We start from the raw sequence: 277460 nt of genomic DNA on the forward strand, positions 1-277460 counted from the left end.
CCCATAAAGAGGGCTGGGATAAAGTATGTTGTTCTGCAGCTACTTCTGGTACAATAGCACCTTGCAGGGGTGTAAAGAAAAACAAAACCCTTCTGCTTTCCCTTCCTCTTATGTTACCTGCTGTGAGGAGCTGGAGTAGACCAAGGGATTAATTTCATAGCAATGTAATTTCTTTGTCCTGAGATGTGCACTCCCAGGCAGGACATATGAGGCAGGGCACATGGAAAATGCTGGCAAGTGCATGGAGGTGGCAGGAGGGGGCTGGACCTTGGTTCGTACTAGTAGAATTAATTTCAATTTTAAGATTACTTCTGCCCTCTCTCTGTGCAGTAATTCCTTTTTCCTAGTGGTCCTGGTATCCCTCACATGAGGATAAGGGATGAGGAATGGAACATGGCACCCCTTCAGGCTGTCAGGCTCCCTAAAGCCTGTGATATGTGAACAGGCTGGTTATCATTCCCCACTGGATGTGATCCTAATTAGCATCTGTGACTGCTTTAAAGCAGATGAGAACAAAGGGTCTGTCTGCTACACTCTGCACCCTACACACATGGGTTCTTCTCTATGTGCCAGAGAGTGCCTGGCATCCACAGGATCACACCTGCTCTGTGCTGCAGGCGGCCCAGGTGTGCTGCTCTCACCTGTGCAGTGTGTCCAGGCAGCAGCTGCCTGCTATGCTGTTCTACTTGTTCAGTGCTTCCCTGCATTCCTTGGGCTGGGATTCAGAGAGTGCTGCCACTGCAGAATTAACTGTCCCAGGACATCAGTAGGGCACGATTCAGACGGGTAAAATGACGGCCAAATACACCCAAATTGTACATCAGTTACTTCTTTAAAAGTGGCACTGGATTGAGCTTAATTTAGCAGATGACTTGGCACGTTAACAGGAAGAGGCTCTGTGAAGTGTCCCCAGTGCAAGCAGCATGTCCTGGGTTGGGCTGGAAGGAGTGGAAAGGAGACACTGATCACGAGAGCTCCCAGCTGAGGACTGTATTTCACAGGAGTGGGGAAAGCCAAGGTCTGCTCGTGTGAAGGCAGAACAGGTGGGTTTTATTTGTAGCAGGCCAGTAAAGCTGAGCATGCCTGGAGTGAGGTGAGGAGTGTTGCAGCACAGGGGCCTCCCTGGCTGCAGTGTGTTCCCCTGACCCATCCCCTGCAGTCTCAGCTCTCCCCCATTGTCCAAGCACCCTTCCTTCTCCAGCTGAGGTTTAGGCGCTGTCTTCCAGCAGTGTAGGGGAAATCACTTCCCAGTCTCCATGCACTGGTAAACAGCATTTTGAGAAAGGATTTTTCTGCAGGAGCACCTCCAGTGATGTCCCAGCTGTCCCTGCTCAGGTGAGCTGAGCTCTAAGAGCCCTTTGCTTTTCTCTCCTTTTTTGCTCTAGATGCCATTAAGGTGAAGAAGAGCCTGGGGCAGAGGTTCCTCAGGTAGACAGCCAGGCAGGGGGTCAGGCCAGCCACAAGCACTTCCTTCTTCTTCTGTCCCACTGCATTGAGAACCACCTGAGCCACCTCGGCCGCCGTCTGTCCCTGGGCCGTGGTCTTGTCCATAACTGCCAAGGGAAAGCTGAGTGAGCACCAGCACCAGCAGGTAAACCCTCACTGAGGTACCTTTCCTAGGAATGCTCTAACTGTACATGGCTGCTTGCTTTGGTTTTTACTCCACAGGTGTAAACACAGGCAGGTGTTCCTCGTGGTTGGCCCAGAAGGCAATAGTTGCTGTCTGGGGAGGCTAAGTTTTGGGGCTTGCTGTTCCTACCCTGCATCCAAAGTTGGTTTTTGATCCTTCAGGGCTAACCTATGTCCCCACCAGAGGCCATGTGTTGCAAACACACTTTATAATAACTTGGTGATGTGGAGATGCTTTAGAAATAGGGCACCGAGTGGTATCTCACCTCCATAGCGAGATCCATCTGCTGTGACAGCATTGAGGGACAGGTTTGTCTGGATGTATCCAGGGCTCACAACTGTCACTTCAATGTCATACTGCTCCACCTCTGCTCGCAGACAGTCAAAGAAGGCCTGGGTAGCGTGCTTAGAGGCAGCATCTGGAAAACAGGAAAAGGACAGTGCACCAAGGAGAAGGAGCAGGGCTGAAGGATTTTTCACTTTCTGAATGGGTTTTTCACTGCAATGCAGCCACTTCTCAGCAAGAACCCAGGAGTTGTTCTCCAGCCTCTACATTTGTTTTTGTTTAGTGAATGGCAGCAACAGGTAGCAGGAGTGAGAGGCAATTTAGGAAGACAAAACGTAAACTCAAGTTGAAAACTGGCTGGGATCCTGAGCTTAGTATCACAGCCCTGCCAAAGCACTCCAGAGTGAACCCAAGCTGCCTCCCACTTCTGATAAAGGAGACCCAAAGCCTTTGGAAGGCAGAGCTGGCTGCCCTGCACGTGCTGAGCACTGGGAACTTGCAGAGCAGGTTCAGGGCTTAGCTGCACATGAGGCAACACCAGATCACACAGGCAGAGCAGAGAAGCGTGGCCTAGGGCAGGATTTGCCCCTGTGAAATGGCTGAGTGACTCCTTTTGCTTGGTCACTACCTGTGACTGCCACCACCACACCAGCAGCACCAAAGCCAGCTCAGCACAGGCTGCACACCCTGCAAGGACCCAGGCAAGGGCTGAGCTCCTGCTGCCAGATCTATGTGGCTCTGTGCCCTGTGCAAGCGTTCTGGGAGCTCCTCAGAACACACTTCCTGAGCAATTGGACCCACATTACCTGCAAAGCCCCATGGCTCAGACATTCCAGGCTCTCCCCAATTCAGCCCCACTCCTGACCCACTGTATGCCATCACCACTGTACTTCTAGTGTTTATTTTCAGTGATTTACAGATGCTTGTGTGCCAAACACTCTCCTCTTAGTTCATCCATCTTCTAAAAGGCTTTTTTTCAGTAATCCCACCAATATTTCTTGTCATAACTGATTTAGCATGAAGAGTTTGCTGGATCAAGATTGTTTAGGCTTTTGTTCTGGCATTGTTTGTACTATGGCACTTCATAATTTATTAAAACAAAAAATTCCTGCTTTCTTAGAGGAGGTGATGCAGGCAAATGACAAGGATAAAATACCATAAAATTATGGAATTATAGTAGCTGTCAAGTGTTACAGTCAAGGACTATCAAGCTGTTTTTAAAACATATTCTCCTTCTCCAACCCTTAAAAACTTTAGGACAGGGCTAAGATTTTGTATTTGAGAGTGCTGTCAGTGGTTTGTGACCCCATTGAGGGTGATGCACAGCTCTGCCTTCCCTGCTCGCAGCCAATTCTGTGGAGAGCTAAATGTGGAAGCAGGAGCCAAGTATTTATTCAGCCTGGTGCCCCAAATATGTCTTTCCCATCTTCTGTGGAGGTACTTACATGCAGATCTGAAAGGAATGCTTATTTTGCCTTGCACGCTGCTGATGGCCACAATGTGGCCTTGTCTCCTCTTGATCATGGAGGGGAGAAGTGCTAGCAAAGGACAGAAAAGACCCATTCAGACAACAGTCCTGCCATTGCTGCTGTCAAGAATCAAAGCTTTCAGAGCACTCAGAGATGCTGAAGGGAATTACAAGATCCCTGTTCAGTGCAGGGGTTGGGACAGTGCTTGGGATGCCTGACTGAAGCTGTGTCTGGCTGGGAGGTTCACCTGTGAGGAGACTCCTTGTGGCAGCAGCTGCACAAGGGCTGCTGTGGTGGCTCTGATTTCCCACAGGCTGGGCAGCAGGACTTGCTTTTCCTGCCACCAGAACATCTTCCCATTTCCTGCAGCTGACACGCTGCAGGCTGAGCTTTCTGTGTAACCAAAGCTTCCTAGGAAAGCTGCAGCTCCACTGTAACCCCCACCACGTTCTCATGTCAGTGTCCTGTCAATGCAGACAGGGTAACTGGACCTCTTCCTAAGTTCCTGCCAGGCCAGAGTCAGGAAATGGAACCAGGTATCATCTCCAATGGGGTACTTCCCATCCAGTCATGCTCAAGCACCTCCTCAGGCCTGCCCATAACCCCAAACCTCCCCTCTCACCCTGTGCTGTACCAGGTACAAACACAAGTCAAGCTGTGCTCAGTTGTGCTGGTCTGCAGAGGCATCAGCCAAATCCATGTGGTACCTTTGGTGAGGGCTATAGGTCCAAAGTAATTTGTTTCCATCACTTTCTTATCCACATCCAGTCCTGTGTCCACGATTGTGCCTCGGAAGCTGATGCCAGCGTTGTTGATCAGGATGTCCACGTGACCCAAGGCCTTCAGGATCTCCTCAGCAGCATTTACCACAGTTTTAGTGTCCGAGAGGTCAAACAGCACAGTGTGAGGTTTGTGCGTCTGGGAATAAAGTGAAGTTAGCAAAATACAGTTCAGTGCTGGATGTGCCAGCTCATGATGGGATTCCCCAGCTCTGGAAGCACAGGAGCAGGGCCATGCAGGCCCTGTGCAACTGCAGTGCAGCAGTTCCATGTGGCAGGAATACGTGAGAGAAATAGGTTGTGCTCATCTTTCTCTGCTCCTGCAGCCTGTTCCTTATACCTGAGCCTAGGAAAGGGACAAAGGAGATCTGCCTCAAGTACTAAAGTTTTCTGTTGTCTTATTAAAGGAAACACATCTGAAAAAGGCAAAATGTAACCTGTGTGTTTTCTACAGAAGCCAGCAATACCTTTCTTAGCCACTGTCAGCAGGCATAGACATAAAAAAATAAAAGCCAACAGAAGGAAAGTCACTTTTCCAGATTCAGTGTATGAGGTACAGGTGTAAAGAGTCTGGGCACTCTGCCCTCATGTGCTTTCACTTCCATTTCTAGCCAAGATGGCTTATTTTTGTGGGGTTTTTACAAAGAATGACATGCCATGTACTCCTATAGCAACATCTATCCCTAACCATGGAGTTGCGTTTTTCTTATTGCTCAAGAGACCAACCCACAGGCAATTCTGTAACTTCTGTAACAACCCAAGCAGAAATCCAGGCCACGTGAGCCCACAGGCCTGTCCTTGTCCCACACTCACGTTTTTGCGGTGATTCTTCACGGCACAAAGCTCCTGCACCACCTCTTTGAGCTTCTCACTGTCTCTGCCACAGAGCACCAGCTTGGAGCCAGCTGCATGGAAAGCTTTGGCACATTCTTTGGAGGAAGCAAGGAAGAGAGAAAAGCAAGCATTTGAATTATCAGACAAAGGACAGATCCACATCAAACCTGGTGATAGCTAAAACTTGCAGGGCTCAGAGGTGGCTTTATTGCTGCTGTGTGATGGTGAGGCTGATTAACAGCGAGGTCACAGCCACATCCCACTCTCCTGGGACTGTGACAGACACATGATAGTGGTGAGGCAGCTGCTGTGCTCACAGATACTGTGCTGGTTAGACAGTTATTGTGGTGTTTACACATCCTCCCCCTCAGATGGTCAAATTTGCCTGTGCCTCTTCATTTTTGACTTGAGGCCCTTCTTAAGAGGGACCGCAGTTACCTTGTGTGTGTTACCTAACACAGGACAGCCTGGTCTTAGGAGTTTCAATTTTAATGAACACCTCCAGAGGTTCTGGAAGCCTGGGATTTAATGGCTTCATCAAGGTGATTCTCTTCATCGGGAAAAGGCTGGAGAAGGGATGCCAGGCTATTGCCCTCCTAATTGCATGTGGATGGCAATGAACACACAGTACTTAGAGGTGGTCTGGTGTATTAATAACTAGGAGTGAGGGGAGTTGTAAAAGATCTTGCAAATGAGTCAATAAGGGAGGAAACTTTACTGTACAATGGTGGAAGTCTCTACACCCAACAGCACTGATGGCGCTCCAGCTGGAAGGTCTCTCCTGGAATACTAATTTCCTCTCTTCTTGATGAGAAGTACAAGATCCTTTACCACTCCCACTCTTTGGCTGTGGCAGGCAGAGAGAACCAGTTCATCTCCTTTGGCCAGTTTGTGAACACCCCTGTCCTTAGGGACAAACTCACATGCAAAGGCAGCATCAATTAAAGCTCTATTTGTTCTATAAATGTACTCATCCTAATGAAAGACCTTGATAGCAGAGAGCACCTTGTCTTCTCTCCAAGCAGCTTTTAAAGCAATTATAGAAAGCAGAATTAGAGAATGTAGCCATTGAAGCAAAACATAAGTTTTAGTTGGAAAAAAATACTCCCTGGTGTTAATAATGCCAAGAGTCTGAATTCAGACTGGATGGATTTGTACCATGAGAGGAAAGGTACCTTAGCTTGAGGGTGAGGGACAGGGAGAAGGAGTGCAAAGTTTGGCAGAGCAGCTGGAAGTACAACAAACATGAGTGCAGAACACCCGTTCTGGGAGGTTTTAAAGCTTCCTGGCTTTTTCAGGATTTCAGGATTTGTCAGGAAAGACCCCTGACAGCACAAGAACAGCATCTAATTTCTTGCTTTGATGAGTTCCACTTTATACAGGACAGTTAAAATTTTCTGTAACAAATGCTGAAGACTTTCTTGCATCCAAACCTGCACTGGCTGTGGTTATAACTCAGGTGGGAGCCACATCTCTCAAAATTCAGATCAATAGGAATTTTCAGCTCATTACTGCTTTATTCCAAGAGCTGCTCCTGCCACAACCCCCTGCTTGTCCTGCCCTTGGTGCCCTCCTTTGTGTCCATACCTTTCCCCAGGCCGGAGGTGGCCCCTGTGATCACCACCACTGCTTCCTGCAGGTAGGCTCGCATCCGCATCCACTGCAGCAGCCGGAACAGCGCGAAGATCCCCAAGCTGCCAAAAAGCAGTGGGATGATGACTGTGCTTGTGAAATCCATGAGCTTTCCTTTCTGAACTGTCTTCCTAAAGCCACAGGATGAAAGGAAAGAGATCATTTCACCATGATGAAAATGAGCAAAGGCTTGAAATCTATTTTGAAATTATTTTTCTTAACCCTGCCTTAGACAACCAGTAAACCACCAAGATACCTCTGTAGCTTTCCTCTTTGCTTTATTTAGGCTTTGGAAAGTTCACATCAGTACCCAATTTTAAGCATTTAAATAATAATGTGAACATCCCAGCAGGACACTTGGTATTACAGCTGTCACATAACAAACTTGGGCTTAGGGATGCTGTTCCCGTGTTTTGCCCTAAATTCACCCTCTTGTACAAAGTGTTTTTGGAGTGGAAGTTCCTTGGGGCTGGGATAATTCTCCACATTCTTCTGATTGTATAAAACTGCTCAGATTTCTCTAGAACAGTCAGTACCACAGTATCCACAAGCCAGAGATCAGTTACTGTGCATTATCCCAGATGGATATAAGCCAGCCTGTCTTTTGGAGGCTCCAGGTTTTCTCTCTGAGCCAGTTATTTGCTTAACACACTGAAATCTCATCCTGGAATTGGATTCTGATACCAAGGCATAGCCCTAATCTCCTTGCTAAGCCATTCCTTCACGGGAGTAGTTTATGTGACAGCTTACTACAGGGCCAAAGAGCAAGTGGGACTTCTGTGAAAAGGCCACTAATTCTCCCTCAGTATATCCCTGGGCTTTTATCAAAGCTTGGTGAAAGAGTAAAGTTAATTACATCTCCTTCCTGGAATCTTCTGGGTCACACATAAAGTCAAAACCAAACATCAGTGTATTTTCCCTTCCCTTCTTCCTTGTGCAGGCAGAGTTTGAACTCTTGCAGTCTGAACTGCAAGACAGGCCTTTACTGGGAAGATACTGGGAAATTCTGGGCACACAGTTTGTGCTCCTTCAAACAAAAGGACAGCATGAGAAGCAGAAAACAAGAGGTAACTAAGGCAGAATTCAGTGTCATTGAGTAGGACTGAGCTTGTATGGAACTGAGGGTATGGCAGAGGCTCTGCATGCCATGGAACAGAGCTAATGTGGAAAATATCAGGCTCTTCCAGATATCCATCAGGGGCTTGGAGAGAATTCCTCAAATAGCTGCTCAGTGAACAGCTTGCTGACATAGTAGTGAACTGAATAAAGTAAGTATTTCTGGGGGTACAGCTGGAACAAAATAAAATAACACATAAAGACAGCTCTAAATAAACTTGGCAAGGTCTGAAAACAAAACCATCAAGTTAGAACACAGCTCTTCTTGGGGTTCTTTGGAGCTTCCCACTCCTGAACTAACTCATGTGTGTATGAAGTCCTTCCTGGTGTGATCCACTGTGGATAATGCACGGAGACATCCGGAACAGCAGCTCCCCCGGGCACAGGAAGCGTGCCCAGAGTGGGAAAGCAGAAACCCAAAAGGAGGATTCAGCTCAGGCCATTGCAAAGCATCTTATTCCTCCAGCCCTTTGCTGAGGGAGTGCACACAGGGTGTATTTTGTACTGGTTTGCAGCCAGGGACTGGTACAGTTGATTTGACATGAGAGAATGGATCTTCCCTGAAATAATTCCTGGGAAAGGGATGTTTTGACACAAGGCCACTGGCCTCTTCAGGCTGGATGAGAAGGTTCTCCTGACTGATTCATGCTCAGCTGGTCATTGAAAGCAGCTGCCTTCTTTATAATTCCCTTTTTTTTGCTCTCTCAAAGGTCTCTTGAGAGTCAGAACACGAGGTGTGGGCAGGAACAACAGGTGTTGTGCTGACATTGGGCTTAGAGGACATTCTGGAATAAAAAAAAAAATCTTCAGCCCACGTTTAAGCCCTTTCATTATTTCCAAAGTGGGAGCTGACAGCTGCAGTAGCACTTCCCTCATGAGGCACTGGAAAAATCTAGCCCTGCTCTGGTTCTGGTTTCAGTGAAATGCAGGTGAAAAGGTAACTGGGAAGAGGGGGCTTTCCTGACACCTCTCCTAACTAAAGCACACTGAGATCTGAAAAATATTTCCAAGTCTTTTATTGTTTTTCTTTCCTTTTTCTCCATGTTATACACAGGAACTGGGCAGATTGTCCATCTCTGTCTGAAGGCTGCAGCAAAAGGCAAGAATCCAGGCAACAACCTGCTTTGGCAGCTTCCAGGCTGGAGTCTGCATCAACAGGTAACTCCTCTGGGGAGGGGAAACATGGGATGGGGAAGAGAAGGAAGTGGAGCAAGAGAGAGAAGGATTTGCCAATCAGAGATATAAATCCCTTTATATTAGGGTATGCAGATGCACCTAAGGTGCTCAAATGGCCTCTTAAAAAAACCCCAAAACAAAATCTCAGTTCAGTCAGAGAGAGAGAAAGGGAGAGAGGAAAACCCAGCTGAATAAATTATTTGGGACAGAAGAACTTCTGTAGCACTTCAGGCCTACAGCAGCAAGTTTTGCTTTGATTTCATGACTTGCTTCTATCACAAACCCAACTTTGGGTAACGTTTTGAAGTAGCCAAAGACACCCCAGAGCAGCTAATGCTGTGTCACATTAAAAACGTGGGTGAGGAACACGTGGGTTCCACGCATCATTTGAGATGAACTGAGTATCTCAGACCTCCTGCTCAAAGGTCTGACACCCCACTACCAACTTTGTTCAGTAATTTGGGTATTCATGCTGAAAAAACCCCTGTTATTAACAGGTGATGTATATAACATCAGGTTTTCAGAATGAGAGAAGCCACTGCTCATAAAATGGTTCAAATCAAGTCCTGTAATTCCCAATTCTCCATCCCAAAAGGCAGGATTGGAACATGCAGATTGTTAGAGAGCAGAAATAACACTGATAATGTGAGCAAATACAGGTGATTGGAAACTTTTTGAAGGCTTCCCATAGAATGAATCACATTTATCCAATAAAAAAACCCCTCCAGAACTCTCCCCCTGAAACAAAAACTGGATGTTATCCTATAAAAGCCAGGACAATGGTTTCTGAAGGAACAAGGATATTAATTAATAAGGTCAAGGGTGCACTAAAGGCAGCAAAGATGAGACCAGGTCCCAAAGAACCAAACCCCTGAAAGCTTCCCCAAACAACACTGATTCTGCAGCTCCAGGCTCCCAGAATCACATTGTCCTTTACGTGATGAGTGGCAGCAACTGGGAAGCTGCATTCCCAAATCCAAAGGTTGGGGGGATAAAAGGAAGGGAAAAAAAATCTGGTTTTCCTAAGGAAAAAAGCACAGCCCCTCTAAGCTTGAGTGAGGACTTTAGTGTGAAGAAAGCACAATGTCCTACCTGAGAAAAGGGCTCACTTGCAGTGACTCTGAGCTGGAGGCTCCCTCCGGTCCCAGAGCAGGACAGCCCCGACTTAAATTTGGAAGTGGCAGCAATCCAAGCAAATGTGCCGAGTCCAATGCCAGCTGAGCCACGGGCTGCCTCTAAAAACAAACCTTGGGAATACAGGCTCTGACCTTTCCAATGCAAGGGGGGGAATTTAACCCCCAGACTGAAAAGATAGAAGTGACCTCAAACTTCTGAAACCAGTGAAACACCTAAGGAGGAATGCAGCAAGTGACAGAGCTCCTCATTCCAAACAGGAAACAGGAGAAGGAAAACAGCAACCCAACTGCAATTCTCAAAATAAATTTGTCACCCAGGCATCACCTGAAGCATCACCTAAGGAAATTCTGTTGTATCTCAGCAGTCATTCAATGGATCCTGCCTAAGTTCTTCCATAATTGTTATGCAAAACAACAACCTCAACCCATGGTGCAGCAAGAGGGGAAAAAATATGTTTCCAGCACCCAAAAATCAGCCTGGACTTGAGAAATTATCTGGTCTTCCATCTGGCCTAGTGGAAGGTGTCCCTGTCCATGGCAGGGGTTGAATGAGATGGGATTTAAGGTCCCTTCCAACCCAAACCAGTACAGGATTCTAATAAATCGTCTTGTCATAAATCTTCCTGCCACTTTTACTCAGTTACAAACTGTAATTCCAACCCTCCCACGCAGAAATCCTCTATTGGAGTTTGGGACAGAAACAAAGGTGGCATGATTAGAAAATTGAAACACTTGTTGTTCCAAAGAGAGCATTTTGCCCACATTTACCAAATCAAGAACCACCTAAGCCACCGTGCGGACATGACAGCTGGCTGTCTCCCTGATTTATCTACAACTACGTGTTTAATGCCAGTACCAGCGGTGAACTCTGTCCTGGAGAGCGCTGGCTGTCCCTGCGCACACCAGCGCCGCGTTCTCCTAACCTCTCCCGCATTTCCCAGACCCCCACCCCTCTCAGGGCCGCACCCGCAGCCCCCGGCCCCTCCCGGGTGTCCCGTGTGCCCTCCTGGCCCTCCTCGGTCCCCGTCCCCACCTGGTCACCGCCGTCACCATGGCACCGCCGGAAGTGACGTCGCGGGCACTTCCGCCCGGCTCCGCTGGGCGCCCGCTCCGCCCTGACGCCAACCGGAAGTCGTCGCCGGAGAGCCGCTGCCCTCACCTGTCCGCCCGCCTGTGCAGCCCGGCGGGGGAGCGGCGCTGCCGACCACGGGTTCCGGCCTCTCGGGATTCTCGCCCGCGGGGGGATTGCCCTGGGCCCCAGAATCCCAAAATCCCAAAGGGATCAGGCTGGAAGGGACCACCATGGGGCATCTGGTTCAGCTCCCTGCTCAGCAGGGCCATCCCAGAGCACGGCACAGGGCTGCATCCAGACAGCTCTGGAATATCTCCGGTGAGGGAGGCTCCACACCCTCTCCGCTCTCTGTTCAGGGCTCGGGCACTGCACAGGGAAGTTTTTTCTCATCTCCAGGTGGAACTTCCTGGTCATCGGTTTGTGTTCATTCCTCTTGTGCCATTACTGGGTCCCACGGAGCAGATCCCGGTCTGTCACTGAACCTTCCCTGCACATCCCGAATTCCCATCTGCGGTGGTCACTGTTTTACGTGCTCATTGCGGATTACACCGACCTAAATTCTGTCCTCTTTGGTATCTCCGCATGAAAACGGAAGATGCAGAAACAACCACAGAATAAGCTCAGTTGGAAGGGACCCACACGGGTCATCAACTCCTGGCCCTGCACAGGACACCCCCAAAATCCCACCCTGTGCCTGAGAGTGACACTGGCACAGGACAGGACTCTGTGCAAGGTGTGACTGTGAAGAATAATGGCAAATTCCTGTAGTAGGAGAAAAGAGGCATTTCTACAGAGCCTCTTTCACATCCATGACTGGGGAAAACCTGATTTCTCTGATTTTCCATGAGCTCTGTGCAGAAATGGGGCCTGAATGTGCTGCAGGTTGTGCAGCTTTAAATCCCCTCGCTCGAGTGCTGGCACTGATAAGGGCCATAGAGCGTTGCCAGGCTGGCACAAACCTGACTCCAGTGATCCCAAAGTCCAAATGTGCCAGGACTCTTGCCCTGAGGAAGGAAAGGCGCAGGGAGCTTCTCCACGTCTTTGTGAAGGTGTTTGTGAGCAGCAGGCACATTTAGAGAGGCATTCAGAGATACTTAAGTGTTTTCCAAGGGCAGTTAATCCCAGATGTCTTTCCATGTGAACAGCAGCAGGATAAAGGACAGCTTTTTGCAGCAGCTCCTTGAAAGATGGTTTTATCATAAATTTTTATGATAACTTTTTTCTGCTCCTCTCTTCTAATAAGGAAAACGCTGAAATTAATTCAAAGCTTCAGCGTCGGTGCATCATTAGTAAGGAATCAATATTTCAGGGAAAAAAGCAGAAAATAATTCAAAATCTTCCTTAAAAAAACACATTCTGAAAGGAAGGATGATAATGCATTTTTTTGACTTCAGGGACAATATGGAAAGAAATGGAAGAATCAATGATTTTATTTACACAAATGAAGTCAAAAAATCAAACCCAGAAGAAGGGTTATGTTATGGCAGCCTTCCTGGGAGCTCTAGTTGGTGCTGTCTTCTGAAAATCAGAGCTGGAAAAAGCCATTTCAGTCCTTTTTTCTCACCCAAGTGGGGCAGGAAGAGCTGTAGCCTAATGCAGCAGTTACCTGAGAGCTCTGCCCAAGCTGCTCTGGTCATTTACCTGGTATCTCCCAGGTGTTTATTTTAACAGGGAATGGTCTGTCCCCAGACTGGCAGGAGCTGGGAGAGTTGACTGAAACCAAGTGCCCAGTGAGTCACACAGCAAAGGGTCAGACTGGAGCTGCAATTGGAGAGGGAAAGTCAATGAAGTAAAGCTTGACTTTGTTGCTTTGATTGGAATTCCATTTTCTTAGGTTAATCTAATGTAATTAGCAACAAATTCACCTCTGATTTAAACCTGCTCATTGGCACATCACACACTGGATGGGGATTAGATGATTTACTTATGTCGACATGCCTTTGTTCTCAGAAACATTAGTGGAGAATCTACCCCAAATCTAGGACTGGTTTTGGAGACTGTGCAAGCCCCAACTGGTAAATGTTGGTATAATCTAAAACCATGTTTGTTGTTTCTATTAGCGCTCAAATCTCTCCTCTTTTCTTTCTCACCCTATCTGGCCACAACTGCAAAGGGCCGGAATCCTTTTAGCATGTTAACACTTTCTTGACAAACATCCTGCTGCTCTATCACTGCCCTCTTGCAGTGCAGGAGCTCCTTTTTGAGGGGGAGAAAAGAAAAGATCTCCAAACTCAATGAACTATTTGTACTTGTGTTTGGTGACATCTGCTTTACTGCATTACTGAGTGCAGATCTGCAGCCTTTTAACCCTAGTCTCTAGGGCAGGAATTTTGTGCCCTAGTTCTTGTGGGCTCTTATTTGTCACCTTTTTTCTCCAGGAGTACAAGATGTAGCTTCTTGCTGTAAAAAAAGCTTTGGTCGCTTACCCTAAGAGCCAAGATCTGGGCAGAAATCCCCACAGGGTAATAAAACTCTTCCCCAGGGAAAACATCCCTGAACTAGCTTGAACTGAGAGCTGCCAGTTTCACAGTGCCTTTGGCTGGAAGATGTAAATGTTCAAAGGGCTGTGGCATGATTAAAGATTTTCTTGTCTCAGCCTCTCATACAAGGGTGCAGACTCTCCTCCTCCCCTCCCTGCTCCCATAATTGGGTTTATAGGAGTGAATGAAAACATTCTAGGGTGGTAGGGGAAAAAAACAAGACCTGGAATTGAAAACAGAAAAATAAGGGCTTCTCGGGGCTTTTCCAATTCTTTGCCCCTGCAGCTCTTTGTAGATTTGTCTGTGTCTCTTCCAGACAGTGATCCAAGAAGATGGGGCTTTTGCCCCATCTTAACTTTTGCCCCAGTTATAGTTCTGGTTTGGACCTGGGCTCTGACTCAAGGACATCGAACTCCTTTCAGAGAACTCTTTCTGGATACTTGGTCACTATTTTTCTCGGCTCTTGTCTCTGGGAGAATTTTGCTGCAGGTTCAGTTCATTGCAGTTCAGTTTTTTTCCACCACCTGAGTATTATTTTTCTTTTCCAGCTATTTTCTATAGGGTTTGTTTGTAATTACTGTCTCCTCCAGAGCCTGCACTGCAGCATTTCCAAGCTCAGTGTGAGAACAGTGTAGACTTATTGAAACTGCATTTCTGATGTGTGATCGTGTTGCAAATCCCCAGTCCTTGCGGATAACCCAAAAGCCGGGGGAGTGGGAGAGGCAGCAATATCCTCTCCTCCTGCAGCTAAAGATCCCCACACTCCACAATCATTCCAGGGGAGATAGTGATGTTTTGTCACACACAGACATGGCAAAGCTGAGATACCATCTCCATACAAAGATGCTAATTGGGTCTTTTTTAATTGCTGAGGGGACAGCTCAGGCCCACTGTACAGAAATATTTCCTACCTGCAGCTTCACTGCTCTCAGGATATCCAACCCTGTCCTTCCCTGCTGCCTTCCCTTCTTGGTTTGGAGTGGGAAAAGCAAGTAAGGGCTGAGGGCTGGGCCCTCAAGAGCTGTAAAGCCACAGGCACATCTGCAGAGGAGTGGAGAGCCCACCCCTCTCGTGGGTTTTGGTGGGTCAGGAAGGAGTTAAATGACAACAGAGGGAGAGGCTGTGCTATTGTTCAGGCATCCCTGGGTCCAGGGTGGCTGATCTCTATTCCCGGATCTGCCTCTGGCTTCCTGCACGACCTTGGACTGCTCACTTACCTTTTCTTTTCCTTAGCTCCCAAACTACAACATGGAAATCCTTCTCTTCCTGTGGTGCCTCGTTCCCTGCGGGTTTCAGGGGGGCTGAGATTCTCTGGTGGGAGATGAGGGGAGGAGAGAAACGCGTTTCCATTGAGAAAGGTTTAAGGAGAGGGCAGCAATTTGGGGGCATGTTCCTGTTCGTTCAAGTCCAGCACGGGCTGTGCATATTTGGGTGATATTTGGGGGTTTTTAGCAGCAAACCTGTGGTGAAAGGCAAATGTTGGTGCAGCTGCCCAGAGCGCTGCCAGCTGCAAGGAGCCTGTTCTTCACTAGATGGTGCTTTGATCAAAGATTTGGATAACCGCAGTTCTTTCTGCACAGAATTTCCTAATTTTTCTTCCCCAGGCTCCATTCCTGCCCCTCTTTCTGTGCTTTAACACCACGGGGGCCACTTAATGATGCTGGATATCGAGCAAGGCTAATCTGTGGTACTGCAGGCTCCAAGCACCCACCAGCCCGCCGGGCTCCCGGGTTTTGGGGTTTGAAGTGTGGATCAGTGCTGCTGGGCTGTGGCAGAGAATTGAATTCTTTCCGTGTTTTCTATTCCCATAAGGAAAAGGCTTCAAAGAGCAGGTCCCCTCCCCCTCTCTGCTGGTGAAGGGCATTTAGGGAAGCTGGGAAAAAAATCCAGCCCTGACAGACGCATTTATTTAACAAATCACTGCTTTTCCCTACCTTAGCAGAAGACTGGGTGTTTTTTAAAAAGGGGATTGCTGCTTTTATATCCATCTTTGTATTCAGGAGATGGTTACCTAGCCAAGGTCATTGCTGCTGCATGCCAGGATCGAGCAGCGAGCCACCCTCCTCTTCCTTGAATGAGCACTGCTTTCAGTGGGGCTCTCCCAGGGAAAAAAAAATGGGAATTAGGCTTGGATCTGGCCAGCGCAAGATCCCAAGCTGCTGCCGGGCAGAGAAATCCACAGGAACAGCGTCCCCTTTTCCAACGGCAGCAGATGAGATGAATGAAGCTGTAATCAAACATTTCCTGTGCAGACATGCACAGGGCTGGGCTGTGCTGTGACAGCCTGTTCCCGGCACTCCAATCCGGCACACACAGGGAGAACCAGGGGCTGGGCCCCCGCCACGTCTCCCTGAGGCTGTCGCCTCCCTGGGGATGGTCCCTGCAGCCTGGTGTCCCCAGTGCCTCGGTGCCAGGCTGCTGTGCCAGTGCCCGCGGGCATCCCGGCGCTCCCGCCGGCTTCCGTCGCGCACAGCTCCCCCCGCCCCGTGCGTTCTGGCAAGCATTAATGAATGGGGCTGGGGCTGGGGCTGGGGCTGGGGCTGGGTGGCTGCTCGGACCCCACAGCCACGCACAGAGTGACAGTCCGAGATCTCGCTCCTGTCCCTCCGCCCCGCACCGGCCACTGCTGCCACCGCCAAGCTCGCGGGTTCGATCCCCGGATGGGCCATTCACGTCTGAGTTGGACTCGGTGATCCCTGTGGGTCCCTCCCAGCTCAGAATATCCTGTGATTCTGTGCCTGCACATGTGCGCTGACCAGGCCGGTGTCCGTGGCCGCTCCCCACATGCAGGATGTTGTGCTAATGGCAGCGATGTCCCCACAGCAGGGACAAAGCGATGCCGGACTGCAGTGTGACACTAAACTCCTCTCGGGACCGGGAGCTGACACGGATTCTCTGTCATTCCCCTGTTGTCAGCGTCTCACTGCACATGCATTTGTTCATCATTAGTAAGATACTGATGCTGACTAAACCCTGACTCTCGATCACACAGAAATTCGCCCAGAACTGCGGGGTTCGGACTCGTATGGAGAGTGAGAAGTGGGGACAGGGCATTTCCTCACATCTATTCCATCTGGAGAGCAAACCCCTCTCCCAGTTCCTCCTGGCTGACAGGGAATTGCATCACCGGCATGTGCAGATATTTTTGTTTTCCCTCTGAAATGTGCTTGTTTTATTGTTTTCCTCCGATGGAATTTGCCAGCGTGTCCCAAATTATGTGGTTCTGAAATTCAAAAGCAACATACCTGTGTGGGGGAGAGAATGAGTGGTTTTGACTGTGCGAGCTGGCTCTTCCTTCCCTCCTCCCTTCTCCCCACATCCCCATGTGCTATGGAGCCAGCTGCTCCCGGAATAGTTTGGGAATGAAATGTCACCATTTGAAACTGGTGAGTCACACTTTTGGGAGGAGGGGAGGAGAGAATCTGAAATCTTGCCGTGTGGCAGAGCGTCTCCTGGTGAGTACAGAGAGATTTTTAAAACCACAGACTCCCTTATGATGGAGTTGAGGGGCTTTGAACAGAGGCTGCTGGGTGTGTCCGCGCTGCTTTTTGCAGGAGGATCTCAAAATCCTCTTCAAACTTGAATTTTCTTCCCCAACATGCCCACTGCAGCTGGATGCTGGTGCCTCCTCCAGCAGCACTGAGTTGTATCTGTCTGACAACACACCTACAGTGACTCTCTTAATTAAGTCTCCCGCACTGCTGCGAGGTGTGTAATTACAGCGAGACCTGACTTAAGCATCCACTCGAGGGACTAACAAAAAAAATTCTTTACCAGAGCAGGGAGGAACAGAACTTTACTGAATAATTTTTTTTTTTTATATTTTAGGGGAAGTTTATTAAACAAAGGAGGGTAATTATTCTGGTTCTTCTTTCTCCCAAAATAAGGATGATGCCTTTAATATACTGAGCGTTAACATAATCAGGGCTTTTTTCCCTACCAAAAGGATACTTGAGAAATTCTGTCTTTTAAAAGAGATTACTATAAAAAAGAGTCAATTAGTGCAAATGCTAGCAATGATCTTGCAAAATGAACTACTGTTTATCAGAAGCTCCGTAGTTTTCTCTCCCTGGCCAGTGATAGATTTTTTTATTGAAAGAGCAGCATTCAGGATTGCAGTTTTAGGGTGCTATAACCACCCATTTCCAGCACTCTACCTGGCAGTTTGGCCTTGCAGGTACCAAGAATGGTGTGTCTGGAGGTAGCTGTAATACTAATTGTGTCTCCCAAAGAGCTGTAGCAGTTCCAGGAGGACGGATTTTGGCTGTTGCTGCCCCAGCTCGCTGTCAGAGGTCTCAGTCTTGCCCCCGAGGTGGCAGCTGGGCTGTGCATCCCCATACACAGCCCAGGGTATTAATCCAACCTACCAATTATTTCAGGTTCCATTGCTATTCCAAGCACTGCAGTGACATGGAGAGGAGAAGATGTGCCACCCATCCTGCAGCCCCCGTTTCTGCAGGAATGATCTCCAGCTGAAGGACAGCAAGAAGCTGGAAATAGTAATATCAGAAATAGCCCCCAGAGGGGCTGTCAGCCCTCAAGTCCCACCTTCAGTGGCATTCTGAGTTCATGCTGTGAGTAAAACTCCCAAATTGCTCACCGAGCTTGCAGCGAACTTGGTGGGGATTTTGCAAGCATAAGCCCTGCAGGGTTTGATGCCATCTCTGTCTGTTTTATTTGGAAGACTGAGCTCAAAGCAAGATGTTATGAAGTGTGCATTTCTATCTCAAATTCCAGATAGTGTTAACTAGAAACCCACATCCTCCATTGTCATTGGATTTGACAGAAATCACCCCTGGCTGCAGAAATTTGCTGCAGAGCCTCAGATTTTCTTTAATACAAAATAAAACAACCTCAGAGACAGCCTTGAAAAGTCAAATCTGGGTGCTATTCCACATGCATTTTCTCAGCAGAAAAGCCTGTTTATTCTCTTAAGTGTATCACTGTTACCCTTTTTTCTTAACTCAAGACTATCACAGTGATTTTGCACTGCAGGGCACCACAGAGTCCAACCAGCAACGCTGCAGGAGCTTAAAGTTGCAGCAGCAACGTAGGAGTGAGCCAAGGAGCCAGGTAAGAAAAGGGAAGCCCTCTGGGTACCTGCTACACCTTCAGGTGTGAACTCAGAGCTATTCCAAACCGGTAACTCCTAAGAAATGGGAATGTCAGTGGATCATCAATTCTGAGGCATAATGACAGCATTTTAGTGCTTGAAATTGTCTTACCTCTCTTCTAGCATAGGTGTTTGCTTGCTAAGGTTAGCTCCCCAGATTCCTGATGGGGATTCCCTTTAGCCTGCAGTTTCCTGCAGATAACTCCCATGATAACATTGGGAATGAGCAGTGTAAATACTCCCTATGGAAAAGCAGCTTATTTCTCAGAATGAGGTTATTGTCCTTTCAAATAGAGTAACAAAAGACAAATTTACTGAGTATACAACTCACTGAAGTACTGTGTGTTTCAAAGATACGTGATGATTTCTTTAAAACTTAATGGATTTTTGCCCAAATCAAAGGATTTTGTCTCATCACCTACAGTGGGATTTCCCAGAGGGCCTGAGACAACACATCCTCAGCTTTCTGGACCTTGGCTAAGATGATACATGTGGAATGTGTGGAAGACTTCCCAACAGGAACAAGCAACCCTGGAAGGGCAAGAATACCACTCATCTGGTTTTGGGGAAAAAAAAAAAAAAGAAAAAGACAACTGAGATGATGTTGGACATTCATTAGCAAAGCATTGTCAGAACACAATAGAAGAACAGACAAAAGCCAGTCCAGATTCTGTGGTATTTCCTAAAGGGCTCCCTCTGGCACATGGCTATTCCCTGCCAATCCTTCTGTATTGTCTTTGATAATGAATAGAAGCTGAACAGATGATTGTTGTATTGTCCACTAAGTGATTCATTTACATTAAATAGTGCTCCAAAAGTAGGCTTTGGGTGGACTTTTTTAGTCACTTCAGTTATTTATTTATAAAGTTTAATTACTGTCTTTTAACTCTCCACTGTAATAATTATTTCCTGATTGCTTCAGCTAAATTACTCCTCTGAAGTCAGTGGCCCAACAAGCCCTGACATGAGAAGCAGCATCCCTGCACTTTCAAAAGTGCTTAATTTTGAATGGCCACCTCTAGGGAAGTGCTCCTGATTTGGGAAGGTGCTGAGATTCTTGAGCACCTGCAGGTCCCTGAAGTCCCTGGTGCCTGGCACTGAATGAAACACAAACTTTGCTGCATAAACCATCACAGTTCCATGGATTCCTTCTTAACCTCTCAACTCCTGCTATGCCTTCACCAAGGTTCTTGATTAACCCAAGGCTTCTAATACAATTTCAGGCTTTTCTTACAGAGGTCAAAAGGTTTGGTTTGGTTTGCAGATGTGACAGATGGTATGTGCTCGAGGGCATATCGTTGAAGGAGAACTTCCATGTGAGAAGATATTTAGCACCAAATCCATATCCAGGGCTGCAGGGCCACTAATTTGGATGTACTAATTGCTGGGGGAGAATGACATGTACTGAAGGGCTCTTTGATGGCTGAAGAATTTGAGGAAATCAGCAATCCAGGCCTTTTCATGTCCAGTTGTCTGAGAAGCTGCATGACTTTGTTGAGTGGCTACAGTTACATCTCAAATTCCCTGATTTCCTAATTATTCTCTTCTCCCTATTCCATATACAAGGCAGGGAAGCAGCGATGCAGAGAGAGGAAGTGTTGAGTTGTCCATGTAATGTGGCCTCAGTTTAAACCTCCCAGGGCAGAGCTAAGCAGCCTTTGCAGGCTCTTCTGACATTTCCTCAGTCCCTTCTCCTTCCAGTTGGGAAAAACAAACTTGCCTGCCCTGTGCCAAGATCCCAAAGAAAGAACAGAAGTTTGTTTTGCAGAGTTTAGATGCCTGTACCTGCCAAAATGAAGCAAGATTGACTTTTTGCAACCAGCTTCCTACCAGCTCCTCAGCCAAATGAAGACAGAGGACAAGAACACTCCAGTTCCACTGTAGCCTTCCAACTCCTTGCCATTCTCTACTCCTCTGGCTACAGAAACTGGGCAGAAGCTGCTGTGTGACTACCTAAGCTTTAGGTTTCTGTTTGTGTCATATTTTTGTTACCCTGCTTCAGAAACTGCCTTTACCTGGTGATTAAAGCAAGCTACCCACTCTCAAGATCTCCCTGAGCTTCAGCCTTCTTCTGGGTTGTGTGGCAACATCATAAACCCAGATGAGACTCAGCAGACACAGAAATGAAACCATCCCTCCCTCTGCATAAAGCCACAAAGCACTACCAGGGTTTCCCCTGGTGGCTTCCACTTTAACCCTACAGTGCTGCTCTCCCTGTGTTCCTGCTCTCCCAGGGGCCCAGATTGCTCCGTGCTCTGTGGCAGGCAATGGAATCAAACACTGTATTAGCAGCCCCATAATAGCTGTGCTCAGTGGAACCCAGCTCCCTTCATTAATCCAGAAAATGAGAGTTGTTTGTGTACATTTGAGAAGCTAATTATTTAAGGGAATTAAGGCCCATCAGATGCTGGTGACTGAGTTTGGTTTTGCATCCCAGGGGATGGAAGGAGACCAAGGGAAGCTGTTTTTGCACAGGTGAGCAGTACAGCAACTAACCAGTCCTGGAGGTGGGAACAGATCCCTGTCTACCTGATGCATAAAAGCCCCTCTCTTTGTATGTCTCTGTTCTTCCAGACATCATCCAATGACTCAGAGAAACTGTGGATGCCCAGTAATGCCCAGAGAAGTTATGAATGCCCCATCTCTGGAAGTGTTCAATGCCAGGTTGGACAGAGCTTGAAGCAACCTGGTCTAGTGGAAAGTGTCCCTGTCCATGGCAGGGGGTTGGAACTGGATAATCTTAAATGTCTCATCCAACCAAAACCATTCTCTGATCCTGAGTCTGCCCATTCAAATAGATTTTTTAATCACCACTGATCAAATAACTCTCTGGTTTTATTTTTTCCTACCAGGAAAAGGTGTTCTCCACTTGAGGGTGACCTAACCTTTATATTTTGCAATAAATCAATATTGCCTTGTCTCAGGTGGGTTTTTAGAAAGGGAAACAAGCTCATACCATTTGTTCTCCTATAGTCTGCTGTCCTTCAGCCTTACCTTTGACCACCATACTCAGAGAAGGGTTTAGATAGAAATGCTGTTCCCTGACCTAACAAGGGACCTTCCAGTGCCTTGGGAAACAGAAGACAAACTGGGTGAAAACCCCCCTCGTCTGTGAGAAACCACAGATGAGGCCAGATCTGCTGTTCTAAACAAAGTTTTTACAACAGAATGACTTGTAACAGTAGATGGGTGCTTTTGACATTCTTCCCAGAAAGTGACAGAAAATCTATTGATGCTATTGCCAGTAAGTATAGGCTAAGGAACAGGGACTTGGTTCCGATACTGTCACTGGATGGATCCCCTCTTCATTACAAGCAGCTTGCCAAGAACAAATGTTTCAAATTTTATGATGATAGCCAATGTCCTGTGTTCTTCAGAGACTGAGGGAGTGAACTGCTCTGTGTGTTCAGTTGAAGCCAGATGTTAAAGTATTGTCTGGATGTAATTGGCTTGACAAATAGCAGGAGTGACATTTTAGCTCCATTCAAGTCAGTGGCAAAATTCCTGTTGAGTTCAGCTGGGGCCAAGATTTCATCCTCTGACAGTGCTGACGGGAAATCTAACGAGTAATCTTCAGTAAAATAAGCACAGGCGTTGTGTTTTTCTAGGACTATTTTCAATCCATGGGCCATGAATCCTTGGAGTCCTGTGCACTGCTTTGAAGAGGTCTGCAGAAGATCTCAAAGACAAGGAATTTTAGTGTCAGTACCTTTAAATTCGCTATCCGGGGGTCCATGATTCCAAGGGAGAATGTCAGGACCTGATTACCGAGTTCAGAGTCAGCTCAATCCACCAAAATCCACCTATCTGTGCAGTCCTTGGACTGACAATTATCATCCCAGCAGGATCTGCACAGATGAACTAATCCTTTGTCATGGAATGTTGTAGAGTTGAGAAGCTGCTCTGTCTCCTATATTAAGACTGAGCCACGTGGAAATCTCTGCTCTGGCACCTACCAGGTGCTGTTACCACTGGGTTGGGATGAAAACAAGGCTTTTTAGAGAAGCTGGTGTAGCTGGGACTACACAACCCATCTGGTTTTGTAGCAAGGTCAATACTCTGTCCCCAAGAAAAATGACAGGCACCAGTGTTTCCCTACAGACCTTCAGGTGTCTGAGGTAACTCAACTGAACTTTGTAGGGAATCAGAAGCAATCAGTTTCAGGCAGAATCACACAATGGATTCTGCCCGTGGTATCTCCAGAGCTTTAAGCCCTGCAGCCAGACAAACAACTTCATCTACTTTAAAGCCTTTGGATTAAGCAATGGCAGTACTACTTAGATGGAAGTTCAAAATGTTTGGATAACAAAAGGCTTGAGCTCAGGGGAAAAAAAAAATCACTGAATATTAAAAATAGGGTAATTTTTTAAAGAGTTAAAAGTATTCTTTTTAGGCTTTAAAATATTTTTCTGTGTGTGTTTTGTTAAGCAGAGTTGTTCTGTAAGTTCTTTCCTTTTAGAATGTGGAAGAACTTGTATTTTTTAGAGTGCCTGAAAAAAGGCAGGAGAGGTACTGAGGAATCTTCACATATTCTGTATTTTACTAGCATGGAAAGCCCCTGTGCTTGAAGGAGCAAAGCTCCTGAACATCCCCCTTCAAATCCACTTATAGAGCCAGTGGCTTTAGCCTCTCGCAGGTCCAAACTCAGGCCAGCTTCACTTGTACTCCAGGGTTACAGGAGGAATCCTACCCAAATCCTTGATGTTGCTCACACACCTGATCGAAGAGAAAGGTTCCTGTTTACCTGAGAACTACTAAGGACATTTTAACACATATCACAGCAAAGCATGCCCAAGTGATGAGGTAACAGTTCATTCATGGCTATCCAGAGGAGTCTAGAAGTGCCACCTTGGGATGACATGGATAGAAGAGACAGTTACTTTGCTTTTCCATGTGAAGAACGCTGCTTCTCCCCAGCTGAGCTATCGTGGAACGCAGATGACTCTCTGGAGGAAGACTTTGCTGCACATTTGCAGTGTGTTTTAGCTACTATCAACATTTATATTCCACTGGCATTTGAGGGTAAGCACTAATTAGCATAATCATCAATGCTTTAAAATGAAAAATTCCTCCAAGAGACACAGGAGGGATTGAAACTGTTTCCTTCCCCCAGAGGCAAATCCTTTCCCAAGCTATCTGCTGCACCAAAAGGTTTTATTCTAGAAAAATTCCCAAGCTATGCCCAAGAGTAAAGTAAACTACAGCAAACTTGTAAACTCGTGTGTGTGTATGTGCAGCAAGCCACCCTGATTTGACAATTACTACCTGACAAAATGTTGTCACTATTTTCCACTCCTGTTTTGTTTTGGCTGCCGCTCTGTGCTGTTGTGTCACCTTTAGTGTGTGGGCTGCAACAATCAAGAAATGTTTGTAGAGTTGGAAGTTTTTATACTTCATAGGCAAGATTCTGGTGTCTTCACAGGACAGAAAGCAAAGGGTTTAATGGCACACGTAGAGTTTTGCCTCAAGCTCCCTAAGTCAGGAGCTGGCCTCAAAAAATCTCAAAACCCACTGTTTTCTACACTATTCCAAAGTCCATTTTTACTCTGGTTCCAGTTACCACAATCTAGCTTAAATAAACCCTTTTTTATGGAGAATAAAGTGTCAAGAAAACCTTGAGGGAACTTTTAAGTTTGAAAGGTAACGTCTATACTTTGGAAATGTCCCCTAAGAGTTCATCTTAAAATTTCTACATGCTGCCTTTAGGAAGTGACAGTGGGTCTCACCAGGTGTGGTCCAGGATGGGTATCCTGCATGTGGGTTCTTTGTTGCTCAGAGGATTCTCCTCACATCCTCAGCAGGGCTTCAAGTGATGGGCAGAAACCTCCAGGACAGGAGTAGTTAACTGTGCGAATTACTCTGGAAATGGCCAGAGAGAAAGATCAGTATTTTTCCAAAGGAAATTGGTCTTTGAGAGGGAACGACTTAAAAACGCAGGTGTTTCTTAAAACAATTGCATTTAAACTCACAATTCTTGTTATTACTGCATAAGACACCACACCCTACAGGGAGTAAACACAGGGACTCTGCAAGACAGAGTGGCACAGAAATCTCCGTGAAAATTTCAGAGTCTGCAGGATATTGAACATATGTATTGTCTCTTTAGTATCCTGTTTTTTCAGCGAGATGGACTTAAATTTCATTGGCAGAAATTCTCTCTTTTATCTTTATCTCCTGTTTTGATGTGGTAGCCATGGAGAAAAGCCCCAGATTAGTAACAGTTGGTTGGTGCAGAATAAGAATAACTTTCTCCTTGTATTTAGACTGTAGCAATATCGGGGGTTTTGCTTAATTGGAAATACTCAGACAATAATTATTAGATGCTGTTAGGACATTAATCACCTATCCCATTCCCTTCTATCCACCTTGAGCTGGTAATCCTTAACTGCCCTCTTTTCTGAAGGATGTTTAGGTGGTTTTCACAGGGAAGGGGCTGGCTCTCTTTGACTCTCGCTTTTGAAAACTGGGTAATTCTCCTGGAAGTTGGGTTAATACAGGAAGAACGTGCAGCACCAATTCCTATTCCCTTTCCAAGAGGTGTAGGCTGCACTGTGATGACTTAATAGGTCTAAGACATAGGGTCAAAGACAGGGTACAGCCTCCCTCCAGATTTCACTTCTCATTTTCTGAAACATTCAGTGCAATTTGTGTACACAGTGGGATAATTGTGCCCTTTCCTGACTCTTGGCATCTTTTTTTTCCAGCTCTGGGGCAATTCCAGGTGTATCGCTGGAGCGTAACCCCAGACTGTGTGGAATAGGGATTTCTGGGAAAACCTCAGCCTGGGGGTACAAACCCAGCTCTTTCTTTAGCCCTACTTTGCCACCAAACCTTCTGGTTATATACAAATAAAAAACTAAGTCTCCTACTACCTACCTCGCTTTCTTTTTGAAACAGCAGCACCTCTGGAGGAAATGGAAAGTCCTCAGGTGATTGTTACAAATTTTTGCCTTTTATTTCGTGCAAGCTGCAGCAGCAGGTCAGGAAACTGGACACGATATGAAAATCTGCAAGGTGAAGATTTCAAGGTTACAGCTCCCGAGAAACGTGATTAGCACGCACTGAAAAATGGGATTGGTGAAATAATGTGGTGACACTTCACCACTTATTTCCTTGTTGGACAGTGTTTGCAGTGCTTGTCTAAGAAGCCTCTGCAAAGCCTCCGGTCTCTCTCTTCAGAAACCACGGCAAAATTCCTATCCTTTCCCTCTTGCCTCACTCCATTATGTAACCCTACAGTGTGTGTGTGGCATACAAGCTGAAAACTATGTACAGATTCCAACATTTTTCACTGTCCTCCCATTTCCTTGTATAGGAAAAAGCTGAAATAACACCAGTTCTGGTTATACACCGCTTTTGTTTCTTCCCTATGGAAACACCAGGATGCAGGCTGGCGGTATGGAGGGACCATATATGGTCCTGGAAGCCCGTCGGAGTGTGGCGCGGAGCTTCTCCCGGGAGCCCCGCGATCCCTCTGCTCTCAGGAGATCCCTCTTCCCTCAGGAAACCACTGAGGGAACAGCGAGTGCGGAACCAGCGGATGTGACAGCAGCGTAGGCTGCTTTGGGAAGGACCGCCCCCTCGCGGCCACCGCCAATCCGCCCTCCGCTTGCAACGTGACTGACGTCCATCTCAACCAATCATACCGCCGCTCCCACCACGTAGACTCCACCTCTTATCTCTGTTGGTCGGATAACCTGTCAATCGTCCGAGTCGTCCCGCCTCTTTCCGGCGGGGGAAATGCTAGGTAGGAAGGGTGGAGGGGGAGAGAAGAAAGGAAAAGAAACCAATGAGACGCTAGAGAAGGGTAGATGGACATGTAGACGGACCAATCGTCGTGCTCCTTCCCCCCGCCGCTCCCTCCCTCCCTCCCTCGCGGGCGGCGGGGCAGAGGGGGCGCTCCTCCCGCACCCGCCCCGTTGGTCTATCCCACTCCGGGCCGGGCGGGCTGGGTTGAGTGAGCGGCTCGGACCATTGCTCGCGGCGGGCGGGGGGGGCGCGGGCGAGGCGGAGGAGGAAGGAGCCGGCGAAGGAGGCGGGGGGGCGGTTTAAAGGGACAAGAGCCGTGCGGGCGCCGGCGGGGGGAGCCGGAGCGGCGGCGGGCGGGGACTCGCCCCCTTCCCTACACACGCCCGCTCGCACCGCGGCCGGGGTCGCCGCCGCCAGCGCCCCCCTCCCCTCCCTTCCCCTCCGCCCGCCGCTTCCACAGCGGCCTCTATGAGGTAGAAGGGAGCGGCGGCCACTCCGGGGGCGGCAGCGGCCGCTACAGCCGCCGCCTCCTCCTTCTCCTCGCCTCAGAGCGCCCCATCTTTGTGTGTGCGGGAGAAGGGCGGGAGGGAGTGCGCGCTGCCCACCCGCCGCGCTTTGTTCGGAGCCGGGGGGCCGTGGCGGAGCCCCGGCTCTATGTGCCAGCGGCTCCCCGGCGGCGGCGGCGTGAGGGGCCGGAGCCCCTGAGGGCGGGGGGGCCCCGGCCCGTGTCGGTGCTGCGGGGCGGGGGAAGGGGCCGGCTCGCTGCCCGCCGGCCCGGCCCGTGTGCGGGCGGATTGATGTGGGGGGGTCTGACATGAGTCCGCCGGCGGCCGGGTGCTGCCATGTGACCGGCTTCAAGGTGGAGAACTGGAAGCAGAACCTGCGGGCGATTTACCAGTGCTTCGTGTGGAGCGGCTCGGCCGAGACCAGGAAGCGCAAGGTACCGGGGGCGGCTCACATCCACCCCCCTTCCCTTCCCTCCCTCCTTCCCTCCCTCCCCGACCCACCCGCCACCGCCTCGGGGAGGGGACGGGTCCGGTCCCCCTCCACCCCTCCCTCGTTCCCTCCCCACGGGGCAGGTGGGCCCGAGGTTCCCAGGGAAGGGGCCCGAGCTCCCGCACGCGGTCCTGGGGGGAGGGAGGAGGAAGCGCTCGGTGCCTCCGGGATGGCGAGGGGGGGCACCGGGATGGAGGAGGGAACCAGCCCCGGCGGGGCCTCCCTCCCTGCCACCTGCCCCGGCGGCTTTTCCGCAGCGGGGCTGTTCTGCAGCGCCGCCGCTTCCTCCTGCTCCTCCTTCTCCTCCTCCTCCTCCTCCCGGAGGTTTCCCGGAATACCGGGGGGAGGGGAGGCCCGGGGCACCGGGCACGTCCGGCCTGTGGCGGAGCTTAGTGGAGCCCCGCGGGGCCGCGCCCGAGCCTGGGGGGCTGCGCGGAGCACAATGGCTGGGAGCGGGTCCCGGCGGCGGGGGCTGCAGCTCGCTCGGTTATATGTGTGTTTTTCCTTAAAAAAAAAAAAAAAAAAAAAGCTGCTCGTGCTGATAATCCACTTGGGAAAGGGGATTCCTGCTCTGGTGGGGCGGGGGAAAGGAACTGGCTCAGCCTGGAGTACAGAGAAGGGCAGGAGGGGTTTGCTCTGGGAGCTGTTGGCGCCTGGGGAAAAATCCCTGTAAACGAGGCAAAAAGCAGGAAGAGTGCTTTTCCTCACCTGTCTCCTATAATAACATCCTTGTACACATGTATGTTTCTGGAGGGGGGCTTGTCTCTGCACTGTGCAACTAATTACTGTTTTTCCCTAGAATCAACTAGTTTTTACTTCAAAGTGACTTGGCAGTTTTCTGTCAGTCGGCGCGTTGGTGACTGAGGAGGGGAAGGCAGCAGCTACACGGAGCAAAACTTGGGGTTTGGGACAGCACGGATTGTGTTTTTGTTGGAACAACCCATTGAAAACTTTCTGATCCCAGTGCTTTGTATTAAGCTGCTCAGCTTATTATTCGTAATAGAACTAGAGCATGAAGGATGGACTTAAAGGGTGAGGTGCCGAACCATTTTTCTGTGTTCATGTTCTCAGGACAATCCAATTTCCCAGTGTTTTTACCTAAAGAGGAAAAAACGGAATCTGAGAAGAAATATGTTTTAAATGGATTTAATTACTGGATAGCCCTGCAAAGTATAGCCAGACTTGTTTTCAATATCTTACAATTCCCTACAGGTCAATATTATGACGTATATTAGTCAAAATCTGGGTTTATTTAGCCTATAGCATATTAAAATACAAATTGGGATATAGTAGATGGTGGTTTCAGCTTAAGTGAAGAAAAAATTATATATGTGCTGTGGAAGAAGAAAATGACAAGTGAGGTATGAAGATGTCTCAGATAAATATAAAGCAAGTGCTGTGTGGAAGAATGAAAATAAAATTTCATTAGCAAAATTACCTTTTTCTAAATACGGAACATCCTTTGTAACCTGCATACCTCTTGTGTGCTGCAACAGCTTTTTCCTTCTGAAATCTAGTGTAGGGATGTGTTTATCATTGCTTGAGAAAACAGCTGGAAATATATAATATTCCATTGTAATCAATCTGTTCTCACTTCCTCTTTGCACGGCCAGGCTCATAAAGCAGAACAGGATTGTTTCAAAATTATCTGTCAGCTCAGGGAAAACACCAGTTTTCCTAATACATGCTAAAAATGCTTTTCCCCTCCGCCTTTTTTTTTTTTTTTAAAGCAGGTTGCCAGTATGAAAACAGTTGGATTTCTGAATCTGGCCCACCTGAAATACGTGGGTGTACATGATCACATATAGGGGAACATTTTGGGTAGCTAAATTGCGATTCAATTCCCTTTCTGTGTTAATAAGGATTGAAGAAAGTCTATAAATTACAGTTATGGCACTTTACCCCTCCTGCATATGGACATGAGACCTTCTTCCATGGAATTTTAATACACTGAAATTCCCTGTCAGTTACACATGCAAAATTAGAAAAATTGTATTTTCTGTTGGGTGGTATGTTTATAGTCTAATAACTAGAAATAAAATTACTTAGTTCATATAGCTGGAAAACAATCCTTTGTTCTTTAATATTTTACATACACATATATTATATATATGTGTATATGTATTCTAGGAGCAAGCTGCGACTGCTTAAGAGCACCTATTTATTAGTGAAGATTCTTCTTAATCCTAATTTTCAAAATTATGAGGCTAAATTAAAGGTTTATTAGCAAGTGATACTCTTTTTATTGCATGATCAAGGACAGTCACATTATAGGTTTATCACAGGAAACATTCCATATATATAATTGATCTTTATGGAAGGCACTGGGCAACTTAACTGTTGGTCAGATGAACATAACTGTAAAAATGCCTTGGCTGTTGGTGAGAGCCAGATGTAAATGATTCTGGTTCTAGAACGGTAACTACTATCCCTCCTAAGCCTGCCTTAAAAATCCAGGGAGCAATGGGAACTGCAGGGGGCAGAAAGGGTCCATTCTCCTGCTGTACCTACACTGCGTTCTGCCTTGGCAGACCATTTTAGTGCTGTGCTATTCGGTTTTAATACTCACCTTTTCTGTGAATAAGCTTTTACGAGCTCCAGCTCGCGGTTCAGTTTGCTTTACAGCCCGTGCTTTGAGCAGAATGGCTCTGAAGCCTGGTTTACAGTGGGAAAGCTGTCTCCTGAATGTGTATTTCAGTCCTCAGTCAGAACCAAGAGATAATTATATATGTATCTTTGTAGGCACTGGGATTCTTGTGAAGATTTTAGGAGTATGCTTGCTCCCGAAGCGTTGGCTATGCCAGGATTTGAGCTGTCATCACGGTGCATTGTTGTATCCACACGGAGGAGCGAGGCTGTGACTTGCCTCATCTCACTGCATCGTGGCCAAACTCAAGTGCAGCACTCGTACAAGCTGTTCTAGGCACAGGGTTTGCCATGGTGTAATTGTGTTGCTGGTGATGAAGCCTAAGCAAAGACAAAACTGTCACGGTGGAGAGTGGAACAGGAGAAGAGGGAGAGGGAAAAATCCGAACATTGACTCTTGAAATTGTAGCTATTGTGATTAAAAGTTGGAGCTAGATTTTAGGGCTCAAGTTGTGTGTAAAGTGACACAGAATTAGAGTGGGCTGTCTCAATGTTGGGACTTTGACTTGTAACTCTCGATTTTTAATTTGCTGTAGTTAGAATCTGTTTAATAACCTGATGGCAAAGCTCGTGTTTCTGTAGGTCATGGACTTTACCTTGAATATTTTGATGTGAAAATTACCTCACACTTCATTAAATAACACTCTAGAGGAGGTCCTTAAATTTGTCACCACTACTCCCCATTCAGGAATTACGGAGCAGACAGAGGATGCTGAAAAGGCTTGTGCCAGACCTTCGTGTCAGCTTTTTCCATTTTTTCTGTAGGGTCAGACTTGAAACACTTGGCTTATTCCTTTAGAATTACAGACGAGAAAAATCTGTTTTCAGTGCTGAATGTAGCTTTTGTCCCCATCAGTGAGCAATTACACATGTAGATGAATCTTTGTGTCCAGGAGTTGGTAAGTAATGGTTTCAGTACTGGAAGGGCAACTGAATTTATGATTAAATTCCTTCTTCCTGGACTATACGCCTTGGAGGAAAAGTGTCACATTCTGAATGGTTCTTAACTATCACTGCCCTGAAAAGGTTCTTGATGATAAAAGTAAACTGGTCATTGTGACCACAGTCATGATATGCACAAGGTTCTGTGTGGAATTTCAGAATGTTTGTTCAGTGCTTCAGCCAATAGATCAAAGAATAATTGCCTGTCAGGGGCTGTGCACTCTCACTGACAGCAGCTGCGTTCCGGTGTATTTCTGCCTGTTTGAGAGTATCTCTTGTTTTTCCCATTATTCTCTCTTTACATGGGTCCTACAGACTGATTGATCCTTTCAGATATGAAAAAACATTTGCTTTTATAGGTTATGACTTTTTGTCAGGTGTCATTGTCCCCATGAACTTGTGGCTTCAGTGAGTGGTTCCTTGTAATACTTCGACAGATAATCAATTCTTAGATACTTAAACCTGAAATTACTTTGGTTCATTTCCTAACTTTAAAAGTAGAAAAACCTTAAAATAACTTAGCATATAAATGCCGTGTTATATTTTCAGTAGCAAATGTTGTGGTTTGCAGTCTAAATGGGTGTGTCATGTTCTTGCTGAAGTGACCTTGCAGTCTCCAGGGTAAGCTAGTGGTGGAGTTTCTCTTCTCATGTCTGTTGGGGCATGTTTGCTCCCCAAGGGCCTTGCCCCGTCTACCTGTCCAGGAACAGGGAGGTGTTGCTTAGGTGATTTGCTTTGTACTGTAACAGGCGGGCCAGGAACCTCGCCAGCCTGTGCCACCTTCGCAGGCTTGGTGTTTGGATTGCTTAAATTAATAAGGAAATCTTAGCTTGTTTTTCTTTAACATTTTTAGCGTGTGCAGCAAACTTCTGGATTGCAAATCCTGTGGAGCATTTGAAAGAGGAGTCCAGGATTCAAGAAGCATGTCTCTTTTTCAGCTGCGTACTCTGCTTTGGCTGCCTAAGTGAACTGTCTGATAGACTCAGGAAGGATGTTCTTCTTTGCCATGTGCTGTGGGAACTGCCTTCTCCCTGAAAGCCCATGAGAAGTGTCAAAGTCAACTGCAAGCTTCATTGTTCAGGAGGTCTCCGGTTTCATACCTGAGCAATCTTCCTTAGGTCTTAACGTCTAAGGATCAGAAAGGTCCTTAGACCTGCTAAAGGTAATGTTCTCTTTCCTCTTGGTGTGAAAACATGACCTTTGGTGTGAGAGGTACCCAGACATGAGATTTTAGCTCCATACCCAGCAGAGCCTAGCATATATGGGACACACCAGATTGAGAATGCTCCACTGAGCTTATATCTCTCGTGCTGAAGAACATGAGACCTTCCTCTTCCTAGTGGTGCTAATCCCTGTTTTGTATCCTGTACCATGTTTTTTTTAAATCACTTGTTGGTTTCTGGACCAAAGGTTAGGAATTAGTCTGGCACTGTGAATTTGAAGGTGGTGAGTAACAATTCTTGAGTTGTGGGATCTGAACCATCAGAACTTCTCTATTTTTTTAACATGAATGGGAGAGATGATAAATGCAGTTTCTTCCCTGCTTGTGTTTGTTCCCTGCTGTAGAGCAAGAAGATGGATCTGCAAAAGGTGATGAAGAAAAAAGTAGGGATAAGTTGGACAAGAAGGCTTCTTATTTTCTGTAGTCTTATCAGCAGTCAAGGTTTACTCATAGCCAAGCTGTTTGTCAGAGTAGTTGCAGCATATCTTTAATTTTGTCTGCAGTCAACGATTTTATTTGCTTAATGCTGAAAGCTTTTAAACTGAAATGACAGCAAGTAGTGTGAAGGGTGAGCAGGGTGGAATGGGTTTGTTTGATTTGCTGGACTATCTGTTGAGCTTTATTTTAAGCCATCAAAGCTTTAAACCCCAAACAAAGGTTAGCTGATAGCCTCATTTTTGTTTCAAACCTTAATCTGTAGTGTTAAGGTGAAACCAGAGCTGCAAATTGCTTGCAAACCTTCTACTCTCCTCCTTTCATTTGAGGATTTATTGTTTCAGCAACTGGTGTAACAAATCTAGAGGCAAATGTTACTGACTTGATAGTGGAAGTTTTCTGCTTGTAAATTGCTGACTCCCCTTCTCCTGACTTACTGGCTCTTGAGTTGAGCAAAAAAAAAGTGTTTTCCTGCGGGATGGACTCAGGCGATCCTGCTTCCTAACAAACGCTCTTGCAACTGTTTGATTCCCAGTGGTGGCTGATCTGTTTTAAACCAGAGAAAGATTAACTCAGTTTAAAACCTTGTGTTTCCCACATTAAACCGAGCACCCACAGTTTTTCTGTTCATGTGCAGATCTATGAATTCTTATGAACCATCAATCCTTATGAAGAAGCTATGGTTTCTTTTGTCTTTTTCCTGGTAGATATAGGGCTTTCTTTTTGCTTTTATCAGCCACACTTTTCCTTTTCACTTGACTGACAGCTACTTTAAAACGGTGGGGTTGGGTTTTTAGTACTTATATTCCCATGGTTCTCCAAGTATTTGTAATGTGTCTGCAGCCTGCAGCAGCGTCCAAGGTGAGGCAATACATATGTCCTCTTATTATACATCAGTTATAGTGGCATCAGGAGAAAGGCAGTCTGAAGGTGACCTATACACATTTCACTTGCCTGTTCAAAACATTATTTAAAAAAAAAAAAATTTTTCCCCACCATGCAAAGAGCCATTGTTAGAACCTTTCTAGACTTGGACAGAAAGAGCTGCCTAGAGCCACTGTCTTCAGTCTCTTGTTAACCTATGGACAATGGAGCAAGTGAGTGAAATGCTATAATGACATTACAGTTTATTCTGTTATCCTGGACTGTGTTGTCAGCAAGCAGTGTTGGAGTGTAGGGAGAGCCATATGTTATCTGAGAGGCCTGAATTAGGAACCTTTCCTTAGCAGAAACAGTTCTAGAAGCTGATAGATCTGTTCTGACTGGATGAAAGCTCTGTCTTGGTAGTTGTATTCTCTTACATATTGATTTGGCAGTCCTTTATGTACACTCAGCTTAATTCAAGCTAAGAACTTTGCTGCATTAGCTGGTAATAGAATCAATGTTGTAAAGAGTTACTCCTTGCAAAATTAACCTGCATTCTGTTTGCTTCAAACCACGTTTTTTTTCCAGGGAGTGGGACCACATAATTCAACTGGCACAGCAGCTCCAGAATGATCTGTGGTTTACTTTAGTGCTGGAGCAGCTGCCATGGTGCTGATCTCTCTCATTTAAGAGAAAGAATCATTTTATTTATCCCAAGACCTATTTGAGGATCTGTAAAATGAACTGTTACCAGACACCAGTTGACTCAAAGTAACCTGAGATTCACTTTATCAGTTGATAACTGATTAGCAGCAAGCAGTCTGTCCTGTCACATTCTTTTGTGTGTTGAATACTCTAGATTTTCCATTTCTCTACTTAAGTAGAATGTTATTTAAAGCTTGGTTTTATTTTTCTTAAAACTTCTCAGTTATATGTAACACTAATGTAAAACTCTTAAATTTTTTTTGCCTGTCTCTGCTACTTTTCCAAGTTGGTAAAGAGAACTTTTCCCCCTCCTCTCATTCTTCCTTTCCTGTGTTTAATGGAGCTTGAAATTAACGTGGCTCTTCTCATCTACCTCTTGTGTAGTATCACTGGTGATGTCAGCATATCCCTGGTGGGAGATATTTCTGTGAAGATCTACAGTGCACTAAATTTGTCATTGAATTAAAAAATTCGGTATTAGACAAGGTGAAACTCGAAAAAAAGAGAAAAAAGTGGATATTGGTAACGAGTTGATTTTAACACTACTTAAAATGTAGTGTCTTTTTAATGTAAATATTGAGGCTAGTGCAAGTTTTCATATCCTGACACAAATTCTGACATTAAACATGACGAATATATTAAATATCCTCATATTCAAAGTAGTGGGAAGCAGCTCACTAACTGTGATGCTGCTTAGCAGTTCGTCTGAAGGCAGAACTGGGATTTGACTGAATTTAAATGGTCTTGTCCTTGTACTGTGCTGGTTTTGCCATGGGACAGTTGGTTTGAACACACAGCTGAGCTCTTCTGCACATGCATGTAAGATGTGAAAATATGACTATTCATACATTCAGTGAGTTGTGTTTGCATAGAATTAAGATGTAGAGATTATTAATCTACATTTCATTCAAGAGATCATTGGACTATCTCTTCTTTGTCATTAGTGTCTTCATCTGGAGTTCTGTGTTGCAGCTCTTCCCTAGTATATTAAGTTTTCATCCATGTATCAATGCATAGTTAAAAAGTAGTATATTCAAAAATCACCTAGTTATTTGTCCCTTTATTTTTCTTGAACACCTAAAAGAGCCTGCAGTATTTGAACGTAGTTTCGTGATGGGGATGATGGAGTACCAAACACCCATGTGGCACCGAGTTCCATTTGCCTCGCTTGTCACTCAGAAGTTCATGCATCCAAGTAGCCCCTTTTAAAAAGGGTTTGGCTTTGGATTCATCTTACTGAATTGACTGCCAGGGCTTTTATATGTATGTTTTGCTTCTGTTTTTAAAGGGCTTTTGGTTTTGCATCAAGTACAGACTTGAATTACTTCAGTGTTTATCAGTACAAGGAGAGAAAGCAGCAGTTTATAAGCTTTATTTTTGCCTACCTCCCCCTTGCCAACTTCTATTTAAAAAGTATCTTTCCCTCCTTGTGTCTTTGTACAACCTGATGTTATTTCACAAAGTTTGTCTCATTACAATTTGTGCTTCTGTCCTCTGCAATCAGCCTTGTTATTGCATTGCAAGTCAGATTTTAAGGGACCTTGTCTACAATATACTTGGTAAATAAAGGTGAGATTTATTGCACAGCAGATGCGTGACGGCTCAGTAAGTGCAGACAGCTGAGATAGCTGGCTGATTTCAGTACCTCGTTTGTGCTAGGTGAGCTTTTGTGACCCTCTGCCCTCCAGGGACAAATGCAAAATTTGTCTTAAGGTTTTATGTTTTTCTTTTCTGTGCTTCATTATTTTCATATTACTGCTCAGTTTTGCTCTTAACTGGATCTCTGTCCTGTTGGCAGCTGGTGATCAGGGTGAAACTCTCATTCACATTGGCTTCTGTGCATTGCTGACTTCTGCCATGCTCTCAGCAAGCATCCCCTCCCAAGAGCTTATTATTGGATATGTTTTTCTGCATGATGAGCACTCGGTTCTTTGGTCATTCATGACTACATGTTGTGGTTTTGGTTGCGGGATGATCTTGATGTGGAGAACAGGATGAGAAATGCCATGAAAATAGTTTCAAGAGTTCCTGCAGTTTTGTGCATAAAGAGGAACAAGACTCTCCTCTGTCATCATGAGGCTGTTCCCTAAGGAAATGTATCTTATACTATGTTCAGCATAATTTTATCTTACTGTCCTTCATGATGTGTTTCCTTGTCACATAGTAGTTCTGCTACTTATAACTTTTCTTGATACACAAGTTCCAGAGTTGTCCTAATAAAAGAAGTTTCTTTTCTGCATCTCTTTGTAATTATTATGTTCTTATTGAAAGGTTTCAGGGGGTGGGAGATGTTTTCTTTGTCCATCTTAGGCCCTGTACTGCAAAAATCTGACTGTAGAAAAACAGAACTCCAATTTTTGTAGTAACCTGAAGAATTACTTCATTTACAGCAATTCTTTATAAAGCAAGCAGTTTAACTCTGTAAGCATATTGTACCTGTACGTTGAAACTGGCAGAGAATTTGTTTTATGCAGTGGTGAAAAGGCTGTTAAGGAGAAGGTGAGTTAGCAAATCCAACAAGTTTTAAAAGTTTGAATTGAAATTCGGAAACTTGTTCTAGATATGGGTTCCAGTGGGACACAAGTACATGATGGAATTGGTAAATGGTTTGGGTGAGAAGACTCTCACTGCCACTGAGGTAAAGAACAGGTAATACTTGATTTACCAGAGAAGAGCAAGAGATGTGAAATTTGGACCTTTCTGTGCATTATCATGGAAACTGGTGAGGAGGAACATGAAATCCAGCTCTTAAGCTGTGGGTGTGTACAAGTGTCTTTCCTTGACAGTGTAAGGAACTACCAGCTCTGGGCTGCACGTTCTTGCTGTTGTACCATTGCTGTGTCATGTTTGTGTGGTTGTGCCATCAACCAGAAAGAGCAGATAAAGATGAAAATTATTTTTTTCCTCCTTTTACTGCTATTTTACCAACCTGAGTAGTGACACTGGGAGGCTGCATGTGGCAGCTTGTGTAACAACTGCTGCTGTGCTCTGGACTGTGCCAGTGACAGACCATGTGGGAATGTTGTCCTACTGGGGGCTTCTTCTGTAAAGAGTTTCTAATACTGACTTTATCCAAAAGGTTCTGTGAAGGAACCTCTGTTAGTGCTGCAGTGGTGTGTTTGTACGTGGTGTTCTCACGGGTGATGCACTGGTGTGTGCTGAGCCTGATACGTGAAACTTGTCTTATGTCTGCAATTGTTGGAACTTACTCCTGTATGCAAATAACTTAGCCCAGTTTCCTTGTGAAAAATAAATGAATCAGGGAGTGTAGAATGCCTGTAATCTGTGATCAGCTATTACAGCAAATCCACTTTTCGTATTATGTTTAATTTAATGAAATAAATAGTGTTTTTCCAAGTAATCAAGTTATGAGCCATATGTTGTCCCTTTTTAAATAGGCCCGTCTCTAAGTTAAGATTTCTGTCTTTTATAATCAAACTCTAGTGAGCTGATGTAACTTTTTTTGTTGGTTTAAAGCATGTGGTCATGGGCCGTGTGCCTAGATCATGCTCCTGCTGCATGTAGTTGAGGATGATGGGATAATGGGACTGTAAATTATCTCTTATGGTGCTGGTTTTCCTCTGGCCTCCTCCCTTGTGCAGTGTAGAGCAGCCCCAAGGCTGTTCTGAGCAGTGCCAGCTGGCTGGAGCCCTGCGGGGCCACTGTGCCAGATGGAGACAGCAGCACTCCAGTGAAAGCCAAGCGTGCTTCCCGAGGTCGTGGAGAGGTGCAGCCTCTGCAACCCCGCCAGGGATCCCTGGGCAAGGGCTTCCTGGGACTCAGTTACTCCTGTACTGGTGCAGCCCTGGAAAGGACTGGACTAGGGCATCTGTCAGGCTTTTTTTTTTGAGTAGATTCATAATGTGATATTCAGCTATTAAACATTTTCAATGTGTTAGCATCTCCTTTTTCCTAGTTTATGCTTCTGTACGGTGTCTGTGAAATGTTCAATTCTGTAGCATGTACAGATGCTCAGTATTGAGACAGATTTTTTTCAATTTGATTGTGTGGTGGTTCCTGATATGTTGTCCTGTTTTTTTCCTGACTACCGAAAAATGCTGTTATCCATAAGATACTTGGACTAGAAAAAGCTTGTTAATGCTGATATTTTTAGTTTTTTCATTAAAATGAAACAAAACCCCAAGCCCTTCGTTCTACTGTCTGAAGTGACAACTTCAGATATGCTCAAAAGTAAAAGCAGAAGTTTTAATCCCTTCATTTGCCTAGTTGACTTTATAGTTTTTACTAAAAAAAAAAAATCTATTTCTTAGAATACCATTGAAATCAGCTGTTGGTGTTACTGCATTGTATTCAACCCCGTGGTTTGTTTTGTATTCCAGAACAAGCTTAGTCAGAATAGAATAACTTAATCTGCACAAGATGTACCCCACAAAACCCATGTGCTTGAATATTCCCATTTTGTGAAGATGAGGACAGTAAATGGCTGAAACTCTTCAAAGAATTGAATTCCCTGGTGGCTGCTCAAACAGATACTTGTTTTGTAGAGGAGCTGATACACACCAACTTTACCGAGCGTTTCTTCGCTCTCTTGACCCAGAACGCTTTGTTCTTATTGACCCATTAATGCAGCTCACACTTCTAATCCAGCAGCCCAAAATAGCTGCCAAGCCTGGATTTTACTGTGGTGGCATTTGCTACATGGGTAGTTGGTATAACCCAATACTCAGAATTGCAGCTGAAAAGCCCCCCGAGCTGAGGCACGTGAGACTATTTTGGGCAGATACTTCAAGTGTCTGATCTAAATAAGGTAATAAACTCAACTTGATAGTATGTACAAAGGACTTATTGGAAGAAAAATGTATTTCGAGACAGCTCTCCCTATCAGTCTCCAGAGCTGTTGGATATAAGTGGGAATAGGCAAGGAAGGATGTACCTTGTAGCTCCCTTGCCCTGGTGATTGTGCTAGAGGAGTGAACTACGAGGAGAGCGGACCACAGAAAGTGGTAGTTACCATATTCCAGCCTAAATAGTATTTATCTCTGCTCTTGAGAGAATGATGGTGTTTTTGTCATCTCTTATAACATGATAGAGGTAGCAGAGTCATCTTTTAGTGTTGTATTAGCAAGGCAAGTGATTTAAGGCTGAGTCTTTATCATGAAAGATAGACCAGCTTGAAGTAATGAAGCAGTGGGAAGAAATGTATGGTGAGAAATAATTTAAAGGCTTTCCCTGATTTCTTTACAAAGTAGATTTTTTCAAAGTGACCTTTGGTTACAGGAACTGTTTCTATTCAGTGTGTGCTCCTCTTTGCTACACAATATTTTTGCTACCTTTTTACTTGGAGAAGCTTCAGATCACAGGGAATTGGAGGTAATTTCCTAGCAGGGTAGTAAATGACTTGTAACAGCTTCCTTACAAAATTCTCAACACATACTGTTCTCTTAATTCACTCGTTTGCAGGTGTGTTCTACCTACTTACAGGTATCTGAAATAAAGCTTTTCAAGAAAATTGTGAAATTTTCCTTTTGTCATGCAGAAAGCTCAGTTCTGTGCAAACCCTTGCTAAGTGTGATGCCTGCAAGACTGTTTCTGCCACTTTAAATTCTCTTACATCCAGCTACTACTAATAGTTAGTGAATTAGTGTTCTTTCAAGACACAAAATCCTTTTGTCCTGCTCCCCCTCAGTGCCGAATCCCTTAACCTCACCAATTTGTATGTTTCCACTCACTCTGCTTAACTTCTTAAAGTATTTCCTTCAAGTTAAGGTCTTGAAAGTAGAACACATAATATGTGAAATCAACTCTTAATAGCATTAATGTACTTTTCTTTTGGCTCATGAAGCAAAGTAAAGTTGCATTAGAATTGAAGTTGATTGGTGGAATCTCCAAACTGTTAATTGAAAAAAATTTAGCAAAGCAGATCAAAGAGCAGAAGTCATGCTTTATAGTCCAGTCAATTCTACAGAGCAAAAGAAGGTTTAAGTATGGTGAGTGTTCAGGCAGGAAGGAGGTTCCACCATGGTTTCTTCAGTTTTGTCCTTCACTTCCCTATGCAGTTTTTGCCTTAAGAGCTTGTGGTAAGGAGCTTTGTTTCCAGGTTTCTTCTCTCGGTGGTCAGTTAGCTGGAAAAGTGGAATGGATCTACTTCTTAGCAGAAATGGTTTTTGATGTAATTTCCTCTCTGACCTTCCAATGAGACCAAAGCTGGTTTTGAACCTGCCCTTAACTCACAAGTCATGGCGTGCTCTGCTGCAGAGCGAACAAGATCTGACAAAGTCTGTAACTCACCGCGAGTAATGAATGTCCTGAGCTGGACTCAGTGAGTACACCAAGCTTTCAGAGTCATTTCGTATCAGCTTGGTTTGACTGGATACTTCAATGTTTTTGTGTTAAGCAGGAGGAATCCGTTGCGTTGTTTCCCAATTTTTGTTCTGTATCTGTTCTTTGGAGCACATCCTCTACGACAGACAGTACCTTGTTTTCAATTGCTACTTTTTTCTTTATTCTTTTTACTTTCATACCGTGAATTTTCCTTCGTATTCCTACTTGTCTGGCTGTACACTGCCTTTTTCCCTAGAAATTATCTGTTTGTTTACAGTTTAGACAAATGTCTACATTTCTGTACTCTTAATTTCTTAACGTGAGCCCACCCTTTCGAGCCTAAGCATGGAGCACTACTCCTGACACAGAGTCTGAGCAGACTGTTCCTCATGCCAAGGTTGTAAGTGTTAATCTTGCTGCAGACTGGGGTGATAATTCATTGCTGTCACAGCAACACATGCTGAAAGTTGCTTCTTGCCAGATTTGTTGGCTATATGCTACACTAGAGAAAATTATTTCAAGAGTCTTATTGCATAGCCAGATGCTGCAGAACTCGTGCAATCAACCTCCCCTCCCCCCTTTTTATGGCTGTTCTGACTTCAGGGAGGAAAAACTATTTTACACTGAAACACATTCCTGTGTAACACTAGTAAAGAGGTGAATGAACTTCTGATTGTGGCTAATTTTTCTGGTTTTTCTTGTAGGGAAGTTCTGGTTTGTGTTCAGGATAAAAAGGAAGGAAAGCTTTTAAGGTAGGGTGAGGGGAGTTTAAAAAGGAATTAAACAATGTCTCTCTTGCTGTTTCAGTTGTGTTCTCTGCCATAGTTGGGTGCTGTGGAAGTTTTGTGTTTTCTTCAAGAACTAGTGACTAGGTTGGCTCAATTCTGAAGAGCTATAGCCTCTGCCATCTGTATCCTTAGGATCTTTCAAAAACAGGAGAGCCTTTGTGAACTCTGGATATCGTGGTATCTAGGCACTGGCCTAAAGATGGTGTTTAGTTTAGTTATAGCTGAGATGTAGAGCCCTGAAGAGGAAAGTAAGTGGGTTTTTGGTACAGGATCTGAGTCCCCCATAACAACTTAAGATTTGCTCTTATATGTGTGCTGTAGAAAAATGCAAGTTTCTTTTCCACAAGGTATCCATTACATTTTGGGCATGGTGGTGTCTGATTACCAGGGAGGTGGGATTTACTGACTGTTTAGTCAGACAGAAATATTCTTTTCCCAGTGTATTTCCAGCATAAATCTCATCATATCCAGTGGCTGGGCATTGTGTCACCAATCATTTTATCCTCTCTTGTATTTTAAAAGAAGGTGCCATAGAAGTTACATTATTATGAATGTATTCCCATAGGACAAAATCCTGGTAGAAATGCAGTGTTGGAGAGTTTATTATTATCCACACATTGTGTGTCATGCAGCGCTCCCCTCTTTTCATTCCTTGTGCCTCAATTCTTTGCACTTCCAGATCACAGGAAACACTGCCCTGAAAATCAGAACTAGGAAGGTCTTCTTTTAGACCTGAGCAAATCACCTCTTTGCTTGGCAGGGAGAGCTTTTCAGCAATTTAAGGTACTCTTAGAAGGCCTGAGGCCTCGATGCTCTTAAATGCTTTTTTAATCCTGCTGTAACACATAAAGACCATGTATTTGTTCCCAAAACACCGCCCATGTTTATGACCATGGAGAAAAAGCAAGAGATGAGGACTAGAAATCTGTAGTGGATCTCATGGAATATTTTTGCTCTAATCTGTGTGAGATTACGGGTGATTTGCAATTGTAATACTCTCCTGAAGAATCTCTTGGTTTTGCTTCAAGCTTTTAACTGGTTTTTCAAGTGCAGTATGCCAAGGAAGCTCTGGCTTTTGTTCAGATAAAAGACTTTATAATTCACTTTCTCCCTCATTCCCGTGTTTCCCCTTATCTCTCCCTATCCCGATGTTGTGGTTTGTATATGCACCAGCCTTTCATTTTCCCATGTACAGGGGTTGTAAGAGCCCAGACAGTTCCTGTTGCTGGGGTGGCCTGCACAGCTCTTGGGAGCTGAGCGGAGAAAGGTTCAGTTCCCTGTTCTGTTTCTGGCCTCCACTGCCACATCCAAATGATGGATTGAGGCTCAATCTGTGCATTATAGACGTTGAATTTATTCCTGATACTGTTTCCATGAGTGCAGGATCAGGGATTTGTTTAGAGCAAATTGACAGATGAGTTCTCTGTTCTTACCAATGTTCAGATTGCACTGTGGTTATTTTTAATACCAAATACAATGTCTTTTTTTTTTTTAATTATTATTATTTTTTCTTTTTAGCAATGCCAAGCACACACAAATGTCTGCTGGTATGTTAACTTTGGTGAGGGATTTGGAGCTTTAATGAGCTGCTGTATATCAGCTAATGTTTTCCCTAAGTGTTAGTAAGTCTGTGAGTTTTGGAAGCTGGGATGGGCTAGATCCATGGAAGAATGTGCAAAAATGTGTCTCATCTGCCAGGGAGTATTTGTTAGTATGTTCGGGGCAATAAATAATTAAAAGTTTCTGAAAACTGTTAAGGTTTGTGTGATATGGAGAAGGAAAGCAAATGATAAATACGTTACTTCCCTCTTTACCAGTGAGACTGCAGTTTGAGTTCTTCACGTCCAGCTGTTCCCTCCTCCCAAATTCAGTTGTTCAGTTGGGAGACAAGAAGTGTTAAGCTGATCTGTTTGCTTGATCCAATTGATTTCAGACCTCAGCCATTTACAGCTTTGAGGCAGAGCTTGTGGAGTCCTACCTTTTGATGATGTTTCCCTGTTGGAATGCAATGTGGTGACTCGTGAGATTGCATCAGATGGATTCTCTGCTTAAGGGGAAGCTGTGGATTCCAGCAGACCATCCATGTTCCTTTGGAGAGAGAACTGAAATTGAGAAGGGAAGGCAGGACCCACAGAGCCCTTGCTGCTATCTGAACATTGGCTTATTGGGCTTCTCTGTAATTCAGTCTTCTCCTTGATATAAATGATTACCTTCTAACACAACAGAAAAACTTCCAGTTTCTATATGGAAAGTAAGTAAATGGAAAATAATGAGAAATGGAAGCCTGTACAATGTATTACACAAAGTGAGGGAAGGTAGATGAGTTGGAGGCAAAGCCTCTTTGTTTTGGGTGGGGAAATGATGAGGGAAGAGTATTTTTAATATGTTGGTGATTTGGGAAACCCCTGGTGTGAGCAGTGAGGATATGGCAGGGAATTCACTAATAACTATCTACTTGAGTGTGGTAGAACAACCCACAGTGCTGTTCAGGTGTAATAAACCCTCCAGACCTTAAAGAGGAAATGGGATTTTGGGCTGGTTCTGTCAGGGTGGTGTTTGGTGGCACAGCTGATTCTGCCCATCCCAGCAGTGTGTTCTGTACACAGTTGTTAACATGAGGCCTTGGCACAGACACTGTTGGGCAAGTTTGGCTTCCCTGAAGGACATTATAAAGTCAGCAGAAATTACAGTGTACACTCAGCTCCCTGTTTGCATGAACATTGCTCTTTCCTGTGGATGGACCTTCTTGCTTTTTTGTCTTTTTTTTTTTTTAATGCATATGTTGAAATTCAAATTCAAAACCACATATCAGAGGAAACTTTTTCTATCAGTGTGAAACCCAAAACCCTTTCACTTTGGTGCTGTAGTAGCATGTAAGATTTCTTGATTGTACCAATGCTCCTTATTCTTGGAGAGTCTTTAAGTAACATATTGGCTTATGGGAAGCCAGTTGGAAATGAGAACTCTTTCTTCAATTGGAAAACCAAATGAGTATATCCTTAAGTCCCTCAAAAGCACTGCTTATGGTATCTAATGTCTGTTAATCATTTCATAGGAGAAATTACGGAAATGTTACTCAATGCACTAATTCTCTACAGCTTTTCTAATTACTCCATTGATTTTTTTGAAGCGTAGATTTGTGTAAAGGAGCACTGGGGTATATTTGAACAAAATACAGAGCAATAAAACTGTAATTGTAATTCATGTACGTTCAACAAACAAAGCATTAATTTTATTAGTTTTGCCAGCAGTCTGTGTGTTTGGACTGTGTGGTTGGTTCTTTCTTAAGCCTGTGGTTCATTAAGCTTTCTGCACTGTTTTGTCTCATCTATCAGGCAGTCTCACATTGATTTGGTGTTTTATATGTAGATATTGTGTAGGTAATTAATTTTAAAAAGTCGAAAAATGTATGCAAAGGCTGGTTTAGTAATGCTGCTGGTAAAGTTTACCCCTTCTCCATGGTATTATCTTAATCTTAAAAGAAGAAAAATGTCCCTCAGGTTGTTTCAATCAGTCTGCATTCAGTGACTGAGTTCTGGTCCACTGAGCAGTCACTGCCCTGTTATATCAGGGTTAATAATACTGTGACTTCATCTATTGTTTTACTAAAAATGCAAATAATTATTGTAAGTGGTTATAAAATTTTTCTTCCAATCCCAGTGTCTCACGACAGGCTCCTATTAAACTTCGTCTCATATCACGAAAGACCAGAATGTATGATGAGAAAATGTGTTTTGGTATTTAGAATCCTGTAGGAGCACTTACTTATTTCTTTTTTGTGATGTTGTTGTTGGGTGGAGCTCAGGGTTTAGTTGGGTTTTTTTCCTACATAAATGCATTTCCAGATGTTAACTTTCAAAAGTCTCAGTTTGCATTTTGAGGCTTTAATCCTTCGTTTCATTGCTTGGAATCATTGTAGTGGGGGTTTTTTTTTGATGTTTAAAGAAGGTTTTTTGGTGTGTATATATATGTTAAAAAACCACACACATATAGTCACTGGTAATTTGCTTAACCTTGGGCAGGAAAAGTGGGGAATGGTAATAGGAGATGTTTCAAGGTGTGTGGTATCCAGTGTAGTACAGAATCTGTTCTTTCTCTACCTTTTTAAGTCTCAGGTTCACTAATTTAACCACCAGTTAAAGAGGCTTCAGGGTCTGCTGTGTTTTGTCAAAGCAGCAGAGCTAGACCATATGCGTGATTTTTTTTTTCCCTTTATCCTTTTTTGTAATTTCTTTGGATGTGTTTGGCTGTTGGTGTTTGTTGTCTTATTTTCTGATTAAAAGATGAAATTAGTTTGTGATAGGAGTTAAAAAGCAATTTGTTTCACCAATGCATGTTCTAATTTTCATTAGTGTCTTTTTTCTAGTTAGGAATCTTCAGATACATGACTTTTGCTTTTCAAAGAGATTATTTAAATCACATGATTATTACATTTATACAACTGAAGTTTTCTGTGTTCAGCTTTGCACAAAAGTGCGTGTGCACCAAGTACCCTCACACTCTTCTGATAAAATAAACTCTAAATTATATCTGAGTAATTCTTTTTCTGAAGCTGTCTGTAGCTTTGCTGTACAGATGCCCTTTTGCTAAATGAAACACTACTTATCTTAATTATTAGTGTTAATGGATGTGCTGTGGGCTCAGTATTTGCTATTGTCAAGTAGAATCTAAGTTATGTCTTTTACTGCTTGACAAATGTGACAGAACTGTAGTTCTGACTGTCGTGTCTGAATGAATCAGTGCCATGTGCATGAGGAGTTGCTGGCAATCACCTGGAATGCATAAGCAGACTGACTTCTCTTCTTTCAAGCACCTTTTGCAGGCACTGTTATTCCTGAAATGCCACGTGCTCCTAATTTGTCAGGTGCATGTGTTCCAGTGATGGCTTGTGGTTTCTCCTTGTGCATTTATCTCTTTGTAAAGGTCTCTCTGCTCTTACAGAATCTGCTTCTGTCCAAGGATGTGATGTGAACTACTGAATATCCATGGCATTAATATAAATAGACATAAATAGATCAAGGCCTCTGCAAAAAAACCTATGTATTTTCCCATTATACAGACTATTCTTGTGTTAAGGTATTATTTTTAATTCAAATTGCAGTGTGTTCCTGGTTCTTGGTATGTGCTCAATGTTAAGAGTATATAAATTGTATTCTGAAGCCATCTTTGCAGGAAATTAAGATTCAAATTCTGTTTTCTTTCTTCTAAGTAGAATGATTACACTTTTTAACACATTATACATGTGTGTGTATATATGTACATAAATTGTATTTTCGTTTGAGAAGGAAGATAGTTCTTTCCAAAACGCAGTTTCCCAAGAGCCAATGAAAGAAAAGGGAACTCAGTGGGCCGAAACAGTTTTGATCTAAGAAGTTGTCACATTGAGTGGAGTTCTGTTTTCCCTCTTTCTTCATAGTATTCCTGACCTGTCCACTATATGGATTTTTTTCTCCCTGTTGCTTTTTAGTGTTGTCAGTTGACTTGTCTCTAGCAGAACTGTGGTGATGAATTTGCTATGCAAATGCTTGTTCAGAGGGTCATATGGAATATTAATAGATCTGATAAATCTTTTCTTCATGAGTTTAACCTGGGAATGGTGAACTGGAAAGTCCTAATGCAGGTTTTGGGTTAAACACGTGCAGGCATCACTGTCCCCCCATTTCCTTCATCAGTTACCACTGCCATCACTTGATTATCAGAAATGGGATGTCAGGAAATCCTGCTCTGATTTAGTCTTTTGGCACGTTAATTTCAATTATTTCATTCCCGAGGAAGAAGTGCCAGGGAATGGATTCACAGGACTGATGAAAACCACTTGAACTTGCCTGTAAAGTTTCTGAAAAATCTCCCCTCTCTTAGAGAATCTTTTCTCTGCGTCCTTAATTTCTGTGTGATTAATGAAAGAATAACTGGAGTAATTTGTTAACTTTGACAGGCAAATTGTCTTTTACATCTAAGTACGGTTCTAGCTCTCTGGCAGTGGACAAAATTAAATCTCTAATAGGAACTTTAATGTCTTCACAAAAAAAGAGGTGAAAAATGTTGTGTTATGTAGCATGTTACTTTTTCTTGCTTACTGGGCGCAGACATAAGGACTTGTAGAGCACCTGGAATGTGTTTGAATACTTCACTGACCTGGCTCATGTAAGGGCAGGAGTTAAACCTGCTGAAGGTGTACCCATTCTTTTTTCTTTTTAAAATCAGGTCTTTATCACTAAGCTTTATAAGCATTTTTGGTTTGGATGTAGTTTCAAGATACTGTTTGACATCTTTAAACATTTTGCTTTGCTGTCTTGTAACTTGAGTTCTCATATTCTGGTTTAAAGAGCATTTTGTGAGAATGTGTGGCAATGTGCATATTATGAGTTCTGAAGTACTGTCAGAAAGATGCACTGTGGAATGAAGAGGTGGCATCGTGTCAGAAGTGTTCTGTCTTGATGGTTCCTGTTCTGCAGAACTCAGAACAGTTTCAGGAGCTGGAATAGTTTTATGTTTTTTTTAAAGCTGAGTTCAGATTTTCCATTATTTAGGTTAAAAGCTGTGCCCCTTTTGAAAGATCACTAACAACTGCTTGGAGCTGGCTACCAGACATGGTTCTTGAAACTCCCCAGTTGCTCTGTAAGATGTCTTTTATGGGGTACAGCATTGAGAAGTTGTTCTGGTTTCTAATTTGTTTGGGATTTTTTTTTTTTTTGTACTTTTCACACACTTCTGAAGATACAGGATTTGATGTATATGGTAGCATAAAGGCAGATGGATTTTTATCTCACCAGGACTGGGTAGCACTTCAACTGAAATATCATCTTCCATTTCCGTCTTTCATGTTTTAATAGAAGCTTTAGAATTTCATGAAACCTAATCAATTCAGAAAGAAACTGGTGTTTACACAGACAGATTGCCTAATGCCCACATTATGTTTTCATGCTTTACATCCAGGAAGGAAGGCTTGGTTTAGTTCCTGCACTTAATTGTATTCTGACCCTTTCTTCTGCAGCCCTTCCAACACCTTCCTTTGGAACAGCAGAGGGTGGGTGAGACAGGCTTCTCTTTAAAATATGGCAAGTCAAATGGCAAAAGTGGAGGTGCCTTGGGTTTTACTCCATCTTTTAAAGAGAGGGGAAAATAGGGAGAAAAATCTGTTGTTGATATTATGAAATAGACTTTCACTGTAATTAACAGCCTGGGAGTTTTTCTGCTTGCTCTTATCCTGGTGTTGCGAAAGCTTGCTGTCCTGCTGGGATTTCTTTTTGGAATGCAGAGGTGTGTTCTAGCTAAAAGCATGTGCTTTGCCTAATAAGCTTTCCTAGCCACTGAGCCCAGCTGGCTGCTGCAGTCTGCATTTGTTTTGTCTTAACTAATTTTTATATCCATGCTTTAAATGAAAGTAATGCTTTTTACATTAAATGACAAACCAAGCACAATGTCCATAAATGAAACCCAACACTATAATCTACTAATTTTTGCTTTCAATGGGCAGCATTGTGTAACCAAGCAGCCTACTAAAAAGGAAGATGTGGAAATAATACTGGTGGGATGTGAATGGGGCTAGGCTGAAGGGATCAGCCTTTGTTGGAGGGAACGTCTATGCTGAGTTAAGGGTTTAGCACTTCCTCTCATAAATACAGAAGATGAGTGAAGAGAGCAGGGCCTGGCTGGTCAGCACAAAATGTTCTTGTCATATCTTGGTATCTTTTGCTGTAGGTGATGATGAATGTCATCAACATGTACCACTTTGCTGGAGTCCCCTGATGGGTTAATTTTCAGGGTTGCTGCAGTCTTGCAGCTACCTTGAGTTGATAAAAAGTGCTCCAAACTCTCTGAAATTCAGCCAAATCTTTCCAATTTGATCCAAATTATGAATGAACAGAATGAAAGTTACAAGGTGAAACAGGAAATAGAAAGTCTGTTTCAAAATATTCATGAATCATTGTTTACAAGTCTATAACAGTGATACTGGAGTTGTTGTACAAGCTTGTTTTCCATGAATTTGTGGCAAATAATGCTTTTGTTCTGACTTGTGCTGAATAGGAACATTTTTCATATAGTACTAGTCAAATGTATAAAGCTCTGGCCAGTTCCTGCTTGGCTGTTAGTTTCAGTGGAGCTTTTTTAGTATGATGCAGCAGCTGCTTGGAAATTAAATTAAAAAAAAAACCAAAACAGACCCATAACAACAATAATAAAACCACCACCACCAAAATATCTCTGTAACCTTGTTTGTATATGTATTCTCACAGAAATAAGGGCAGATTTTTTTCTTCTAGTGAATTCACATAGCTCATAGCTGCTATGAGTAGGGACTTCCTTTGCTGTGAGGGTGAGTGGCATCTGACCTGCACACAAATGTTCTCCTGGTCCTTGTAGTCAGCTGTGTGAGTCAGGTCAGGGTGAAGGTTTGAATCTCTTTGCTGGTTCTTTTTGCTGCTTTTTGAAGAATTGCACTGCAGCGAAGCTCTAGACCTTTTTTTTTTTTCTCCTTACACAAATGTCAGTGGACAGATTTAGGGCCTGGATGTCAGCTCCATTCACTTACAGTTTTTCCTCATGTTTATTAAACTGTGACTGATCAGAATCATGGCAAGTTTTTCAGAGTCAAAATTACTGATGATGACACCTCAAAAAGACACAGATAATTTCATTTGCACCATTAAAAAAGGGTAAAGTTTTTCATGTGACTTAAAAAAACAACAAGTGCCTTTTTTTTTTTCCTTAGTAGCACTTCTTTTAGTAATTTACAGAAGAGTCTATGCAAAATATCAGGATTAATTTCTCTGCGCTCCATTTAAAAAAACTCTATTCAGAAAATTGTCTGTTTAGGTCGCCTGAACTAAGCAGTGACACTAGCATATAACTAATCTATTAATGGCCTACAGGCAGCTGTGAGAAGGAAATATATAGATTTTTACTTAATACTCGTGATTGGTACATTAAGAAAACAAACAAAGTGTTGTTGAGTGTTTGGATATTGCTGGGAAAAAAATCAGATGATCTCTTCGGATGTAGTTAACAAACTGCAGTGAGGAAAGAATCCAGAACTGCTTCTGTGAGGTTGTCATCCTACACTCCTCATATAAACTTTGTTAAAATACATAATAACCAAGTTGTGTCTTTAACAGTCCTGGTATCAGTGGGGCACATTGGATGGCATTTTTGTTGCTTCTTGGTTCCATATATTTGATTCCCAATTCCTCTGTGTTGGAAGCACCCCTTCCCTGAGCCCTCCTTAACTCCAGGAGGTAGAATTCCCTGTGCCCTGATCTTGAGAGACAGGCACAGTTTATCATCACCTTCCTCCCAGTTCATTCCTCTGGGAGGAGGGTAAAAAGGCACATATTTTGCAAAACACGTTAATGTTCTAAATACATCACAAAGTGTTAGAACATAGTTGGCTGTACATTCTATGGAAAAAGACAGAAGCTTTTTGCTAAGAATGTCGCCCACCTTCCTACATACTTTGTGATTAATGTTTATTTTATTATTGTGGGACTGCAGCAATTTGCAAACTCTCTAAATGGATAAAGGAGTAAATCTCTGTCATGAGAATGCTTATTTCCCAGCTGTTTTTCTGAAGATGCTTTCATTAATCTTACCAGTTTTAATGTGAGAGATCTAAGCTCCTTTTCTCTTCCAGAACATATTTTATGTTCATATTGCTTTAATAATGTTTTTTCTATGCTGCCCTGCCTGTCTGTAGAGTTCAGAATATCCATCTGTCTAAATCTTGCCCTCTAAAGGGTGAATAGCAATTCTCACCACCTCTGAGAATCTCCATAACTTTAGGCTTGCTAATTTGCATAAAAGTCTTGTAGTGAATGAAAGACCTCTTATTTAGCTCTAGTAACATGAATTATTAATTTGTTTTGTATTGAGGCATGAGGAAACAGTAAGCTTCAGCTTACTGGATATCAGACATGTTCTGTGCAAGCACATTGAGAATTCATTTTCATTCTCTCTCTGTTCCTCAGCAATAACATGCAGATTGGCTTGGAGTATTCCTGAACGTAAATACATCCTCCTCAGGTGCTGACTTCTTAAAATAATAAGTGGAACTAGACAAGCAGCATTTCTACTTTGTCCGTTATAATTCCAGTTTCATTGAATCATAGAGAAATGGAATGGTTTGGGTTGGAAGGAACCTTAAGGATCATCCAGAGTCCCCCCCGCCATGGGCAGAGACACTTTCCACTAGACCAGGCTGCTCCAAGCCTTGTCCAAGCTGGCCTTGAACACTTCCAGGGATGGAGTAGCCACAGCTTCTCTGGGCAACATTTTGGGAACTTTTGTGCTTCATCTAGTGAAGGCACTGTTGTTTGAGACCCTGTGAATGTTCTGTCTTATTTTCTCCAAAAGACTTTTTGTGTAATCTTGGAGGGTGCACTTGTTCCATGATGGAGATTTCAGCATGTGTGGGTTAATGGTCTTTTCTGTGTCACCACATTTTTCTGGCATATTTTGAGGGGAAATACTCTTCTTGGGAGTGGTTTGTGGTGCTTTGGGCAGATCAGTCTTCAGAAGAACCAGCAAATGTACTGTATAGCTCTTGTAAAAACCCAAAGGGAAGTTTATTTTATTTTTTTTTTGTAATGGTTTTTCTTGTAGGCCCTGTGGGGGGACTAGAACTTGTCTAAAAGGTGCTGAAGAAAAAGAGAAAGTTTTGTTTTTATGACCAGAAGAGAGTTTGGCTGGTTTGCCTTGTTTTATTATCTCATTGAAATCCACAGTTATCAGAGCAGTTATAAGCAGTGGGGTTAATTTCTGTACTTGCTTTGCTACAGTGAATATCAAAGTGTCATATATAAGAACTCAAACAAGTCTTGACAAATCAACAATGGATGTGCCCTATTCAGTGTGGCATTGGGGTTTCTTAAATCATAGAATGACTTGGGTTGGAAGGGGCCTTAAAGATCATTCAGTCACTAATAGATGCCCTCTGTCGTTTTACTGCTGCTCATTTTCTACTGATTGTCTTTTTTGCTGTATTTGTCCCACACATAAGTCACACCGTGGAGAATTTATGCTGTAGCATCATCCCATCCATCTTTCCTATCAGCAGAATTGCTTTGACTTTGATCTGGGCTAATTAAGTGCCTGTATTTTTATGGCTATCTTAGAGTAGTTAAGGAAAAGATAGCTGGAATATGTGTGCTTTTCCAAATGAGCCTGTAGGAGTTGTTGGGGCTTTGATCCTATGTATCCTGAAGTTTCTTTTTTCTTTCCTTTCTGAAAGGATGCTATCTAGAGTATTTCCATCGAAGAACTGTGGTAAACTTCCCAAGAGCATTCCTGTTTTCATAGGAAGAATCCCATTTCTTAGTTTTACGCAGGGCAAAATGTAATCTCTGCAGCCTGGGCTGGGTTTAATAAGACTCTGCATAGCACCAGGCAGGTTTGGCTGTTCAGCTTATTCCTTGAATTGCTTCCCCAGTCACGTGCCCACAGAAGAGATCGATAAGTTACCTAATAGGACATTTAAAAACATTTCCACGATTCGCTGACGTGGGGGAATGGTGAGGTAAAGGAATAGATTTGCACTGGATCTGAGCATCACTACTGCGGTCTTGGCAAGCCCCTTGTTCTCGTGTGGAATTTGCTGCTGCAGTGGTGCATTGCAGGAAATAGATAAAAATCAACGCACAGAATGGATCCATGCAATGTATATATCCAGGGAAAGAGCCATGCATTTGAACCTTAAGAAGCTTACATGTTTTCACAAGGCAAATAGACTTCCCACTGTTAGAAGAATCTTACTATAGAAGGACATGATTTAATTTGAATAAGGTCCATTATTTAAATGATTTAAAAACACAATAGGCTCTTAAATGCATCTTTATAGAGTACTTGAGAAATTATTTAGGTTTGTAAGTACTCGTGGAGGGGATGAGCACCTACCAAAAGAGAAGCAAAGAAGCAATTTCAGCATAGTCATTTGAATTCCAGAGAACTGCTTTGTTCTTGTTGAAATACAACTTTTTACTACTGTGACTATGTACAGGAAAAGCAAAATTACATTTTTAGAGTGTCCTGTTTTTTCCTCAAGCTCGTGCTGTCTTTTAAATTGCACAAGATTAAATTCCTCCCAAGTTTCATTTCAGCCTTGTACCCGTTGCAGAATTTTGTGCAAAACAAAAAAAAAAATGGAAAAAGTTAAAAAAATAGTGATTCAATATCCACCTCTTGGAACGACACATCATCCCGAATAAGGAGAGCAGGAGAAAAATCTGTATGTAGAATTAATGATACCTACTCAGTTCTCTGTTTCGCCCCCAGATATAATTATTAATTTCATTGGAGTTAGGTAGTTACAGACTGACTTGCAGTGTTCTCTTGATGAGAGCCCTTGAACCAAAGTCATGTTTTTGTAACTTGGATAGACTTTGGCTACAACGTGGTTCTCATTTAAGAACATGTCTTCATTTCAGAGTGAATTCAGAAATGTGTGTTGTATTTCTTTTGAGTATTATCCATGCATGTAATCCCTATCAGATGAAAGGGAAAAAAGTTCCCTCAAGTTGCTTTCTAGCATGTTCAGTGCTTTCCTTTTTCTCTTCCACAGTTTTTTCAGTTACAGATAGAAGTAGGACTCACTAGGATCAGGAGCAAGCTGCTCACATGGTCATAATGGTATATTTTTATTTACACTCCATTTGAGAACTGTGATGTTATTTAACAGCTTAGGCCATTTCATCTTTAATTATAAGCTGTGATCTTGTTGTCTTCAAACTTCAAGCAGATGGTCAGAGCCAAGTGTCCTGTTCAGACTGGGAGAGCTGTGTAGACATCTCCTCTCTGCCTTTTTTTTGGTTCTGCTGCTGTCTGAACATTTAGAATAACCCAGTTTAAGAAGTTACCTGTGATTTTCTGAATACTTACCAAACTCAAAAGTTCTGTAACTAGTGCACAATTTTTCTTGTACAAATAAAACCTTTACTGGTACCCCTGACTTCAGTGGGTCTGAGAATAAAATTTACAATATTGATGGCATGTTTTTCTAAAGACGTAATTGACATTTCTAATTGGACAGTATCATAATTAAGACTTGATTGTGGTAAGTGAGTGAACAATACTTAAGTTGATTTTTTAATTATTTAAAGCTGATGTGTCAGAGCAGTGCACTGACTCAGTAACTGAATCATCCTATCAGCATGTGGAGGAGTGATTTATATGCCATATCATGGAGAACTGTAGAATCAAATTCCCTCTTTTTCTCTCTTCAAGCCTAAGAACATGGCTTTGAAGTTTGAATTATTTAAATTTCTGAAATGTCCCAGCCCCTGTACTGGTGGCTGGTGGATTTGTCATCGACTGGTGTCGGGAATGCAGCACGGTGAGTCTGGGAGTAAATACAGACTTAAGGAGTGATAGAAATGTTGTAAGGCAGATTTGACCCATTTTTGTTACTCCTGAGGTGCAGAGTACTCGAGAGTAATAAATGCTCTTGGCTGTGCTTTAATACTGGCTCTGTCCTCCCACAGGGTGGAAGAAACACCACAGTTGGAATCGCCATAGGGTCTCCAGCAAGGAGAGAAGCAGTGGTCGGTTACATGGCCTTTTGTGATTATCTGTCCTTTTTTTTCTTTCAAAAAATAGGCCAAGGGAAGCACACTGTTCATCACTCAACGTGAGCTGCTGTGGCTGCTTTAGATCTGGAAGAGAATTGGTTGCAAGATGAATGAATAAGAATAAAAATAAAACTCTGTGTCCAGGCTGTGATCTAAACATAGCGAGGGGAATAGGATAGGCAAAAATCCCCAGAGAGGATTGACTGTTCCTAAAATGTGAATATTAAGGCCTGGAACACTGAATATGTGAAGAAATGTTTAAATTTTGCTTCAGTGTCTTGCTCTGTGGCCCAGTGAAGGCACTTCTTATCTGAAAATTTTCAGTCTAAGATCTCTGACTTTTCTGGTTTGGGTTTTTCTTCTTTCCCCTATTCTGCTGTTAAGGTAATGAATGCTGCAAACCTTTAATCAGTCTAGTCACTTTTGTTCATGTCTGTAAAGAATTAAGAATTCAAGAAAGCAGAGTTTTATTGCAGGAACTGTCACAGATTCCTAAGGCTCTGCACAAGTGTTGCTTTCACCTTCTTTCAAGTCCTCTGAAGCACAGTATTGTAAGGAATAGCTTGGCAGAGCTGAGGTAACACTTCTGGAGCACAAACACTGCTCCTGGGGAACAAAACAGGTTATGATGGCAAACTTAGACATGGAGGGGGAATTTCCCACATACACCTATATTCTCTAGGTAGGCATATTTAGAGCTGCCCAACAAACACCTTAATTTGTGCAGACTGAGAATAAAGTTGTTTCTGAAGAAGGTTTGGGCTGGAAAATGAAGTGTACCCACCAAAAACTTCCAGTAATGATTCTAACATGTTAGAAAATTAAATACTTTCCCTTGTTCCCAATGTGTCTAAACATTGTATCTGTTTTACACAAAAGACTTACTTTAGAAGATGGGGAAATAGAAGTAGATTTGGTTTGGGAAGCATTTACTTTCCTAGTGCTACAAATTTGTACCTGATCAAACATTGCAGGGATACATAACTGGTGTTTGCTTTAAGACTGCCTTAAGAATCTGCTTCTTTGAGTTACTTGTGAACACGTACAGGATGGCAACACCTTCCTTATGATCTTTTAACCTCCCAATCCTCCCACTGTCTTGTTAGTGTTACCTCGATCATCTTTTCCCCTGTACCTTTGTGGTGGATATGTTTTGCAGACTGTGACAGGTAGGAGGCCTTTGGCTTATAAGCTTGTAGCTAAAAATCTCTCTGTTCTGAAAGTGCTTTGATATATTTAGTGTGAGCATAAGATGCAAGACTCCTGAGTACCACAGTGGGAAACTTGTAAAAAGATGTTTTCCTCTTATCATATTGAGTTAAATAAAAATTGTACTTCTAAAGCTATTTCTGAAATAGCTGCAAATATGGAAGGAGAGTGTGTAATAGCTCAGGTCACTGGATGCCTCTTGCACTATTGGCTTTGTAGGGATAGTTTGTTTCCATTGGTTCATTTCAGGAGCCAGTATTGCATGAAGCTGAAACAGGTTTGTGGGTTTTTAGAACAACTGATGCTCCTGCCCGGTGTGACTTTCTTGCTTTAGTTGGAGCCTGAGCTGGCCCAGGACAGAGCAGGAGTTGTCAGATCGAGAGGTGTAAGGGCAGAACATCAATGGATATGTTCATTTTCTCCACTGCTGTTCTGATGGTGGGATGGTAAACTAGTAATAAGCTCTTCTGACAATTTGGGAAGATTTGGAGTGTCAGCACTCTAGTTTTTGACCTAGCGGTGCCTGCTGCTTGCTTTTTAAACTCATTTCATATCATGACTGTTCACAGCATGGAGAGCAGTGTTTTAGAGGTGGACTCTTGACTTGTCTTACAGGTGTTCACAGTGTGTGTCATGCACTAATGTTTTCACCCTCTTGCTGGGCTAAGCCTCCTCTATAGAGGATACAAAACTGTTGCTGGGGGTCTGGGCCTGTGAGTTACCCCAGCCCTGGCAGCAATACAGGAGATCAGTAGAGGGTGAAACACTGCAGAGGGAATTGGGGTAGCTAATGCTGTCACAACTATCAGTAACTCTCTGTAGGTGCATACACCATTTATATTGTGCAGGACCGTTCTTTCCTATCATTTAAAAAACTGATTATAATCTTCCAGAAAGAAAACGCTCCAGGCCTCTTCTGGTTTCTGTGTGTGGTTTGTTGGAATATCAGAGCAAAAACAAAGGGGACAGACAGAGGTTCAGTATGGACTGAAGGAAGACTGGCTGGGGACATAAAGATGAGAGATCGAGTTATGGTGTGGGAAGAGAATGGGGTGAAAGATGGTGAGTGGGTACTTGAGGATGAGGATAATACAGAAAAGAAGCAGGTAGGGAGCAAACTAAAATGAGGAGGGAGCAGGATAATAGTGGGAAAAGGTGTGAAGGAAGGGGAAAACTCTACTTTTATGTCTTGGCTAAGGAAGGCATGTTCCTGTATCTTGGAGGAGGAGAAGTGACAGGTTGATTCTGTAGCTGAAATCCTGGTTGACTTCCCTAAAGCATCCAGACCATAAGTAAGACCTGACTTGCTTTTTAAAAAGTTGAATCCTGTTTTAAAGCAAGCTGTATGGATCAGACTGATTCTCGTTACTCATTTGCAGTATTCTGTTTCATCTTAGACTGTAGCCTCAAGAGATGTGAGCAGGGGTGGGAGTATTATGAAACAAAGTAATTTGATTATTTGGGGTGGGGTGGGAGGGTGGCAGCTTTGTTTTAACTTAGCAAATTGTTTAAAAGCACAGACAGATAAAAAGCAGACAGCTAATCTGGTTAAGAATAGCCACTATGGTTTTTGATATTGATTTCTTTCCACACTCTGTCATCTTTTAACCTTGTTTTCTTACAACTTTTGAAAACCCATCTTGAGCTGAACTGAACAAATAGAGGATATGGATAAAATAGCTTGCTTTCAAGAAGTGAATCAACTTCTCTTTCAACTTACCACTACATTTCTTTTACATTCTTCAATTTCTCTTAATTTCCATTGCAGTAAAAACTCTTACAGATATGAATTTTCTGCCTTTTAGCCTAAAATGACCAGCTTTTACATGCTTGTTATGTCATGTGTTTACAATACATTTAATGCTAAAAGATTTATTTTTAGCTGGCTCAGTAAAATAGCTGGTTGCTGGAGTTGTTGTCATAGCAGCAATCTTAACAGATAGGCTCATCCTATTTAGCTTTTGCAGCCGACGAGTGGCCGTTAGGCAACAGTTTGACAGTTCTGCAGCATTTTTCTAAAGATGGAAATTGTGCTGGTGGTGGTGAATTTTTTTTGGCCTTACTTTAAAATATTTCTTTCTGTAGGTGTGTGGAGTTCAATTCAACATTTTCCCCTAACAACTTATGATAACTTTGAATACACAACATGTGAGATTCAGAATTTAAGTCTTAATTTGTAGGAGCTTGAAAATAAATTACATGGTGCAACATATTGCAAGCTGCTTTGATGATTTTTTTAAAAAGCCAGAAATATTCTGAGAGAAAAATGCCAGACTAGAGAACAAGATTGTGCATCATTTATTCAGCAGTAATTTTAAGTCGTGGCAGACTGGGCAAATATTACTGAAGAACTTTGTGGGTTGTTTTTGATGAAATGCACTGCCTGGGTTAGATGATATCTTAGGATTTTAGTAATCCCAATTCTTACTTTCTTAGTATGAAGAGAATAGGGTCCTTCTGTATTGACAAGCAAAGAAATAATATTTTCAGATTAGTATGTAAAATCAGACATACCTCTAAGTGTTCCCCCATAGCTCTTAGCTGTTACAAAAGTTCAGTTGCCCTCAGGTCTGAATGCAGTTCTGTCTGAGATGAAATGTGAATTTACTGTGAGGAGTGTGTCCTGTCTGTAACTTCCAGTCAGATGGTATTGAACCTAAATTACTTTCAATGTGGTTAAGCAAAAGACTTACTGTCAAAACTCTCTTAAGTCTCTTAGTAGACAGAGTAATTAAAAAAAAAAAAGGAAGTATTTTAGTTTAATGCTAAGAGATGGGTTTGGGTGCTGTTGGCTTAGGGTGCTTCAATTATGATTGAGTCAAAAAGTCTATTTAACCTTCCAATGACTTTCCTGCTCCTTAAGCCTCACTTGTTAAAATGTATTGTTATTACAGACTGTCATATCAAGTGTGTGTACTTATTAATTTCCAATCAATCACGGCAACTTTCCTCACATCTCCTCATTCTGGGTCGTTTTGGGGAATAGTTCAGGCCGTTGCTTTCAGCTTCTGGTTCAAAGCCAGTCTCAGAATAGCAAAGGCAACTTCTGTAACTCTGGCTGGTATGGATTTGATATTGTGCCACTGTTTGGTGGACTAATGTAGAAAACTCTAATGAGTGAATCTGGCAGAATCTCCCAGCAGAAAAATGAAATATCCTATACCCACACACATTTTAATGTTCAAGTTACATTACAGCTTTTGAGTGCATCAAGGAGGTCGGTGCTCTGAAAAAGCAGAGTTCTTGCTGTGGTCCCACCACCCAAGCTCCTGCCTCTTCACCACTTAACCTCCCTGCTGGGCAGCTGCTTTCCCTGGGTTCTGGTGGTCATCTGAATCTTGAGACCTGCTCCCTGATAGGACCTATAGGAAATATCTTGGAGAAATGAAAGGGTGCTCTCTGTTGTTTTGTCCAACTGGTGGTTTTGTTGTGTGAGGACAGAACTGTTTCCCTGCTGGTCTGCAGCATTCCAAAGGCACCGAGTGAAAGGGAAAGGCAGCAGTGAGAGCTGCACCCGATTACCTGGACTTGGGGATGTGTTTCTGTCACACTCAATCTGTGTCTGTTTTGCTGTTTCAGGCAAAGTCGTGCATTTGTCATATGTGTGGTGCCCACCTGAACAGACTCCACTCTTGCCTCTACTGTGTCTTCTTTGGCTGTTTTACAAAGAAACATATTCACGAGCACGCGAAGACAAAGCGACACAATTTAGGTGAGTTCTTATCCTAATGGTGCTCATAACCCTCTCTGTTATCCCTGTCCATTCCAGTCCAATAAAGTGATATTTTCCTGTAGTTACCTCACTAGGCAGAGAGATAGTTTTATTTGTAGTCTGGTTTAGTTTAGTGGCATTATTCTAAACTTGGTGCTTAAACTTCCGTTGCATCACTGTTAAGTTTATGCTCACAACTTGTAATTTGTTTAGTATCTTGGTATTTATGAATTAATGTCATATATAAAAATGTGAGGAGGCAGAGTTTTGTGGGTTTCTTTCCTAAGTGTTAAAAATGGTGGGTTTAATGCCTGGAACTAGAACATTTATTTCAGTAAACTTTTTTTTCAGGAGGTCATAATCACTTCTTTTCTTGCTGAGGAAAAACCCCATCATTTCTATCACAAAGAAGGCTAATCAAGTAGCAATCAGAATTATTTGAACTGCTGAAGTTTGAGGGGGTGATTTTCTTCATTTTTCTGTGTTGGCTGCTTACTTCTAGTGGGGTCAATAACCTAAGCAGTAAGAAAACCGTTTATTTGATATGGAGTACTTTTCCCTCAACCATCTCAAAAAATGCTGGTTAAAGGCCAACAAGTTCTTCTCTTCTGTCAGCCTTGGTGCTACGTCATGTTCAAAACCAAAAGCCTTTGGTTTTGTTTTGAATTACCTATTGCTTATAGTTTAGAACATTTTCGAGTTACAATGCAAAATCCTAATCTATATTCTATATTAAAATTCCATTTTAAAATGGATGGATATAATTTTTCTCCAAATTAAAATATATTCTTGGTGGAGTGATGTAAGAAACAGGAAAAAAAAGGCATTATTTCATGGCACAAATTTGCTCTTGACCAGCGTGGCCACCATTCCTAATTTAATTTATCCTAAGTGCTTATGGAACAAACTGTCTTTATTTTCCATGAAGACAGAGAAGCTCCAGAAGGCCAACAGTGCTGTGTACTCCTGCGCTTAAGAAACGGGTGTGTAAGTTTACTATTTCTGGAAAAGATGATTTAAACCAGCAGATCGTTATAGTTTCTTCCTCCATATGTGTCAAGAAAGAAAAAGATGAGACTCAGTAGTGGTATAGTTTAAGTTTGTAAATGTCTTGAAAAATAGAATACTGGAAAATAGTACTGAAAATTCCATCACGGTATGGCTAAGAGCACTGGGACTGTTCAGCTCACAGGAGAGAAGGCTCAGGGCAACCTCATGGGTGGTACAAATATCTGAAAGAGGGGTTAAAAAAAGTGCATTGGGCTGTTTCCAGTGGTGTCCAAGAGGCAGCGAGGACAAAGTGAAATACAGGAGGTTCTGTCTGATCATCACACAACTGTAAGGGTGACCGAGGACTGGAGCAAGTTGCACTGAGAGGTTGTGGTCTATCCCTGAATATATTCAGAATCTTTCTCTGGACATGGGCCTGGGCAGCCTGGGTGTTCTGGATGGCCCTGCTGGAGCAGGGGCTGGACAAGGTGACCTCAGGTCCTTGCCAACCTCAGCCATTTTTTGAAAACTGAAAGTACCAAACCAACCCTCTGTGACATCTTTTAGTTGCTTTTTGCAGAGTGTGGTCTCAAAGAGCTTTTAAAGTCAATTCATTAGCTGAAAATATTCTGGAATCTTTACCAACACAGAAGCCCAAATTATTTGAGTTAAACTCAAAGAATTTCTGGTAAAAGGGAGGGGTGGGGGTGTGTGTGTATATATATATATATATATATATAAAAAAAACAACCTTTCGTGCGAATACAAGTTTATGGCTACATGTAAGGTTTAAAAAAATACTGTGCTAAATTGAGACTGTCAACAGTATTTACCTGTTTATCTGTGGACACTTTGTAAACACTAATTTTTTTACCACTAAACATATTTATGGAGAACTTTTAAAAAAAGCTTTATAACTACACACATTCTCAGCTGCTGTTTGTGTGTTTGGGAAGCTTAAATTCAAATTATTTTTTGTGTGAGGTAGAATTTGCTGTTGTCTGCTGTAGTGAATTAGCTTCTGTTTTCTTAAAGGAAAACCAAAACTGGATGGAGGAGGGAGATTGTTGAAGATGCTCTTGCTTAAGGACTGTTGTAGTTATTGTCGTGGCACTAGGCAATTAAGACTGTGTCAGATAAGGTACTTCCCAAAAGGAATAGCCTTTAGATAAAAAGGGCAAGAGTTAATTAAGCCAAAGCACAAAATACTTTACTGAATCATCCCAAAAAGGATTCTTCTGCAGCTAAATATAAATTACTTGGTGCACAAATACACATAACGTGAAGATTGTGCAAGCGACTGCTCGATTTCTAGTTTTGGAGATTCCTGTCTCTTTTTTTTTTAATGTATGTTTTGGTGTTTAATTTCCAGCTGCATGTGAAATGAGCTTTAAAAATATTTTTGTAGTTTTACTAGTGCTTTTGGTTGCTTTTCCTGCTGCAGTTTTAGTTGGGAAAATAACGTCTGATAGGCAAAAACAAGCTAAGTGCTTTGAAATTTCAAAACGAAGAGGAATTATTTTAAAGCACTTGGTGACTTTTTGCTGAGCCAACATCAGTCTCCATGGAGACAGGCAGGAGCTGCACACTTAATCACAGTTGTAAGAAATACCATGGATTTCAGCTGTAACAGCTGTCTGAGCATGGAAGGGATGTGTTTGCAGCTTACTGCTGTGTGTTTCAGGAGGCTCCAGCATCATATTCCAGAGTGGTTTTAAATGCATCCCTTGCTGTCTCTGCTTCCCTGAACAATCTAAATTAGGCACTCACAATCTGACCTTACAGTGATACCTGTGCTCTTGCATCTGCCTCCCTGTTCAATGTATATTAATAACACTGTACTTAATTTAATGTATTCCTTGAGTTGTGAATGTGGGTGACGGGTAGGTGAGGTAAGATCCAGCTATAGGAGCTGCTTTTTTTTTTTTTATTCCCTGCATTGCACAGTCTCTCTCAGTCAATCTCCAGGACAGGCTGATATTCCCACTGGGCTCTGTGTGTCTTTTGTGAGGAGTTGTGAAATGGTGAGAGCAAAGTCCTTACTGATCTCTTCTGGGATTCTTTGTATTTTTGATCCTGGCAGATGTTTCTTTTTCCCCACCTGTAGGAACCTGAACTATTTTTAACTTTTCTTATTGCAACTCTTATATGATTCTCAGCATCCTCATCATACTTCACTTTTCCAGTTCTATTGTGTCCATCTTCAGTGCAACCCTTTGGATTAAGACAGTTTGCTTGCTAATGACTTGCATTCTTAGTTAATGCTTCCATGACTTCTACTTCGTGCTTCTAAACCTGCTGTTCAAAACAAAGCTGGTATTGTTACTTGGGAGTTAAATTCAATGACTCCAGAACTTCTTTTCTGATTGGTGGTACTTGTCTGCCTCTTTAAGTGGTAGTGGTTGGAGTTTCACTCTTGTGCTGTTGCCTCTTTGCTAAGTAACTTGAAATCCTTCTGGAGCTATTTTTATTATCCTAAATGAATATGTGCCATCAACATACTCTGTCATCTTCCTCAATAATCCTTCCAAATCAGGTTCAGCACCTGGGGAGTCTGCTGGTGGTTTCTATCCTTGTAAAAATTGATGGTCTCTTCCTTCTCTTTTCTACAGCTGTTCAATGAAGGAAAATGCACATTAACTTAGTCCCAGAGTAGCAGGAGCAGGAAGATGTCTGTGAACAGTAATTCTAAAAGAGAAGAGATGTTGGTGCTTTAAAGTTCATCTCAAAACTGCAGCAGTGATTAATTTATCAGTTTCCTGACTGGGACTGTAAAATCCTGGGCAGACACCAAATGAAGTTTTAGTATTCTTTCTGAGTGAATATTTTCTGTTACATAATGTTGCTTTTTTAATATATGCACATACTCTTAGCTGCAGGAAAACCCACTGGTATACAGCTTGGGACAGTCTGTTACAGATGGCCATTCTGAGTTAGACTAGTTCAGTTATGGTATAAAGCTCTGTGCAAAGCGATTTGTTTAAACTCCCTGCTGAGGAGCCAACTTGTGCATGTCCATACTGTGCCTCTCTCTATTAAAGATGCACTTGTAACACCTGAACAGTGTCTCTGAAACAGCACCTCTGATGCAGGTTTTGGGTGAAGTCTTGATCTGCTCTGAGGCCTCATTCTGTAGTTCAGGAATAGAGGGGAGGTGAGTTAGCAGGAGTGAGGTTCAGTGGTTTAAAGACTAAACGAGAGAGAGTTGGAAGACTGAACTCTTATTCCATTTCTAGGGACACTAGCAAACAGTTCATTATGGAATTAGTCCTGTTAGGGTACATTCATTATTTATTAGATCACAGACTGTTTCTTGAGGAACTGTTTTCTTTTAAGTATATGCTGATGTAAAATTCAGTCCAATAAATACATTTGTGGTGAGAGGAACTGGGTGGGTGAGCCTAATAATAATGCTCATAGATTAAGTTGAGGATTTTTGGTACAATTCAAAAAGCTTCTACTTCCTCTGGAAAACAAATAACTAATTTTTTTCATCTGATTCAGAGGAAACATGACAGAAAGCTGGTTTCTGTACTGAAGTTGGTAAAAGGGAAAAATCTGATCACTGCTGTTACTGCATACCTGTCTAAAATTTAATATATAGAATCAGAACACTTCTGTAAAGGAATGACAGTAAAAGCTGTTTAATTTTCATTTGAGTTGGAAGGTGTTGACTGTAGTGTTGCTTCTGCCAGTTCTTTTTTAAACAGCAAAGATTTTCATAACACCCTGTGTGGAAAGGGCAATTAAAGCTGTTCTCAGCACAGTTTACTGCACTGCTGGAGTAGCAGTTAGATTGTTTTTTTCTGTTCACATCCAGGCTCAGAAAGGGGTAGAGAAGGTCATCTGGGCATTTTACCAGCCTCTTGATTTGAGTTCTAATGCTTTACTTGGTGATGGTGTGGAGAAGCCTGTTGAGGAGATGAAGGTGAATGGAAAGCAGCACACAAACGGTGTTTGCAGTTCTGTCAGAGGTAGATGGTATCACATTAATATGTCTTTTTTGATAACATAACTGATTTTCACAGAAAAAAGGAAATACACTGAACCTGACTTGTCTGGATCAAGTAAAGGATTTGACATTTTGCCCCCTTGGAAATTATTACTTGAGGTAGAAATGGCAGGGATCAATATGAGAATCATGGTGCATAAGAGGCAAGAAAAAGGGAAATTGATGAATGAACTGAAAGCAGAGTGTATAGGACACAGACTTAACTAGCAGAACCAGTCCTGGTTTACTGCTGTTTTCTAGTAATTGAAGAGAAGGAATTTTGTCTGTGTATGACATTCCTGATGGTCACAAAGTTCAGAGGTGTTATTTGTGCTGAGGAAGGCTGGGTAGCCCTGTGAATTAAATAACCTCAGTGACTACAGCAAAAAAAAGGTAAAATTTGATAGGAGAAGGTACAAAATATTGCACTTCAACATAATATCCTTGTGATGCCAATTGGAAGATCATTGATTGGAGAAGAGGAAAAGGAGGAAAGCATTTTGGATGCACGGGTCAGTTGCAGGGTACAGCTTGAACTTTCAATATTCCCGATTGCCATTAACAGTATCTGCTGCTCTGGGATGTATTGTGCAAAATATTGCAGGGAAATCCTCTTTTGCTTACGTGAGGCACATTCCAGCATGGCATTCCTGTGCCTTAACTCAAGCTTGGAGCCAGACTGGATTCATAAGGTGGCAGCAGGAAAGTTCATTGGAACTGTCTTCTGCTGGGAGCTGCTCTGGAAGGTGCAGGTAAGTGATGAGCTCCTGCCAGCCATCCCTCAAAAGCTCCTTTTAGTATCAGAAAAGACTCCTGAAGAGTTCTCTCTATACCTGGAATATTCTTATCCCTCAGAAAACCAACTTGCTGAATATTTACCTGTGTATTTCCAGGTCTGGATGTATCTGCTTGCCTCAGACCCAGCCACAAAGTTCTGTGCAGTTCTGGATCTTGCTACTGCTTCTACTGAAAATACTGTTATTTACATAAGTCTCCACTTTTGCTCAGATGAGAATATGCAGATGAGTATAAGCAGTTTGTATCACATCATGTGCAGCAGCTCCAAACTTGGTGACTGTGATTTGGGGGTTCTTCCCCCAGATTTCTGAAAAAAACGCAGCAAGATTAAGTAAGGGAGTGTTTAACAATTTCTCTCCTTTAATATATTTTAGTAATATTTTGAGAGATCAGGAAGAGGTGCTGTAGCAGGAGGATGTAATTCTTCTCAGTTTTTAAAGGTTTGCTGCAAAGAGGGGAACTGTGGAAGGTCATATGGTCAGAGGAGGGCAGGGAGAAGACTGACAAAAGGCAAAATATATTTTATAATAGGGCAGCTTAAGTATAGAAATGCTACAGCCTCCTCTGCAGCGTATTGGGGCATGCACACATATGTAGGTACTGTGTGTACAATACAGGTGTTTCTGAATGAGGTCAAGGAGCTGGAATTAATATTCTGCTCCTAACAACTTAACATAAAGTGGTTTGACACACTGTGACTCCTCTAAATTAACAGTTAAAAGCGTATTTGCTGTCTAGATTCCATAGGGATTGCAGGACATTTTTTCTTCATTTTATCTTTCCTGGCTTGGATTCATATGGAGTTGTAGGATGCTATTCTAAACCATCACAGAAGCGAGTGTACAGCACAGGGTCTGTCCATTTGGCTCCTGGTGTTAAGTGGTTTGCAGCATAGCATTGGGTGCTTGCCATGTTTGGATTGCAGGCAAATCGAATTTAAACATTAAAATTCTAGATCCATGTGGGGCCAACAGGCATCTTGGAGACTTCAGAGCCACAAAACCACTTTTCACCTGTTGGCTCCTGGTTTAAAAAAAGAAGAAAAAGTAACACTTAATGGAATAGTTCTCGAGTATTAGGAGAAGATACTGAATGTGAGAGGGAAGGATAATGCTTGACTATGACCATCATTTGTAATGTGGATTAAAAGATTTGGTATGTGAGGCTGCACTTTTGGCAACAGAAGGAAGTTTGGGGTTTGTTTTTGGTTTTGGGTCTTTTTTTTTCCCCCTGACAGTAAATACCTGCAATTCTCAATGGCTGGATCATAATTTAGCAGCAGTAGTCTCTTTTCCGCTTATTTTCCTCCCTTCTTATCAGTTCAGGAATTCTGACCTGTGGTGCAGATTCCACGTGCCAGGAAATCGGGAGGAAGGCAATCAGATGCCTGCTTTATGCTGATAGATCAGACAAGATCCAGTGGAGAACTGGCTGAAGTTTAACATATCACTTCTTGGGAACCTGAGCCAATTATCTGGAATGGGTTTAATGATTAACGCTCAAGGTGAGAAATCAGGGAGCACAGATTAGCTTTGGATGTTGGCTTAACATGGTCTAAAAGAATTGCCAATTTAGCTTCCTTTGTTACAGAAGTTGAAGAATATGCAGGTGACTTGCATAGAACACTGTGTGTGTTGATTTGAGGTTGATAATATGCCAAGACTGAGTCACAGAAATTCACAATGGATTTAATTTCAGTACAGGTGAAAACTGACCTGAATTTTGAGTTGCTGCTGGATGGGTTTTTTTTCTACTTGAGTGCACCCAGTGATCCAAGGGAGATGATACCAAAACATGATTCACAAATATCTCCTGTCTGATGAATGGTATTGAATATTATGGTGAAGTATCTCATTCCCAGCTGTGTAAAATCAGTTCTTTTCACCTGGGTCTTTCAAAAACTGAACATCCAAATTTTTTTACCTGGATGAGACGTGCATGTGCACACTCTGGATGTGGCACACTTCCCTGCTTTTGTTGTGTTCCCATCATCTCTGGTCTCTTTAATATTTTCACAAGGCCATCAGTGGATATAGTTGGCAAAATAAAGCACTTGGGCTTAAGTAAAACACTTGGCTCCCAGATGGAGAGTTTGAAAACCTTTTGCTGCCAGATTTAAACTTTCACCCCTGAGCTATTGTTTTTTAAAACTTAGTGTTCCTTGCACCAGTAGATAAAGTTGTTGTCATTCCTGCATGATCTTCTGTGCTGCCTCCTTGTTTCTCTAAACTGATAGTTTTACTTTTAAATGAAAAATAAAATGTATTTTCATTCCTCTCCTGCATTGCAGCTGCTTACAATTTTGTATGTAAAGGGGTATGAGGAGATCAGACTTTAAAGGAAGGGCAGCTTGTTGCCAGCACAGAAGGTATGAAAGCAAAGGGGAATGTTACATTCCAAGAGGTCTTTTCATTCTTAAATTGCTCTGCCTGTGATCACCAAGTAGGTATTTTGAATTCCTAAACCAGAAATCTAGATTGATCAAATTTAATAAAATGACATTGTGATTATTTTAAATTGCTTTTGGTTCTTCCTTGTGAAAGCAAAAGGTAGATTTCTACTTAATGTATATTTTATTTTTCCAGGGTAATGAATTCTGCATGTGTATTAAGCTAAAACTGAAGTTCACTGATTTCATCCTCCTGTACCTTCCTGAGAGAAGTGTTGTAGTAGTGTTAGGAAGAGCAGATCCTGGAAGTTGGGAGTAGCAGCCATTCTGGAGGAGCTTCCTAAGAGAGATGTTCATTGTGGGGAATGTGGGGCATCATGGCAGACTTGCCAGTGGGTTAATCCAAAACACCTGGGCATTATTCCTAGCTTGGTAGTTCCCAAACTTTTTCTGAATTTGAGGCCTTTTTGTTAGTTTTGTGATGCCGAATATCAATGCAAATACCAGTGGTGAAATTTGCTATATGTGCATTCTCATGCTTCGCTGTTGTGTTTTTACTGGAATTTTCTGGCCAGGTGTTTCAGTTTGGGATAGAGCTTCATGGCAATTTGGCTTAAAACAAAAAAAGTTTAGCATTTTTCACACTGAGGTGAAATTTGTTTCATTCCCTCTAGTCCTTTGAGGGAGAAAGTTTTGTGTGGACTTTGTTCTTTGGATATTGTGTAACTTCAGTCAGTGCTAAGGAATTGCTCGCTTGGGAAGAGTTTCTGTCCATAAAACAGTCCTTTCAGTGGTTCCTCTGTTGTTCTTCACCTCAAGACAACCAGCATAAGAAAGTTTAAGTGTATTTCAAGGGAAAAAATCAAATTATACTAACCTGAAAGAATTAACTTCCAAAGTTTCCTAGTGGACTCTTTTCCTGAGCAGCTGTGTTCTGGCTCTGTGAGAAACTCCTGCCCTTCCTCCATGCTGTGGCCAGGCCTGTGTGGCTGCCTTGTCACTGGTGCTTGAGGTAATTTGTCCAAAACCCCTTGCAGTCATTAAAAAGACATTGGAAGGGTTGGCATATGTACAACTGCATTGTTCCCATAAGTGTGCTGGAGAGAGGGTATTTCCTCAAGAGTCCTTAATCAGGCTCTGGACAATTACAGCTTTAACTCCGCCAGTGTTTCTGTTAAACTTTCTGCTCCTTTACACCAGAAATTCCTTCTGCTCTCAACAAGTGGTTTGTGCAAGGTGGTCTCTTGTTGGTTTAGATCTTGACATCTCTATTTCATTGCTCAGGCTTGTAAATCCAGGAAGAAAGGAAAAGTAAGGAATCCTCTGAGCACAGCTATGCCTACATGTTCTAATGGTAAATTGTAATTATTAGTGGTCACAGAGTCCTATTTATTCAATATTCTGCCAGCTCTGTTCTATTATTTGGGGGTCTGTTTTTGGGATGTTCTAAAAAATATATGGAAAACAATATTTGGGCTTGTGTTTTAAGACCAGTACTTTGAATCTTCAACAATTTTTTTTTGTAGAAAACTGTGCACAGCTGGTAATGCAATGAATGATGGAGTAAACACTGTAGAACTCTAATTCTCTGTAAGTTGTGATAAACCACCCCCCCAGTCACACAGTGTTTTATTACCGATCTCCACCACAGCTCAGAGTCTTGTCTTCTTTTGGGATATTCTGCTAAAGGAGTTTATTCAGTCCTCTAGTTAGCAGGGTGAAATATTCTGGTATTGGGACATAACAGAAGGTAATGAAAATCCTGAGTTTGTGACTTTACATGAGGTAACACAGTCCTTACCTTCCTACACAAACTGAGTGTGGTCCAAACAGACAAAACAGAAGAATGGAGCACATCAGCAAGATAAAAAACTGTTTGAAGTAATTGGGGTTTATTGCATAATAGGAGAAGTAACAAACAATTGACATAATAATTGAAAAAGTGATTTTAAAAAAGGGGAAGGAGGAAAAAAACCAGCTTGCAATGGACTAAAGGAGAGGGGGCAGCAGGTTGTGAGGGAGTAGAGGCTATGAAGGATGGAGGAGATGGGGTTAGAAAGGATCTTTACCAAGAAACGTCACCACAAGCACTGCCCCAGTAATGGGGCAGCACAGAGACTTCACCTGCGTTTGCCTGCTGAGATCCATGGCAGAATTCCTGCTGCATGGCATGTGGTTTGGCTTATTTAGCACTCCAGCGTAATTCAGTGCTGTTTCTTGCAGGCCACCTGATGTGGTAATGGCTTCCTGTGTTTAAAACAAGTTTCCACTGTAGTAAGACTATTCTACTAGTAGTAAGGCTATTCTAATAATGCTATTTATCTGGAAATAAAAGGAATTAAAAACCAAAATGTATTAAAGCTCTACACTTGGGGGATAAGGTTGATGTGTTTCTTAACTGTTGCTGGTGCAGATTGTGTTTTAGTAGGATTTGTTAGTGCCCACTGATTTTTAACTTTCCTGTGACTGTGGCTGTTTTTCATATCTATGTACTGGAAATCAGTTTACTAGGATTATTTTGCATGTTTTCCATTGTATATGTTGGAGTAAAATTACCTTTCTCAGTTAGGTATTTATTTTGTTTCTTGGCTTTCTTTTGTTTAAGGTTGTGCAAGAAAAATGTTTTTAACATTGGTCAGTGTTCATTTGTTTGTTCTGAAAGGGTGTGTGAAATGAAAAATTGAGACAGAAGTAACCTGTGGAATAAACTACCCCAGAAAGTTTTCCCCTTGAGAAATAGCTTTGAATTTGCAGTGCTGTCTTCTGTTTGAGCCTTCATTTGGATTTTAACTAGGTGCTTTCTGATTATTCTAATGGCTTTGAAGAGAAGTTACTGAAGTCTTAGAAAAAGACAGTTCAAACTCATATGTCGCATCTTACGGGGCTGGTTCTGCGTGCGTTGTAGTCAGTCACTGTCCAGATGCCTCTTGGTAACTCGGGTGTGGAAAGGTAAATTGTGAATTACAGACAGCTTGAAGGCAGCTGATGCTTTGTTGTCCTGCACAGTTTTCTTGCTGTGCCAGAAGCAACTAAATAACTCACCGAAACTGGAAAAATATCTGGGTTTTTCTCTTTTTTTTTTTTTTTTTTTTTTTTTCCCCCCCTTCCAGATTCTAAAGTACAGATTTTTCTTCTTTTGTGGACTGCTTGGAAGAAAGAGTGCCTGACTTGGAAGCCTGCTTTAAAATGCCTTCTGGTTTATGAACTCACATCTTTTTTCCTCCTCCCCAACTTCCCTTCTGTTTTGCAGCCATAGACCTTTTGTATGGGGGTATATACTGCTTTATGTGTCAAGATTACATATACGACAAAGACATGGAACAAATTGCCAAAGAAGAACAACGAAAAGCTTGGAAATTACAAGGTTTGGTTTTCCTGCCTGAATTTCTTGTTTCTATTTTTAATCATACCTGTCCCTCCCATTTGTTCAGTGGCAAAAAAAAAGTAAGGGGAAGAAAGAGCTCTTTAGAGAGAGTATTGCAGGCCATGGGAGAGAGATGTTAGTTCTTGCTTTCCAGGAGTCAGACTGTGGGTTTAACATGTGCGCCACACCTAATTATAATAAAAATATTTTATTTTTAATTGCAAAAAAGTTATAGAAATATCTAACATTAATCCTGCAAAACTTGCATAATATCAAAAGTCAGATCTGTTTTAGGTAGAGAATGTAACAGTCTGCTCCTTTAGGCTTATTTACGTGGTACAGGCAATAAATCTGTTCCCCTCACATGAAATGCCACCCTTGTGTGTGATTTTTTTTTTTTTTTTTTTTTTTTAATAGATCATGCCAGCTTACTTACACACCTGTGCTTTCATGGTACACGCACAGTATCTATGTAGAAATATTTACACACAAATATATGTACACACATTTGTTTTATTCAGTTTGCTTTCCCTAATTTTTTCTTTTTTAGCCTTCACCCCAACAGTGGTTTCTCACTACCAGTGTACAATGACAGGTAAGAGGCGTGGGCTGGCGACGCACCTCACTAACAAGCGTCCCTTTGCTGATTATCCTGCCATTTTAGACATGAATCACAGTTAAGAATGCCAGTTTTATCGTGCAAATCGTTTTCCTCTTGTTTGGATATGTTCCAATGATTGAATAATTGCAGCAGACTTGATTTCATATGCCCTTTCCTTGATAGAACTCTTCAAAACAAACCTTTTCTTTTTTTTTTTTTTTTTTTTTTTGGGGGGGGTGGTTTTTTTTTTGTTTGTTTGGAAAGGAAGTATCATTTATTCTAAACTGGGTAGATTGTAAGCATCGGTTTTAAAAGCTTGTCATCTTCCATTTCCAGTGGCCTCTGGGGGGTATGTTTTCTTAAAGTGGGAAAGTCTGTATTTGAAGACAGATGATTTCTGTCTAGTAACGTCTCTTCCAGAATCCATGGCATCCTGTTTCAATGTGACAGCCATAGTCAGGGCTGATATGACTTCAAACCATTCTTAACCTCATTTCCAGTTTTAAAAATAGCAGCTAACATCGTATTAACGAGAGCTTTTCTGCTGTCTCAAAAGATAGCTGCCTTCACTTGGTTCCTACTACAGGTCCCGGTGTGCTTCCTGTTTATTCCCTGTTTGAGGGGAGTCAGAGGAAAGGAGGATAGTGAGTCCTAGAACAAGGAAATACACCTTAAAATGCTTTAGAACAAAGCACTGGTTTTCAAAGCGAGATAAAATGAGAATATGTTTTAAGAACCTTTCATTCAAGTTCTGCATCTTTTCTGGAAACTCCTTCAATCTGTGTTGTTTGGGGCACCAAATTAATCAGCTGCAACAACATACCACATCTTCATTATGCATAGAAGAGGAACCCTCCCCCAGTTCCTTACTTTTAAATATGCAGATTTAAAGAGTAATTTCATACTTATGTTGTCTTTATCAGCTGGTACATTTCTCCCTTGTGGACTGAGATACAGCCAGTTTGTCCTGCCATGGACATCAGTCTGCTGTAGTTTATATTCCAGGGAATAACAGCTACAAGATTGTGGTCCAAGATGACCAGAGGAACAAAGCTGTGCAGAGAAGGTCGAAGAATCACACAGAGGAGCTGCCAGGCAGGATGCCTCTGTACTGATTAGCTGTACTGATTAATGAATGGCATATTAAATACATATATACAAATGCATGTTTGTATGAATATGCACATTGCATCTTCTGTCCCTGGAGAACTAATCTGTAGTGACCAGTGAGGATATAAAATGGAGGGACAGACAACACTTTAAATTACTAGAGTCTGCAATGTAGACATTTTTTTTGTTTAAAGTAATGGCATAGGTTCTTTTTTATGTTTTTTTATTATGAAACCATGTGTTTCCTCACAAATTTATCTAAGGAATGAGAAAGGGAGGTACATGGGAGAAATAATGGAGAGCTATGTCCATTTTTTCCTTCTTTCTCTATTGTTCCAATCCATGTGCTCCCTCCCTCTTGTTATCTGAGAGATCCCTTCCCAAACTGAACGTCAAGATGAGCACAAACCCCAAACTCAGTGTCTTGGGTTTATATTGCTATCACAGAGTTAATTTACCTCAGATCTTGTTGCTCACTTGAAGAACTTCAGAAGTGAATCCAGTCTGCAGAAACTGTGATTGGCTTAAAAACTGAAGAGTAAATGCAGTATATTTTCAAGTTTCTCTCCACAGTGCTTGAAGGGTGTTAGTTTAATAGATGCTCACATAACAACATGATGCCTGGAGAAAAAAATCTTTAAGAAAACCCCCAAATATCATGAGATTCATTTCGTACTCCTGTAGTATTAACCTCCAGTGTGCTGAGTTCCCCAGTCCAGCTCTAGTTCAGGGTTGTCTGATGTAACTCTGAACAAGCTGCAACCTGGCCAGTTTTTTTTCCTTTGGTATTGAATAGTAATAACAAGGGAGGTGCGAATACACAGAGCCCTTCGTTCTAATTAATGTTTGAATTTTTGGGAGGGGAAAGATTGGAATTTGCTGAAGTTTAGCAAAGTAAACAATGACTGAAAAATGGTGACTTTTATAAACTAGAGCCTTCATTGCCTTTTCCTTCAGTCATCCCTATGTCCTGATGAAGTCTCTGAGAAGTGCCAATTTGAGTATTTCACCCAATAAAATAATTTCTTAGATGGAGATTTCACATGCTGACTTGAGTCTCTGGCTATTTTATAGCAGCATTTTAAAAAAGACTAATTTTCACTTCTCTAACACTACTTCCCTGTAATTGTAAATGGTGACCTGTGCATGGTTTGCAAATCTTTGTTTAAGGTAGTTTATATTGGAGTTTTTGGCATGCTTGTGAGTGTTATTAAACCTTTTATTAAACCTCTTTCCTTCTTTGTGTTTTGGTTGTTTTTTGTTGTTGTTTTTAGTTTTTAAACATCAAACCATTCCTAATAAATGGCTCTGCCTTTTCCAAATTTTCAAGAGTAATAAAACCCCAGCATTCCTGCTAAGTTATGTAGCTGGAACAGAACATGTTTTAATTTCTGTGTCTGACTTAACTTGTGCTCCTTCTAATGAAAGGCTTCTGCAAGAACGTTTTCTGTCTGGTTTGCTCTGTTTGTGGCATTAATTGCACATGATTTTTTGTTTCCTTTCATTTATTTTTTTATTGAACAATATTTGATTCACCCAGAATCCTTAAAAATAATCCAGTCTGTCATGTTTAACTTAGAGTTGCTCTTGTGACATGTTTTGGTCCCCATCTTCTACAGCATTTAAACTATATAATTATATATAGATATATATATATATAAATATATATGAATAGTCCTGCTGATAAACATGGAACTATTGCATGCCTAAAGTTAAGTGCACACGTGTTTCCAGGTATGAATTTTGTTGTATTTGACTTAAACCAGGATTTAAACATATCCAAGGGAGTATTTTTTGATTATTATCAGGGTTCACTCACTGACTGTGTTTGGCCGTGTTTTAACTGCAGTGAACCCAAACACAGGAATTGACAGCTGCACAAAGCCACTGCTGGTACTAACATGGTGTTAGCAATGAATTTATATAAATTCCTAAGGGAGCATTACAAATATCACCAGGGTTGCTGGAGACATCCAGTCCAAACCTGTTGGAAGCCAGTGTTCCATCCTCTGTGAGGTGTCCGTATGTGCGTTTCCAAATGGTCTGTGCAGACGTACAGTGTGTCCAAAGCATTGCAGCTGTGTTATCTCATCAGTCTCAGTCATTCCCTGCCTTTTCTGTTTTCCCGGGTGTGTAGCTTGATGTTGAACCTTGGATAAAGGAAAGGGATTCTGTTATTGTTCCTTAAGCTCCTTGCGTAATCTGTTGTTGAATCAAATAAAGTGAGAGATGGGTGTATTTGTGTAAATAAGAATTCTCTAGTCCTTGAGAATCCAGAAATGAGACCTTCTGTTACTAGAACCTGGAGGGTCAGTAGTAACTATGAATTGAACATTTTTGGGAGGGTAGCTTCTGACAAGCATAGCTATTTCTGAAAATGAAGATCAAAGAGCTATTAAAATTTAATGTATATTATGCAGAATGTGTAAGCCTCCAGCTATATTTTTTTACTATCCTTTTCATATGTATGATTTATAATTTATTTTCTGTAGCACAGCGCTGCTTCTGCTCCATGCATTCTATGAAAAATAACTCTTAATTGACTTTAATCCTCAGTTTTAGAATAGATTGCTTGCCATCGTATAATTCTTTATTTTTAATACCGAGATGCCTTTGTGACTCACAGTAATTGACCTTGCACAGCAATTTCTGTGCTACATAGGAAGCTGCAGCAGTACTGAGTTGGTCAGCACGTGAGTCTTCACTGTTGTGTTTTTCTGGTGTCAGGTTTACACTGAGCACAGCTCTGTGCTGATTTCAAATCTAGTCTCCATACTACTGACCTGACTCATTTCTACTGCACTTTCCTTTGAGCAAAAGAAATCTACTGGAAATGCAATGTTGGTGTTCAAAGAGAATAATGACAGATTTTAGCTCATGAGAAAGGGTAGCTCAATATTTGGAGAGTTTTGTCTGGTTGGTGGAGGGAGGGTGGTGTTTAAACCTACTACTAATTTCATTTTTAGATGACTTTAAATATGTCAGCAAAGTGAATCTCAAAAATTAAAACTTGTCTAATCCTGCATTAATGGTGTAAGGAGGGGCCATTCTATGTTATGGCATATCCTAAGACATGTAGTAATTGTTTAGTGTATTGAATTACTAAATTCTGCTGTTCTCTAAAGATTATCTGTCCATTAAGTTGGGTCCATTTAAATTTATTTAATAACTTGTCAAAGTTCATCAGTGCTGGTTCTGTCATTTAACCTCCTCTGAGCACAAAGAAATGTACTTTTGAGTAAAAGTAAGTTTATTCTTGTGCTGGAATTTCTTTTTTAGTTGAAAGGAGGATTATAAGCCAATAATGGAAAGTTTATTGGCCTAGCTGTTCTTTATAAGTAAAGAAGTACCTTTCTTTTCTTATGTTAGTTGTTCTTTGTTGGAAAATTTGTTGATACCTTTTTGAACCATATTTTTTGAGGAGGAGTAAAAAGCAATTGGTGTCTTGTAGTTGTGCATAAGTTGAATCTAACCTAATGGACAGCACATTGAAAGTTTTGACTTGAGCAGAATTTTAAATCCTTTTACTAAAGAACTTCCTGAAACTTTCTTTTCATCTGCTTAGGCATTGGAGAGAAGTATTCAACATGGGAGCCGACCAAGAGAGAGTTAGAATTGCTACGACACAACCCCAAGCGGAGAAAAATAACCACAAACTGCACCATAGGTGAGTTCCAGAAATCCTTTCTGGAGCCAAATTGTCGCTGCCTTGTATATTCAAAATTCTGTGTTGTTTTTCCACTGGTAATTGTAGTAGATTTCTGTAAGCTTTGGGATAACAAAATCAGTTTATTTTACACTACCTTTTTCTCGCTGTGGAAGGATATCTGCTCTGTCGCTTCAGGTACTGGGGATGATTCAGCTGTGTAACTGCTACAAAACACCATCCTTTTTTTGACAATATGTTTGTAGTGAGAAATCACTGATACTATCTCAACTCAGCCTTCATCAGAGATCCCATGAAGGGAAATCCTGTAGTTGGTGCATCCTTAACCAAAGCAGTCTATTGGTAAATCTGGTTTAGCAGAAGCAGCACATTGATGTCTTCCTGCTTCATGTTTTACACTCTAAATGGGACCTCTTCAATTTCATATGAGCTCTGAAAAGCGATTTTCTTTCTCCAGTGGTGTCAAATAGCAGGTTTGAAATGCATCTCAAAGGTTTAATGCTTAAGAGTTCAGTGGTCTGGAGTAAAGAGTTCTCTGAAATGTGCATAACTGCTTCTGGCTGGCCAGTATTTGGGTAAAGGTGATAAAAATTAACAGTTCTTCCAATTTTTTTCCTGCTGTTTTTAGGTTGGGGTAGTAGGGGGTTAAAATTAGCTCCCTGACAAGCTCTAATTAAGATTATCAGGCATTTTCCTATGCTGTTAAATGCACAGTAACATTTTAATGGTGAAGGTTGGAAATAATGGTAAATGGTACAAGGTTGTTAATGGTACAGGGTTGGAGGTGTAGCCATAGACGTTGCAAGTAGGAAACTGTTTGAGTTTTTTTCCACAGTTTTAAAGCTATGTAGTGTTTCATGAAACATATCATGCTTTCAGCACGCTTGCATTTGCGAACATACTTTCTAAAGCTTTCTAATGTCATGTTTCTAATACAGTAAGTAATTTAATCCAAAGTATGTGTATATTTATTTGGAAAAAATGGACTGAGAAGCACTGAGTAAGTTGAAAATGTATATAAAATGGTAATTCTAAAGAAAGGGCCAATGTATTTGCAGTAGTGGGACAGGGAAGACAGTTGGAAAAACATCTGGACTTTGGAAACTTCAAGCAGCCTAGGAAAAATTAGCTAAGCAAAGATTGCATGCATCATGTTCACATTGGGATTTGTGTTCTGAGAAACTCCAGTATATTTTGTAAAGAATGTTACAAATTACTAAAGATAATAGAACTGGGAGGAAGATGTTTGATAGAATTTTGAAGGTTACCGTGACCTTTGTGAAGAATTGAAGCACATTTCTGTGTTTCTCTTTTCAATCAGAAGGAATGCTCTGCTTGCTCTTGGAGGATTTTAAATCTTTCAGGCTGTTTAAAAAGGCCGTGTCTGGTTCCGTGAAATCTCATCCGCGGCTGCCTGGGCGGGGGAGCTTCGGCAACATGGGGACAAGGGAATAACTGATCTCTTCACTTCTGCAGGCCTGCTTTTAAGAGTTTCTCCTACTGAGCCCTGGAGCTGCCTATGTGCTGAGATTTAGAAAGGAAAGAAAAAAAGTCAAAGCACCCAGGAGACATAATGCAGTTTTGGGCTGCAGTTAAAAGCAGAAGACTTGCTTTCTTTCACAAAAATGCATTGGGGGTTTAGCTCAAGGAAGAAAAGACCTGCCATTGTCCTTGAGCCTTTTCTCTCCACCTAACCTGCTGCTAAATATAAATCTGCTTCAGAGTCTTTTTGCCTTCCCTTCCCTCACTTTGACATGTCTGTTTGCAGTTTCAGATCAGTGAAGAGCCTGTTTGCAGACTGAAATGCTGCAGTAGCTGGACATTTTGGTTTCTCTCTTTTTCTAATACTCAATTCTTTTGAGATCAGGTTTTTATCAATCCCACAGCAGATATTAGAGAATCCAGTTTATCTTCTGAGGTAGGTAAATGGCTCAGAGAATAGGCATGATGTCCAGTTTTATTGGTTCTGGGAATGAAAATGATGCTGATAACCATCTCTGATAGGCACTGCACATCTGTTGAGCACTTCTGTTTACACAAGTCTGTTAAAACATAACCAGCTGCCTTTTGTGTATAAAATGCTCTTTTCAAAGCTGTTTTAAGAGGAAGGCCAGGGGCATGTTTGTGGCTTTCTATCCTACCCCCCGAGATGAATGGATGTCACTTGGGAGTGAAGTGTTTTCACTGCTCTGCCATGACCTGGAGTGATTGTTGTGCCTACACCTGTTTCAGCATTTGTGTAAGATAAATGTGTCAGTGTTACAACTAAAATATGTGGGACAACACTCTGAAACCTGGGCAGGTGTGGCCTTGAAAGGATGTATGTAACTTGTATATGAAGGATTTTGAGCCCTAACAATAAAATACATTAAACTTGATGTTCTTCATATCTAAAGCACACTTAGGTGGTTCCGTACGTTTGTTGCAGTTGCCTGTCACATCTGTATTGCTTGCATGACACTCATTTAGGTGAATGTTTACTCTGTGGCTGAACATTCTGGGTACATGAAGGGAATTTTTTTTATCCCAGATTTGTTGCAATCTCATGGTGCTTCTCAAAACAGCTGGATGTGTCTGCTGCTTTTTGAGCTGTTTGAACTTTTGTACAGCTGCAGGATCCTTTGTCTTTGATCAGCACCATGAATTAAAACTGAAGAATACTCAGACATGAGATGAATATCGTATAATGGAGACTTGAACTGGTAGTTCACTAGAGGAAATAATGTGAAAAACTCAGCTTTTGGTTTTTCTACTTGAGTGACAATCTGAAACGCATTGAAGAAAGAACTTCTTGTTCACATCCTCAAAAAATGAGGAAAAAAACTTAACAGAAATCCATAAATTTTGCTTGGTTCTCTTTAAAATGCTGTGTGTTTCCATCTCATAGATACTTTTGCCAGCTAGTAAGAAGATAGTGCAGGTAACTTGACTTGAATCTCTATTTTGCCATTGAGCAAATTGCGCTTGAAATGAGAACTCACACTGGGCGCTGCAGCAGGCTGTGGAAACTGTGCTGATTCCTGCCTTTTGGGATGTACAGGGTTGTTCCCAATGTTGCATATAAGCACCTTCAGAGTGAGTTGGAACACACTGTTAACCAAGTGGAAATGTTGAGTTGTCTTACAGGCAAAAAGCCATGATGAGAAATCCTTGTAGTGTGGATTTTATGTGGGACATTGCATGTTCTGGTGGCCTAACTTGACATTTTGATGGAGCTTCTGTATTTCAGGAGATTCAGGAGGAATGTCACATCCACTCAGACCATAAACACGCTCTGTGGAAGCAGTGTCAGCTCAAGACATTCTCAGACCTTGTTCTACCTCAGACACTTGCATGCTGATTTTTTTCATTGTGTTGCCACAGCTTTATGCAGGTGAACCAGATCATTCTGAAGGGATGGTGTATTGTGGGGAATGTAGAAATATCCCAGGTTTTTTTATGTTGCTCTCAGCAGCAGGACTGAGTAGTGTCCTGGACTATTCAATTCGTAGAGTATTTCTATTCATAGAACTGCTTGTCTTGATTTTGGGTTGCAACTGATGTTTCAAGCATCACATAAACACAAAAATTTTTACATGGAAAAATTAGGTAAGACTTAACAGCTATTAATTAGATTCTAAAATTGTAAAAGAAAAAGATCTAAAGTTTTCAGTCTCCTCCTGTCTGTAAAGTGGCCTCCCTCTGCAAGGGAGGGAAGGGACAAAGCTCCACGCTCACAAGCAAATTATTTGTTAGGGGGTTGAACTAGAAGTGATACAAGTGATCTTTTGGGAACTGTTTTCCGAGCTCATCTTGCTCTGCTGTCATTAATACCCCCAGCAGATCTGTTCTCCTGAGTATATGAAATATTAGCTTGGGATCAGCTGCTCTCTGATTAGCATATGAAGTGACTTTGTGGCTAAAGATGGATGTATTAACAATAGGAAGAATTAGACTCCCAATGCACATGGGTAATTAGCAGGAGCCACCCGGGATTCCCATTTCCAGTGTTGCAGAAAGGCAGAGGGGAGACAAACCTTTCCAGGAGACTGAGCAAATCCTCTTCACCTCTTCCCTCTGATGGGATGGAGAGGTGGCAAAACCAAAACTGCCTTGGGAGCAGGTGGGTTTTGCAGCTGCAGTGCTGAGCAACCTGATGGGCCAAAGAGCAGCATGAGAGGAATAAATATTGCAGCAGAACTCCTTTGTGAAGGTGGCAGGGGAAGAGGAACAGTGACCTGGAAAATATTTCTGGTTCTCTAGATAAGCTACCAGGAGCATTTTTGCCTCTAACTTGGAAGTGTTGAAGGCTACATTAAAACTTGGATGTTTTTTGTGAATGTACCAGCATTCAGGTGCACTTTTTCTCATCGGATGGTATTTAAGGTAGCTCGAGTGGAAAAGTGGGATGAAAAATATGGTTTGGTGCAGCACCACATCTTTAGCTGTGGCTTTAAATTTAAATTACTGATTTGTAAGCAGTAATACTTCAGTATTTGAAATCATGACCGCACAAAGTGCACCCTGAATAGAAATCTCTGATTCTTAAATTCTTGTAGATTGCTGTGTGATGAAGGAAAGGAAAACCACCTTTAACACTATGTAGGTGAATGTTTCCTCTGTGACTATTTTTTGATCTAACTTCATTTTTTAAATGGTTATCTGGATGGAAAATTGTTTCTTAAAAGGTTGGATTGGTAAAATCAAAAAATTATACCTTCATGTCAATAGGGAGAGCCTTCTGTTCCTGTATTACTTTGTCATAAGCTTAGCATGTCTGACCATTGGATCCAGTTGTGTAATACATTTCTTAGGTCTAAAATTGATAAAGCTGATCCTAAAAATAAATTTTAAAAGCCCTTTCCTGACAAAGCTCCCCGGGAATTCTGAGAAAAATTAGAGGGACGTGAATATTTTAAGAATTCTAAAACATAAGCAGTGATTTACTCTGAGGTTTCTAGAGCTGTACTTTCAGAAAGTCTTGTTAGACTTCCTAAACATAGCTCTTCATCAATATAAAATAAAAGCTTTCCTCTGCAAAAGGTTTTTAGAGGAGAAATTCCACATTGGATGCTTCAGTTGCCTTTTTGTGTATTGACTGTCTGGGAATTTGTCACCTGGTTTTCCAAAGCTGGTGCCAGAAAGCAATTTGCATCACTGCAGTAATGTCACTGTGTGTGGTTTATCTGCCCAGCAGTTGATTGAGTTATCTGTGATTTGATTGTTCCTGGGTAAGATTAGGAACATCAGAGTTATCAGTGAAGTCCATGCAGTATTTTCCTGCTTGGAGTGAGCAAACTTTTGTTGTAGAAACTTTTGTTAGACAAAAATCAGCCAGCGTCTGAAGAGTTGACTGATGAACAGCACTTCCTCAGAATGCCTGTTTGACACCAGGCCAGCTCCAATGAAGAATGAGGGGGGTTCTGATCTTGTTACCTCAATATTTGTTTGAATTTTAGACCCTCTTTTAGGAAGAACTGGAGCTGATATTACTCAGTGTATGAGTTCATGTTTTCATTTCACGTCATGGTTTTGCAGGGGCATGTTCTTTAATGATCACCAAGAATCAAACTCTAAAATGCATTTCTGGTCAGTTCGTTAACTTGGCAGGAAACAGTTGCTTTTTGGTGGTGGTGGTTGTTTTGCAAAGGCAACATTCTTCTGTGTTACTGCACACACAAAGGTTCTGCCACGTGAACAAAGCTGGTGAGAGGAGGGGTTGGCACAAGAATGGGTTGTGGGGCTGGAAGTAAAGAGGAGCATCCTTCCCCTCACAGCCAGCCTCGCTGCATCCGAGCTGGAACTGCGTTTGTCTCCAGCAAAGCCAGCAAAAATTACCTACTTTTGGATTGTCACCTCAGTAAGGCTTGAAATCAGAGTAAACCAGGATGTCAGTTTTAAACTTTTCAGGCTTTTAGGATCAAGGTGACAAATTCTTTTAGAAGCTGGCATCATTGATAATGTGGCCTGTATTGTTGCATATTTAGCTCAATGTTTTTAAAACAAATACTACGTAATTATGTTAATCCCTTCTTCTAAGAATCTAAAATCAGTTATTTTGTATTTATCAACGTGCTACATTTTAAAAATCACTAAGGCTGAAATCTAGATGACCTTTTTGGCTTATGCCATTTACTGTTTCTGCTGAAGTATTTATGGATAACTTCAAAGTTTATGGCTCTTCCTTTAACAGCCTTTATACACAGTCCCCCTTCCCAAGAGGAGAAAAAACTCTTCGGAAGTAACTAATATAAAATGTTTGCATGTCTTTTGCTTGATTATTGAAGAATAGTTGAAACTTGCAGGGCATGTATTGCAGCTTGTAAAGATTAGTGAAAGAAGGATTCTGACTTCTTTGACAAAGAACTTTTCCCCCCAAGGGTTTAGTCCTGCTGTCAAGTCAAATGCCCAAACAAGTTGAAGTATAAACCAGTTAACAGCTTTTCTGCAGGGAGTATCAGGAAATAGTAGTGGGATAGCTTGGAAAATAATGTATTCAAGGAAATCATGGCTACTTCTGGCCCTGGTTAGGCCTTGTGGTATTTTTGGGTTGATCTTGCAGTACCATATGGGTTGTTGAAGAAACCACCAGACTAACTTCTGTAGATCAGGAGTATTCTTAGCAGCTCTTACAAATATGATACTTGGAGGTGGTGGGGTTGTTCTTTTTCAATATCTGTGTACAGAATAAATCCTTTGCTTTGATTTCTGTAAAAAAAATGCCAAAACAGTTTTTGAGAAGTTCCCTTGAAACTTGAGGGTAGGTTGGCATTGAGAAACTGCTTTTGCAGTGATACATTAAATGTGTTCTGGAGGAGATTCTTGGGTTCAGGGTCTGTTGAAGGTTTAATTTGCATGGCTTTATGTGGAAGAAGTTCAGTTTTAAACAATGCAAGCTGAGTAGAACCTTTAGGTATTGAGGAGTACTGGATTTTCATACAATTTTAGAATTCTTTAAAAAAAGGATATATAAAAGGTTTTGACTGGTTTGGCTTTTTTCACTTCCCTGTAAAGTTTGTTTTGCATGTTTTGTTAGTGGGGAAATAAGAGCAAAGAGAGACACCAATGTATCAGCGTGTGTGTAGCTGCAATAGTTTAAAATACTGCAGGTGAAGAAATGTTGACACAAGCATCAAAGCTTGTGAAGCTGGAATTCTGAACTCCAGGGAACTTCACCTCAGCTAAAACTCCTGCAGACTATACACAGTTAGAACTACTTGTATGTGAAATCAGCAGATTGCAGCTGGGGTTGAATTTTTCTGTTACCCTGTCTTGGAAAATTGCCATTCCTATTACTCACATAGAAAATACTTCAGTTTTGTAACTCAAGGTGGCTCTTGGGGATTGGAAGCAAAGGAAGATAACCTGTGTGTGCTTGCACAGTGGGAAATTCCTTAGAAGACAAGGTTCTTGATCCAGGGCTTGGATCATGTTCCAAACTTCTAACTCAAACCTGATTCTCCTGCTCTGGGCTTTTTAGAAGTGGTTGTTACTGATCCAGACACATTATTTTTAGTTTACAGACAGTGTTTCAATTTGATTTTCCTAAACTGTGTTCTGCACTTCTTCAGGTGAAACTTCACCACTTAAATCCAGTTGGATAAAAGCACCAAAAAAAGCCTTTTTTCCCCTTCATAGATGTTGATCTCAAGTGTAAAATGTTTGCTGACTCAATTATTTGTCTTACCTCTCTCTCTAATGGTAATTTTTTTTCCTGTGCTGTGTTTTCTTCACTAAGTTATATAATAACTTCAGTATGCAGTCAAAACAGCAGCCTTTCAATGAAAAATACAGTCAGTGTCAGTGACTTTGTCATCTGTTTGAATGGGTTATTATGGGAATCTGGATTTTCTTACCAAGGAAAAACTGACAGCAATACTTAGCCAAAATCTGATTTTGGCTAAGCAAGATACCTTATTTAGATAAGGTGGTTTTTGTTTGGTTGTTTCAAACTAAATAAAGTGTATCAGGGCAGTTCTTTAAAGTTGTGTTTAAATGGTGTTTAACTGACTTGTTAAAAAATAATCACAGCAGTGGGTACTTCCAGGAAAGCAGATGTGCTAAAAATGCTCTGTTCCTCCATCTGTCACAACAAACTGCAGCCCTTGCCCTTCTTTAGCAGCAAACCCTGAGGTTGACAGGTCTGTCACCTGCTCTCCTGACCACACTCTTTGTCAGTGATCCTCCAGAACCCAAAGCCCTTCTTGAACTGAGAGTGTATTTTCATTGTACAGTGGTGCAGCCAATGCACAGTTCCTTTCATAAGCTCTAAATCAAGAGCCAGATAAGGAAGTTGAGAATTAGCCCATGTGGCTGCAGTGGTTATAGACAGGTGCCTGTTGCCTTGTCATGGGCAGAGATGTGTCCTTAGCATGAGAAGGTTCATTTTCTTATCTTTAATGAATCACAGAATGGTTTGGGTTGGAAGGGACCTTAAAGCTCATCCAGTTCCACCCCCTGCCATGGGCAGGGACACCTTCCACTATCCCAGGTTCCTCCAAGCCTCGTCCAGTCTGGCCTTGGACACTTCCAGAGATGGGGCATCCACAAATTTCTCTGGCCAGCCATCTGAAAGAAACCTTGATTTACCACTGTATTTTCACCTGATTAACTTAGTGTCACCACAGCAAGCGTGGAGTTTTCAACAAGGCCAAATCATCCCCATCTCAGTTTTGTTCTTTTGTGGATTGCTTTTGGATTATATTTACTCTGACCTTCCATTCTGCTCTTTCATGTCTGCTTCCAGAGTTGGCTTCATGTGGCCAGAAGGTAGATACAGTATATACTGAAAGCAGGAATATGCATAAACAGCATGTGGCATGGTTTGTGTGTTGTGGATTGTTGGACGAGCTCTGTGCCAGTTCATCAACAATAATTTGTGCATATTAATATATTTGGATGCATTTAATTTCACTGGCACTTAGCCTGCTCCTTAAGTTAATAATTTGTGAAATCTGTTTGGAGGAAGGGTAAAAACTTGTAGGCAGCATATGGTGTGATATTGGGGGGAAAGGACGGCTGCGGGTGTGAATTTTATTTTGTCAGTTTGGTGGGAGTACCTCTTGTTCTTTACGGGTGCCATCTGCACAGGGCTCTTGCTGCAAGGCTTGTGCTCTGTGCAGAGCACGCAAGAGCTCGCTGAGCTTTTAACTTTGGCTGCTTTGGGGGAGGGCAAAGAGAATATTTTATTCTGTGCCACCTTTTGAAGTGTTTTATTTTGTGTAAAGGCTTTCTTTTGCCAGAGGAAAACACCTTGAAGGGTATACAGCTTAACTGGCTGTTAAAGGGTGGTGTCATAAAGCTCTGGATCGATCATTCAGGCGTTCTCACAAACATAATTCCTGTTCTTTGCTTGCCACTGTTATTTTTTTTGATGTTGGGTGTCTTCTGTCTATTCTCCCTGACCTTCCAGCAATTATGAGAATAATCATTATTTTCATGATCTGGTTCTTAGGACTTCAGCGTCTTGAACTTTACTTAATAAGGCCTGTGAGACAGGGCAGCTCCTGGTTGCTTTGAGAGCTTCTCCATGGCTTTATTCAGCTTCTTTAAATTTGTTCAGCTCTGTATATCTGCGTGTACAAGGAGCACCACAGTTGAGAGGGCTCTGGCTTCACTAGTAAACTAAGGCATTTTGTGCAGTGCATATACTTAAATGTGACATTTCATGTTGTTTTTTCTGCTTTTCAGGAATAGGTGCCTTTTTGTTTCTGAGGCTCTTGTTGTGACATGCTTCCACATATCTAGGGGAAGGTGTCCCTGCCCATGGCAGGGGGTTGGAATTAAGAGATCTCTAAGCTCCCTTTGAACCCAAACCATTCCAGGATTCTGTGATTCTTGTCTTTCTCCTCCAGCCAGTTGATCCTCATCTGTTACAGGGATCAGATAATGCTTTGATATTTAATAATAGATTTGAGTATGTGGTTACTTCCAGTGACATACATGAAAGATGCTTTCTTCTCTTGTGTGCTCCACATTGTGTATACATTCCCCAGTGTTCATTCACTGCTCAGAGATCCTGATGGAGATTGAATCAGGTTGAAGCACAACTGACAAAATTTGTTCAGTGGGTCTTGGTATGCCAGGATAGGAATTCAGAAAATTCAAGTTCTGCTGCAGAACTTAATGTCTTTTTCAGCCTTCCTCATTTCAGCTGAGAGAATCAAACAGAGAAATGGTTGCTGTGGATGATTACATGCTGTGTAGGTTTCTGGGTTTGAGAAGATGCTGCATTGGTTTCTTCCTGACACCTGAGAGAGAAGAACAATTTTGTGATGCAGATGGTCAATAAAAATGCTGAAATACAAAATTGCAGATATAAAAACAGACATTTTCCATTATCTGGAAGAAAAAAAAGGCCTTAATTTGCAGGGTGCTCCTGGGTCCTCATCTTGTGAGACGACTTACTAAAAGGCTCCAAAGTATTCTTGCACAGTGCAGAGATCCTTTACTTCAACTCCCCTTTTCCTCTCCCCCACATTTATTTTAAACTTAAGCTTGCTGTGGGAGACAGTAAATTTGTATAGATTGGGAAAACCAATGATAACCCAGTATCCTGCACAAGTTGTCTCCTCCCTCATTTTAGGAGCCTTTGTAAAGCCATTGCTGTTTGCAGCATTGTATTTATTCTAATTCAGAAGCTCTAGCACTAGGGGGGCTTATCTGTAGGTTTTATTGTATATCTTCCATATTAACATTGTTGCAGTTCTTAAACTCTGACTTACTTTGTTTACAAAGATGAGAGCAGAACACTTCAGAATACTAGAGCATCAGGGAATATTGCAGCATCTCATAGTTGAAGAGATTGAAGTACAATTCAGAGAAACATTTGTCAGGAATAATACAGGTACTGTTAATTCTGCATTGAGGTAGAGGGATAGATCAGGTGACCTCTCAAGATCTTCTACAGCTGTTTCCTGTGATTTTAGTGGAAGATTAAATGCACTTTTCAGTGGCTTGGTCAAAACCCCTCACTTTATTTTGTTTTGGAAACATGTTTCTTAATTTAAATTCAGAGGGAAGAGAGATTTGCAGTCCCTTGTCTTGCTTGAAACAGCTTCTCTATTTACACAGGTCATATGAAAAATTAACCTTAAGGGGTTTGTTTGTTGGTATTGCCATATATTTTAGGAATGCTGACTCATTTTACCAGGCTGAGGGTGTGCACACAGGAGCCAATAGCCACCAAATCAGAAGGAGGAGAACTTAAAGGACATCAAGTGCTCCTGCTCTGTCTGTGTGCTTGGTCTTAATCTGGGCATGCAGCCGCTGCAAAGTAGTGACAGGCTGTAACCTCACAGCCCACACTATCCAAGGAGACCACTTGCCTTGTGTGAAGTGCTCTAAGCCTGGAAAAACAGGAATAAAAATATTCCTAACTGAGCAGTCCCCCTCGAGAGAATCAGGAACACGGTGCTTGCACACTGCTGAACACACACAACACCCACAGGGAAATGAAATCACAGGGAGTGTGCCCTAAGGCAGAGAATGGGAACTCCTCTGGGCAGTGGAAAGGCTCCTGTTTTGGCATCATCAGTTTGGGAATTGGCTCAAAGATGTACATGTTGGAAGTAGAGTATAGAGAGTATTTTGTGTGTCTGGCACGCTGTGTACACTCAGGAGTCGTTTCTGGCTCGGAGGTTTCATCTGTGCAATGATAATATAAAATGATACACTTTCTGTGTTGGATCATACTCTTGGTAGCTTGTTTGATGTGTTTGCTCCAAGGATGTCACTTGCCCTTAGGTTCTTCCAACAATATGTGTCCAAGTAGGATGTGTGGAAAGGCCAAGCTGTTGCTCTGGGGAAGGATCTGTAGTAAAGCCATCTTTGGTAGTCATTGCTTGAAGATGTCATTTTCCTCCTAAATCTGGCAAAGGGCAACCTTTCTTGAATCTCATCTCCATTTGTTGCTAGTTATTTCTATGTCATTGCTAGAAATTCTTTGTTTAAATAAGCCACAAACACATATCTTCTATGCTGAACCCCGGGTCCAGTGTTGTGTCAATGTTATGCAGTTGATTTTATTTGAAGGTGCAGCACAATACAGGGACTCCTTTGAGCTCCTCCAGAATTGATGTAAAAACTTCTTGATAGCTGCAAACTTAAATTTTTCTTGACACACGGTAGCATGTATGACACAAAGGTACTGAACCGAAATACCAGACCCAGGCGATCTCTTTGCATTATCCTGTGACTCTTTTTTTGCATTACTAAATGGAGAGAATGATGCATTGAGCCACAAATGCAAAAGCTCATGCACAGAATACCTATGTAGTCTAAAAATAACACTGAGGAGAGTTAGCAGCCCTCATTCCAGCAGCAGCTGTTACCTGTTCTCCATCCTTCCCTGAGTGGCAGCAGGGCAGGTAATTTTGGTTTCCAGAGCTGTGAGGTTGAATAGGGATCCAGGAATGAGGGCTGTGCCTGTTCACTGCCCAGCCTGTGGCTTTTAGACACCTGCCTGCACTGGGAGCTTGTTACAGGAGAGGGGGTGGCTGGCTTAGGGAGGCACTGCTAGTTCCTGCATCCCTCTGTTCTGGCACTGTCCCTGTGTCCTGGCCTGCTGTGAGCTGGGTGAAGCTGCTCAGAGGGTCAGAGACTCATTGCTGCAGGGGGTGAGTTTATCCCTCAGGGTGACACCACTTTTGCAGTTGATGTCAGGTGGGCTGAGCTGTCATGTGGAAATGCCCTCACCTTCCCTCTCCTGCCAGAGCTGGTCTGTGTGGTTTGGACCAGGCTGTAATATCAGTCTGAATGGCTGAGCAGTATCAGGATGAAAAATAGGAAAGGGCATCAAACACCTCTCCTGAGTCAAGGTGCAGTGGGCTGACAGAGCTGCCTTTGGAACCACTCCAACAACTCCGAGTCCCAAGCTCCCTCATTGCAGTGTTTTCTAACTGAGACAATTATTTTTAATATCTAATTAAATTTTACTTCTTGTGAGCTCAGTCTTTTTTTATTATAGCTTTGGTAGGTCACAAGAGTTAATTACAGTCCTCATTGTAGTGGCCTGTAACATACTTGAAAATTGTCAGCCTGGCTGTTCCTCCACCAACACTATCTGGTTTTAATTAATTAACTCAACCAGTGGATTCTTCAGTTGTTTCTCCAGTCTCAAATATTAATTCCATACCAATTTTTACTCATGTTCTTGACTTTGCATAATTTCTGTTTAAAATGGGTGCTCAATTCCAGACATCATCTGGCTGAGGTTTACCTGTCACCAGAGCAGAATGACCTCCAGGCCTTCTCATATTCCTGTTAAGTTTCCAAGTGCTGTTTGTAGAACTACAGCTCGGGATTAAGTTGTTGAGGCTGAGTTACTGTAGCCATTGCTCCTTGTTTTGTGTTTGTCCAGTTAATTTTTCCTTGTTTTCTACTTCACAATTGTTTTTATTGAATTTAATTGATTTCAGATAGTTTCTCCCCTTTAACAAGTTGCTCTTGAGTTATTGTTTTGTCTTCTAATTACATTTGCACTGTCCTGATGTGGGTTGTCCCTTCTCTAAGTGTGTATTATGTGATGTCACTGAAGATATTGAATAAAAATAGTGAATGCAATCAATTCCCTGCTAACTAAGAGGGGTGGGGGCAAACTAATGCTGGAAAAACATTACTGGTGTCTCAGTAAGTGCTGTTGTTTCTGTTGTGGTGTGGATGAATTAGATCCTCTTCATAGATATGCTAGAAAATATGTTAATCTCTGCTGCTGAACTGCTGCAAATATCACTGTGCATCTGTCCTGGCAATGTAATGTAGGTGGGTTGTTGCCATTTGGAAACTTTTCCTGGGTTTATGGATATTTTAATGGAGAAAAAGAATAAAAACATTGACTTCTGAATGGCAATTGTAACACAACATAAAGAATAAATCTGGAAAGTCTCCTAGGAATGCTGAGGTCACTCCAGCACTGCCCAGTTGCACACAAATATGCCAGAAATTACCCAAAAAATGACTCAAAGTTGCCCTGTGAGCCTGAATAAAGTACTTGAACATGCTTTTAAGTGATGGATTTGAGTCAAAACACATAAGGTGAGATATTTCTTGCAGGCAGCTAAACTGGGAAATATGAACTGATGTGTTGTTTTGTTTATTTTGAACCACTTAAAATCTAGAAGGTGGGAAATTAACTCTCTCTTAGAGAAGCGAAACTACCCTTGGTCAGGAAAGAGCACCTTAGAAAAGTAAGGACATGCCAGAACACCTTGTTGAGGTGCCAGCGTGCAGTCAGTGCATGGGATACATTCCCCTTTTGGTTTTGGGTTGTCAGTTGCTCAGGTAGAGGGTGAATTGTGTCTGGATCACTCCTTTAAATGCACTGACTAAGCCGGTTTTGCCTCGGGGTAGAGCTGTGTTAGCAGTGAAACAGGTCAGTAATGAGGATGAATTCTACCAACTCTGTACAGCAGTGACACACCAAGACTGAGAACTTTGGGGTTTGATGATTCAGCCTTATAAATAGTCCTTGTCTTCTGGTGCTGCTGATACATCCAAGGAGGAATAATGACTATATTGTTTCTTTCCACAGTTAATGATTTTGCAATACATGTGCCTCTCATGGCATATTCTTCTTCCCTCCAGTGCAGCAGCTTCTGTAGTTGGACCCCCAGGTTCTCAACTGGAAACAAACTCATGGACAGTTTCCTTTTGTACACATAAGCAAATTTTTTGCTATTGAGCAATCTGTTGCTTCAATAGCAGTGGAAAAAATGCAGTGATCCAGAATCCTTTTGCTGGAAATGGAAAAGTTAAAGATGGGGTTTCATTTAAAATTCAAATATTTTTTTTCCTATGTTGACTTTGTTTTTTTTTTTTCATTCCAGAAGGCCTTTTCTGATTTATTTGCCTTTCTGCTGTGTAGGGGTGGCTAAACTTGTAGGTTTTGGTGCAGTGCACAATGCACTGTCTCTAAAATAGTCCTATAATTTATTTTCTCTCTGTCTACAGGAATTGTTCTTCATAGTCTTATCCTGACTGGTTCTGTATTACCAGGGCTTTTAGATGAAGGGTCTGATTTTTATTTGATTCCTGTCAGTGACAAATGAAAATACAGTTAAAACAGGAAATTTGTATAAAAATATTATCTAAATACTATGTCCTCTGTCATTCTCTCAGCCTCACAAAACTCCAGGATTCAACATGGCTCATGAATCTTGATGTGCACACACATATATCTGATATTCAATAGGTATTTTTATATAATGGAGTGATATAGTGAAACATTAATGTATAGAATATAATATATATAGAAAAATTGAAAAAATTTATCACAGATCTCTTCCTATAAATTAAGATGTATTGCTCTAGAACTCCCTTCCAACTTGTGATTTAAAAGCTGGGTAGAACAGAAGAGTGAGTGAAGCTCTCCAGGTTGTGCCTGTTGGTGATGGAATAGCTCAGGGGGTGGGAGATGGGTGGGTGGTGCTGGTGATACAGCTCAGGGAAGGTGGTTTGTTTCCAAAGGATTTACAGTGATTCAAACTGAGCAATGACTGACCTGGCAGCCCTGAATAGCTGGAGAAGAGGAGTCGAGTCAGAAAAATAAAAAGGGGGGAGCATGAGCATGTTTTCACCTGGTTCAGCAGTAACCCAGCAAGGAAAGATTATTCCCCTGAGTGTTCATCTTCACTTCTCCCATTTCTCATGTAACCCCTTGCTTGCTGTTGCTGTCAAAACTACTCTGTTGAAAAAAAGATCTACTGATGAACCAATGTGAATCAGTGAATCACATATTTTCTTCTTCCTCTTCTTGCCCACCCCCACCCCCCCACCCCCCCCCCCGATGATTTTTTTTTTTTCAGGGTAGATGTTCTTTTTTGCTGGAGGTAGTTTAATTGTTTGGTTAGTTTTTAAGATCACGTGGTTGAATTTTTTTCATTTAATTTTGCTGTGGCAAAAGTGTCTGTAGCTTTTTCTTAAACAGTTGTCAAAATAATTTAATACCCAAATGTATTATTGGTAAGTTTGTAAAACATGTGCTGTAAAAACCTCTGAAGAAAAAGTTCTAATTCATTTGACTCGGTGTTTCTGCTTCTGTAGTTACTGTGGGTTTCAGCCCCTGAAAAAGGATGCTGAAGTGGTGGGGAATAAGTTCACCAAAACTGCATGGCTGGGGTTTTTTTGATCACTCATGTGATCACTGGTGTCACAGAATGTCATGAGTTTTCCTGTGTAGACTTGTAATTTCACATATCTGCATACTGCTGCTTTCTGAAATGAGTATGAGTATTTTTGTATTAACATTTCAAAAGGGATTAGCTTTGGAGAATAATTGCTGTCACTAACCCCATTAGCAAAACTGCTGCTCTTGGCACGCAGGTGGAGCAGCAGCTCTGGGTCTGACTGGGCCAGTGTTTGTGGCAGCTCCATTCTGGTCATGTGTGGTATGTTCTGCACCTGAAACTTGAGAGCTGAGTGAGAATTTGGGTGTAGTTTTTGGTGCTGGGAAGTAGGGCAGTCCTCTCTTGAAATACTTGCAGAAAGATGCTCTTAAATGTTGTTGCCAATTCCTGTTGGATGAACATAGGATGATGACCCAAAATTATTCCAGAAATCTTCACTGCTGTGCTACACTCTTTGTTTCCAAGGGTGATGTTGAACTGTCTTTAAATATTGCAGTGAGCTCTTCCTCAGCTTGCACTGACTTGTGATACTGTCTGATGGAGCTGCAGGGCAGCATCAACAGCAGATGGGGGACTGGGGGTAGGGGACAAAGATTGCTCTAAGGTGTTGCCAACCTGTGCTTCATGTGGAAGGGATCTTAGGCTGGCTGTGCTTCGGTGCATCTGAATGATCTCCTGGTTGTCTCACCAAGGTGCATTGTCCAGTGACCACTGCTCTTCCTTCCAGAACCTTCATTCCACTAAAATGCCAGGTTTCTGCGTGGGAACATTGTTCAGACTGGTTTGTTTGCTGTCTTTCCCAGCCCGAAGCCTGGGTTTAGAAGCAAACAGGACTTCCTCCAAGAGGGCAAGATTGGGTTTTCTGTATTTTCTATTCATATGTGGTCCTCTGATTTCCCTGCTTCCCCACCTCTAGTAGTTGTAGAGTTGCATTTCACGGAGAAGTGGAATTTCCTTATCTTGTCTTGGATTTTTCATCTCCCCTGCGTGGGTGGACTGGCAGAACCAGTGTTCTGGATCTCCCTGCATCCCAACAACCGTTGTTGCCCAGTGTTGCAGATCTGTTGCTTTGAGCATTGGAAAAACAGAACCCATTCCTGGAAGAAGATGGAAGAACTGAAGCTGACAAAGGTAAGCCAGCCAGAACCCGGTCTTGAGACCAAACATGCAAAGAATTTCCCAGATGGGTTTCCCTGTGCTCAGGGCATTGCAAAAGTGGATTTCTTGCCTTTGCTTATGCCCTGCCTGCATGGCTTTTGGCAGAATGAGAGTAATGTTTGTATTCATGCATGATAATTAAAGGATATTTCTTTTTTTTTAATGATTACACCATACACGACTATTTTGTCTTGACAGCAACATTAATTTGTTCCAGTTTTTACAATTGTATCAGCAAGGTTCAGAAATAAAACTGCTTTCCTGTGCAGTACATTTCCCACAAGAGCACACATCCATGTGTAGAAAATACTAAGTATCTCACAGGTTGCCCTTGTTCATTTCAGAAACAATTCATAAGAAACAGAAATAAAGACAATGCTATGAAGCACAGCAGAGGTTTGCAGAGTACCAGAGCTTTATTATTAGTTGAGGTTGGAGCCTGTTGTCAGTCCTTAGACTCTGACACTGTGCTCTGATTAGAGCCTGGTGGAGACCACTGTTGGTGCTCTAGCACAAATGGAAGTGCTGCATGTGAAGTTTTGGCACATTAGTTTTCTGTTAATTTATGACCCACATGTTGCAATGCTTGACTATTCTAGCAAAACTTTGCCAGGCTTTATTAAAGGGGAGGGAATAGGTGTGGCAGGCACAAAGCTTTTACATTCTCAATATGTTATTGACCAGAATGCTGTATGGGCTTTAATTTTTAGCTGTTTTTCTTTCCAATAAAACTCATTATTCCCCATAAAAGTTACGCACAAGAGGATGTGTTGTTCTGAGTTCTGTCAGCTCTTTAGTTTACCTACATCAAATTCTGATGTTTTTCAATATGCTGTAGTTACTTATGCAGTACCTGAGCTGTAGTTCCTCATATCTGTTTAATTTCAAACATCAGTTTAAGAGACTGTACAGCAGCTGCAGTCATTGCTCCCTCAAGGATAAGATTCATGTGTGCTCCTTTCCTTTTTCCCTTTTCAAGCAAGTAAGTTCTCGTGTTTTGCTACAAACCACCATTTTCTGATTTTTATTAGGGTTCGGAGTATTCACATTTCAGCCTTGTCTGTTTTGCAGGTTGCTTTGTCTTGGTTCATTCAAGTGAAGCCCCAGCACATGAATCACTCCATTTAGATCCACGAAAGACCAAGCAAGCAGAGTAAACCAAGAGCCTTCTGAGTTTGATGCCTGTAACTGTCTTCTGCTGGCAACTTTGAGGAAGATTTGATTCTTGTGGTCACAGGGAAAAGACAGTCCAGCCACAGGCATGTAATAAATGATGCTTAATAAATGATTCCAAAAAAGCTGCCTTTATGTGTTTGCTTTTGTGACTGCTCTATTAGACACCAAAAAGAAAAGTGCTAGGGGGAATCTCTAGGTTTACTACTGGTTTTCCTCTAGTCTTCTGTGCTGAACAGGCTGGCTTTGAAATCTGGTGCTAACCAGAGGGAGAAATAAGGAGAGACTCTGCTTCTCAAAATACCCTGCATGTCAGGGAGCCTTCCAGCCTCCTGTGAGCACAGCCTATGATTTAAATAAACCCAGTCAATTTTAATTGGCAGAAGAGGAGGGGAGAGGTAGGCAAGAGGTACCAAAACGTTTCTCCACTTGCACAGCATGAAGCCCCTCCTGTTGTGACATTGTTTGCAGAGAGACAGGCTGGGAATTGAAATAGGATTGTGGACCAAGCTGAAGCATCACACAGTATTTCAAGCTGCTCCAACAAATTAACTATTTAACACTCTGCTAATGTTGTGCACACACTTACTGCCTCCCAGCATGAAAAATCAAGCAAATAATTGCAACAAGCTTCTGCCCAGTAGAAGTCACTGTACTATAATGAGAAACTTTGTCCTGTAACAGAAGGAACAGGAAGCTGTTGGAAGCAGGTCGATGTTGCTTTACATACAGGAAAAAAAAAAATTTAGGAGTTCTCTGTGTCCATGCCTTCAGCCCCGGGTGCAGTTCAAGCTGGTGTGGTGCCGGTTCTCCTCGGTAACGTAGCAACTGGACCACACCCCCTCCTGCTGCAGGATGCTAAAGAGCCCTTGGAGCACTATCTGCTGTACTGCAAGGGAACTGCATCGCTTCTAATTACCACAGCACTGCCAGCTGAGAGGTTTTTTTTTCATCCCATGGAATGACAAGGAAATTCTTCATTCTCTGTCTAGTAATCCTGTGTTTTCTTTCGATGTTTCTGTAGTAACCCTATTTTTGTTGCAGAAGAGGACTATGTTAATTTTATACCAGAATGCTATCGGTGCATTTTATATCGTTTCAAAGTAAGTTGTTGATTAAAAATAAGCATTCTTGTCCACTTGCTGCTCTTCTCATTTAGTGCTCCTGTATGGTGGTATTATGTTAACGTTTTGGAAGAATACTCAAGGATGTTGATATATACTCAAGGATATTGAGCATGTTTTTCTTCTCACTTAGACCTTGCAAATGACTGAAAAGCTTTCCCCACTCCTAACCTCTCTTCTGTTGTGCAACAAAAGAGCTGTCCTTTAAGCATCTTGGTTTCCAAGCACAAGGAATCGTCTCTGGGCATTACTGAGTGTTTGACTTAAGGTGTGATGAATCCTCTTATGCCAAGTTGAATTTTTTGATGTATGCTGTAGATTATTGTTTAATTTACCTAAAACGAGTGTGGAATTAGGGTTGTTCAAAGGGGGTTTTTTTAAGGTTGTTCTCCTCAGATCTTGGGTTTTATACAAAATCTCCTAAGCCTGCAGTGGATGTCACAGCCTGACTTGGTTTGTTGGGGCTGTTTCTTTGGTGCCTTAGAAAGATGATGATTACAACAGTACAAAAACCTTATTCTGGCTTCGTGACCTGCACGGGGGAAAGCTTTTTAAACAATCTGAAAACTTACTTACTGATTCATTTAAATATATTGATTTCTTACTGTACTGACTTAACAGTTGTTGTCATTGCACTTTGGTACCAAGCTTGGGGAGGGACATGTTTTGGTGACATGTGGCACAACAGCCATTGCAAAATAATGGTATTGGTGTTGCTGAACCTTTAGGTTTCCTTATTTCTTAGAATTTAAGAAATAAATCCTAGTGTAGTTCAGAAAGCTTCTGTAGCTTCTTGTGACTTGAGTACAAAAATACCAATAGCCTCCCTAAACCAGTATAAAACTGTACTTGGAGCTGTGCATGTAATACAGTAAATCCATGGCGATATTGTGAAAACTACATAAAAATGCAAATACACCATTTTGTTAACTTGATAATGCTTATGCATCCCCTCCCCCTTTCTGTCTTTATAGGTCTACGAGGGCTAATCAATCTTGGGAACACATGTTTTATGAACTGTATTGTCCAGGCACTTACCCACACTCCACTGCTGCGAGATTTCTTCCTCTCCGACAGGCACAAATGTGAAATGCAAAGCCCCAGCTCATGTCTAGTCTGTGAAATGTCTACGCTCTTTCAGGAGGTGAGTGCTGTTTTCCACAGAGCATCGCCTTGCCACAGATGCTGTTTCTTACCCCAAAAGGAATTGTGTTCTATTTGCAAATACAAAAGGAATGCAAGTTGTGTTTCCCCTCAAAACGTAGTAAAACAAAGCAGTAAAGATTGAGACCTCACTGTCAAAAATACCCAGCTGCTGAAATGGAAACTAATGGCCTTTTAAGTCCTATTCTGAAGTCACCATTGTTTAGGCAAAGCTGGTATTGGAAATAATTAAAGTGCTGCCTGTTCTTCTGAGACTGATCTGGGAGTCCTTAGTCTTAAAGCTGAATGTGTGCTTTAATTAAAGGTGCAAGTTGTAACTGGAAAATATGTCACAGGCTCTTTGGGTGAAAATGGGAGTGAGAGTAAAGCCTTGTGGTTTAAGGTACTGGATTATGTACGTCTGTATGAATATTTTAAAGCTCTCAATTCAGTGCTTGTGTAGTGGCAGAAACATCTTTTCTGTCATCTCTTACGTGCAAACCCAGTAAGGGCCAGAAAGAAGGATAAGGAGGGTGAATGTGTTGCTACAGTTTGTGTCTTTCCTGTACAAGCTGCACTTCTTTCCCTTTCTCACTCAGGAAACTGCCTTTGCAGCGTGTCTTTTTCTGTAGATGTGGTCCATGCTGTGTGAGACAGGCACGGGCTTTTCCTTAATAAATAGTTGAAGAGCTTTATTAACTATCTTAATTCCACACCACTAATGTAAGGACTGTGGGTGGACATGGGCTCCTAGTTTTAAGATGTCTTTAAAAACAAACAGACCCAGTTCTGTGCCTTTCCCTCAATGGTAGATCTGCTTTCTTGGTAAGTAAAATAAAAGCAACAAAAAAAAAAAAAGAGCTGTAGTGTGTGCTGTCATGGAGCATTTAAAATTTCTGTATACAGAGCAGGTTTTCTGTGGATGCGCTCTCATGGAAGTTCATTCTGATAGGGACCAACCTAAAATAGCTTTACCTTAATCTTGTGATTTTCAGTTTGATTTTACTCCTGTGCCTTTTTTACCAGAGATGATTCTTTTTAGTGACTGCAAGTGAGTTAAACATATATGGAAGGTAAAGCCTCCATAGTTGTTTCAGTACAGAGTTGTTTTCTGCTCATGCTCAAAACTCCTGAGAATTTGCAACATTAGATGCTGTTTGTTCAGTCATTAGCTGTGTGTTATATTTCTTATTTTTTATTCTATTTTTCAGTTGTTCCTGAGTCTGTCAGGAAAGGAGGTAAAAACAAAAGGCAGGCAGACCAATAGGTAGCAGCTGTAGGATTATTGAAACCAGATGTGCAGTTAAGTGGGGAAATACCATAATGCTTAGATAAAAAAAAATCAGTCATGGTATAGAAATACCAGTTTCTGTACACTGTTAATGCAGAAACCTATTTGCTTATTTAAAAATAAGGAACTATTATAATCTTGATATCCTTTCATCAAATAGTGATATAAAGTCTCATGCTGATGAACATCACCACACTCTATTTGCACATGAATTTTTTTTAAAATCCCTTGGGAAAGGGGAAATGAGTGTTACATTACAGATTGAGAGACTGCAGGAAAGATCAAGACTCTCTAGGTAATGATTTTTGTTTCCATTTTTGTATGTGGAGCCCTGTTGATGGCTCAGGATGCCTTTTGCTCTACTATGAGCATGGAGCAAAGAACAGGCTGTTACCCAAAAAGGGGCTTAAATGCAGCATTTGTGTTAGTTTCGATTGTAATCAAGTTTAATTTCACACACAACTTTGGGAAGCTCAGCCTTCATTTTCAAATCAAAATTCATGCCTACACTTGCATTAGTTTTATTAATTAATGTTCTGCAGCATGAGGGTGTATGGATGAGGGAACAGCCATATCTGTGACACCAGACTGTGCAGACAGCAATAGTCTCTGTCCTTATTTCACATTAAATACTGCAGCCATGTGCTGTGGGAGGACACAGAAAGTGACTCAACCTCCTTGAAGTAAAACTAGAGCTTAATCCTCCTAAGCAAAGCTGTTGGGTCTGTGACCAACTCGGTGTATTTTAACTCACAAGCAGTAAATACCTTGTTGTGCTTATGACTCTGTCAGGACCCATTGTACAGTTCTCTTCCTAGTGAGTTTTAATTTCTCTGCATTCAGAATGAAAATGAAAAGTCGTGCGTTTTTTAGAGCGGATTGAGTATGTTTCATGTCCCAGCTCTGTGCAGTGGTTGTAATGAAGATTCTGCCTTTGCAGAGCTGAGGTCTGAGCAAAGGAAGGCAAACCAGGACATCTCTGCTATGGCTAAGAATTCCTTTGTAATTGAATTACCAGGAAAACTTTGATTCAGGTTCTGTCTTGTTTTCACATAGCTTTCCCACCGGGATTAACTGGTGTGGTTATCCCGAAGCATCTTACCCAGGGACAAACAATCAGGACAAGGGTTAATTTCATCTCCCCGCCACCCTTCTTTTCTGAAGGTGTGATCTTAGGCAAATGGAATGCCAGGGGATCTGGTGAGTGCCTGAGTGGGAACTCTCCAGGAGAAAAAGAGAGACTGTTTTGAACATTAAATAAAACTTACTATATATAAATAAGCAAGTTTTGTTTGCTCTTTTGCCTCCTGAACAGAAGTTACTCATCCCACTTTTTTTTTTCTTGTTTAAGATCATGTAGTTATATAGGTTGAGTGATTTCTCTGTGTGAAATAGGAAGCTACAAAGTTCTTCCACCTTGAAGTAGGTTGGTGGTGAGTAATGACTATCAGATGGTTCTCAGGACTGAGGTGGTTTTTTCTCGGTAGCTTTTCTGGCAGACACGCCAAGCATTGAGCTCTCTTTGTTTTAAAAATATCTGACTGCATCAGTTAACGTTCTTGTTTGTGCTACATGAAACCTGTTTCTCAATAGAATCATGACATGACACTTACACTGCATAAGAAAAGGAATGAAAAGGATTTGGGAGTAACAGATAGTGGTGAAGCTGGACGGAGGGAAGATAGAACGTACAGAATCCATTCATTGAGCCTTTTGGCTGAAATGGTTTGTGCACTCCTTTTTACCTACTGGTGTTTGTGTTTTAGTTTTGCTTCACCAATGAAAATTAATTTCAGGATGGTCCACACCCCAAGGTTTCTCTAAATCCTTTCTAGAATGACCACTTGGGAAGGTAGGATTAGCAGATCTGTATCTCCTGTGCTCTGTGACTGGAATAGCAAGAATACCTGGGAACAGAGCAGAATGCAGTGCATCCACTCAGAGATGGAAGGAACAAAACCTTCCTTTTTCCTATCATTACTCATCCTCGTGAGCCCATCACAGTGCACAGCACAACCACAGGAAGACTTGAGAAGTGAGGACCAAGAGGGAAAAGGAGATGATTTATGGCTTTGATATCTGAAGATGGTACTGTTGAAGTGACTTCTGTATAAAATAAGTTAAAACAAAGATACAAGAGGAGAGGGGGGAAGTGTAGCTAAGGCTCTTTACATAGACAGAAGCTTTGCATTTTTGTCATGGAAAATAGAGTTTGTGCTGATTTAGTAAAATCTTTTCTCTGAAATAAGTGTAGAACATACAGAGTTCATGCAAGCAAAATGGATTTTATGACTCCTTGAACCATTGTTCTTTGGGAAACCTCCAGAAGGTGTTCTCTTGCATGTGTTCCATGTGTTGCCCACTCCTTTCATCCATTGTAAATTGCCAGAAAATTTAAAGTGTTGACTGAGAACCAGTTTCCAAGAGGAGGTTTTGACTTCTCAGATTGGACTTGAACCTGGTATGGGATTTCTGCCTATAAACTCTTAATTACAAAGCTCAGAGACTGCTTAGCAGATACATATGCAGGATAAATCAAATGTCTCTATTTATTCACATAATTGAGAAACTTCTGTGCATGTTTCTGGCAGGAGGAGGAGAAAGAAATACAGATGTGTACGGTGGGGTCTTGTTTTGTTTTAAAACCTCACTGGTGTCTGTATATTTTTGGTAACAATAATGCAAATTACAAAGCCTACAGTCTTCTAAATCCCCCATAGATTCTTTCTAGAATGCAACAGCAAGTGTTTTAAGTGGAAAAACAAAATTACTTTTACTTGAGCTCTGTGTAAGAATGGAGGCTTTGAATCCGGGTTGGTTTGTTCTTTCTCCCTCTCCTCCCTTTTCTTTCCTGGAACAGCAGTTAAGCAGTATATTACCCAGCACTTTGAAACTGCTCAAACTAGTTCTCTCCAATATAAACAACTGATACTGCTGAACTGAAAATAAATTTAAACAAAAAAAAATGTTTAAATTATGTTTGCACAATTGTGCCATTGAAGTATTTTAAAGGTGACCTGCAAATACATCATTGTTTATATTTGCACACTTCAGTGAAAAGATTGGAATAAGACTTTACATGGACTCTTTTCCTTTTTGTGGATTGGAACAGCTCTGATAGGCTGCTCTTCCCAGCAGCAAGGAAATGACAGAGATGGGATGATGTTTTATACATTCCAGTTAAAATATTGTTATTGAATGTGCTCAGATTCTTTGTTTCATTTAATATTTATTTGAGCAGTGCAGCTTTTCCCCCACCCCACATTCTTACTGGGCAGATTTCTGGTTTTTTGTGTGATAATAGTTAATAATTTGATAAAGCTTCATGTTAAATCCATCTGAGGCAGCAGAGAATGTAAAATCTGCTGGCAAGTCTCATGTCTGCAGTGGAGTAATTACATGGAGTGCTGGTGGTTAAAATGACCGGAGAGCTCTGGGACTAATTGTAAGGAGTGACAGAACAGGGAAGTTTTATTGCTGCAGTTCCCTGAATTATGTTGAGCAGCAGCTGCGTCAGCAGATTTCAATTACCACACTCCTGCTCCAGTCCCTCGGTGTCATCCTTGTTGGCATCACAGTTAACTATTGATCGTTGTATTTATAGGAGCATTTTGTGGTGTTTGGCTGCAGAGGTGCAGCTTCTTGTTTGGGAAAAGCAGAGCTTGTGAGGAAGAAATTTCTGTGGGAGGGAATACACTAAAATCATGTAGCAAACCCTACCGATATGAGGACTAGATGAAGATTGTGTGTGCTGCATTTTGCCAGCCTGTCTCTTAAGATACAGTGTTTTCTCTCAGCAGGTTTGTAGCACAGTGCCTGGGCTTGGACTTACATAAAATGCTCACAGACTCTGCAGAGGAAAATTCAGGGTTGGGGAAAGAAGCTCACTTTTCCAATAAGGATGAGAATTACATACTGCTGAGGGTTTAAATCTTACTTTTGTTCTGTGTATTTGCCACACGGTCTTCTGTTTGGGAAGAGTAACTGAAAAGAGACCACCATGGCTTTGATAGGATCTTGGGAAAACATAATTGTGGTGTTGAAGGCAGCATTTGCTGAAGGTGAGGGAAGGCAAAATGACTTACAAATGTTCACTTACTAGAAATAAAATGTTACTCTGTCAAGTGAATAAGCTCTTTTGGGCCTTTTCTGACTCCGTGCAGGGACACCACAAGCATCTGTGCTTTGCTTTGGGAACTGGTATCACTATGCAGGGATAAAGGAAGGGCTGAACCTCAACCCGGAGAAACACAGGCCCTTAGCATGGGTGTTGTTTTGGCATGTTTTTTAGGGATGGGTTGGTTAGTTGGGTTTTTTTTCTTTGTTTGTTTGGGTTTTTTCAAGTGGAACCGGGCTTGTTTTTAACTAAAAAAAGTTGCAGTGGGCAGTGTCCTCGTGCCCTGTGCTGATTTCCCTCCCCAGCTGTGTCACCCCCCAGCAGCAGAGTTTCACATCAGGCTGGGGTGACTCAATAATTCATCTGTGCACTGTCTAATGTGCTTCTGGCAAAATCACCTGGGGCAGTTTTAGTCACTCTGGAGCCAGCTCATCAGATTTTGACTGAAGCAGATGAAGGAGCAGATGCAGGAGCTGGTCCAGGACCAGATTCCCAGGCAGGGACACCCTGCTGGAGTGGTGACGGCAGCTGGTTTTGGGGATCGCTGACTGAATGGGGACCTTCAGCTCTGCAAACAGCTGGCTCAATAAAGTTGTTTTTAAAGCCTTTTACAGTGAAAGGCCAGTACTGGCATGAGACTGCTGCCCTGCTTAGAAATTTTTCCATAAAATTGGACTGTGCACTGCATTTGGATGCAGAGCTGCCATGGGTCCGGGGTTGGCTGACAGTCAGCATCTAATATTCTCATCTTCAGTGTTTGTTCTGATATGGGGGGAGCATTTCATTCATATAATTTGTGAATGAAATTGCTGATCCTTTTCAAATGCAGGATTTTTTCCTTTCTTTCCTCCCCAGGCTATTTTAATAAAAGCCAGTGGTATCAGTAAGCAAATTGTGAGTGATGTTTGTGTCTGTCTACCCCACTCCCTGCACCCCCACATTTTTCAGACTAATCTGTCACAAGCTGATGGAATTTCAGGGGAGAAAACTGAGGTGCTCAGTTCTGAGATCACTTCTTCAGTAGTCAAAGAGCTGTCTTTCTCCTTTATTATTAAGACCATCAGAATTAAACGGTTTAAATTGATTTGACTAATTGCGCTCATTTAACTTTTTAATAATGAAACGCACTGAGGCTACGTAAGTTGTTAACAGTCATGTCCTTCTCTTTGCTTTGAGCAGTTTTACTCTGGGCACCGATCTCCTCACATTCCATATAGGTTATTGCACCTGGTATGGACTCACGCACGGCATTTAGCAGGGTACGAGCAACAAGATGCACACGAGTTCCTCATTGCTGCATTGGATGTGCTACACAGACACTGCAAAGGTAAGGCTTGTCCTGAGGCTCCAATCAACAAGGATTATTGCATCAAAAAGGAGGTAGAGCCATCTCTTCTTAAACCAAGTCTAGTGGCAGTACAGCACTCTTAGCAAATTCCTTTAGAAATGTTCAGTAGACTTAAAATATTTATAAATAAATAAACCATTCCCACTGTCAAAAAGTACCAAGAGTTAGAAGCAGACAAGCCTGTACACTGGTTTGAATCACCATCATGATGTTCTCTTATTGGCTGAGTCACTGTCTTTTCTTTTAAATTGCCATTTTAATTCTATTTATACTTGAAGTAGTTAGAACTCTTAGTCAGTGTGTCATGTGACTGATGAAAATAACATAGGGAAGGTTATATCTTAATACTATTATTCTGCTTAAATATGATTCTACTGTATTTCTGATACCAAATTGCTTACAGAAATGTGAGTAAGAAAGAGCAATGGGTGGTTATGGTATCTTGTTTTATTAGTCTGTATAGAACAATATGTAATTGTACAATACAATAAAAATATTTAGTGCCATGCTTTTTGACACAAAGTATCTAAGTCTTGATTTTGTAATATCATATGAAATGATGTATTTTGTGTTAGTTAGCTGAACTCAAGCTGAACTGGAAATTTCCCAATCTGACAATGTTTGCTGTAGCAAACTTACTGCAGCAGAGAAATTTTTACTCTTCCTCCAAGGGAAAAGTAGTAGGGTTGATGCTAACAGAACAAACAAAAAGTCCTTGGTTATCAAAAAGAAGCTTTAAGCACTCAACTTGCCTCAAATGCTCTTAGGAAAAGCACTTAGGGTTTAGTTTTTTGGCTTATCAGAGGACTGTCAAAGGGAAGGCTGCTGCTGCTTCTCTGAACCATTGTGAGTCTTGCTTTTATCTCTGAGATAGCCCTGCATGGCAGCAGATGGGCTTGTTCACATCCATAATTGGTGCCTCCAAAAGAATCTTCTCCAAAAAAAGTACTGCCAAGGACAGGAGTACATAGGGCATTTCCTTTGATGTTATTAATATCTGTCATTTGACAATCACTAAATGGATTTCAATAATCCAAATTAAACTGGTGTGGAAGTCCAGTAAGGAACAGAATCTACCCAAGTACTGACTTCTCACTTCTTAACACTGAATAAATTCAGCTGCAAACAGAAACAGGTTTTGGTTCCTGTAAAGTTTATGAACCACTGATCTAACAAATCTTGAAGCTTTTCTTTTCGTCTTTGATATAAGATAATGCTTATACTTCTTCTACACATCCTCATTAATTAATGAAGTAGTACTTGTTTCTCAGAATTGCAAAGAGAAAAACTTGCAACAATAAAGGTCCCTGAGCTCTTCTCAAACTGATAAAGAATCCAAAAAGACTTCTTAAAAAAATGTGGTTTGACTTTAAACGAAGAATTTCTCTGGCATATCTTCCTTGACATCTCTGCACCTAGGTTTTCAAATTTCTGTTTCTAAAGAAATAGAGAGGCTTTTATTAAATCATAGTAAATAATCTATACCACATCAAGGTAATTTAAAAGAAGTGGTTGAGCAGTTGTGTGGGAACCAAACAAGTTATCTAAACCAGAATTTCAAGTATAGTCATGCAAAACCACATTTGGAATGAGCTAGTGTTCAGTGTAATGATAAAGTTTTCCCATTTGTGTATCCACACAGACACACACATGCATGTGAAGTGTGCAGATATAAAAATATTATTACTAATAGTGAGAACATGTCCTACAGCTACAATAAGCAAATAATACCTCCCCTGCTAATATTAAATATTTATTTTAATGAAGGAAAAAACCTTTTAAAGCTTCCAGTCAATAGTAATGAAGTTCCACAATTAACACACAGTCAAATAAAAGTCACGGGGAAAATTTTGCTCTAGTTTTTGGACATTATTCATGATCACCAAGACTTCAGGCACCAAAGTAAATGAAAGTGTTCCATATGTATAAATACCCAGTAATGTTTGTTTGGCTGTCATTAGTCATGTATCTCTTTTCCATTCCATTTACTCAGCTTTCTAGGAAGTGTCTTAATGCAAGTGAGGACAAAGCTGTGAATGTTTGTTGTTGATCTGTCACTGCCTAAATTAGGAAAAATACATGATTTTGATGTCCATATAGATAAAAGTTTGGTAATCCTGTAACTGCCCTGGGATGATTATGTGGGCTGGCTGGCCTGGGTAGTTTTGCTTTGATTTGGTTGGTGTTTTAAATGCTGGTTGAATCGAAACTTTGTTTTAGTGGCATCTGTGGAGTTTTGGAAGACCAGGATACCTGTCCGATCTCCATGTAATTCCTGTCTGTGGGGTGATAGATGTGCAGGCTCTGTTGGCTTGAGCTGTGGCATCTGGGCAGGGCATATTCTGAACCCCCAACAGGGCTCCTCTCTGCTGCTGGAGTAATAGAAAATATTTCTGAATAAAAGGGGTCAAGTCTGTCTTGCCTCTGCATCACGTCTTTTTCATTCCAACAATTGGAGGCAGGTGATCTAACTGGAAAGTAGTATTTTGGTGGAAAAAGATAGTGTAAATAATCTGTATTTCTGCCCAGGCTATAAAACATTAAGTCAGCTTTTAGTCAACATGACAGATGCACCTTTATCACCAGTGCTCTGCAAACTTCCACACCAGTGAGGTTCCAATCATGCAAACTCTTTTTAGTTTCCCACCTTTGTCTCAGACATCTTCAAGCTTGGAGAAGCTTAGACCAGAATTACTTTTCTGTGTTTATTGCAGGAGCAACAGCACTCAAGTGGCAGAGATGGGCACTGGTATACAAAGGTTCAAAAAGCAAGATGAAAAATAGAAGTAATCCTATGTTTTTATCCCAAACATTATTCAGTAGTCTAAGAAAAGAAGAGTAGTACTTTAAAACGGATTGTGCCTCATTTATTTGGATTTCATGAAGCATTTTGCATTCTCCTGTAACAAGGAGTGCTACAAAACAAATCTGAAGCCAGAAAAAGAATGGTGTACTGAGATTTGGGAGGAAAACACTGCCCTGCTCTGTGAATTCTGTATGATATTCTTAGGAATTGATAGAGCATATGCTTGTGGAACATGTCATCTGCTCTGATCCATATAGATTTGTGTGTACACTGCTTTGTCAGAAATAACAAGCACTTGTTCAGAACACCAGGGACCAAAGCAAAACAGAAATATTAACATTAATGTCTTGTTTTGATAAACACCCCTTTTGAAATCTGACAATTCTTGACTTCCCTTTTCTCATTTAAAATACAGAATGGAAGATTGAGGCAAAACTTACGTTTTTATATCAAAACCAAAAACAATCTTAAAAAGTTGTCTATAGCTGTTTTTACAGTTGCTGTGTGTTATTTACCTTTAGTAGTATATTAAATGCCTAATTTGAACACAAGTTAACATGCTTAGTTATTGCACAGACACAGTAGTAACTTGTGTGGGGTTTTTTGAAATCTGCATTTAATTTGATTCCAAACTTCTGAACTCAATTTTCCGCCATTCTCATAATCACGTTAGTGTGTACATTGATGTATTTTTAAGTTTGCTTTTAGTCTTGTGCTGACCTCTCTTAGAATAAGCTGCTGATTTCCCTGGTAAGAATTATGACTGGATTTAAACCCCAAAATATATATTAAATTAAAACCTAATTTGGGAGACAGAAATGTTGAAGGGAACCTTAACTTGAACACAACAATCTAGCAGCTTCTAGTTCTCAGCTGCATAATATACCTCCCCTCAGCATCTGTTCCATATTGACAAATGTGTGTAGGTGGTAATCTTACTCCTTTTTCCCTCCTCTCCAACCAAATGTCATGGGAAATAATGTTGAGTGGGTAATACCCTTCTGTTTTGCTGGGAACAAGCTTGCAGGATATTCATTTGAGACCCTCTCATCGCTGATCCTAATTGACTTGTGTAATTGAAAAGGGAGAGCTCAGTTCTCTCTGTAGGAGGAAATAACTGTCTGCTGAAGGTGTCCAGCTGGGATGGTACCTGTGGTCCAGGGAAAAGCTCTCAGCACTGCTTTTGTCCTTCTGCCCCCTCAAAACAAAGCAGAGACAGTGTTTGAAATGGGGAGATTACAAGGTTGTGGTAGTTGCATGTGGATCCTTTAAAAAGGAAAAGTGGAGTTTTAACTAAAACCCAGTTAATTCTATTTTGAATTTTTTTTCTTTAGTGCTTGTAAATATGAGTGAAGCTTTATCTGTAGGTGAAGGCTGCCTTGCACAGTCTATCCTGTATGCCCTCTTCATTAGCTTAGCATAATTGAGGCCTTTAAAAGCACTTAAGTTCAGTAAGATTTAGCTGAAATTCCCATCAAGAAGTGCCTCAGACCGGGTGTGATAACCCCCAACTTGAACCTCATACACTCAAAATCTAATTTTAGGGCATTTTCTTCAAGAGCCTTTTTAAGGAAACAATGTGCTTTTCTTGGCAATTCAAACAAAAGTTTCTAAAGCCTGAATCCAGCGCTGAGGGAGAACTTTTCCTGAGGCATTTAGCATCTAATTAACTCAAGTGGCCCATTTCAGCTTAGTAGGTATCACCTATGACTGCTTTTCCACACTTAGTATCCAGTGGAATATTTTTCAACATAATTCTAAAGCTTCATTGGAAAAAAAAAGAATATAATTCTATTTGCTCCTACTGCAAGAAAACTCCAGCTAGAACACATTAGACACATGAAAATGGTCCGTTGCTCTACACTTCTAGTTTCTTCAGGTGGTTTTTTGGACATCCTTGAGTAGAAATTAATCGGTTTTGAGAAATAGCTGAGATTTGGGGAGTATTTCAGTATTTCAATCTTAGCATTTCAGTTTCAGAAATCAAATTAATAATAAGTTAAGGACACTGTTAAACCTGGCCAAACTTAGTTCTGGTGTAGCAGTTGCTGTTGAAGGAGATGGGAAAACATCCTGAGATGTATTTTAAAAAATCAGCTGGTGCTGTGATACAGTTGATGTGTACATCTCTGATTGCAAGGCAAAGCCAGTTGCATCTGTCCTGCTCAAGGAAAATGAGCAGTGCCCAGTCTGGAAATCCAAGGAAAAGGGTATCGTTCTTAGCTCACCTGTGGGGAATGAAGGGAGAAGGCTTTGAAGCTGAGAACTGTGTGAAGAAGCGCTCGGGTGTTTAATACTCTGCTTATTGTGAGAAAGCTGAATTGGCTCAATCTCAGCACTCAAATGCTAAAAATGACTCTGCACTCCTGGGACCTGCAGTGACAGTGCGTGATGCCTAAAAGATGGGAATGTGTTCACTGCGTCCCTGGGGAGCTCAGAGGATTAGTGTGCCTCTGGAGAAGCTGGAGGAGGACGGAGCATTATCTCCCCACTTCAGATAAGGAGAGCTTTTGTTTTCCCACTGACAAAAACCTGCATGGAAGGTGCATGTTGATGTTGAAAGGCCGGGATGGAGGCAGTGGGCTGGGGGAGAATGGCTCTTAACAAACCCTCTCCTCTCACTCTGCTCACAGAAGTTGACTGGGATAGAATTAAAAAGTAGCATTTGCTGAAGTTTCTTTTCTCTGTGAAGTTTAAATATTGATTTTCATTAACCACCTTGGCAACTCCTTTGTCTTAGGAGCTGATCTTTATGCCAGGCAGTGGAAAGCAAATCTCTGTAAAGGGAGATACCCTGAGCAAGGGTTTGGCTAAGAGCTGCTATGGCTTAAAGTTTCACCTCTACATTTAGTCACCTTCCGATTATCTTCTATATTTTTCAAGGAGTTCCCATCTTGTTCCCTTGTTTTCTTCAATGCACAGCTTTTGCAGGGTACTGTATTATCCTTGTGAACTTGCAGTATAAGCTTGAGTTAGAAGGAGTTACTGGAGACACAGTCCAAGACAAACCACTCTTCCATCAGAGGATTTTTGACTTCTAAACCTGTGTTTGCATTGCTGCAGGTGATGATAATGGGAAGAAGGCCAACAACCCCAACCACTGTAACTGCATCATAGACCAAATCTTCACAGGTGGACTGCAGTCGGATGTTACCTGTCAAGTCTGCCAGTAAGTCACTTTTTCCTGACCCTGGGCTCTGCTTCAAATCTGCACCCCTCCACTGCAGTGCACTGAACCTTTCCTCTCTTGAATACCAATAAATACAAGCAACACTCCAGAAAGACAAGAACTGTGTAAATGCAGCACCATGAGGCACCAGCCCATATTTCCCAGAGAAGCTGTGGCTGTCCTATCCCTGGGAGTGTTCAGTGCCAGGCGGGATGGAGCTCTGGGCAGCCTGGTCTAGTGGAAGGTGTCCCTGCCCATGGCAAGGGCTGGAATGAGATGATGTTTAAGGTCTCTTCCAGCCAAACCATCCTGGGATTCTATAATTCTATCAGCTAAATGTAATCAATTACCAGTTAACTGTCATATATTAAGACATATCTAAAAAGCTGCCTGGAAAGTGCCACAGGTTTATGCACATAAATGTTTTACTACTCTGGAAAAGGTGGTTGTTTTCCAAGATCATAAGGAAAAAACTTCCAAGATCTCTTTGAATTTTGAAATACATAATTGCAATTATGTTTGAAGAAAATTATATAGAACCACATTTTCCTTCAGTCAGGAGCCTCATGTATCATCAGGAGAGGTCTCAAAAAGGCTGATACCCAATGTAATCTCAAGTACCAGGAAAAAAGCCTTTACAAGAGTATGGAAAAATGTATTTATTATTCTGCTCTGTACTGGAGCAAGTTGACTTTTCTTTGGAGATGTTTAGTGTTGCCATAGTGCAGAAGTCAGAGTTCTTGTTTTTTGTTCTGCCTTGCATTCTTGCTGTCCTGCACATGGGCTGGGCTTGCTTGAATCTGCTTTTATTCTCAGTTTCCTGGAGGGATTTGCAAAAGATTTACTGTGAGGAAAACATAGGAAATTTTGTTCTTTGCCAGGCAGAGCCACAGAATCCTTATGTGATAATGCAAAGCCTGATTTGTTATGACACAATATTAACATTGATGAAACTTTGACAAAAGAAGTTTTCTTCTAAAAACTGGTAACTTTTGCACAAATGAACCAGGGGATAAAGGCAGAATATTGAAGGCTTAATGAGATTACAGAGTGAAAGACAGGAATTTTAGGGGAAAAGAGAACTCAAAAAATAAGCCTAACAGGGAGCTTAGACCCCTGAAGTTCTCTTAAAAATGTGGATGCTGGAAGAAAAGATTTGAGTCAATAGCAGTTAAAATTTTGAGCAGCTTTTTCCTCAGTCTGGCTCTTGGCTTGTCTTCAGCTGTCTTTAGAGAACTCTGATGGAGAACAAGAGCTACTCCTTGGTGCCGTTATTCTTTGGCCTCTCATATTCCAAAGGCTGTAGGAGATGCAGAGAGGAACTGCAAAGCTGAATTCAGTGCACTGCTGGACAGCAAAAGTATTTAAAAAGCTTTCTCTTTTTTGAGGTAGCCTTAAGCACCATCTTCCATGTCTTGAGCAGACAAGACCAGCTTCTAAACTAGTTGGATGGCACATAGGTATCACAGATGTTGACTGGTTTATACTGGTCAGTAGTGCTTCTGTCTCAGAGCAGCTCTGCTTTAAGTCTCAGGGCTCCAGTGAGTGGGGAAGTGTCTTAAATACTTATATTTTGCATTTCACACATCACGTACATTTCCCCAAACATACAGCTCTTAAATACCAGGAAAACGATCAACTATGGGAAAACACTCTGGAGCAGCTCTATTTTCTGTCATCTCTGAGTGCCCTCTAGGGGTGATGGAGATCCCAAAGTCCTTAAAATTAAGTACCTGGAGTGCACCCCAAAGCAAGAGAGCAGCTGTTCATTTGGCTTCCTTTAAAGGTGTATGAAACCATTCTCTTTTCCACAGTGGCGTTTCCACGACGATAGACCCGTTCTGGGACATCAGTTTGGATCTGCCAGGCTCTTCCACCCCGTTCTGGCCGCTGAGTCCGGGCAGCGATGGCAGTGTCGTGAATGGGGAAAGCCACGTGTCAGGCACCACCACCCTCACAGACTGCTTGCGAAGGTATGGCCTGGCACAAACACAGCTTGGGCTTGGAGAAAAGGAGTTTGGCTTCATCCCCTTCTCCAGGTGGCTCTGACCACTGGGATTAAGTGATGCTTTGTCACAGCTCTGTCCCCAAACATCATTTTTACACATATTTTATTTGTTTGTATGTGAGAAAGTAAAAAGGCTCAGAGCAACACTAAGCACTCAAAGCCAGTTGCCACATGATGCAAGAAGAAAACAAATTTTGCATTGGCTGCTGCCAGGCAACATGGTTTTACATGATCAAAATCACTAATGTCTGTCTCCATGTTCTTGATTCTGGTGGCTGAGGAAGCACATGAAAAGAGTTCACATTGCATTTAATATTTATCTAAATTCTAACACCAAGTAGGAGTCAGATTTTGCTCTAAGCAAAACTGAGAGTCAGCTACTGCCAGATGAGTTGCAGAGATGCCATTAAGGATTGAATGGAGCTTTCAAAAAGAAAAGGTAATTCTGAGCTTGAAACTTGGGCATCTTGGAAACAGGTACCTGGGGAGAAGGTTATGGCTTTCTGTACAGTTCACTTGGATCTTTCAGCAGATCTTAAAGTCATTCTCTTGTGGCAAATGCAGATATTTGCCTGAGGAAGAGATTACCTGGAGCCTGGGGCAAAGCTAATCTTCCTGAAATAAAAATTCATAGTCTCTAACATCTGATTTCTAATCTTCTTGACGCTGTTAAGATCAATAATTTTAAGGAAATGAGGGAATTACCACAAATGAAAAATTGCTAATGCAGGAATGCACCAAGAGGCAAAACTAGTCGAATTTTGGTGATGTTCTTCAACATAGACATTTGTAGAATCAAAGGTGATGATAGGGAAGGAAAAGCATCCAGGTTCAGAGATACTTTTAATATGGACTTTGGAAAGAAGTTGAACTCTAATGGATAAAGAGGATGGGTCTGTGTTTTTATCCAAAGGTTAGGAAGAAGGAAGGTGTGTAAGTTCATGTCAGTGTGGCCATGCAGCTGAATTTGACCTGAAGAAGGAAGGATTGAACAGGAATGTGACACAAAAATGGAAAGATAAGGGCATTCCAAACAATCAGAACAAGTTTATAAGCCTTTTTAGAGACTTAAGGGTAAACAAACATAAAGCAATGTTTTAAAACATTAAAACCAAACCAGAGGATGATGACACATAGGCCAGGTAAAGGAAATCTTAATTAGACAAGAGGCTGTGATGTCATTTAGTGCTGGAGGCTGCTTTGGCCACAGTCAGAAGGAGGGTGAAGGATGAGCTGACACCGTGTTGCCCTCACGTTCTTCGTGTGCATTAATGAAAAATTTTTAACCATATTTCAAAATATTTCATCTCAAAAATCCTGGTTGCAAGGCAGCCTCTGGGGAAATGGTTGATTGCCCTATGGAAGTCTAAACTTGGAAGAAAGGACTGAGCAGTCCAGGGTCCTGGCCTTTCTGTGCTGAGTTTCTGGAAAAGAGGGATTTTGCTTTAGTTCGTAGTGAGAGCATCGAGGCAGTCCATTTTCTGTGAGCACTTCCCTGTTCCCTAATGGTCTCTTCCCATGGCTCCTTTGAGCAGTTCTGTCTGAAAATTTTCAGAGAGATTTTTCTAGTTGTCAACAAAGGTTTTTTAGAAGGGTATGTGTATTTTAAAAAGAACTTTGTGTTTACAGGCCTTTCCATCTCAGAGCTTTGATCCCAGCCCTGGAGGGCTACAAGGTAGAATAGTGTGTTGCCAGAAGAGTGTCTTCCATATCAATGTTTTTGGGATCGAAAACAAAAGATCTTTCTTTGTTTTCTGTAGGAAAATGAGCTGTTCTGCTGTAGGGGATGAACTAACACTGAGCTCAGCTGCTGATTCACTTCAGTGCAAGTTAAGAGCAGTGATCAATGTCAGATTTGGATATCTGAGCCATAGCACTTTACATTATTATGGTTTTATTGTAGGTTTTTCCAAAATTTCTTAAAACCCAGTGACTCTTGTCTCTTGTGGTGCCAGTGATCCACAAGTAAAAGCATTTTCAGCATGCATCAAAAATCATCTGATTGTTTTGTGCATTCCTTTGCTTTTCAATATTTTTTTAGGTTTACAAGGCCAGAACATCTAGGAAGCAGTGCCAAAATCAAATGTAGTGGTTGCCATAGCTACCAAGAATCTACCAAACAACTCACTATGAAGAAGTTACCCATTGTGGCCTGTTTTCATCTCAAAGTAAGTTCATGGGGGGCCAGCAGAGCAGAGGATGTGATTTCCTCTCTGAGGGGATGAGCTGAATTCCTGGACATGTCTTCTGGCTTTCACTGACTAAAATTTTCTGATATAAACTAATATAAAAAATAGCTTGCCTTGCCCAGCTAGATTTTCTGTTAAGATAGTGTTACATTATCTCTGAGGTAGCTTTGCAGTGTGTCTGGGGGAACTTGACCAACTTGAATCTAGAGACAGGATGGAGGGCTGGTCCAAAACCTGAACCAGCGCAGAAACCAATCTCCAGTAACACTCCCTCATCCTGCATGGTACAATTTTTACACTTTTACTGAAAGAATGCCACTGTATTGAAGGAAAAGCGTGGAAAAGTTCTGATATCAGTGGAGAAACATTACTGTATCTTCCCGACTGCAGTGAAGTTTTAAACATTTTAAACATCTCCAAAGCAGATGTCACGTGAAATCATGGCAGATAATGTCACAGTTGGGGCCCTTGGGTAGTTTAGTCCTGTACAATTTCTGTCTGAAATGTGATGTAAAGTGGGCAGCTGTCACAGCAGGTGAAGGTCATTCTGTGTCAAGAGGCAAAGGGTCCTTGGAAAGCCATGCCACATCCTGGAAAAAGCTGTTACAGGTGGAAAGACTTCCCCTTCTAATTCACAGGCCTTCCCAGCCTTTGGGGCAGTCATGCCTTCAGGTGTTCATCCCCATACACCATCATCTTCAGCTGCATCTTGAGCATTAACTGTGAGGATGTGCAATGTCACATGCCAAAGGTGTTATAGCCTGACTGGATGGGGTAAAAGCACAGTTCTGTTGTTTTAATTTGGCAGTTTCGGATCTTCTGAAGGACATTCTTGCATCACTGAATTGAGGTTTCAGGAGTGCTTGGCTTTTGGAGGCAGTTTTGGGCTTTTGTTTTTGTTGCTATAGAGTAGTTAACAAGACACACCTTCATGATTCTGCTCTTTGAGCAAGTCAAGGTGAATGTTCTCTACTCTTTTCCTATACTTAGTTCAGGATTTGTGTTATCCTAAATGACTGAAGATCTTCTGGAAAATAAATTACTTGCCCTAAGTGATTGTGCGGTCATGTCTATGCAAAATGCAAATTTCATTTCATGTGTTAAAGCAAGAGAGAAACACAAAAGATAAGAATTACAGAAGTCTCAGCTCTTCACATCTGGATCTGTTGCTAGGGAATTGTTACAGCATCACAATTGGAAAATAATTAACTTGAAGTGTAAATAGAGCAGAATTTCTGAAATGGAAAGCTGCCTTTAAATAGAAACTCATTCATCTCTTTCTGGTATTTGTTCCTGTTTCCATTTAATGTTCAATGAAGGAGACGAGGAGAGGATGGTGGGTATTGCAGGCCCCTTTTGGCTGAGGGACAAGGCTTTTTTTGTTAGCATTTTCCATTTTTTGCCTTAATTTGAATGGGTATTCCTATGTAGGCTTGATTCCTGTCACTTGAGATGATTGGATGGGTGGATTCAGTGTGTCAATCTGAAGGCAAGCTCCTGTTACCACCAGTTCTGTGAGCTGGGGTAGGCAGCAGCCGTGGGTTTGAACAGCCCTAGTGCAAATGAACACTGCTTCGGGTAAAGCTGTGTGTGCTCTCCCTGTTTAATACAGTTTTTCTTTGGTGTCAGGTGGGAATAAGTTTGTATGCATAGATATCAAGGTAAATAATCTAATTAATACTGTATTAACATTGAGTCCCCAAATGGTGGTTTATTTTGCTGGTAGAAAAGTGTTGTTATTTACATGGGCATTCCCAGAGAGCTGGTAGGAAAAATCTGGAGCTGTCCCTGCATAGTGACTGCTAATGTGCTTTCATGTTACTGTTTCTAAGCTTAGGACATTTATAAAAAGACATAAAACTTAACCTTTTTCTAAAGAATAAACCTCTTGCCCTTTGCCTGCAGCGGTTTGAACACTCAGCCAAACTGAGGCGGAAGATCACTACGTATGTCTCGTTTCCACTGGAGCTGGACATGACACCTTTCATGGCTTCCAGGTGGGTACCAAGTCCAGAACCCCCCCACAGACCTGGGCAGAACTGGTTACCAGTTCATACATGTGCAGCACGAAACAAGGAGCATCCTTGAGGGTACAGAACAGTGTCTGTGGTGGTACTTCTGCCATGAGCTTCTCTGTGGAAGGTGTAGCTTGTCTAAACCCATTTTTAGATAAGCTGTTCAGTCTCATGTGCCAAAAAAGAATTTATTTTTAAACAGTGTGGTGGGGGGTTTTAATTAATGTGTGTTGTGTTTCTGGTTTCCTGTTAAATTTATAGACCCAGATCCCTGCTTTGGTCCCATCCCCTCAGTGCCCACCCACCTGCCATCCTGTGCAGTTGGCCAGAATAGAGCCAACCTAATCCCTAACTCAGTGTTCCTGAAGTTATAAAAATCCTTCCTCTTTATTCCTGCACATATGCAAATCTGGGGGGTTTGTTTAGTACCTTCACCTTCTGTTTAGAGAATGCTGCAAGAAGCAAAAACATAGTCCAGATTAAAATAAAACAGCAAGACTTCTCCCACCTCCCAGGTTTGTGGAAGACATGGCATTTATATAAATACACCTTCATGAAAGGAATTTAATCAGCTTAATTAAAAAGTATTTGTCAGATATTCCATGTAAATATGCAAGAGGATATTCAGATTTAATTTATATCTGAAGCAGTGCAGAAAGCCCCAAACCATGGTATCTCTTAACAGGGGACTCTATTTGATGCTGAAATTTTACTTATAATTTCATGCTTTGCCTGCACTCCTCATTTCTGAGGGAAGAAAGTAGATGCTTCTACCAAGAGAGAAAGGAGAGCCCTGAAGCTCTGTTAAATACTGTTATATTAAGAATATATGGTTTATTCCAATATATTCTGGAGATTTTGAGACTTCCTTGTTCTTCTGTGGTGAATTCTCCCTGGACAGAACAGGCTCTGATGATGAAAGGTATCCAGCATAATGCAATAGAGATGGGATAATCAGCAGGCATAACTCAGTAGTCTGAATTTTACCAGCTAAGAAATCAACAGCATAATCCTATTGCTGCTGTCAAAACATAAAATGAATTTACAAGTCAGAGCCGAAATGATTGACCCATCACAAGATAAAGGATTGATGTAATTAGATAATTTCCCGGGTTTCGAATACAAATCTTTCCTTAACCTGTTTTTAAGCTTTTTGGATAAAACATTTGATGTAAACAGATGTGTATTTGCAGCACTGAAGCCTTGACCAGGAGGAGAAATGGTGTTTGTGATGTAGCACTGCTGTGAGAGCAAGTAAAGCATCTTTAGCATCGCAATCAGCCCTTTGCTGCTCAGCTGGAATAAGGACCTGGATTCAGCAAACAGGCTGTGTGTCATGTCAGACCAATTTCCTGGGTTTGGGAAGCCACTGCTTTAAGTGACTGGATTTTTGTGTGTATGTGTGTTGCAGTAAAGAGAGCAGAATGAACGGGCAGTACCAGCAGCCGACGGATAGTCTAAACAATGATAATAAGTAAGTGGTACATTCCATGACTCCTGTTGTGAAAGGTAGTTGCCTTCTAGAAGGAGATGGTGTTGCTTTAAATCCTGCAGTGCCAGTGCATTACCATATCTGACAGCACAGTAAGTCTGAAATGTTGCAAAATAAAGCCTCACTCACTGCAGTTCCTGCCCTTCAGTGGGGCTGTGGCTCCTTCCAGAGCTGAGGGTGATACCCCCAGCAAATGGTCTGTGGGCAAAAGTAAATGCTGTGGTCACAGTATTTATTAGAAGGGATGGGTGTTTCCTTTAAATAATCCTCTTCCTATTGCAATGGCAAAGGGAGTTCCAGAGGACCAAAGAAAGTTAATAGAACACGGACACTCAGAGTCAGGAGTAGACGATCCCAGTAATCCTGGGGTGTATTGGTCAGGTATTGATTCCAGTCAGAATAAATGATGGATTGGTGTGGGACTTGATCAAGAATGTAAAGTGGGTGTAATTGAAACCAATATCCATTGCTCTGGGAATAAAATGGTCATACAAACCTTACCTCTTCAGTTATCATTGCTGCTGTTGTGTATTTAAATTCAAGGCACTTCATTTGCCACTAAAAGTTTCAGTAAGAAACTGGAATCACACAAAAAATGTAAAACCAAACTAACCAGGTGTTAGTGCAGGTGTCATCCAGGCAGGTACCAGGCAGGTGTTCTGTGGGCCTACAGCTTGAATCATTAGGTATGGGGTGTTCAGTAGTGTTAGAAAAGGTGTGAAAGTAACACATCTGATCACTCTTAAGGTTTGCACATGCCTTAAGTTGGAGAAGTTGTTAAAAATGAAGCAGATTTAGGCAATGAGAGCAGAGACATCTGGACTCCTCAGTGATCTGGGTGCCAGGAAACAGCTGGGGCAATGTCAGAATGCTCTAGCTGCACTGAAGGGTGCTGTCCATCCTAGCTGGACTCAAGGACTCCCCTAGAGAGGGTGGCTCTCAGTCAGTGCCTCTATAGGCAGTCAGTGAATCGGTGCCTTGTTGTGGCACTGCTGTGTCAAAAGAGTTCTGTGAATTTTGAACACGAGTAGGACAGTATCAAGTGAGATTAGAGAGATTGTTTTACCATTGTGTAGCTGTGCTTGTATCACACACACAGTGTGAGGGCAGCATTTTATGAAAGAGTTAAAGAGAGTGGAAAATACTTGAGAAAGAGCCACTAGTCTATTTAAGACTGGAAACAAAATCTTACCTTAGAACAAAAGAGCCAAAGACTTCAGTCTTGCATTTTTAAAAGAAGAAAAGGAACAAGAAAACGAGAGCAACTTGATTATCAGTATCTTTTTTGGAACAGTGGTGTGCCTGCAAGTTTTCAGGCAAATGCACAGCAGCATCTGAGAGCTGGAAGTTGAGGCTGAATATATTCAGTATTTCAAAATAAGTACAGGCTTTGCAGATTAAGGACAGTTAATCAGTTCAGAAGTTTATCATTAGAAATATCTAAGATTATCTCCTTCTCCATACCTCAAATGCATTTTTTTCTGGTTCACTAGATTAAATCAGGGAAGTAAAAGGTCAGACTGGATAGTCAGTGGTCCTCTTCAGGAATGCACCAATATTGATCTATTTTAGAAGAAAATTTGGTAACCGGTATCGGTAAAGTTGACAATGGTCACCAGACTGGAGAATTGCAGAAATAGCAGGACAGGAAAAGAAAAATGTTTGGGTTTTTTTTTCCCTGGGAAAGGGAAAAAAAGGAAAGAGGAGGGCAAGGCCACCCTCTTCCCAGCTAGTGTTAAAGCTGGTGTTTTACTGACGGATCAGATCCTTTACCGTTGCTGTGTCTGTTCATGAGCAAAAGCTTCTGCCTGCCTGAAATGTCTGTTGTTTTCCCCCTTTTGATGCACGTATTGATGATCTGTTTTCTGTCCCAGGTATTCCTTGTTTGCAGTAGTTAATCACCAGGGAACCTTGGAGAGTGGGCACTATACCAGCTTCATCCGGCAGCACAAGGACCAGTGGTTCAAGTGTGATGATGCCATTATCACCAAGGCAAGCATTAAGGATGTACTAGACAGTGAAGGGTAAGTGGTCACCTGGGAAGGGGAAAGGAAGGGAAACTTTGACCTTTGTTGGGTTTTTCTTACTTAAAAAAAACCCCTTGTAATAACAGAGAAGGATAATTTCTCTCTTGAATATCCCCTGTAATGCTCAGTGCTTCAGCGTTGAGACTGCACAATTACATTTATACATAATTGCTTTATAACCCTGGATTTGCTGAGGGAAGGGGAAGGATGGGGGACATCAGGTGACTCTGCAGAGTCTGGAACTGGTGCTCATGTCCAAACTTTTGCTAATGGAAGGGATTCTGAAAACCAAAGTGATGTGATGTGATCACTCAGTGCAGGAGCAGTGCTTATCCCAATGACACAATCCAGTCTGTGCCTGCAGAACTTTTGGATTATTGTGAGTTTAAAAGATTTGAAGAAAAGCCATTAAGGAAGTGCTGTGACCCAGAATGGCAAAGCTCTATGGGAGGCAGGTAGAGAACATGAGCTGTTTCTTAGCTCATGGCTTTAAATTAATCTCAGATTGACATTATGGCTTCAGATATTTGTATTCCACAACTTTTGGGAACACAAAGCAGTATTTATCAAGGGAAGCACTGGGGACTGGTGTATGTTCCAAGAGAAAAGCAACTTAAAATCTGAAGTCTTCATTTTGCATTTTCAATTATGGACTTGGTACTGCAGAGATAAGCCTTTACCATTCTTGTTTTAATTATTCATGACATTTTCAAGGATTGCTGCAGGCACAATGTTCAGGTTGTAATTTTTTTAATAGATTTTCCCGTTTTTTCTTTTTTCAAACTTCAATCGGGAAGTAAAACCAGAGATCTGTAATACCTGAATTTTAGTGTTAAGTGACTTGACAGGGAGCTTCTGCTTTGAGGTGAGCCAGAGAAATGAGTTTGTTGTAATTCAGTAACAAGTGGCTCTGCTCATGTCCATGGAAGAAGCTGCCGGAGGCAAGGAGGAGAGGATGTACGACACAACTATTGCCCGTAGAGGCTGGTTTGAGCTTTGATGCATTTCCCTGGTTCAGATAAAGGCTGACACAGTAGCTCTGCATCATGTGAGGGAATCCATAGTGCTTGGATGGAATTACAACAGTTGGAATGCCTCAGAAGAGCTCTGAGGACTCACCAGTGGCTGCATCAGTGTGGGAACAGGGTTGTGTAGAGATCAGTCCCCTTCTTCTGTGTGACTGCTGAGGGGCTGGGCTCCCTTCTGTATCAGTACACACACAGTAATTAGGGACAGGAAGAATTTCATCCTTTAAAACACCAGATTTGAGTACAGATTGAGACATCAGATACTTGACTGGGACATGAGTGTTCACCCACATGGCTGCTGCTTCATTCTGCTTCTGTACCAGTAAATGGGAGGCAATTTGTAATAATCCTGCTCTGATCTCTGGAAATGTGTCACTGAAGCAACAGTTGCATCTTAAAGCACCTTTATTTTGTGTCACATTAGTGTTAAATGGTTGTTGCCCGTCTGGGCACCAACACAGTCCAATCTTCCAGGGTTTTCAGGTCCTGAATAGATTTTTCAAGGTTTGACTCTTTCATAGAATCATAGAATGGCCTGGCTAAGAAGAGACCTTAAATCTCATCTCACTCCAACCCCCTGCCATGGGCAGGGACACCTTTCACTATCCCAGGTTGCTCCAAGCCCTGTCCTCCATGGAACTCCTCTTTGATACACAGCTGTTCAGTTCCCTGAGTTGCTGGTAAAATTATGTTATCTGGCTTCTGTCCTTCTCATCCCTGGTTAGTGTCCCTGGAATCACCTCAAGTTGAAAAGAAAACCAAAATTAACAGCCCTCATGTTTTATGGTTACCTCAATGGAAACTTATCTGCTCCAGCACAGAGCTGACACTGTCCCTCTGCTCTCTTCCAGATATTTGCTGTTCTATCACAAACAGTTCCTGGAGTATGAATAGCCTTACCCAGCAGCTTGTCAGATATAAACAAGGAAGAAACAGCGCAAGCCTTCTGAATCGACACACAAACCTACCTGAAATGAAAAGACCCATTACAAACCAACTCGCACTGAGCTGTAACAGGACCTACTTGACACTGACTCACAGCCTGGAGAGTGAGAAATGAACAATGTCCGACGTGTGTGCGGTCCCACGAGGACAGAAAGGGGGAAAAGAGGCTGCAGTCAGTCACTTAACAGAGGAAATATAACATGAAAGGAATGCTCTGGGTGGGGGAAATGGGAGCAGAGGAGTCCGGGCACTGGTACATCTCCTGTGTTCCTCCAAAATGTGTGTGGGAAGGCAAAGGGTTCTACCCTCATCTCCATAAAGCATCTTCTCCATTTGGTGCTTCAGCTCCAACGACCAATCATATAACAGTTAAAATTAAAAATCCAAACCCATTTTTTTATGCATATGGGTCTGAAAGCAGTAGAGTGGAGGAGGAGGGGATGAGACAACTAAAGGACTTTGCAAGTATCTTTTTATTTGTGAATTTTAGTTATTAAATAAATACAGTATGAAACTATTAGGCTCTTTTGTTTCCAACAACCGTAAAAGAAATCCTGGATTGTGGAACTGAAGCTGCAGTACTCAGACAGGTTTTCAAGCATGCCTGCTTGCACAGGTAATGTTCAATGCCATCGGACTGCTCATCGAAAGCATCAGCACAGATTCTGTTGTTTGAGCCCTTTTTGTTTTGTTTTCTATAAATAGCTATTTTCTTAATTTTTTTCCTTTTATTCCCTTTTTTCACAAGAATGAAATTCATAAATGCAACCATCAGTAAAAATGAATGAATTGGCGTGTTTATACTGTAAGAGTGGTCTTGGTTCTTTTTGGTTTTTTTTTTTTTTTTAAATCTTGTGAATAAGTTTGAATTTCTCAAAAGCGCTTGTTTTGTTGTTGCTGTTTTGGTTTGTTTTTTTCCTCTGCTGCCTTCCAAAGGTGGATTTATATATATCTGACACTTGAGAGAACCTCAGTGGTGAAAAATGTACCATCTGTTGGGAACGGTCGCTGCTGGGGCAGCTTTGAGCGATGGATCTGCTGCTATTGAGCCCTTCTGCAGTGCTCTAAGTAAACAACACATTTTCCTGGTATGTGCTAGGCTGGTATTGGTTCCTTGTATCCTCCCACATGGATTAACTCTTCACGTGCTCTTCTCCTCTTGCAGAGGCACAGCCTGTGTGTTGGTGTTCTCAGCTTGCAGCTCTGGGGCCTTTCCTCCCCCTCCATCACTGTGTCAAGGTACCAGCAGGAGCTGCTTGTGCTGGATCTCACTCTCAGGAGCTTGGGCTGGGGGTGGAATAGCAGCCTGGGAGAGAAAGCCTTCAGAACAGAGCTGGAAGAGCAAAAATAGCTTCATCTCCCTTGTGGAGAGGGCAAAGTGTCAGTTGGGCACTGTGTAAATTGGTGTCAGACCCAAAGTCACAGAATGGTTTGGGTTGGACTTTCAGGATCATCTCATTCCACCCCCTGCCGTGGGCAGGGAGACTTTCCACTATCCCAGGTTGCTCCAAGCCCCGTCCAACCTGGCCTTGGATACTTCAGGGATGGGGCAGCCACAGCTTCTCTGATCTGTAACCTCTGCACAAATTCCCAGCCAGCCATTCCCTGGCTTTGCCAGTGTGGAAAAGCAGGGAGGGATCTAATCCTTTAGGAATGAGGTACAGGTTTCTGACCTACCTGAGACACAGTCTGATAAACAGAAAAATAGGAAAATAAGGGAATTGAGTTATGTTTGGTTTTTAAATGAGCATCTTACAAGAGCACCTGAACAGAAAGACGGTGGAATTCTTCATTTGCACACAGACTGGAAGAGTCCGAGGAGGTTTTGTACATCAAGAGGTTGCTGTGCCAGGGCAGGGAGGAAGAAAGGACAAGTTGAAGCACCTTGAATCAGGCCCAGGAGGTTGGGTGTGGTGTGGGGGTGCCCCGGTGCTGCCGAGGCCATCGCGTTCCGTGCCTGTGTAACACGTCGCGCTGGGGTAATTTCCATTTGTACTTGGTGCCGCCCGGTTTAACCTGAGCATTCCTGCCTGCAGTGGAGCACGGCTGGGGAACTGCGGCTGCCTGGCGCTCCCGCAGGAGAGGAGAGGGGCCCCTCCTTCCCCCCGAGCCGAGCACGGGACCGTGCGGATGCCGTGAGACGCTTTCTGCTACCTTTCAATAATGCAGCAGGCTTGCGGAGGGAGGCAGCTCCCAGCCTCTCGCCATTCCCAGCGCTGCTGCATTGGCATTCCCGCTTGGATGAGGAGTGCCACCGCGCGGCGGGCGGCCGCCGAGGATGAGGATGACTCCGGCGGTGCCTTCGCTTTGTGGCGCCGAGGTCTGAGCCTTTGGCTGCCCTTTTAATGAATTCTGTTTTCCACAGCACACGCTCAGCCGGCGGAGCTGCTGCAGCCGGCTTTGTTAAGCCTTCAGGAACAAATTGTTTAGAGACGGGGGCAGCCGTATAAATCACCCTTAATTTTTCCTCCCCGCCCATCTGGTGGAGAGGGCTCTGCTCTGTGCGGCTGCACCGGCGCAGATGGTTCTCGGGGGGAGCTTTCAGGGCTCTCTTTCTGGTTTCAAAAGCAGAATTCCTGGGGTATTAAAAGCTCTATTATTCTTTTCTTCCCCCCCCTCCCTCCCGCTTGCCATCCCATCCCTCCCGTGTCCCTGCCTGAATCACACCAGGTTCTATTTCCAGCACTAGTAAGTCCATGCCGGTTCCGAGAGGAGAGGACAGCATTTTCCCTCTTCCTATAAAAATGGAAGAGCAGCTGCTGGCGTACGAGCAGCGCTACCCCCTTACGCTGCTTGTTCTTAAGCACAGCCTTCTCTCCCCCTCCATCTCTTCAGCAGCAGCCAGGCAGCTCAGGCACTGAATAATTCCCGGCAGAACCGGGAGGTTTCTCCGTGCAACTCCCTCGACATCGCCTGTAGGAAAACGCCGGCCACGGAACACCCGAAGGGCGGGTGAAGCGAAGCCTCCCTGATGTGCTGACAGTCAGCAGTGACAGGCTGCCTCCTCCACCGGTGACAGCTCCTCATCCCAGGGAGCAGTTTGGGCTTGACTTGTTTATTTTGAGGTACATTTTCTATCAGCACAGCTGGATCTGTTGGGAGGAGGCATTTGCAGAAATGACTGGAAACAAAGACTGGTGGAGCGATGTAGGCTCACAGTGGGGTGTGTTCTGTTACCTGCCAGCAGTGAACACGGCTCTACAGGGGACACAAAAATAGCCAGAAAATGGTTTTAGCTACATTTTCATGTCCCTTCGTCCCTCGAGTAGAGATAAAGCTTTGCCTGATGCTGGTGCCTGATGCAAAAAGCAGAAATAGGAGAATTGGTTAAACCTTGGGTGTGGGCTCTTGCTCAGAATCAGTGCCCTTAATTCCACATGGTTTGATTCGTCCCATCTGGAATTGCTTGTGTCCTGTACATACAGTGTCCCTCTGATATTGGCTGGCCAGTGGATGTAAAATGTGATACCAAATCCATTGATTCCTCTTGGTCCTCCAGCTAAGGGTGTTTGTTATTTTCCTGCTGATTTGTTCGAGTTGCTCTGTGTTACCTTTTCTCTGCCACTAACTGTAGTTACATTCCCACAAGGAGGGGAGGGTGAGGGATGCTCCCCTCTTGTGTATTGGGCCTGGAGGGAAGGATTTGGCTTCTGATGAGTGCTTTCCCCAATTTTTGAGACACCACGTGGTGACAGGAGGAACAGCCCTGTCCCAACCCTGGCTTTGCCTGGGTGTGAGAAGGTGAGTGCTCCTGGGCCAGCTGGGGCACACGGTGATGCCACACGGGGTGAGCTCCTGCTCTCACTGGCACAGACATGGCCCTAAAGTCCTTCTCATTTGAATAATTGATGCCTCTTGATCCTCCAGAGATGCCCTAATTGCAAAACTGGTGGCACGTGTTCAGTTAATTCTGTCCTGTTCTTAAATAAGGTTCTGAATCTCTCTACAAATACCATGGCAGGGGGTTCCTGGAGGTGACACTTGAAGGTCTGTAGGGCACCAGAGCTGGACTGGATCCACGTGTCCCCGGGAGCTCCCTGCTGGAAAGCAGCAGCCTGGTGAGGCGCTGGCTGCTGCTGAGGGTTTTCCTGCTCCTGAAGTGCCTGTCCTCGCTGGGAAGCACTTGGGCAGAGGGGGCACAGAGCTGAGGGCATTCCCAGCCCTGGTGCTAGCGGAGGATGTGCTGGTGCTGCCCCAAGGTAAGTGCAGAACCTTTCACCTGGAGCACAGATTCCAGTGCTGGAGCCCGATGTGGAACTGCAGAGAGAGTCCACAGAGCTGCTGCAAGGGCTGGAGCCCCTGTGCCATGGAGCCAGGCTGGGAGAGCTGGGGGTGTTCACCTGGAGAAGAAAAAGCTCCAGGGAGACCTCAGAGCCCCTTCCAGGGCCTAAAGGGGCTCCAGGAGAGCTGGAGAGGGACTTTGGATAAGGGCCTAGGGTAACAGGACAAGGGGGAACGGCTTCACACTGCCAGAGGGCAGGGATAGATGAGATATTGGGAAGAAATTCATCCCTGTGAGGGTGGTGAGGCCCTGGCACAGGGTGCCCAGAGAAGCTGTGGCTGCCCCATCCCTGGAAGTGTCCAAGGCCAGGTTGGACAGGGCTTGGACCAACCTGGTCCAGTGGAAGGTATCCCTGCCCATGGCAGGGGATTGGAATGTGATGATTTTTTGAGATCACTTCCAACCCAAACTATTCTGGGTTTCTCCCTGCAGAGTCTGAGCATATTTCTGGGAAGGGAAACCCAGAGCAGGAAAAGAAGTGGGGCTGACAGTGCTGGGGGGCTCCACCTGAGGGGGATCAGAGCCCCAGTGAGGGTGGGGGACCCGGTGTTGTAGGAAGGCAGAGGAAGCAGGAGATGGAGCAGGAGAGGAGGGTGAGGAGAAGCCAAGGGGCTTTGGAGGTCTGAGCATGAACAGGAGCCTGAGAACAGAGCAGGAGCAGAGCAAGAATGCAAAGGGAGGCTGAAGGATGTAGGAGATGAATGGCAGAGCAGGAGATGGTGGGAGGACAAGAAAGAAGCTGAGCTGGAACAGCAGCCGAGAGACTGGGGAAGCTGAGGGAGAGATTAAGCTGTGCCAGGGTACAGAATGAGGAAGAGCTGAGGCTGAGCAGGGGTGGAGGCCAAAGTGAATTCTGGGGCTGAAAGACTTTTGGAGGTCTAGAGGAATTGGGTTGCCAATGATGCCACAGGATTTGGGGCCATGGTGTTGGAGACTGTGGGAGCTGAGGCTGTGGGGCAGGAGACCACAGGAACTGATCTCCACAGGAGACCACTGGAGACCACAGGAACTGACAGCAGGAGACCAGAGGGCATTGGAGCAGATTCCACAGGAGGGAGCAGAGGCCATGGAAGATGCTGCTGTGAAGGTGGAGGGGAAGCTGTTGATGTGAGAGGGAAGGCCAAGAGGGTCCCCAGGTTTACTGGGATGTAGAGAAGGTTTGGAAGTTGGGAGACCCATCCACTGTGGAAGCTGGAAGAGTGGGAGGTGACCAGAGTGAGAGGCTCAACCTCCCAGATGATGCCTTTTAATGATAAGAAAGTATTTACATTTAAAGAGATATATAATGTAGAAGGGACAGAATCTGTTAGAACTCTGCTTGTGTTTTCTCCAGCTGTCTGCTTTCCCAGCACAAATTTGTGCATGTATTGACTTATGTTTATTCTTCCAAGTTTGAAGCTCTAGTCTGAGACAGTAGAGGGAATGGGCTCCTACCAGGAGCAATTCCTTACCAAACAAAAAATTCCTACAGTCTCCTTTAGTGGAAATGAGAACCTCAAGTTACACATTGAAACCCCTATTTTTCCATGGTAGCTTTCAAAGCCAGGTCAAATAAAAATATACTCTCAAAGCAGCTTTATCTCCAGCTGATTCCTCACTTTTACCAGCTCTTCAGGATAACCCAGGTCAGATATACATAAATCCAGTTTTGTAGAAAGATCGCAGCCTTGGATGAGTTTTCATATTTAAACCAAATTCCATTGAGGATTTGGTGCCTGTCCCAGCTCCTCGTGTGCAGCATCATGCCCTGTCATGAGGCAAAGCCTCACCATCACCCCTGGCTGTGCTGGATACTGACAGTGGAGCTTCCCACACTGGGTCCTTATAAGTTTCACCAGTGAATCCTTGGGTCCAGTTCCATGTTTGAGATGTTTACAGAGCTGCTGCAACTTGTTCTGGTATGCAATGGAATCTCCAAGCAGGGAGAGGTGAACTCTCCATGGGGACCAGTGAGCAGCAGGCACCACAGCCTGTTCCTTTGCAGGGATGTTGGGGGTGGAACCAGGATGAAAAGCCTCCATGAGACGTCCCCGATGGCTGGGATGCACTGAGGTCAAGTTGGAGGATGAAGTCAGATGCTGCTACATGGGAAGAGACTTCTTTCACTGGGAGTGCACAAGAACAATGGGAATTTAATTTCCTGAGTGGAAGCAAACAGCTCTGTGCAACCTCCAGCCCTGTCTGTATCCTACAGCCCTTGGCACAGCCGGGGCTGGGTAGAGGCTGTTCCAGTCACTGGCAACAAGAGGGTGAAGCAGCTTTGGTTTGGAGGCAGAGGGAGCATCCCTCCATTGTGATCCCATGCTGGAACATCCACTGTGGTCACACCATGGGTGTCTTCTCCTGGGAAGGAGAACAGATGATTTTGAAGTGGCCGTCGTCAGGGCTGGGAATGGCCCCAGCGCTTCCCGTGCTGCAGATGCCGGTGAAGGAGGGAGCAGCCCTTTCCCCAGCTTGACAGGAGGTGCTGTGGCAGGACTTGGTCTCTTGTACAGCAGAGCTGTGTCCAAGGAAGCAGAAGCCACAGGTTTCCACTGGCTCTGGGATTCTGATGCTGGTGAATCCATCACCAACGCTGCCAGCTTCCACCAGCCGATCTGCAAATAAACAGTGCGGCAGCTGAGGGGGTTTAGAGCAGCTTTTACCTGAGGAATGCTCTGAAGTGCTGCACTAGAGCCTGTGAAAAGCTGGTCCTGGAACAGGAGAGGACATCCAGCTCCCAGCATGGATTTGCTGCATCACCTAGAACACCCAGAAAATCTCTCCAAACCTGGTAGCTTCCCTTAAAAATGACCCTTTGATCCCCATGTCCTTCAGCAAAGCAGATAGGAATGGCTTGAGTGACAGTCCTGGGAGTGACTCCAGGTGTGACATTGGCTCATGGGCTCTTCCTCTGTGATTTTTGATATTCGTGGCTTTGAGGTGGATGTATGTAAACAAGGATGTGTGTGATGTGTGTGCAGAAATAGGTAAGTAGGCAATTTTTCTTTGGAAAGGCAGGAGAGAATAAAAGGAGGAAGAATAAAAACACCTTTTCCATGTTGAATTTCTCCACATTATCCTTTCTCCTTTTCTCCTTAACACATGGACTTGTGAAGCTCCTCCGGCTCCAGAACTAAAACTGGGGTTTTCTGGGACAGGTGTTTATTTTGGAGGAGGATTGGCTTTTTGCCCCTCAGCCTCTGGATGGAGACTGGAGAGGTGCTGGCTATAGAGCCTTGCCTGGCAGCGGGAAGCTGTGCCTGGGGCTTTGCAAAGAGTGACTGAGGGGGGGTTATGGTGGAGAATCGGGCACAAGGGTCCAGTCCTGCCCCTCTTCCAGGCTCAGACTGAACCACATCATTGTCTTTGCTTTTCCTCCCTCCCCTGTTCAGACCTGGCTTTGCTTTCTGCCCCTCCAGCAGTGCCTGCCAGCATGAGCCTGCCCCCCACAAGCTCCCCACCCTCTCCCAGTGCCCCCAGTGCTGCCAGCACCCACCTTTGGCAGGGTCCTCCCTGCAGTGACAGGTCCCAGCGCTGGCTTGGCAGGAGACCCCCTCTCCCTTCCTGCGCAGGTGAGTCCAGCCCAGGAGCAGGGAGCAGATGAGGGTGCAGAGGCAGAGCCCCAGCAGCAGGTACAGCATCAGCCACGGGTCCTGCTCCGCACACGCCTTCTGCTCCAGCACGGCCGCCGGCCCCGGAGGGGTGGCTGTGGGGCAGGAGAGATGGGGGAGCTCAGACACCTCCGGGGTGGCTTTCTGATAGGGAAAGAGCTGATAGCACCTGTGCCCTCCCCTGGGAAAGAATTTCACAGCAGCTCTGTACCCCCTCTGTTCACCTGCACTTCTCTTCCGTGGTGAGGTAGAGGAGATCCCTTCCCACACCCCATTCACACCCTCCCCTATCTCCAGGGATCGTCTCAACCCCAGTGTAGGACTTGTAGATCTTGAGGATCTGCCTGTCCCCTTGTATTCCCCCTCCCCGAGGGCTGGGGGCAGCTCAGCCAGGTGGGATCCACAGCTGCCAATTCTGCCCTGGCTGGGGGAGCTGCCCAACCTGTAAAACACCAGCACACGACAGGGAAAAGCCACTCTAGGTTGGAGAAAATGGGAAAGAGATGCCCTGGCTGCTTTTCCCCAGCCCCAGTGAAATGGCAGCCTTCAAAAGTGCAGGCCCCTGGGACGAAGGGGTTGGGTTTGGTGGCCCTTCCCCAACTCACGCTCGCAGGACAGGGCGCATTCCTTGGGGTGCTGCCCACACACCGAGCTGCACTTGATGCAGTTCTTCACAAGATCATCGTAGTAAAATCCGGGTCTCTTGTTGCAATCCATGGACTCTGCGGGAGGTGAGGGAGATGAACACGGTGTCCTCAGCACATCCCTCCACCACCCCAGCGCCCGGATTCATGAGAGGATGAGCCCAGCTCTCTGCTCTGGCAGGCACAGGGTGAGACCTGCCCACTGCTGTAAGCACTGACAGCCTGTGCAGGGCTGGCAGGATGACAGATCCACGGGATTTGGGGTGGCGTTTGGCTGGAGAGCTGGGAAAAGGCATCTGCTGGCAGCTGCTCAGGGAGGGGACGGTCTCCGCCAGCCAGAGGCAGCTGTACTCACCTGGGAGCTCCTGGCTGCTGCTCTCAGAGCTGCTGCTGCCGCCCTGGGGCTTGCACGGCTCTTTGCGACACACCAAAACCTGCCTCAGCAGCAGCTCGGGATGCCAGGAATGGCATCGCCTGTCCGCAACGAGGAGATGTTCCCTTGTGGCTACTGAATGAATCCTGGGACGGCGCTAAGTCACCTCAGCCTGTGACTCATGGCAGGGCACTGGCACGGGGTTTGGGTGCAAAGTTTCGCTCTCCCTTTTCCTTTTCCCCACCTGTTTTCAGGACATCTCAGTGCCTGTCCCACGTCGGGGGTTTATCATTACCCACATCCACTGAACGTGGTGGCTCCCCAGCCCTGCCTTTGGAGGGTGGGGTGGCCCCAATAGGGGACGTGAGTGTTGGTGTAGCCTTGGGACCCCAGAAGGGAGCACTGCAGAGATGCAGGCGCTTGATCCTGGTCTCGCTCCTGAGCTGTTCCCAGCCCCAGCCTATCCATGGGAAGCTGTCAGGAATCCCCCTGTGTTTTTTGCTTGAAGCTCTGCAAAGCTGAGCTGGCTCAGAGCCTGCCCTTGGGCTCATCCTGGGGTCTGATCCTCCCTCCCAGCTTTGCCCCATCCCTGACTCTTCCGTCCAGGGACACCCCAGCACTCACCACACACAGCATCACACTTCCTGGCCGGGCGCTGGCTGCACACGAGGCTGCAGGGAATGCACTGGGAAACGAGGGTGTCCCAGTACTCCTGGTCAGTGCAGTTGTTCATGGCATCCTGCCCCACACGTGTCCCATCCATGGCTGCAGAGCAGAGGCACAGGTAGGTACGGGGTGGCCACCACGGGGCTGCTCTGCAGCCGCCTCATCCCTTTCTAGGGCTGGGACCCCTTGCAGGGAGATCCCAGCTGTGCCTCAGCCCCCTCTGATCCCAGGCTTGGGCAAGAGCCCAGGGCCAAATCTGCTCTTCAAACTGTGTGTGTGTCCTGTGCCGCTCTCAGGGGACACACGGGGAGCCCACCCTGGCTTAGAGGTGCCCCGAGGGTCTGGGCATCCCTACACCTGCCAGTGGGAGCACAAGCCCCGGGGACCAGTCCTGTCTTTACAGTCTTTTCTGAAAATACCAGAAACACGACCTTGTGTGTCATTCCTGACATCTCTCTTGGGTGTTCTGGTGTCATAGTGAAACCCGAGCTGATGTATAAGACACGTCAAAGCAACAGAAGGAGGGAAATCTCCCCAGGAGACTTTAGGCACCAGTTTAACCAGTGCCAGCTGGAGGTGGACGTGCTCTTGTCCCTGTCATGGGCTGCTTGTCCCATCCTCTGCTGCCCCGGCGCTCCCAGTGCCCGTGTGCACAGGAGCAGTCCTCAGCAGCACAAAAATCTGCTCCAAAACTACAGTTTGAAGAATTATCTGGCTAATAAGAGCTCCTGTGTTGTGCCACACGTGGTGTCTGCGGCCAGCGCGACGGAGCAGCTGCAGGAGGCTGTAACCCAGCACAAGGGTGGCCGTGGTGGAAACGTGCCCTTTGCTGCCTGAGAAGGCTCCCGGGAGCCACATCCCTCCCCAGAGCCGTGCCTGGAGCCGCAGCTGTTTCCTGCACGGGTGGGAGATGCTGGTGCTGACAGGAACCAAAGGTTTAAAACTCCCCGAAGCCACAGCGCCGGCCTCTGTGTGCCCAAAGGCTGAGCTGCTGCTTTGGCAAAGCCAAACCCTTGATTTTTATCCAGAATATCCCCTGCACTCTGCCAGGATCTCTCCTCTCTCTCCAGTACTTGGGAGTGTGCAGAGATTGGGTACTTTGCACGTTGGTCGTGCCACTGCCCACCCAGCACCTTCCCTGCAGAGGGGCTGAGGATGGGCTGGGTCCTACCTGGGGCAGCACACGTGAAACTCTCCCATTCCCGGGGAAAAATCCTCTCTGCACTGAGATGCTGGCCTGACACTCCCAGTTGTTCAATTAACATTGCTGTAAAATTAAATAATTACTTTCTGTCGAGCTGACTGGAGACATCCCCAGGGCAGAGCAAGGCTCAGGCCATCGCTCTCCTCAAATGCTCTTGGAAGAATCTTTGTACCCAGAGAAGCCCCCCCGGGGGGGGGGGGGCAGGAAGCCCCTGGGGGTTACTGCAAGCCCTGGGGGTGGCAGGGAGCTGAGCCATCCTTGACCAGGGTGGGGTTTCCCATGGGATAATTGTATGGGAAGCAGAGATCTGGGGCTGTGTTAAAGCCAAGGCTGCAGCCTAGGGACCTCCTTCCCTGATGCTGTGAGGGCACGTCCAAGGAAATGTTTGGCCTCATCTAGGCCAGATCCTCCCCTCCTCAGGGAGCCCAAGGTACGTGTGGTGCTCCCAGCACAGGGCAGCCGGACTTCCCAGCTGAGGGTTTTCCAGCAGAAACAGGTGAGTCTTCCTCTGCCTCTCACCCACCAGGACCAGCACCCCGAATTCCCCCACTGACCCCTCACACCAAGCTTTAAGTGACCATAGGACAAGGGAGGATGGCTTTAAGCTGGAGGAGGGTAGATTTAGATTAGTTATCAGGAAAAAATCCTTTCCTGTGAGGGTGGGGAGGCCCTGGCACAGGTTGCCCTGAGAAGCTGTGGCTGCCTCATCCCTGGAAGTGTCCAAGGCCAGGTTGGATGAGGCTTGGAGCAACCTGGGATAGTGGAAGGTGTCTCTGCCCATGGCAGGGGGTTGGAACTGGATGAGAATTAAGCTCCCTACCAACCCAAACCATTCTGTAATTCCCTCTCCAGTCCCACAGCACTGACCACCAGCAGCAGGGTGGGAGCCCTGAGCAGACCCTCCACTCCCTGCTGGCACTGGGAGAGTGACCAAGCCCCAAGCCCTGGCACAGACAAGCCCCTCACCCCATCTCCCCCTGCAGCCTCTCCATGGGGTAACTCACGTCTGACTCTCCGTCGGTGTTTACTCCCCCTCAGCTCCTGCCATGGCCCCACGAGCTGTGGCCCCGAGCCCCTGCATGGCTCAGGGGTTTATTATTAGAGAGAGATTTGATTAATGCCTGAGCTGTGCATTTCCTGGGGTTTCCCCTTGTCCCTTCTATGCAAATCAGCTGCACACTCAGCACCTTGCATTGGCTCATGGGTCCCTGGGCTGCTGGGGACAGGGTGGGAGGGACACTGCAGGGTGATGTGTCACCGGGACCAGGGACAGGTGTCCTGGGCAAGGCAGCCACGTTTGAGAGGTTCTTGCTGGAGTGGAGGCTCTGCAGCACCTGCCCTTGCATCACAGGACTGCGGCAGAATCCCAGAATCATAAAGGTTGGACAAGCCCTCTAAGCTCATTGAGTCCAACCATTCCTGCAGCACTGCCATGTTCACCGCTGAACCACGTCCCCAAGTGCCACACCTAAACGCCTTTTAAATCCCTCCAGGGATGGTGATTCCACCACTGCTCTGGGCAGCCTGTGCCAGTGGGATGTTTTCTTCTGCAGAGAAAGATGTTTCACTCTGTACTGGAACCAGCTGCCAGGACCAAGCATCACTCAGAGCACCCATCCTTTCCCTGTTCTCAGGACAGTCGGCACAAGCCACTGAACTGTCTCCTGCTCACAACTCATAGAACATCTCGTGGAGCCCAATAAGGTGCCTTAAACACTGACTTTCTCTGGTGCATCCATGTCTGGGAGGCGGGAGGGCTGTGCTGTGTCCTGCGTGGGTGACCGAGTCCTGGCTGGGCTCGTGGCACGAAGCATTAATAACACATTAATAGCACAGTCATAACACAGCTTGTTTTCACAGAGGGAAAGAGCCACCTCTGAGCTGCTGGCAGCTTCCAGAGGTTTCTCCCTGTTTCCTGCAGAGATGCTGGGCATGGCTGTGGCCGTGGTGCCAGGAAGAGGCACGAGGTGCTGGGAGCATGGCAGAACAGTGACTCAGCTCAGTCCAGAGGGACCTTTCTGCAGAAACAGCTGAAGGAGGAAGGAAGCAGCAATACCTGATACTAAAAACCTCAGTGGAGCAGCGTCAAGGGTTTTTCTGTTTGGTTCAAAAACTCCTGTTTCGTGCTTGTCATGTGGAGCTGGAATGGAGAGGCCAGAGGATGTTTTGTTACTGTGTCCATTGAAGGGATATTGGAGGTTGATCCTGATCGTGGGGAGCAGAGCCCAAAGCAGAGGAACCCAGAATCTTGTGATTGGATGTGGCCCATCACATCCCAGATCCTGAAGGAGAGTGGGAAGCAGCACTGGTACCATCCAATGGACCACAGGGCTTGGCTCAAAGACCAGGAGAGGAGGCACCATGGCCACAGGGACACTGCAACTGCAGCACTGTGCCACGTGTCGTGTATCTGGTACAAAGGATGGGATCAGTGCTGTGCTTGAGGCTCCCGCTGGAAAGGAAATCATGATTTTGGCATTGCCAGAGCTCTTGAGTGTGGCAGAGTGGAGCGATGGCCCTGGAGAGATGGCCCCAGCCCTCTGGCTCTTGGGGTTTTGCAGGGGAAACTCACCTCTGTAAATAGCACCAGAGACTTGCAGTTTCCACCCTGCTGAACCCTCAAGAGGGAAGTGAGAAGCACTTGGGGGTGGTTTGTCCCTCCTCGCTGAGCAGGGATCAGGCAGTGTGGTTTTGGCTGTAAAATTCTGGGGCTGTGTGGATTGGAGCCCCATTTTCTTGGCTGTGTGGCCTCACCCTCTGTGCCCCAAACCTCATCACCGCTCTGACAGCTTCCAAGGATGCTCTGTGCCTCTCCAACACCTCCAGATGTGGTCCCCCGTGAGCTCCTGTCTCACAGCCAAGGCAGTGGCCGCCACCCTGCCCTGCCTGGGGTTGTTCCTGTGGTTTTGGCAGCTGCCACCAGCCCCCTGTTCTGGATTTCTGGATCAAACCCTTCCTTTGCTGTGTTCACTGGCTCCCCAGAGCATCAACCAGCAGCTCCCCGCGCATCCTCCCAGTGCAATCCATCCCTCTGCATGGCTTTGCATCCATCTGCATCCCCCCCATATCGTCTTGCATCCTTCAGTGCCCATCTGCACCTAGCTCCAGAGGTGCCATGCTCTATTTGGGTGACAGAGCCCAGCTTTGTCCTGACAATAAAATCTATTTTTCTGCTGGACTCTTGCCCCAGTGGCCTTGCTGCAAGGAGAGCTGCAGGTAACAGGCAGACAGGGTGGATAAAGTTTGGCTCTGAAAACCTTTAGGGGGTGCTTTGCCTTCCTCTTGAGCAGCTTTCCTGGGATATTTTCCTCCCCTCAGCCCATTTGCTTTGTGCAGTCCCTGAGCCTTGGCCAGGACATTTGCTCACACATGTGTTCCCTTCAGGACCTGAGGAAAGGGGCCTTGGTGGTGATGCCTTTTCTTGGTCTTAAAATTAACACGGTTAGAAGGGAAAAGGAGATTTTACTTTGGTATTTATTTTAAGGATCTTTAGGTGCACTACATCTAGGTTGAATGTACTGAAATGCCCCCCGCAATGCCCCCGCAATGCACACCCCCAAAAGACCTGGTATAACATTATAGGTCTTACTAATTAGCATATCTATCCAAAATTCCCCAATGAGAGGCTTGAATGAGCCCCCCTCCCCAAGGAGCCTTCCCCTGGATGGTTCTATCTTAGTTTACAGAATGTGTTCTGGAGAGGACCTTGGGGTCTGGGGCACACTAACCCCTCCCTATGAAGCTTCTAAAATGTTTAGTCTCCTAACTTAACAAACAAGTCCAAGAATGTAGGCAAAAAGCACTAAGAATACAGAAGTTGTAAAAAGGTATAACAGGGGTACAAGAGAAAAGGCAAAAAATCTTCATGGCGCCAGTGGGAGGAAGGGGCAGGGGAGCCCTTTTGGGTCGAAGCTGCCAACTGCGGAGCCGCGCTGAGCGCAGACGGCTCCGAGCGCGGCTGCCGAGGGCTCATTTCTGTCACCCCAATTCCCTGCGGAGGCGCTGGGGCCAGGATGTGCCTGTCCCCTGCCTGGGCGTCCGCCTGGCAAACCACAGAGTGACCGCAGGCTGAACCCCAGGGCTGCGGCCGCACAGCGCCCACCGCCGCCGCCTGGCTTTGGGTGCGCGGCCCTGGGGACCCTGCGTGTTTGCAGAGCCGCGGCCACGCCGGGGCGATCCCACTCGTGAAGAGCCATCACCGTGTGCCTGTGGCCGCGTCCCCATCCGCCCGGGAGCCTCGGCGCACAGCTCCTGCTCGCCGCTGCTGCCCGGAGCGGCTGGGCCCGGCTGGGCCCGGCTGTGTGGATGTGTCCCCAGGAGATGGCACCCTCGGCCAGCCCAGCCCGGCTCCCGCTGCGCCCCGGGGCTCTGGCTGCCTCCGCAGCCCGAAGATCCTCCACACCGCCCGCTCCAGCCCTGTTTTCGCCAGACGGGCCAAGGCGGGGGGTAACAACATATGGAATGGTTCGGGTTGAAGGGACCTTAAAGCTCATCCAGTTCCACCCCGCGACAGGGGCAGGGACACCTTCCACTATCCCAGGTTGCTCCAAGCCCCGTCCAGCCTGGCCTGGGACACTTCCATGTGGGGATCCAGCCCCCCAGGCTGGCTCCTGCCCCTCCCTGGCACCTCCGTTTGCACCAGCCCCCAGAGCCTGGTGGGTTCAGGGCTCCCCGTACACCCCGCACTGCTCCATTCCTCCCTTTGCTCCTCATCCTGTCACCATCTTGTCACCCGGGGCTGCAGTGGGGCATCATCCATGGATGCCCAGCACGCACCGGTGTCTGGGCACTGTGACAGCCCCTGTGCCGAGGGTCTGTCCCTCACAGAGGCTGTGCCAGGGCTGTGGGTGAGCCCTGAGTGGTGCAGGCATCATCAGGGTGATGCTGCAACAGCCTCCTTGCCAAAACCTGGCACAGATCAGGAAAGGGGAAGCTTTTTACCAAAACCCAGGCTGTGCTCAGGGCTGGCTCCCCAAACCAGCAGCCAGCTGGAGACTGAGGACGGCCGGATGGGAAAAGACCTGGGTTGGCTATGGTCTGGCATGGAAATGAGCAAAAAGCCCTAGAAATGCGTAGGGAAGGAGCAGGGAAAGGAGGGTTCAGTGCCAGGGCTGTGAGCTGAGGTGTAAAGCGTGGGCGGCAGATAAGGGAGATGAGTCAAAGAACAATCTTTGGCCAGAACAGCTGATCGGATTACATGGAGTTTTGACCTGGTGGGAACAACTCCTTGTCCTCATCGCTGAATTCTCTCAGGAGAGGCATTTTCCTGGCAGGACCCTCATGGGAAGGGCTTTGCAGCCTGCCCAGGAGCTCTGCTGTTAATTTTTAACACTAAAACCCTGGGGAAATTCCAGAGGAACTGGAGGTTGGCCAGTGGGAGTCAATTTAATATTTAAAAGGGATAAAAGGGCTGATCCTGGGAATTACAGGCCAGGTGAGGCTGATCGCCATCCCTGCACAAATTATGGGCTGGGTAATTGAGGATACTGTCAGCCAAAAATTAGAAGCTAAAAATATAATTAAGGTCGTTAGCTTGGTTTCATGGATGGCAGCTCCTGTCAAGTGAGTCGGCTTTGGTTTTTGGCATGACTCTGGGCTGGCTGATAAAGCTAATTGTGCTGCTGCATTATAATGGGTTTCTCCAAAGTATTTAATTTAGGGCCATGTGACAATTTCATTTGTAAAACTTGCATTATACGGAATCAGCAGAGCAGACATCCGACGGCTGCGCTGGCAGCTCCGGGGCGGTGGCCGAGGGGGCGAGTGATGGAGGAGGCTGAGAGCACTGGCTTTTGCACAGGGTGACGTTTTTAGGCAGGGATGCTGAGGAGAGATGGGGTTGGCAGGGCAGGCAGCCTCACAGGGGGATCCCCTCTGCCCTGCCCAGCAGCCAAAATGAGGGGAAATACAGGTGGGGACAAAAGGTATGGATTTTCCTGCTAAAGCAGAGTGAGATCCCATTGCAGCAGCAGCCATGGGACTCAGCTACTGATAACCCATCCAGAAGTGAATTAATCAATTTTAGGAGAAAGGTATGAACTTGCAGACGTTTGGCATCTCTGGACAAGAGGAAGGCTCTGCTTGGTGGGACAGGATTTATTGTGGCTTCTGGGACAAGCTCAAGCCTCTGCATGCGTGTGCAGCCTGCTCTGGACCATCCTTGTGGGCTTTTCCAGCCCCATGGAAGCTGCAGCCTCCTCTTTGGGCCGCATCAGCTGCAGCTGAGTGCTGTGGATTTCATCCAGGGGATAATTTGGGTCCTTTTATTTCTTCCAGTGGGAAAAATGGGTTTGGATGGAGCTTGGAGCAACCTGGTCTAGTGGAAGGTGTCCCTGCCCATGGCAAGGGGTGGAACAAGATGGTCTTTAAGGTCTCTTGCCACTTAAACCACTCTCTGATTCTGTGAAAATTTGGCACAGGCAGGGCAGGGCACAGAGACAGTTCCCAGAGCAGCCTAGGAGCCTTTCTCTCCATCCAGGAGGGTGTTTTTCACCCAATATGGATTTCCAGCCTGGGGGTCTCACCCCTGTAAGACACATGGTGGCACAAGGGGCATCCAAGCCTCCCTCGGTCAGTGTTTCCCCAGCCAGATGTTCCCCAGGCAGGGCTGTGGGGGGCTCTAGATCCCTTCACAGCCAGGGACTGCATCCAGCATCCCACACTGGGACTCCACTTGGAGCAGGGCACAAGGAGGGGAGCCCTCACAGGCGCCACTCAGTCCAAGCCTGGATCCAGTGTGGATCCCAGGGCTTGCCAGCTTCGAGCCATGACTCCTGCCCTCTCCCCTGGGCATCCATCTGTCTGGCTCCACAGTAATGACGGCGAGCTGGCGGCACAGAAGGATTAAATAACTTGCCCAAGGTCCCGTGGGGAGTGATGGCCACCCGGGAGGAGCACCCGGCTGTCCTGCTCCTGCCCCAGCAGCACCCGGCCCTGTGGAAAAATGTGCTGCATCAGAGCCGGAAAAACATGGCACAGCCACACGGCACAGCCACACGGAGCACGTCACATCCCGGTGACATCCTGGCGGGCAGAGCCGATGGATGGTCCTGGTGGGATCTCCACACCATGACAGAAGCAGGTGCTGCTCTCCTCTCACCGGTGGGGTTTGGTGCCACTGAACCCTTTCCCAGAGCTGGAGGGTTTTGCCGATGCCCTCCCCAGGCTGGGCCGGCGAAGCCCAAGCCAGTGACTAACACCTCCTGGTTTGCAGCTTGTTTACCTGGCGCTGGGGCTTCTTTGGAAGGCTGACTCACCACAGCACCTTCCCCCTCTGCCACTGCAGCTCCCTGACAAAAATTTTCCATTTTCCCATTGTTTTAATTGCCCTCATTTGAGAAAACTGCTCCAGCAAAAACTGGCTCTGGGTTGAAGAGACCTGTGTTACACATGGCAGCCCCAACTGGTCATTCCCACAGCGATGGCGGGATGATGGGGTGGGACATCCACCCCCATGGCACATGTTGGGGACCTCAGTGCTATGGCTGTGCCAGGATCTGGGGCATGCAGGGAATATCATGGGCAGTGAGCTTCCAGCAGCCACCGAACGTGGCACACGGACAGCCGGCAGCAGGCAAACGCCAGCTCCATGTGGCTGAATGCCGCCCGACAGGTTTGTGGAGAAGCCTGTCCCGTTCAGCTGGATTTTTGGAGAGGCTGGAGCCAGCCCCGGCACCAGCCACTTCCCGCGAGCTGCTGCCGGCTCCGGCAGAGCCGTGCGCGGCGCCAGGTCGTGGCCCCCAGCCCACGGGGCAGGCACAGCCTGCAGATGGGACACGCAGGGCCTGCTCCCTGCTCCGTGCTCTGTGCCAACACTGTGGCCTTTTTTGGGGGAACGGTGCCCCGTGAACTAGGGAAAGAGCAGCTCCTTCTCTCCTGGAGGGATCCTCTAGTCTGTGGGGTCCATGACCTGAGGAAGTGGAGAAGGGACCATAAGGACAACACTCAGAGGTGTCCATGGAACTGCAGAGGGGCTTTTTGCTGGAAAAAAAGCTGGGCATCTGTAGGAACTGTGGGGTGCAGTGCACACCAGGTCCTCAGCAAGCAGTGTGGCAGGGAGTAATCCAACACTGGGGATGGAAGCAGGGAGGAAGGAAAGGGAATCAGGGAAGGACAAGAGCTGGTTGAGAAAATCATCCACCCTTCTCCAAGGAGCAGGATTTCTGCAGTTGTGTGCCAGGTGAACCCTGGACCCGCGGCGAGGGCAGCAGGGTCTGTAAATTCCAGAGGGAAAATCGTCTCTTCCTGGGGTAGGGTCAAGCTCCATTTATAGGATCAAGGAAAAGGTGGGAAATACCAAAATGGTGATGAGTGGGGGTCTGGTGGCCGCTCTCAGCCTGGGAGCATCGTGTGGGCTCAGGGCCAGGTGAGGATGTACTGGGGTCACTGGTGCCCAATCCATGGCACACGGTGTGCGCTGTGAGTGGCCCTGGCGGGAGGGAGAGAGATGATTAAAGCTGCCTTTGATGAAGCAAAAATTAATAAACAAGCAGGCAATTGTGCTGGGCTTTATTTACTTGGGATGACAGCGTGGAGCCGGCGTGGCGGGGCCGCTGAGGCCGGGTCCCACATCAAACAGCGGGACAGCGCCGGGCACAAGGGGACCACGCCGTCGCCTCCTCTCTGACGGGTTTTTCCTGGTCCCAAAAATCCAGGAAGGTCCATGCGTCTGTTCCTCATAGCAGGGCCCCATCCCACGCCGGCAGGGAACACTGGAATGAGCAGGAGATGCTCTGTGCTGTGGTGATATCTGACTGTGGTAGGATGTGCCAGTCTTGGGTGCATTTTGGAGGTGCTACTTGGCACCTTGCCCTGCCCCCCCGCTCCAGGGTCAGCATTCCCACCTCTCTCCTGACCCAGTGATGCTCCACAAGCACTGAGGTCCCTTCCCTGGTGCTTCTGTGCAGAACTGGGGCTCCCAAGGGCACAGCTGGGAGGCCAAACCCATGGCCTCACACCGGGTCCTTATCAGATGGTCAGGGATATTTACCTGCCGGTTTCCACCGGATAAAAATTTTCTGGACAAACAGGAGTCCCCAGCTGGCCCCAGGGCGGTGGCACAGCAGGGACATGGCTGAGGTGGGACATGCACCCGTGTCCCTGCTTCATCCCCACTCGGTCCCATGCACTGCAGGTCACCGAGGTGTGACAGGAGTGTGAGGGACATTATCCCCACCAAATCTGTGTGTCCAGGGGCTGGTGACCCCCAAGCCAAGCTGTGCCAAGCCAAGCCGAGCCCAGCTTATCTGTGCCAGGCTGAGCCAAGTCAGGTTGAACTGACTTGGGCTGAAGGAAGCTGGGCTGGGCTGAGCAAAGCCGAGCTGAGCCAAAACACGCCAAGTTGCGGTGGGCTGAGCTGAGCCAATCTGCGCCAAGCTGGGCTGAGCCAAACCGGGCCGAGCCAGGCTGAAGCGGGCCGAGCCCAGCCGAACCGAGCCGAGCCCAGCCGATCCCGCCCCAGCTGTCAGCGCACCGCCCCTCCCCCGCGGCCGAGGCGGCCCCGCCGCGCCCGCCCCTTTCCTTGCCCCCCCATTGGTCAGCGCGGCCACTCGGTCGCGGCGGAGGCGCGTCCCCATTGGCGGGCGGGCCCGTCCGTCCGCGCCGCGGCCTCGCCCCTTTTCTGCCTGGCTCCGCGGCGTTGGAAAGTTTGCGGGCGGCGCAGTCGGGAGCGGCTCCCGCAGCGTCCGCACGCCCGGCCCGCCCTGCGCCGGTCCCCGGTCCCGCACCGCACCGACCCCCGCGCCGCCCCTCACCGTCCGGCCCGGCCCCGCAGGGCGCGGGCAGCGCCGCCCCTCCGCGCTCCGCCGCCGCCCGGCCATGCGCGCCCGCTGAGCCGCAGTGGAGGCGGCCGCCCTGCGCTTCGCTCCTTCTTTTGATTTTTTCTGCTGTATTCGTTGGGGTTCTGTGTTGGTTTTTGCGTTCGCGTGACGCCCCCCGCGGGCGCGGGGCGGCGGCGATGGGCGCGGCGGCGGGCGGGCGCTCCGCGGGGCGCTGAGCGGGCGCTGAGCGGGCGCGGGCCGCGCCATGGCCGCCAAGGACAATCCCTGCAGGAAGTTCCAGGCCAACATCTTCAACAAGAGCAAGTGCCAGAACTGCTTCAAGCCCCGCGAGTCCCACCTGCTCAACGACGAGGATCTCAACCAGGTGGGATCTTACCCCAAAACCCGCTGTTTTCCCCCCCAAAATCCACTCCGGGGTCCCGCCCCCTACCCGCCCCCAGGGTGCCCTGGGTCTCCGCGGGGTGTTCGCTGGCCCCGTGGGTAGCCTGGCGTCGCACAGGTATCTTGGGAGTCCCCTGCGTAGCTTAGAGTCCCTTGGGTGTCCCCATGGATAGCTCAGGATCCGATGGGTAGTGTAGGGTCCCATGGATGTCCTGGGGTCCCACGGGTAGAACAGGTTGCCATGGGTGCCTGCTGTCCCCATGGTTCGCACAGGGTCCCATGGGATCCCCAGGAGTCCCATAGAGTGCGTGCTGGACACAGATCCTGTCGGGTCCTGTGGGTGCCTGCTGCTCCCACAGATACCGTGGGCTGTCAGGGATGCTGTGGGGTCCCATGGATAGCACAGGGACCTATAGGTATCCCTGTATTCCATAGGGTGTTTTGGAGCTCCAAGGATGCTCCCTGGTCCCATAGGGTATCTAGGGGCCCCATGGGGTGTTCGCTGATCCTACAAATAGCACAGGGACCCACAGGTATCCATGGATCCTATGGGGTGTTCAGGAGCCTCACGCATATCCATGGATCCTATGGGGTGTTCAGGAGCCTCACTCTGGTCCCATAGAGTGTCCAGGAGTCCCATGGGGTGCCTGCTGACCCCATGGGTGATGTGTGGTCCCATGGGGTGCCTGCTGACCCTATGGATAGCACAGGGATCCACATATATTTGTGGATCCTATGGGGTGTTCAGGAGCCCCATGGTTGCTCTCTGGTGCCATACAGTATCCAGTGATTCCAGCGGATGCCTGCTGGTCCCGTGTGTGTGGTCCCTTGGGGTGCCCACTGACCCCACAGACAGCACAGGGAATCACAGGTATTTGTGAAGCTCGTGGGATGTCCAGGAGCGCATTGGGTGCTCTCTGGTCCCACAGGGTGTCCAGCGATCCCATGGGATACCTGCTGGCCCCACCGATTTCCAGGTGTCTCACGGAGCACCCACAGTGCCCGCTGGTCCCTTAGGCCATGGCTCACCCCACTGCCACCTCCCCTGGGGCCCCACCCCCTGAGGCCGTGTGGGGCCCCGCACCAACACTTGGGGTGATCCTGTCCCCTCTTGGGGTGCACAGCAGCAGGTGGGAGATACCCTGTGAGCTCCATCAGACGATCCTGAAAGTCTTGGAAAAAACTCAGTTGAAAACAAAACGTCCCCTCCTGGACGTGCCGGACATGACCCCCCTGCCTTACAGCCCCCCGCTTTTCCGGGGACATGGGAAGGGGACCCCAGCCCCTTTCTGGAGAGGGTTCAGTGCTGGGGGGCTGCCAGGGCTGGGCCTTCCTCCTCTTCCTCCTCTTCCTCCCAGGCCTGACGCAGGCCCAAGGCTGGCGCTCCCATGGCAGGGGGTGTTCGGGGCATGGGGGGAGTTTTTGGGGTGCGGGAGCCCGTCCGTGGTATTTGGGTGAGGGGAACAGGGCCGCCCTCCCTCCTCCCACACCTTTCTGGGACAGGGCTGCCATCCCCGCTCCCGATCCTATTATGGCAATGAGATCAGACATATTGCTGCGCTCGCTGGGGGGGCGGCGGGGGGGGGGGGGCATCATGAAATCTGAGGGCTAATATGGAAAAAATGTCACTGGAAAAAATGCCGTGGTGTGTGCGGGAAAGGGGCGGGCGGCGCGGAGCGTCGCGGCCGTGCCCAGACAAAGGAGCCGTCCCGGAGGGGGCTCGGGAAGAGCCCCCTGCTCCCGGCCGGCCCCTTCCCGCTGCCCGGGGGTTGCGCTGCCTCCTGGTACAAAGCTTATTTGCTTTTGTTGGGGGGCTCAAAGCATGGTATGCAGCCCGCCATAGTGCCTGCCTGCCCTGCCACGGGGGCCACCCACCTCCCTGGGGACCCAGGGCCGTGTTTCGGGCAGCCCCTCGTTGGCTTTGTTCCCGTCGGGGTGGTGGGTGGCCCTGGGGGGCTGCCCCTGCGTCCGGTTCCCATGGGGTCGGGGTCAGCCCCGTGGCCGGATCCAGGCCCTGCGCGGGGGGCTCCGGTTGGGAAAACGGCGCAGTCCTGCTCGGCTTCTCCCTTGCAGCTGGGGTGAAGTAATCCCGCTTCCCAGATAAGATGGTGGCTGTGGTAGCGTGTGATGCACGCACGCACCTCCCGCCCTGCCCGCAGCTCCCTGTGCCTAGGAGCCCCCCGGCCGCGGCCACCCCGGCGCTCCCCCGCCACCCTGCCTGCCTCCCCTCCCAGGCTGTGCCCCGTATCGCAGCCTGGATGGATGTGGGGGTGTGCTCACTCCGAAGCACACCCAGGAATAACGGTTCATTTAACAGCTCTGAATGTCTCTGCCTTTTGAACTCATTCTTTTTAAGCTTGGGTTGGTTTGGGGGGTCCCACTCCGCAGCGTGGGGGCTCTGTGCCCAGCACGTCCTGCTCACCCTGTGGACAGGGACAGTGTTGGTGATTACCTAGAGTCAGGCTAGAAAAGTCTTTTGGAGTCATCTGACCTTTGTACTTGGCTTGACGGAAAGGTGAAGGTACTTCACGCTTACGCACTGGTGTCTCTTTTGGATTTTTATTAGATAAAAATACCTGTGTGGGTGTCAGGAGCTGCCCCTGCTGCTTCCCGAGGTGCTGCAGGGCGCTGGAGCCGCTCAGGGCAGAGACCCAGAGTATGTTTGCAAAGAGTCACAAATATTTAGTGGTAGTAGTGGATTTCCGTCGTACTCGGGAACCGGCTTAGGAATGGGGCTGGGAGGGGGGAAATCCAGCCCCAAACATCAGGATTAATGAGCTGGAGCTCTCTAATAATAATCAGACTTAGCGCTTCCAACTTCAAAGGGCTGTGTGGACGCTAAGTCCCTAATCCTGGGAGCGCTGCCTTCACGAGTTGTTTTTGTGCGTGACTGTGCTGCTGGACAGGGCTCAGTGTGATTTGGGGCAGCTACATGCAGTCCCAGCACCTGTTGGAGATGTGACTGTCCCCTCCCTGGGCTGCAAGTGAGAGGTGATGTGCCTTTGCCACCCGCCCCCCAAATCTGTGTTTGACCTTCTGGGGTGCCCACACAGCATGGGAAAAACTGGGTCAGTCAGTGTGGCTGTTCTCGCTTTGGGAAAATCTGTTGCTGTGGGTCGTGGGCTGTCAGATCCCTTGATCCTGTATGGTGGCAGGATCTGGTTGCTGGCAGACACAATGCTGTTGGTGGCTCTGTCCTGGCTGTGCCACCCACCCGTTGCCAGCTCGTCTTATGCTGCTCCTTTCCCATCCAGGGAGAAATTCCCTTTTTGTGGGAATTTCCACTTTCCTGGCAAGACGTGCCTATGCTGGCACTGCACAGTCCCCTGTAACCACCTGCAAATCTCATACGGAACTCAGCTTTCCAGAACCTGCCCTGAGAAGATGGATGGTTCCCAGGGACCCCCAGCCTTCTGTCTCCAAGAAAAAGTCAGCCTGTACAGTGGGACCCTTACCCCAAGCAGCCACCCAAGGTTCTCGTGGCGTTGTCCCCGTCGGGTGCCTGTTCTCCACGCTGGCTGCTCGGGGTCAATCCATGTCTGCACACGCATGTCTTTGGTCTGTAAGATAAAGCCCCCAACAACGTGGGACAAGCTGGGAATTAACCTAAAAATTTCGCCTGGCCTGAATTGGAAGAAGAGCAGAGTGTAAAGCAGTTGCTTTTAATTTTCTCCATGCATTTGCTCTCTTGGGGCATGGGGACTGGCACAGATAGAGGAATTTGAGGCCGTCTTTCCAGCTACCAGTGTCTTTTTTTTTCTCCTTTTTTTCTTTTTATTTGAGATCATGGCATAGATGCCCAGAGGACCACCCAGTTAGAAAACAGAGCTTGCAGACTTTTGCCACTGCCTCTTCCCGTGACACCCCTGCTCAGACAGGGGGTGGTTATTTCCATCTCTTCTCCATTGGACATTATCACTTTCCTACTGTTCTGGATGCTGAGCAGCTGGTGGCCAGCAGCCCTGAGGCTGGAGTGTGTCAGTGTTGGGTCGCAGGCTTGGCTTTGCTCTCGGACATTGCATCCAGGCGCTGGGATGCCCTGTGCTGCAGGGGTCTTGTCCTGACTCTTTGCATTGTCCAAAGGGTGACAGGGTGAGGGATCATGTCCCGGCCACACTTTCCCTCCAGCCCTGCTCTTTTCAGGAGGAAAAGCCCCCATTTTCCTGGAAAGCAGCCCCTGCGCTTGCATTCCCTGCTCCCTGCTGCTTGTATCATGCTGCAAAAATCCGCCTCTACTTGACTGATTATTAGCACTGAACAGGGGGAGATTTCTTTGCAAATGTCAAATTTGCCTCTGTCAGTGGCTGTGGAGGGCAGGGGCTTCAGGGGCACAGCCAGAAGGGCTGGGGGGGCAGGGTCATGGTGGCTCTGTCCCATGGGCAGCATCCCATCCTTGGAGAGTGATGTGCAGGCAGGGAGGGCAGTGGGCACTCGGAAGCTGTGTTGGATGCTGGGGTTGATTTGGGGTGCACTTGAACCTCTGCCTGGCCCAAGGGAAGGGACGTGGCGGCGCCTTTGGGTGCTGGAAAACCGTCCCGTTTGCACACTGACTTGCTGCTGGGTTTTTGCATGGCGCCGCACCTTATCTGCGCTGGCACCCGACGAAGTGATAAATCCCCTCTACAGCACTGTGGAGAGATGTTGTGGCTTCTCCCAGGCGCTGAGGAAGGCCAGCGGTGGAAAGTGGTTAGATACGCCTGCTCGCTGCCAGGTACACCAGCTTTGGGGCTGCTCAAGGAGGAGCTGGAATTGCAAAGTCCATTCTGTCCCGCTTCATTTTGCTGCTGCTTGACAAATTCCCCATGCATGCCGCAGCCGGCCTCAGCCAGCTCTTGCTCCGACTGCCCCAGGCAATGGCAGCACTCGGACCCAAGCACAGCCCTGAGACCAGGGGTATTTGCAGAAGGAGGCCGGCTGTTTGCATGAAGGGTGAATTCAGCCTTTCCCCTTCCTGTTCCTCTGGTTGGTTGGTCACTCCCAGTGCCCACACAGCAAACTGTCCAGGCAGCTCCATCCTTTGGGGTTTGCCGACGCCTGGGTCAGTGCTAGCGATGTGCAAGGAGGGCTGTGCCATGCACAGTGCCCAACAGCTGGCCCATGGCAGCGGCACCTGGTGCTTCTCGTGCTCCAGGTCCAGTTTGTCCAGTCTGGTTTGGCCTTGTACTGCATGTGGAGATGTGTTGGTGGTGAAATCCTGGCTGGGGATTTGCAGCTCTGGCAGTGGCCAACTCATGCCTGCCTTGTGCGAATGTGTTTTGGCAGAAGAGCAGGATATGGATGGAGAGGGGACTCTCCTCATCATCCAGGGTGGCCCCCAGGAGTTGCCCAGGTCTTGTCCTGGAAAAAGCCCTGTTTGGGCTGAACCCAGGAGCAGTGAGCAGCCACTTGGATGAGGAACTGGGGGATAGGAGAGTGTTTGTGCTCTGGGAATGGTTGTGGATGCTCAGAGGCAGCACTGTAGCCTCCGTGCTGGGGTTTGGCGTCGCCAGGTGACAGACAGCAGAGGGGAAATGCTGTACAGGCAGGGAAACAGGGATGTAAGCAGCTTAACTGCTGAGGCTGGGCTTCATCCTGGCTCTTGGGATTGCTGCCGGAGTGCAGGTTTGCACAGCAGTGTTTGTGGAGCCTCCTGACAGCCATGGTCACGGGTCTCCAGTGGGTCTCCATCTGCCATCCCACTGGGAGCGTGCAGAATGTCAAGTGACGCCTGTCTCTCAGTTCCTAGAAGCCGTGCTGTGGGCAGGAACGCCTGCTTGGGTATCACATCCCATGCCCTCCCTGAACACCGTGTCACCTTCCCCATTCCTGCTGAGTGACGGCTGCTCTGACTCATCCATCAGCGATGTTCTCTTGGCTCCAAGGTGTGCAAAACTGAGAGCAGAGCGGAGCTGAAACCACCCATATTTCCTATTTTGAGGTTGCAACCAGTGTTTGTGGTGACTTTCTCCTTGAAATGTGCCAGAAAAGGGTCCCTGCCTCTGGGGAGCTCTGAGTGGATCAGGAGACAGTGGATGATGACCTTACTCTCCCCTCTCTCTGGATCTGGATGACAGCTGTGACCCCGTTGTGTTCCCATGGGTGTGGAGAGCAGCAGGCACTGCTGTTGGAGAGGCTCCTTTGGTGAATATTGGGCTGACCCATAAAGGTGATGAAACAAGTTCCACCATAGATTCAGCCACAGCCTGGGTCAAGCTGGGTACATTGTTCTTTTGTGGGGCTGCTGGAAGCCCTGGCATCACTTCTGTGGTGCACAGGGCTCCCTGCTCCCAATGCTGGAGGCAGAGCCTAAAGCTCCAATGCAACAATCCATTTTTCTTCCCCTTCCCGCTCAGTTGCCAAGCCTGAACAAAACAAGCCCTGCCTCCACCCGAGACAGGCTGATTACGTCTGCCGGCAGCCTAAACAGATTATCCCTCCCACCATGCGCTTGGAGCCAGGAGTCTCTCCCGGCGATGGATTCGGACTTCCCTCAGAACATGTGGAGGTGGGTGGGCGGGCACTGGCTGTGGGGGCATCCCACTCCACCTGGCTGTCCAGCACCCCAGCAGGAATGTGGGTACTCTGCTGTGGGGTTGAGTCTGCACCCAAAGAGGGGGATGTGGATGTTGGTACAGCTCTTCTGTTCCACCTTGTGCAATGAGCTCCTGCAGCATTGTGGGGCCAGCACAGTGTGGCTCTGCTGGGTCCTGCATGCCTGGCTGGTTTGCATGCGGAGGGAAGAGGTGAAGGTACCAAAACCACAGGTGTGAAAGCCTGTCCAACAGGCAGCTGGTTGGTGTCACAGCCCACCTCCAACCCCGTGACCTGGTGCTCCATGCGCTGCCACAATCCTGTGACCCGTCCTGCCCTCCGGAAGTGGGTGCCCTGCAGCCCTGGGGGTGTGCAAGGGTTCCTGTATCACCCTAGGCTTCAGGTAGTGCTGAGTGGCTCTGCACGTCCTTCGAGCCCAGTTCCCCATCTGCTGGGAATCATGTTGCCAGTGCTGGTGGAGCTGGTTGGGGTGGTTTGTCCATGCCTGGGCAGCATCAGCACAGCAGCCTGACAGCTTTGTGTAAACCCAGCTGGGGCCACTTCCTTCTCCGCTTCCTCCCACCCGCTGTGCTGCCGGCGCTGGGCTGGAGGCAGCGTCCTCCCCCTGGATGCATTGTGGGCCTGTGGGCTGATGGGATGGATGCAGTAGCTGGAACAGCGACCTCAGAGGCAGGTGAGGTGCTGCAGGTGTCCCACAGCCCAGCTCCAGTGTTGGATCAAAGGTGGGATGTGATACCTGGACACTCCCAGAGGTGTGACAGGAAGGGGAGTGGTGACGTGGGGGTGTTTCTGCCTGAGTCAGCCTCCAGCAGTCCCACGGGATCGGATGGAACTGGGCTCTGTGGGCCTGCAAACCGGCCTCACCTCCCACGCAGTGGTGGGGTGAGCATCACCCCACCCCACCCCAGCTCCATTAGCAGCCACTCTCCACTCTGCTTTCCACGGCATTTTGTGGCTAACCCTCCAGCCAGGTACCTTCTGGATAAAAGCAAAGCCACCCACCCAGTGCCTGAGCACCCAATGTGGCTGCTACCTGTGTAGAAACTACGTGGAACTGCCCTTTGGATATCACCGGAGCTGCCAGGAAGCGGACAGAGCCCTGCATCAGAAGGCATCCTGGGAACCCTGGGGTTGCTTTAACACCATCCCTGCATGTGAATTTGGACAAATCTGCTTGCAAGAGGGAATTTTTGGTCTGAGCTCTTGCTCAGTGCTGGTTGTTGCATTTTCCTTCTCTTGACGAGCTCTCCAGAGGAAGCCGAGCCAGTGAAAACGACGTGTGATTCCAGCTCCATCTTGGTGCTCCAACACCCTCCTGGACCTGCCTCCCACATCGGGTTTATTTTAAACCTTGCTTCAGCAGGGCTATTCTGATGCAGGTGTGATGAGTTTATTTCAGACACTTTGTGTGCTAATTCATATCCCTTTCATTTAGGCTTGTACCTCTCTGGGCATTTGCTTGGTTTTAGCAGGAGCTTGTTTTGGTTTGTCTTTAAAAAGCGCTGCTGCGTGTTTATTTGTTGATGGGTGGAACCAGGCTGCCCACGCTGCCTGGCTCTAATTCATACCTTTCAGCTATTTTGGTTTCAATATCTGAAATTGGATGCTTCTGCCAAAACGAGTGTAGCCCACTGGTGGTTTTTTGTGGTGCCGCTACAGAAATGACCATGCTCTATGTTAAGGGTGTGTATTTCAGGTGCTCAGTGTTTATTTACAGACAGTTTGAACTAAAATTGGAGTAGCTGAGGGCAAAATAATGTCTGCTGGGGGTTGTGAGCCAGGCTGAGATAGGGCAGGACTTCATGCCTGTAATGCTGGGTTAAGGCTGCTCGCTGCTGGCCCTGGTGATGATGTCCCCTGTTGGTTCCATTGTTACTCTGTCCCTGGTGTGGCCCTGGGACCTGCCTGCTGCCTGTCACATGGGCTGGGTGCTGTGGGTTGCTCAGAGTGGGTTGGGATAGTGCTCTGGGATGGCTGCAGTGCTGTGGCTTGTGTCAGGGAGAGTTTTTGCTCATAGGGCTTTGCTGGGTTGAGCAGTCGGTCTTGTTCAGGAGCTGTGCTGGGGCACGGAGGGGAGAATTGAGGTATGGAAAAATTGGGGGGTGGAGGAGGGCTGAGCCCTGCAAGCAGCTTGGCTGTCCAGAGGATCACCAGGGTGCTGCCTTGGTGGGATGGTGCCAACTGTTGGGATGTCACATTCTGTTGTCCCTGTCATCCTCTTGTTCCTGTATGGTGGAGGTCACTCGTAAGACCTTCTCAAGCCCCGGCTGCTCAGCGCTCACCCCAGGTTCTCTCATGGGAATTTGGGGACCCCATTTCCTGTCACAGTGACCCATTGAAGGATTTCTGACGGGTCATAATTCGTCATTTGCAATTCTACTTTTCCCCTGTAAAACACGACAGAAATTTGGGATGTTTGGCCCTTCCCAGGCCATGCAGGTAGTCGTGGCCACATCCCAGCGTGGTGGGGAGCGGTGTGATCCCCTGCCCTGGAGTCCTCCCATCGCGTGGGCACGGATGCGTCACGGGCGGCTTTGGGTGGGGGCGCGGGGCGGGGTGTGCCGGGGGAGTGGCAGAGCGTGGCTCACCTGCGGGGCGCTGGCAGCGTGGGTGGCACTGAGCCGGGCACGGAGTGGTGCCGGGCGGCTGGAGGTGGCATGGGGGCCACGGGCGAGCAGGGCACCAGCATCCAGGTGAGCTGGACGGGGGTAACGGGGGCTCTGGGCCCTTTGCCAAGCTCAGGGAGGGTTGTGGTGTCCATAGGTGCATTTCTGTGCCCCCACTGTGGTCATGGGAACAGGTGTAGGGGTGCCCTGGGCCCCCTTATCTCCCCCAAATTGGATCCCAATCCCAGCGCTTCATTTTCATTGGTTTAAATCTCATTTAAAGGGGGAAGGAAGGAAGGTCTTCTCAAATCATGTTTTCCCAGCTGCTGGGAGAGCAACACCTCGAGCTGGTATGTCATATTTTGGAGGGGATAAGAGATTTTGTTATTTCTTTTCACTTTATAAACAGTAAAAGGTCTCCTCCGGCGTGTTTCCAGTTTGCTTACTCAGTGCTTCATGCATTTGACAGTTTCTGGTGCATAGGCAGTTTCTTCTATTGTTTGCAGGGATTTTTCCAGAGGGGAAACTTTTTTTTAACATTACAAAACCACAGAAACTGGCAGGAGGAATCTAGGGGAGGTACTGAACTGGAAACAGTTTTAAACTTTAAGGAACAGAAAAGAATGAAAGCAACAAGATAAATCGAATCAGTTGGAGGGGAGCTGGGAAAGTGTGTCCTTGTCACTTTTTGACTGGGCTGGGATGGACATGCATGGGTGTTCTGTGGTGGAAAGCAGCGTTCCCAGACCCAGGGTCTCCTGGAGCTGGATCTGCTCTGGGTTTCCTCCCTCCTGGTCTGTCCTGGTATCTGTGGAGCCGCCTTGCTGGTGTGGCAATGCCTTGCCACCCTTGCAGCAGAATTTGGCCCCAGCCCTTGCCAGGTGTTGGCTCATCGTTTACAGCTTGACAGGCAGCAGGAGCGGTGCCCACAGGACTTTGTGTGGGAGGACATGCCCAGTGCCCATCCCCATCCCACCGCTTGCCGTGGCATGGGTCAGCTTCACCCTGGCTACTTCTGCATCCAAGCCAGCGGTGGAAAGAGCCTGGATTTTTTTTTTCCACTGACATGCAGCAGTGCTGCAGGGTTCTTTCCGAGTATTCTTTCCCTTTCTCTTCCCGGCTGGCTGAATGAGCTGTTTTCCCTCCTCCCGGCTCTGACCTTCCTGTGTGCTCGGCCGTGGGCTGCTGGACACCGCTGGCGGGGGGAGTGGGCTGGCAGGGGCTGCCCCTGCAGGAAAGCGGGAGTTGGATGTGCGCGGCATGGGAAGCGGCTGGGAGCTGGAGAACTGCCAGCGCTGGGTAGTTTTTCCTCTCTTAATTAACGAACGGAAAACATCGAGCTCTCCTTTGGAGTGTGTTTTTGCTTTGGAGTAGAGGCACGCTGCCGATGCCGATGGGAAGAGCCGTTGGTGGGGATGGGCTCTGCTGCTCGGCAGTACCCGGGAGGTTGGTGCTCTGGGCACGGTGCCATGCAAGAGCAGCTGTGTTTGGAGTTTGTGGCTGGGGTTTTGCCTCCTCCTGCGTCCTCGTCTTAGTCCCATTGGCACACAGTGTGTGTCACAGCACGGGTTGCCATCAGCCACCACGTTTTCTGTACTGGGAAGGCTGAGTTTGCCTGCATGCAGGACGCTGAGCTCACACAACTGCCTTTGTGCTGGGGCTGCTGCAGTTTCCCATGGTTCCTGACCATCGATTCCCCATGGTGCTGATCCATGTTCAGCCATTTTCCACTGTGCCTGAGTGTTTCTCTGCTGTTTCTTTGCAGGCCAAACCCATTTACGGTGGCTGGCTGCTGCTGGCCCCGGAAGGAACGGACTTTGACAACCCCGTCCACCGCTCCCGGGTAAGTGAAGCTGAGACATCCCCTCCCTGTGACATGGGTGGGGGTGGCAGGAGGAGCAGCAAGGGCCTGTCCCTGCCCATGGGGGTGGCTGTGACCCTGGGAGTGCCACAGGCACCTCCATGCCTCATCCCCTTGTGCAAACCAGGAAGCTGGGAGATGTTTCCTGCAGCAAGGCTGGAATGCCTTCTCTGGGATACAAGGTTTCCCATGCTGGGCAGCAGCCTGGGGCAGTGCAGGTGTGGGTCAGGCTTAGTCTGTGCAATTTTACTGCTTGTTGCTTTTGTGTTTTGATGCTGCTCTGGTTTGCCTGACACGTGCTGTGCTCTCAGGAAGGCCAGTGGAGTGTGGGCTCTGTGACTCTGAGATGTGCTGCGACCATCAGAAAGGCTCCCAGTTTTCCTTCAGGGCTTGGAAACAACTACTTTATTTTCTGCAGCTCATCATGAGTGTGCCCAGAGCTCTAGAGGGAGGCTGCATCCCATCCCCTAGTGTGGATATGCCAATGTCAGGCAAGTCCTGCAGCAAGGAAGGGACTGAGAGGTGGTTTCCATCTGCTATAACCCTGCAGAGCCCTGAAGCCAAGTGTTGGCAGTGGAGACCTACAGACAGAACAGGACACACTCAGCTCCTTCTCAAAGGGGTTTGCTTATGCCTGGCAGAAACAGCAGCATTGTGTGGGGTTGGAGCATCCCCCACTTTCCTGTCCTGGGGGGTGTGAGACTCAGAAGGATGTGGCCAGGCGACGTCCTTTCACTGCTGGCTTGTGATGAGGACTTTCAGCCTGTCCCCAAGCTTGTCTTGCAGGGAACTTGCTGCTGAGGCTGCCAGGAGGGGGCTGTTCTGTGTGTGGGAGGGATGGCAATGGTCCATGAACCCCCTGTCATGGCGCCAAAATGCTCTCAGAGCTGTTTGTAATAAAAAAATCACTCCTGAGTGAGCAAGAATTGGGTTCTGAGTTCGGCTTGGGGTATATGGGTCATTATTTGGAGTCACAGCTCATCATAGGCTTGCTGGCCTGACATAAAGGGGACATGGGACCTGTGTCTCGTCAGAACCCAGGCTTCCTGCTAAGCTGGGGCTTGTGGAGTCCTCTGTAGTTCTGCTTGTCCCTGAGTACGCTGGACTTTGCCCGAAGGGTTGAGAAAAGTGAGATAAGAATTGCTGCACTGGGGCTATGAATCCAGGACCTTTTTTATTTCAGCCTGTTCAACCAGTTTTTGCTCTTGGCTGAAAACAACCTGGCACACATGAAAAAAAAGGCAGTTTTCCAGCCAGATCAGTTCTCCAATCTGATTTGCCGTGCAGCTGCAGAGGCAGCAGTGCCAGTGTGGTGCCAGGATTGCCTGAGCAGTGCCATGCCAGAAGTGCAGCCACCATCCAGACTGAGCTCATGTGCTGCTGGGGGACATCTGACATGACACCCTGTCACCCTCCGCCACTGGATGCTGGAGTAGATGATGTAGGGTGAAGCTGAGGGCTCAGAGCATTTAGGCTGGGGATCCTTCTGGTGTCCCCAGTATTTGTGGCATGAACCTGAGTCAGGAGAGGTTTAGTTTGGATATTAGGAAAAGGTTCTTCTCCCAGAGGATGGTCAGGCACTGAACAGGCTCCCCAGGGAATGGTCATGGTCCCAAGGCTGCCAGAGCTCAGGGCACTCAGCATTGGGCAATGTGGGCTGGTGCACACAGATCCTCGGCAGAGCCCTGCCAGCTGATGTGCAGCTCTAGTGCTCCCAGCCAGGCCCAGGGACTGGTGGGCATTGCCATGACCTACCTTGATGTCTTCTCTTGCAGAAATGGCAGCGTCGGTTCTTCATCCTCTACGAGCACGGGCTGCTGCGCTACGCCCTCGACGAGATGGTGAGTGGCCCAGCTGTGTCCAGGCAGGGGATCAGCTGGGTTATCTGCTGCCCTTGGAATGCTCTGCCAAGCTGGAGGAGAGTTGTGCTGTCTGGGTTTGACTCCGTGCCAGGCTGGGTTTGTGTGGGAGCTCTGTGGACACTCTGCAGAGGATGGTGGGTGTTCTGGAGGCATGTGGGTCCCACCTGGCATGGGATTCATCAGTTGCTGACAGATCCCACACTGGCAGGAAGTGCTGAAATGGGTCCCCAAGGTCATTCCCCCCTCCTTTTTGCCCAGTTTCCCAGTGCCAGCTGGGTTTTGGTTGTGGTGAATCACCTTGGCAGTGTCCAAGAAGGAGGTCCTGCCTAGTGATGCCCGTGGAAAGTAGGTCAGCTGGAATGCCTTCCCACTGCTTGCCTGCCCTGGAGCTGCAGCTTGTCACCAGCACTGTTCCCATTGGTAAGAGGGGATCAAAGGAAGGGAAACCCATCTGCTGTGAGCTGCAAAGTGGGGCTGAAGAGCCCAGTAGGTCAATCCCAGGAGCACCCAGGACTGCTGATTTATCCTGCTGGCTACAGCAAGCTCGTGGGAGGGTGCCCAAGGCTGAGCAGGCCGGCGCAGTGGACACCCATGTGCTGGGATCTGCCTGGGCAGGAAGCTCAGGAAGCCAGCGGGGGACAGCACACCTATGGGACAGGGACACACGGGGACCTGTGTCTGTGGCAGGGAGGCTCCCTGTGAGGTCAGTGTGCCTTGGTCCTCCTCCAGTGCCTCCTGTGAGAGCACTGTGGGATGAGGCACTGCTAGTGTGGCTCAGATTTCATGCTGTGTTTGTTTGTATTTTTACTTGGGGTTGGTCCAAGTGCCCTAAATAATTTAAATGTCTTCGGTAGGAGCAGTGGAGTCTTTAATACATTTTCAGTGTCAGCAGCCTGGCTCTGCACTGGGCTGGTGTTTCCTGTCCTACACTGACAGGAGGGTGGTTTGTGTTTGCGTGGAGCAGGGAGATTCCCCAGTCTGAGGTAGAGGTGCAAGAATAATGGGGAACACAATCTGGATTTTTTTTTTTTTTGCATCCTGAGGAGGTTGACATGCCCCAGGTTCTGCTGCATCTGGGCAGAAGCCGACAGGCAGTGCCCCAGCCCCGTGCCACAGGGGCCATTTCCGGAGAACACCCAGACAACAGCAGGAGCATCCCGCATTCTTCAGGCACCTGTTGGGCTTTTTCCCCTTGAGAGGGGAGAAGGTGGAAACACACAAACAAAAAGGGAAGGTACACATGTGCAGCGTGGGATGGTGTCCCAGGCAGCGTGACACCACTGTGCTGGCTCCTGGACTTGCTGCCCCATGGCCACTTGTGGTGTGATGGATCCCAGGAGGGTCTGGCCTTGTCACAGTCATAGGTAGAGGAGACTGTCATGGATCCATCCTCCTCACTGGGGTTTGACACATGGTGTAGAAATACCCTCCTGACCTTTCCACCCCTCCAGCTGTGCCGGCCCCTTGCCCTGTCCCTACCACCTCCATGGCCTGGTGAGGAGTAACAGGGCTGGGGCCTCATCCAGGGGGTGCCAGCAGAGACACTGTTTTTATAATGTGGGATCCACTTTGCAGTCCACTCAGGGATGATCTACCCCCAGTGTGCCCCAGTTTCTCCCCAGGAGCTGGATGGGGGTCCTGTGGGAGACTCAGTGCAGAGCAGCCTCTGGAGTGTGCAGGAGCCGGGCGGCAGCTGCCCGGAGACCTCCCAGGCAGTTACAGTCTGGGATTGAATGGCTCTGCCTGAACCTTTCAGACAATAATTTTGTGGGTTTGGTGATTTTTGCTCTTATTAAAAGAGGAATTGGAGGGAGGGGTGAGCCTGAGAGGGGAGTCCTGGGCTGATGATGGTGATGGAGACATTCCTGTGCCTGGCCAGGGAGGCTCTGCTCCTGGCTCCCAGCAAGTTGGAGAGCAGTGGGGTGTGGAGGGGCAGCTCAAAGCCCAACCCCAGGTTGGGGAGACCTCAGGGAGTCCCCAGAGATGTTGCTGCTCAGAGGCTGTGGGATGGGGCAGCATTGGGCACAGGAGCCTTTTACCATGCAATGGGTCAAGTTTGGTGTTGGATTGGAGCATGTTAGTAATGGAAGGTGGGACAAGCAGGCACCAGCTGCCCTGCTGGCATCCAGCTCTCTCCTGAGACCTGCCCAGAGATATCCCAGAGCTGATCCTGAGTCTGTGCTCCTGCTTGGTCACCTTCTTTCTGTGTGTCCATTGTTCTGTCTATCCCTTCTCTGCCATAGTTCCAGTCTGAAAACAAAATGAGTTCAGCACGATGGCTGCGGTGGGGAGAATTTGCACAGGCTATGGACCTTCACCCCCTCAGACCAGGCTGAGCTGGCAACTCTCTCCCTGGTGTCTCCCTCTTTCACACTGGCTGCAGCTGGTGGCATCCAGAACCAGCCTGGCCACTGGGAATGCCCAGCAGATCCCACCCCCTTCCCCTCTGTGGGGATCGTGCCAGCAGCCGTTCCCAGCTCTGCCGAGCCCTGGCTAAGCTGAGCCTGCTCAGACGTGCAGAAATTCCTGCCTCCCAACTGTGGGTGGATGTGAAGGTTGTGTGATCACTTGGAGTTGCCTTCCCATGCTGAACATCCACAACTGCACCCCAATGGTGGCTTGCTCCCGCTGTTTGATAAACCTTCGTGCTGGGACTGATGATGACAGGGGTTGATGCTTCTCTGCAGCAGCTGGAGGATGACAAAGCCACTCTTACTGAGGGAAGGCAGGAAAGAAGTTGGGGACAGGCTTGGGACTGAGCTGCTGTGTTGTCAGTGTCCAAGGAGAAGTTTCAGTTCTCCTGGTAAAACACCCTGTGGTCTCCAGTGAAACCACTGCTGTGAGAGAGCAGCCCAGCACCGTGGTGCTGGGGCAGTCCGAGAGGTTTTGGTTGGGATATGGGAGCTGCCACAAGAACAGTGCCGGGCTCAGGGGCCAGAGCCAGCGAGTGGCAAGTGCAGAGCTTTTGCCTCCTTTGTTTTGATTGCTGTGATCTATAATTAGCGGCTGAGGTCTCTATAAATAGAGCCCGTCTGCGTGGGAATGGAAAGGCAGGAGGGGTTTTGTAGGGATGGAGAGCGCTGCCATGTCCCTCCCTGGGCCTGCAGGTGGGCCCACGGCCTCAAGCAGTGCCTGGGGATGGATCCAGCCCTGTGGCTGGGGCAGGTCAGAGGAGAGGGTCTGGATCTCCAGGCCAGCTTCTTAATGACTCACTGCATGTTCAGGGCCAAGCCTTGTCTCCGTGCCTCAGTTTACCCCTCTGCCACTTCTCTTGAGCTGAGATTTATACTAGGTTGGCATTTTGCATCTTCCCTGGGGGTATTCTCATGTCACATTAGGCTTCCTTTTGATAGCTGAGACTATTAATTTAAGAGGTTTTTTTCCTTTGTGCATATGCTGGTTTGAAAACAGGACAAAATTCAGGCTTGTCTGGGAGCATCTCAAACTCGCTGATGCTATGAATGAGAGCCAAGGTGAGAGCATCTTCTGGATGGGCTCTTTTAGTTTCCTTGCAGGGATTCAGGAGGAGCATCCCTGGGCATGACATACCCTTTTCCCAGCAAACTGACTTCAGTGTGTCTGGCACTTCTCAGCTTGATGAAGTGTGAGGGTGGGCTGTGAGCCCTAACTCTACCCTACCTCTTACTTGCTGGAGTCAAATTGCTTTCTGAATTTGGGAAAGGGTCTAAGAGGATGCTTAAAGCAATAGTCAGCCACCTCAATACCAGAGTTTGCTGGGGTGGTCCTGCTCCTAAATCAGGAACTCTGATGGATCATAGTATCATTAACCTCAGTACAATGGAGCAGACATCCCTGCTCCAGCTTGTGAGGGCAGGGAGGGAGGTCAAGAGGGAGCTGGGAGCTGATGGGACTGGGGTGGGATGAAGAGCGAGGCCAGCCTGGCATCTGGGAATGGTTAAGGGAGCAGTGGGACCCCTGGGCTGGGTGTATAAATAGGAGAAGAGAGGCCAGCTCAGAGGTGGGAGGTCTGGCACTGCACAGCAGGGCTGTGGTGTCACATCTGGAGACCTGCTTGGCCCCAGGCCCCACTCCTGGCCACAGAAACTTAAAGAACTGATAAATGGGTAAAAAGGAGAATGTTGTAAGTGTTGGTAGCATCTGGAGGGGGATCAGAGGGAGGGATGCGTGCTCAGTGATGTTGTGATCCACAAACCTGTGTAATTATTGTTTCCTAATTCACCCCCCTCCAAAATCCTCTTTATTTGAAGGAAAGGAGCATCTTAAAGTGTCACTGTCAGCAGAGCTGCGCCACGTTAATTTTCATTGTAGTTCCCTCCTTTGTCATCTGTATTGTTTTAAGAAGCCAAGAACCCGTGTGTGTGTTTTTCTTCCTTTTCAGATCAAAGCAGTTTACTTCAGTTTTGGCACAGAATTGAAATTCATTGGCAGGGATTAAAACAAACCTTAAACATCCTGGCCTCTCTGTCCTTACTTTTTCCACACGTTTTGCCACTTAAGTGTTTCCAAGCTCTCCCTGCCCCCTCGTCCATGGGAGCACCATGCTTTACAAACCCCATTCCCCTCATCCCCTGTGGTTTCCCCTCATGGACACAATTTTGCCAGTGCCTCTGTTTGCCAGATCAAGACTTTCAGTTTCTGTTTAGCATAAAAAGCTTTTGGCTTGAATCAAAGCGTGTTTGAAATTTAAAGCAAGCAGAGACAGGAAGGCTGGGTGGAAGTGACTGTGTGAGGCTCAGATGGTGACAGGGACCCCCATCAGAGTTTTTTTCCAAGACTGGATGTAGTCAAGTCAGGGTGGACAATGATCTGTAAGGGGGTTTTATGTGGGATGTTTGGTGCATATCTCAAAGATGGTGCAGTAGCAATAAGGAAATGATGGGAAAATCAGGAAGCAGAGATCCTTTCTCCTCCAGGGAGGCTGGGCAGGAAAGGGACATCCAAAGGGAGAGGGGACAAGCACATCCTTGTGACTGCTCTAGAGGAGATGCAGAGACAGCACAAGTGCTGGTGACTCTAAACAGAGCTTAGAGATCTTTGATGAATTTGTTGTGTTTAATTTTCAGTACTGATTTGGGGGAAAAAAAAATACATGAACCTGCAGGGAGCCCCGGGAACTCATTCCCTGGGACATTGCTGCAGCAAGGACCAAGCAGACTTGAAGGGGTTGAAAGGAGGATGCACAGCTCTTCATTTGTGGTTTTATATTAATGTCTGTCTTGATGCTTATCCAAGTGTCATTACTGGGATTGGGTGTGGGGATCCCATAATGGTGACTTTGGGGGATTCATGTCTTCCCATTTCTCTCTGCTCCAAGTGTCTGGCCCCAGTTGCTGCTGGAGGTGGGTCCTGCTTTCAGGACACCTGTGGGCTTCTCCAGGAATGATTCCCTACACTGCTGACCCCTCTGTTTTATGTCTTTTAGTTTGGCTTAGTGTGTTCGGGAAGGTAAAACTGCTGAGCTGCAGAAGGGCAGTTTGGGGGAACAGGGAGGTCTCTTCCAGGAATGGCTCCCACATGAGTCCTGGTGACTGACAATGGCCAGGGACCATCATTGGGGCTCCAAAATGGCCTGTGTTTATTGTGAGCTTTGGAGAACACTTGTCCACATCCAAGCCCCCTGAGAAGGACATTTTGTGGCTGCAGGACCCTCTCAGGAGAGGCCCCAGTGTGAAACAGTCCATGGTGGGAGGTTTGGGAGTTAACAGGCAGAGAGAGGATGAAAGCAGAGTTGGGAAAGCTTGATGCAGCCAGCAACCTCCTAACACAAGCTGCTTTGATGACCTGGCCCAGGTGCTTCCTTCCTGGAAACAACACAGCCCCTATTGTCTTCTGCAGGACGAGCCACAAAGCTGGAATTGCTCTTAGGCTGAGCGGCCTAAGTGCAAGGACAGGTTCAAGTAGCTCCATCCTTCTGCTTTTTCCCCACTCCTCATCCCTCGGGACCTAACAAAGACATTTGTGTAGAAGACGTGTGCCAGAGCAGTGAGGGAAGTGAGCTGGAGTTTAGATTGCATTTGTCTTGTTCATGGGGGGCAGAGTGAAGCAGGCACTTGTAGCAGCTGGAGTTCCTTTGTGACTCCTGGACCTGTGGCTTCCAGCCTGGCTGCGGGCTCTTGGTGAAGGAAAAATTGTATTTACTGTAAAAGGTTAATGTGGAAATCAAGCTCTGACGGCATTTAGAAGGGAAGATGTCAGGGCTGGCAGTGAAATGACATAGCTAAGGCTGAGCAGTTACGCTCACTCAGGCCCCTTGATCCCCCCAGGCACCTGGGGAAGGGGCTGCAGCAGTGGGTGCCTGATCCCAGCTCTTTCCAAGCCAGGACAGTGCTGGCCTCCCAAGCATCCCCCAGCCCCTGGGTGGCCGTGCCAGTCCGCAGACACATGAATGACTAAACCATCCAAGGAACCAACAAAACCACCATTTTTTTTCTGTTGCCTGGTGCTGGGGAGGGGGTGTGAAACGAGGTGCCTGCGGAATGACCCTGAGCCCCCCAGCTGCAGCCATGTGGTGGGGATGGGGTCGGGTTTAATTCTTTCCAGCCCTGTTGTAGGCCACTGGATCTGGTCATTGAGGACCACCAGTGGGCTATGGGCTACAGGTTGGGTGACACTGGGCAGCATCGCTTTCCCTGCTCCTAGAAGAAGCAGCATCCCAGCAGCTGGCACATCCCTGTTCCTGCTGAGGGTCATGAGGTATCCTGGTGTTGACTGGTGGGATTCAGTGCTGCAAACCCCTCAGTGACAGCTCAGAGAGGAGGACAAGGATGTGAATGGAACAAGGCAACAAAGCTGCTCCAAAAATCAAAGCGCATTCCCCCTTTTTTCCCCCGGCAGAGATCCTGCATTCATTGATTGTTGACATGACATATGTGGGTTGGAGAAAGGCAGCGGCAGCTTCTGGCAGGGGAGGAAGGGGCTGGGGGGGCCGGAGGGGCTCTGCAAGCTGAGATGCTGATTACCAGGGGCAGCAAATAGCTTGCAGCTGCCTCCGCTCAACACGCTCTTTGTGGCGCTTGCAGCCACTCTTTGGACGCAGCTATTTTTAATTTCCCCAAGCGCGCACAAAGCAAAGGGGGTGGGCGATGCCGCCGGCGTCCCCCCTTTCTGCCCCCGCTCCCACCCCTTTCCCAGCCAGCCCTGCGCTTCCCGGCTTCCTCCCACCCTCCGGGGAATGTGGGGAGCTGCACTCCCTCTTTTTTGGTTTTCTTTTTTTTTTGGGTCCGCGTTGGGAGCCGGCCTTGGCTTCCCCCCCACCCTGCACCAGTGTGTGCGGGGAGCTGGGAAAATGCAGAAATAAATAAATACGCAATTAGGCAGGCGTCCAGCCATGGAGGGGGGTGTGCTGCAAAAAGAGACTCTGGCCAAATTTTGGAATGCCTGAGAAAGCGGCTGGAGCCGTGGGCGAGTGCGGGGTTGTGGGCTTCCCACCGCCGCTCCCCTCCCGACGGAGAAGGGGCGGCTGCAACCCCTGAAGAGGAGGAGGAGGAGGGAGGGTGGCAGCTCCCAGCCTTGCTCTCGGGGGGCTTTCCACCCGCTGGCATCTCACTGAGTCCAGGACAAGGCATGTTTGTGCTGGAGCTGTGATGAGAGCGGGGGGTCTCAGCCCCCAGTGCCTTGGCTCAGGAGCGATTTTTCCACCGAAAGCCGAGGTGTGCCCTCTGTTCAAGCAGCAGCACGGTTTGGGGTTAATAAGTTACTTATTTGCAGCCCTTGTTTCTCTGTTAGGTAAGCATTGGTGAATATGATATTTCTGCTTTATCCCAGGCATGAATTATTCATCAGGTTTGGAGGCTGTAAAAGGGATGTCAGGTTAAAACTTGCGTGGAGACAAGCAGAGGTCTTCAGTGAGGTTTTGTAAACAGCTTTTCTCAGGGTTACCAAATGCAGGGTTTTTGCAGGAGTCTTCCCCCTTTTGCCTTTGCTGTTTTGAGGCATTTCTGGTGAAGTATGAGAATTTCCAGGCAGGTTTGATTATTTGTCTTGCTTAGTGAGTTATCATGAGCTGCAAGATACAAAAGTAGGAAAAAAAAATGCTGTAAAAATACTGTTTTTCCTTTATGATGGACCAGGTAACAGCATGTGAATGCTCTCTTGGCAATACGTATTTTGTAAGACCTTTTTATTTTGCCCTGTTTCTTCAAAGCTTCAGAGGAGGCTCTTCCCTGGAGTCACTGAAGTCTGACTGCAAGTAGGTAATGAGATAAAACAGCCAGACAGCCTTGCTGAAAGTTGAAATTACCATAGGTAAATCACGTGTGCGGCAACTTCGCTTACCCTTCACCTCCTTCCTGCAGGATCTGATCCAGGAGCTGGTTTGTGGGAGTGTGTTAACAGGCTTGTGCTTTGCCGCCTGCCGCAGGCAGCTCAGCTCCTCTTGTGCTGCTACAGGAGAGCAGGTCTGGGGACAGAGGTGCTGGAAGGGGGGATTGGGTGTTCCAGGAGCTGGGGAAAGCTAGAAAGGTCCCACCTTCCATGGAGGTTTTCCCCCCCATGTTTTCCTGGCATGCACCCCCACCGCCATGCCCCGTCTCTGCTGTTCTGGCACCCCTAGCTACGGGGCTGCAGGGAGGAAATCCTTCCCTGTGAGGGTGGGGAGGCCCTGGCACAGGTTGCCCAGAGAAGCTGTGGCTGTCCGTGGATCCCTGGAAGCATCCAAGGCCAGGTTGGATGGGGCTTGGAGCAACCTGGGAGAGTGGAAGGTGTCCCTGCCCATGGCAGGGGATGGTACTGGATGGGCTTTAAGGTCTCTTCCAACCCAATCCATTTTGGGATTTTGTGACATGATTCAGGGGGTCTTGGCTTTTGCACTCTCCAAGCCTTGGGCGCTGTGGCTCCAGGTGCCGTAGCTGTGGCTCTCCATGATTTTATGGCCAAACAGAGCCCTGGTAACCTGCAGTGAGGCTGTGGGCTGCTCTCTCACTGTGACCCATGGCTGTCACCACTCTCCTCCCAGTTCCCTTTGCTCTGGGTGACAGGTCCTTGGGCGGAGGAGACACAGGGAACAGGCACACAGGATCATTTTAGCAGTGTCCTGAGCTTGTACGGGATTTCCACCTGTTGTGATGGTGTGACTGGGGAGAAAAGGTGGGGTTTTGAAGTACACTCAGCCTTGGCCCTTTCCTCCACATTTCATCAGCCCTGTTGTGATGGCATTGATAAAGTCACAGGGATCACCAGGGCACTGGGGAGCTACTGGGATATAATTAGGGTTTTGGTTCACTTTCCTGGCTGCTTTCCCGTTAGGGGAGGGACAGCAGGGATTATGGATGGAGCAGATGTGTGGAGGGAGGGGACATTTGGCTTGCATGGGTGGTTAATGTCATGTACAGTCTAATGCTGGGGGGGGGGGGTGAAGTCTGTCATTCCAGGCATGAGGGATGGAGAAACCTCTTGGGCTCATCCCCCTCACATGCACTAGCACCAGATTGCTCCTCTCTGCTGGGATTGCACAGCTGCTCCCAAAGGAGGGGTTGGGAGCAGCTCACGGCTGTGAACTCCCTGCTCTCCCTGTGCACCTCTACAGGAGCCAGATGTGAGCAGCAGGTTTAGGGAGAAAATGCTGCTACCCTGGGACAGTTCCAGCAGCCTCGTGTGTTGTTCCTGATTCTTTTCCGGGCATTTAAAGCACTTTTTACCCCAGGTGCCACTTGCCTGTGAACCTGGTGGTGCCTGCCTGGCCAAGACAGCTCTTTGCCATCAGTGTTTGTGCCTCCACCACATCATGCCTGTGGCACCAAAGCCCAGCTCGAAGTGCCGCTGGGTGGTCTCCTTGCCCTACAACAACCGTGTGAGCCTGTTGGGAACTTTTTTCCTTGGAACTGGCCAAAAAGCTCACATTTTGTGCCATTTGGTGGGATGGTCAGTGGTCAAAATTTGGAAAACCCTCTCCAGCCATCACCTTGGCTTTTGGGAAGGTCTGCAGGGTCCAAGCTTGTCTGGAAGCTTCTGGAAGGAATGCAGAGTGGGTGTGGGGTTTTCTGTAGGGGTGTGGGGTGCAGGATGTGGATGCTGCTTGGTTGGCCAAGCCAACCTCTTTGGCTTGGGTTGGCCCTCACACCTCCAGCTGCAGACCCCCGAGTGCCCTGGGAGCCCGGCCTCCTGGTATTCCCAGCCCAGCAGGAAGCTCTGCAAAGCTCATAAGAGGGATGCTGGGGAATAATGAGATTTCCAGACTAATTTGGCCGGATTCAAGAACTTCCACTGAAGCATCTGCACCCGTGGGAGTTGGCCGAGCCTCTGGCGGATCTGGTGCTGCTGATCCCCAAGGTTGTCCTCTCCTCCTCTGCAGTCACTGAGTGCCAGTACAAGACCCTGTATTGACAGTCTTGGGGAGTGAAGCTGGGAAACCCCACCACAGTGGCCACAGGACAGTGCAGGGCCTGAAATTATCCAGAGCTCCAGACGATGGCTGTTGGAGGTGGCTCTTCATGGCTGTGATGGTGCTCACGGCTTGGTCTGTCTTTGCACTGGTTCCTCTGCTCAGCTGCATTTGCAGGAGAGGTTGTGGGATAGCTGGGGACAAGGACACCTGCCCCTGCTTCCCCTCTAGGCTGGAAGGGAAATGGGTTTACTTAGTGGGAGGTACAGGGATTTGATTGATCTAATTTGCTGCTTTGCTTGGATGACAATTACCTTGGTCATGTTCCCTCACCCCCATGAAGCAGAAATCCAGGTCTAGCTGTGATGAAACAGGGCTGGCCAACATGGGTAGAGGTCATCCTGCCTCTATCCAAGCTTTGCTCTTCCTGAGCTGTATCCGAAACTGGCATTACTGTGTGTATGACTGTCTCAGTGTGTGGGTGACCTTAGGGAGCTGTGGTTGCTGGTGTTTGTTGAAGCCCCTTGCTGCTAGGGAGGGCCGTGCGAGCCAGTGTGCACAGAGGTGGTGGTGAGCTCCTGCACATGTGTGCCTGGCACGCAGTGCAGGGACCACCTGGGACTCATCTCCTACACTGAGGGGGTGGAGGATAAAGTTGACAAGGCCAATTTGGAGCAGTGCAATTTAAGATTCAAGTATCAAGATGCAAATGAAGCCCGTTTTTCCTTCCCACCGCCAAGTGACTGCGGTTCCCTCTCCAGGAGACTCCTGCCATAATCCCTGCACAAAGCTCTGGTCCCTCCGTGGTCTTGCTGGGTTTTTGCCATTGGGCTGATTACCATGACAGCTTGCTGCAAGGCTGCAGATATTTGCTTCCCCTTTAGTTGTCGTGCCTGTGCATCAGGGAGCAGGGAAGATGCCACGCTGGCAGCTGTGAGCAGATGGGGTCGGATCTGTTATCATGTATTCCTCCCACCCCCCTCCTCAGAGGGGAGGAGGACATTTTGCATTTTAAATGCATCTAAATCCTGTAGAGCAAGGGGAAGGAATAACTATTGGGTTTGCAGGGCTGCAAGGTGGTGCCTTTGGTACTGCAGGGCTGGCAAGTGCCTGTGCATTGCTGGGCTTCTGCTTTGGTCCCCAGAGAGTTGGGATAGGGGTTGAGCGGATGCTCCAAACTCTTTGTGCAATGTTTGGCTTTTGCTTTGGTCTGCAAACAGCTGGGATGGCAGCTCAGAGCACCCTCTGGATCCCCCATCCTGGTGGGACCTTGCTGTCCTTCCCGTTATGGTACCGATGTTTTCTGCATCTCTCTCCCTCTTCCTCTCCAGTGGCATTGGAAGTGGAATGCGTGTATCCATGGGTGCAAGCTTCTCTGAAAGGCTCCCTGGATTTGTCGATGCTGCTGTGGACCTAGAGGGTCAGTTACCAGTGCTGAGGGCAGTTGAACCCACTTGGTGACCACCACTGGGTTTGCTGACCCTCCCTGCCCAGCATGAGTGGTTGTGCCAGGACTGGGTATGGCTGTTCCCACCATGCACAGACCCCTCAGAGGCCGTTCAGCAGGAAAGAGGTTAACAGGAAGGAGGAAGGCTAGGCTCTGGCTGCCAGCTCCGACCCTGCTTTGGAGTGGGGAGCAGCTGGGAGCTGCAAGAGCAGTGTGAAAATAGCCTTATAAGGCCAAGACACGCCGGCTCCGGCCTCCGCACAGCCCTGGCCGGGCTCGTTCCGCTCCAGCACCCGCTCACCGGATGGGTGCCCATGGGGACAGGGCTATACATGGGATGTGTGGCCCCAAACTTGCTGCCTGGGCTCCCCTGGGGTGGGTGCTGCCCATGTCCAGGTGAGGTGGCACTAGGTGGGAGAGGAGCCCGAGGGTGCTCCCGGCCAGTTTGCAGGCAGCTCCCAGCCTCGCTCAGTGTTTAGACTCGCTGTCTGTGGACATAAACACCGACTCTGCTGAAAAGTGGCCCCTGGCTGAACTCTCCTGCACTTCACCCCCTTCTCAAACTGCTTCTGGGGAAGAAAATTCCTTCCCACTGGCAAAAGGAGAGCTGATCTTGTTTTATGTCCTGGTGGAGGCTCGGGAGAGCTCTTCAGGGGCTGGCATGCAGGGACAGGTGTGTGTGGCACTTGCTAACCCATCCCACCTCCTTGGGGTGGGTGACCTGGGGCTGTGGAGAATTCCTTCAGCAAAACAAATCTCAGGCGCTGACTGTCAGCACCTGTGATGAACTAGCCAGGGTCAACAGTGGGGAAATCTGTAGTGGGGCTGGGGGAAGTGGCATTTCTGGCATTTATCCATCTGGGGGATGTTTTGCATTGCTGGCTGGATTACACCAGGGCAAGTGTCGTGTCCTGTCCTCTCCTTGTGCTGGCACAGGTTTGTTGCCAGTACAGAGGCACATTGGCTTGTGCCAAGGCCACATCTGCAGAGCACTGGTTGTGCCTCCATTTGTGAAAGGCATAATGGCTTCTGGCAGGCTGGTGAATCCAGGCAGTGGTGACATACGGGGGCATCTTCCCCAGTTTCTTGCACAGGGCCACAAGGTGTGAGTACTGAAGTGCAGGGGACATGTGTTGCTTAATACTTCAATGTGAATGTGGCACTTGAGGACATGGTTTAATGGTGAACATGGTGGTGATGCTGGGTTGGTGGTTGGACGGGATGATAAAGGTCTTTTCCAACCTTTATGATTCTGTGATTCCCCTGCCAGTGGTAAAAAGCTGTTTTTCCATTCCCTGGTGCATGGCCAGAGGTTTCTCAGTGGCTTTCACTGAGCAATGGATGCTGATACAGGAGGTTTGCAGGTGGGAAAGGTGTGCTCAGGTGGCCAAGAAAAGATACCTCCCTCTTGCCTGGATGGCACAGGGAAAGCAGAGCTGCCATGGGCGTGTGGGAGCACAACCTTCTGCTGCCCTTTGGTGGATGACTGCTCCAGTCTATCCTTTTGCAGAGCCTGCAGAGGTTGTTTTCAAGAGCTTTTGTCTAATTTAATAAATCCAGGATGCTCAGCCTGCCAGCTGATCTATAAGTGTAATAAGATCCGCCCACCGCAGCGCTCCGGCCCCATTGTGGCCCTATCGATAGCCTCGTGCCTGGTGGCAGGAAGCCCAAAAGGCTCATTAAAGCCCTGCTGCCGTGCCAGCCGTACTCGCCTGGCGCCTGAGCAGCTTGGGGCAGGCTGAGCCAACCCTGTGTGTGTGCACAGAGCATCCCCAGCTGGGATTTGGGAGCTGTATCCCCAGCTGGGATTTAGGAGGTCATGCCTCCCCTTGCATGGCTGAAAAGGGGTGGCTCTACGTCTGAAAAAGGATCCTCTGCAACCACCTGAAGGGTGGTAGCCGGCTGTGGGTCAGTCTCTTCTCACAGCTAACAAGTGATAGGAAAAGAGGAAACAGCCTCAAGTTGCTTCAGAGGAGGTTTAGATTGGATATTAGGAGAAATTTCTTTACTGAAAGGGTGGTCAGGCATTGGAACAGGCTGCCCAGAAAAGTGGTGGAGTCACCATCCCTGGAAGTGTTCAAAAAACATGTAGATGTGGTGCTTAGGGACAGGGTTTAGTGGAGGATTTGGTAGTGCCCTGGGTTAATGATTGGAGGTGTTTCTACGATTCTATAACTTTTCAAGGAGTTGGTGCTTTCTTGATGGCCTCCAGGTGGGAATGGTGGATGTGGCTGTGCTTTGGGCTCCCAGTGCCGTGCTGATGCTGGGAGCTGCGTGTCCAAGCTGTGTCTGTGCCCTTGTGCAAGCTGTGGTTGTCTCCACGTTGCCCTGATGTGCCCGTGACAATGCGACAGCGGGGTCTTGCTCCCTTCTGTTTGCATCCTGCCTGGAGCACCGTGATCAGCTGAGCCCAGGCACTGGGATGGGGGAAGCTTTCAGCAAGCACAGGAGCTGCCTTTGCAGAGCACTCGGGAGTGCTGCGAGTGAGCTGCGCTCGGCAGCCACCCTCATGAATATTTTAGCTGGGAGAATTAACATTTGTCAAGACACATTTAAGGAGGCAGCGTGGATGTCTCTTCCCCAGGCGCTGCAGGCTTGCTGCTGCTCAGGGCAGTGCTGGGAGCCAGGGCAGAGCCAGCCAGATCCTGGATGCTGAGCCCAGAGTGGGACAGCAGAGCCATGATCTCCCCTGGGACAGCCAGGCCCGGGTGCCAAGGCAACCAGCCCGCCATGCGAGATAGACAAATGGTTGTGGGTTTTTTTTTTTTCTCTTCCCCTCCTGGTTCTTGGCAGAAAGTAAAATGTCCCTTTTGTTTGGTTTCCTCCTCCCCCTGCCCCATTGCCTTTCTTTAAAGGTTGTGTTCCAGATTTCATCAACCCACGTTGTGTAATAGCCCCGGAGAACGGGTTGGGCATTGGCCATGTCCCATGGAGGCCGTGGCAGAGCCTCTCCTCGGGAGCTTGACCGTGGGGTTACCTGCTCCAAAACATACTGTGTACAGCTCCTGAGCAAAGCTCCCTTGTATTTTGTATCAAGCTGCCATGATTCCCATGTGTTAGAAATGACAGGGAAGGTCCTTGGAAAAAAATTCAGAAATTTTTGAATCTAAATAATCCTGTTTTTCTACCTCAAATAATCCTGTTTTTCTTCCTCAGCCCTGCAATGCCTTATGGAAATGAGGGACTTTGCAGATAAACCCTTTTGATTTACAGCATCAACTCCTGTACCTGGGAGTTCATCACCCGTGGAGCATCCAGCACTGTGCAGGAGGATGCAGTAATGCCCTGATTGGGATTTCTTCCTTCAAACTTCTAAGGGGTCCCCGTTCTTTCTGTCCCTCCTTTCCACTGCCCAAGTAGGGGGCTGCTGCAGTTGCTGAGCTCTGCATCCTAGGAGCATCCATCCAAAGATCCCTGCATCTCATCCAGAGGCTGCTGGTATTGTTGATGTGGAGGGCATGGCATGACTCACGCCCTGGGCACCCAGGGAGGGAGAGGAGGAGGAGGAGGAGGAGGAGGAGAGCACTCTATAGGCTTTGTGTGTTACGGAGAGGGATGCTGTGAGCACGTGTGTGTGTCAGTAGGGATCTGTCATTCCAGAGGGAAACAGCAATGCAATTGTTTCTTGTCTCTGGTTCCTCTGCTGGCACTGGCAGCGTGGAGAGCTGGAGCTGCTCCTGTGATGCAAGTGCTCCCTTTCCTGGGAGCTGGTGAGGGGCAGGGACTGCTCAAGTGACTGGGCTGGGGGCACCTGGTAGCCTCAAGGAGAGCTGGTGATAGTGGCCATAATGGTGTCCTCTGCTTCTATAGAGGTGCACCTTGCTGCACTTCCACTCCTACCCCCAGTTAAATGACACACCCAGCCACCAGATCCAGTTCTGGGATAGCTGTGGGCTCCATCCCATTTGCAGCAACATGGGAGATGGCAAAGGCAGGGCCAGCGCCTGGGGACGGAGCTGTCCCTGAGCTGGGGGCTGGCAGCAACCAGCAGCTGGAGCAGGAGCTGAGCCTGAGCATCCACTCCTGCCTCACCCAGACACGAAGCCACCCTGGGGCCTGATGCTGGGTTCAGCCTTGTATCAAAGCATCTGCTCTTCCAAGGGCTGGTTGAAATCCCAGCCTTGTTGTTTTGGTGTCTCTGCCATGCAACACCTCTCTGCTTCTGCATTTATTTATTCCCTTCCAACTGCTGGAGCCACAAAGTCCTCACTTGGGCAGTGACCAGCTTTGCTCATCCTTCTCCAAGGTTCCCCAGCCTTGAGAAATCCCCCAGCCCAGAAACAGGTGCTCAGAGGCAGAGAAGGGGTCCAAGCCATCTCCTTTACCTTGGTGGAGTTTGTGTGCACACACGCGTTTCCACCAGGCACCATTTGTATTTTGATTCACTTCAAAGTGCCTGCACTGCCTCCAAGGAAGGAAACAAATGGTGTAAAGGAATTTGCATCCCAAGCAAGCGAGGCTGCTGGTCTGTCAGGTTTCATCTACTGCTGAGGGGTGCAGGGGAGCTGCTGTGGGATGGAGGGTTCATCCCTGGGGCCGCAGGTGGAAGAGGGTCATTCCCAGCTTTGCTCCCAGCCTGTTCGTGGTGTCTGGCTCAGAGATGCAGTGCTGGATGGAGACCCATGTGTCAGGCTGTGCAAGATGCCAGCATTCACCCTTCACAGGGAGGGCTGAGCGGCAAAACCACTTTGCAGGGCCAGCCTGGCTGTGGGGGGGCCCCAAACCGGCTCCTCTGCTCCTGGCATGCCTTGGTCAGGGCTGGGTGTGAGCAGCAGGAGCAGCTGCCCTGAACTGCCATGGGGTTGGAGGATGTTGGTTCTTCCACTCCTCCTGTGTGCCAACTCCCTGCCAAATCCCTCAGGGGCCTTACAGGGAGTCAAGGGACTGAGTGGCCCAGGATCTCCCTATGGGACTGGGGCTCCCTCCCTGCTCACCCCTCTGTCCTTGTTGAATTCCCCGGTGCAAAACTGCTCTGGGAGGTGAAGGAGGTTGGACCCAGACCTTACAGTCCTGGAGGCCTTGGCTGTGCCGGAGGCCAGCGAGACAAAAACTTTTCTGAGATTGCACTTGGAACAGGAGAAAGTTTTTCCGTTGGGTTTTTATAGCTCCCGGAAAGCGGGGTTTTATTTTTGTTGTCTAAGACAAAAAATCCTCTTAGGAGCTGACTACCCGCAGCGGTGCAGGGCGGGAGGCTGGACATGTGCCATGTTGGGGGTCTGGGCTGGGCTTTGCTTTCCCTCCCTCCATCCTGGGGGTTCTCTGGATGCTGATTTCCACAAGGAAAAGAGGAGGGTTTGTTGTCCCTGATGTACAGCTGGTCCCGTTCATGTACCCAGTGCTGCAGCCCCTGTTGACGGCTCCTTGCCACCCCTGGGCTGCCATAGGATGCTCCCACCCAGGGACACAGCTGCAGGGAAAGCCCTTTCCTGGGGAAAGGGGCTATTTCCTACTGCCTGCAGTTGGTAAAACTTGGAGCTGTGGCTGTCTGATATGAATTTTCTGGGTTTATAGGCTGGGGCCATTGAGCTCTCCCAGTCACCCTTTCTTTGCACGGCACAGGCTGCTTTTGGAGGGGTTTTGCTGGCAGGGGAGCTGGTTTCCATGGTAAAAACCTTAACAGCATCTGCCAGAAATCTGTCTCCTTGTTGGCCCGGCCATCTGGAGGGCACAAGGAGGCTTTGGCAGGGTAGGGAGGTGTCTGCAGGCTGCTTTAGGTCCTTCTTTGGTGCCACTGGCAGCTTGGAGGGATCTCTGCTTGGTCGTTTATGTCCCAGGTGCAGGTTTGCCCTGGGATGCTGGAAGGACCCCAGTGTCACCGAGCCTGGTGGGTACAGGCAGGCTGGGAGCCATGGAATCGCACGGGGGGAGGGCTGCGGGCACCGGGAACGAGTGGATACACTGTAATCGGATGAGCCAGCGCTGCTCCAGATGGACCTGTCAGCTCTTGTCAGTGCTGACACCCCTCTGGGTGTCCCTCAATGTCCCCTTGGGCCACAGGGGCCACCACCTGTCCCACTTCACCAGCTCTGCTTGTAGCAAAGGGGCCGAGAGGTGACACTGTTCACAAAACCCACCAATCAAGGTCCCTTCCATACTGTAGTCCCTTCCTAGCAAACTTCATGGGTTTTTTTAATTTTAGTGGGGAAAACCTGGCACTTGTGTCTGTCTGTTTGTCCCTGAGCCATCCTGTGCTGGGGGCAGTGGGACTTGCTGCTTTGCCACTCTCGTCCCCAGGTGCCACCCCACCAGCCCAGATGGTTTGCAGCTGCAGACCCAAAGCTGGCCACTCAGTGCCTTTCCTTGGTGTCTGGGTGCCACAGCAGGGCAGCCATCCTTCTCTGGATATTTGGCATAGGAGAAGCACCTTACTGGCAGCAGTGGGCCAGACTGGTATGGCAGGAGTTGTAGCTGTTAGTCTGTGTCCCCAGATGTGCGGCACAGAGCTTTGGATGGATCTGCATACTTGGGGGCAAAGCATCCTGGTGTCCACCAGGAGAGGTTTCAGGGCTCAGCTCTGCACTCCTCTGCTCTTCTCTCCTTAATGTTGCTCCTTTCTCCTTTCCCTCGCAGCCAACCACCCTTCCGCAGGGCACCATCAACATGAACCAGTGCACGGATGTGGTGGATGGGGAGAGCCGGACAGGGCAGAAATTCTCCTTGTGCATCCTGACGCCAGAGAAGGAGCATTTCATCCGGGCCGAGAACAAGGAGATCATCAGTGGGTGAGTGCAGATCTGAGGCTGAGCCACTCCCAGGCTCCTCCATTAGCCAGGAGGAAGAGGAGGGTGCCCAAGGCTGGGTGCTATGGCTGTGCATACCCAGGCTGATCCTGGGTGCTGGGGATCCTGATGGGTGCTGCGGAGACCCTACAGTGCTTTTAGGGATCCCATTAGGTACCCAGCCCATTGGCACAGGTCCTGTCCCCACACCAGTGGCAGGTCCCATAATTCTGGGGCTGGCATGTCTGACCTGGAGTGCCATACACCGTCTGGTCCTCATCCATCCCTGGGCAGACTTGGAATCCTGGGGTGGATGCTTCTCCCCAGGGGTGGAAGCTCCTTTGTCCCAGGGGAGCATCTGACCTCCAAGGATGATTAAAGTATCGCAGGAATGCAGTGGTTCACTGACACCAAAGATTAGACTGTTAAAACGAGCAAATAGGGGTGAATTTCCCAACTCCAGGTGTTGGATGGTGACCTAGAAACATCCTCTTCCATCACTCACATACCAGCTGGGATTGAAGCCGGCGCTGGTGAAGGTGCAGAGCTCTGGGAGAGCCAAGCTGCCAGCACACAGTGACAGACTGTGGCTGTGCTGCTGCTCACCTGAGAGCCTTTCCCACATGGAGTGCCCAGAACTCAATGCCTCCCTCCCAAAATGTGTTGACATTTGAAGCTTGAGCAGGAAGCTGAGGGGATGAACCCTTGCTATTTCCCACTGTTCCTGAGGCACGGCATCTCCTGCCTCCCCCAGCCCTGGCAGCAGCAGAGTCAGCACTTTCTGCTGAGATTTCTATTTCCAAGCCTTATCTTTGGTTGTGACTCCCCTCATTTTGTAAATACTTGTTGAAATAGACATTTTTCTACCAAGAGCTTGGAATTTTGACCAGTTGAGTGTTTCCATGCATTGAAATTTCCCTGCCCTACTGAGACAGATGAGCACAGGTGAACCTTGGGTTGGCAGACGTGTCCCCCCAGCCCCATTCACGGTAACGCGTTGCAGTGGCTGCGGGTCTGAGATGCAGAGCCATGTGGGAATCACGGCACACGGGAGCCAGCTCTTTTCCTCCCTGGCAGGAGCAGTGACTATGCCCCAAGTCGTGGCCAGCCCCCATGCCCTGCTCTCTCCACCCTGTCCCCACGCTCCAGTTCCCAGCTCAGCCTTTGTTGCTGGTCCTGCCTGCTGCGGGAGGGAGAGGCATTGTGGAGCGAGGTGGGGCTGATTTATTGCTCATCGGCCCAGCGATGGGTTTTGAAGCAGTGTGTTTGCTCCTGACTGCAGGCATTAATCATCCCCGAGCAGTCCCACTCTGGGGCTGAGCCAGGCTGGTTTCGTTTGCAGTTGCAGCACGACAGGAAGATTTCCCTGGCTGGGGGGGAATTTGTTTTACATTCATTCTGTGCTTCTGGCATTTATTGCTTAACCAAACCCCATTTGATGTGGTCATCTCCGAACGCTTTACAGCAGCACCATGCAAAGTCGGGGGAGAAGGAAACGGGAGCAGGGACATTTGAAGCAGGAATGTTTCCCAGTGGTCCAGGGATCCCTGTGGAGTTCTCAGAGATGTGGGGGCAGGTTGTCAGGCCACGGTGGGAGGACACAGGACTTTGCAATGCCGAGTTCACGCTGCTCTTCCTAGGACAAAAGCGCTTTGTCTGCAGTGTGAGGGTGTTGGCATCGCTCAAGGGGGACGGTCCTACTGAAGGCTCTGTCCCTCTCCACTGTCTTTCAGAATCCTTGAATCCCTGCCCTGTGTCAGCCCTGGCCGTAGCTTCACTTTAGCAGAGAGCAGGGTTTGAGCCAAAAAACCCTGGGGTCATCCCTCTTCTCCTGCCCTATTTTCCCCGCAGGACTTGGGTAGGATGGTTTCTGGGTATTATTCACCAAACTGACCCTGACCAAGTCAGTGTCACTCCTGTCCTTGTGGCACAGACCTCACCTTTGCTTTCTCTGCCTGCAGGTGGCTGGAGATGCTGATTGTCTATCCCAGGACAAACAAGCAGAATCAGAAGAAGAAGAGGAAGGTAGAGCCCCCAACTCCCCAGGTAACCCGGGGGGACACACACACTGTTACCCAGTCCCTTGCCTCCTTCTCAGGGCCATGGCCTTGCTCTGCTCCCTGGAGAGATCCCCCCAAACCATTGGGATCAGCAGCCCTCTGATGCTGCCTGTGTGGAGGGTGAGAGCTGGGGCAAACCAGGGCAGCAGATAGGTGCAAATTAATTCCTGGTCATCACTTCCAGGGTCACACACTCCTGCTTTCCTGGCTGCTTTGGGACCATGTTTTGCCCCCTGGGTGCTGTTTTGTGGTGCCACCCCTGCACACAGTCCTGGGAGTGACCACAAAGCCACATGGTCCCCATGGGGGACCAGGGAGAGGTGCTGTTCATGGGCCATTTCGTCAGAAACAGGATGAAATTCCATCGGGCTCCAGTTACTCCATGTGAGATGACCCCAGAGATAATGGGAATGAAAGGAAAATAGTAAAGGCCAGGGCCGGGCTGGGAGCTCCGGGGGCCGGAGCCGGGCTCTCCAGGGACCCAGCAGTGGTTTTGTGCTCACTTTGACTATAAATGGTAAAAAGTGGGGCCGGCTGTGACTCACTTGTTCCTGCCGGGCTCCCATGTGGCCAGAATGGGGGAGAATCCCACAGATGGGGAACGTGACCCCAAGGCCACCCTCATCTCTCGCCGGGGCTGAGAACAGCCGTGTCCCTGAGGCCGCCTGACCTCCAGGCATGCGTCCCACTGCCACAGGGGACTGGCTGGGAGGGCTCCTCCGGCCCTGCTGGGGCACCAAAACCAGCATCAGGGTTCCCCTGAGCCTTGGTCAGGGCTCCCCTGAGCCTTGGTTTTCAGGTCCTCTTTAATGAAGTTCCAAGGATGGCCCTGGTGCAAACTGGGCCATGGGTGGGTTTTGTACAGTGTTTGTTTGAGTAAGTTTTCATCACTCCACTGGATAAAGATGTTCTGGGCAATGGGAAAGAAGTTAGTGGGGAGACAATCCTTTTTTGAACACCAAGCTGTAAGTCTGAGCCACCCCTTGTCAAGGTCTAGGGTCCTCGCAGCCTGAACAACCCCTCAAGTGCTGGCTCCGGTGATGCTCCAGGGAAGATGCCTCCTCCCTCTGTGTTACGAGATGTCAATCCTCAATTCCCAAGAAGAGGACTGCTGCATTTGGGGCACTGCAGGGAGTGGATGTAGCAGGGCAGGGATGCTCACCCTGGCTGGGGTGTAACACTAAACCCAGGCTGGCTTCAAGAGGGGGACGGGGTGGAGACGAGAAGAGGCACAGAGCCAGAAAAACATCATTCTGGGTTACATTTCGTCACCATGGCAACTTCTTGGAAACTGTACAGGATCCGAGCTCCTGAGCACCAAATAAGGGAAGCGGCTGTGGGAAGGATGCCGGCTCCCCGTAGGCAGATGGGCTCCCCAGGTGCATGGGGATGGGGAGCAGGGACCCTTGTGGCACATTATCCCATTGTCTTGGGACAGACCACCCTGTCTTGCTTGCTACCCTCCTTCCACTCTCTCCATTACATGGCTTCCAGCCCCATAGTGCTGGAAAAAGGCTCAAATTCACTTTGCAAAGCCAACCTCCATGTGGGAACTGCTGCTGGATGGAGGCTGTGCTGTGTCAGGCACTTAAGAGCAACCTGCAAAGGCAGAAGCAGCATTTTTCCTCTGCCTCCCAAATCCTGCTGATGCAGGTGGCTGGTCCAGGGAAGGAAAGAGGATGCTGAGGAGAAAATCAGCATGAAATTCTCCTCTGTGAAATGGCCTCTCCTGAAATTGGCTGCTGTTCAGCTTGCTCTCCGTGTGCTGGTGGAGAAAGCTTGCGCTCTTCTTAAAGATGGCCACACACTAATCAGGCAGTAGATCACGTCTTAGAGCTGCTTAGGGAGGGGTGGACACCTTTGTGACATAAAAAATGAATTTTATATTCTTGGTTTTTCTCACTCTCACAAAGTTCTTGCTTGTCTGTGGCAGAGCAGAGCTTGGTTACAGCTGGATGCTCTTGGAGCATCAAGGTCATTTCCAACTCTCCCCATCATTTTGCATCATCCCTCTGCAAAATCACCAGGATAGGAGCAATGCAGGGAATACCACTCCTGCTGCAGATTTTGACAGGGAGTGTTAGGTGTTTTCACTTCGCTTTGCAAGTAGGTTGCAGTTTTAGGAGGAAAAAGGCAGGTTTCTCCTGCAGCTTTTGCCGTGCTCTGGTGAAGTGCAGGCAGCAGGAGAGACTGCGATGTCCGTGCCTGTCTGCTGCCCATGGGAACTCGAGGCAGGGTTTGGGGCTGAAATGTGGGATTTGAGGTTCTGCCCTGGGTTTGCACAGGGGTGTGGCAGACTCGGGTAAGCAGAGCATGCCCAGACACACCTCATGCAACTGGAGGCCGGTTTTGCCGATTTTGGTGCATTCTGCCTTTTGGAGTTGTTCATACCCCTGAGCAGCAGAGAGTTAATGTCTCTGCTCCCTCTCAGACTTCTTTTTGGCCCACATCTCTACCTCATTAAATACATGTCTTCAAATAATTACGTGGGGGTGTGTGTAGGAGATACATAAAGATATATATCCTGAGCTGGTGATTAGCTTTGGGCTTGGATCAATGAAGGAGAGTGTTTGGTGGACCTTGGAGGTTGGCCCGATCCTCTGCTTGAGCAGGATCCCCTTGAGCAGATGCCCGTGAACTCTGGATCATTTACCTCCAACACTGCATTCCTTTAGTGTGAAATTCCCCAGGGGGATTTTTTTTTAAATTGAGGTCATTTGCTGCTTGTCATATCTGTGCATGGAGCCAGGACCCACTCCCTGGGAGATCCCTGGTGGCTCCAGCACAGCCCTGCAACTGCCAATGGAGATGCAGGGCTAAAGCCCACCTGATGTGGGAGGAGGGGATGGAGAGGATGCTCTTTGCAGCCCTTGTTCCCAGCTTTCAGTTGCCAGTTCGTGCACTCCTGTATTCCCCCCTGCTCCATGGAAAGGGAACAAGCAGCTGGAAAACGTCCCACAATCGGAAGGGCAGTTAATTGTCATTGATTTATTGGTGGCTTTAAGAAGAATAATCTGTGAATGCAGAAGCTTAATAGGACAACAGCAAAACATCTGCTAATGAACAAAGCCAAGGAAGGAGTTGGAAAAGCTGCTGCCTCTTCTGGGTCACACTCTGAACGTGGGCTGACCGGGCTGTGGCCACCAAAGTGGCATCATCCATCATCTGATGGACTCCAGAGCTCCTTGTTAGCAGAGAAGCACTGAAGATGATGGGGAATGTTTAAAAAAGTGTAAAGCACGGACACATGTCACTGTCTCATCCCTGTCCCATTGTGATGTGTCATTGGCAGCACCAATGTGGAACTGACACCTTGGGGTCAAGCCCTTGGGGACCCTGAGTGTGGAGTTGGGGCAAAGTCTCTAAAAAAAACTTCCTGTGTCTCCTGTTTTTTTTAGGAGCCTGGTCCTGCTAAGATGGCTGTGACCAGCAGCAACATTCCCAGTGCTGAGAAGGTCCCTGCCACCAAGTCCACACTCTGGCAGGAAGAAATGAGGGGCAAAGACCAAGCAGATGGGGGCAGTGGCATTGGCCCAGCCCAGAGCCCCATGCAAGGCCAGGCTGGGGCTGCCAGCTCCATGAAGGATCCTGTGCTGGACAGCAAGGAAGGTGAGGGATGGGGATGCCAGCACTGGTTGTGATGGTCGTGCCATTGTTCTCCGTGGAACAATGGGGGCTGGGGACAGGTCGCAGTGCTGGGGACATTTCCCTTATCTTCCCACTCAGCTGGGGAATGTTTTCTGCAGTGAGGTGTCCGTTGCCTTGCACCCATGGAGCTGTGGTTGCTGCCGGACTGGGAAGGACAGGGATGGAAATGGATGCAGAGCAGTGACTGCAGTTGCCTATTTCTTGGTTTGAAAGTTCAGATCTTTAACCTGTACAAACCTGACCCAAGGGTTGGATGGGCATCCCCAGTTCCCTGCAGACTATCCCACCATCTCCATGGGCATTTGGGCTGGTCAGGGTGGAAAAGCCAAGGGTGCAGGAGGTAGCACAGCATGGGACTGGTGCCCAGACCAACTTTGCTCTCATACCTGCCCCTGTCCTGGGTGGAAAAAGGATGTTTCTTTCTTAAAAGCACAACTTGGACTTGAAACCAAGCACAGTGACTTCTCTGTCCCTTAGAGGAGAGCTCCATGAACGGAGACCGGATAGACTGCGGGCGGAAGACGCGTGTGGAGAGCGGGTACTTCTCCTTGGAGAAGACCAAACAAGACTCAAAGCTGGAAGAGCAGCAACTGCCACCCCCACCAAGCCCGCCCAGCCCCAGCACCCCGAACAACAGGTACAGTTATCCCAAATCGCCCTCACAGGAGCATGCCCAGCCCTTTCCTTCCCCAGGTATCCGATCAGGCGACCGAATGATTCACAGCTTCTCTCTGAACTCCTTGGACTCGAAGAGCAGTTGCCCCATGCACAAGGACTCCAGCAACAGAGATGTAGGAAGGGGAGCTGAAAAATCGGGGCGTCCCCTTTCTTTTAAAGCCAGCCGGCAGTACACCACCCTGGCCGACGTTCCCAAGGCCATTAGGATCAGTAATCGTGAGGCCTTCCAGGTGGAGAGGAAGCGGCTAGAGCGGAGAACCCGGGCTCGTAGCCCTGGGAGAGAAGAAGTGGCCCGGCTCTTTGGGAATGAGAGAAGGTAAGGGATGAGTGCCTCATCTCCTTGCATGCTTCCAGCAGCAGTGAGCTTGTGTCCCCAGCACAGCCTGGATGGAGCAGGTGGAGTTTGCTGGGTAGAGCCTCTTTGTTTTTCAGTGCTCCTGGGTTTAAGGGTGCCCATCCACGCTGACCAGGTGGTGGGATGTCTTTGATAGTGGTAGTGGGCAGGTGTCATCCTGCTGGGCTGCTCTGGGGATATAGAATGATTTGGGTTGGAAGGGACCTTGAAGTTCTTCCAGTTCCATCCTCTGCTGTGGGCAGGGACACCTTCCACTATCCCAGGTTGCTCCAAGCCCTGTCCAACCTGGCCTGGGACACTTCCAGAGATGGGGCAGCCTCAGCTTCTCTGGGCAACGCCTGCCGGTGCCTCCCCACCCTCACAGGGAAGAATTTCTTCCTGCTATCTAATCTAAACCTACCCTGGTGTTGGGTGGTGGTGGATGCCCACACTGCCATCAAGCCCACCCTGCCAGCCCCTCCCAGCGCGGCACACGCTGGCAGCCGGCACCATTAATTAGGTTAGCTCTCCTAATGGCGTTAGTGCCAGGTGCCTTACGCAACTGCCTAATGAGCTGAGAGAGGTTTCAAAATGTCACGGCATTAATCTGGGAGAGGAGGGAGAGGCGGGTGCAGTGCCAAGGCAGGGCTCAGCGGGCTGCAAAACAGCTTAGTGCGGAGGAGGACGGGGAGGGCGTCGGCAGCGCGCGCCGGGTGCGCTCCCTGCGAGGCCAAGGACGGGCCACTCGCCCTGGGAGAGACACATTTGTGCAGTGAGGGCAGTGGAGCAAACTGGGAGACAGGCTCCAGGCGAGAGGGCCGCCTGCCAGTCTGATTTTCCTGCCCTGGTTCTCCTCCGGGCATGTTCTCTCTCGCACAGTTTCAGTAGGAGCTTCTCCTCTGTTTCTTCCCAGCCCCTAAAGGACTGTTTTCCAGACCGGCTTCCGAGAGCTGGGAGCAGGTCTGGGGTGTGCAGCACAGCCTTGTGCTGGTGCCATCAGTCGGCAGGAGGATCCCAAGCCTGGCCCAGAGCGTGTGCAGGGAGTGCTGGACTGGGAATAAACAAGGAGAGCTGGGGTTTGGCTTTGTCTGCCTTGGGAATTGGCTTTTCCCCAGGATGGAGGAGGAGAATCCCACCTTGGCCACCCTAGCTGAGAAAATGCTGGTGGCTCTGGTTTTCAGGCTGAGCTGGTGCTGCCTGTGGGTGACATTGTGTCCCTGCTGTGTTCGCTTGCACAGGATGCCTTGGCCAGTGCCTGTCCCCAGTGTGACAGGACAGTGCATTCCTCCAGTGCCAACAGTCCCTTGCTCCAACCCTGGGGTATCCTGCAGCACTGGGATCGTCCTGCACGGAGCTGGGAAACAGATTTGTAACAGATAACAGGGCCTGGGAGAGGACATTGCTGCCAGAGTCTGTCCTTTTTTAATGTCAGCCCCCCTCACTGCCTGCTGGTGGGTGCCTTTTCCCAGGGAAAGTCTGTTTTTCCCAGCCTAGCTGGGGTTGTTAACAGTTTTCTTTGCTTTATCAGTATTGGCACCAGTTCCCCTGTATCAGCCCAGGGCTTTTATCAGAGCAGAACGGGTGTAGGGAGGGGAGCAGGAGCTGCACCAGGCACTGGGATCTTGCTGCCCGTGGGGCTGAGCCTGGTCCAGCTTTTGGGAGGCAGGTGATGGCAGAGAGCAGGGGGAGGGGTCCCCACCTGCCAGAGGGTTTGGCCATGGATCACAGCCCCATGGTGCTGAAGGAATGTGCCATGAGTAGGGATGGCTCAGTGGGTGTTTAAGGATGGGCACGTTTTCTCCTCCAGTAACCTGGGAATTGGCCAGTGCAGATGGTGTGGGCAGAGAGGCCGTGTGTCTTGGAGCTGGGACAGCCATGTTGGAGCTCAGTGGACTCAACAGGGCACAGAGATACTGTCCAGTGTCGCACCAGAGAATTAACATTCCTCAGCACCCTGCACAGCTTGGCTTGGCTGCTTTTTAAACTTGAGTTTACTTAGTCCCCATATCCCTCTCATTTTTCTCCTCTGAGCTCAGACTCTGCTGTTTGAGGTTGGGCAGATACAATAACTCACTTCCATGCTGTGGGGTTGGCTTTTTCCCCCTGGTATAACACCATTTGTAATAATCCTTCTCAGTAACCCACTAACATGTCTGGGAACACTTGTCCCATGGCAACCTCACAGGCACCAGCTGAGCATCATGCAGATCTGCTCTTCAGTTATTTTCGGCTCTTCCTCCCATTTTTTTGTGTAAATCAGTGCGAGTGTCAGAGCTGTGGATGGAAAAGAATTATTTTAGGTACCCAGTGTTGCATCCTGAGTGCCACACCTGATGGCTTAGCTCCAGATAAAGCAGTTTGTCAAAGGCTTCTTGCCCTGTTTCCTTATCGTGAGAAATATTACGTGATTTAAGTCCAGGAATTTTCTGTGTTGACCATTTATACCTGGTGCTGCCTCCATGCCCCATGCAGACGTCTGAGCTCGCAGCCACTCAGAACCAGGAATCAGGAAACGGGAGATAATCTCCACGATTTTGGCGGAGCGGCAGAGTGCGAGTTCCCTCTGCTGGCATGTGGCAGGATGGGGCTATGGCACCCACCAGCATGTCCCACTGGCCTGGGGGGCAGGGATTGAGGCCAGAGAGGTCGAGCCATCTCCAATCTCCCCTCTTAGACCCATCCCTAGGGCAGAAGGGCAGGGGCAGCTCTTTGGAAACCCCGTGGATGAATCTCGAAGTGTTGCACACAAAATCACAGCTGAAAAGAGCTGCAGGAATGTCCTTAGACAGCAGTCCCCATGTCCCAGAGGATCTCTACAGCTGCAGGGATAAATCCCTGCACATCTCAGGATTTCTGTTTGACAAACTTGGCTTTTTGTGCACAGTTCCAGGGGTGCCTGTAAAACCACAGCATTCCCAGTTGACCCCATGTTCTTCTCACACTGGAAAGAGTTCACTGTGGTGTCAGCCATTTCTGCTGTAGGAGTGTGGTATGGGGCTGAGGTGTATTTCTAGCAGCAATTAAAAGCAGAAGTGCCTGAAATTGCTTAAAAGACTTTTCTCGCTCAAATTCCTTCTCTGGAGTTTCTTGAGGTGTAAAGCTCTGCTCTGAATTCTGCTTCTCCCTATACAGAGGAGTGCCTGCTCTCCCAAATACAGGTTTTCCTTGTAAAACTATCCTCATCATTCTTGTGGACCTCTTGGGAAATTCTTCTTCCTTTTCACTATCTTTCTTGATGCTAAATAATGAATGAATCCAATAAAAACAAAGCCCTTTCTTCCAATCAGAGAAAATGACTTTAATGACAGCTCGTGCTGGTCTTTTGAGCTTTCCTTCCCACTGCACACCCCCTCCACTAACAGCTGAGATCTGCAGCCCGGGTTTAGTGGCCTGGAAAAGATTAACAGCCTGCATGGCCGAGGAATTCCTTGGGATGAGCTTTTGTAGTTGAAAAGCACTAAATAGCACCACAGCTTTTAAAAAGCATCTTCATACCTGTCCCAGCCTTGTTTTGTCCACACAGAGCTGCTGTGCGGAGGGAGCAGCTCTATCCAACACGTGTGGAGGGGAGGAGAGCCCTTCCCTCCCCTTCCCTCCAGGATCTCTGGCAGTAACTTCTCTGAAATGTTGATCTAATGGGAAAAAAAAAAGATTCTTTCCTGTAATCCAGATGATATTAACCCTTGGGGCTGTGATTTGGTTGCAGTGATTTATTTTTCTCCTCCCTTTTTCGATGACGAATGACTGGAATGATTTTGATTTTGTTTTGAATGTAGATGCAGATATATAATTTCCTCTTCTGTTCATTCATTTTCCAGCCTTGTTTTCTTCCAGGTCTTGTTGCTCTCCACCTTCTCCTGCTGTGTTGCTGTGTGACGTGTCCACCTTTACTTCGCCTGCTTCGCTACCATCTCATCTCAATCTCAAGCCGTAGAACAACCTGGTGGTGCAACCCCTTTCATGAGAAATCAACCTGCTTTTGATTTTGTTTTTATGTTTTTTCGGTTGGGTTTTTGTTCTTTTTTTTTCTCTTGATTTGTTTTTCTTCAGACCTTCACCTAACAGGGCACAGATAATGTTAATTCATGGACCTTTTCCTCCCTCCTGAATGAGACTCAGAGAAGGCTGGGCCAGTATAAAAAGGGTTAAAAAAATGTGACTGCAAAACAATTCCCTATCTGTCAGTGAACACAGAACATGGATTTATGCTTCACAGCCTGGCTCATGTCGGGCATCTCATGTGCAGAACATCCCAGGGAAATTGAGAGCTCTGCATGAGCCCAGGATCTGCCCACTCCCAGTTTGCAAACTGGGAGGCAGCAGAGTCTGAACAGATGTCCCCTAAAAGCATCAAAGATCTTTAAATTTACATAGCAAAGTCTTCCCCACCAATTTTGTCCTTTCCTCTTTGGTTGTGTCCTGGCAGCCTGGCTCTGAGCAGCAGTGGGGGGCCCCAGCCCCCCCAGGGGATGGGATGTGCTCAGACTGGTTGTCTCATTTATGGAATTTGGTGCAAATGTTGGTTGAAAACTGAACATGTCATGGTTTTTGAACCCTTAAGCTGCTGTTCCTCTTCGTGGGAAGTGTTAAAAATGTTTTTATTTTGGATAACCTGTTCCCCCTCATGTGGTTGCCATTGTGATTTTCATGCACATCAGAGGCTCACACAGAGCAGGCAGCCCCAAGTTTGGATGTGGCACACATGGGTCCAAATTTTGTGTCAAGAAACCACCTGGATAGAGCTTTTTTGGGGGAGGTTTGAAACGGAACTTTGAGCCTCACAGCTTGGAGCACAGCTGGCATGTGCTGGTGGCGGGTTATTGCTTTATATTCCCAGGTTGTGATTAAAGACATGAGACTGATACTTGCCCGAACCCCCAGGAATGCACACTTACACACCAGCAGGTTCTTTGGAAATGCCTCTCCTGTGGGTCAGCGAGCAGCTTTTCATGCTGAAACAGCATTTCTAATTCCACCTGTTTGCTCATCCTTAGGAGAATTGGCTCCTGCTCCATCCACATTTCTTCATAGTTCTCTGTCCTCAGAGACACAAGTGCCATGGTGCAATGGGCCACCAAGGCAGTGTCTGAGAGCCCAGGTTGTGCCCCCTGATGTCCAGACTGGATTTTCAGCCCAATTAAGAGGAGAGAAAGGCCCCAGGTTCTTCAGGGAGTGCCCTGCCATGGCACAGGTTGTTCCTCATCTCCTCACGCCCCTTCAGCTGGTGCATCCTGTGAGCCAGAACCGTGGTCTGGGGGCACCTATGGACACCCCTTGGTGTCCATGCAGTCCTGTGGCTGTTCCCTGTGTGAGGTTGAGTTGTCAAAGGGTTCCTGTTGCAGTGAACACACTGGGGGACCCAGAGCCACCCGTTACCTCTGCACCCCAGCTTGGTCTGATGTGTCAGTGCTCTGGGTGGCCATTGACAGCCCCAGTGCTAAAGGGTAGAGGCAAAGCTTAAGCCAAAGCTGCTCCATAATCCCTGCTTCCCAAGGAGTTGTAAAATTCACAAATAAAAAATGATTGCTGATTTTGTGAGGGGTTTCTAGTTACTGAAGAAGATGCTGCCTGCAGAGCTGAATAATGTGAGGTCTTTCCCCACTTTATGGGTAAAATGATGTCAGATCAGAGTTTTTACCCTGGATTTGGCCATGCTGGAGCTCACAGAGAAACAGGGACCAAAAGCCAGGTGTGCATGAACTCTGGGTTGAGTAATTCTGCAACCTTAAATTTGTGGGGTTGTACAGCTCTGCACAGTTCCTGCTCTTGTGTTTAAACCATCTCTGGTTTCCCTTTTGTCTGTTTTCCAGGAGATCCCAGGTAATTGAGAAATTTGAGGCACTAGATATTGAGAATGCAGAGCACATGGAAACGAACGTGTCAGGAGGCGCCGCCCTTTCCAGTGAGACGCGGCAGGGCAGGAGTGAGAAGAGGCTTTTCCCACGGAAACGGGTAAGATGCTCAGCCAAGGTCTCTTGGAAGATGAAACCTGGAGTCCTGCGGCCCAGAATAGAGGGTTTAGCTCCAGGATTTGTCCCTGGATGTGAATCTGGAGTCGTAGGCAGCTCCTGCAGGAGCTGAGCTGTTGTGTGTGCTTTGTGCAAATTTTCCTGCTCTGCTCCTTTGGCCCAGGTGTAGATCAGAGTGGAAAATAAGGCTGTCTCTTCTCCTTTCTCCAAAATACAAAGGGAAGCTTCAGATCTGGCATGGCAGGATACATCAGGATAGGGTGAAGTTACAAAAGAAACGGGTTTGAGAGTCCCAGATATGCTTGGATATAATGGGAACAAATTAATGCCTGAAAGGACAAAAAAATGTATTGCCAAGGAAATGACACTTGTTCTGAGCCTGAGCTGCCCCTTAAAGCAGATTTTTATGCCATGAGCCAAGAGAGCAGGACTCTGTCCTAGTTCCTGCACTGATCTGGGCTAATGATGTTCACACAGGACTTCACTTGTGAAGGAGCAGCTGTGGGCTCCATCCTGGACATGTCTGCATCACCTCTGTCTCCACACCGCCGGGCAAAGTCGCTGGACAGAAGGTCCACAGAGTCCTCTATGACGGTGAGCCAGCAGGGCCATGTCCCCTGCCTTGGGGGAGGACATGAGAGGCCCTTCCCAGCAGGTCCCATGGAAACTGGACTGTTGCTGCTTTCCTCGCAGCCAGGACATAGGATCTGAGATACACCCAGATCTGCAGCAGGTTCAGGAACCTGAATCAGTTGTGACCAGGTGCTTAGTTGGAGAAGGGCCACACTTTTTGCCTGCTGCAGGAGTTAAAACTCAGAGTCTTGCAAGGAGCACTTTTCCTTAAAGCACAGCAGCAGCTGGGGAAGCAGACCCCATTTTGCTGGTTATTTTCCCCTGGAATACCCCATTTCCTCGATGCTTTGTGTGATGTGTCAGATACTCATGCTGTAGATCATCCTAGAAGTGCTGGAGTCACCTCACCTGGCCAGAGCTGCTCTTTGCCCCATGGTGTCCCCCAGCAGAGGCTGCAGCAGGGCATTTCCAACTCAGCAGGGAGTCGGTCCACTTTCTGGACTGGGACCAGCCTCATGACTGAGGTATTTTCATAGGATCACAGAATCCCAGAATGGTTTGGGATGGAAGGGACCTTAAAGATCATCTTGTTCCAACTCCCCTGCTAGGGGCAGGGACACTATCCACTAGACCAGGCTGAGCAAGCACATGTCCCAGTTTTCTAATGCCATTGCCTTGATGTTTATGCAGTTGGAAGTGGGTGTGAGTGGGATGAAGGTTGCAAGGAGGAGCTGAACCTTCCCTCCTGGGTTTTCCTCCCTTTGCATATTTCAAATGCTCACCAGACCTGGAGGCAAACAATACAGAACAAACACAAAGTGCTCTCCTCTCCCTCACCACCCTTCTGTAGGGACAAAATAAATACACTTGCTAATCTCTCAAATAGATTACAGAGCTACTGTAAATACAAGTTGCATTTTATGTGGATAGACAGCTTCTATTCAAGGACTTAACAGAAAAATGCAGTAGTTGGTGTTTCTGGAGCTTTTCCTGTAGACTTGTACAGCCACAAGAGGGATTTTTAAATTCTTGGTGGAAATAAAAAGTGCAAGAAGTGCATATGAAGTGGCAATGCACATTATCTAGTGAAGGGAAGAAAGTCATGGAGGTTTAGATTAGATATTAGGAAGAAATTCTTCCCTGTGAGGGTGCTGAGGCCCTGGCACAGGGTGCCCAGAGAAGCTGTGGCTGCCCCATTCATGGAAGTGTCCAAGGCCAGGTTGGATGGGGTTTGGAGCAACCTGGGATAGTGGAAGGTGTTCTTACCCATGGCAGGGGGCTGGGACTGGATGATTTTACAGTTCTTTCCTACCCAAAACATTCTATAATTCAATGTTTTACTTTCCCCTGTGTTTTTTGTGGAGCAGGACTGGGTTCCCAGCACCATGGGATCACTCAAGTGTGGGATGTGCTGCCCCACAGGTTTGACTGAATAGGCTTCCAGACCCAGTTTCAATTGCTGCCCTTGCTGTAGCCCATTTCAGATGCTGCAGCTGGATTTCACACACTGCTGTCCTTTCCTCCTCCACTCTGCAGCACGTGGAGCAGCTGGAGGAGCTCAGCCTCGGGGGAGTGAAAGCATTTCCACCACATCCTTCCCTGCACACGGGCAGGGCTGGGAGGAAGGGCTGGCAGCAGTTATCCCACGCTGTCTTGCTTGCTTTTTTCAGGAATTCAACATCCCCATGCACCCACATTGGAGGAAAAAGCAGGTGTCGTTTGGGTGGTGAAGGGCTCAGATTCCCTGTATTTCCAGCCTTGGGAACTCAGCCTGTTTTGAACCCTGCAGCCTTGCATCAATAGCACATAGTTTTTCTTTCATAATATATAATAGAGGGTAAAACTGCCTGAAGTCTTGCTAATTCCTTGTTTATCCTTTCTCTGTAATGCTGGTGTAGCAGTAGGAAATTGCAGGAGAAATGGTAGGAAGGGAACAGCCTGAATAAACCGTGCAGCAGGTCTCTGCTCCTCCTGGGAGCAAACATTTAGCCACCACGCAGTGTAATGATTCAGTTTGGGCTAGATGACCTTTAAAAGTCCATTCCAGCCCAAACTGGTCTATGATTCTATGAATTAAACTGTTGATGGTCTCTTTTATTGCTCTGCTGGGTTTTATCAAGTCGCTGCTGTTGCCTTCTGGGTGCAGACACTTCTTCCTTCTCCTGATCCCTCTCTCCTTTCTTCCAGCCCGACCTGCTGAACTTCAAGAAGGGCTGGTTGACAAAACAATATGAGGATGGGCAGGTGAGTCAGGAGAAAGCTCTGCCCTTCGTGTCAGCGTTTGGTGTTGTGGTTAGTCCTGGTTTCTGGCAGCTCACTTCAACATCCTGGCTGTACTGGCTGCGCATGGAGTAGCTCTTGGTGCTGATGGAGCCCCAATGTCCTGGGTGGATCAGTACTGGGCTATCTTGAAGTGGGAGTTCCTGGTGCTCTGTCTGGGGGAGGTTTCAAAGGTGGATATCATATAATGGGTTTCTAGGGATCCAGGGCAGCTTGAATGGCAGCACAGGTTTCATGTTCCTGTTCCCTATTTATTAGACTCATCTCCCTTGTGACCCAGCGACCTCTTTGGTGTCAGAAATGAGGCTCAGGTAAAGTCTCCTGAGTGCCAGGGAAATGGCAATGCCAATAAATAAATAAATGGCACTGAGAGAAGCAGCTGGTGCCACTTTCCTGCTGCCAGTTGCCAAAGGGATGCAGGATGTTCTGCCCTATTGGAGCCTTAGGAGTGGGCACTGGTGCCAAGGCAGCATGGATGGCCCTGGTTGTTAGCAAACCACCCCTTCCCTGGATTTTCTTCCCTCCTGCTCAGCTGTCAAGGGCAACTGAGGGCAATTTGCCTGTGGCTGTGGGTGGCCCAGGCTCTACTGTGGGTACCCCTGGTCCAAGGACACATCCATAGACAGCCAAAGGGGAACTGGCAGCTGGAGCAAGTGCTGTATTGACTGAAAGCTGCCTTGGGTGAGCCTGTGCTGGAAGCATGGAGGAGGCAGATTTGTATAGAGCAAGGGCCAGGAATAGACTCCCAGCTCAATTTCTAGGTACTGCAGATAAAACATGAATGTTTTACTGCTTTTTTTTTGTGCTAAAAAGGCTTTAAGTGCAATCCCTAAAAGCCTCGTCTTGCAGTGGAGCTAATGGGGAGGCTGTGACTGCCCTGTGGCTCTCACAGTGTCGCTGTCCCGTGCAGGGTCTGGTGCTCTGCACCGGGGAATTCGGGGTCCTGGTGGTGCAACCCATCACTGTCCCCTGCCTTGCTGCCTGTTTGGGTCTCCCCTTTCTCATGGAGGGGCCTTGATGAAGTCAGGTGTGGAGTTGGGAGGGACGGGCATTGAGCTGCCTCCTGCGGGGTGACTCTGCCGGGTGACCTGTGACGAGCAGCCATGAATACAGTGGTGGGGAAGGAGCAGGATTGTAACTGCTCCATCTTGGTTGTTTCCTAGTGGAAGAAGCACTGGTTTGTGCTGACTGACCAGAGCCTGAGATACTACCGGGATTCAGTGGCAGAGGAGGTAAGTGTCTTCTGTCAGTGTTCAACCCATTACAGGGCAGCTCCTGGTGCTCCCAAGCAGACCCTGGGCAGGTCACTGCTTCCCTCAGGGCCCCCATTCCCAGATGCCGAAGTCCTGGAGCCCCTTCAGGCCCTTTGTGCTTCTCAGGGACCTGGCGTGTCTCCCTGCGAGCCTACCATGCTTTGGGGCTGCAAAGCTTTGTGGCTTATTTTACCTCTTCCCTCTGCAGGCAGCTGACCTGGATGGAGAAATCGATTTATCCACGTGCTATGATGTCACTGAGTACCCAGTTCAGCGGAACTACGGCTTCCAGATCCATGTAAGGAAAACATGGGGAGGAGGATGAGTCCAGCTGGTGGGGATGCTTGTCCGTGACAAGGGGAACATCTCCCCAAACACCCAAGAGAGGCCACTCAGCACCCCCCACAGTGCTCCAGAGAGCTCTGGCCTTGGGTTTGAGAGCCAGTTTTTTGGCTGTCAGAAAAGGAAGGAGGGGAAAGGGAAGGTTTTGTCACAGCCTTAGGGTCTCACCTGTGGCAGAATCAGTCTGATTGCTGAGAAATGCTAATTCCTGCTGGGAGTGTGCTAGGGGACAGAGGGGCTGGGTTTGACCTCTGTGTGGACAGCAAGCAGTACCCCAGCACTGGGGGCTTGGGGATAGGTGCAGGGTGGTCTTGGGGAGTTGGGAAGCTGCTGCTAGGTGCAGTCACCTGCTCTGAGCTGTTCCTTCTCTCTCTGTAGACAAAGGAAGGGGAGTTCACCCTCTCTGCCATGACGTCGGGCATTCGCCGCAACTGGATCCAGACCATCATGAAGCACGTTCGCCCCACCACTGCTCCCGATGTAACAAGGTAAGGGGGGACTGCAGCAGCCCCTGCAGTTGTGTGGTTTGCAGGAGTAACTCGTCCCTTATCCCTTTTCTTTCCTCTTTCTGAGCCTGTCTGTTCCTGGAAGCTGCAGCTCTTTCTCACATCTCTCTGAGCTTAATTTGGATACACTTTGTGGGGACACTGATATGCTGAGTTACTCTTATGCGTGCAGATTTCAAAGAGGGTTGAAAATGTGGTTTTAATTTGTGCATAGGAATATGAAATACTGTTCCTATATCAAGGCTCCTCTGGATTCCCACCAGGTATTGTGAAAACACTTGGATTTAGTTGTGCTGGGTTCACCCTTTCCTCTGGCTACTGTTCAGCACGAGCTGCCCAGCCCCTCTATGGGTCACAGCAGCAGGAGCCCAGGGTTCAGTTTAGAAGCTGTTTGGCTCTGATCTGTTTTAAACTTCAGCCAGCAAATCGTCTTCCCTCCTCTTTTGATCTTCCAGAAAGCTGCTGCTGGTCTCTCCTTGTGCATCAGTGCCAGAGGAAGGGAACCCCCTGCGTCACAGAGTACTTTCTGTGGGCGCTTTTGGCTGTGGGTACAGGGTGTTTGGCCTCCTCACAGCTGTCTGTGCTGGCCACACTTGTACAGGCCACCTCTTACAGGCTGTGTGGACACGGCCTCACCACTAACTCCATCTCCTGTCCTTACTGTAGCTGCAGCCAGCAGGTTTTTGCCAGGTTTGTCCCTGTGTTGATGGAATGGCTCTTATCACCCAGTGCCGTTGACCTGGAGGTGCTCCAGCCTCTCCTTCCCTATCCTGCTTAGCCCTCAGCCACTTGTTTCCCAGCCCTGCCCGAGCTCTGGTGGATCTCGCGGGGGTCTCGGGGAAGTCGCCTCTCTCCTCACTCCTGTGTATGTTTGATTTCCATGCAATCCCAGGAAAAACTTCTCTTTGAAACTATCCGTGCTGAAGCCCAGGTTGGAAAACTGTGTTCTCTCCTGTATTAACGTTCTGTGGTTTGTATATCTCGTGATTCACTGCATGCTCCTCCTTTTCTGCACCTCAGATGGGAAGTCCTGCAGTTTCCATTTATTTTTCTTTCTTTTCTTCCCCCCTTTCCTTTTTTTTTTTTCCTTTAAATAAAAGCCAGAGAGAAGGAAAGAAGCAACCTGGTCTTGACCCTTGATTTCCCCACACTGGTATCTTCCGATGTGACTAGATATGAAGATGAAGACCAAGGAAATTTGAGGGGACCTCTCTGCCTTTAAAGAGCCAGATGTATTTATGGTTGCTCACAGGTTACTGCAGCACGATAGCCCTGTGCTCACTGTCTGCACCTGCTCCAAGCCCACACAAAGTGGTTTCACTTGGCTTTCCCTCTGCGAGGGTCCAGGCGCAGGTCCCGGTTGGGCAGTCACTTGTTACGCTGCACAAACAGACCATGAATCAATCCTGAGCTGGGGAAAGGGAATGATGTGTGTGCTTCTGTTGTTTCCCACCGAGCTGGTGTCGGCCGGGGTTGAGGCTGGTGTGGGTTAGTCACGTTGCTGAGGAGTCCTGTGCTGTGTGTGGAGCAGGGCTGTGTTCACTGGTGCCTGCCTGGCAGCCCTTTGCAGCAGCGTGGGGTATCCCAGCCCATCCCACCTGGCTTTGGGATGTCCTTACATTCTGCACCTGGGGAGCAGCTGGTGAAGGAGGCTGCTGGAAGGCCAAAGGACAGACTGCCCAAGGCTCAGCATGGAGGGGTGCCAAGCATTGGCACAGTGTGGCCAGGGGGCAGGCAGGACGTTGTGCTCGGTGTGCTGGGATGGCAGCAGTGCTCACCCATCCCCAGGGATGGTCCCACCCCGCACACTCCTGCAGCCCTGGCCATGTCTCATGAACCTGCTGCCGTGGCTCCACCCAGCCAAACACACCTTGTCTTGGTTTCTTGAGCCCTAGTGATGGTTTGCATTGCTGCATGTGTCAGCAGCCGGCATGGGGAGCAGATGCTGCACTGCTCCCTGCCCTCAGCAGTGCCCTGCAATCTGCAGAGGCACTAATTGTAGGCTGCTAATGATGATGGGGCAAATAGAAAATACCCCCATGAACGAAGTTGCTGCTTCAGAACTGGATCCATGTTCAGCTCACAGCCCTTATGAGGCTGGGTTCTCCAGTGCTCCCCAGTTCCCTGCAACCTTTGTGCGCTTCTTGCCACAGTGTGCTCAGCTCGCAGCTTGCACCACTCCCACACCCATCCCTATTAGAAAAAACCCTTTTTATTTTGACCTATAAATGTCATTGGGAGGCAAAGACCCCTCCCCCCCCGCCCCTTTCCTGTGTGATATGAATTAATTTCTCTGTGGTGGAGGAGATGTGAAATGTTTGAGCAGAGTTAATAGCCATGGGGCACTTGCAGGAGATGAAACGAGAAACTTTGGGTCAACGTTCTGAGTGTCTTCACTTCATTCCCAGCAGCCGTCCCTCCGCTCCCTGACACACATCCTGTGCCCTTTGGAAAGCAGCAGAGGAGAAATGAGCTCGTGAGAGATGTCACCTCTAGAAATGCCAAGATTCTTCCACGTGGGATTTAGAGCAGCATAATTTTTGTGTCCCAACACTATCTGGAGGGCCCCAGGACCCCCATTTTTTTCCTAACACTCTTCTCCATTTTAAGACTCAATCTCATCCTCTCTTTACTTTAAAATGCAGCTGTAATCACTAACTGACTCCAGATTGAGAGCCTGGCTTTGGAATTGTGCAGTATCATGGGTGAGGAGCAGTGACATTTCATCGTCGTGCTTTCTGGGTTTATTTATTAGCTGCAAGTGACAGCACTGAAGAAGGAATTATCTTTGAGCTGGTTTTAGCCTGTAACTGCCAGAGTCTCTCGAAACCCAGCTCTACTGAGCCTGTGGTTTTCTGGTGGATGACAGTGCATCGGAAGATACTAGCCCACGCAGAGCCATCTCTTCTGCTCCATCCTTTTTTTGGGCGTATGCACATCCATGAGGTTCTTGGCTGGGGGCTGGGGTGTGTTTCTGAGGTGGGAGAAGCCGTGATGCTGCTGTTGCTGTAGGTGCTGCTGCTGCTCCTCCCAGTCACAGTGGTCCCCATGCATGTGGTCCCATGGGTCAGAGCCTGCAGTGAAGGGCCCAGTGAGCTGCTTTCCGGCTCTTCCAGGAAGCTTGTTGAGTCTCTGCTGGAGGCTGGGGATGCTATGGTTGTACTGGAAGCAGGGAGAGACAGGAGTCAGCCTGAGCAGCAGGACTGTGCCTCGGGAGGCAGCTCGGGAGCTTTGGGTAGGAAAGAGAGTTCAGCAAGTGCCCACCACTCCCTTGGGATAGGCTTCCTCCACAGACTTAGCATACTGCTGTTTTCTGGTTTAATTTTGATCTGCATGTTGCAGGGCTGGCATGTCTGTATTTAATAAGCTAATATTGCATTATGGATTATCTGTAGGTTGGAAATGGTATTGCCTTCCCTGCTTGATGAGTATGTCTCTCCCCTCAACCTACCACTCTCTAACTCAGCACTAAAAATCATTCCTTGCTTGAGAAATTGGCGTTTTCAGTGATTTCCATGATGTGTTGAATTACTCACTCCCCTTGCTGCACTGACCTCTGCCCAAACTGGGGACTGCCCAGTGCCGGGGGGGGTGCCCGTGCTGCCTGTGGGGCTGGGTGCCCTGGGGACATCTGTGCCTTCAGTGCAGATAGTGGCACGGAGAAGTTTTCGACCCATTAATACTTTCCCAAGCTGAAGGAAAACCTTCCCCTTGTTGCCCAAGACTTAGAGCTGCTTTGTGCTTCTCCACCCCACAGCTCCAAAGCCAGCCAGGCTTTGGTGGGATTGGTGGCATCCTTCCGACAAGCACGTGACTATGGCCGTGCCAGCCAGGGTGTGCATGGAGCCCCACAGCCAGGGGGCTGGAGGAGCTGTTGGAACCTCTCACAGCACAGTTTGGGGTTGCTGCTTCAGCCGCAGGTTGCTGCTTGGTCATGGTGACTGGCCCCAGTGTGGCAGCCAAGGAGGAACGAGGTTGGGATCAGCCGCTCTCCAGGTGCCAGAGTGTCCCAGGAGCAGCCGGGGCCACTTGCACCAAGGCTTTGCACACCAGCACAACCTGGGGAAGGGCAGCAGCAGCTCCTGTGCCCGAGAGGCAAGGGGAGACGGAGGGATGGGGGCACCCACGTGGCATTGGCTTGGGCTTCCAGCAGCCCTTTTCCACCTGGCTCTTCGAGGCATGCATGGGAGCGCCCAGCCATATCCAGCACCCACTGACACTTCCCTTCACCCTCTCTCTGTCCTCGCAGCTCACTGCCGGAAGAGAAAAGCAAAACAAGCTCTTCCTTCGAGACTGGTCCAAAGCCGAGCGAGAAGCCGGATGCGGAACAAGCCGAGCTGGACACAGAGCAGAAGCGGAGCCGTGCCCGGGAACGCCGACGAGAGGGACGGTCCAAGACCTTTGACTGGGCTGAATTTCGCCCCATCCAGCAGGCCCTGGTGCAGGAGCGTGCAAACGCTTCAGACTCCTCCAGTAGTGGCTCGGCCGCCTTCCCCAGGGACAGCGGAGCCGCCGACGCCGACCCGGGAGAGCTGGAGCGGGAGCGGGCCCGGCGGCGGGAGGAGCGGCGCAAGCGCTTCGAGATGATCGATGCCGTGGATGGGGCAGGGTCGGAAGAGGCACTGAGGATGGAGGTGGACCGGATCCTGCCTGTCCCAGCAGACATCAAACCGCAGAACGTCCACGTGGAGATTGAGCAGCGCTGGCACCAGGTGGAGACCACCCCGCTGCGGGAGGAGAAGCAGATCCCCATCACACCCCTGCACCTCGCCCACACCGAGGACCGGGAAGAGGGGCTGACGAAGCAGCACCTGACCACACTGCTGGAGAAGGAGGTAAAGGGGTGTGTAGGGTACAGGCTGCCTGCCAGAAAGGCTTTCAGGCCACTGGGGTGACTGTAGGAAGCCTGAAATAGGCTTAAAAATAGCCATATTTATTCCTCCTTCATAATAGCGACTAGTAGGGATGCTGTAGGCTCCTTGAGGAGCTGGCAGGGCACAGATCTGCTGAAACCTGTTTGGCCCTGCCAGCAGCTTTCATGTTTCCCACAGCTACAGAAAGGGCTGTTCTTATGGCCTGGTACTTCCTTACCTCTCCCAGCCAGTGCAGCCTGATTTATGTTGGTTGTAGCCAGCCTGTCTCTGATGAAATGGGTACAATCGAGGTGTATCAACCAGACTACAAATTCAGGCTCCTAATCCTCTGTGCCTCTGCAGCTGTAGAGATTTGTGTCTGCAGTTATAAACTGCCTTAAGTTGCAGCACACACCACAAAGGTTCCCTTTTTGTGGAGCCTACCTCAAATAGTCTTAAGATATTTGGAAAAGAATGGAGGAGACTCAGCTTACTTGGAAGAGTTCCGTGCCTGGAATAACAAAGGTTGTTGCTAGCTGGGATTAAGGTGAATTAGTGGGAATGAAAGGAGTAACCTTTTCTCATGGAGTAACCAGGAATATCACCAAGCTGAACTGGGCTGGGATTTGCCAGGGTCGTGCCTGGCACGAGCTGGTGCCGTTCATCCTTTGCCACGGTGAGCTTTACGAATTACACTATTGCATAAATAAGTTCTTTCAGAGGGGAGGGATTTTCCTGGCAAAAGGAAATCCAGGTCCCAGAGCAGAGCAGAGCAGTGGTGCCATCAAAAGCTCCGTTCATTCTGCTCTGTGCCCTCTCCAAGCCACTTGTTCCTCATGGCTGACCCCCTTCCGACTCCCTGGACGCTGTCTCTGTTCGTGTCTCTCCAGCTGGAGCAGAAGCAGAAGGAGGCCCTGGAGCTCCTGGAGCAGAACCGGCACCTGCAGGATCAGCTGAAAGTGGCTCTGGGCCGGGAGCAGAGCGCCCGGGAGGGCTACGTGTTGCAGGTAGGAGAGCAGGGAGGAGAGGGAGCTCCATCTTCCCTGTGCCTGGGGGGGTCCCTGGTGGGCTTCTGTCTGCGGTGTTCATGGGGACATCCTGGGTGACCACCACTGAGCTCCCAGAGATTTGACCTTCTTGCAGACATGGCTAATTCTGTAGCATTAGATGACCAGAGTCATCTGCTTACGGAAACCTCTGATCCGGGATGGAATAGAAGGTATTCTATTAGCATTCCCAAGGGAAAACAAAACAGAGCCAGACAGATGGGACCTCAGCAAAGTCCACCTCTGATCCATCCCATACTGTGTTTGCCTTTGCAACAGCTGTTTCCCCCTTTCTGTGCCTGAGATGTTCCCCATAGACAGTGGGGTGCACACAAGGCTTTCCAAGCATCCTATAGCCCACCAGTTGCTCCTGGCTGGGGATTTTGTGTGCCCGTTACATGGGCAAACATAGGACACTCAGATGCATTTCCCAGGCACGTTTCCCTCCAGCCAGAGTGGGATTTGCACTGGGATGACCTGTTATCTTGGATTACTTTGGTGGTTTCTGCTGTCACAAGATGCCATTCCTAGCAAAGCCTAGAAATGAGTTTTGGAGGATCTAGCAGACGAGACAGGATGGTCTTGGGGAAACCTTTCCTCCCCTCCTCCAAACAAAGTGAGTTTTTCCCAGTCCTTCCTCTGGGAATGTCCATGCCTGGAGAAAGTCGTGGCACCTGCAGGGCAGCTTCTGGCTCCTCTCATGGGTCCATAGTCTTGTTCTGTGCAGGGGCAGCTTTTTGATCTGCTCAAATTTACTTGACCAAACTGTCTGTGGATCAAGGTGGCCGTGCATGGCATGCTGCGCTCCTGTGGCAGCAAACCCAGTGTCAATGCCAAACCTTGCATCCTTATTTCTCACAGGAAAATTTTCCCTGAAGAAGTTGCAAAGGCAGTGGAGCCAGCCCAGGGAGGGGGACATCTTGCCTTCCTTGCCCATGATCTCCCAGGAGGAGTAATTAATTCATTTCTGGTGTCTCCGAGCTGACAGTGCCTGCTTGGAGGAGTTCCATTTTCACTTGGCAGTGCTGGAAGAGTAACTTAACTCCCACTTCCCTGGGGCAGAGGCGTCCGACCTCCCTTTGCCTGGAGCCTGGAAAAATCAGGGAATGGGGATAAAAACTGGATGCTGAATCCACCATCAGATTGAAGTTGGCCACAGTGCCTCAGTATGCGGAGGGGTGGCAGGAGGGGAAGCCTGCAGAGAGGCTGAGCTGCAGTGAGCAGTGACCCAAACTTGGACCTGGAAGTTGGAGAGAGTTTTTGGAAAGGTTGGAGGCTTTTGCCTGCTCCATTCTGATTGTTCTGGGGATTTCCCTTGTGTTTCCTGAGAGCCAGAGGGATTAAAGCCCTATTGTAGAAGGGAGTAACCCCACCAAGCCCTGCTGTGGTGGAGGGAGTGGAGCTGCTGGGGAAATTCTGCAGCCCCAGACTGCAGACAAACATCACAGCATTTTTTTTGACAAATCCTCTGAATTCCGTGTGCCCCCCCACCTCCATCATGCCTAATTTTGGGGAGGTTCCTGCATTGTCTATGGGAAGAGCTGATGGAGAAGCCTGACTGCCGCCAAGCCCATCCCTCCTGAGCTGCCTGGGAGGCACCAACCCCTCCTTGGCAGCCTGACCAGCCCTGCACAGACACCCAGGCACTGCCTGTTCCGTGAGGCAGCGCTGAGCCACCCCTCCAATGCATGTGCCATGCACCGAAGCCTCTCTGGCCTCGTGTAACCCCTCTCTTGCTCTGAGCTTCCTCGGGATGGGGCATCCTAACCTTGATCCCTACTGGGAGAAAAATCCAGGAGCTCCTGCTCCTGGCCGATGGGCTGGAGACGTCCCCCAGCTCCAGCCACTGTGGGTGGGAGGGGGCACATACTAACCTGTCCCGGGCGGATGTTCTTGCATGTTTTTGGTGTAAAGCATGAAATTTAACTTAACATAACTGAGTGTCACATCTGTGGGCTTTCCTTAATCAGCAACCAGAGTACAGCAAGGCAGGCCAAATTCCTAGGCTTAACACTGTGCTTCTCTCGCCTCTTCCTGTCTGTGTATTTTTTGTTTTTGAAGATACATAATTTCTGTCGCCTTTTGCATGACGCTTTCTGTGAGTTTTCTCTTTGCATGCTCCATTGCTTTGGTTTGAATCTCAAAAAGGTTGGTTTCCTTCATTTTTACATTCTCATCACACCTTTTCCCTCCCTCCACTTGTCGGGCTTTTTATTTTTTCTTTTGTTGGTTTATTTTATTTTGCAGGTAGAGAAATTAGATCCTCCCTAGCCCTAAGCTTTAGCATAACAGCGTCTCTCTAATGTGATGAGCAGCCACTCAGTCCTGTTTGGCAGGCACAGAAATGACATCGCCACCACGGCTGGCCCGTCGCCCTGCATTTGGGTGGGATATGATGTCATTTGCTGTCACCTTGCTTTCTGTTGTTGCTTTTGGTCGGTAGGACTGTGTTACCTGAACTGTGCACTTTTTGTTTCACAACCAAACAAACAAACTTGCTAAAAAAAACCCAGTTCCTTCCTCCTCCACCTTGTTCCATCTCCTCCTCCTCCTCATCCTTCGCATTTTTATCTTGTCTGTCTGTCTCCGTTTTACTGCTGGTGTTTCTTTTTCATTGTTTTTTTTTTGGTTCTGTTAGAGTTTGGGTTTATTTTTTTTTTCCATTTAGCCTGTTACTGTACAGCTGTTTTGATGTTGTGGTCAGTGTTTTCTGTTACTGGAAAGCAGTTGTCGCTCATTTAAAAAAAAAAAAAGTTGGTTAAACAAACCAAATTGTGCCAAGAACAAATCATCCCAATTGGAGCAGTGGGTAGCAGCCAAGTCGCTGCGAGGAGCTTTTCTGTGGCCTGCCTGGCCAGAGGTGTGACACTCAGAAGGGAGAGCCAAGAGTGTTACTAATCTAGTATTTAATCAATTTTTTTAAGACCGAGGTGGCCGCCTCGCCATCAGGTGCCTGGCAGAGGCTCCACAAAGTCAACCAAGACCTCCAAAGCGAGCTGGAAGCCCAATGCCAGCGTCAAGAGGTGATCAATCAGCAGATTCAGTCGCTGAAGCGCAGCTACGCCGAGGCCAAGGACGTGATCCGGCACCATGAGGCCGAGATTCAGAGCCTGCAGGCGAGGCTCAGTAACGCGGCAGCCGAGCTTGCCATCAAGGAGCAGACCCTGGCCAAGCTCAAGAGCGACCTGAGGAGTGAGAAGGAGAAAGCCAAAGAGCAGCTGGAGGAGTGGCAGCACGGCGAGGCCGCGCTCAGCTCCCAGCTGAAGGCCAGCGAGCAGAAGCTGAAGAGTGCGGAGGCTCTGCTGCTGGAGAAGACCCAGGAGCTGCGGGACCTGGAGATGCAGCAGGCTCTGCAGCGGGACCACCAGAAGGAAGTGCAGCGGCTCCAGGACAGGATCGCAGACCTCAGCGGGCAGCTGAATGCCAGCGAGCAGGCGCGGGTCCTCATGGAGGAGAAGCTGCAGAAGAACTATGAGGCTTTGCTGGAGAGCTGTGAGAGGGAAAAGCAGGTTTTGATACGGAGCCTGAAGGAAGTGGAGGACAAGGCCAATGAGTACGAGAACCAGCTGCAGAACAGCGAGCAGCAAATGGAGATTCTGCAGAAGGAGAAGCTGAGTGCCAAGTTTGAAGGCAGCGAGCTCGTCCACCAGCTGGAGGAGCAGCTGGCCATGAAGGAGGCCAGCATCCAGAAGCTCGCTGAGCACATTAGGGAGCTCGAAAGAGAGAGGGATCAGATCAAGTGCCGGTTCCATGAGCTCATGAATCAGGTAGCCGAGTCAGATAACGAAGTTGCAAAGCTACAAGCAAAGTTGAAAATGGAAGAGACCAACTACCACAATCTGGAGCAGTCGTTTGAGGAAGTGTCGGATCAGTTCCGGGGTGTGCAGGAGGTGCTGAAAGAGAAAGAAGAAGAGCTGAGACACGTTAAGGAAATGCACTTGAGAATTGTGGAGAAGAAAGATCAAGATCTCAGTGAGGCTTTGGTTAAAATGGTTGCTTTAGATAGCAGTTTAGAGGAGACTAAAGTAAAGCTAAAGGCCAAGGAGGAGGCTTTAAAGAAATTAGCTAGTGTGGGCACAGGTCCATGTGCTGAGGAGGCAGAAGACCTTGGCCCCAGTCTTGAGGCTGACGAAAGTCAACCATCCCAACTGGGGCAGGCTCTGCAAACTCAGGATGTCCTCCCAGCTCTGACTTACGCACTGAAGGAGGAGGAGGATGAGGTTCTTGAGATCACCCGGAAGCAAGTGGAGGAATTTGGCTCCCCATCTAAAGTTGTAGAGCTCCAGGACCAAGAGTTAGTTCAGAAAGCCTTAGCAAAGCCTGATGTAGGAATCATGGGGGCCAAGAGGCAAAGGATCCGTTTCTCGAGCATCCAGTGTCAAAAATACATCCATCCAGACGGATCAGAGAAAAACTGGACAAGCAGTACCTCTTCAGACACAAGCCAGGACAGATCTCTGTCTGAAGAAAGCATGTCCTCAGAGCCAGCTCTGGGTTACCCCTCATCGGGGACGAGCGATTCTGAGACTTACCTCTCCATCATCCATTCCCTGGAAACCAAACTGTACATCACAGAGGAAAAGCTCAAAGATGTGACGATGAAGCTTGAAAGCCAGCACGGCCATAACCAGGAGACGCTCATTGCCCTTCATCATCAGTGGGCCAGCACGGAGTCCCAGCTGCGGGAACAGCTTCAGACCAGCCTGTCCCAAGTCAATGCTTTGATCTCGCAGCTGGAGAGCGAGAGGCAGGAAAAGTTCAAGCTCGTAGAAAGTCACGTCAGCGAGCTGGGTGGTTTCCAGATGAAAAACGATCAAGCGCTGACTTGCTTGGAGAAGTGCAGGGAGCAGCTAAGATCCTTGCCCAAATCAGACAAGGAAAAAGAGGGTGATTTGTTCCTTGTTACTCTGTCCAGCATGGAAACAACCTTATCAAACGCAATCCAAGCCTTGAGCGGGGCGCCAGTCCCATCGGAGTATCAGCAGAGTGAAAGCTTCACCACGGAAAGCCCCACTCCAGAAGGAGGAGATTTGGGAGAAGAGGAGTACATCTCAAAGGAGCAGCGAGTGGATGTGTTTGATGCCGGCCAGCTGAGGTGGCTTTCTGAGAAGGTGGCATTTGAGGCCTCTCTCATCAACCAAATAGCAGAGTCTTTGAAAAATGCAAGCTCTGAGATAGCCCAGCTTCTGAGAGAGATCCAGGGAACGGCTGAGGTGGTTTTGTTGGAGCCAACAAGTGTTTCTCACACAGCCAGTGATTTGGCCAGCGTCCTATCTAAAAAGCTGCTGCTGGAAGGGGAGTTCTGGAGCCAGGTGGAGGAGCTGAGAGCACACTTGAACACTAGAGAAGGAGAAGCTGAGGGTAAAACAGAAACAAGTTTGGGCTTTTCCCCATGTTTTCTCAGTGCTGTAGCAGATGCTACATTGATCAAGGCAGAACTTGGGTTTGTTGCAGAGAAAATGAGAGAATCTTTTCATCAGAGGTTAAAAACAATTGAAGAAGAGCTCCATAATACGAAAACAGCTCTCCAGCAGCACAAATGCATGTTGGAGGAGATCATCAGAGCGTACAGGACTCCTGAGTTTGACAGCGTTATGCACCAGATTTCTGAAGCACTTGAAATACAAAAAGATGCTTCAGAAAGAACCCAGATCTCCTGGGATGGGAGCCGTCTCCAAATGGTGCCATGCCAGGAATTAGCCAAGGTGGAGGAGACTGGCAGCACACCAGACCACAGTAGTGAAGCTCTTGTTTCCATTCAGGAAGATCTTGCCCAGCAACTAAAGGACAAATCCAGTGTTCTGAAGGAGATATCTGTTGCCTTACTCTCTCTGCCTCCCGAGGAGGCCATGAGAGACTGTCAGAAGCTCCTGAAGATATCCCAGAGTCTTTCCTACCATTCGTGCATGGGAGACCTGGAGCGGTATTCGTCTTTGTTAGTCCACGATGCCATTGTTCAGGCTCAGGTTTGTTATGCCGCTTGCAAAGTCCAGCTGGAGCACGAGAAGGAGATGAAGTCCTACAAGGAATCCTTGCAGAGCATGGATGCGCTGTGCCAGGAGCGCGTGAAGACGGTGTCTCTCCTGCGGGATGAGTACGAGGAGCTGCTCAGGAAGCAGCAGGGCGAGTACAGCGAGGTGATCGCCGTGCTGGAGAGGGAGAACGCCGACCTCAAGGCAAAAGTGTCCCAGCTGGACAACCAGCGGAGGCTCTTGGAGGAGGAAGGGCATAAACACAGCAAGAGCCTGAGTGAGCTGCAGGGGCGGTACGAGGAGGAGATCCGGAATGTGATTGAGCAGCTCAACAGGACAGAGGACGCCCTGAAGGCTGAGAGGACAGAGGGGCTCAACCAGCTGGATGCCATTGTCCGCGACAAGCAGAACATGGAGCGGTATCACCTGGAGCAAATGCAAACGCTGGAGGAAAAGTTCCAGGCCAAGATCAAGGAGCTGCAGGTCATCCACAGCGAGGAGCTGCAGGCGCTGCAGGAGCACTACAGCCAGAACCTGCAGCGCCTGCAAGAGACCCTCGACGAGTACCAGAGGCAGCACCCGGAGGTGTCACCTACGGTGGCCCCGGGCACTGGGGACACCTGGGTGGCCAGCGAGGTGGGTGGCACCGGGCAGGACCCCGGCAGTGACCCGGACTCCATGCACGGCCTGAGGGAACGCATCCAGGAGCTGGAGGCCCAGATGAACGTCATGAGGGATGAGCTGGAGAACAAACATCTGGAGGGGAGCGCTTCCACTTTGAGGGAAAAATACCAGAAAGACTTTGAAAACCTAAAGGTCTTGATATGTTTAACACTTCCTGCTTTCTGCTGCTGAGTGTGTGGGAGGGCGTGTGTAGTCCCAGAGTTCGCTTGCCGAACCAAGGGACATACTCTAGAAGAGCCAGCGTGCCAAAACAAGTCCCAAAGTATTAGCCAGGCCTCTGTAAAGCATGGTGTTCCTTTTTCTCCATGCTGGGGTATTCTAAATGCATTGCTGAGGGCTTGGGAGGGTGGATTTCTGAAGGTGGTCTTTGCATGGAGAGGGAAAGAGTTTCAAACTAGCTCAATAACATCACTCTCTCCTTCAACACGAAGACCTCAGTGTTCCTCCTTGTACCCAACACGTACATTTTGTTTGTGACTTCCCTTTAAAAGCATTCCTCAACTCTGCCTTTCCCAGTCTGATCAAATCTCCAGTCTGTCTCTGCTGCCTTCAAAAATGCAGGATGAAGTGGAAACTTGATGCTCTCAAAATGTACGTTCCTAGGGAAAGTAGCTGCAAACAGATGCCAAATTCCATAGCAAAGCAGAGCTCCTCTGCAGGAGGCTGCAAGGACCACGCTGGTGTTGGACACAGTAATTCTGTATACAAAAAAGAGTGCACAGTTGTGGAACACCCAGGTGAGGTGCAGAGAAACCCACTGGCAATGAAATGCCACTGATCAAATTGCCCCACCAGTCAAACTGGCTGTAACACTGGTTTGAGATCATCCAGCATCTAAAAAAAAAAGGGGGTTGGTGGTTTGCTTTTCCTAGGAGAGCATTCCCAGTCCAGAAGTGAGTTTAGGGTGGTGGAGGACTCTGGCAACACCTAGGGAGGCTGCCAGGTTGAAAAGGAAGCCAGAAGGGCAGCGATGAAGAGACTGTGTTGGTGAGGCTTTCACAGACCAGTTGCTCTTAAGAATCAGCAAAAATGTGGGAGAGCTTGCTTCCAGCCACAAGATCCACACACATTTCAGCTGGGGGTGAAGTGTGGCTCAACTCCAGCCGAAAGAAAACCGGTTTTAGCTTGGGGAGAGCAGTAGTTTTGCTGAATCCCATTGGAATTAAGCAGTGGTGGTCAGAAAGCCATCCAGGTGATTGGAAACCTGCCCAAATTAGAGGCTTAAATGTGCTCCATTCTTCCCTTAAGAACTCGATGGAGAATGTAACATCAGTAGCACGAGAGTAACAACCTGGAGAAGAGAAGGCTCCAGGAAGACCTTGGAGCTCTTTCCAGTGCCTCCAGTGCCAGAGGGACTCCCAAGAGAGCTGGAAGGGACTTTGACAAAGGCATGGAGTGACAGGACAAGGGGGAACGGTCTTAAGATGAAGGATGGTAGATTGAGATTTAATACTAGGAAGGAATTCTTCCCTGTGAGGGTGGGGAGGCCCTGGCACAGGGTGCCCAGAGAAGCTGTGGCTGCCCCTGGATCCCTGGAAGTGTTCAAGGCCAAGTTCAAGGCTTGGAGCAACCAGGGAAAGTGGAAGGTGTCCCTGCCCATGGCAGGGGGTTGGAACAGGATGGGCTTTAAGGTCCCTTCCAACCCAAACCATTCTGGGATTCTGTGAGGTATGGGTTTGTACACGTGGATTTGTGGCAATGCATTTACAATACATTAAATAGAGCATCTACAGCCTCCCACAGAGGAGTGTAATTCCAAAATTAGAGGTGTTTCAGGAGTGGGACTTGATGATCCTTGCGGATCCCTTCCAACTCGGCATATTCTATGATTCTGGGTGTAATGAAGAATCCTGCAGGGCTGCTCTGTGCCACAGCCAAGTCCAGGCAGGTACTGGCACTGAGTTAGGAGTTTAAAAACAAACAAACAAACAAGGCTGGGAAAGTGAAGAATGCCTTGGGATTAAAAATTAAATGGGAGGGAAAAAAACCACCAAAGCTGAAAATTGAAAATGAAGATTAGGTGTAGGTAACAGAGCATTAGCCAACAAAGTGATTCTGAGGGGTGTATGTTAGTGAGGGTCAGTGGTGTTGGACTGTCCTGAGCACTTTTGCCACTGGTGGAGTGAATTTGTCCCCCTAAAATTTCCCATGGGGTCCCAGAGGTCCCTAGGGGACAGTTCTCACTTTCCACAGAAAACACTGGTGTTAATCAAGGGGAGCTCCACTGAAATCAGGGAATAAAGCCAGCCTGTGTCGTTAAGAGGAAAAGCCCTGTGCAGTGCTTGGCATCAGGTTTGTCCCAAGCTGCCTGACGGGGCTCAGCACTTTGTCCCCAGTGTGTGCCCCTTCTTCCCTCGTGGCTTGGGCCTGCCTGTGGCTTTGCTGGTCCTGCCTGTGTCCTGCAGGCGTGTGTCCATCCGGGATCCCAATGTGCTTGGGCTGGCAGCTGAGCCCCATGGGAACAGGCGTTTGCATTTGTCTGCTGCAAAGGCAAGAGTGGGGGCTGTGCCAGGGGCAGAAGGACCAGGCAGGAATTCAGGACCTCACCCCTGATGAATCCCAACTCCCCAAATTGCTGCTCCTGTGTCCTGGCCGGAGTTCTTTCCTAGTAATTCAGTTAGCAAGTAATCGTCCCTGCAGCATTTGTAGCAATACTCGGTTGGGAATTAAGGTCCTCTTGCTGTCACATCATCTTCCTTCCACCCAGAGGCTGAAAAAACCAGGCATTTAAAAGAGCAGGAGGGGTGCAGAAGGTGCACAAAAGGGTTTTTTTTTGGTTATTTTTTTGACATATATTTGCATTCCCCAACTGGGTCTGCCCCTAAACCAGGTCTGCCCCTAAACCAGGTCTGTTCCTGTGTGTCCCTTTCCCTGGAGCTGTCAGGGGTCAAGTGACTGCAGGACAAGCCTTGACCTTTGCAAGGTCCATCCTGCTCCATGGCTGGGGAAGCAGAAGATCCATGCTGGACCTGGGGAGCTGAGCTGCCCGCTGGCATGTGGCTCCTGGTGGGCTCCCCACTGCCGTGGCACCGGCCCTGTGCTTCTGGGCCAACCCTTTCCCCTCCTCCCTTCGCAGGCAACATGTGAGAGGGGCTTTGCAGCCATGGAGGAGACGCACCAGAAGAAGATCGAGGACCTGCAGCGGCAGCACCAGCGGGAGCTGGAGAAGCTGCGGGAGGAGAAGGATCGCCTGCTGGCAGAGGAGACGGCTGCCACCATCTCAGGTACCAGAGGGTCCCCCGTGGTGGGGCAGCTCTGTGGTGATGGGGATGTGGGGGTGGCGTTGGCTTCACTGAGGAGCAGGGCAGGGATGGGATTGGGGTTGGGTAGGCTGCACAGGGAATGGGAAAGGGCTTTTGGGAAAGATGTTTTGGATGGAGGACCATCTGGTCCTCCAAGTTTGGTGCCCATCTCCTGGTCTTTCTCCAGGCTTGGTACCCCTATCTTTGGGTGTTACATAGTTTGATTTGTTTTCCATTCCAAGTCAGAAAGGCATTAGTCATTCCTGTGGTTAAATTATTGTCAATTCCACATTGAATTCATTCTTCAGTGCTCCAGGAAATGTTAAAACACTGCACTTCAGGGGCTCTGCCTTAGGAGTCTCACAGTCCAGGAAACAATGTTTGAAGTGGACAATCATTTGGACTCTGTTAAAAAGTGGGATTTGCAGAAGCCCCTTTGCAGCTGGGGCACAGACTGAAGGGGCTGTGAAGCAGTGTGAGGTTTGCAGGGATGACTTCGGTTTTGTTCCTTTAAGAAATGAACAAAAACTCAAAAGAACCACCCATGGGTGGAGCATGCTGGGTGCTAACACTGTGCTGCCCCTCACAGCCATCGAAGCCATGAAGAACGCGCACAGGGAGGAGCTGGAGCGGGAGCTGGAGAAGTCCCAGCGCTCCCAGATCAGCAGCGTCAACGCCGACATCGAGGCCCTCCGAAGGCAGTACCTGTAAGACCATTACCATTCTCTGTCTCCTGCCATTTTGCAGGGAGATCATGTGTGGGAGACCCCTCTCTCCCATTTGATTTTGGCGTTGAGTTTGGGGCAAACCTGTTGTTGCAGGGGCCTTTTCCCTTGGTCCCGACCCAGCTGCATCCATCAGAGCCTCCTGGTTGCCCATAATCTTTCAGGCTCCAGGTCAATGTCCCCACATTACCCAAAATAGCTGCTTTTTGGTCCCCAGAAGTAGCAGATGTGCAGCCAGTACTGCCTTTCATGCAGCTGCATCAACGGGGTTGCTCAAAAGGCGAGGAGGAAGCACTGAGCTTTTTCCATGTCCTCCTGTGGGAACTGAGCAGAGCTGCCTGTCAGCTTTATCAACCTTGATACATCTCTATGGGGAGGTGTGCAAATACACCTGGTCCCGAGTGCCCAGAGCAAACTTAGAATCCTGGAATGGTTTGGCTGGAAGGGACCTTAAAGCTCACCTCATTCCAGCCCCCTGCCATGGGCAGGGGCACCTTCCACTATCCCAGGTTGCCCCAAGTCCTGTCCAACGTGGCCCTGGACACTTCCAGGGATGGAGCAGCCACAGCTTCCCTGTGAAACCTGTGCCAAAGCCTCACCACCCTCACAGGGAAGAATTTCTCATAGGTAGATTTTGAGAGATCTCAGCTCAGTTTTTGGAAACCTGAGAAAGTTCTGCTACTTAACCTCTGAGAGAATGGCCTCCTGTCCCCTTTGGTGCCCAAGCATTGGCTCTGCCAGGAGAGGAAAGAGTTGACTTGCTCTGGGCTTGAGTTTTTCCCCAAAAGGAATATGCAGTCCTCATCCTTAGCTCCCTGTTGGGTTATCCTGAGATGCTGAAGGAAGGATGGGCATGGGGGGGGGGGGGTTGTGTGTGGAGAGGGCAGTACCCCGGTGTGTGTTCCGCAGGGAGGAGCTGCAGTCGGTGCAGCGGGAGCTGGAGGTGCTTTCGGAGCAGTATTCCCAGAAGTGTTTGGAGAATGCCCACCTGGCGCAGGCGCTGGAGGCTGAGAGGCAGGCCCTCCGCCAGTGCCAGCGGGAGAACCAGGAGCTCAACGCCCACAACCAGGTGAGGGTCCCTGCCCAGGTGACAGTGGGCTCCGTGCTGAGCTGTGGCCGTGCTCCCCCTTCCCACAACGGCTCTCCCCCTCTTCCCAGGAGCTGAATAACCGCCTGGCTGCGGAGATCACGCGATTGCGGACCCTGCTGACCGGGGAGGGCGGGGGAGAGGCTGCTGGGTCGCCTCTCACGCAGGGCAAGGATGCCTACGAGCTGGAGGTGAGTTCTGCAGAGGGGCATGTGGGTGGGCACAAGTGCTGTGTACCCCAGGAGTGTGTCACAGCTGGGAGGTGTCACAGCCATCTGTCCCCCAGTCAGCTCTCATGGCTGGTCAGCGCTGTCATCATGGGCTGCGTGAGGCCAGGAGATTCTGGGGTCCTAATCTTCCCTTCTCACCATGTCGAGCCAGACACTCAACTCTTCCTTCTGCAGTCCCTGCTTGTCCCCAGGATCCAATCCATGCAGAGCAGCAGGGACAGAAACTGGGGTGTGCAGGGAGCGCATCAGCACTGCAAGCTTGGGCAAGTTCCCAAGAGATTCAGGACGAGTTTTCCTGTGAGAAGCAGAAGACGGGTGGACCAGAGACTTTGTGGTGCTGGCATGGGGCTGAGTCTCTAGCCCTTGGCTTGATTGTCACTGGGTACAGCAGGTGTCACACTGTGTCTGCTCAGGTGCAAAGATGCTCGTTTTTTTCCCACAGGTCCTGCTCAGGGTCAAAGAATCCGAAATCCAGTACCTGAAGCAGGAGATCAGCTCCCTCAAAGACGAGCTGCAGACAGCACTAAGGGTAATGCCAGGGGTGGTTCTGCAAATCCTCTTACTGTGCTCTGCTCCTGAGTGTCTGTGCTTAGATTTCAGCCCATTTACACCCAGATTTGAAACCATATTTAATTTTTCCCCTGAATGTAATTCAATACCCATTTTGGTGTCATCAGTAAAACACTCCATGTATCAATTTAAGACTTACCCCACAAAGGACACAGTGTGGGAAAACATTCCTTTCAGTGTGATTTCCCCATTTTCTGTCACATCAGATCAGATTTAAATGGCACAAACAATCAGTGTTAGAGATCTGCCCAGCCTCACAGCAGTGGAACTGGTTTGCTCTGGACGAGCCAAGGCCATTTCTGGGAATTCTGCTTGAATTCTGTGTCTTGGCTAAAACGAAAAGCCACAAACAGCCCTGTAGCCGAGGGGCTGCACGCACGGGCAGCACTGTGTGCTCGCCCTTGGCTCTCAGCACTCCGCCTGTCTCCGTTCCCGCAGTCCCATATCGCTGTTGGAAGCAGCTCCGAGGGTGTGTGTTGCCCTGGCCAAGCCTTTCTCCTGCTGCCGGCTCTTCTTCCGCCGGCATTTGCCAAGCTCCTCTTCAGTGCATCCACAAACCCCTCGGCTCCAGCTGTCTGTCTGGCTCCATCGGGTTGTTCTTGTTCCCTTGCCAGGATAAGAAATACGCCAGCGACAAGTACAAAGACATCTACACGGAGCTGAGCATCGTGAAGGCCAAGGCAGACTGTGATATCAGCAGGTTGAAAGAGCAGCTGAAAGCAGCCACAGAAGCTCAGGGAGAGAAATCCCCTGTGAACACCACTGTATCGGGATATGGTCAGTCCTCCTCCAGCAGCTCTAAGCAGTCCTGGGTGTCCTGAGCTAACAGGGAATCCTGGAGTACAAACCCTTATGCAGTAATGGGTCTGAGTGTAGGACTTGGCCTTCCAACCCAAAGCTGATGGGTTTTGAAAGCCTTCTGGCATTTTGCATCAGGAAAACCTTGTGATGCAGGGATGCCCAAAAGCCCTCTCTGCCCTTAGGGCAGCACTAAGAGTCGGGCTCATCGGGGCACTTTCCTGGGCTGGGAGGGCAGAGCCCCAGCCCTGTCCTTGCAGGAAGGCAGTGGGCACCAGGCTAATCCCACTTCTTTTGCTTCTTCCCAGATATTATGAAATCAAAAAGCAACCCTGATTTCTTGAAGAAAGACAGATCCAGTGTTAGCCGGCAACTAAGGAATATCAGGTCAAAGGTGAGCTCAGATGTCCTGCCCCGTGGGATGGGAATGAGGAATGCCCAGCATTTCTCTTCGGTGGGGATCCCAAGTGGGAAGAAGTGGGCAGGGGAAGAAAACTAAGAATTTCCCAGCCACTAGTGCTAGCCTGGATGGCTTTTTACTGCAAAAGGACAGACTGTGCAGCCAGGCAGGGCCCACTCCCTCACTCTGACCCTGCTCAGATGGAGGCATGAAGCTGCTCCCTGGTTGGAAAAAAGGCTGAAGTTTACCCTGTTCTTTGGTCTTTCACAGGAGGACTATCCCAGTATCTGCTCCCTCTTTTCAGCTGAAATTTAGGTGGAAATGTGCACATCATTCTAGTTTTAATGTTCATCACTGCAAGATTTTTGTCTTCATGTGTATCAGCAGTGCCTGAGTCCTGGGCATATTTAACACACACTTTGCATGTGTGTTAACATGGTGCAGATGGCCCTGTGCTTCTGTGGTCCTTCTGTGGTCCTTCTGTGCTTGCTGTTGATCCCAAAGCCCAGTGATGCTGTGCCAAGCTCTGCTTGGCAGCCAGTTACATCACGTGTGACCACAGGGATAAGGAAGGGCAGATATTGTTGATCAGGAGTCAGCATTAAACACAGGGCAGTTGGAAGGAAGCTCAGCATGAGCAAACCTGCTTTGCCTCTCACCTGGTGTCTCATGCTGATGTTTGAAGTGGTTGGGCCCTTGCAGGGCAGGCAGAATGCTTCGAGCTCGCTGCCCATGTGGGGAAACACTCGGAGCTCTGTGAGCAGCAGCTCCTCAGTGTGGGGTGTGTGCGCTGCACCCGGTGAACACAGAGAGCCCAGACCTGCTGGGCCACTCCAGTGCTGAGTTTCCCTTCACCACTTCAACTCAGATCACTTTCTGTGTGGTCCCCATGTGTGTTGCTTGGTGAGGAAGGAGAGGAGAGGAAGCAGGGGCTGTGCCAGTGCATCACTGTGGGTCGGGGGGCTGGGGCGGCACCAGCGCCAATTCACTTGGGATTTATGAGCTTCTTCTTTTGTTTTTGTTTTTTTTTTTGTTTTATTTTGCTTTTTCCTTCAACAGTCCGTTATTGAGCAGGTCTCATGGGATAACTGAAATGAACCCGAGTCCAGGTTCCCTGCCACATAGGTAAACACACCGGCACCCGCCCAGCGCCGCAGCCGCCTCCAGAGCGGCCCAACCTCTGCATGCACTGCTCACACCTCCCTGCCAAACCAGAGCCCTCCTTCTCTTAATGACTGACTGACGGGTTTATTCACTGCTAATTCTTTTCCTGGGGGAAGGGAAGGGGAGAAGTCGGTGCACCCAAGATCTGTGTGAAACGCAGTTTCTCTGCCTCTTCCCTGGGGAATATGGCTTTTTTCTGTTCTTCCCACCCTCACCAACACAGCTCATCGTGACGGAGAGGATTTGGACATGGTGGGGCACGTTTTCCTGTTTGCTGTGTTGGGAGCTTGGGACACTGAGTGTGCATGCCTGAATGACTCTGCATGCCTCAGACTAAACTCCAGCACCGTCCAGGTCTCGTAGGAAAACACCTGTTTTGCTGTTAACCAGGTGCAGGAATAGTCAGAGATGCCTTTAAGTATACGTCCCATGACAGCCTGGAGCATGGAAAATGGTCTCAGCCACCTCAGCTGCAGAGGGGATGTCCTGGACTGCCCTAATTTCCTTTATCCACAAGTGCTGCTTCTTCAGGTTGATCCATGCCTGAGCAAGAGTCTTCCCTGCCCAGTAACCTTCTCCTCCTGCTCTCCATCCCTGAGCCTCCAAGGCTTCCAAACTCATCCAGCAAAAGGAGGGAGATGATGAGAAATGAGGCTGACCCTAATGAGCCAGGTATCTCCATTAATTGGAGCAATAGTGAATTTCCTGGCCCATGGCAAAGACTGAGGTGGGAGCACCTGCAGAGGCAGGTTAGGAGAGGGGAGCTCCCAGCACGATGGCTGGAGAGCCCCAGGAAGTCTGTAGGAAGATCCCTTTATCACAGATATCATCCTACATTAGTCTCACTTCATCAGGCTCTCCTCATCAGCAACTGAAATGGGTTGTGGGACTGCCCCGGGGCTGACTTTGCTGGAATTTGTGCCATCAGGCAGAACAGTCTGATGATTCCTGGTGTCTCCTTCCATCCACTGAGAAATCAGATGCGAGAACTGGAATGCACGAGCTGCTCCCATTTAAAGAGGCCCAAAGTAAACTTCCTTTAGGAAGTGTGTGCTCAGAGACTCACATCCCAGGTGACTCTGCTGCCTGTTGGAAGGAGAGCACACGGCGTTTGGAGATTCAATCCAATTTAGTGCTTTCATTTCCGTGCTGCCTGGCAAAGCCTTCTTCTGTGTTTGTGGGCCTCTGGGAGGAAAAACATTTCCAGAAATACAGTAACCATAGGAATCTGCACAGCCTTGGGGCAAGTTTATCATGGAGTCCTGCCTTGATAAACACATGGGAAGGAAAACTCAGCCCAGAAGTCCAACCTGCTGCTGTGATAGAACAGTCCTCTGGCACCATGGCCGGGGAAGGGAAAGGAAAAGGGGAGGTGGCTGCCTGATAGTAGGATCATGGAATCAAAGAATGGGTTGGGTTGGGTTGGAAGGGACGTTAAAAATCCTCTTGTTTCCAACCCCCTGCCATGAGCAGGGACACCTTCCACTGGATCAAGTTGCTCCAAGCCCCATCCAGCCTGGCCTTGGACACTTCCAGGGAAGGGGCAGCCACAGCTTCTCTGGGCACCCTGTGCCAGGGCCTCCCCACCCTCACAGGGAAGAATTTCTTCCCAATATCCCATCTAACCCTGCTCTCTGTCAGTGTGAAGCCATTCCCCCTTGTCCTGTCACTCCATGCCTTGTCCAAAGTCCCTCTCCATCTCTCTTGGAGCCCCTTTAGACACTGGAAGGTGTTCTAAGGTCTCCTTGAGCCTTCTCTTCTCCAGGCTGAATCCAGTTCCCTCAGACTTTCCTCACAGGAGCTGATTTCCATCCCTCCAGTCTATGCCTTTGAAGGTGCCAAGTCTTATTTGTAAAGCATTTTGTTGCTATTTGTAAAGCAAATAATGTTCCAGCTGCAGCATAAATTCCTTGCAAGTTCCAAGGAGTGGGCTGGCAGACAGAGCTGTGGGGTGGGGACGGGCAGTGGGGCACAGAGGGGCAGAGCCCTGGCTATGGGGGCTGTTTTAGGGTTGGGAGGTGGCTCTGCCTCCTCATCCACAGGGACAACTCACCACCCAATGCTTTGCTCTCCTCAGTCTCTCATACCACAGGTTTGGGGCTGCAGGAACGAGGGAGGCTGGCATTAGGCTAGTGCATCCCCTCAGGCTGGTTTCAGTTTAAATCTGTCCTGCAGGAGGCAGGCAATTTATTTCTGGGTTTCTGCCCTTCTCAGTGCTGTGCTGCTGAGTCCCCATGTGTAGGTAATGGATTTCACAATTCCAAATGCCAGGGGGCTGCTGTCCAGCTGAGAGTTGTGCCTTGAAATCTGGATGCTGCATCTGAAATGGATCAGCCATCAGGGCCTGCCAGACCTGAACAGCATTTAGGAGTCCTCTGTCTAACCGTGGGCAGTCGAGGCAGCTTTGGTTTGGGAGAGTCCCAGAGTGGGGTGAGAGAAGGGGTGTGATGGTTGCTGGCAGCACACACCACTTTCGAGGGTTTCTTGAGCAAATCCTGCATGGAGTGGAGCCAGGACTGTCCCCATGGGTCCCACAGCTGTGCAGGAGGCAGGGGGGGACCAGCCTGCAGGTCCTGCTCAGCATCCTGGGGCTTCAGCGTAGCAGATCCGAGCTGGCCTGCCCAGGGCTCCCTCCGCTGGAATTGCCCCATCCAGCAGTGTCCTGTGAGCTCCGGGGGCCATTCCCAAGTCAGCTAATCCTGCTTGCAGCATGATGTGCCTCTCATTTGCTTCTGGTTCGTTGCCTGGTTCATTGCAATCTCACCCTGTCTCAAGGCAGTAACCACCCTCCATAACCGTGTGTTCTCTCTCAGCATGTCCCACTAATCCTCTGCCAAGGAGCCCATTCCTCGCTGCCACGTCTCCTTTGCCTGAGCATCGCTGCCTCTCCGCACGCCAGGCGCCCGCCCGTGCCCCAACGCTCTCTGTCTTTTGTCTCTCCCAGAGTCTGAAGGAAGGCCTGACTGTGCAAGAACGCCTGAAGCTTTTTGAATCCAGGGACTTGAAGAAAGACTAGTTCTCCCCGCTCCGCTTGACCACGCGCACCTCCCAGCTTGAGGCAGCACAGCACCAGCACCGTTTGTCTCTCGTTCCTTACGATGTCCTCGCTGTCGTTCGTCCTGATGCCCCAACGGGACCCAGCGCCGCGGTGGCGGTGCCCCCCCCTCGCCTCCCTGGCTCCTTTCCCTGCTTGTGAGATGCTCCAGAGACTCTGAGAGGGAGAGGAAGGGATTGGAGTGGGGTTTTTCCCCCCCTCTCTTTGGCGCTTTGTAGGAGAATCCTTTCTTTACTGTAAACCATTACACTAAGTGTCAGTATTAAGGCTCAGTAGCCTGTTAATAAGCTATAGCTCTGTCGGGAAGAGCGAGCAGGGCCTGGGTGGTGTCAGCCAGACCGAGCTCTTACTGCTGTCTAGAGACCCCGTGCTCAGAGCACACCAGGAGCCTGATCTAACCATTGATCTCGACTGCATTACTTGCACCTACAAGGGGGGGAAGGCCCGGGGGAAGCTGCTGGGGAGCGTGAGTCCGTGCCAGTGTCCGCAGCCTGGAGGTACAACACTGACATCTCGCTGGAGGAGGATGCAAGAAGTGATTCTCCTGCCCCGTGACTGTGCCGTATCCTGAATGTAGGTGCCACTGAAGCTCACTGGGCTTCGGTGGCTGCCCAGGTGGTTATGGATGGGGAGCTGCAGCTACTGAAGTGCACCATCGACTCGGCCCTGTCGGCGCGTCCTCGCTCCCGTCTCGCTGGTGGTCGGAGTTGGTGTTCCAGGGGCCGAGCTGTAAGATCACTTTCTTGCCTCTGTTAGATCAAGCCCAGCACTCTTTTTTTTTTTGCTGTTACTCCCTTCCTCTCATTGAATCCCGTGTATCCCAGGGTCTGTGCGCATGTGAAACTCCCTTTTCCTAGTCAAAGGAAAGTAGAGTAGAAAGTAGAGCCAATATTGACTGAAAATGCACAGTGCTCAATGCATATAATGCTCCTTTTTTACCAGCTTCTTGAATTCAACTCTTCTTGTCAGCAGGGCAGCTCCTATTTTAATTCTTTAATCTTTTCCTGAAATAAAAATCTCAAAACCAGTATGTGCTTCAGACCTTCTCAGTCCTAATAGCTTTTGTATTTAAAACATACAGTTGAGCACCATGAGGCTGATAAATGGATACAAACGAAGGGATGAGGAGCTGGTAGCACTTAGATGGTAACAGCCAGCTGAGCAGAGGCTTCTTAGCAGAAGCCTGTGCTGCTTTGCAGGTGTGGGCTTCATCCCAGGCTAAATCTCAAGATGCCACTTGGAAAGATCCCAAGTCCTGCCTCTCCAGTCACCAGGGCTGAAGGAGACTCCGGCACATTGGCTTCCCAGTCTGGTTAGGTGCTGAGTGACCACATGGCTTCAGGCTGGGATGTGGAAGATACCGTGGCCTTCACGTGGAGCAGAGCTTCCTCTTCCTTCGGGCACTCAGCTGAGGCTGAGGCCAGCAGCCCCCAGTAATTCCCTGCTGGTTTTGGGTCAGGTGGGTGGCACAGGCGCAGCTCTCAGAGCCCTGCGGGGCTGGTGAAGCCACCCCCAGTTGTACCAGGCTGGACTATGGCAGCTGCCAGAGTTACCTTCATCCTCCTGGGAGCAGCATCTCTGTTCCAGCCACCAGACCCTCAGCAGGACACGGTGTCATTGAACCACAGTGTGAATCAGCTCGTCCAGCTTGTGTGGCCTTGCCGTGGCCAAGTGTCCGGCTTGGCACCTCCTGGGGCACTCATGGCAGCACCTTGCAGGGGGCAGAACACCTGTTCCTGTTGGATACAAAGCCTTTCCCTCGTCAGCAGCACATGCCCTCGGATGTGTGGATGTGCAGCCAGTCGCTGTATCCAAGCTCACCACAGCACTTCCATAATCCGGGCACTGGAGAACCTGGGAACCTTCCTACTGTGACCCGCCTGGATCACTTCTCCGACCAGTTCATCCCTGGCTGCTCCAGGTCCGTGGTGAGCTCTGATCTCCTGGCAGAGGCCATGGGAAGCAGCATGGATTTTGGATGGCATGTGGGCCTTATTGTCATTGCTTTTCCCTTGCAAGATGTCACTGCCTCTAGAACACCCTCCTCCTCCTCTTCTCTTTAGACTTATGATGGCACTTTGTTCTTTTTAGCCAACCAAGCAGAACGTTCTGGTCTCCTTCTTGCCATGTGGACCTTGACCTTTCTTAGGTTCCCCAGCAAATCCTGTTCATATGCTCTAGCTTGTAGGAGCAGACATTTTCCATGGGGAAGTTGGGCTCTTCTGGAAAAATGAATGGAGGATCTTGGTCTTCTGTACAGACAGGGCTGAGCAGTGGCCTTGACATTGTTGGGATCAGCTGCAACCTCTGTGGCAGTGTGTGGGAACGATGTTTGGGGTGTCTTTAGGGTGGGAGCTCTGGGTTCTGGGGGTCACCAAGAGGAAGAGGAGGAGGGAAGGTGTCTTATGCAGCCAGATGTTCTTGAACCACTGCTGAGGGTTCTGGGCTCAGTGTGGTGACTCTGAGCATCTCTCCAAGGCAAGAAGGCAGCACTTTACCTGCCCTTTCAGTAAAGAGAAAGAACCTGCATCACCAATAAACAGCCCCAAACTGAAATATTCCTGCAGAGCACAGTGCTTGAGAATAAAGGGAGAAGTCCTTTTACTCATAGCAATGGTCCTTAGTTATCCTCCTGCTTCTTCCTGCTCCAGGCTTCGTCCACCTTTTGGGATTAATCAGTGGCTATTTAAATTAGAAAGTGTGTGGGCAAGCTGCTGCATTCTGCATCACTCCACACTATTGATAGCACCAAAAAGGGAGGTTTAGGAAAACTCAAGTGCAGCGAAGCCGCAGGTGTCTTCTCGTCGGCTCCAAGTAATCTTATTTTTCCTGAGTAAAATTTTCCTCCCATTTGCACCATCTCCCCTGAGCCAGACTGAATCCTTCTTTAAATGTCACCTTTTCTTTGCCCACATATTAAAAAAAGAAGCAAATTGTGTTCATTTGCTTCAAAAATACAATTGCTTAGAATTGGTGCTGACTTGCAAACCAGAAAATTCCTTTTTTTTTTGGTACCAGAGAACTGGGCTGCAGAAAAAGTGCTCACACTGCAAAATGTGTCACTTTGGTACCAACTCTGATGGCACTTCCACACGACCTCTGCATTTTTGTCCTGGTTTGGATACTCAGTTTGTTGTGGACACTCAAGCACACACACGCTGTGGTTTGCCTTTGCTCTGTATTTTTTTCCATTTTTTTAGGTAAAAAAGCTTTCTTATTCCTTTTTTTTTTTTTTAAAAAAAGTAATTTAAAACCTGTATAGTATTCCAAGCACGCAGTGTAAATATTTATTCCTCAGCAGTTTGCAGAGGGTTCTCTTTTGTGACTGAGTTGTGGGTTTGATTTTTAAGTCTCGTAGCACAGAGGCCCCACGTGTGGGTTGGGAGAGGAGCAACAAAGTGTGATGTGTACAACCCACCCCATCTGCCCTGATAAACTGCTTTTTGGGGGTTTGAGGACTGTTACAAATATCTTTTCAAACCTTTTCTGCTGATCTATGCCTTTAGCTTTGAAGGTACCTGTCCAAAGATTGTGTACAGTCTGTTTGACCACTGTAACCGACTTTGCTATAAATTTGGGGTATTTTTTTCCAGTCAGAGGACCCAATAATCTTGTGTTTGATAGTGGCATCAACGCTGTGCATGTGCAAACTGTGACCTGTTGTTACGGAGAGCAGCAACAGCTCCCTGCTGAGCCACAGCTCTCCTTGCACAGCCACCTGGGGCTGTCGCAGTGAGCACAGCGAGCCCCCGGATTTGGGAGGCACCAGCAACGCTGTGCAGCACATTTGGGATGCTCTTGGGCTGCCCAAGGGAGCCACAGCCCCCACGGCACAGACACCCCTCCCACAGCAGCGCAGCCACGAGCTGTAACTCACTGTGTAACTTCAAATGTAGTGTAACTACAACAAGGAGCTCCAAGGCACTGCTGCAGGCACAGGGAGCACCAGGCTGGGAACAACCTCAGTGTGAGGCTGCTGAGGAAACAGGGTGTGGGATTTACCCGAGAAACCTGACAAGTTGGTACCAATTGAACTAACCCAGCTGGCCCTGAACTCATAAATAATGGGTGCAATTAGCATTATTTTCTTCATGCTTTCTTCACCCTATGTGCAGGACAAGAACACTCACTGTTCTCACCTAGAGAGTGCAAAGCATGTAAAATACTAGAGACACTGGTAAGTAGAAAGCAGGAACGCTCTGGCTTGGCCTGTGACCACCCCCCTGGAGTTTGGGATGACTTGAGAGTTTAAAGAATCATTTGGAAGGATGGAGGTTTGGTTTAGGGGGAGGGAAGGAAGCTCTGCGAGGCTGTGGATGGTGTCTGATGTGGCTGTTCAGGTATTATTAATGGTCAGTCTTCCTCCAGTGCCCTCAGAACAGCTTGGCCTTGGTTTGGCTCTGAGCAGAGCTTCACCCGACTGACCAATGATGGGGACTTGTTCTGGGTCAAATCTGGGCACTGTGCTCTGCCACGTGTGTCTGGGAACAACCATGGGGGACTGTGAGCACTGAGGGTGAAGGAGTCATTTCCCAGGGTCGTTTCTGTGATGATGTGACACAGCAGCCAGTCCTCAGCTCCAGCTGCGGCGCGGCCGAGCAGCATCAGAGCGGGGCCAGCGGGACCCGGGCAGCGCTGGGATGCTGCAGCCTCAGGTCTCTCACACATCATTTTTTTCCCCCTGCAAAGGGGAAGGGCGTGGGAGGCTCCTGTTTCTCCATGTGTGTGAGTTCCTGTCTCCTTCCCTTCTCCCTTCCACTCCCAGTTTATTCCATTGCTTTTTTAAGAGCCGCCGTTCCTGATCAACTGCTCGCTGTAATAGAAATGTCACTTTTTCTCACTGTATTTATTCCTTACAAACCTTGTGTGACATGCTAGGCTCCCCTGGATGTAGCTGATCATTTTTACTTTGTAAATATAATTACCTAACTTTACATTAACTATATGGTAATAAACTATTTTTGCACCACCCTTTGCATGCCGTGTGTGACAGGTTTACTTCTAAAAAGAAGGAAGAACAGGGCAGAGGTCAGAGCCTGAAAAGGGAGATGTTTGCCTTTAGTCTCACTTCACAAAGGACATGCAACAGGCAGCATTTTGACAGCAATAATACATTTTAAATAGTTTAGTGCTGCTGAATGGGATTTACTGGAGAATGACCTTCCCCAGGTGCTTCCACAGAGGCAATATAATTTTCTTTCCCCCATGCAACCTTTCTCAGAACTGAACAAATCTAAAATCTGGGGATGTCCATGTATCATAAATATCTCAATAAGGATCTATAGGAATTGGAATGCAAAAGTCAGATGAGGATATTGATGTTTTCTGTGAAAATGCTTTATTTAACAGTGCCAATCGCAGCACTACTAGTAACAAAACTGGTAACAGAATATCAATTTGGAGAACTATTAAGGCACTTTCTATTTAGTATAAAACAATTATTACACAGACCTTATTTAGAGTTTGAAATACTCAGGTTTACATCATCTTTGTTCTACCCTGAGTTGCAGGGATGGAGATGCCGCTTCCCTCCCCTCACTGTCCCCAGCCTGGTGTGCCAGGAGAGGGCACAGACCATGGCATGGCATCCCAACACCTGAAAGAACCAGGGTTTCCAGACCTCTCCTGAAGTGGATGACCCAACTCCAGCCATGTCTGCTCTCCAGACAAACACTTTTCCCAAAGAACCGTTTCTCTCATTTCCTTCCAGACTTCCCTACACTTCCTTGCTGGAAGAGAAGCTGTCATTACTATCTGTGCTCATGCTGTTACACTGGAGCTCTGCTAGCCTTTAACCAAAGGAAACATGCACAATTAAAACTTAAAAATTTTTGCTATTTCCCACAAATTTCCTTTGACAAACTTTCAACAATTAATGCCAACAGGGAATGTAACTGAAGCACTTAATCTATAGAAGCTCGTAACTCTGCTGTAGCCCTTTTATCTCCCCTTTAGTTACTGGTGTAGAGGAGCCCTTGGGCTACAATTCCATTTGGCATTGGCTACAATTCCATTCCATATCCCATGCTGGAAAACTTTCCTTTTACCACTGAAACACGTGCCCAGCACAGTGTGAACACACCTGGTCTGCACCAGGACTCAGCAACGAGCCTGCCTAAAGTTTTAATGCCTGTGAATGCAGCTCTATGCCTGTTACCCTCACAACCAAGCAGTTGTGTCATTCCCTCTAGCACAGGAATGACCCACAGCAAGGGATCTGTGGCATTTTAGGGCAGAGAACACTTCTCTGGAGATGTTTACCAAAGTTACACCCAGATGGGCAAAACAATGATGTCTATACATAATAATAAATTCTGTGGGTGTTACCATGCTCCACTAGCCCTGTAAGGCAGCTCAATCATTTATTGCCTTTGAGAAAAAAACTGTAATTGGTGGGATTGTACTCTTCCCAAATCCTTTCAAACTCATCCTGAAAAGCCTTGACATACTCGGCGTCCTCCACGACCAGCACATTCTCCCGGTTGCTCTGGATGGCCTGCGTGGTCCAGTTGAGGGAGCCTGTGATGAGCATCCTCCGGTCCACGATGGCGAACTTGTGGTGCATGTACCCGCTGTGCTGGTCGTGGCGCACCTGGATCCCTGCAGAGACAGACACCTTCTCAGGGGTCACCGAGCCCCGCAGTGGGCCCCGGCCACCCCGGGTGCCGGGCTCCATGCCCGTGCCGCGATCGCTGCCCGGCTGCACCGCGCTCACCCGCGTGGCGCAGGCGGCCGATCTGGGAGCCGTGCAGCCCCATGTACTGCGCGTCCGTGACGAGGCGGACGCGGACCCCGCGGCGGTGCAGCAGCTGCACGGCGCGGGCGAGCTGCGGGCAGGAGAAGCAGAAGAGGCAGAGGTCGAGCGAGCGGCGGGCGGAGAGGAGGCGGCGCACGAGGCGGCTCAGGGCGGTGTCGCCGCTCGGCAGCGGGCACGGGCAGGGCCGGGCGGGCGCCCCGGGCTCGGCCGCCTCGGCCAGCAGCGCCTCGATGCAGCAGGGCCGCGAAGGGAAGAACAGCACCTCCCGCACGGGCCGGGCCCGCCGCCAGGCCAACACCGCCAGCGCCACCGCGGTCACCGCCGCCGCCGCCGCCAGCGCCGCACCCCGCGCACCCCCCACAGCCCCCAGAGCCCACATGGCCCGGCCCGGCCCGGCCCGGCCCGCGCAGCCGCGGCAGAGGCGGGAGCGGCCTGTGGGGAGGAGGGGCCGCCACAAGGGGCTGGGCCGGGCTGCGAAATCCCGGCATCGACCCTGCACTCCCTTCCCCAAACGCCGACCCCTTCCCAGGTACCGAAACCCTGACACCGAATCCTTCACCACACACCGACCGTGGACGCTGCAGACACACAACACATCCTTTAATCCGAGAATGGCTTGGGTTCGAAGGGATCTCAAAACTCATCCAGTTCCAACCCCCTGCCATGGGCAGGGACACCTTCCACTATCCCAGGGTGCTCCAAGCCCCATCCGGCCTGGCCTTGGACACCTCCAGGGATGGGGCAGCCACAGCTTCTCTGGGCACCCTGTGCCAGGGGCTCAGCACCCTCAGGGTGGAATTCCTTCCCAATATCCCATCCATCCCTGCCCTCTGGCACTGGGAAGCCATTCCCTGTGTCCTATCACCCCAGTCCCTCTCCAGCTCTCCTGGAGCCCTTTTAGGTCCTGGAAGGGGCTCTTAGGTCTCCCTGGAGCCTTCTCTTCTCCAAGTGAACACCCCCAGCTCTCCCAGCCTCTCTCCAGAGCAGAGGGGCTCCATCCCTTGGAGCATCTTTGTGGCCTCCTCAGGACTCGCTCCAGCAGCTCCACATCCTTGTGATGCTGCTGGCCCCAGAGCTGGAGGCAGCTCTGCAGGTGGAGTCTCATGAGGGCAGAATAGAGGGGGACAATCACCTGCTGGACCCTGCCTGGCTGAGGAGACAGGGGTGGCAGAACCAGTACAAAAAGGCTTTGTCTGTACCTGCAGCCAGCAGTCACCCAGCACTGGGTCCATCAGCCGGCAGCTGCAGCGCTCGCCGCTCCCACCTCGCTCCCAGGTACACGCTGCTCAGCCAGGCAGAAATCACACTGGAATATTTATCCAGCATCAATCAGTTTGTCTCTAAGGCGTATCATTTGGAGGGAAGGAGGGTGGTGAAAGATGTCTGCAGACATGATGCTTTTGTTAATTAAGTTGTGCACATTCCAGCTCTTGTTGATGGCAAAGGGAGCACCCGCGGCCTCACCTGCGAGCTGCAGGAACCTGCCCAGGCAATCATTTGGTAATCCCACATATAGATGTGTTTTGGCAGGCAAGCACAGCTGGGGTGTAGGTTCACTCACTTGGCAGCTCTCCCCCTTCTTTCCTGTGGGCATTTTATAAGTGTTAAGTTAGTGGTTTCCTTGCCCTGGCTCAAAACTGAGTCTGGTTGTCCATGACAGCCTTGGTTCAGGTCAGGATGGAGAGGGATCAACATTGTGCACGACTCACCAAGAGCAAGGGAGAAGCAGCAGCCTCGGGCTCGATCTCGTGACCAACCAACCTTTTGCTGTTTTGGAACAAACCACTGGAGTAGGTTTTGATGTTGGATTGCTTGGGAGAGCTGAATTTTTTAAAAGACAAAACCAGTTCAGCAATCAAAAAGGTCTCAATGTCCAATGATGCCAAACTCACCTGCTCTGTTACGCAGCTCTGGACTGGACCAGAATAGTTTTAAAAAAAAGAGTACTAGGTCAGTCTACAAGAAACCAATACAAAGATAAGCAGAAAAGAACTATATTAAATCCTCTACATTAGATTTTGGCTATGGATGCAGGAATTTTGTGGATCAATTGCTGCTTCCCCCCCCACAACACACACATTGAAAATGAACACAAAACCAGGCTTTGTTCATTTTACAAAAATAGCTCTTATGAGATTTAATGCCTGTCTCCATTTTACAGATGTTCCAGACAAAAATCAACCTGCATATTTTATATATAAGAACAGAACTTGTGACAAGCTGGAACATCCTCTCTGAGCTTGAGTGAGTGTAGGTCACCTGGGTAAAACCTGCCTTTAGCTTGTTCAAAATATCTGTGGTAATGTCAAGTGTTCCCAATAATGATCCAGAAAAACAAAAAAAAAGACATAAATCCCAGACTTCACAACAGAAACAGTGATTCCTTACAGTACAGATAAGGAATATCTGGTTAGGTAATTAAAAAATGCACCAAGGTTTTCATCAACTATTAAGCAAAAATGGCTACTATAGAGTTATATAAGGGAGCACCTACAGGTTGAATCTCTTCTGCTTAACTTAATTAGGAAGCTAAAAAATACAGAAGAGAACCTTATCCTGGCGAGGTTATCTTAATTACCTGGAAGTTCTGCAACCACAGGCAAAACAAGGCGAGTATTTTCCCCTCTGAGAGGCAAGCAGGCTGCATTTTGAGACTTCTTATTTTACAATTCACCCTCCCAGACAAGATTTCCAAAGCAAATGCTAAAACCGTCTCAAGTTAAGATATAAATAAATAAAGAGGAGTGACAGGACTCCCGTGGGATATCCTGACTTATGCTACAGCAGAAAATAGTCTCTTAAATCTGAGCACAAAGTCGTTTGAAATAATTTACATGTGATCCATACCCTGTGACGTGTCTCTTATTTTTGGTTCTTGCTCTCTCAGGCATTTAGGAGATTTATGAGGGATTTCAGTGAGATTAACCATATGCACTCCCAGGAGTTCTGGATGTTGTCACAGGCCTGCCAAGGAATCCAAAGGTGAGGCCTGCTGCCACACCATGATGCTTAATGAGGACAGGATGGGATTTTAATTAATTTAGCTGGTTCTTTGAGCATTGCTGTGTTTTAGTCTCGAGTGTGCACATCTAGATTGAGCTGAGTTCCAGGAGAGACAGAAGCACTGTGGATTAGCACTTATTAGTCCAGTCTCACAGCAAGTAGAAAAGACTCAAGTCACTCTTCAAGTTGGTTTGAGGACCAGGAGAATAGTGATGAAGCCTCACTATCCACCTAAAGCACATGCTGCAGGCTCAGCAGAGGTAACCAGGGTTCCCTGCTCTTCTCTGAAGGCAGCAGGGGAGGTTGGGCACCCTTTAATTCCGGGACTCTGAGGACGTTGGGCTGCGAACTGTTGACATCAGATGGGACTTGTACGTCTTGCTCAGGCCGGTCATCCAGAACTTGAGAAGCTTGACATTGTCCTCCTCTGCAGCTCCCAGAATGCTCAGCAGTTTTTGGGTATCCTCCTTGGGTCTGCTGTCCACTTTAGTGAATTTAAAGAGGACTTTCACTTTACTGCAGGAACAAGAGATTCCTGTCATTATCAAATGGACTCGCACGCATCAAACAGGGAACAAGGAGGAACTGGAGCTTCTCTTGGGACCTGCTGCAACTACATGTTAATAAATCCTTCAACCACTGTTTCATGGAAACTATTCTCATGCTTTGATGAAGGAGGGGGATTAGTTAGGGAGATGACTCATTTGCAGTAATAATGGGCATATTTCTAGTTTGGTTTTTTCACTCTAGCGGAAAGTAGAACAATTAATAGTGACAACTGGGAATCTTCCCTGGGAGACAAATCCAGGGCCCATCTGGCCTTCAGGTAAATTCACAAACTCGTGATATTCCATGAATTATTTCACATGACTGACTGGTCTTCCTTTACAGCTACCTGCACCTCTGAAATGCAGTGCCTGAAGGCAGAACCTGGGCATGTGTTTGGGTGTTACCTGTGCTGGGGTATGGCCACGCTGACAGGCAAAGAGGGATTTGCATATTTAATCCTCCTAACCAAGGTGAGGCAGACAGGTGTTGTCATGCAGGTAACCTACAGATGTGTGTACTGAAGCATAAAGGTTAAGAACTGCTGAAAGCCAAAAGGAGATTTAGGACTAGAGTAGAAAATTCTTAACTCCTGACTTAATTTGTTCCTGTAAATCCAACTACTGCTGAACTGCAGCAGAAGTCACCTGACTGAAGTGTGTCCTGCACTCTGCTGTAACTGTTCCAGGAGCAGTGCCAAAGCTGCTCCCCTGAAAGCAAGGTAGCTCTACTTACTTCATCCACTCCTCCTTCAGGCAAACAAGGCACTGATCCACAACATCCACGGAGAGGTTCTGGTTGGTCAGGGCAGCTTCGATCTTGTTCAAGATTGTTGGGCCAACTGCAGGAGCAGAAAAAGGGGGAAAGGGTGAGAAAGAGGACACACAAGCCAAAGGTTACTGCTTACACCCTTACTACTACTTCTTAAATATAACCCCCAGTGGCCTGCTGGGATTTCATTTCCATGGAAGAGGAGCTGAAGATCATCCCATTAGAAAACCATCTGATCCAAGAAGCAACATGGAATTCAGTGAAGGACCCTGGGACATCAAAACAGGTTCAGGGGCCTTTGTTTTCTTCAGCCCCACTTCTTAACTGCTGCTTATCTTTTGTTGTGCCCTTATCAAAAGATCCTTAAAAACAAAAGGTTATGAAAAAGCCTTCATGCTTTGTACATACATATAAAAATATGAACCCTCAACTTACTCTTGGTTTAATGTTCCTCTTGTTAAGGGCAGTTCCAGGATACTTAGAGAAAAAATAAACCAGCAACCAACCCAAGGCATTCCTGGACCACTTTTTGGAAGTCCCTAGGAGACTTTTTTCCCTAGTAAGTTTGATGGTGTGGTGGAGAAAAGACCTTCCAGTGATTATTTTTGTCCAGAAGTTTCTGGACATGCCACTGATTGGATGGAAAATAGACTGGTGTATTCATACATGTGCAATAGGAAGAGCACTATGCAGAGAGAAGTCTCTGCTTTGCTTCTCTATCTTCAGGGACAGAGAGGAAGGATGAGTCACCTGCCATGTCTTTTGAGACACTCAGTGAGGCCAATTCATCTAAATTAAGACTTCACAGAAAACATGAGACTGATGGACCTTACTCAAATCACACCTAAGTGCACATGTTCAACTGCTGGAAGGAAGTAGGTAAAATTATATAATAATGTCTGGGTATTTCTCTATCAGTCATATTTGGCTATCAAGTGGAACGTGGAAGATTAGTGATGTTGTGGTCCTTACAAGTTAGTCTTACTCAAAATAAATACTCAAGTATTCCAGGATTGAAAGTGTAGGCTACGTAATTTCCCTACAATTTTTCTTACACGTATGTTACAGAATCCATTTCTCATTTATGAAAATTAATAGGCAAAATGCTGATCTGGTAGAACAAATCTTTTATAATTGAACAATCTGTGGTGAACCTCACCTCAAACAGCTAAACCCCAGCTGAATATTGACCCAGCTTCTACTCCAACCTCCTTAAGGGCCAGTACATGAAAACCAGTTAAAGATCAAGATGCTCTTTGAATCTCAGTGACAGAGGTTCTTTCTGCTTTCAAATCACCCACCTCGATCTGCTGCAACAGGGCTCCCACTGGTGACAATGAACTCATACTTGTTGAGGGACTGCTCATCATCAAACAGGGTTGGGTAGAGGCTGGAGCGGGTGGCAGCACGGACTTCCACGAGGACAGCAAACTCTGGAGCAACAAGAGTCCAAAAGAACGTGAGCTGTGCTAAGGCAGGTTCCAAAACACAGCTAACAGACCCTGCTATGGTCAGTGCCTGGAGAAGGTGTCACATCTTATAGTCACTGACCAGGCAAAGACACGGGGAAAACAAAATGAAGCAGTTCAAGCTTTATTTCATGCAGGCAATACTTATTTAAAAAAAAATAAAAATCTGGTGTCCTTTAACATGAGATGACAGCGAGAGGAGAAGGTTCTGCAAGAGGTTCTTACCAGACGACAGGATGTGGGGTGGGATTTGGACATGTGGGCTCAGGCCTAGGAAGTTGCACCGATAGGCCTCCTCATACTGGTCACTGTAGGGGATGATCCGCACACACCCGATGGGCAGCATCGTCTGCAGGGGGAAGGAAACCAGTCAAGAGAAACTCTGGAAGTAAAACTAAAGGACAATTCTCTCCCTGACTTCAGGGCTCACCAAGAGCTGGAGCACTGCTTAGGCAGATGCTCCTGATTTGGAGGATCGAAGTAACCCACTCAGCTTGAGAGCCCATGCAGTCACTGAGGACAAGCAAGACACCCAAAGGTTGTGCATATTTTTTTGGGCCTTTTTAATTGTTGTTTTTCTCAAAACCCATATAATTTAGAACACACTCTTCACAAGATTACATATCAGAGGCAGATCATTATAAAGGCTGGAGTAGTAGAGAAATACATGTAAAAATATGCAGCCAAGAAATAAATGTTTCTACCCGTAGCACATCAAAGGCAGACTGGACAAGATCCATATCTCGAGCTTTCCAGATGACCTGGTTCCCCATCAGAACATGCCAAGCCAGCATTCGGAATGCTGATGCCCCAAGAACCTGGAAAAAAAAAAACCCAAAGCATTCTGCATTGGTTACAAAAATGAGTGAAATGTCCAGTTTGCCCCATTAAAAACATGAGTGACAGGTAGGAAAATGGCTAGAACTGAACAGCAGGAACAAACATGGAAATTCAGCACATGAACCTTCCCCCTCAGCCAGGTCACTGGGAGCACTGGAGAAAAGCAAGATCTGCACAGAGTAATTTATTCTATTTGTAAATTATTTTTCCTCTCTGAAACACTTTTTTTAAAGGCAAATATTACTTGGCTTTAAAGATGCTGCACAACTTCTGTATTAAATTACTGCTCTTGGGAAGAAGAAAAGTGCAGAATTTGAGAGAAATCATCTGACTCCACCCCACATGACTGATGATCACCAGAGGCCCACATGAGGAAGGGAGCATGCCTGGAAATGCAGTTCACATCATGTTCCTGGCTGGGCAGGCACTGTGCTGAACACAGCACCAGGACATGTGCAGATTGCAGGAAATAAATGTATCTTTTTTAAAAAAAGATATTATCAGGAGAAAAGAGCTTGTGGACTCAGCACCCTTTCTTACCTGTCTCATGTGCCTGAGAGAGCGAAAGACAGACAACCTTCTGTGAGCTATGTTCCAGCTGTTGCAATCTGGCATCAGAGATGTTTCAGGGGAGCTTTTGGACAGCTCCTGCCCTTCCACAACATCTGGCTGGGAAGAAGGCTTCTCTTCTTCCTCAGAACCATCCCAGCCTTCTGACTCTTCTTTCAGATCTAGCGGAAAAAAAAAAAAAAAAGCCAGAGTGGTCATAAAAATTGCTGCTGTCTAGGAATGGAAACTGGAAAGTGCCCACATGGGTGTATGTGGGAAGAGAGAGCTCAGAACACAGTAAATGAAAGTACTGGCAGCAGCACAGACACACCAAAGTGTTAATGACGTGTTAATTCAGATAAAAATAACTACTCAAGGGTCAAGAAGGAATTTTTCATCTTCTACAGAACAGAAAGTCATATTTTTTTATCAGCTATGTTCTCTATTCTTGTTTTAAAAGTTATGGCCAAAGCTTTGTAGACTCTAGTCTAAATGGGTTGATAAAATAATTCAATGCAGGAAAAAAACCCGTATGATCCTTTACTTTTAGAAAGTTTGTAGAAAAAGAAGCAAGAAATGCATATGTTGTGACTGCAAATCCTCCTGGCTATAGAGATTCATTGGGAGGGCCAGCCCAGCCAGAGAGAACAATCTTGATGATGCAACACTGCTACTCAAGTGACAAACACCAGGTGCAGAGAGCCTTTGAGGTGCCTGGATTTCACATTCCTGTCAGAGCCATCTCTAGATGGGAGAGTGGATCAGCTGCTTCAGGGACTACCATGAAGGTAAAGGAGATGAGCAATGTTTGTGCTTAAGATGCTGATCAAAGGACCCAGGGTTTCACCATCTAAAGCATTCTCAGAGGGTCTTTGCAGCTCTGGAAACTTCTAGCTCACCTGCAAGTTTCTCCATCTGAACAAGGGTGTCTTCTGTGGGTGCTCCCTCCAGAAGCTTCTCTGTAAGCCGGCTACCACAAGCTTTCAGAAGCCTGGAGACATTGAAAGGAAGAGTAGCAGGGTTCATGCAGCTTGCCAGGTGCAAAAATCCAGTAAGACACTTGGTGCCATGATGTCAATAAAAAATCCAGCACTAACCAGCACATCCCTGTGCTTTCATCAGTGTGGGACTATCAGCCCATCTTACAATCCCTGCCATGCAAAGTCACCCACATCCCACTGTTCTGCAATTTCTTTGTGCAGCATGCTTATCCCCCATCCAAATCACATGCCAGTGTTGCAACCCTCCCTGTGGCATCTTTCCAGGGAAGTTTAATGAACCAGTCAGGCACTGGAACAACTGGACTCTCTCAGAGCCCAATGGCTGCATGTCCCATGCTGCTGATCCCAACACAGAGGCACTCCCAGGTGAACCACCACGGTCTGTCACATGTGAATTCGGGGTGCAACACACTGGGGGTAGGAGCATCTTTTATCCTTCTTCCACACTTCCACACTTCAAAACCTTTCCATCTGCACAGCCATGGCCTCTATTAGCTGCCACATTAGTTTTACTTCACAGTAAAAAGACATTTATTTGTCCTAAAGGCATCAGTGTTGGCTCTTTCCAGTTCAGATGCTACTCAGCACAGTCTAAGTATTACCTCAAAAAAAAAAAAACAAACCAAACACTCAAATCACATTCCCAGTCTTTCAGGATATGGCAATATCCTCCTCAGGAAGGAGCTGTACAAGCTGAGAACAGCAGTGCATTACCAAGCAAAGGAGGTGTGCAGACAGGCCCAGAGGTTCTCGTCGTTGGTCAGGGATGTCAGGGAGCGGGCGGCGTTCCCGTTGCGCTGGTGCAGGAAGGGGGTGAAGGCTGTGTTCATGCGCTGGGCACGCTGGGGGCACCCAAACTGCTCTGCTTCAAACACCTGCACACACAACAAGGGCAGCGTCACAGACTGAAAGAGATTCAGTGTTTGCACAGAGCTCAGCCAAAAAATCACAACAAAAATACCAAGTGAAAAGGGTGCGTCACACAGACCCATCCAGTTATAGGAAAACAGAGTGAAGGGACATCTTATTCTTAGATGGACTAAAATTATCACTAGGTAACATCTGTGCTCCAAAATCACTGTCCTCCCCAGATTTACTTACTTGCATTTGTAACAGAGCTGTTGTCTACCAGGCCTGTAAAAAGCATCAAGTGTTTCAAGTGACAAAAATACCCTGTTCCTTCCCTCCTACATGCCAAACACAGAATCCTGGAACGGTTTGGGTCGGAAAGGACCTTAAAATTCAACTTGTTCCAACCACCCTGCCACAGGCAGGGACATCTTCCACTAGACCAGGTTGCTCCAAGCCCTGTCCAACCTGGCTGTGAAGACTTCCAGGGATGGGGATACACGCCATTCTCCTTGTGTCAATCTTAACAATTACCCTGGCATGAACTGGATCAGCTTTTTGACTCAGCTGTCAATCAGGGATCATGATGCTGCACTGACATTGAGTCACAGGAACTCTGCACTGACCCACCTTCAGCGCTTTGCCCTGGAGCTCATCAATGATGCCTCTGATTTTTCCCAGCAAGAAAGGCCAGGAGTTGATGAGGTAAATCCGGTCCATCATGATGGTGATGATGCTGTACCAGCGCTGGAAACCTCGAGCCAGGCTGTCTTTGATAAAGAAGGTGTGGCTGAACACAAAACCATGCTGTTCATCTCCGAAAAAAATTGGGCCTTCACGTCCTGGGCAGACCTGAAGGGAAGGGACACACACCAAAGTCATTAAATACATCACAGAGTAACCAACTAAACAGCTTCCTGCACTTTAACATCCACTTGGTAAATAAATGAAGCCTTTTTACGCTACTACCCCAAAAGTGTGGTCCAACAGCCCTCCAGAGGTATCCTACAAACACTCCAAATCCTTACATTTAACTGTATTTTAAGAATTCAGCTCCATTGAACTACAATACTGAGAATCCAGAAGCAATTTTGCTGATCCTGACACACAATTGCTCATTAATCTGTAAGGTTTTTCCTTCATATCTGTTAGAGGATGAATATTAATGGTCTACAAAGGACACTCAACAACAGATTCGGAGGTTTTTACAAGAATAGGTTATCTTACAATGAAAATTAATAAGCACAAGGAACAAAACCAAGAAGGGGATATTTTTAGCCTCACAACGTGAGAGGAAGGAACCCTCAAGGTTATCAAAGATCAAGGTGAAAAAATACCACCAATTCTGGAATAAACAGACTTCTGCGCCTGTCTTTCCACCTCGTTCCCTCAGTGTTTCAGTCCGCACAGAGCAGCCAGGATCAGCTAAGGAATATCTTGGATCTGAAGTGATACAGGAGCCATAAATAGTGTTTCCCTGTCCTCCAAGGCAGGTACCTCACAGCTGAGGCTGCGGACGCAGGCCTGGCGCACGATGCTGAACAGCTGGGGGTGGTTTGGGTGCTGGTGGCTGACGTACTTGATCGAGGTCTCTTTGTCGTGGCTGACGTACCCCGGGTGTCCTCCTGCAAGAGAGCGGCAGCCCTGAAGGCAGAAAAGCACATCCAGCCATAAATGAGAGTGCAGTTATCTCAGGTTTTCAAAGAGTTCTGAAGCTTTGTTCCCTCCAAAACACCATAAAATGTTATTCACACACACAGACAGGAACACAAAGACTCAGAACACAAGGAATGTGAATCAGGGTCAGGATTTGAACTCAGCTCCTCACACAAAACTCTGATATACTTCCTCTGTTCTTATGCTCATTTTCCACTATTTAATTTCATTGTGAACTTGGTGCTGGCTCTACAGCTGGTAAAGTTCAGTTACAGCAGCTGTGAAACCAACTGGCCAAACAAAACTGGCTCTACAGCTGAAGGGAAAGTAAATAATAAATATGTCAGAGCAAGTACTGATAGAAGACAAGTATGCGAATCATAGAATTATGGAATGGTTTGGGTTGGAAGGGACCTTAAAGATCACCTCGTTCCACCCCCTGCCATGGGCAGGGACACCTCCCACTATCCCAGGTTGCCCCAAGCCCTGTCCAACCTGGCCTGGGACACTTCCAGGGATGGGGCAACCTGTGCCAGGGCCTTACCACCCTGACAGGGAAAAATTCCTTTAGTATATCCAACCTAAATTCCCCCTCTTTCAGTTTCAACACACTGCTCCTTGTCCTATCACTGCAGTTTCTGATGAAGAGTCCCTCTCTGGATTCCCTACAGGCCCCTTCAGACACTGGAAGGCTGCTGTGAGGTCTCCACACAAACTTCTGTTCTCCAGGCTGAACAGCCCTGAACGACTGAGAATATACATTTTTCCTATTGTTTTAATTGATTTTGCTTTTTATATGTTTCCTAACCAATACTGCTCTTAAAATTATTATTAATAAATGATCTGACCTAATCTAACAAAGTAAATGCTCTTTGAGGATTAGGAAAGCATTTCTTATCCACAAGAGAACCACAGAATCACAAAGCTTAAAGACCTCAAGGTCCTGTCAAGGTGTATGTATTCAACAACAGCTCCTCCATCCTCTTGTGATGGATCATTAGGATTAGACTTAGGGCTAGCTTGCAGTTTATGAGGACTTGGAGATCTTCTGGCACTGACACATACAAAACAAGTTCTGTTCACATTTTTTTCTCTCTAAACAATTGAATTTACATCAGAGAATCCCAGAGCCCTTTAGCCAAGCCAAGGACACCAATGCCCATACACAGATTTTCACACTTGCCTCACACATGTCTGATTTCTTTGGCCCTGGGCTGCTGGAGTCGGCGCTGGCCCCTTCAGCCGGGCTGTGTGAGCGGATCCGGCTGCTCATCTGAATCCCACCTTCCTCCTCTTCTGCCTGTTCATTCTGCCCGGAGATGTCCCCGCTGCCGGCGCCCTGCGGGAGCGGTGAATGCAGGACCTCGGTGCAGAACAGGGTGCGAGGGCCGTGGAGCTCACAGAAATGGCACAGAGCAACGATAGCGTTCATAGTGAGGGCTCAGCACACCTGCCAGGCCTCCTGCAGCCAGGAAGAGAGAGAGCACACGGTCAGCACACGGGGTATCACAGCATCTCTCAGGCCTCACTGGTGCCAGTCCTGTTCTGCATCCCTCCAGGAACAGCTGGCCTTAAGCTCAGCCTGAGCCTGGGAACTCCAAGACCATTGAGTCCAACTTGAGATCCCCACCTTGACACCCAGACCAGAACACTGAGTGCCACATCCAGTCTTTCCTTAAACCCCTCCAGCAATGGTGACTTCAACACCCTCCTGGGCATTCCACTGATCCAGGACCAACCTTCTGTGTACTGATGGGACGGGCTCAAGCAACCCAACCTGCCGTGCCCATATCCTGGACACTGAGCCAGGACACCTCAAGCCCCACGGGGGTGAATGAGGCTGGACCAACACCTTATGCCCAGACACCTCCAGTCTTACAGGGACAGGTTCAGGGAGTCCCGAAATGGTTTGGGTTGGAAGGGACCTTGAAAATCATCCAGTACAACCCCCTGCCATGGGCAGGGACACCTTCCACCATCCCAGGTTGCTCCAAGCCCTGTCCAACCTGGCTTGAACATTTCCAGGGATGGGGCAGCCACAGCTTCTCCGGCCAACCTGTGCCAGGGCCTCACCACCCTCACAGCGCAAATTTCTTCCCAGTATCCCATCTAGCTCCGCTGTCAGTTTGAAGCTTGTCCTGTCACTGCAGACCCCTGTAAAGTCTTGCCACATCTTTCCTGTAAGTTCCTTTAGGTACTGGAAGGCCACAAGTAGGTCACCCCCAAGGCTTCTGTTTTCTAGGCTGAACAATCCCTATTCTTCCAGCCTTTCCTCAAAGGAGAGGTGTTCCTCTCCTCTGACCAACTTGGTGGCCTCCTCTGGATCAAGGCTGAGGTCACAAAGACCCGACCCCCGTGCCCGGAGCCTCAGGCCGGAACGGTCCGGCCCTGCTGAGCGCCCGCGGATCCGAACGCCTCAGGCCCTGCCGGACCCGGGCCGGCCTATCCTGCCGGGCTCCGTGTCCGGTTCCCCGTGCCCGGTCACCCCCGGCCCAGTCCCGGCTCCCCGTGCCCGGAGACCCCGCTCACCGCGGCTCCCCCGGCCCGTCCCGTGTCCGCGGGCGCCTGACACCGACTGACCCACCGGCCGTACCACCCTCACTGCCAGCTGGGGGGGGGGACAGGGGCAGACAGCTCCTCGCCCGCGCGCCCGTCGACGCCGCGGAGAAGCGAGAAGATGGAGAAAAAAGTACGAGAGAGAGAGATGAGAAGCCCGTTCGTACCGTGGGACTGAGGTGGCCGTCCCGCCGTTCTCCTGGGGAACAGCTACCTCCCCGGCTGCAGCAGTGGCTCGGCCCAGGGCCGCACTGTCCACATGGGCCGGGCGGAGCCATTACCTCAAGGGAGAGGGGACATGAGGAGGCATAGAAGGCGCTTCCTCCCCTCGCGCCGCTACACCCGTCCAGCTGTCACAGCGCAGAGTGGGAACAGAGGTGTTTGATCACCGGGAACACGAGAAGGGACGAGCGGCAGCCTGCGACCCGCGGGGGCCGCCCCGGGAGCGGGCCGCGCTCCCCCCGCGGGATGGTACGGTCCTCACTGTGGGTCACGTGAGCAGCGGGCGCTGGGAGGGAACCCCGGGCGGCCGCGGGCGGAGCCCCCGAAGGAGCCGGGACGGGAACCGGGAGCGGGGGGACGCGGCGGGGCCGGGGCCGGGGGCAGAGGCTGCCGCGTTAGCGAGCTTCGCCATCGGCTGCCGCAGGGCCCCTTCCCGGCACTGCCCCCCGCCTCAGGGCGGTGCCGTGTTCTTCGCAGGCTCGGCGCGACTTCTCCACTGGAGACTCAGCACCCACCGTCTGTCTTAATTCTTTAAAGTGCTTAGAATGTAAGATTATGGCAGATGAAGGCTTCGAAGTATTGTCGTTTCCCGATTTATAAAGCAGCTCTATGGTGTTTACTCAGGTACAGCCCGGGAAGACCAGGGAGCAAATGCCAAAGTTAAATCTGTTCAGGCTCTTCATTTCCATTAAACTACTCCAGTTTCTCTTCAGGGTATCAAGTTTAAGTATTAAAAGATTATAGACCTCTAGGAATCTATGACAGAAAGCTAACCAAATTCCATGTGAACTATTAGGCTTCAAAATAACAAAGTACCGGATTCTTCCCTGCCCCTTGGAGTTGCCCCTTACAGAGTTTTAAATACCCGAATCTGAATGAAAATAGTAAATTTTCAAGAATATAACAGCATAGATTATTCAACTGAGTAAAACTTGTACTTCAATCCCAAGACAAGAGCAGCTGATACCACTATAAGACATGCCTCTGGATCCAAGCAGCCACACATGGACTAATAATTACGGCTCTGATAAAAACAATACCCAGATGGCCTGCAAGATGGATTATTACAGAAACACAGAGGTCAGACATGAATCCCAGAATGGTTTGCATTGGAAAGACCTTATGGGCCATCCCATTCCAACCCCCTGCCATGGGCAGGGACATCTTCACTAGACCAGATTGCTCAGAGTAAGTGTTCCATCCAAAATCCCAAAGCCCATCTAGACAAGGACCTGCAGCAGCACTTCTCAAGAAAGACACAAAAGAAAGACTATTTCTACTCAGAATTGCTCAGGAGAGCACCGAGGAGTCACCAGCAGGGCTTGAACACCTCCGGAGCAGAGGGCACTGCCACACAGAGCAGGCAACCAGCAGCCTCCCCAGTCAGCCAAAATCATCTCCTGAAAAGCAACCAGAACAAGAGATCCCCCCCAAAAATCTAAGGAAAACCCAAATACAAAAGACCTACAGTCTCATTTAAGACAAACTAAGAATGCCTCGTTTGTTATCTTTATTTTCCAATAGTACATTTAAACAACTTCTCAGGACTAACCTCCTGGGCCAGCAGGGCCACGCAGAGAACATTTCCTAGGTTATACAGATTGCCTATGACAACACAAACACGGGGCTGTGGCTGTGCTGTGGGACACAGAGGGAAGTTGTGGAGAGGAGGCAGCTGGAGTTACTCAGTGGAGCGATGGTTCAGCGGAGGTCACGCACTGGGGCTCCTCGGTGGCACAAAAACAGGAGTGGGGGTTGTACACAAACAGCTTCCAAACATTCCTTCTTAGAAACATTTCAAAATCTCACAGTAACTGGCCTAGAGACCCCTCCTGTGGCTATGAACTGCAGTTGCACATCTAACGCTGCCTTCAGAAGTGTATTTTGCATCTTTGCTAATTAAAATGTATCAAAATCAGAGTCAGATATCAAAGCATGCACTCAGTATTCCCTGGACACATCTTGTGACCATGCACGATGGGAAAGAAACAGCCACGGGACCTCTGAGAGTCCAAGTTGGGAGCAGCACAGCACACAGTGTTCCTAGATTTGAGCAGAAGTCCTTCCTTGCAGTAAATACAAATTAAAACCAGAAAGCCCAAGTGTTCTCAAAGCCTCTCGGTTGACCACAGCCCATGCCATTAGCTCCAAGACTTGGAAGGAGCTGCTTCATTAAAAATCTGACTTAATTTCAGTGCTATCTCAAGACATGCAGATGCCAGACCATGTGTGTTTATCAAACTAAGACTTAAAAGCCCTTCCCTGGAGCACTTTTGGTGAATGCTTTATCTACTGATATTACAGGTGAGACCTGACTTTGAATTTCTAACAGAATTCAGACATTAACAGCACAACTATCCACGCCAGAAAAGGAACCTCAGCCGTTTTCTAACTTTAAAAGCATTTGCCCTCTTAAAAATCAGATATATAATGGAATATATCACTTGAAACTATTATACAGCTATTTTTGCCATCCTGTTGATGTGAGCATGGATTTGTTTTATCTACTTTAGGCAAGAAAAAAGAGAACAATCTAGAGCTATTTGCCAGCTGCATAGATTAGTTTGCTTCCAATTTCACAGCTGGGAAACCATCCTGCAGCTCTCAGCAGGTAAATCCACGCTCATTACTAGGAACTAGTAGTGTAAAAGTGGATATTCCTGTTTTTTCTCCAACTCTATGACAGCATCCTGAATACATTCTCCTCTGACAAGGGAGCCACTGGCAAGGAGAGTTGAGCCAGGCACATTTCTGGATGGGTGGGGTTTGGGGTCAGTTGTTTGCAGTCCCTTCCAGGAGTGCCACCCGTGGTTGCAACAATCACCCTGCTTTGGGCTCCAGCATCACTAATTACTCATTTAACACTTCCATGGGACCAGAGAGGAAAATGATGTTGATGTATGTTCAGCATTGAAATGACCGCAGGATTAATTAGGATAAAAACCTTCAAAATCATAAATCTCTTCTAGTTCCAAGGTTGGTAATGCGAGTTACGAAAAAACCCAGGATTTTGCTTAAAGATCAGGTATAAAAGTTGTCCCAATGGAATTCTCTCTGTTAGGAAGTGATGAGCTGCTCACACTGTGGACCTCCACTGTGTTCAATAGTGAACTGCTATTTTATACTTTCAGAAACATCCTTCACCACCAACCACAATCTGGGACACCTCTTCACCAGAAAGCAGCACCCTGCTGTCACAGAGGCTCTGCTAGACATGGGACACCGGTTTTAAGTGAAAACCCCAACACTTCTGTATCAGCACTGGAAGCACAAATGGAGCATTTTCAACCACAGGTGACCTCAATACATACAAACTTCACACAGCAAGAGCCAGGAATGCTCAGCTCCTGCCTGGAAACAAGCTGGCAGGGTAGCAGGAGCAAGCAGCTCCTGGTCAGGTGTTTCAGTAGGAAGCAGTGGCTTCTCATTTTCTGACTTGATGACAGGTTTATATCTGCCTGACAGGAAGGTGTTGGAACAGTGAGAATCTTCAGATACACGAGAACAACAGAAAATTAAACAGCTCAATGATTTAAGGGGTGAAGCACTTTAAAGAATCCAGTAACAAAGTTTTAAAGTCTAAAATAGTAAATTAAAAACCAGGTATCATTCCAACATGTTATCTCAGAAAAAATCCTGCATTTTGAGAGCTGTATAGAATTCTATTTATGTTCCATGCAGAAATACTGGTTTCCACCAAAGAAACTATCAGCCTGTTGAAAACCTTCATGCCAGTTGCACAGGAACAAACATTTAAATTTCTTTCAGTGTAAACAACTTCCTACCTAGAATCCTCCAGGACACCAACGTTTTCCAAATATCCTTTTGTTTAGGTCTAGTAAGTTTCATCTAAGAGCAAATAATATTAGCAGATATTTTGTACCAGAAACTTAAAATCATAAACAGCTGTCATGTATGTTTTCCATATATGATTCCTACTTTGCAGCAAACTTCCTTACAAGGATACGTTGACATCCTCATCCTTTGGGGAAGAACTGTTCTCATTTCCTCCTTTAACAGACAGCACCAGCTACATTGGGCATATGCAAATTCTCTACATTATGATTTGCTTGAACTCCACCCCTCTGCCCCCACCACACATACGATAAATCTGCACTTCGAGCCAACTTTAAATACAGAATAATGAACCAGTAATTATCTTGTTAGTGAACCAACACTAGTTTGTATTCTTCCCTGAATAACACTTTTTTTTTTGCAGAAGAGAAGGACTGCTACAGAAACACGGCAACATTCAAACCCTTTAAAACAAAAGGTAGATTATTTAATGCATTAACGATGTTAATCTGAAGATAAATAAATCCACAACAGACTTTTAAGTTTCTTTTGAGATTTCCTTTTTCTTTGCAGAGAATATTTCTGATATTATACAGTACTGAGAGGGTGTTCTTTTATTTTCTTAATGTCCAGGTGAAAAGCAAAGCTCAGTTCTCTCTGCTCTCTTTGTGGAACTCCTCAATGCCCTGTTCCAGGCGTGATTCTTTCATAAGCTTTTACTTGAAAGCGGAGTGGTGAGCAACATTAATTTCAAGAATAACTGGATGGTTTGGTCCCTGAGTCATCTTCTTGAGAGCCCATACTCTGAAAGGGAGAGAGTTAGTTCTGTTCAGAAACAGGTCTGCAGGCTTGAGAAAGACAGTTCTTTGAAGTGAACAGGCAGGAAAATAAAGTGCCTATGAAATAACATGCACTTCATTTTCTGGTTGAAATCACTACAAGATTAATTAGGAAAAAACACCTTCAAAAATAATAAATTATCCTTCTGATGTGTCATGATGTTTATGCACATATTATTAATAAAGTATAATAACAACACTGTAAATACTGACATTCAGTACAACACAGTCACTGCACTGAATGAATCTCTCACATACCCTTACTAGACATTATATCAATTACCTTCTGCACAAACTGAGGGTTCACAGTGATCTCTTGATCCATGGCTTTCAGTCGTTCATCAAGCTCTATACATTTCAGCATCTTAAAAATATGTATGAAATTGATTACTTTGACCAGCTTGCACCTGATCTTCAAGACATTTCATGGCTGTGCCATGTAGAACCAATAACTTTTGCCATCACTGAAGTTCCACATCAAATTGTTCTCATCCCTCACCTCCCAAACAGAAGCATCAGACCATTTTTTATTCCCTTCATTTGATCCATGTCTTCCTAACAGCCCTTTTTAAGGCCATTGATAGACAGTCCCACAAGGGTCAAACACCTTAACCTACAGGCAGGTTATTGAGAGCCAATGGAAGTGATCCTTGAAGATTAAAACTCTAAAAACAATCTTTCTAATCCATTCAAGAATCTTCCCATCACCAACAGCAAGCAGTCAGTCTCCTGAAACAGCTCAAGCTGTGCAGGACACAATGGGAAACACGTTGACAGAGACTATTAATCTAAAATCCGTGAAAATACTGTAAAGCAGTCAAATAATGATTCACAGTCCTCACTCTCTGTATCTAAGTTACTACACTGGCCTCTGCCAGCAGCTCTCTGATTACAGACTAAGGTTCTTTGGTAAGAATTCCAAAAGCAGTTGAGATTTACCTCCTGATCAATGTTATGAAGCATAGCTGGATTGTTATATTTTTCAGGATTATCATGGAAACAGACCATACCATCTTTCTGATTAATACTTGCAAAGATTTCACCATCTTCTATCTGAAATGACAGAGGGTTTAATAGAAGTTATCACCAAGAACAGAATTTCAGGTAACAGCAACACACAGACTCTGTGGAATTGTCTTAACTTGGTTGCTTTTATTTCCCACAGGTTCCCAAAAACACATGATTCCTGCCTTATCCTACGTGGAGAACAGCTTTTGACATTTTTTGAGAACAGTCTAAACACCACAGCAGACTGACAGCATTTCCTCCACCACGAAAAAGAACTGTTCAGAATGTGCACTGCCAATCCAAACACTAATTATGGGATAGTTTAACCAAGTCAGAGGTCTTACCATGTGGAGGACGTATTTTTCTGCTTCTTGGGGCCCTGACAGCTGCACTCGACTTGCCATGTCTTGTAATGACAATGTTAAAAACGTCTGAAATTTAGAAAGTATCAAAGTGTTAAAACTGGATGTTAAGGATTTTCCCTGTTGATGCTTCATGGCCTGTGTAACCTGACTGTGGAAGTCTGATGGGAAGAAACAAGTGGAACACACAGTTATTAAAGGGATCATGAGAGTGAGTCAGTTCTTTCTCCTGACATTAATTTGTTACACTGAGCACGTATGGAGTCATTACTCATCCCTGCAATTTCATTTTATACCAGACAGTCCTGATCATGTCCAACCTCTTCTTTCACCTTTCTACCCAAAAAACATGACTCTCTGTCCCTTTAATTTCCTTCAAGAAATGAATATAAAAACCTCATTATGAGATTTCTTTTCTACTGCAACAAATATCATATAAACTTGCCAAAAACCAGCTTTCCCCAATCACCTTTCAGAATTAATGTGATCTCTCAGCTGTTGGGGTAAATCACTTCAGTGCTTCTGTTTTTCCTTTTATTTCAAACACTTCCAAAATCTGTCCTATTCACTAACTCTTTTCTAATGAAGTGGCCTGTAATGTTCAGTTTTTCTATTTTTTGAATAGGGATGAAGGTCACTGGGTTAAAGTGCTCACTTTTTTGATTATCTACAAAAACCTCGTGGGCAAACCCCCTTGACAGACAGATTGAATCACCTTTTAAGTAATGCATAAGCAGGCAACTGAATTGTTTTCCTATACAGGGCATTTTAGTTTCCTTTGTTTCAGACACCAATCTCAGTTTTAGTAATTTCTGTCACATTACTGTGTTATCATTTAGCTCTAAATTGAATATATTTCAGAAATACACTCTTAGAGGAAAACTGCTCACAGTCTCTCTTACCTTGGTTAGCCTCTGAATATTCTTTTTGTAGAGAGATGACAAGCACTGCTTAACCAGCCCCATATTGTTATCCCTTGTGAAAGTTTCACTGTGTTTGTTCACCAGATTACGAAGCTCCGAAGGTTTATTGGTTGAATAAACTTGTGCTAATTCATGGTAAGCATTGCTAAGAGGCTGCAATTAGAAAAATGAGAACCCTTCTTAAAGAACACAGTGTTCAACCAGCCTCACAAAATCTATTCAGTGCTCCAACATTAGAAGCCATGCAGGCATGGAAGTAGATTTAAGTAGCTCAGGCGTTTCTCATAAAAGGACAAGATACCCATACATGGCTTCATGGCAAGGACAGACCCTCATACACTAAATCTGTGTTACTGCAGTGTAACATTTAATCAACATCATTCCAGGACCTCTGTGTCACAGTTTTACTTACAGCAGTGTGAAAAAACTCTCTCAGTTGACCAGCTGAGTTGGAGGTAAGTAGGGTAAGTAGGGTATTGCCTGGTCATTGTATTTGTTCTGCCCTCTAAGACATCCCTGACCACATTGGGCCACAGCATCAACAGCAGAGACTCAGAGAGGGAAATCAGTTCACCTAAATTACCTTAACATGTTTTGAACTTGTTTATTAGTCTCTGAAGCCAGAATAATTTTGGAACTCTCTGGTCAAAAATCAACAAATAAATTACCTTAACATGTTTTGAGCTTGTTTATTAGTCTCTGAAGCTAGAATAATTTTGGAACTCTCTGGTCACAAATTAACAAACTCGGTGTTAAATAAGAACTAACCTTCAAAAGTATGTTACTTAGCATCAGACCTCTCTCAGTAGCAGTTTTGTCTCCCACCCTACACCTCCTATCTGAATGCTTACAGACTCCAAACTTGGCCTTTTTTTCAGAAGCTTTTATTCTTAAAAAAACCTGGGGTTTGGAAATAAACTGTTTAGCATTTTGTACTTCAATCAGATGAAGTTACAGGTCAAATCTTTTCACAAGGACACTGCAGCTTGAAAGCCAAGTGAAATCTGAATATTTTTTAAATTCTAACATAAAAAGCTGTAAAAGAATGTGCAGTATCAGCAAAAGGAATATTGATTGGTACTATTCAACCCTGAAGTTTTCCCAAATTTTAAAAACCTGTATCACCAATATCATACAATCATAGAATGGTTTGGGTTGGAAAGGACCTTCATCTCACTCCAAACCCCTGCCATGGACAGGGACACCTTCCACTTTTACACATTTACAAATTCAGATTTGTTGATCTATTATTTAGATGTATTTGCAATACTTACCTTAATGAATCTACCAACTATCTGGGAAGTGTATTTTGGTAGCTGCTGAACTTTGCCAAGTAGTATCAAAGAAACTAGGATATACTTTTTATATGATTCCAACATAATATGACTGACTGCCATGGCTGGTGTAGTTATTGCCTAAGCAAGAGAGAAAGAAATGGAACAGAAATTTAGTCTGCTTACTGGTAGATCCTGGTAGCTACTCCATGAACAAAAAACTCAATTTCCAGCTGCATGCAGAAAGGATAGTGACATATGAAATTCTCCTTTGAGCGCTGAAGCTTAACTAACTTCTGTCAAAATTAATTATCCAGAAATACATGGAAAAAGGAAATTTTATACAAGCTACTCAAAACATATCATGTTACAGCAGTGCCTGTCTTAAAACAGCCCTGCTCAGATACAATCAGAACTTCCTTCCTTGGAATATAGCTAAAGTACCAGAAGTCACCTGTAGCTACTTGTGAACCTGGATTTACACGGACCCTCAAAGAGGTTTTATAAAGCTGTTACATTATCAGATGTCTGCAGAATAGGGAAAAAGGAATTTAGTTTACTGTGATATTGGAATTACTCAAGAGCTGACCCTTGTTTACAAAAAGGAAAAATGCTGCACCAATTTGTTTGGCACATTTCACAGCATCTCCTTCACATACAAAGTTTTCCCAATTTTGCTATTTCCTTTTCTTTCCCAGATAAAGCAAAACCAGAAAATATTGTAACAGCCTTGAAGAAGCATAACTCCTCTCATAGAAGTAGCCAAGGCCTTAGCAAAATCACTGGCCTATTTTTTAAGGATGCACAACCGTGTGTCAGCCTGTGACCTGTTTCTGTGCTGCAGTTTCAAGCAGGCAACTGAAAAATATTTATAGTGAGATAAATTTAACATCACCCTTTGAGCTGCACAGCTTTACAGTGCAATAAGGCTGTTAAGAGACTTTCTTAAAGGAAAACACCTCCAAAGACAGTTTGCTTGTGACAGTTCAAAGGTGCTGTGTTTTCTCAGCACTGTTACACATCTACTTTTGCCTTTCCAGAGATCACACTTCGGACTTATCATTTCATTTCATGTTACCTGTTCATAAAAGTAGAGTGCTCTTTCAAAGTTCTTTAGCCCAGTGTATATCATCCCACCATAGTAGTAGTAACATAAAAAGTGCTTCGCATCATATGCCCCATTCTCTTTACAAATATCCATCATGTCCACATCTAGATACGGGAGGGCAGGTTTAAAGCATTTTGCTAACAAACAGAGCTACAAGAAAATAAATCAAGTTTTCATAAATTAGCCATTTCCATTCAAATTTCCATGAGAAGGAATTAAAACTACATTAATTAATACTACTGCATAAATATCACTCTCCCACAAGTAAAAAAAACAGAGCATGTCAGTAGTGGAGTAACACAGGCTGAAAACCCTTAACAGAGATTATGAACTGTTATAAAATTATCTGACTCGTAAAGAAATTAAACTTTGACAAAGCTGTTTGAAACTCCAGGCCTGTCAGCACTAAATATTGCTCTGAACGTTCCTGTCAACTAAATCCCAGGAGCCATGAGACAGAAGCACAAACCCAGGCCAAAGACACTGAGACAAACATGTCTTTTGTCAGACTTGAGCAGACAGTAGCTGGATATTACACTGATATCACCCCAGATAAGCTTTGTGTGACTTTCAGCCCACAGAGAAGGGATGTCAAAGGACTTTCTGAAGTCATAAACAAAATCAAAGACCTGAGGACATGCACTGAACATTTAAAATTAGTAATTAATCTGTATATCAGATTCAGATTTTATTTCAGTATATCATCTAATTTACTATTGGGAAAAAAACCAAACAAAACAAAAAACCAACTGAAAATCCATTCTTACACTGCAATATGTGAACACGCATTTCCTTGAAGGTTTATAGGTATTTTATAAGCTTTTATTCTCACAAAAAAAGCCCTTCTGACCCCCTTACCTGGCAGAGATCTGCGTGTATTGAGGTCAGCTGGTTTGTGTTCATCTGCATCTTGTCTATGGCTTGTCTGAGAATGCTAACTCCTCGCAGGGGCTGTCAGAAATTACATCTCTTTCAGATAATTTCTCATAGATGGCAGCACATTGGATCTTATGTTGACACTTACAAATGAAAAATAACACTAATTGACAGGTTCCATTAAGTAATAGTTAACTTGAGGTTCCCTTTTTGTAGGATATCGCAGTCTCTTGGAAAATAAAATTAACCTTGGCTACACAACTTCTCCTGATAAAGTCATCAATTCTGCTCCACAAAGCCAAACTCATCAGGAATACAGTAATCTGTATCAATAAGAAAACCGTTCTTGACTGCATGACTCCATCTAAACTCCCACCAAATACTAAAGACAAGGCTCTCACTTCACTCCACTTTGAAGTAGAGATCAAATCTTGTCTATCTCAAGCTAGATTTCACCTAAGTGGCCTGAAAAGTCAGGATTTTAGCAATGAAACCACTGGTCAAATATTTCTTAATCAAGTTTCCTGCACATTTCATATAAGAAATTTCATATTATTTCATATAAGCATTTCATATAAGAACATGATATAACACCAGTGAGAATAACACTGAAACTAAAATCACTGGCTCAGCAGTGTTAATAACCTTTGCAGCTCTCTCCTCTATTCATGTACACATTGTCTGAAGAACATTCTTGGTACTGCATATTTCCTACTTTGTGTGGGAGAGCATGTTTTTAGGTGACTCTTTTCCCCCAAAAATTATCTTCCTTAGGTTTTCCCTAAAGAAATCTTAGGATTTTGAATTTGGTTCATTACCTTTCAGTAAGCTTAACAACTAAGGAGCTGCACAGAAACATCGGATGTGAAGTTAGTGGCAAATCTTTATGGAGTAAGAGGCTGGTAACATCCCCTTTAAGCCTTGGGTATGTAGTGGCTTATTTGTACTAGATGATACTTGCTCACCTGTTTTCTCTCCACAAGGGCATTTGTTAACTGGTGGCACAGGCCAGCAACTAAACATAGTAAAAAACAAACAAAAAAACACCCCAGTGAAAAAGCAGTATTACCAAACTATCCAAAAATATATCAAGTCTGAAATTAAGCTTAACTTACAAGTGTCTGTTGCATATCTAATGTGTTCTCCATTACAAGTGCTGATAAAAAGCTGCACCTGTGAGAATAACGTTTCGAAGTCAGGGATGCTGGGCATAGAAAACTTCACAAACCTGAAACAAAGAAACAAAAGGTTTAGCATTTATTGCTTGGAGGTTCATAAAAAAGATTAATCTTCACTCCTAAGTCTTTACATGCAGGTGCTTGCAAACAAATCCAGAGTGCTTATGAGACATGGCATAGGATTTCCCCAGTAGCTGCACAACAACATTTGAAAATACCTTTCTCTGCACAACATAATTCTCAATTTAGTGCAAACTACAATGGCAAACAAATATCATTTTCAGTACTATCAGTATTTTGTTTCAAAAGTGTAGTAGAATCAGCACTAGAATTCTGGTCTTTCCCTTAAAAGATAATTTTAAAATAGCAGTGGAACCTGCAGATAGTTCCCTTGAAATCAGATACAGCCAGTTTGAACTTCAAGACTAAATATCTTAACCTTAGTTCAGCATCCCCAAGGCAACTCAGGTTTTATCTTAAACTCCAGACAGCAGCAAGAGCCTCAGTGCTGTCTAAAAACAAACACCCAAGACCCACGATAAAAGCCCATTTTTTAGTGGAACAAAACGTCTTGCTCCATGCTTACGGTTCAGTGCATTAACGGCCTGAAAATAAAGTTTAAAAAGCTCATTTTATATCTTTTTGCTGAACACATATGGAAAAACACTTATCATGGAATCCCAGAATGGGCTGGGTTGGAAGGGACCTTCAAGCCCATCCAGTTCCAATCCCTGCCATGGGCAGGGACACCTTCCACTATCCCAGGTTGCTCCAAGCCCCGTCCAACCTGGGCTTGGACACTTCCAGGGATGGGGCAGACACAGATTCTTCAGGCAACTTGTGCCAGTGCCAGAACAAAACACGTTTCTTGGCTGACAGTTCAGCTCATTGCCTGAAGTTTTAATATTTAGTTAAAAGCAAGCAACACTTACAAGACAGCAAGAACACCTAGTGAGTGTTCCTGTACATCCAGGGCACCGAGCACTGTATCCAGATGGGAAAGATTTTTTGCTAGCAGCTCTCCACTTTTATTGATCAGTTCACAAAGCTGGGTCATTTGCCCTGAAAAACAAAAAGTATTGTTGTCAAAGCCTAATTAGAGAACATTCACCCATTCCCATACCTCATTATAACCTGCTTCCCTATGTAACCTCAGGAAATAGTAATATCACCCCAAGTTTTAATTTTCTTTAATAAAATAGGCATTCATTTTCTACCCACCACATGTTTTTTTTTTTTTAATAAAACAAATACCAGAGCTTCTTCCTTGCTGGTCCTCAAGCCCTACCCACTCTTCAGGTCTGCTCATAAGCATTTTTTTGAAGTAGACATTAAAGTTACAACTAAGTACCTACAACAAAAGTATTTAAAAACCTGTCCTTAAATTTACTTTGTACAATTAAAACTACAATGTTATTCTATATGGTGTGAGCTATGAACACAGCATGAAAAGTGACTCCTTTGATTTAGGAAGGTACAGTAAGCCCCAAAACCCTTATAAAGAAAGCAGATCCATTCCCATGAACTGCTTTCAAGCTCTTCCTCCCCCACAATTAATTGAATTAATTAAAACTACGCCCTTCTGAAGCAGAGTATTGTTTCAATGTTCAATCCTTGCAGATTAGAGAGAAAAAACAGAGGTTCTCTCAACAAAAGTCTCCATAAAAAGAGGAATAGTGAGTCCATTCAGAGAGATTTACACTACCCTCAGGTCTCTGGCCTTTTCCTTTGAGAAAGCAAAACTTGGGAAATTCTAGCAATGAAATGTCAGTTTTGAAGTGACAGAGGGATCAAAAATTCCAGATGGGGGACCAGAACCCAGAAACTCCAGAAACTCTCCTCCAAAACTGCTCTCCTCCATATGGAGTTAAAAAAAGACATAAACATGGGAAGGAATGGGGCTTGTAAAACTCTCTGTGTTTTGATAATGGAGTTCAGGCACTGCAAAACCCTAGTTCTGGTGTCCTCCTTATTCCAGAAATCCATCCCTTCTACAGTTCTATCACTTAGCATTCCCCTGAAAAAACAAAGCCAACTCCCCTCCCCAAACAGACTCTGAGCAAAGTGGTCTAGTGGAGGATGTCCCTGCCCATGGCACAGGCTGGAAAGAGATGACCTTTAAGGTTCCTTCCAACCCAAACCATTCTGGGATTCTGTGATCTAACCCTCTACCCACACACATACACTGAACAACTTATAGTCTAAGTAGAAACTCCCATACCAGGCCCAGCTAAATGTCCCTTTATGTCACCTCCCAGGCAGCCAAATGACAGTCAGAAACCACCAGAAGTACACCCATTTCTCCTGAGTGCTCTCACGTCCAGCTGCCCGTCTGGCTCTGGATTAACTTTCACAGAATCCCAGAATGGTTTGGATTAGAAGCGACTTTAAGGATCATCACATCCCAAACCTCGGCCATGGGCAGGGACACCTTCCACTATCCCAGGGTGCTCCAAGCCCTGTCCAACCCGGCTTGAACACTTCCAGGGATAGAGCAGCCACAGCTTCCCTGGGCAACCTGTGCAAGGGCCTCAGCACCCTCATAGGGAAGAATTCTTTCCTAATATCCAATCTAGCCCTACCCTCTTGTCAGTTTGAAGCCATTCCCCTTTTCCTGTCCCTCCCGGCCCTTAAAAATAGTCTCTCTTCCATCTTTTTTGCAGCTCCCTTCAGATACTGGAAGGCCACAATGAGGCCACCCCAGAACCTTCCCTTTTCCAGAACAATCCAGATCATCTCAGCCTTTCCTCATAGCTCCATCCCTCCAATGATCTTGGTGGCCTCATCCAGACTTGCTCCAACAGGTCCATGTCCTTATTGTGCTGGGACTTTCTCACAGAGAACATCTCCCTAGCTCATGCCTCATGGAGAACTTCCATAAAGCCAACCAGTCTCCCCTTGAGCCTTCTGCACCCCCAAAAACTTGTGATAGAAAGTTCTCCAGCTCAACTACAGGAGAACAAAGATCCATCTTCTATGTGGTTTGCACCCACACCTTGCAGGTATAAATTGTCTCTAGAGTAAAAATACTTTGTGTTTAATAAGCGAAACCAGAGTAAGAGAAAGCTGGAGCTCAACCCAAGGACTGCCAGAGATAAAACCTGGGGCCACGTTGGGAAACACCAATTTTTGATCAGCTTCTGGGAGGAAACATTTTAGGCAGAGACCAGTCAAAACACATTTCACAGAGCATCAACACAGAGGGAAAGTTCAAGAACCAGGAAACGCTGCGCCCACACACAGTAAAATTAGGAGTTTGGCAGGGAAACTAAGAAATTCGAACCGTGATTATTAAAACCCTTTGTGAACACGTGGTTACAGTCTCAGATCTGTCACAGAGTTCGGTGGTGGGGCAGGACTCTCTGACCCTCTGTCCATGCTCTGCTTGGAAATGTAGAGCACGGAAACTTGGACAGTTCAGAAATATATTTTAAATCACACTTATCACAACCGGCCCGTTCATTACAGAGGTGACAGGCTGGGCCACACAATCCCAGTTAAAGCCCTAGCGATGCTCGCTCCTCCCCCTATTTCAAAGGCTCATATTTTGTCAGGATCACTGGTGCGGGCTCCGCTACCGAAACCACCCCATGGGAGAATCACGGAGCTCCGTGAGAGCACCGCCGGCCTCTCGTGCCCTGTCACACCGCCGGGATCCCGCCGGGGCTGCCCCAAATTGACCCCGGCACGGGGCCCGCAGCCCCCGAATTAACCCGGGTTGGGCCCCGCAGCCCCGGGGGTGCAGCAGCCCGGACCCGCGCCTGAGGGAGCGCCCTGCGAACGGGCAGGCCCCGGCCCGCCCCCCCGTCACCCGCGCGGTTTGACGAACTCCTTCGGTATTCGCCGTCCTCCCTCGGCCCCGCGGGCTCGCCCCGTCCTCCCGGTCGCCCCGGCCGGCCCCGTCCCCCTCACCCTGGGCCGAGAGCTGCCGGACGCTGTTGACGAACTGCTCCAGGGCCGACGCCATCTTGGCGGCTCGCGCCGCGGCCGCGCGCGCTGAGGGGCGGGGCGGGGGAACGGCGCGCGCCGGGAGCCGCCGCCCGCCGTCCGCCAATGAGGGGCCGCCGCGGGGTCCGCGAGACGCCCGCCGCCGCGCGCCACTTCCGCCGCCTCTCGCGAGAAGCGCGGTCGCTATGGCAACCGCCGGCCCCGCGTCAGGCGCGCGGGAGGGGCCGTGACTCAGCAGCGCTGGGGGGGGGGCAGTTGTGACGTCATGGCGCGTCACCACTCCGCGACATGAGGTGTTCCGCGACACCGGGACCCCCGCGACACGGGGCCCACGTGATAAGGGACCCCTGCGACATGGAGACCCCAGCCGCACCGCGCCATCCGTGACAGCGGGCCCTCCCCGACACGGGTGGCCGGTCCCTCCCGCTGCCCGCGGGGCGGGGGGTAAAGCCCACCCGAATGGCTGCACTGCACCAGCAGAGGTTTAATCCCTTTTGTCCCCTCTGACGGAGACCGAATGTGGTGCGTGTCGTCTGATTGCGTGCAGTATTCGCCTTGGTATCAGGGAATAGGGTTTGAATGCCTCAGGTTAATACATGGATGTGTATTTTCCATCCGTGGGGAGCTGAAGCAACGTGTCCCTAAGCTGTTGCAAGCAGGGAATGTGTCTGTCGTCCAGTATCCATGAAGATGATGGAAGCCTGAGTGGAGATCACAGAATTGTAAAATATCCAGAGCTGAAAGGGACCCACAGGGTGTCATCCAGTCCAACTCCTGGCCCTGCACAGGACAGTTCCGAAATCCCACCGCGTGCCTGAGAGCGTTATCCCAATGCTCCTTGAACTCTTGTCAGGCTCGGTGCCCTGACCACTGCCCTGGAGAGCCATAAATTTGCATGTATTCCCTCCCTGCTTAGTCAGGAACATCCAGCTGTGTTGAAATCCCATTCCTTGCAGGAAGCAAAACGCCTTCAGTACAAGTGAAAGCACAACACAGACCTGAACTTCACACATTCCTCTCCCAGCCTCAGCTGAGATCACCATCGTGTCCAGCCAGTTCTTCCTTCCTTCCCTCCGTGACCTTCCCCAGGTCACTGGATCCCAGCAGTGAATTTGCCCTTTCTAGGACACAAGGACACTGCATTCCACTGGGAAACATTCTGGACTTGAAAAATTAAGTATTTTGGAACCTTGTTATTGCTGTCGAGGGAAATCTTTTATTTCCCAGCTCAGTGGTTGCCTAATCCTGTCAATACCACTCGGTGAACTCCCTCTTCTTCATCAGTCTTAACTCCCGAAGTGTTTTTTTGAACAGATCTTTGGTCTCTCTGGTCAGAACATCGAGCCCTTCGTGGTGTAGTGGGTGCTTCTTTGGGGCCCTGAGGTTGGCTTTTAAGGGTTCCTGTCACGCGTGGGGACAGAGTTGTCACACGGAGCAAGAACTGGCAGAAACGGCTGCATTCTATGCAAAAAACCCACCACATTACGTGTGCCTCCAAATGTACCCACCACCCCTGCAGGCAGGGACGGGCATGGGGAGGGAATAGGAGGGGGACTGGGCATCCCGAAGACTGAGGGCGAAGGAAACTGAGGCAGGGAGGGACGCAGGGGAAGAGCGGCGAGGCTGGGGCAGCCTTAAGGCGGCCGGGCGGCGCGGAGCCACCGCGCTGTCGCAGGGCGCTTGTGCCGCTTTAAGGCGGTGCCGGCGCTCCGGGCTCGGCAAGCACTGGGAAGAGGAACTGGGCTTTGCACTGCCGGGTCGGGGCGAGCTCCGCGGCGGGCGCCGGGCACCGGGCACCGGGCACCGGCCCCGCTGCCGCCGCTCCCCTCCCGCCGCCGCCGCCGCCGCTCCACGCTCGCTGCCAGGGAGGGATGGGGCGGGGAGGGAGAGGACGCGCTGGGGGCCAGGACGGGCCTTTGCATTCCCCCCGCGCCCCCCGGTATCCCCTCTGCTCCCCCTTGCACCCCCCCGCCGCTCCTTGCTCCTGCTGCAAAGGGATGCTCTTGACAGGGCTGCCCGCTGGCTTGGTGCGGGCTTGAAATAGCGGCCCCCCCCCTTTGCTTGGAGAGCCCCCCATCCCCTGCTCTGAGCCCCCTATCCCCTGCCTCAAGCCCCCATCCCCTTCCACGAGCCCCCTTCTCTGAGCCCCCCATCCCCTTCTTCAAGCCCCCTATTCCTTTCCTCTAACCCCCATCTGCTTCCTCAAGCTCCCCACTCCCTTTCTCAAGCCTCTCCTCAACCCCTGCCCCAAAGCCCCTTCCCCGAGCCCCCATTCCCTGCCCCGAGCCCCCTCCACCATGATTTTGCTGAGCTGCTTCCTGCACCTGCGGCCCCGGCGCTGCGGCCCCTTGGCCGGGCTGGGCAGGGGGCTCGGCCCCACGGCGGGGTCCCGCAGGGCTCTGCGGGTGCTGGTGGACATGGACGGGGTGCTGGCCGACTTCGAGGGAGGCTTCCTCAAGAAATTCAGGGCCAGGTACCCCGACAAGCCCTACATTGCCCTGGAGGACCGGAGGGGCTTCTGGGTGTCGGAGCAGTACGGGCGCCTGGAACCCGAGCTGAGTGTGAGTTGTGCTTCCCCCGGCTCCGCGTGTGGGCTTCTTGTGGCCAGAGCTTGGCCCTGAGGGACCCTCTGACCCCCAGGTTGTGGGTGCAGTGCTTGGGAGGGCTGTGGAGGCCACCACGAAGCTCCCAGCAAAACACAGGAACACAGGAAAGCTTCCAGCAGTGCCTTTTTTCCCCCAGAAATCTTTTTTCGTGCACATCTGTGTCTTTCGTGGAATCCCAGAATGGTTTGGGATGGAAGGGACCTTAAAGACCGTCTCGTTCCAACCCCCTGCCACGGGTAGGGACATCTTCCACTAGACCAGGCTGATCAGATGGTCTAGTGGGCTTTTTCCCTGCATGTCTGGATAGAGACAGGTGCAAGGAAAGGGGGTATTTCAGAACATCTGTCTTAAAATACCCCAGATTGTATAGCTCGGGTTTTCTAGCTCTGATTTGGCCATGTGGATTGGTAGCATTCCTAAATGGATTATTTAGCTCCTCAAGAGCAATGTGAGGGGTGGGATGCAGCAGAGAAGTTCAGAGCCAGCCATGCAATTGACGCTTCATTCGAGGGCTTACTTAAAATTAAAACAACCCAAGCCCTCCCATGCCAGAATAATTATATTCAATTTATAATTAAAGCTTAAAAGCAGAAGCTCTCTCTACATTGTAATTTATCATTCAGCAACAGGCTGACTGCTGCAGAGAGTTGGTTTCTGCCTCTACAAGTTTCCCATCCCAGTGGATGTCTGTGGTCTCATCCATGGATTGCAGTTGCACTGGTTGAAACGTGTTATGGTAAACAAAAGTGTTCCTGTTGTTAGGAGTATGATGGTTACAGGGAAAGGAATGGGAATAAGGTCCAGGGCTCTCCCATGGGCAAAGTCCTAAAAAGGTTGATGAGCTGAAGGAATAAAGTGTCCTTTCTGGCTGGGAGCAGTGAAAGGGAAGTGCAGGATGTCATTCGTGCAGTAAAGCAGCTGTTCAAAGTTTGGCAGGTGTGACATGTGATAACAGTTTTTTTCTTTCTTGATCGTGACTACTTTGGATGTGTTAAATGAAGTGAGCTCATCTTGTGTCTGCTGTGATCATGTAAAACCACCAAAACCTTGGGCTGAACAAGTAGCAAAACTTGCACAGACCGACCTCAGGGCAGCCCTGGTTTTCCCTGTGGTTTCAAAGCAGGGCTGAAGTGAGTAGGAGCTGCTCTATGGCTACAGACACATGGGCCATTCCAGTCTCTGATCAGAGAGCACCACTGACCTGCTGCAGGGACCAGAAAATAGGAACCAAAGAGTCCAATGAGCTCCAGGTCCCAGCTCTGAATGGGAGAAAGCTCAGGAATGCACCAAGCACGCAGACCTGGAAGGATGGGGAGCCCTGGACAGGCAGGGAAATTCCTTATGGGGATTGAGGGTCTGTCCTGGCACTTTGGGATTCCCAGCCCAGGGGACTTTTCCATCTGCTGGGCAGCATGCTGGTCGTGGTGTCACAGGGAATTATTCTGGTTCTGGAAGTGGAGTGGGTCTTTCCTCAAGGTAAGCTTAGTTCTTCCCTTCTCAAGTTTGATTGCAAAATGCTTTTTGACATAATTGGAAGTGGGATAGCTGCGGAAGTGCTGCTGTAAGAAAACACTTCAGTGCAGTTTTAAGTGCTATGCTGCATCACCCTGCATTTCTCAGGTGTCTCTTGTGCAACTACAGACAATATCTTATAAATAGAACATCGCTGCTCCCCAGTCTGAGGCAGAGCAACTGGAGTTTGAATGTTTGCATGGCTCCCTGGCATGCTTTTTGGCTGGTTGTTCTTGCCATGGAGCCTGGAGGCATTTCTGCTCTGAGCCAAACTAGTGTGTTCAGTTTTGGACAGGTATGAAGAAGGCTTTTCTTCCCTCCTCTGAACCACTGATGTCTTCTGCTGCTCGGGCAGAAGGGAAGAATGCAACATTCTCTCCTTTTAAATTGAGTGTCTGGTCTCATGTTAACTGTGATTTTTTTGAGAAATACAGGGTTTGATTCTGGCATGTCATGTTAAAAGCTCAGTGCCCAAATTTGTAATGGGTTGATGCATTCACCTCCCTGAGGGCAGGTGAGGTGTGCAGACAACATCCTGCATGAAGCAGGGTGTGACTCCCCACGTGGACCTGTGTTTTCCCTGCGGTGCTGCTGCCCTGAGCTCTGGAGTTCCCAGCAAAGGCCCAGTTGCTCACTGTTGCCAACTGCTGTTGTTTTCCCCCAGTAGAGGTGTAAAGGCAAAATGTGTTGGTTGCCCATTAGATTCCCGCTCATCGGGCAGCAGGGAGCGGCCAGCTGCTGCTGTGTCCAACCAGCCTATTTATTGCTATAAGCTGTTCTCACACACATACATGTTTATATATACAATACAAGAAGGCTGGGATGGGCCTAAAGTCCCTTTTGTTCTTATTCCCCTTATCTCAAATTTAGAAACAGAGATGCTCAAAAATGAAAATCAATCCTTCAGGGCTGAGCTTCCTTCAAAACTCCTCCCGGCTGCATCTGCAGCTCCTCAGCTGCATCACAGCACTGGGGCTGGGTTGCTTCTGTTTCTTCCCAGCTCTCCTCCCTGAGGACACAGTGTTTGTGCAAAATAATTGCTTTCCTTGGCACCTGACAAGCTGTTAACGTGTTTGAGGCAGTGCAGGGGCTGCTGTTCCTTAGAGCTGTGCTGAACCCATTGCAGGCAGCCCCTGGAGTCTGCCCTCACCCCAAGGTTTTGCTCTCTGGTCTCCTCTCTGTTCTCCCTGTGCCATAAGAGTGCACCCAGGCTGCTGTCCTAGATGTTGTGCTTCAAATCCTTGCCTGGAGATGCTCTATTTGCCTGCTAGACCTTGTCCAGGCTTCCCTGAGGGAGAGCATCTGCATTCATCCTGACGTGTGGTTCATCCTGTAATGTACTTTCTCCTGGGAGAGTAACCTGGCTGCTATTTTAAGTGATCTCATGGAGACAAATAGGCCAGACAGCATCTGTGCCTGAACAGCATCATGGTACAGCAGGGCTACCAGGCCATGGATCCGTCCCTCTGGATGGGTTTGGTTTGGATCTGGATAATCTCCGGTGTTTGGCCTTACAGGAACGTGCTGCTCCCTTTGTGTCTGGGGCTGCAGGGGCAAACCAAGCCTGTTCCAGAGCATTTCCAATCTGAATTGTTTGGGATGGGTGCAGGTTGGCAGGTGGGGAGCAGATGCACCCACAGAGGCAAAGGGGGTGAGCAGGAGGGGACTGGAGCTGGTGCTCCCACTGTTCTCCGTGTCCTGTCCTCTGTCCCAGCAAAGGGTGAGGAGGATGCACATGCAGGAAGAATAGCAAGAAGTGCAGTAACTGCTCTCTTTCCCCTCACAGGAGAAAGCCATCAGCATCTGGGAATCCAAGAACTTCTTCATCGAGCTGGACCCTCTCCCTGGGGCTGTGGAAGCTGTGAAGCAAATGGCAAATTTGGCAGAGTGAGTAGGAACCTGCCCATGGTGTGTGGGTGTGGACACTGGTTCCCCATGGCCATTCAGGCCATCAGGCAAGGGAGGGGAGAAAGGGCTTTGACTCCTGGAGCAGTCACCTAGAACATCAGCCATGTGCAGCCCCTTCCTTTCAGCTCTCTGCTCCCAGCAGAGGTTGTGAAAAGGGGAACACAATTGTGCTGTGGGATTCTGTGAGATGGGGGATTAATGTCTTAAATCTGTTTGATCTGTGTGTGGTGGGGGGTTGGCTTTGGGCTGCTGCCTGCTCTGGCCCAGAATGACACTCTGCCCCGTCTTTCTCCTCGTGGCAGCACTGACGTGTTCATCTGCACTAGCCCCATCAAGAAGTACCGGTACTGCCCTTACGAAAAGGTGAGCAGGCCCAAATCTCAGCTCCCCCTCCCATCCATGCTGCCCAGTGAAAGGTGTCTGATTCCTCCATGCCTCTGGCTGTAAAATTTCCCTCTTCCATCCATTTGCATGAATTGAGGCTCTTGGTCTTAGTCTTTCATCATGACATCAAAAGGTGCTTGGCTTTAAAAGAACTTTTGCTCCAGCAGCATCCAAATCCATCCCACTAATGAACTTATTAAGAGAGAGATCTTCCCTTTGTGGGGACCAGGGCTGCTTCCACTCCACCAAGCATCCCCTGCCTCATGCATCAGCCTTCCCTGAGCTCACCAGCCATCTCTTGCCTTCCAGTATGCCTGGGTGGAGAAGCACTTTGGCCCTGAGTTTCTTGAGCAGATTGTTTTGACACGAGATAAGACAGTGGTTTCTGCTGACCTGCTTATAGATGACAGACCTGATATAATAGGTAAGAGGTGAGGGGTGCAGGAGTGACTGGAGGCAGCCAGGGATGGGTGTTGGTCTTTCCATGCTGTTGCAGTTTTGTAACTTTGGGCTCTTCATGTTGGAGTAGAATCATCTTCAGTGTTTCGCAGAGTTGTCCAGAGCACTGACCTCTCTCCTTCCTTTGCAGGGGCAGAGCAGAACCCCACCTGGGAGCACGTGCTCTTCACTGCATGTCACAACAAACACCTGCAGCTGAAGCCCCCCAGCCGCCGGCTGCACTCCTGGGCCGACGACTGGAAGGCCATTCTGGACAGCAAACGCCTCCTGCCTGGCCACGCCACCTAAACACTGGCCACTACGGCCACCTGGGGCTGCAGCCACCTGCCTGTGTCCCTGTGGAGTCCTGCTGAAAGCCAGAACCACTGATGGACAGACAGACAGACGCTGTCCCTGCTGCAGAGAGGAAGAGGAGGGTGAGCTGAAGTGCCACAGTCACCTGGACTTGAAAAACAGACCCCAGCCCAGCCGTGCCACAAGGGACCAACAGCAGGATTGTGCCTGTGGACCTGACAGCCTGGGTGGGGAGCATTTCCCACTGGCTCCTGGGTCTCTGTGCTGCATCTGCGCCCCCCATGAGCCCAGCCTGGTGTTTCTGATGGACAAGGTCACCCTCAGCGTGTCACTGCCCTTGCCTGGTGCACTGCGTGGCACAGAGCAGCTCTCCATCCTCCCCTCTGCGTTATGGTCAGGGATCGTGCGTGGGGTTTGTTTAGTCCTTGCAGGGTTTCATCCCAAGGGGCTGCCTCGGGAGGTCTTTCTGCCTGGCAATGCCTGGATCTGGGGAGAGGGGTGGCTGGGAGGGCAGGGAGAGCAGGCAGATGCTGTCCAGGCTCCCTGCACTGGGGTTGTGGTGGTGGAGGATTGTCACAAGCACATCCATGGATGCTGTTTGCAGTTCTCACACTCTGCAGGGGAAGATGTTGGAGGGGTGTTCTGTTAAAGGCTGGGGAGCTGTGCTGGTTTCAGCCAGGTAGAGTTAATTTTCTTCACAGAAAATATAGCCCCATACAAGCCACTGTGAACAAAATTAACTCTGCCCTGGTCGAAACCAGCACAGGAGCCCATGAGAGGTGCCCACGAGCTGTATCACAGGGTCAGTTTGTTCTGCAGCTCCACTACGGTCCCAGTGCTGGATGTCTGGGGACAGAGCATGCTGCCAGCCCCACTCCCCTGGTTCTGGGCTGCTGCAGAGAGGTGTTCAGTGCCTGGCTGGTGCAAAGGGCTCAGAGCACACGCAGCTGTACCAGCCACTTCTGCCAGGGGACAGTGCCGGCGTTGCTGAGCTCTGGGAGCAGCCAGCGCTGCTGGGAAGCTGCAGTTGGCCACCAAAAAGGGAGGGTTTGGACCAAGGGGCAGCTCCAGGAGGGATGCTTTTGGCAAAGCTGTGCCCACAGCCTCTTCCTCTCTTGTTTGTCTCATCCCTGCTTCGCTGAGCCCGCACCAGTCCGGTCTTGAACTTCAGCGACCTGTCTGGCACAAGAAAGCAGCTGCTGCTGCTGCTGGTTCTCCACCCGGCCTCAGAGAGATATCCCAGCTGATGGGAGAGCCAGCAGCTGGCTGGTATCCCCTCCCTTCCTGTGGCACTGCGGCAGGGCAGCCACAGCCCGGCTGTCCCGAGTGGGAGCTGGTGCTGGCCCACGCCAGGCAAAGCCCCAGGGATGATCCGGGTGCATCACTGCTGACACCACAGAGGCCATTGGCCCCTGCTGCTGTGTGTCCCCACGCTGTCCAGGATCCCACTGCCCTCCTGGCCCAAGGACTTGCTGGCTGCAGGAGTAAAATTCCCCACCTGGACACATAACCCTACAGGCAGAGGAAGTAGCCAGGGCTTGGCTGGGCTTTGCCACCCTGCGCTCCTTGCTCACACCTTTGGTTTGTCTCTCCCCTCTCCTGTGGGCCTCCGTGAGCAAAAGTACATGAACTTAAAGCTACATAACCAACAAATAACCTAATTCAGCAGTGGCAGCCAGACCCCTCCCGTATGCAGGACCTGGAGGGGTTCTGGAGTTGGTGCTTTGGAACCTGTGCCTTCCCTGGGTGCTGCAGGGCCAGGGATGGAGCCTGTGTCGACGTGGGGCTTGCCCTGTTTTTTGGGATGGGGGGAGCATAAAAGCTGGCATGGTTGGCCCAGGGCAGTAGGACTTACATACCACAATCATCTTTTTTTGTTTCTTTTTTTCATTTTTCTTTCCTGTTTAAACCACTGTGTGCTTCTGTGGGTGGTGGGTTTGGTTTGGGGGGGTCTGTTTGGGATGTGCAGCTGCCTGAGGTGCAGGCTTCTGGCCAAGAGCTGTCTCGGCTGGAGGGTTTGCAAGCTGGGAACTGGGACAGCACAGGAGCACGATGAGCAGCAGCTGCTGAACATCAGGAACCCCTTGGCTCCACCAGACCCCCCCTGCCTGTTGGCCCCTGTGTGCAGCTGGGGTGACTTCATGAGGTCCCTGCTGGTATTTTCCCAATGGTACCATGTAAATACGAGCTGCCTGAGCTCCCCAGAGTCTTCTCCCTGCTCATTGAGCCAAAACAAGCTGGCACATCGCTCCAGCAGCTGCCCAAACCTGTCATCTTCCCCTGAAGCTGGGGCAGACCTGAGGGATGTGGCTCTCTGGGGCCAGCAGGTCTTTTCCTCGTGGTGAGATGTGATGCCAGAGAAACCACGTGTGTGCACACCAAATATACTTGAAAGCAGAGCTGGAGTTTCTCATGCCTGAGGCTCCAACTCGATGCACAGAGATCCTGAGCTGGTAGCTGGACTGTTTGCTCCCACACCTGGGACTGGGAGGTGACTCCATCGTCAATGGATTGGCCTATTCATTGTTCAAGCCTGTCTGTGTCCAGCTGAGATACACAGAGCTTTTATTTTTGAATGTACATCTATAAACTCGAGGCAAATGAGGAGCACTGCAATAAACGCTGGGTTGTTTGGCATCCAGCTGCCTAGAAATGGAGTTTGGGGTTTGCAGTTTCCCAGCTGTCGCTCTGTGTGGGGATAGGGGGTTCACCTCCAGGTTTGGGAATGTCTTGTCCAGAAAACCTGGAACCAGCCCTGCTGCCCTGGCAGTGCCATCACGCTGTTAGACACAGTCCCGGTGGGCAGAAATAAAGCCAAGGGGTAGTTTGGGGTAGAGTTCATCTTCCTAAAGATCTTTTATAATAAATAAAGCTGTGAAGTGTGTGTCCTGTTGGGCCACAGAGCAGAAACTATAAAAAGGGCTGGGACTGTCACGGCCTGGCTCTCTCCAGGATTTTATGCCATATCCATCACTGCTGGCTGCTCCACATCCACACACCCAGCCTGTGAGGTGTCTGTGGACTCCCCTGCTTGCTGTGGGGCTGTGCCATGAGAATCCTTGTGCATGACCAGAAACTGCATGCTGTGAGCAATGCCATAGCCCAGCTGGACACACAGGACCAGAGGCAGGGAGGAAGGACTGTGGGACCATCCCAGGAGGGCTGGGAAAATCAGAATCAAAGGACAGAACCGGATCGTGTGCTCCTTGCACTGGTGTGACTCCAGGACATGACACAAGGTGTTACCAGAATCACATCTGTGAGCTGGAGATGAAGTTCTGCTGGAGTTGGGACACCAAAGGCCTCCTGGCCAGCATGGGGTCAAGGTGATTCAGCTGCCTGCTCAAACAGCATGGCCTGAACTGGGTGTACATCTCCCCAGGATGCTCCTGTGAGGCCCACAAAGCTGTCCCAGGGCTGGTTTGAGCAACAGGCACCTCTCTGACCTTCCTGCTGCTTTTTGGGGCTTCTGGGCAGCAAGTGTTGGGCCACAGCTCCTTCTCCATCCCCACTGCCCTCGCCCTGCACTGGAGGTCCCAGCTCCCCAGAGGAGACACCATCCTTCCCTGGCCCAGGGATGGAGGCAGAGGGTTTGACATCAGCTCTGCCCTGAGCTGGCACTGCTGGATGGTGGCACTGGGACCAGGGGCACATGTTTGCAGTAGAAGATGGAACAAGTGGGAGGGACTGCATCCTGATGGAGCATGATGAACTCCTGGTCTGCAGCTGTGTCTGTTCTTCCACGCTCTCCTACATGGCTTTTTTCCCTTGAAAAGCCTCAGATTGCAGATTATCACATTTATTCCAGGTGATAAGCAGTTTCCAAAGCAGGCAGAGGCAGAGAGGAGGGGTAAGGAGGTGGCAGTGCCCTGGCCCTGGCCCTGAGCACAGGGCAGTGCTCCAGCCCTGTGCAAGTGGGAGCCTTTGCACCCTTGCCAGGGGCAGGAGCTGCTGGACAAAGGTGCAAACACCCACCCACCTCAGGGGATTCCCACCTGAGAGCATCTCACTTCTCCTGAGTCCAAGCTGGACCAAGGTAGCAGGCCCTAGCAGGGCAGGAGCAAGTGATGCTCACCCCTGGATCCCTGGAAGCAGTCGCCACGCGAGTGCTCATTAGCTTGTTCTCATGTTGGCCACTGCCCAAATAACTCTGAGCAGTAGGATATCCCAGCGGAGAGGGAGAACCAGGAATGCAGGGGCCAACCAGGGCCAGCCCTGACGCAAGGGCAGCGGGTGGTGTGGGACAAAGCCAGGGCAGGGGATGGGGCGGGGGAAGGATGAGTCACCCAAATACGCAGGAGGGGAAGGAACGGAGGAAGGGATGGACCAGCTGGAGGCAGCTGGATGGGGCTTTGCTCCTGCCACCGTGCCCCGTTTCAGGAGAGGAGCAGGATGGTGCCCCAGGGTCACTGCTGGGGCCAGGCTTCGGAGCCCGGTGGTGCCAACGCAGCGTGGGCAGGACATCCATGTGGATGGAAGAGGAATATCCACTAGAGGGGACTGTGTGATCGCGTGTGGGAGCGCGCTGCTGCCAGCCTGCGCTCAGCACGGTGTGCCAGCCTTCCTTCCAGCCCTCAGCCCTCCCGGTTATCCCAGCCCAGGCTCCAATGCCCTCTGCATCCCTCCCGCTGGGCACTGCAGCCCGGAGGCACAGCTTACCGGGACCAGCCGGACCACCTGGGGGTACCGAGGGGCAGCCACAGCTGCAGGTGCCAGGAAAATCCCAGAATCATAGAATGGTTTGGGCTGGAAGGGATCTTAAAGACCATCTCACTGCAACTCCCTGCCATGGGCAGGGACACCTTGCACTAGACCAGGTTGCTCCAAGCCCTGTCCGACCTGGCCTTGGACACTTCCAGGGATGAGGAAATGAGCTGGGCTGGCCCCCACCAGGTGCTGAGTCCCCTCCCAGCCACTTGTTCTCTCTCCAGCTGGATGGGGCAGAGAATGGGATGGGCAAAAACATGAAAGATTTGTGGGTTAGAAGATGAACTAGGCATCTATAGGGTCCATATAGAAAATATCCCTGGAAAAATCTCAGGCTGAAGACCCCTGACAGCCCAGGGCATCCCCTGTCCCCCTCCATGCCTCCCTGCTTGGCTGTGCCCCTTCTTCCCCATGGGACCCCACAGCCCTCCCAGGACTGAGATTGCTCATCCTGCCCCTGAAAGCCTGAAATCCCCCAAGGAGCTGGGACATGACTTTGCTTTTTCCTTTTGCTCACTCTGAAGCCGGAGCCCATTTTGGGGAGCAGAGTGGGGACACAGCTGCTGGTGGGGAGGACAGAGGAACTGGGGTGGTTCCTGGTGGGTATTGCTTGCCCTTCCCTTCTCCTCCAGCACTACAATATTGTTTCCCTCCTGGTTGGATTAATGGGATTTGCCTCTCAATTTGTGCACAGGGACTTGAGTAATGCACTCCCCAGAGAGGAATCAACTTCCCTTGCCCCAGCAGTGCTGGGGAGGCCAGACCAGAGCCCACATGATAGGCTGCACTGGCTTTCTCCTGTCCTTCAGAGCTCCACACACATTAAGCCCGTCCTCCTGGCAAAAATCTTGCAAAATGTTTATTTGTGACTATGTTAACAAACATGTTTGGGGAACATGTTGTATTCAGACGTGAGCATGCCACCTTCTCCCTGCCTCCTTGGGGCCAGGACTGTGGGCAGTGAGGGGCCAGGGCTCACAGCTGCCAAAATCCAGCTGACGCTGCACTCGGAGCACCGCCGGGACCAGCAACCCCGAGCATGAGGCCACCTCGCCTGCTGTTTCCACCAACCACCAAACGTGCCAGCAACATCCCACCAGTGCCTTTTTCCTGGAGGTTCCCAGCTCATGGCTTTTTCCTGGAGATCCCCAGCTCTTGGATGCAGCTGCAGGAAGGGTCTGACCACGACCTCATAGAACCCTGGTGTCCTGCAGCCAGAGGGACATGGACACAAGGGCTCCAGGGATCCTATCCAGCTCTGTAAACACCCGTCATAGGGGAGGGCACTGGTGTCAGGCCACACCATGGGCAGATACCAGTGGAGCTGAGCTTGCACACCCCACAACCACCCTCAACAGGTCTGAGCCCATCCCCATCCCTCACCTGCCCAGTCCTCCTTGGCTGGAGGGTGCCAGCAGTGATCCTGGTGCTGCTCCTCTCCCAGAACAGACCCACCCTATATATTATTTTAAAGTATAACTTGCAAGATTTGGGGTGAACTTGTCTTGGCTGTGTCTGGGTCCTATACCCCATGCCCCAGAATCTGCATTCAACATATCCAGGTAACCAGGGCTGGAGCTGGGCCTGTTTTCCTGAGATCCAGGGGAGGGAGATGAACAGCAGTTACTGAAGGGCTGTAGTTCAGGTACTGGGTGAGAGCTCTTGAGGGTCTATGGAGATGTAACCAAGCCTGTGAGCCCTGTGTGCCCATGGCATTTTTCCTTTGTGCCATCCCAATGGGAGCCCCAGCTGGGCAGCACCTGTGCTGCCTTCACATCTGTCTGGTGAGTCACCCAACAGCTCCTGGGGATGGCTTCAAAACACCAGAGGGCTCAGGGAAACTCCCAAAAGTGCTGGGAGGTGCACTAGAAGCAGCTATGGAGGCTGGGAGTTGGCTTCTGTTTAGTAAAAGTCAGGCAAGAGGGCCCCATTGTGAGCGCCAGGGGACGTGTGAGGACGAGGAGCAGCTCCTGCTGCATGGGTTGAGCCCTTCCCAGGAAAAGGGATGGGAAAGGCAGGGAGCTGCTGCACTTTGTGCTGCAAAGAGCCTGCACACAGCACTGCTGCCACCCAGGCAAGGCTCAGTGCTGTCACCAGCTGGAACTGGGTGGTCTTTGAAGTTCCAACCCAGACCATTTTGTGATATCACTGCTGAAGGCACCATCCAGGAGTGGGCAGCAGATGGTCACAGCTCTCCATCTCAGTGGGATTGGGATCCCTGGTGCCTGTGTTACCCTTTCTGTGCCCACCTGCATGAGGCTTTTGGCCAGGTGCCAGCTGGGAACCCCCTGGCTCAACGCCCCTGCCCTGCTTCCTTCCCCTCCCAGTCACAGCTGTGCCAGGTAATGACTCCATGAGCCCTGAGGAACCATCTCTGAAGCTTTCCAAGTGTTACCACCCCTCCCATTGCAGGCATCTCCTTTGCTCTCAGTTCCAGACCCTCGGGCTCCCACAGCCTCTGGAAAAGCAAACTCATGCCTCAGGTGCCTGTTTTATAACAGATTTTCCTTTTCCAGTCTAGCAGAGCACTCTCACAGCTGTGCTTCCTGCTCATACATCTTGTGCACATCCTTTTTATCCCAGAGAAAGTGCTCCTGAGTGGCTGCTGGGGACAGGCACTGGTGCCAGTGGCAGCCTCAGCTGCCCAGACAGATCCCCTCAGTACATCTTGGAGCACAGGGGATGTGTTTTGGGACTGATTCCCTGCACTGGGGCCAGTTTATTCTCTGCAGGACATACCAGTCTGCAGGGAAACATGTCTGACTATAAACATCACTGGCATCTCCTCACTCCAAAATTGATCTCTGGGTTACCCATGAACCTTCCGATTATGAAAATGGAGGCACAGAACATGTTCTAGTTCCTTCCCATACAGTGGGGTTGAGGCTGTCCACACCCATGGGAGACCAGAAAACAGGGAGCTGAGTGTCCCACCCTGCCTGGCATGGGCAGAGCCCAGCTTTTTGATGGGAATTCATAAAAAGAGACCACAAAGAGTCCACAAAAAAGGGGAAAGCTTCATTTCTACTCCTCCTGGTATGGCCACAGGGCAGAGACCCCGATGCACGGGGCTTTTGCCACAGTGTTTTTTAGCAAAAAGGGTTTCAGAAGTGCCCAGACCATTAGGACTGTGTGTTCCCAAGAAGCCATAAACCCTCCTGCATCTGTCCCCCAAATTTGCAGCACTGCAGCCCCAGCCATGACCCAGAACCCACCCAGCCCTAGGGACCCCCCTGCTTTCCACCCTGCCCCGCTTTGCAGTGTGCCTGTGGAACACATCAAACGTGCCTGGAGGAGTGTTTCTGGCCCTGCACCTGCTTTCATCACGCAGCATTGTTTCCCCAAAGCCCAGGAGAACAGCAGCAGCTCCACACAGTCTGACTGCTGTCAGACCCAGCCGGCTCTGTCCTGCTCCAAGGTGGTTGTTTCATCCCAAACTAGCTAATTCTTGCTGCTTTTTTCACTCTTGTGTTTAAAGGAGGGAGGGGAGAACAAAACAGCCCTTGGGGTGAAGTTACCTTCTTAATTAACAAGGCTGAGAGCTTTGCAGAGATTGTGCAGAGGGAGAGAAAAATAAGGAAAACTGGGCAAAACCGGAAAGGATTGGGTTCAGTTGTCAGACCAATTAACCTAGATCCACACTCTCCCCCTGGATGAATTGCTCGTTACAACGTAATTGCTCGGGCCCAGCTTCTGATTGAGAGAAATTAAAATCAGGCACTTAACAAGGCAACCTGGTGTGGAGACGGAATGCAGGAGCTGCCTGGGGATGCCATCCACAAGACAAAACTGAGAGAGAGCCCAAGCTTAGAGGATCTTGCTGAAATCAGCATTATCTGCACCATTTGCACCATCCTGGACTTCAAAACATGGCTGGGCTGGGGGTTAATTTGAAAAGGCCCTGGGAGATGGTGAGAGGAGGAAGGCCCTGATCTAGCCAAGCATTTCAGCATCTGCAAATTTGAGATGTAGCTGCAGGTCCAGCTCAGCTCAGTGCAGGATTTAAATGAAATACGAGGTGTGCTCAGTCAGGGACAAAGTGATCCAGGAGCTCTTTTGTCTAAAGAAAAAATAAAATTCTTTGCAAACCCTTCTTGGCTCTGTGTTAGAACCCATCTGCCCAGAGAAGAGGGAAAATTCCACCATTATAGACTTTTGAATCTATACCTAGTGAAAAAAAGCCACTAATCCTAATAAATCAGCCTAGGAAAACCAGCCTGTGCTGGAGCTGAGCACGTTCTTCCATGTGTAGGGCTGATGAGTTCACGTGCAGTGGGAAATTCAGACGCAGTGTTTGGGAAGGGACCGTGGTTTCAATATTAGCTTAAGAGTAGGCAAACATGTTTTCCTGCTACTGAAGGAGAAAGGGATCTCCTTGTGGAAGTGTTGGCCTTTCCCATCCCCTGTGGTTCCATCTGCCTCTTTTCCTGCCTAGGCATTATCCGTGGACCAAGGGAGGGCTGCAGAAAGCCCCAGGCATGGCTGCACCCCCAGCACCGCTGCGCTGCCGTGCTGAGGCATGATCACAGCTCTGCTTCCAGCTGCTCGCCCTCCCAGCTCACCCTCCTGCAATATCTGCTGTTCTCCCATTCTGGGGGGGATTTTTGGGGGGCTGCTCCTGTGTCTGGCTCATACTGGGGTTCAACTTCCAGCCCCATGGCCAAGCCCCGAGTGCTGACCCCCATCCTTGGCCAAACCACACTGCAGTGTGTGCTTGCTGTGCAATACAGAACAGTATCCTTAAAGAGAAAAAGCCCTGGGTACCCTAATTGCAGCAGTTTTAGCTTATCCTGGTGTCCAGTGCCTCATGGTATCTCAGTCTCAGCCACACATGTCCCTGGAGCCAGCAGAGCCACCCCAAAGGGCTGAACCCCAGTTATAGCTTATCCCATCTGACTCATCCCAGTCATTCTTGACAGCTGCTTTAATTTTTATGAATGAACCATCTGTCCCAACAGGTCATAAAACTGCCACGGGTAGAGCAGCAGAGGATGAGAATAGCCCAAACTAGCTCTACATCTCCAACTGGAAAACCCCAAAGAATCCAGCAACACGTGTCTAAAGGAAAACCAGCGGTGCTCTGGCTACACCACGTGTATTTATTGACAGAGAAAACAGCCATGGTGTGTTTTCCAGCTCCAGGCTCAGCCCACAGCCACCAACACCCTTCAAACATCCCGTGGTGGGATCCAGGAGAGTCTGAAGGGCCCATCCACTCTCAGGCGGTTTCATCTGAGGCTGAAATGGGCTCAGGATTTTCCTGTGAAGGCCCCGGGATTAAATTAAAGAGGATTTAAGCAGATGGTCGGTTCTCTCCTCATCGTAGTTGGCAAAATGGGAACCATATCGCTGAATTGTCTGCCTGCACTAATTAATGTTTGTACAGTGCTCTGCGCTGCAAACCACTGCCGACGTGCTAACTGCTATCATTAGTATTATTACTAAGCTGTTTATGCCTGTTCCAGTGCTTTCTCTCCTCATCCCCAAGGGCTTTGCCTCTTTCCTGTGCAGATGTATGGGAAGAGGAATCAGCCCTCTCAGGCTCTGGCTGGCTCTACCCCAGGCTGAGATCCCTGGTTTTCAGGCAAAACCCTCTGGCTGTGCTCACAGCACCAGCTCCATGGTGAGGGCAGGAGCAGCCAGGGACCAGGAAGTTCTTCCCAGAGATGGGGTTTAGTGTCATCCTGCCCAGCCCTGGCTGAGGTGATTGTCTCAGTGCCCCTCCTGATTGCAAAATGTATGGGATGTTGCTTCCCTGCCTCCTTCGTGTCCCTGCAGGGAAAAGCTTTTTTGTGCTCTTAGGGGCTCTTTGCATCCTTCTCTGTCACTGCATGGCAAAGGGTTTTGTAGGGGAAGGGAGGGATCACTCATCCTTCCTAATGACCTGAGAGGAGACTGAGGAGCAGAGGAGCTCAGTGATGGATGAGCTCAGCCATGCTCCACGACAGGCACTTGTCCCTGTGCAGTAACCGAGCAGTGACGTCTGCTGCCACAGACTGGGCAGAAGGGACGCTGCATTCCCTACAAATAACCATCCTGCAAGACACTGTTCTGCACAGCTGAAGGATGGCTTTTCCCTTTCGTGCCCAGTGAAGCTTTTAGCAGAGAAGCAAATCACCAGAAATCATGGATGCTGCCTCTGGAAAGCAGTGAAAGGGCAACCATCTGCTCATGGGTGCACGGAGCAGCAAACGCTCCCCACAGACACACTGAAACCTCAGAGCTCAAAATCATGGAATCATGGAATGGCCTGGGTTGGAAGGGACCTTAAAGGTCATGGAGTTCCAATCCCCTGCCATGGCAGGGGCACCTTGTACTAGACCAGGGTGCTCCAAGCCCTGTTCAACCTGGCCTTGGACACTCCCAGGGATGGGGCAGCCACAGCTGCTCTGGGCTGTTCCAGTTCCAGTCCCTCACCACCCCAGGCACAGATCTTTGACCTGATCAATGTTTCCAAGACCCTGTTTTGAAATCCTTTGCTCAATTAACCTGACCAGGCAGAACATTCCTGTCCATCCCCACTGGCATCTTCCAGATACCAGAGTGTTTTTTGTGACTTGGTCAGGAAAGAAACTGCCCAAACAAGAAACTGGGGGAGTCCCTGAGAGGAACCAAATGAAATACAGGATGCAGGGAGCCAAGTATCCAAGATGCTACAGGGCAGGCAGCATTCCCAGCCTTGCTCCCTCAGGGTGAGGAAGGCACCCTCACTGCCCAAACAGTGAGACGACTTGACCCAGGACTGATGCGATGCTTCCAACGGGACGTTTAGGGTGTGAATCATCCTTCCATTTCCCCCATGGCAAATTCATGAGATGGAACAAGACTCAGAAAACTGGATGTGGGATTCAGGCAGAGCAGACAGCTCCTGGAGTGGGAACAGGGATCACTCCAGCCAGGACTGGCCCCCCTCTTGCCCTGGGCCAGGCTGCATTTGCTTTGCGGAGGTTGTTTAGCCCAAACAAAGAATCACAGAGAAAAACAGCTCCGGCAAGCAGGCGATCAACATTTTCTGTGTGGTTTGAATTATCCATGACTTTTGACCCAAGATTAAATCTAGTGTGTAACTGGTGGTTATATATTGAGTCATATGAGCAGCCTAATCGCAGAAACCCCATGTTCTCCAAACAGCCTGAGCCCTGTTGGGGCCAACTGTGAGCCGCTCACGTTTCCCAGCCAAAGCACCCTGCAGCTTTTGCATCATCCTTTTAATTCAACACTCACAAAGCATTTTTTTCATCTCACCGGTATCTCAAGCCCAGAACAAAACAAACCCTGTGATGCCATGAGCGGCCAGCCCAAGGAAGCCAGATTTCCCAGGAAGTTTGGCCTCCGGGTGGCTGCTCCAGTGTCTGGTAGAGGGCTGGGCTCACGCTGCAGCATTTTTCTCAGCAGGAGTTGTCTCTCCTCTGTATCCTCCATCAGCAGTTCTCCTGATGTGCATAGAAATTGCCTTTTGACTTCTACCTCTAGTGTAATTTGGGTGAAAATGAGCACAGGAGTTGGAAAGTGTTAGTGGGGGGTACGTGGCATGAAAAAGGGCTCTCCTGGGGTGTGGTGCTGGCTTTGATACCCACTGTGAATGCAGCAGGGCTTGGCACAGCATGGCCCTGGCTCTCCCCAAACTAATTTTTAGCTGTTTGCACCTACCTTCCCTCTCCTTAGGGCTGTGGGAGGCTGAACTGCTTCACCTCTCCCAGAGAGCCTGGCTAAGAGCCGTGAAAGGCTGCTATCAGCCACGGAGATCGGGTATTACTCCTGCCAGTACAGCCCTGCAGGCTCACGGGGTATTTCCCAGAACTGGTGGCCGGGATGGGGCTGGCACAGCCCATGTGTGCTGGAACTCTTTGCCATTCCTCCGCTCGGTCAGGCTGGGCAGCAAGGCCATCCTGGGGACCTGGGGAGGACCCAAAATAGGGATGATACAGGATCTGCCCAAACTCTGGTGAGTGGGAAGTGTGTTGGAAGACATTTGCATTCCGCAGGGAGTTCCCATGAGCTCACACACACGGGGTTGGCAGTGGGGACCTTGCAGGAACAGGGCAGTGAGGGATGCATGGGAGCCATAGAGGGAGCAGGGTGAGGGTCTCACAGCCTCATATCCATGCTCAGGGCTGGGGGAGAGACACCCAGCTTTTTGCAGCAAGGATAAACTAAGGATAAATCCTCTCTGTCCTCCTACAATAACTCACTGGCTGGTGGAAACCCAGATGGAAGAGCATGACCTCAGCACAGGCTGGTTGTCAGTCTGCTATGGAGCTGCTCAAGAGGCATTTCATCACCAAAGGCTCTTTGTCTGGAAGGCCAGCCACTGTCTCAAACTGTCCCAGGAGGCATGCTGGTGATGCTGTCCCAGGTTTAGAAGGGAGACAACTCCATCCTGACGGCCCCAGAACCCACCTGGGGTCCCACGAGGAAAGGGATCCCCAGCAGTCCCCCAGGCAGTGCTGGCTTTGGTGTGACCCCACATATCCCAGCACTTCAGTGTCACTCAGCTCATGGCAGACCCCAAATTTGCACACCTGATCCCACTGCAGGGACCTCTCCAAGTCCCCTCATGTTGACCCCATCCCCCAGGAGAATGCCCAGCTCCTTGCTGGTCTGAACTCGTGCAGGCATCAGCACTGGGCTTTCACTTGCTCTCGGTCAAGGTGGTTCTGCATCGCTTTGCAGTGAAAATAAAGAAACTGCTGGAGGGGAAATATTCCTGGTTAATAAACAGAGCTGAGCAACCACAGACCTCTCACCCAGGAGAGGAGGAGGAGGGCAGGGACAGCCTGGGAGCACCCAGGGTTGGATTTCAACACTGCAGAAGACAAGATGCTTGTATTGAATGTATTTAATTGTCTGGGTCGCAGCCCTGCGTGCGGTGGGAGCAGCTGTTTGGTCCGGCCACAGAGCCCTGCATGGATAAGGAGGAGCTGGATGGGAAGGGAGCAGTGACAGTCAAAGGATGAGGAGAAGTGGTTGGGATTTGGGGTTGGCACTTGGTGCTGGCTTTCCCCTTTCCCCTCCCTGCCTCCCTGCAGAGGAGGGTAGTGGTGTAAGGAGAAGAGGTGCCTGGGGGGCCAGGGGTGTTCTAGATCCCAGTTACTCGGGAGCTCTGTATTTCCACAGCTCCTCTGCTTTGTGTTATTGCTCGGTGACTTCCCTGAGTCCAACACCACATCTGCTGCCACTCCCCATGATTTGGTCTGTCTTTGGGTCACCTGGTGTCCCCCGCTGGCAGTGCCAGCTCCTACCATGTCCCTTCTGGATGTGGCAGATGAGCAAGCCTCTGAACTGGAGGCAAAAATTTGCATTTTAAATTCTCATGTCTGTTTTTTTCCATGAGGGAACACATGCACACTGTCGCCCGTCCTGTGGATGCCACCGCTGTCCTCAGGGGACATTTCTCTGACCTCAGAGCTTTGTCCTGCATGGCCAGGTAAGGTCATGCTGGGACAGTCCTAATGCCAGGGCTCCTTTGGTGCTGGCTGTGACAGCTCTGTCCTGCTCCACCTCCACCATAAATCATGGCAGGCTATAAATCCCTGCCAGCACTCAGGGACCCGTCCCCGGGGAGGGCAATGGTTCAGCCCTGAGGCAGCAAAAACAAGGATCATGTTTTTCACAGGAACAATATCACCCAGAGGCACAAACCAGACCCTGGAGCAGGGGGGTTCTGGCCCTGCGGCACTTCGGGGCGGCACCGATCCAGCCAGACCCGTGCAGGGACAACTCAGGGAACAAACCTTTGGCAGGGCAGATATTCCCAGCTGAATTTGGTCCCTGACCTGACTTCTACATGAATCCTCATGTCAGCACAAGGAAAATGGACTGAGCAGGGCAATGGGGACACAGGGCAGGAATACGTAGTGTTAGGGGGTTCAAGGAAATGCTGGGTATTCCTGCCCTGCAGAGGGACTGTGGCCAAAGGGGACAGGGATGGAGCTGCCCTGGGTCTCCCTACTCCTTCCCTAGCCCCTTTCCCAGCTCTGTGCTTCACCAACCCCACTGTTCCCAGCCCCATAGCAGCTCCTGGCCTGTGGGGACCTGTCTTCACCCAGCCTTGGCTGAGTTCAGCCAGGAGAAGGATTTGGGGAGATTTGGAGACATTTTGGACCAAACACCACAGGACACACAAACAGCCTCAGCCTTGCTTTCCATTCTACAGGCAGTTGAGATGAGGTTTAATTTTCCTAGTAAACTCCTGAGGTCCCCACAGCAGAAATTACATGGGAATCTTGATTTTCTTAAAAAAACCCCCTATTTCCCTGCTGTGACAACTGCTACTGCAAAAGGTGGTATGAATTTGTCACTGAAGAGATTAAATGGGATCTCAGCACACAAAAGGGGCAGAAGACCATGGAGGGCGAGCATGAGTGGCTCACAGGAGTTACTGGCACAATCCAGGGATTTGCCGGGAAATGCTGCAGGAGCCTCTGTGCACCCACACGTGCACCAACGTGGCAGGACCCGTGCGATTTCCCATCATTGGCCGCTCACAATCTCTTCCACAGGAACCGGGTAGATTATTTCTCCATTTGTGGGTGTGGGAGGTTGATAAGGAGCGGGGCCAGGAAGCAGAGAGACTGAGGTTTTTGTCCTTGGGGTTGTCCCAGGGCAGGTGGTCAGTGACAACAAAGTGCCAGATCCCCACCTGCCATCGGGGGTTGTAGTGCTTTACTTTTTCTTTTAGAAATTTCCGTTTCCACACCGGAGGAACAAAATATCCTTATCATCTGTTGCCTGCCCACCTCATGGCTGATATATCGAGCAGTGAACCACTGCCAACCCTGTGCAGGGAGAGACTGCCCAGAGTTCTTCCTAATTTTGGTGCAGGGTCACATTGTCCCTTATATCTGTGACTCAGAGTCCTCTGGTCCCTGAGTAAGGATCAGCTGACCCTGCTCATGGCGGGATGTGGGATTCAACCCCATTTCCCTCCATTTTGTGAGCATAAGCATGGCCTTGCTGCAAGCCCCAGCTGCTCCCTGCCCTCCTGTCCCCAGCCTTGGACCCGCAGCACAGTCCAGGGTTGCTGCCAGCGGCTCCTTGGTGGCCATGATCTGGGTTTTAGAGGCGACACAAAGTGCAGGCACCTGGATTCCTTGTATGCTGGTTTTCTAGTTCAGTGCCCTGTGCTACCCAGGGCAACAGTCACATTTTTCATGGAGCAGCACCACAAACTCCCCGACCTCCCTGGGCTCCCCAGCGCGTGAGCCATGGTGAGAGCCAGGGGTGTTTCCAGCTGAAGTCTGAGTGAGAGCCGCTCATCCCTGCTGGTGCTCCCAGGGGAGCTTCCCCAGCCGGCCTGGCTGCAGGAGAGGATGGGGAGAGCTTTGGGATCTGCTGACGAAAGACAAAATGCAAAGGAGCAATGAGGCTGCCCAGGGTGCCAGAGCATGGTCCCTGCCCCCTCAGCAGCCGGGAGGCCGTAACATCCCAGGAACAGCCAGAAGGTCCCGTTCCAGCTCCCAAACTGAAAACAAAAGTGCGTCTTGTTCCCATCCTGTTTTCAAAGCCAGAAAGGTCGGGGCTGCGAGAGCCCTGCCAGGCTGGGCAGCACTGCCAGCTCCCGTCACCTGCCCCGACCTCAGCTCCGGCAGGGACAGACGTGTCCCACTGCTCCTCCTGGACACAGCCTCTCACCGGCAGCGCTGGGATGGCGACAATGGGGATGTCCCCAAAAGTCTATGTTTGGAGAATCTTGCACCCAAGGTCATGTTCTTGTTCCTGCTCCCTGCACTGCATCAGGAGAAGGAAGGGAAGAAAGATGTGGAGCTGCTGGAGCAGGTCCAGAGAAGGCCACAAAGATGCTCCAAGGGCTGGAGCCGCTCTGCTATGGGGACAGCTCAGGCTGAGAGACAGCTGGGGGTGTTCAGCCTGGAGAAGAGAAGGTGACAGGGAGATCTTCAAACCCCTTCCACTGCCTAAAGAGGCTCCAAAAGAGATGGAGAGGGACTTTGGACAAGGGCTTGGAGTGACAGGACAAGGGGGAATGGCTTCCCATTGACAGAGGGCAGGGTTAGATGAGATATTGGGAAGAAATTCTTCCCTGTGAGGGTGGGGAGGCCCTGGCACAGGTTGCCCAGAGAAGCTGTGGCTGCCCCATCCCTGGAAGTGTCCAAGGCAAGGTTGCACGGGGCTTGGACCAACCTGGTCTAGTGGAAGGTGTCCCAGCCCATGGCAGGGGGTTGGAACTGGATGACCTTTAAAGTCCTTTCTAATCCAGGCCATTCCATAGTTCTGTGTGTGGGAACACTGTGTCCAGGAGGATCACACTATGGAACCCCTGCACTTAGCAGAGATCCAAAGTCTTCAAAGCCCTCCAGCAAAACACTGTCAGCTCCTGGGAGTTTCCCTGCCACTGTGAAGGGAGTTTCTAATTCACCTCCAAATTCCCCAAGCCCTGAGAAGGCTTTGTTCTCGTTAGATGAGGCCATCATTAGAGGGGCTGGTGCTGCTGGTGTTGAGGGCTCTGTGGGCAGCCCTCCTGCTGGGATGGGCTGGGGAGAGGAATTAAAAGGATCCATATGTCAGGAAGAGCAGCATGGACCTGCCATTGCCATGTCAGGCTCTGAATGATCCCACTCATCCCTGTGCCCTGTGCCTGCACCACTGCTGCCTGCTCAGCGGAGATTATTAGCAGAGAAAATCATTAGGCACAGGGCCGGGAGCTCAAGGGACACGCGAGTGCCTCTGTCACTTGGAAATCAATCCCAGCCATCCGCCCAAGCTGAGCTTCCTCCAGCCCAGCTTGAAATGACAGCAGTTTCACTCCATCTGGGAAGAGGAGGAGGGGTGGTTTCTCCCAGTCCAGCGCTCAGTGGGACGTGCTGCCTTCCGGAGCTGCCTTACAGCTGTGTTTTGCCCATGGACTCAACCAGCATCCACAGCTGAGCCCTGGGAAGAAAATTCTGCATCAGAGCCCTGTGGAGGAGGCAGAATTTTGGGCTTTAGAGACAGAAACTGGAGGAGACTGGGAGGACATTTTGAAGGGGCATTGTGACCTGTTCACCCCCTCACTTTCCAGGAGTGGAAAGGGGATACGGGGAACTGCAGGCTGAGCAGGCAAAGCTGTTTGCACACCACGGAATTCTTATTCTTAGGGATAGTTGCCTTGCCTGACCCTGCAGCAAGCAGAGGGTTTTCAGGCACCCCATGTCTGTTGTTAGGGAGCAGCACACCCGACAGCCGGGTCCCTCCGAGCACCCTGTGTCCCCAAGGCGGATTTGGCATTCTTGCTCACAGCATACTGACATTCATTTTGACCTTTTGAATCACAAGGATGTTCTGTCCTTCCCAGCCAAGTACAGCCTGGATACCCCGTGGGTGGATTATACTGTATATACAGTGCTGCAAATAGGGAGCTGGCAAAAGAGAAGCGTTTGTGTGCTCACAGGGGTGCAGCGGTGCTCAGATGAGGACAGGGAGCTGCTGCCAGTGCTTGGTTTTCCTCCCAGGATGCCCAAGTGGATGTGGCACCACAGGAGGAGGATGGTGATGGTGGCAGGAGAAATGCCAGCAGCTGGTTTGGTGGGGGAGAAGGGATCCTGCAAAAGCAGGAGCCGCCCCCTCGCCACCAGCTCCCGACTGCTGCCGGATCCCTGCACTTCCCGTTCTCCAACTAATTACGCCTTTTGCTTTGAGGGAACATGAAGAACTGCAATTAGGAGACAACATGTAAAATCGGCCATGAGCACCCAGCTGGCTCCCAAGGACACTGCTTTGGGTGCTCTTGGCCACCCAAATCCCCCTCTGGGCAGCAGCAGAAGCTGTTTCAGTAAAAAACCTACCCCAGCCCCATAAGCTTGAGCTCATATATGATGGGCAGCGTGTTCCCAAAGGTGAAAAATTAACATCTAACCCATGCCCTGGCATAGACCACATCCTGTGCCCTGGGATGGCAGCACTGGCAGGGAATGGAGCAGAGAGTGGTGTGGAGGTGAATGAATTTGGGGGGCATCATCCCCCTCACCCCTTCCCTGCACAGCCTTTAGGAGCTGGAGCCAGTCCCTGGCTGGGGCTGCCTCTTTCCTGCCCTCTGCAGTTTTGGCATAGGGCTCCCAAGCTTGGCCAACAAGCAGGCCTTGCCACAGGGCTGGCTCCATCCAAGGTTGTCACAGCCCAGATTCAGCCACCCTGCAGCCCCATGGCGCCAGGAAGGCCACTGGCTTCATGCTCCCAGCCCTGATGAGTCACTTACCTCTCCCCTTTCTTGCCCTGACGCATTTCTTCCTCTCTCCTTTCCCAGCCAGCTCGTAGGACTCTTATCTCAATCCCCAAACCACCCTTTCCCAAGGTAAACTCAGCACCATCTTTTGCAAACCCATTTCTAGGGGATTGTGTATTACATGAGGGGCATAACTGACAACCTGGCAGCCAAATCCTTTTGCCTGACATCTTTATGCCACATGGATGTCCTCAAACCCTTTCCAGCCACCAAGGCAGGTGAGTTAATTGAAGGGGTGCTGCTCTGAG

At 47.8% G+C, this 277460-nt stretch overlaps 8 protein-coding genes across 12 annotated transcripts; 3 read left to right on the plus strand and 5 right to left on the minus strand.

The window, feature by feature from the left end:
- Positions 1-867: 867 nt before the first annotated feature.
- Positions 868-11123, minus strand: DHRS7B (dehydrogenase/reductase 7B). 2 transcript variants are annotated; one of them, XM_082292506.1, is made up of 7 exons: positions 11091-11123; positions 6585-6760; positions 4977-5092; positions 4092-4302; positions 3361-3453; positions 1896-2048; positions 868-1553 (listed from the first exon to the last, which is right to left on the minus strand). In XM_082292506.1, exons 1-7 carry the CDS (start codon positions 11108-11110, stop codon positions 1348-1350), a joined length of 975 nt encoding a protein of 324 aa, XP_082148632.1. In that variant the 5' UTR covers positions 11111-11123; the 3' UTR covers positions 868-1347. The 2 variants fall into 2 exon arrangements, with proteins under 2 accessions (XP_082148632.1, XP_082148633.1); XM_082292507.1 differs by lacking the exon at positions 11091-11123 and adding an exon at positions 7486-7504.
- Positions 11124-26751: 15628 nt separating this feature from the next.
- On the plus strand, positions 26752-122657 carry USP22 (ubiquitin specific peptidase 22). Of its 2 annotated transcripts, XM_082292273.1 has the most exons (14): positions 26752-27411; positions 59699-59831; positions 71250-71363; positions 71914-71958; positions 76640-76741; positions 97274-97443; positions 104030-104177; positions 110068-110173; positions 111988-112146; positions 114223-114349; positions 116276-116367; positions 117797-117859; positions 119752-119901; positions 121784-122657. In XM_082292273.1, exons 1-14 carry the CDS (start codon positions 27286-27288, stop codon positions 121824-121826), a joined length of 1578 nt encoding a protein of 525 aa, XP_082148399.1. In that variant the 5' UTR covers positions 26752-27285; the 3' UTR covers positions 121827-122657. The 2 variants fall into 2 exon arrangements, with proteins under 2 accessions (XP_082148399.1, XP_082148400.1); XM_082292274.1 differs by lacking the exon at positions 117797-117859.
- A 5824-nt stretch (positions 122658-128481) lies between these two features.
- Positions 128482-131532, minus strand: TNFRSF13B (TNF receptor superfamily member 13B; the record flags this gene model as incomplete). The annotated part of the gene is made up of 4 exons (XM_082291839.1): positions 128482-128756; positions 129638-129847; positions 130358-130474; positions 131394-131532. The coding sequence occupies 4 exons, from the start codon at positions 131530-131532 to the stop codon at positions 128482-128484; spliced, it is 741 nt and encodes a 246-aa protein (XP_082147965.1).
- A 10745-nt stretch (positions 131533-142277) lies between these two features.
- Positions 142278-216633, plus strand: MPRIP (myosin phosphatase Rho interacting protein). Of its 2 annotated transcripts, XM_082292191.1 has the most exons (25): positions 142278-142782; positions 153702-153779; positions 155573-155638; positions 173977-174128; positions 176087-176171; positions 179584-179794; positions 180311-180827; positions 186656-186797; positions 187292-187408; positions 189575-189631; positions 190831-190899; positions 191129-191218; positions 191641-191750; positions 196018-196603; positions 197512-197628; positions 200592-204455; positions 207400-207547; positions 208155-208272; positions 209200-209359; positions 209449-209568; positions 210050-210136; positions 210792-210954; positions 211284-211369; positions 212435-212500; positions 215484-216633. In XM_082292191.1, the coding sequence occupies exons 1-24, from the start codon at positions 142663-142665 to the stop codon at positions 212465-212467; spliced, it is 7296 nt and encodes a 2431-aa protein (XP_082148317.1). In that variant the 5' UTR covers positions 142278-142662; the 3' UTR covers positions 212468-212500; positions 215484-216633. The 2 variants fall into 2 exon arrangements, with proteins under 2 accessions (XP_082148317.1, XP_082148316.1); XM_082292190.1 differs by lacking the exon at positions 200592-204455 and having other exon boundaries at positions 180311-180470.
- A 5319-nt stretch (positions 216634-221952) lies between these two features.
- Positions 221953-222730, minus strand: PLD6 (phospholipase D family member 6; the record flags this gene model as incomplete). The annotated part of the gene is made up of 2 exons (XM_082292170.1): positions 221953-222194; positions 222310-222730. The coding sequence occupies 2 exons, from the start codon at positions 222728-222730 to the stop codon at positions 221953-221955; spliced, it is 663 nt and encodes a 220-aa protein (XP_082148296.1).
- A 1724-nt stretch (positions 222731-224454) lies between these two features.
- FLCN (folliculin) lies at positions 224455-235870 on the minus strand. 2 transcript variants are annotated; one of them, XM_082292406.1, is made up of 12 exons: positions 235759-235870; positions 234219-234497; positions 232877-233023; positions 232010-232231; positions 231245-231405; positions 230429-230520; positions 229521-229711; positions 228845-228958; positions 228366-228489; positions 227973-228104; positions 226636-226741; positions 224455-225870 (listed from the first exon to the last, which is right to left on the minus strand). In XM_082292406.1, the coding sequence occupies exons 2-12, from the start codon at positions 234465-234467 to the stop codon at positions 225669-225671; spliced, it is 1740 nt and encodes a 579-aa protein (XP_082148532.1). In that variant the 5' UTR covers positions 234468-234497; positions 235759-235870; the 3' UTR covers positions 224455-225668. The 2 variants fall into 2 exon arrangements, with proteins under 2 accessions (XP_082148532.1, XP_082148531.1); XM_082292405.1 differs by lacking the exon at positions 235759-235870 and adding an exon at positions 235565-235609.
- Positions 235871-240073: 4203 nt separating this feature from the next.
- On the minus strand, positions 240074-251183 carry COPS3 (COP9 signalosome subunit 3). Its single transcript, XM_082292243.1, has 12 exons — positions 251089-251183; positions 248109-248238; positions 247114-247226; positions 246964-247013; positions 245981-246073; positions 245093-245272; positions 244015-244155; positions 242720-242893; positions 241800-241886; positions 241387-241500; positions 240731-240811; positions 240074-240412 (listed from the first exon to the last, which is right to left on the minus strand). The coding sequence occupies exons 1-12, from the start codon at positions 251141-251143 to the stop codon at positions 240359-240361; spliced, it is 1272 nt and encodes a 423-aa protein (XP_082148369.1). The 5' UTR covers positions 251144-251183; the 3' UTR covers positions 240074-240358.
- A 1687-nt stretch (positions 251184-252870) lies between these two features.
- On the plus strand, positions 252871-260159 carry NT5M (5',3'-nucleotidase, mitochondrial). Its single transcript, XM_082292152.1, has 5 exons — positions 252871-253685; positions 257029-257129; positions 257453-257513; positions 257844-257958; positions 258124-260159. Exons 1-5 carry the CDS (start codon positions 253422-253424, stop codon positions 258279-258281), a joined length of 699 nt encoding a protein of 232 aa, XP_082148278.1. The 5' UTR covers positions 252871-253421; the 3' UTR covers positions 258282-260159.
- Positions 260160-277460: the final 17301 nt, after the last annotated feature.

The sequence above is a fragment of the Coloeus monedula genome (genome assembly GCF_965178545.1).
Source record: "Coloeus monedula genome assembly, chromosome: 16".
NCBI classification, from domain to species: Eukaryota; Metazoa; Chordata; class Aves; order Passeriformes; family Corvidae; genus Coloeus; species Coloeus monedula.

Coding starts and splice junctions, on each gene's coding strand:
- DHRS7B (XM_082292506.1), bottom strand. CDS start 11,110: ATGGTGACGGCGGTGACCAG. Junction 6,761..11,090: donor ATGGTGACGGCGGTGACCAG/GTGGGGACGGGG, acceptor CTGTGGCTTTAG/GAAGACAGTTCAGAAAGGAA. Junction 5,093..6,584: donor CACCTCCGGCCTGGGGAAAG/GTATGGACACAA, acceptor CTTCCTCCAAAG/AATGTGCCAAAGCTTTCCAT.
- USP22 (XM_082292273.1), top strand. CDS start 27,286: ATGAGTCCGCCGGCGGCCGGGTGCTGCCATGTGACCGGCTTCAAGGTG. Junction 97,444..104,029: donor TGTCTACGCTCTTTCAGGAG/GTGAGTGCTGTT, acceptor TGCTTTGAGCAG/TTTTACTCTGGGCACCGATC. Junction 114,350..116,275: donor TGGCCTGTTTTCATCTCAAA/GTAAGTTCATGG, acceptor CTTTGCCTGCAG/CGGTTTGAACACTCAGCCAA.
- MPRIP (XM_082292191.1), top strand. CDS start 142,663: ATGGCCGCCAAGGACAATCCCTGCAGGAAGTTCCAGGCCAACATCTTC. Junction 180,828..186,655: donor CTCTTTGGGAATGAGAGAAG/GTAAGGGATGAG, acceptor TCTGTTTTCCAG/GAGATCCCAGGTAATTGAGA. Junction 190,900..191,128: donor GGGATTCAGTGGCAGAGGAG/GTAAGTGTCTTC, acceptor TTCCCTCTGCAG/GCAGCTGACCTGGATGGAGA.
- FLCN (XM_082292406.1), bottom strand. CDS start 234,467: ATGAACGCTATCGTTGCTCTGTGCCATTTCTGTGAGCTCCACGGCCCT. Junction 228,959..229,520: donor CTCTCAGGCACATGAGACAG/GTAAGAAAGGGT, acceptor TTTTTTTTCCAG/GTTCTTGGGGCATCAGCATT. Junction 228,490..228,844: donor CTGCCTTTGATGTGCTACGG/GTAGAAACATTT, acceptor TTCCCCCTGCAG/ACGATGCTGCCCATCGGGTG.
- COPS3 (XM_082292243.1), bottom strand. CDS start 251,143: ATGGCGTCGGCCCTGGAGCAGTTCGTCAACAGCGTCCGGCAGCTCTCG. Junction 248,239..251,088: donor CCGGCAGCTCTCGGCCCAGG/GTGAGGGGGACG, acceptor TTTGTTTTTCAG/GGCAAATGACCCAGCTTTGT. Junction 247,227..248,108: donor CTAGGTGTTCTTGCTGTCTT/GTAAGTGTTGCT, acceptor TCTTTGTTTCAG/GTTTGTGAAGTTTTCTATGC.
- NT5M (XM_082292152.1), top strand. CDS start 253,422: ATGATTTTGCTGAGCTGCTTCCTGCACCTGCGGCCCCGGCGCTGCGGC. Junction 253,686..257,028: donor GCCTGGAACCCGAGCTGAGT/GTGAGTTGTGCT, acceptor TTCCCCTCACAG/GAGAAAGCCATCAGCATCTG. Junction 257,514..257,843: donor GGTACTGCCCTTACGAAAAG/GTGAGCAGGCCC, acceptor CTTGCCTTCCAG/TATGCCTGGGTGGAGAAGCA.